Raw genomic sequence first — 252,746 nt, 5'->3', positions numbered from 1 at the left:
CCAGGCTTCTGTGCCTGCAGAAAGCTCTGGTTTTGCAGTAGTTTGGCATAAGTAAGCATTGCCATCTTATGGCTGAGCCTCGGTACTGCACGGCCGACTTTCCCTGCCGATGGAAAATCGACCTCTAAAGCAAGTGGCTTTGTCTACAGGGAAATGCCTATGACTGAACACCAGACTTCATTTTTTCCTCCACATCTTTTTTATGATTTAATCACAACAAAAATCCTATTTTTCCTGAACCAAGCAGGGTTTAAGCATCAGGGGAGATGTGTATTTTTATATTTGCAGCATTAAAAGCCCCTTCCATCTCTAGTAACTGTGTTTCTAGATTTTGCTTAGAGACAGGATTCTGGAAACTTTTTGCTCTGCTTTTGCCTCTTCCTTCTGCAGTGTTGCTCATGGCCATTTAGACAAGTACTAGGCAGCAGATAGCAAAACCTGCCCGAGTGCATGGGCTGTGATTTTGGATGCTTGGCATTTACCAAGTGCCACACTACTATTTCAGACTGTCTCAGCATGTATTGAGCTTGGGCAGACACTGCTTATAAAGAGCTCAGGAATGCATGTCAGCAGTGTGAGGTAAAGAGTGGTGGTTTCGCTCTCTACCATGCACTTCTGACAGTGCTTTGTGTAACTGTATCTCATCCTCACCACTGTAATCTGTAGTTACCAAACCTGCTGGGCCACAGCTTGGTACAAAAAGCTTGTCCTTCCATCCAGAAGTTTGCTCCCACTTCCAGGCCTGTAATCATCAAGGAAAATGTACTAATGATCGTGGTGCTACTGCTGAATAGAGCTAGAGTGAAATAACATTGGTTTTGAATCTGGAAGAGGGAAAAGATTGATGACTACTGATTTGTTTTAGGAAGAGAAAAATAAGTAGCTTAAGTAACTTGCAAGTCTACATAATTTTTTGTGCTAAGATCTCGAAAAGCTTTTTTAATTGATTTTCTTCACAGCCTGTGCTATGAGGAAAGCATCTCTGATATACTGCATTTCACTGAAAGCACTGAAGACCAAGCACATAACTTCTGTAGCATGTCACTTTTCAATTCCTTGATTTGGAAGATGGTGCTCAAGACTTTGTACCTTACCATTTTCCTTCTGGAAACAAATGAGGCATTGGAGACTACTTCTCCAACGGCCTGGCAAATGCTGTAAATCAGCTCATGCAGAGCTCCATGCTACTACAAAGCTGTAACCTAGCAAGTTTAAAACCAGCTCATATATTTCTGCATGGCACTGCAGATACATGAGTGCAACACCCACAGTCCTTTGAAGTTGGAACACAGGTAACTCACCTGGCACTTTGAAAACATTATGCTTGGTTTTAATGTCCTTTGTTGTGCAAGGACTTACTGCTATAAAAGCTTTCATCATTTTAATTTATCACCTGGAAAGTATCCTCCCACCTTTGTGAAAAGATTTGACACCCAGAGAGGAACAGCACTATCTGTAAGTACTGGATGTCTGCTCATGTCTCACTCAGCTTGCTCTACCTTCTTGGCGGAATTTCTGTATTAAAAATGCCTTTCCATATAAAGAAATAGAGGTGCAGGACTTCTGTTCTCATTTATATGCACAAACACGTGGCCAAAGTGGAAATATTATTCAGATCTGTCCAACAAACCTTTTGTCTCACCCTGCTCCTGCTTGCAAATACCGTATTTGAGTATTTTCTTTAAAGCACCACAGCTGTACTAGATCATGGTTGTCCTCTCACTTAGTTTCATAAGTTGTTCCCCATTATTTATGGCTCTTATTTCATTAGTAAACTATTTGCCTTCTCCTCTGAGTTTTCTGAGATGCTTCTGTTTTGTGGAGAACAAAATGCAATTATCGCCTTAGACAAGGAGTAGCATGACTGAAAAGTGCAAGGATGGGAAAACAGGCTGAACATCTACTGGCAAAACAGAGCTTTGAATATTATGTTTCAATACATCTGCACCAAGTTTATATGCAAAAAAATACACCTGCAGTATGGTCTGTACTTAAATAAACAAAGTTTTCTGCCACCATTAGTCTGCAACACATGTTGCAGCCATCTGCAAAGAGAACTTAGTTTTAATTAACTTAGTCTTAGTTAACTATTAAAAACTCTGCCATTAAAATTAATGAATTTTCAAAGATATCTATTGATTCAAACTTGCTTCTTTGCCTTCATAAGCACTAGGAGCTTAAGCTTCCAAATTTTAGTTCTACTAGCACATACTTATGTTCTACTAACAACATTACAGAAAAGACTCCCTGTCAAGAATAAACCTAATTTTAATTTATTATTTTGTACCCATCCAGCAGAGGATACTACACTTCAGTGTTCATTAATGTCAAGCAATATTAAAGAAGAAGGGAAAAAATAGAGAATGTATCTTTTCCATGATAATAAATTATCTCCCTACTGTTACTCTTTCTGATACATCATGCCTTATTGTAATAAAAAGTTTGTGAGTGAAGGGTGATCTTGAATGATGCAGGTGTGTATGTAGATCCCAATTCTATCAGTATCATTTCTACCAGCTTCATTATGGCTTTGTTTGGGATCTGTGAGTGCGAAATTTTCTCTTCCCACCCTAGTCCCAGCCTGCTTGATAACAGAAAACAGTGTAATCTCTAACATGCTCAGGAAACAGTCACCTAGCCACAGTCTGCAGTGGATTTTCTCAGCTACTGCTATTCTAAAAAGGCATAAACAAAGGTGTATGAATTGGGGCATCTTGATGTGCCCTAGACTTTAGGCCAGCCCTGGCAGCAGGCACTTAACACAAGTGAGATGAACAATTGCTGAACATGATGAAGTTGAGACATGAAATACCACTTTCTGCAGAGAAGCAGTTAACTTCCAGTCTGCGAGGATGCTTTATGCAGCTGTGTATTCTGCATGGTAAAGACAAGCAGATGGGCTTAACATAAGAGGTTGTTCCTAAATACCAGTTTACTATGGTAAGTGAAAGCAGTTTCAAATCTCCTATGCTAGTTTATATCCTGACCGTCTTGGGCACGAACAAACCAAACAATGCTTTGTGTCAGAGTTTCAGTTCTTGCTACATATTAAAAGGATATTCCTCCTGACGGGTGCTATGTAGGCAGCAAACACCTGCCTAAACACTGTACACAGATTGGTAATGACACTGAACATTGCTCTGTCAAGGTGCCTTTACCCGAGCGGGACTTCCCTTCTCTGAGAAAGTGAATTCCTCTGAGAAGGTCTTCTCTTATGAAGGTAGCTTTTTGTCTGTACTTGCTGTTTCCATCTGGGCTCTCCTCCAGATGTTTCACTGACCCAGGTGACAGCTGCTGTCATCTGGCAGCACCTTCTGAGGCTTTGGCCTTCTGAGGCACTTTTCACTCTTTCGCCCTCTGCCTGTTATTTGAGATGAGAGATCAGGCTTCCTTGAGAAGGAACAGCTGTGGAAAAATGTCCTTAAGCAGTTAGGTACAGCAAGAAAAGGAAACAGATGAAAGAATATCAGTGTACACCTATCCTAGATGCTGGGTAGCAGATTAGTGAAGGAGTTTAGCTGCTCTGTTTGGCCCACCATCCTTTCCACCACAACCCAGATGTCCTATCTTCCCTACAGTGGGAAGAGCCTAGCTCTGCTGTATTAAGCCTTGGAATTTAGGTGTTAACAGATTTTATTCCTGTCCATTAAAGGCTGTGGAGTGAGCCTTGAGAATAACACCCCACTGCCACTGCACATTCAGCAACACATAATGCATAGTTCCTTCCCCAAGGAGACAATTTGTTTTCAGTCTGTTTTCAGGTTACTGCTGCACAAGACATCTGCTTGCCCACATGCACTTTTAACCTATTGAGGCAAGGTGCTGCTCCTCAGCTGAGTGGCAGTGACTCCCATGGCAGCACGCTCTGCAGTATTACTTGAGCTCAGCGAGATGCTCCATGGTCGTCATGGCAGTGACCTGCTCATTTTCAAAACAGAAAGTGTTGGTGTGATGAATCCCAGGCTCTCTTTCCCTGGAATCTCTTTAACCCTTGAGAAGTCATTTCTTGCTCCCATAGTTTTAGACCTCCTGTCCCAGCACCTCCCACCTCTTCCCAATGTGTTTCAGTATTCCCATCTCTTCCAGCATACCCTTTCCCCAAACTTTTGCTATCCTGAAGCTCCTTTGTCTCAGAGCTCCTCTAGACAACTCCAGATTCTTCAATACCCTTATTTTTTCTAAAATGACTTTGCATCTGAGCTCCAGCCTTCCTACCTCAGCTCCACCCTAGTCCTCTCTTTCTGAAGTGCTAGGGTTCACCATGGCCCCTACACTTCCTCATCTGAGCTTTCTTGCCTACCCCAGACTCAAGACTTCTACCCAGCTGCCTGCTAGCCATTAGAAACCCAAGAAGGTCTCTGTGCTTCTTGCTACTTCTGCATTGTCCTGTTACCCCTTCAACTCCAGATTCAAACCAGACATTGGCCACTGCCATCCTATGGTGGCCGTCAACCCTCCCCTGGTGTCCGCTTGCCTGGGGCATAGCTTCATAAATAAGTCTCCTTGGAAAAGCAAAGTTCTTGCTATTTGTGGTGGTTCCTACTATGATATTTCTGGACAAAAGTTGCATTTGCCAAAAATCAGGTAAGGTTGGAGTTGCAGGGCAGAAATGGAGACAGCATGCTGGAGAAAAACTGGACATATATTATTGCTGTGCTTTCTGCTGATCAATCCACCAAGTCCTTTCTAAAGCTCTGTATTGTGCTTAAGCCTCAAGGATAACCCCTTCCAAACTCACCATTACTAAGTGCAAGTAGGTACAGCTGGGAGCTGAGTAACCCAGGCTTGGGCTGTGACTGGGAAAGCATCATGTTCAAGGAGAGAGATCTATCCTGCTTGCAGACCAGAGCATGCAGATACCTATTGATGGCACCATAACCCCTGTTAACACAAATCACTTCCAAAGGTCCTGTGAGCTAGGATATGAAATATGTAAATAACTAATCACAAAGAATGTGATTAGAATAAAGTTATTTGTATATGACTTCTCTGGAGATATTCAAAAGCCGCCTGGATGCAATCCTGTGCAACGTGCTCTAGGTGACCCTGCTTGAGCAGGGGGGTTGGACTAGATGATCTCCAGAGGTCCCTTCCAACCTCAGTGATTCTGTGATTCTGTGAATACCCTGGTTTCTCCAAAATTGGTTGGCTACCTGAGCCTAAACAGTGAAACTTAGTCTAGTCAAAACCTTTAAGTTCCTGTAGTTGTAATTTATTTTCCAAAGCATCAGTCTTATATGATTTATTATAAACAGAGCCCTATTCTGCCTGGCCTATTTGCAGAAACTCCCATCTACATTGAGATTTAATGCCAGTCTTTGTAATAGGAATGCTACAGCTGACTGAACAATTCTCTAGAAAATGGAGGTTTCACTCAAATGAAAAATTTTTCAGGAGCATGATGATTCTAACAGAATTTGTATTAGCAAATAATGAACGAAAAATCAAAACAACTTAACTGTTGTTAAGTATTGCTAAGTATTTAATTTTTTGCAAGCACCAGAAGGGAATAAAGCATTTGGATTTCACCAGAACAGAATATTCTGATCAGACCCAAATGGTCTTGTTCTTTGTCAGAAATTCTATCAATGGAAAATGTTGTGATTCTGATCTAGATAAAAGTCAACTGTCCAGGTTCTGATTTCTTTTAAAAATTTAAGTTCCGGAAAAAAGGCTTAGGAAATATCTCACCACTAATGACCTGAAAGCTCATATTAGGGATTTTTTGTGTTCAGTGACTGATCACCAGTAGACCCCTAAATGGATAATTAGACTTTGCTTCTCCTTCTCACAGGAGTAACTGAAGCTAAGAATTCAAGTTTTCAAAAGGAACTGGGCAGTTAGAAATCCACGATTAGTTGCAAGAAATTTGGAAAGGCTGTTAAGGTCCATGCTTCATAGGCAAGTCAGCCTCTCCTAGATTTCAAAGTGAGATCTAATGAGTGTGGGAAGGGTGAAACGGAGACTCTTTTGACATCCAGAGCCAGATTCTGTCAGAAACAGGATGCTGGTCTAGATTAATACAAATCTGATCCAGTAAGGTACATGATAATTACATGAGGAAAAAGTTTCCCTGTCATCACCTAGAATGTTTGTTTCTCTGGGAATGCCAGTGTGGTTACAGGATTTAGACAAAATAATGTAACCTACACAAGCCTCTAGCCATAATCCCTTTCTGCAGAGTAACCATCTAACTAGCAATATGCAGTCAACAGCAAACAGAGCAGATCGTGTCTCTCCTGGATTCTGATTAGAAAATGAGCTCTTTTCTCTTTGTTATGAGTTGCTCAGCCTCATTTCTTCCCTTGACATTTCTTGCATTTTGATACTCTTTTCATGGAGCTTCCAGATGCTGTGTGGCTGGGCAGGCCATGCTTAACTAGCTCAGCAGGTCTGGTTTTGATGGCTCCTGAAAGCTGTACAGGCTGTCAGTCACACAGCCCTGCTGGCAGCATGTGCTTCCCTCATGTCAGGGTACCAGCCACGCACTGGAACAGCACCAGCACTGCCCCAGCCCCATTCGTGTATGGCAGCATCTGGCCATAGTGGAAGACCCCTTTTGGTGTCACAGCACTTCTTCTCTAGTCTCTAATCATTCATACATGCTTTTTTAAGAAAAGGAGTCAGAGAAATGACTGTAAATCTGTCCTCAGAAGTGAAATGTCTTGCCTTGGTGGATATGCCTAGTGGAGTTAGTGTGCACTGGAAAAACAACACTGTGTCTGTGTTCCAAAGCAATGGTTGGCAGCCCTCTTTCCTCTCTTAAGTCCAAGCTGAATCTCCCACAGGCAGCCTAGAGCGGTCTTGAATATATCCTCCACCGTGCTGTTTTTACTCTGGAGCTATTGTGCTAACAGTTCAATGGTTACAACCACCCTCATCTGATTATTAGCTTAGACATTAGCTTGGACAGTTAGCTAAGTTTTGTCGGTTGTTTCCAGGGGGGCAGAAGAACTGCTGAGAACCAGGTGTTTCTGTGATAACCACAGTGCTATGGTGTTACGTCTGTGTCAACACTTTTCATCTTGAAAATGAGCATGTCGCTGCTGTGATGGCCATAAACTGTGGCACCTGGCTCCCACTGGACCTGGGGCAGCCTCCCCCTGATCAGCAGCCTCTTGCCACAGGGGCGAGGGCCTCTAACTTGCACCTCTCACAAAGTCTCACAAACATAAAAGGAGTCAAGAAACATTGCTACTCAGAGAGGAAGGCATTACCTCCACAAGAAGGAAGAGATCCCAGTAGGGGATGCTCCCAGCTCAGCTGGACGCATTTCCTCCTGTGGAAGCTGGGTCTTGGCTTCCTCAGAGGCAAGTGCTCCCAGCTTCCAGCTCTGGCTGGGCTCCCCAGGGTCTGGGAGCCAGGCAAGATATTTCGTATTCATTCAGAGAGACAGGGACCTGCACTTCCTGCTGAGCTTGAACTATACTCTTGCAATTTTTCCTCCTCTTCAAGCGCAGCTTACAATCCTGTTTCTTCACAGAAAAGCATAGAGTAAGTTTGTTTCCTCCAAGAGCAGGAACAAGACAGTAGGATGCTATCTTTGCTTGTTTTCCACATTCCTCTCCAGCCAGTGCTCTTATCAAAATCTCTCCATTTCCTTGAAGTCACACTAGAAGAGTGCAACTCCAGCTGGATCCCTGGTGTCCTTCTTGCCTTCTCTGCATGTTTCTGCTGCTTTCCTCAAGCTGACAGAAATGAGGTCAAACAGGAACCCCTGACTACATTATCAGACCTCTGGGGTGACAGTGTCCTACCTTGCAATGTACTAGGGTTTGGATTATGGCTTCCTATTAGGTTATCTATCTTATAAAGAAAAATTTGATTATTCTGTCATCTGTGTATCAATGCAAATGTTTTTGCCACTACTGTCATCAGTAAAGTGAACCTACATGCAGAAATGGTGCGAAATCATAAGACAAAATCCTATTTTAGATCAGGATATTATAACTATCTAGTAACTATTTAATTGAAAAGGATTTTGAGCCACTGCTTGTTATTTCTAATACAATCAAATGGACTCTGTAGAGCAATCTAAAGCCTAAGTTCCTTTCTACTCACCTCTTATTCCTGTTTTTAAAGTCATGTTATCTTGCAGTGATGTCCTACCTGTGTGGGTTTAACTTTCTTGCTCTTTCTCCAGAGCTGAGTTCATATGCGCTAGGCATGTCCCTTCTCTACTTTCTTCTATACTGGCTGCAACTGTATCACAAAAGAAATATCAAGTTAGTAGAGCAAAAGGAAATACGCAGAAAATGTCACAAATGCAGTTTCTCATATTGCTGAGTTAAATGCTCTTTTTCCTACTTTCTCTCATCTTTCAAACTGTGTGATTTCCCAAAGTAATCAGCCAGCTTTTCACTCCAACACAACTTTCCTCTGCAGCCCAGGATAAAGTTTTTTCCTTGATTTGCTTTACTTGCCTATCTACGCCACAAGGGTATTGTAATGATTAGTTAATGTTCTTTCAGAATTTAGGCACCATAAACCTTGTAAATACTGAATAAAATTAATTAAAAAAATTTAAAAGCTAGCAGTTGCTTTAAATAGTTTTACTGCCAGTACCTTTGGCACGAAACAGAATACAGTTGGTAAAGAACGATAGGGAATACCCTTGTAAACAGTCACTCAGCCTCCTTTATTGGCCATGTTTTTCAGAGGCGTAGACAAAAGGAGTCTTTTGTGGATACCATGCTCCATTCCTTTAGCATACTCTACAGTTTGGACCTCACTAATGTAACAGATTCAAGTCAGACCTTCATCACACTGCAAATCAAGCTGGAAGTGCCAAGCACTATTTCATCTGTACCCTTACAGAATAAAAATGAGTTGGAACTTGGAAGAAAAGACTTTCAAGTGTTCCGATAAACATCTGAGATTATCTGGAAATCCTGAACTTATGCAAGCAGAGTTAAAATTGCTAGAGCTGAACAAAAGCCCAAGCAAGACCTCCACAGCTGAATCTCTGCAACACCATTCATTTAAAGCAAAAGGATATTAAAAATTAGAATAGATTGTTGTTTTCAGCAGAGCAACATAACAAGGTTGTTTTGGTCCTGCAGCTAAATCTACAAGGACATTAATGGGTTATCTACCCTAGATACCTAGATATCTACCCTGGATCAGGGGCTGAGAGCAGAATTTGACCTTTCGTATCAAATGTTCTTCCTCTGGCCATCTTGAATTTTGTAGGTTCACTATTTGAATGTAAAACCACAATCTTTTTCCATTTAGATGTTGTATTTAGAGATGGTATCATTTAATCATGACATTATGCTGCTTGGTGGTTATAAAACTTATCTTTTTTTCTGCAAAGTAAACAATTAAAAAAGACAAATCTACTCTTTGATAGCTTTATAGCTTAGGATAGAATACACTGAAGTTTCTTCAAGTTATTCTTCTAGCAGTTCCTGAATTTTCTTAAAGTAAACTTGGAATGATTACTGTAAAGATTTTTTTCTAGATATTTTATAAGATATTTAAAAAGAGAGGTGTTAGCATATATAATATTCAAGTAGCATATTTTTTGCTCGGCTTGCCTTATAGAATCTTGTGGGTAGGTAACAAATACAGAGATTAAAAACTGACAATAAAGATGACAATATTTGTGGTTCAGAGGCACATACAGTTCCTATTCAGAATCAATTTTCTGCATATTAAGTGCTCTGTCAACACACAGAAAAACGCAAATGTGCTCTCAAAAGAGCCCAATCTCACAATAAAATACTAAAAACGTTGATATACTACTGACACAAGAGGGCAGCATACAGGCATACTATGGGAAAATCCCTTACCACAGAATATCACTGAGTATCAGCTTTATAGTTCAGTTCTGCTTATTGATCATAGCAAAATTCATATGAAATGGCAGAGTAATTTAATGTGTGAATATCAGATGAACGACATTTTACAGCTACCACACTGAGAAAACTTTTTTTCCACAAATTTCCACTCATAATTGTGTCCCTTTGAAGTTTGTGCCTGCTGGTATTTTTCACCTGTGCCCAGATACATGATATGCTTTGCTACGACAGTCATCGATATGTATTTTCGGTGGCTGGCCTAGTGTGAAAAATTCACATAGGAGAAGGGAAACACTTTATGAAGCAAAGAAGGCAAAAGTCCGGTTGACTAGCTAGAAATCACACCTGTGGATCTGTCTGTGGTGGCAGGCAATGGCCAGCCTCAGTCCTCCCCTGTGTGGGGATCTAAAGCTGCCTTTCCCACATGGATGCACTCCTTCAGAATAAAAGGGCCTTTTGGGAAGGCTTTAATTCCCACTGTCTTTTTCCTGTCATTTGAAGCTACCAGAGGCAGCCTTTGTAGTAAAATACCTGGGGATTGTATCTTCAGCATGTGTCTTTACTTTCATAATCATTACACAATAGTGGTTTTACATACGGGGAGAAAAGCTGTTTTCAGAAAAGTTGTTTGCTTTGGATGCTTACAGTTCTGAATAACTGTGAACTATGTCCGGCTGAATGTCATCCATTTGCAAACAAGGTTATGTTTTATTCTATACAGAAGCAAAATGTTTCAGCAATGTTTAATCAACCAGCACTGACCTTTCTTCCCCCACACCGCATATTTGTTTTTAATAAATGTTTAACTACCGATTTCTAAGGGGAAACGTTCACAACATGTAGAACTTACTTCAGAGCTAACACTGATTTTAATGTTACCACATAGCTTGGTTGCTGCAGGGTTGCATATGCAGTTTAGGAGGTTAAAAACTCATTCTGTATTCCCAGAGTCTGGTGACACTTTTGTCAGGGCAAATAAATCTCCAGGAAACCTGCCTTCTTTTTCATTTTGCTTATCTGAAGCAGATATCAGAAGTTATCTGTCTGTATTCTCCCAAGATATGTGAAAATACTGACCACAAGGCAAAAATTAAGCCCATAGTATAATGCTGAGTAGCATTGCTAAAGCTCGTGACCTTTTTCTTTTAACATCTGCCTGTTTGAGAATAGATCAGAATGATCCAAGGGTATGCCTATACTGCAGTCTCTGGTTAGCGCAGACAAACTTAGTTAGATAACTTGAGCTAGATAAGTCCAGTTCTCATGGCAGGGAACTCACTGTGGGATGCAGATCCTGCCCCAAAAGTTGAATGTGAATCCTTTCAAATGATTGCTGTTTGAATCTGCAGTTTGCTTATTTGTGCCTGGTCTCCATGGTGTGAGTGGAAGGGGTAAAAGTCTTGCCCCCTTCATCTCACCCACTCCGAAAGGGTAAAGGTTTCAGCTCAGAAACTGGGGAGAATATGCAGAGTACTGGAGGTGAAAGATGCTCTTTCTCTGCAGGCACAGATACCATAAAAAACTTAGGTTGCAATTCTTTTGCACTGATCTTGACTATTTTATCTGGAAGCACAGACTTTTCTGCAGGTTACTGAAGTATTATATAGGGTCCTTACAAAAAAAGGTAAATTGTCCCAAATCAGTGGTTCTTCTGTTACCATGGGTCATATGTTCATAGGCTCTTCTGTCCTACCCAGTTTCAGTGCACTCATCCAAACTTTTATGGGATGTCTGCTATTATCTTTCTCTGTTATGCTGATTGATGTAGCTGCCATGGACTGCTGTAAAGCATTATTTAACCTTAAAGAAAGAGCTAATACTAATCCTTGGTAAATTTTCCCAAATCCATCTCCCTCTCCAGGAACTCTTTTGAAATGCTGGACTGGTAACCACTTGCTAAAGACTGAAATATCCTATTGTGGGGAGCATTACAGATACTTACAACTAACATTTTCAGGACTGAGTGTACTTTTGGGCATGCCTAAATTCGGCAGAAGTTGTGTGCACCTGGAGGAGAAGGCATTTACACATACCTCTGAGATAAGCAATGTATGGACATACAGTGTGTTTGTACATGCAGAGAGGTGTATGTTTTTTTTTAAGATTTTTGCCCTGCATTCAGCACCACCTGCAACAATTTCAGTCTGCTGTTTGGATTTGGGGATATGACACTGGGCTTATCCAAATCATTGATGTATTCTACCAAAAAGTAATCAAAATGTCTTGGGTTCGTCTCCTTAAATAATGCAGACATAAAATGATGGGTAATACGATAAATATACATGGCAACAAAAGGATAATCCATAACCATATTTGCAGTTTTCAAATTATTGTGTGTTGGGTGTATCTAGGATCAAATGTAGAGAGAACTTGGTTTCTGCCATACATCAAAAGTTTCAGTTTAGTGACCCAAAGTGTTTTGGATCTGGCAAAACTGTGTCCAGTTCTGGGCTCCCCAGTACAAGAGGGACGTGGCACTACTGGAGCAAGTCCAGCGCAGGGCTACAAAGATGATTAGGGGACTGGAGCATCTCTCTTATGAGGAAAGGCTGAGAGAGCTGGGCCTGTTCAGCCTGGAGAAGAGAAGGCTGAGAGGGGTGATCTTATCAACGTGTATCTTAACAAGTATCTGAAGGGAGGGTGTTGAGAGGATGGAGCCAGACTCTTTTCAGTGGTGCCCAGTGACAGGACGCGAGGCAACGGGCACAAACTGAAACACAGACACTTCCATCTGAACATGAGGAAAAACTTCTTCACTGTGAGGGTGACAGAGCACTGGAACAGGTTGCCCAGAGAGGTTGTGGAGTCTCCTTCTCTGGAGATATTCAAAACCCGCCTGGACGCGATCCTGTGCAACGTGCTCTAGGTGACCCTGCTTGAGCAGGGGGGTTGGACTAGATGATCTCCAGAGGTCCCTTCCAACCTCAACCATTCTGTGATTCTGTGAAAACACGGGTTTTTATGATGATACATTGCATTGCACTGAGATGTGCCTGGATTTTTTTGATCGAACAGCAGCAACAAAACATACTGTTTGATCTCACTGCACAGCTTGGGAGGCTGGTGCGAAAGTGGTGAGATTCAGGAGGGTCTGGGTTTCCCGCTATGTTTTGCAGCGGCATTTATGAGAGCTGCGTTGCTTCCCAGACAGTGTTTTGCTGGAGGGGGGAGGGGAGGCCTGTTGTAAAACTCTTCCTGGGCGCCGGAGCCAGCGGCAGTGCCCTCGCGGCTGTCGTGTCGCTGCTGGCCCCGCCCCCGACCAAGCCCCGCCCCCGACGCCCAAGCCCCGCCCCCGCCCGGGCTGGCGGCGGCAGCGGCGGCGGCGGCGGGGCCACTTGTCCCGGGGCGGCGGCAGCGGCAGCGGCAGCGGCAGCGGCAGCGGCACCACCATGACGGACCGCTCTGCCTTCGACACGGACGTGATCACCATGACCCGCTTCGTGATGGAGGAAGGGCGGCGCGCCAGGGGCACCGGCGAGTTCACCCAGCTGCTCAACTCGCTCTGCACCGCCGTCAAGGCCATCTCCACCGCTGTGCGCAAGGCCGGCATCGCCAACCTGTGAGTGACACCGGCCGGCACCGCCACCACCGCCACCGCCACCGGGCACTTCGCGCCTCCAAAAGAAGCCCCAAACCTCTCGCTTCTCTCCCCTCACGATCCTCTTTCCTCCCCCCCACCCCCCAAACCAACTCCCGTAGCATCCCAACTCTGGCTTCTCCCCAGCAGAAATGGACTACGTCGCTTTTTCAATATGCAAAGGCATGCCGTCTTTTGCAGGTGTCCGCTGCTGGTAGATCTTCGTGCAGACCTCCAGCAGGGCTCAATGCTGCGGACCAGAAGGCCAAACCAACTGAAAGTTGAAGCCCGGCCAAACAGGGCTGAGCTATTCGTTGTAGGCACAAACTTGATAGCAAAGCACCATTTTCATGCTATAAGGAGTTTAATCAAATTTAGTGGTTTTTTTTCTTTTGTCACATCGTGTCCTAGCAACCTGAGTTTTTCTGTGACAGCATGAAGTCTCAGGCTTTTAGAAACGGTCTCTGTAAGGAGCAGCAGTGTTTGTAGTCAGCCAGGCAGAGCTGATACCGAGGGGGATTGCTCTGGAGGAGGAAAATGGGAGGGAAGGATTTCCAAAGGAAATGAGAGCTCTTGAAATGTTAAATAACCGAAACCAGTCTAGGGCAACTGATTCCCCTGAGTATTTTGCATACTGTTGATAAGCCACATAGTATGCTGATCAGGGCTTTAAATGTGAGCCGCTTCAGTACTTAACAAAAAATGTAACAGAAAGAAAATGAATTTGCCTCTACAGACCATGTAGTTGAAAATACATTAAGCAAAATGCCTCTAGGAATACAGGGTAACACTTACTGCAAAATGTATCCTCAGTATCAGAGAGCTGAAAGATTTGGTGACTGAAGTGTGCAAAACAAAAGCAATTGCAGAAGCAAACGAAAATGTCTCACTTTATCTATATTTAAGATATCTTTCACTGTCTTGACTTCAAATCTGATTGATATGCTTGGGACTATTTTACAGTCACTACATGCTAGCACCTTCTTGTGCCTTTTATGCTACAGTCCCAATAGCAAAGAGTAGGATTTCTGTCTACCACCGATTTGTAGCCTTCCTTGGCCCCTTTCCTTGTGCCTCCTCTCTGTGTTTCCATGGCTTTTCTGAGGTGCCCACAGGTCCGACACTTGTGCTGCTCTCCTGACCTCACTATCCTCGAAGGTGGATTTTTCTCTCCCCCAGTGCTGGGACAGGCAGGTTCGGACTTGCGAGCCTCCTTGGGCAGGTCAAGCACAGCTCCCGCGGCAGAACTGCGCTTTTGGACCAATGCTGGCATTTTGGTGTTGTGGGAACTGCTGGGTAATGCACTCCCTGGCCATCAGAGAGCACGGGCCAGCAGGGACTGCTGGATCCCTTTTTTGGGGTTGCCCCGCAGCCCCGCCATGAAGGCACCGAGGAGCTGGACCACTGCCACCACCATCATCCCTTGTGATGTGCAAGGTTCTGAGCAAGGTGCCAGCTGCCCCCAGTGCTCCCCGCAGGCCAGGCACCAGATCTGGCCATGTGGGGGTTTTGCTATTAGCACAAGGACTCTTGCCCCCACTCCAAAGTGCAGTATTTAAAGTACAACATTTTCTAAAACATTGCAGAAAAACACTCAAGCCACCGTAACAGAGACAGAGAGATAATTTTGCAGGGTCCTTCACTTTTTCTCATACATTCAGTTGAACAAATGCAGTACATTCCTAAAGTAGCATGGTCAGCTCCATTTAAAAAAAAAAGAAAGAAAAAAAAAAGAAAAAGAAAGAAAAGAAAAGAAAAAAGAAAAAGAAATACCAGTATTCAGTATTCAGTTTAACCAATGCATTGCACATAAGTATAGAAAAGCCATCTGTACATCTGTGTAGAGCTGGGCTCTTTTATGACATAATCCACAACCCAAACTTCCTTTATCTTTGTTTTGTACGTTTTCAAAGTCGTCTATCACAAGCTCTCCTGCTACTTCCTCATGCTGAATGTTTGATTCTGACTAGCCAGCAGGAAATCAGATAGCTGATTTCATTTGTTTGGCGTTTGTATTTCTCAGTTTTATTCCAAAAGAAACAGTTACAACTTAAAATCAAAACTAAAAACATGACAGCATAAAAATGTTGATTTAACCTCCGAACAAAGTGTTTGTACAGCTATTTGTACAGGGTATTGTTAACCAAGAGCAAATTACGTAGAAAAGTTATAGTATAACTAGTATAGTCAGATTCATTGTCACTTTTTAAGTATAAACTTTCTAGTGAGGTCTTAGCTTTTAAAGCAGCTATGCTATGACAGCCGAGGTTCTAGGGGCAATATTTGAGTCTTATAGTTAACAGCTAATTTAATGGTATGATTATAATTTAGTCTTTGTAGCCTGCTCTGGCTATGTTTGTCTGTAGTTTAGGGACTATTTAAATGTGATTCCTTTTTTGCATTCCTCATGTTCAGTGTATTACCGTGTTCTACCACAGCTGGTGTTAGCAGGTCTCAGCAAGAACCCATTAGCTGGTAAATAAAAGGAGCCTTAAAGAACTGAGATATCATCCAAAAGAAATGTTTGTTTTACAAGCATAAGCCTGCCAGAAATGGGGAACTTTGGGAGGTATAGCACCCCATTTTTACAAAGTGCCCTCTCTTTCCCTTGCTTTAGTTATGGAATCGCTGGCTCTACCAATGTGACAGGAGACCAAGTAAAGAAGCTGGATATCCTCTCCAATGATCTAGTGATTAATATGCTCAAGTCATCCTTCAGCACGTGTGTTATCGTGTCAGAAGAAAACAAAGATGCTATTATAGTAGAAGCTGAAAAAAGGGTTAGTAGCTTTAAAAACCTCTCAAGACATGATTTCAAATCAGCCATTACAGATTTATGTCTTCAAATGTAAGAAATGAAAACTGAGCTAAAGATTTCAGAGAGAATCTGTATTTTTCTGAGTACTGGCAAACACAAATATTTTCTTGTATGCTCCTCTCTCTCAGATGTTGTCCTTTCTATTATTTCTGCTCCCCAAACTGCTTTATTGACTTAAAAAAAAAAGTCTTCTCTAGAATTCATCTCCGCCCCCCCTTTTTTTTTCTCCCCTCTCCTTCATCTTGTTGTTGGGGAAACTTATTTCATGCCTATTCCTCCTGACCTCTGGAACTATGTTCTGAGTCAGTTAAGCTCTTCTGTGAAGTTTTGAGTAGCTTTGTCAGGAGATCAAATACTGTTTTCTTTGTTGATCAAATACTGAATTCTTGATCATTTTAGATCTGAACAAAGATGGATTTAGAGCCTCAAAGATCATTGAGGTTCAGTGTTAATTATTATTATTTTTAAATACTAATTGTGAACTAATATGGTGGTTTTATCAGAACACTTACCCATATGATAGCACTATAAAGTGTTGATGGGCTTGAGTAAGTTTCTGGCATATAGGATAAAATCAAATGAAAAGCAAATAAATACTATTGTTACACATAATTATGAAAATGGTTGTGGATAAAGTAACAATTTGTCAGTGGTGAAGGGAAAAACAGGCTATTTGAAAGGTACAGTTGGTTCAGCTATTTTCCCTGTATTGGCAATTTCTGTATTGGTAGGAATCCTTAATATAGCAATAAGCAGGGACTGTTCATTTTGAAAACAAACAAGCAAATAAATAAACCTAGAAAAGATTACTGTAGGACCACAAACTAGCAAGGTAATCTCTGAGCACCTGTTCATTTCTGAGCATAGGCTTTCATTAAGGTGTTTAAAGTGGAATGTGCAGTAAAGTGAAATGTGTAGTGTGTGAATGTCAGGTGTTAAGGCTACTTTGTAATATTTAATTTTAGGTCTAAACAAAAAAGACTGATTTCCTTAATTTGTCTTTTTTTTTTCCTTGTAATTCAGAAGGCAGTTTTATTAGGGATGAGAAAACATAGCTCAAATGGTAGATATTGTAGGATGTCTATCAAAATGGCTCAACATTAATTAAATACATAAAGGTAAACTAATCATTAGAGATTCTTTTTCTAAAATGATATAGCAAAACTTCAGCTTTCCTATGTCATCATCTATAACTCCAGCTAAAAATTTCCCAGCTTCTTCTGTGACAGAAATTTATGCAGTTGGCCAAAATATTTCAAACATTAGATTTCAGTTTCCTCACAATCTATAACAGTCTCTTAGTTTATATTGATTTGAAATGGTCTGAGAAGCTTTAACAACTTAAATATTTTTATTTGGTGTAGGTAGGTAAATAATGTCACTAATCTAGTTGTTTCCTATTTTGTATTTTCCAGGGTAAATACATAGTCTGCATAGACCCTCTAGATGGCTCATCTAACATTGACTGTCTTGTTTCCATTGGGACCATCTTTGGCATCTACAGAAAGGTAAAACACTTTCGTGTAGGAGAGGAAAAACTATTATTTTTCATACTTATGCAGCTCTTGATGAAATATAATTGCATATGAAAATTTGATAAAATCCAAGTAAACTTATTTCTGAAGGAAACTTTCATGACCAACTTTAAATTTGATCTCCTGTTACACAGATATTTGTATAAAGTGTTTGTGAGGGATAAAGATTACTCTTAGAAGGTGAGAAACATATGTGTATGTGCAAGCCTAGCTGATATTTAATTAGCCAATAAAGGAATTTCCCCTTACAAACAAAATAGGTCTTAGATTTAATGAATAATTATGTTGAGACAAAATACCAAGTAATTGTCATTTACTTGAGGAATGTGCTTTCTGTTTTTTTTTTTTTTGTTGTTCATCTATATTAATAGTCTTTTCAGCCTGAGGATAGGCTTTAAATATAGACCAGAGCTGAAACATGGCATGTGCATTTGAAGTATTTAATTCACTCTAAAATGCAGAAACCTTGTCTGGAGGAGCTTGAAATACAGGATTTGCATGTTAAAAGATGGTGAAAAAGTACGTCAGACAAAACACACCCAACTGTCCATTTCAGTCATCTTTTGTATGTTGTGATGCACCTCAAAGTAACTTTATTTTTACATGAATCAAAAGAAAACAAAAAAATTCTAGGTAGTTTTCATCATCTCTAAACTCCATGAGTCATGTTTCATTATTTACTTTTCAACTCTGCCTCAGTGTTCATCATCACCTGCAAGGAGGTACACAGCTCTACATTATCTCCTGACTCCTTTCCTGCTTCCTGCATTCCAGTGGGGCTTATATAAGAACAGTTCCAGACCAAAGTATTTTTCTCCTCCATATAATTTGTAGTAGCACGTCCTGTAGGAATCCCGGTTGTGGAGCATAGAAGTGTTTGTACCAGCTGTTTCATGGATGTGGAGTAGAAGACCATCCCTATCTCTAAGAGAGTCCAGCTGTGTACTAATTGTAAAAAAGAAGTAAAACTGACTATGATCCTTTCTCTTCTAGGTGTCCCCTGATGAGCCTTCTGGGAAAGATGCTTTACAGCCTGGGCGTAACCTTGTGGCAGCTGGTTATGCTCTCTATGGGAGTGCCACGATGCTGGTACTGGCTACTACTGCTGGAGGTGTCAACTGTTTTATGCTTGATCCGGTAAGAATATCTTTTTTGGGGGGGTGGAGATGAGGAGCTATCAAGACACTGTCTATAAGAATGATTTGTCCTAAAAGAATCAACCAAAGGAGCAATTTTCAAATCAAGGCTATTGTGGAGAAATGAAATACATTTAATGCCTATCAAAAGTAGCATCAAGTGGTTTTTGCATTCTTCCCGACTGCTGCAGTAGGTAGGTGGTAGGTGTTACATGTGATTCAACAAAGTGAAGACAGCCAAGTCAGTGAAGCACTGCAAAATATGCTGTTTGTCAAATAATGTGATATTTAAAATAAGCTGTTTTCTGCAATGCAGAATGCCGCTTAAGACTTGTCTGTCTCATTTCCTTAATGCTAAGACCTTAATATTGAAGTAAACTAGAGAAGCAGAAATATTTAACCATCTTTTTTGTCTTCAGATCTCATCATGATGTATAAAAGAGTAAGTAAAGCATGTGGATGTGTTTGGCATTCTAGATTGCATTGGCTGTAGGAGTTTTAAAATAAAAGGAGTATTTACCACAACACAAAGAGATTTGCTATAGTGATGCACTTTAATGTAGTCAGTTAACCAGGGTGTGCCACCCGCCTGCACTGAATTTTTGGAACTTGTCATGATCATATAGCAGGAAATAGAACTTGGTGTTCCCTTTTAAGTAATAGATTAAGTATCTACATGTATTTTATCTTTATTCAGAACATAGATTTGAGTGTATGTGCATGCTTGTTTGTTTGTTTTAACACTAACATGGAAATTTACTTCAGTGAGTACTAAATAGCCCAGCCCTTGGTTACAGGGAATAGTCCTCTTGACTCCATGTTTCTGGCTTCCAGTTGGACTAAGCTAAGAGGAACTGGAATTTTTTAATATCTACAGCTATTTGGAGATGTTCAAACTGATGCTTCAACTGACAGTCTCAATTCCTGAACTACTCAGAGCTGTGCTTTTATTATTAGTCTAGCAAAGGAGTAGAGAGCTAAGTAAATTTAGTCAACTGCATTTTTTGGCATAGAATAATTATATGGAAATGGGAATGGTAGTATGAAAAAGCTTCCATGACACCAGGGTTCATACTCTATGGGCTCATCACTTCTCATCTAGACTGAAAATATCCACTTTTTCATAGGTGCCTTACTCAAGGTTGTATTTATTTGAAGAAAGTGGCAACTGTTGTAAATTTCTACTAAACTGTACATAGGATTGTTTTTCTCTTGTCTTGTAAATAAATGCACAATTAAAATTAACAGACTGATATGCTTTCTTACCAGGCAATTGGAGAGTTCATTTTGGTCGATAGAGATGTGAAAATCAAAAAGAAGGGAAATATCTACAGTCTCAATGAGGGCTATGCTAAATATTTTGATCCTGCAGTCACAGACTATCTCAAAAAGAAGAAATTCCCTGAGGTAAAAGATCATATTTCAAAGAAACTTTTTGATGACAAGTAACACTCATAACTTCCAACTTTACAATCAATCACTGTCTCATGTATGAGGTACTGTTCCAGAGCTTGTTTTCCTTTTTCTTACCTATTTACAATGTATCTGTATGTAGGACTTTAATTTCAGATACCAAGTTTAAGACAGAAAGAGGATTCAGAAGATTGTGCTGCTAATTAGAATAGCAGCTGACGTGATCAGACATTTCACCATCCTTCAGTATTGCACTACACCTCTCTTTTTTTTGTGGTCTTCCTTCCTAACTGGGCATAAATAAGAGGGCTGGAGGCCAAAAAAGGCAATTTGTGCGGTCAGGTTGAGAGGAGAACTCTGGTCTGGTGGTGAAGAAATTGCATCTACATGTGAGATAGATTGCTACTTCCTCACTGCAGCTGGAGTCCGTCTCCATAGATGGAGAGCTGTGTGGGGGTGGCAATGGATCGGATCCCAAGGGATAACAAAAGCTGAGTGCTGAGGGGCCTCTCACTTGAAAAGCTCATGTAATTTCAAGGTCTGCTTCATGGTCATGTTTTTTCCTGGTATTAGGAGGCCCAAAGCTCAGAGAGGTGCCCATAAAATCATATCCGTTCTAATGCCTTACTTCTATCATTTCTGAAAGTATTAAGTGAAGTATAAGCATTTACTGTTGTTTACTGTTGGTGTCCAGTCTTGGCTTCCTGGCCTTACTTTGAAGACAGACTGATCTTTATTTTCATTGTAACAGTTTGAAGGAAAGCATCTTGCCATGCTTAATGTGTTATTTATTTGGATATTAAAATATATTTGAAATATTCCACTATATTATTTAAAATTATCAAGACATATTAAAATATACTACTGTTTGGAGTATAATGAGGAACTTATTACAGTAGTCAACTCTTAACTTTTTTGTACCAAAAAAGTTACAGAAGATGACAAAAATGGGTAGAAGAACTAGGAAAGATTGCTTCTTTTGGTTTCTGATTTTTTTTTTTCTGCTACAGTGGGAAAAAAACTACAGCATTTTTTCCTAGCACTTGATCTTTTTGCTGTTAGGAATGCAGAATTTTCCAGGGCCCTGACTAGGAGCTGGGAAATATTTACTACTGTTGGATCTGCCACTAATCTATCCTGTAATCTTCTATCGGTCCTTTTTCTTGGATTTCCCAATTAGAAAATGAGGAGGAAACCAAAACTTTCTCAAACTATTTTGAGTATTATGAATGAATCGCAATATGGTGGAGTTGAGAACCACTAAGACCACTAAGAAACCACTGAGAGAAGAGGGAGAAAAAAACAACAACCCTAACCTGACTTACTCAAAGATTACATTTATTTAAATATCTTTCTATAGGATAGCAGTTCGCCATATGGTGCGAGGTATATAGGATCGATGGTGGCTGATGTGCATCGCACACTGGTGTATGGAGGAATCTTTCTATACCCTGCTAACGCCAAAAGTCCTAAAGGAAAGGTAAACCTGAATGAGCCTAATTATAGAAAACATTATGTTAGATAGATATTTCACTATAACATAGTAATATTTTATATAATGTTGACTCCAGAGCATATTTTTACTCCTTGGTGGCTTGCGTCTCCAGTGTCCAGAGATGGCGACCCATGCACACTGCCACAAATGACAACAACCTGTTGTCAGATGACTGTTTTAAGCTGCTGCTAACCTGTTTCAGCTGTGCTGCTTTCTCTTTATCCCCACACTTTTTCAGATTATGAAATGTGAGCAGGAACACTGGAAGGGATGTCCCCTTTAAGCAGGCTCCTCTGTACCATCCCAGCCCAAACCATACTGTCCCCAACCATATGACATGTTACAAAGCATTGTAAACAACCCACATTTGGCCGAGATTCCTATTGTAAGCCAGTATAGCAGGAACCTAGAGGTAGGGTACTCTATATGAAAAGCTCTGCCAAATAGAAACACATCTGCTTCTTCTACTTGGTAACACTACTGCATCTGGAGAAACTATGCTTGGCTACCTCTGCAGGACCATGGTCACGTAGAAGAAATCACAGCAGTACAGGCTAACAAGGGGACTGTTTATTCAGCAAAGACCTTTCATCTGTTTTGCAATTGTCCATAAATTATTGCTTCAGGTTGTAGATAAGATGCAGTTATTCATTAGAGAAAAGTAATGGCACACTCAAGGCCGGTGTTATTCTTCCCATCCACACAAGCCTGCATGGTCTGCTGCTTTGTTAGTGTCTTACATATGAGCTTTGTCCCTCTAAGAAGAGCACAATGCAAACATGAACTATGGAGAAAGTACTCAAATTGGGCAACTCCAGCATTTACTTCGTTTTTTAAAAGAAAAATCTATGCAATTTTATTCTTGAATCAAAAGTTTACATTAAATGTGAAATATTTAATGTGATGACTGGTTTTAGTCAGTATAGTTTTTAATACTATAATCAGTGCCAAATATATTTATATTTCACGATTCACAGCATTAACTAAACTGAACATTGCCACTTTGTTTTTTGTCTTTTAGCTGAGACTGCTCTACGAATGCAATCCTATGGCTTTTGTTATTGAGAAGGCTGGGGGAATAGCAACAACAGGGCATCAAGCAGTACTGGATATTGTGCCTGAGGATATCCACCAAAGAGTGCCTGTTGTCTTGGGGTCTCCTGATGATGTGAAGGAGTACCTTGAGATTGTCAAAAAGCATTCAGCTAAGTAAAGCTGCGGGGACCATACAGATAGGAAGAAATGCCTTACAGCTGAACCAAAGAATACACTATGCAATACTGCAAGACTGAGCTGTCAGACCTCTATAGCAGGAGAGCAAGTGAGCCATATTTTCATAACATTTTTTTAAAGGGAAGTCTTGTGTAATTTCATTATGCAATGAAAGGCATTAAAAGATTGCATTAAAGGAGGCATTAAAAGTGAAAGCAAGGGGAAAATATGTTTGCTTTTTCATTTATAATTTGTATTTACACAAAAGCCACTGTGCTACAAGAAAATAGCGTGATGCAATCAGGGACTAGCTGCGGACTCAGCTTTCCCTAATGAGCTACAGACTATCACTAAAATACCTGATTCCATCTCTCCTAAAAAATTTTGGTGGGAAGACTCAGCAGCCTTTTACACTGAGTGACCTTTCCTAGACCAGTCTCTCATTCTTATGCAACAAATGTGAGTGCTAATGTAGCTACCTTTACAGATTGTTTCTGGACCCTAGAAGTTACTCACTGCCTTTCAGTCTGGGCCTTTTGTGAAATTTTGAATTGGATAGGAAGAACGCATGGACACTCTGCTATGATGAAGCTGGCCTTCTTTGCCAGAGATTAGTTTGCTTGCCTGATGAAAAAGATGAGTTTCTGTTTTGCTATCAATCAAGGTCATCCTCGACAGATGTTCTTTGTGTTATCTTGGGAGTATGGAGACCTTTCCACAGAAAGGAAAGATTGTGCTACACAAGCAGAAAGAAGTGGTGAAGATTCCCACAAAGCACGCTGACATTTAATATGCTGATTCAGAGCATGCTGCTGGGAACATGACATTAGTGCCTGAGAGCTACAAGGACTGTCCACCTGTCTGGGTACAGTTTATGGCTGTAGTTCACAGGCTTTTTTGCATCAGTCCAAATCTGCCAACCTTTCTCACTGCCCCTTACCTTTGTGAGACTTGAACAAAGAAACGTGGATTTCACTGTTTAGTAGAATTCAGCTGATCACTTACCCAAGCGCTGCAGCCCACAGTCTGAGTGTTGCTGACTTCAGGTACAATGAGCCATAAACCTGCCTATCGGAGGATTTACTGCTCTGTGTATTTTAGTGCAGATAGCTTGTCTGAGCTTGGTTTTTCACGTAAAACAAGAAATGAGGGTGTGGATGGGAGGGACCTAGAGGCAGTGGCATGAAGGATCTCTGAGGGCTCGCACTCAAAAAATCCTGAAGGCCCTTATTCTGAAATAGACCAAATTTTGGTGTTTTTCAGGCACACTGGCAAACCTTAAATGGTGTATATAGGTGTGTTCTCCAAAGTGATAAGGGAGGAGGATTTTCTGAGAGGGGTCGGAGGGCATACTTTCTGCTGAGAAGGCTATTTCCAATGAGACCCTGTTAATGAAGATATGATTCTTGGGGGCCTGATCCATTATAGGATTTGGACAGTCCTGAAAATCTCCACTCAGCTCCACTCTACTTGTCCTCTAGTTTTTAAGATCATGAAGGCTCTAGTCAGGCCCAGCACAATATCTAGCTCCTCTGTAGGCTGAATCGTGGTCTGGAAAACAAGTCCATTGCTTACATACTTTGCCCAATACGCATCTGCAAAATCAGGCATCCTACAAAGTGCAGTGATAGCTGCCATGCTGTATACTTTCTAATTTCTGTCCCAATTCCCTTCCATGAGAAGATTCACGCCCCCATCTCCCAGGAGGGTGCCCTTACTGCCAGGCTGAGCGCCAGTGTGAAAGGAGAGTGTTTACCAACCACGACCTGTCAGAGCTGTGTCATTACGTGGGAGAGACCTCGGGGTTCGTGTGCTGCAATGGGGGTTCCCATGGCCTGGGTTCTTCTTCACAGGCTCTCGCTTGTGTTAGGACCAGAGCTGCTTTCTCTGTCCTGGTGAGCACCCGACCACTGGACACAGTCAAGCCCTCGCTTTCGTAAAGGAAAGAATGTAATCCTCATATCTGCTTTGTCTTTTCATCATGATTTTGAAAGAAAGAGCAAGTCCCTCTCAGTTTTTGACGATAAGTGAAACTGTAAGGAGTGGTCTACCTCGCACACTGAAAGGTGTCCCAGAAGGATCACTGGCATAACCCCTATCCTGAGCAATTCCCTATTTGCTAGCTCTAGCACATGTCCAGTAACGCTTTCAAAGGGTCCAAGCTCACCAATGCAGCTACAGTAGAGTTCATGCTAAGAAGGACTCTAAATCTCTCTGAGGTCCTGGATGTTACTCCAAGAGCAAAGCACATGGCTGAAAGTTAGTTTAGCCATGCCTAACTTATTAGATTTTAAGTATTTAATTCAGTCTGTCTCCAGAGCCTTAGTTGGACACATTTTTTTATTTATTACACAAAGAAGAGCATAGTCAGAGGTCCTCCCAGCTTTTCTGTGGCTTTCATATTTCAATTTTGACTACAGTGCCTCACCAATCTGTTGACACAACCTAACAGCAGACAGAAGGTATCTACAGCAGACACTTCATCTACTGAAAGTATTTCCTTGGCTGTATTCTGCCCTCAACCACCTTGGGAATGCCTGGGCAGCGTACATCTACTTTTAAGACAACACTGGCAGCAGATAAAGGTTATAGAAAGGAAGGCAATGCTGCCTGTGTTTACTAGTTCCATTTTTAGTGTTTTGATTTTGCCTGTAGATTGACATTTTATAGTTAGCATGCTCATATTAGGAGTAGGGTTTTTATCTGTCATGTATACATCACATTTGAAAGTAATCCTTGTTTAATCACTACAGGGAAAATCTTCCAATCAGCTGGTTCTATAATTCCACTTCCAGAGCCAGCTATATCTCTTAAAGTGAGATGGAAAAATTTCAGCTGTCACGGTGTCCATCTTCAGCTCCAATTGCAATATTACCTACTATTCTGCTCAGATGCTGAACTATGGCATTTGGTGAAAGGTCAGCAGCTCTAATTTCAGCCAGTGCCATTCAAACAACACTTAAATCCAGTTAGAAGAGGTGTCACCTTTAAGGCACAGGGCTAGCCTATATGCCAATGGAAATATGAATCACCCCTGAGAGCTCTTATGTAGTCATTATGGTTTACATTAGAAGACAAACTTTCTACAGATCTGTCAAATTAATTTTCTTTAAACCTTTTTTATTGACTGGTACTCAACGCTTATAAAGAGTCTTCCCACATTTTGAAACAATCTTATTTCCCCACCCTTCTGTCCCCTTCAAATAGTAATAATGTATATAGTTTTAATAGTAGGGGTCTCCAAAACAAACTTTCTGTTACAAGTGGATCTAACTTTGCCTTTTTGACCAGTGTAAAAGATCACTTGGATTCAATAGTAAATAAGTTCTCCACGTGATTTTTTAACAAATGTTTAAAGCCACAGCCTCCCCCGCTTCCTCTCTTATTTGCTAAATTGATTGGGTATCCCAGTGGTATTCTAGTGACGCAGCACAGATTGCACATTAAAAGCATTTTAGCAATGGTTGGGCTGAGAATTGCTACAGTGATGAACTAACATATAGAATGTAATGTACTGTATGTGAGGCCAGGAGAGCTCAGTCTGCACGTATAATGTGAATTCTGTCCCATTCTTGTATTAATAGCTTCACTGTATGCTACCAGAAGTTTTCATACAAAGTCTTTTTAAAGAAAGAAAGTCTCCTAACCTGGCAAAATGTGCTCCAGATTATTCTTCCCATGATAACAATGGCATCAGGTACTTTTAACTAAGTCATGGCAGTGTTAAGAAAGAAAAAAGGAATATTCAAGACCATTTTCTTCTCATACCACTGTCTTAGAGGACAGAATGCAAAATCTGCCTGCTGTGCCAGGCAGTAACTGAGTAACTGTTTGCCAACCTGTCCTCCTCCTTAGAAATGCAACATGAAAAACATCTCAAAGATAAGCACACATGACATAAACAGCACGGAACTATGTCTTTCTACTTCTTGGTAGTGTTAGGGCTGTTAGCCTCTGAGACCTTTTCTTAAGGCTGATTTCAATGTACAAAAACTCTACACTCAAAGACCCTTATGAATCTCTAAGTAATGTACAGCTCATGGGTGAAAAGAGGCTTCTAGAAGAATCCAAATAAACGCTAAAGGTTAGAAAATGAATGTAAAGGAAAATCAGAAATCTTTGCCTATGCTCCAGTTCATTTTAACAAAAACAAAGTTAGATATAAATTTCATTATTGAATTTAGCTTGCTTTCTTCTTGGCATGATTTTAGCCCAGTAACTCGGCTTAAATAAATAATGACAATAAAACTTCTCTGCTTTAATTTCAGATTTTCTTGTTTTATTTGTGGGCTTTCCAGATCTTCAGCTTAAATAGAAGACAGTGCTGCCAAGAGAAGACTGCAACGTGCAATTGTTCTTATTGCCTCATCTGAGTGGGAAGATAATGCTGTAATTAAAATCTGCAATTTCAGTGTTACAGGTCAGATGTACCTAGTTCACTTACTTACATTCATATCTGCCTTCACATTAGTATCATGGGATCCAGATATGTTGCTCATAAGGGAAATGACAGGAGAATTATATGTAGCATAATTGTAAAATAAGACATACCTGTACTTAGATGTTGCACCACTGTAACAAACTGCCTTTAAATTTCATTTTGTGAGTTATGACACAGACATGCTTAAATCAGATAAGCTTCATTTGTAAGTTATTGAAGAGATAATTACTTAGTAACTAATCAAGCCATAGGTCACTAGTGCTTCTCATTTATACAAGCACTATAATATTACAAGTAGCCCAGACTGGGAATGAAAGTCTTTAAAATGTGTTTGAAGCAGACTAACCGGCAACATAAAACACCTTCAATAAATGCATGCCTAGATGCTCAATGAACACCTTTTGTAAACTTATCACACGAAAGATCTCCAGTGTAGACAAGATCTGGCCCTGGCTGAAGCATTTTCCATATGTGAGTTAACCCCCACACAACCCCCACCCCACTCCTGGTTCAGAGACAGGCAGTGATTTAAGCCCGATGCTCAGCTAAAAGCACCCATAACGTGCCCAACCAGCCACCCTGCTGCTTCTATCGATTCCCCTGAGAGGTGCCACGTGCCTTGGAGATCCCTACGCTCAGCACCCAAGGAGGAGGCCAGAAGGGGAAGGATCCACAAGAAACTGAGGGGACTGAGGGCAGGAGCTTCGCCAGCCAGAGCCACAGCGCTGGTGGCAGAAACTGTCTCAAAGCACAATTCCAATATACAATTAGGTGCGCACATCACTAGCTTTGGCACCTGTGGAGGGTGGCTGAGAGGTGGTATTAGCCATCTCGGGTGGCTTTGTGGCATCCCAGGGGAGCAGGGCCAGGCGCAGCTATTCTGGGCACTCAATCACATGGTCTCAGGGACTTTTTAATAAACTCAGACCAGCAACAGAGCCAACAGCTTCTCCTTAAAATAAAAGAGCTATTTGGGAGCACAGTGCGGCAAGGAAGCAACCTGTGTGGGTGAGAAGAGGAGAACTTGGGTACCCAGAGAAAATGTCCGACAAAACCCCCTTCGAAACGGATATGCTGACGCTCACGCGATTTGTTATGGAAAAGGGGCGCCGAATGAAAGGAGCTACGGGGGAGCTGACGCAGCTGCTCAACTCCATGCTGACGGCCATAAAGGCCATTTCCTCCGCAGTCAGGAAGGCAGGCCTTGCCCACATGTGAGTCCTACTTAGAAATATGGGGAGGAGGAGGAGGAGGAGGAGGAGAAGGAGGAGGACGAGCAGATAGGGGAACATTGCTGGCACAGAGAAAAGGGCAGGAATTCAAAAATACATCGCAAGTGTCTTTTTTAAGCCAAGTGACTGTAGGCATGAAGGCAGAGTTATCAAGAGTGGGAAATGGGAGATCTCCTTTTCTGGAGCATTTTAATATTGGGCCCAAGGTGGCCATTTAGACTAATTGCTGTTGTGTAATAGTTTAATCTTCAAAGCTGAGTCAGAACTTCAATGCACTGCTATTCACCTCATTATCCATTGTAAACGCTGATATTGGTATATTTCTAAATCTTTTGTGAATTTACAGAGTATCACATTGTCATATTTTCTCCTAACATGCAAGCATGGTGCCAGAGCTGTGCAAACCAGGGCTCGCCTTATCTTGGAAGTCCAGATCCCTGATGACAGTATGAGTAATGGTGTAAAGCAACAGCCTCATGAGAAATGCCATATGCTTTCCTGAGTACATTCTCCCCCTCCTACCCTGAGTACTGTCAGGGCTACAGAAGGGAAGACTTAAAAGGCCCTATATGAAAAGCAAACACAGTAATTTGACATCTAGCATTTTAGAAAATGCAGTCAAAGAATTGGCCTAGCAAAACCTGGAATGAGTTGAGCCAGTTGGCTCAACTTCACGCAGCCAGTTGGATAAGACATCAATGCAAATTTTTTAATGGTGATCTATCAGGAGCAGCTCAGAGGACTAGACATCACTAATAAAACTGTATATTTAAGATATACATTTTTTGGTTTATGTATTGAAATATATGTTTGTGTATATGCATTTGTATATATATATAAAAACACATATCTGTACACACACACACATATAAGGAGATGGGGACTATATCTGTGTACAGAAGACAATTCATTCCCTTTTTTAGCTATGAAAACACCAAAATGTATGGCGCCTGGGTTTTTTTTGCACTTCTGTTGAATATTTGGTCAAAGACCTCAATGATCAAATTAAATCAGCGCTATCACCCCCATTTTACAGGTGTGGAGCATGATGTGGAGTGAGAACGTGAGACTTGCTCATGTTAAACAAAACAAAACAAAACAAAACAAAGTGGTAGAGCCAGAGGCAGCACCCTCAAGCTCCTATGCCCTGTTAAATTTTATTTCCTCTCCATAGTGCTATAAGGTGAAGCTGCACAGTTTTGTCTTCCAGAGGAAAAGTTGTTTTCATTTCATTTCGACCTTCCAATATACAAAATCTGAATTATTTAATGAGTGGGGAATACTACTGCATTTGATAATAGTGGGATGGCCACCTGGCCTACAAGACACATGGCTACAGGTTCAGTGGAAGAAAGGTCTCTTTTTTTATAAATAAAAGTTTTGGGTGATAACCAAGAAATATCCAAACTGCTCAAATACACAAATGAGTAACTTGCACCATTCAAATTACTGTAGCTAGCCACGATCTTTTGGAAAACCCTGTGGCAGACTTTCAACACTGGTGAGTGGCTTCCATTGGTCTGCATGTGTGCCTCTATCTCCCCACAAACAAGAGCTAGAATCTTATCTTTTGAGAAAAAAAAAGAAGCTAGAGAGCTCTAAACTTGCTAGTCCCTCCAAATCAGAGAATGTGAGGTGACTTCTCAATATTTACAATATCAACATGCATTTTTAATAAATTTGCCATTCAAAAGTAAAGGAGAGCTTTTTCAAAGCTATACATTTAATTTGGGAACCTGCCTGGAAACACAGTGCCTGGAGAATGGGTGCTCAGTGCTCCCTGAAAATCCAGTTCCTTTCATATGTCTCAAACTTGGCATGCCAAAATTAAAGTACACAAAACACCACGTACTTCTGAAAAGCTCAGGAAGCTTTGAGTGAAAAAAAAGATCTTACCCCTTCCTCCCCAACCAACACTATAGATATTAATTAGTTGCCCTCTCCTTTTTTTTTTTTCCCCCATAATGAATTATGCCAAGTATCTATTCCCTGTTTGATTCCTTACACTTCCAAAAGGCCTGAACCACACACGTTAGGTCAAAACTGAAGTTCTGGAACTGCAAAATATCAGAAATATATATTACTATACATATACGTATATTACTATATTATTAAAACTATGGTTATAAAATGGAAGCATCAGCCCAACACAGTCCAGTGTCATGGCATAAAACAAGAAGACTTTGATTCTGAGATACAGTTTAGAACGGGGAACTTTTCAGAGTGTCTTTCAAGCTCCTGATTTTCAGGCAGCTGGGGACCTACAGGACATGGATTAAAGGGCTATCACAAAGCACTGAACAGCTATATGAGCTGTTCCAGTGGCAGAAAACTAACTACCTCAGCCAACTACTCTTTCTCCTTCCTCAAAGGTGCTGCTGGCTGGACATCCTCTCCCAGGAGCCAGCAGCAGGCGCACGCAGGGCTGCCAGGGAAGGCAGGCACTCGCTTCCGGGGGGAGATCCCAGCTGGACCCAAAGGACCATGGTAGAGCCTAGAAATGATGCCACCACTTTTGTTCCTTCTCATGCCCACTTTTATTTTCTAACAGTGACTACCACCTCCTAATGAACCTTAACAGTTTGAATCCAAAGGTTAGAGGTGTGGAAAGATGCAGGAAGGAACCATCCTGACTTTTTTTTTTTCCCTAAAAACCTCTAATGGATCTCCTCAGTGCTTTGGGTTTCTTAATATTTGTGCTTTTCTCTAGGTTTGGCATCGCTGGCACCATGAACGTGACTGGTGACGAAGTGAAGAAGCTGGATGTGTTATCCAACTCCCTGGTGATCAATATGCTCCAGTCTTCCTACAGCACCTGCATCCTGGTCACGGAGGAGAACAAGGAGGCCATCATCACCCCCAAAGACAAGCGGGTCTGTGCAGCCTCTGTCTTCAGGGGGTTTTCGGCTCAGGCAGCAGCAGGTGGCACTCTCGTTTCAAGCATGAAACCTGGGCCTGGCCCCAAAACCAACTCTTCCTAAGGGCATTCAGCAAATCTGCATGATTATTTCATTGCTTTGGTGATTAACTGCGGTGGAGGCATGAGCTCAATCGCTAAAGGAGCTATTGGGGGGAAAATTATTTTTAAACTTTCTTGAAGGAGTGAGGGAATAATAATTTTGGAGCTTGTAAACACAACTCAGATCCCAGGTTTAAGCGTACTATTACATTCCCTGACCATTAGTGTAGCTGTTTTGGATTATGTTATTATTTAGGCAGGATAAAACAAGATGATGGTCTGGCAGAACTGGGCTTTAAATTGTATGTCCAGAGGAAACGTGTGACTGCTTCGGTGGGGCTTCCCCAGGAGGGGATCCTATTGCACTGAGACAATACTTACACTGGTCTACCCTACCTTTCCCCGAGACCATTTCTCTCTTCCTTCTCACCCTCCTATCTCACATTATAGGCAAATCCTTTGGTTCAGAATAAAAAGTAAGAAAACCCATTTACTAAAGCAAGCCTCTCCCTTCAGAATAACTCCTTTTGCTTTTGAGCTGTTTCTCGTGTTGCTTGGAAGCAGAGGACTGTTCCTCTCTGTCACGTGATTTCGTACCGTCTGAGTGGGAACAGGTCCTTTCCTATTTCGGTGGCTGGCCCAGTAGGAAAAAGGGCAGCACGCTGCTGGGCCAGCTGGGCCAAAAGAGCAGCCTTCCTGGAGGAGCTCCAAGTGCACTCGGAAAGCTGAGCGCAGGCCTAAAAACATGGAGTTTACCAAGTAAAGGGAAATAATACTGCAAGTCAACATATCATTTAATGCTTCCCTTGCTACTTCTGTTTTAGGGGAAATACGTGGTATGCTTTGATCCCCTCGATGGCTCCTCCAATATAGATTGCTTGGCACCGATAGGAACAATATTTGCTATCTACAAAAAGGTAAGAGGATGAACAAAGTGCACACAGCACGATTCACTCAGTGAAAACAAAATGTCCTGGGTATATTAGCTTGCCTAGTTTCATTCCTAGGCCCTTAACATTAAGCACCTTTGGGCTCAACGGAGCTTTAGAAAGCGCAGACGAGACAGCACTTGTGATTCACTTGTGCTAAAGAGCTTCCTGAATTCCTAGGAAGGGGACACAGCCCCAGGAAATTGCTGGCACTTCCTTCCTTGAGACACACAGGCACTTCAATAACCCCCTCTCACCTTTGGGCAGCTGGTTAGCTGCTTCAGACACGTTTTACTCACTACAGAAGAGCTGAGGGATGTTGTGGCATGGAGCCAAACCTGTTGGGTGACCTAGAGCTCTGGTTTCCACCACGCTACCAATTACATTATTTGTCTTCCTTGATACTGAGGAGGGCTGAGGCTGAAGCTCACTGCCCAGACCACATTACAGCTACCAGAGCAGTGGCCTACCCATGCACATTTATGCACATGGCAACGGTGGAGGCCACCTAAGGATGGGGAGAAGTGGTCACAGCCGCCAGAGCCCTGCTGGCATCGCTGCTCTGTGGCCAATTAACAATTGTTAATAGTTAAGAGTCATGCCAAATCTTGTGATATGACTGCTAATCTTCCAGCAGTTGGTGTTTTTCCCAAAGCCTGTGTTTACAGTCATATGACTGTGGGAGACCCTCTGTTTTTTGGGTTTTTTTTTGTAGTAACTTTTATAGCCCTCGTGACTGCAAATAAAGGCTTGCAAACTCAAATGCTGCTTCTCAAAGCGTGAGGATATCTTTTCAAGGTCCTCTCAGGGCTACAAAGATGATTAGGGGACTGGAGCATCTCTCTTATGAGGAAAGGCTGAGAGAGCTGGGCCTGTTTAGCCTGGAGAAGAGAAGGCTGAGAGGAGATCTTATCAATGTGTACAAGTATCTGAAGGGAGGGTGTCGAGAGGATGGAGCCAGACTCTTTTCAGTGGTGCCCAGCGACAGGACACGAGGCAACGGGCACAAACTGAAACACAGAAAGTTCCATCTAAACATGAGGAAAAACTTCTTCACTGTGAGGGTGACAGAGCACTGGCACAGGTTGCCCAGAGAGGTTGTGGAGTCTCCTTCTCTGGAGATATTCAAAACCCGCCTGGACGCGATCCTGTGCAATGTGCTCTAGGTGACCCTGCTTGAGCAGGGGGGTTGGACTAGATGATCTCCAGAGGTCCCTTCCAACCTCAGCCATTCTGTGATTCTGTGACTCTCTCATCTTTTAACTCATCACTTCCGAGCCAATCATGATTTTTTTACATTTAAGGTAGGTGATATTCCAATCATCACCAATGAGAACAAGTCTATTAGTAAACCAGGCAGAGTCATGGCTCAAGCTGAGCAGGGTGATGGCACAAACCCAGTGACTGCCCGCAATATTAATTTTTAGCATGAGCCCCTGTCACGGGATCACCCAGGCAGGCCAGCTCTCTGCAAGACACTGCCTTGGTATGGCTCATGGGAAGAGCAGATCTTCTGCCTTGGTTTCTGCAGAGAAGAGAGCAGAGCTGCAGGCTGTGCCACATGCCCGCATAGCCAGAAATGGGGCCCTCACCCCTTTACCCCTAAAAATGTAGCCTGAAAGACTACCCACCTTCCTACATTTAAAATAAGTATAGCAGACAACACAGCTATTGCCTAAAGACAGTAAGTGTGTTGCATATTGAACAGCAGCTTTTTGTCTGGAAGGAGAAGTGTTGTGTTTAGTTTCCTCCATGTAACTCCAGAGGCAAGTGGTCAGTGTGATTCATGTAACTTTGCACACTGAAATACAGATTAGACTTCTCTATAATCTTTAACTCACTTGTTAATTCATGCAAAGGCTATGGATTTCCTAGTCTTCGCTAGGATTTTGCTTCAGAATAATAATATTTCCCAAATAATTCATGTTGTTTCCAAACACTGAAGTTTTCCATTCATTTTCTAAATTTTCCATAATTGCTGTTCTAATATATGTTAATATATTCATTGTAAACACTGTTTCTAAGTTGTTGTTTTTCATGTGGGTGGATATACTTCAGTTCTACATAAAGAGGTATTTACATTGCTTAGTACAAATCCTTCATACCCAAACGAAAACAGTGCCACTAGGGTGAAGCACAATTTTTTAATTACAAGAATAACTTATCAATTTCCCCTTTAAAGACAGAAGCAATGTTGCATTCACAGACTTTCACCTGGATAATTCTTTTCATTAAAATGCTAATTCCATTCATTAAAATGCTAATTCCAAAGTATATGTTAATATGCCTTCCTCTCACACAAGATATTTCACAGCAAAACCATTAACTTCTAACTTCAAGCCCTTAAAATAAATAAATAATAATAGGACCTTTAATAATTGCTGCTGTAGGGTAGTGTGAAAGGAATAAAAGTGACATATTTATCCTAGTGGATGAAAATGCTTTAAGAAGGAAAATATAAATGTATTTCAAGCCATTTAAATGGCAAGAACATTGTTTTGGAAAAGCTAGAACAAGTCTACTTCCAAAGGATCATTCTCAACACCTGTCTGATATTTGGTACCTTCCAATTCTTGGATGTTTGCCTGGCTGATTTTCTCACGATGCCAGTGCCTTAACTTCATTCCCAAAGGCACACATTCTAGAACTGAAATATTGACTTTGTTTTAGGAAGAAAAAAGTCAGCACTTTTCTATGAAGGCCAGACTCTGTCAATACATTTCAAAACTTAATATAGTTCTCTATTGCTGTTCCTGATCTCAGCCAGGACCACCACCACAGCCTCGGGTATCATCACCTCCTGCCAGAAGACCCCTATATCAGTTTCTTAGGAGAACCACCAGGAGATAAATGCCATCTTAGGTTTATTTCATTTTCCACCTGCCTTTTTCCTCCTGAAGAATGGGCAGGATTGTTACAAAGCCTGTGGGTCCGTACAGTGGGGCTAAGAAGGAGATCTGCTGATGTTGGTGCGAGGTGGGTCCTCAGCACCTTGACAGTCGCTGCCTGGTGGGATGCTCTCAATTGGAGGAGTGTCAGGCCTGTGGGGATAAGTATTTTTTTGCCTGGATTCTTCCCCATTCTTCACCCTGCTGAGCTGAATCTACAATGCACAATTCACGCTCCATCTAAGTGCTATGTCTGCTGCTTTGCTTTATTTCTTTATTTTTAACTTTACCCAGATCCCCAGATGTATTTTCTGCTTCCCCTCCCATCATTGCCATAAGGAATATCATGTTGTCCAACAGAGGAAGTATAAAGAATCAGAAAATGAAACACAAGATATGAATGGAGACTTGGAAACCAAGACCTTCCAGAGCTACTCCCAGTGCTAAGAAGTCCCACATGTGATGTAGGCAAATCATACATGCAAAAATTTTAAAACTCGGGTATCACCTGAGGGTACCAGACTCCATGGACCTTATTTCACCTGCTTCCCAGCCACAAAGTGCTGAAGTGACTTTGTCAGAGCTTAAACCTTCAATCTGCACAGTCCTTATATTTCAAAGACTATTTCAAAGATTTGCATAAAGAGATTTCACTACCTCCTTCTCCCAGCCAACATGCAACAGAAAGGAAATTCCATCTGTACACCAGAAAGAAGTGAAAATATTCAGCAGCTATCTGAGTCTACTGTCCAGCTTAATGCTCTGGTTCATTTTGTATTACACAGCACTTGGCAGGACATAACTACTGCAGTGCTAACAATGAAATATCAGCTGATCTTTAGCTTTTTTACACTCCAACAAGCTCTGCAAAAATTTGTTTGAGGCTGAACTTTTTACCTTCCATTTGGAAGGTGGATCTTGGAAACACAGTTGCAGCTAAGGACTGAAAACCAAGTGAATTCTGGCCAAATGTCCCTCTTCCAAGGGAGAAGTTCCTTTGTTTTCTCAGAATAGTTGATAAGCCTATGTTTTCTCAGCCATATAAACAAAGAGAGAAAAAGCATTCAAATGGTAGAGCTGAAAAGCTTATCTCAGAAAAATGTGTTTTAGAACAACATCGGATGTAAGCTCTAGCTACATATACTGTATATAAACACTATGTCCTATAAAACAAACCCCTCTGTTGTAATTATACAAAATTAAAGCAGCATTTTTTTAATCAGAAAAACATACAAAAAGCTAGAAAATTTGAAATATGTTTGCAATTAGTGGTGTAAATGTATGCTTAATTCTGCATTTAATATTGCAAATAAGAGTCTACTATAGACAATGTTGATTTTGATGTTGAGATGCATATGCCATGGGGATGCATTTTTAAAAGAAAAGATACTATGCAAGGTATAATAGCTGGTTTTGAAAAAGATTGTTTAGCAGAGAACTGATAGTCAATATTCAAACTTCTGGTATATACAAATGGGTGCTTTAAATAGGCTGCCTTCATTACGTGCACTACAACCTTTCTGAATAAGCAGCTTGGCATAGAGGGGACTACATACCAGGCGTATTTGCACTTGCTGTATTTCAGTCTCCATGGCAGGCTGAAAGAAATGGATTTCCTCCACAGAAAAATTTGGCAAAATAATGGGGGTGGGAGGAAGCTTTGAGCAAAATACAGGAGAAAAAAAACCCTCTAAAACCTAAAGCAACAAATGCTTTCAATCATAATCTTTCAGCTGAAGGTGAAAACATTTTGATGTGGAACTACTGCCCACACACGTCATGAAAGATGTAGTTTTGGTGTCCCATGCCTCTGCTTTTCTCTAGGAGCTGGCATACAATGATGAACCTGATCCCAATACCCCTGGCCTTTCACCTTGCCGGGGCCCTGATGGGTGCCCTGGGACCTCCGTGTCCCCGGGGCACAGCAAGGAATTTGTTGATTTGTTTCAGGGTTTTTATCTTCCTGTGGAAAAATTCCATGGAAAGTATTCTTGATTTTTAAAAGAATTTACTCAATCTTAATCAAATATTTGATTTCCTACATAAAACACTCTCTAGTGATTTTGGTTTTGTTTTAAACCAGATACTTTGGGATAGACCTGAGATTTCTACCCAGCTGCTACTCAATCTAATTAAGTCCATGCATCACTGAGAAATTATCTGAGCTTGAAATACTTAAATGCTAAACCAGTGCATTGAGACAGAGACTGAAGGGCTTCTCATTTTAATTCCGAATAAACCTGCATCAGAAAACGTGCAGAAAATCCACCATAACTGACAATTTTTTTTAGATTAATTATTAGACATTAATATCAATCATTCACTACCCATTTTGTAGCTGACTTAAGGAAGGGGGGAAAAAAAAAAAAAGAGTTTAAACAACTTGCTCAGGAAGTGCAGGCTGGAGTCCGTATTCCCAAGTACTCTAGGCTCTTCTTTCTCATCCCACCAGTCAACGCCTCTTGTGGCTGAGGCACATTTGAGAGCTGGCTGGAAATATTTTTATATTAATATGTAAGGTCTGCTTAGGCTAGTCTTGTTCAGTGGTAACCAGAGTATCAAATGGGAATGAGTGTTGGAAATTGATACCAAATTAAAAAACTTAAGTAAAATGATATGCAGAAGTTATGTATGAACTTATATATGCATAGCTATGCACACACACATTATATACCCAGAAACATATATCATATATGTGCACACATTTACCACACCTCAGCCACCAGCAGAGACCTACGCAGTTTTCATTCCATCATGCTGCCTCATCTACCCTTTTACTCTCACTGGAAGCAATCTGTCTGTAAGGCATGAAATGCTGATTACTACGTTCCCCCCCACAGTTATCCCTGTAAAGGGTATCCGTAAGATAGCTCATGTTTAAATTTACAGAAAAGTTAATACTTGTTTTCTGTCTCAGATTTCTGATTGTCTTGAATCAATATGCTAAGCGATAATGCTAAGGTATCAGCTTTGTTGCATGTATCGAATTGACCGCATGACTCGTATAAAATAAACTCCCACTGTCCTGTCCCAGCGCGCATATGCTTGTACCAAACCTGTCCTGAACTAGCGGGAACCACCTCTATTTTGATGGTTTCAAAGACCTAGGCTGACATAAGAAGGAAATCTGCTCCAAATATCTATTACTGAAATGCAGTCTTTCCTCAGGAAACAAACGAGGAGCCCTCTGAAAAAGATGCTTTGCAGTGCGGACGCAATATTGTTGCTGCAGGATATGCCCTGTATGGCAGTGCTACCCTGGTTGCCCTCTCCACTGGGCAAGGAGTGGACTGCTTCATGCTCGATCCGGTACAATCACGGTGTTAATAACATTGCTATTACCTGTTAGAATTTACCTACCTGGGTCTACTCTTTTTTGTTGCTCCTTGTCTCTGAATTTGAGACGATCTGTGCCGTTTTCCTCTCACCCACCTCTTGTAGCAGCCCACCTGCATCTTACCTAGTACTCAATAATATATGTGCATGTTGGTTGCAATACTTCTGGTTTTTGTTTTTGTTTTCTATTCAGTGAACAAGAGTAAGTTAAACAGCATTTGACACCCCGTTAATTCAAACCAGACTGTTGGTTTGCACGTGGAAACGCTTAAGAAAAATTTAGTCTGAACAGTGTCTTTTCTTCTGCTTAAAGGACTCCTGCTTTTTTGGTTTTGCTTTTTCTGTTTGTAAAAGAACCTCAACTTGTTCAGTGTGCAGACTGGGGCGAGGCCCATTGGTTGATACAGTTCATGCATGGACGTGTCCGATTTCGTGAGTGCAATTTAGTTTTATGGCTATGTGCTTTAACCTACATACTCAATTTGCAAAAGCAGAATTGTGCCCATACAATCAGACATACGTTGTCCCTCAACACCCAACCCAGTAACCCCACAAGAGTTATTGAGTGAATGGGAGGAGACTGCTCCTATGAGAGACCAGCATTAGATTTAGGCAATAATATAGAAATTCTATTTATTCAAAGGATGGATTGTTTTCGAAACTCCACCTTCACTTTATCAGTAAGCTCAGTAAAGGGATTGTCCTCTCAAAGGTGGAAGTTCTGTTCAAACTCTGGATGGCAACTTCTGGGGGCAGCTGGCCACTTTAGTCACTTTAAGACATAGGCAAGATTTCAAAAATCACAAGGCAGTATAATGTATTAATTTATAACCTCATGATTTGTGGACACGAAGAATATAGAAAGCATAATCCATCAGCTTTTGAGGTTGACTGATCCACATTCAATATGCTAACAATTACAGTTGAACTGCTTTTTGTTTATACTACCACCATGGCAAGCTTTCCTGAACTTAATACTGATTCTGCGGTTTTTGATCTGTTTGAAATACTGTGAAGTTATATACAAGACTAGCGCTGAGCAGACCAAGCTGTGCTAGCGTTTCTGCAATCTCTAGCGTGGCAACTGCTATGGAAAGTTAACAAAATGCTCTGCTGCTTGCTCATACCTGGTCTCTGCCGTTCTTCTGTAGGCTCTTGGGGAATTTATTTTGGTGGATAAAGATGTCAAAATCAAGAAGAAAGGGAAGATCTACAGTCTCAACGAAGGTTATGCCAAGTATTTTGACCCTGCAATGACAGAATATTTACAAAAGAAGAAATTCCCTGAGGTAAGGAAATAGTTGGTCTGTACCCAATTCACCATGCACTGGTGAATGCTCCTTCCATGCAGTCTGGACCGAAGGGAGCCCTTGTGACTGTCTTGCTGAATTCAGCCCCCACAACCCTTTGATACCATCTAGTTCATTTTGGCTCCATAGCTAATGCGTTAGTTTCCAGTGCCCTGAGATGTTTTACAGCTTAGACTTTGGCAAATAAATTCATAGCTAGTCTATCATAATGCAGAGGAAGAGCTGCTGTACATGAAGAATGAGGCTTTTCAACAAACCTCTGAAACTGTGCCAGCAAAATGTGCACATTTGAATATGCAACTCAGTCATGTGTGCAGCTGCGCATTTGGGGCTAGATCCCATTTACTGCCCCGAAGGTGTTTGCAGGGATCTGGGAAGAATAACCTTCCTCTTCCTGTACACTTTTACATCTGAGAAATGTAGTATAACCCTTGTACTGCCTACTTGCCTCTTACAGAGCACAAAACAACCCACAGGTTAATAAAAGGGAGTGGGAGGCACAATTTCACCATTCCTATTGCTAAGAAAATTATATCACACCCTGCAAGGGGACAAAGCTGAAAATTTTCTGTCTGATGAACATCGCCATGGGGACGTGCATCTCTGTACTGCCTCTGGGCAGTGCTACAAGGACACAACACAAGCTTTCAATGGAAACCTGGAAACTCTCTGGAAAGTGTGACTGTGTGTGACCAGTAAGACACAGAAAAACAAGGTGAAATGTAACCCCTCAAGCCTGAATTTAGCCAGGAAGCTGGTTTTAATCCTCTTCCTGCTAAAATAAAAAAAGCCATAGAATTATTTTTAAGCTATTAGTTGTTAAGACTTCTTATATTGGGCACATATAAAAGCTGATGCATCCAGGAGAAAACTTCAGGGTGCTATACAAGGAAAAGGCAATGAATAAGAGTTTAAGCCATATTTGTGGTAAAAATTCCTTCTGAGCTGTAAACCTGATCTTACTGCACTGACTAGAGCTGCAGTGCTGGTGTCTGGGCAAAGGCTCTCATGCATGTTACTCTAGATCATCTCTATAGAGCGTGTCACCTCACAGCATTTTATATATTTTCAGTGAGCTACTTTGAAACTCCAAAAGGAGCTTTCAGCCAAACTGAGAGAGACGTGGAAGCCCCTGCACAGCTTTCCTGCCTCCCCAAAACTAACCCAACTGGGAAACAGCTTCTGGGCTTCTTGTGCTGTCCATAGTATGCTGAGCTATATATTTAGTGCTATGCACTGAAACTGGATTTATTTACTTGTGTTTTTACAAACCACCCATACGGTGTTTTAAAAAAACTAAATAAATAAACAACAGGAAAAGGTTAAACAGAGATTTCAAACTCTTAGGAGAAAGACCAGACAGACAGCAATGTATCACCACAGGCTCTGCAAGGACAGCTCTGTCATGTGATTCACTAAATCCTTAGGTCAGGACACACAGGAAGAACCTCATTTACAAACACTATTTAATCTCAAACTTATGCTTCATTTGGGAAAAGCATTGTTACTCTGACTATTCTAGTTGGCAGAAGATGTTTTTGTCACTTTAAAGCAAGCAACACACTAATGCACTGGTTAGCCAGGGCCAGGCCAGACGAGGCACTAATTTCAGTTATTTGTTACTTTCTCAATACTTTTTTTTCTTCCTTGATCCTACCTGTATTCACCCTGTCCCCTAGTTCTTGGTCAACATGCTGCTCAGATGGCTCTCTAACATTGCTGCAGGAAGATGAAAAGTAAAAATAGAGCAGAAAAACAAAGTATGATGATGCCCATAACATATTCCTTGTTCTGTATCACTGTCCTTGACCACCAAACATAACAGATTAACCTTTTGTGTAGATTTTTCCTTGCTATCTAATGACAGTGTCCTGGATCAGACATTTTGGACTACAGAGTCACACTGACCCTCAAAACTTCTTGTGGACTGCCATTCACCTAAGGCATCAAACTTGAATTAAAAGCACTAGAAAGAGGACACTGTTTTGCAGATCAACTATAAGCCTCTTACCATTGCCATGTGGATTGCAGAGGAGACTACTTGTTTAGATGCAACCATTTCTTCTGTAAAGAGAGTCCAAAGCAAAGCTACTTTTTGTTAAGCGACGCAGAACCTCCTGCTGCTTCACCATCTTGAAGAACAAGCTGCTGTTTGCAAGGCTACCTGTCATGCAACCTGCCTTCTCCAGCATGGTCTGTGTAACAGGCACTGCTGACACAAAAACTGTGCCTGCACAAACTTCCCTGTAACCCCTTTCAAAGTGATGACTTCTTCCAGTAATGTGTGCAGGGCCCTAATCTCCAGCTGGCACTGGTTCATCCATGGTAGAACAAACAAACGTACCTCGGGCATGATCATACTTTGCTATTCCACTTCATTTTAACTTAGTTTTCTATGGCCACAAGAAAGAGTCTCATGGCAGCACGTTGATTGAGAGCCATGCAGTGGAGACCCCCTGGTTAAGGACCTGTTGTAGCAATGCCACAGGAATAGCACCTGGATGCACAGCAGGAAGCCTTCTCCTGCCAGCCTAGCTATGCCTGAGTGACATGAAAAAGCTAAGAAAAGCACTGTGCTTTTGTCACTGTAACTGTACATACTGAAGATGGGATGCAGGGAGTTGGTGTTGTAGTCTGTAGGAAAGGGATTTTTTCCCCCTACTCTCCTAGTTGTCATAGTAATGCAAGAGAAACCTGGTCTTGTTCTCCTGTAGAGGAATATAGCTGTCATACAAAGTAGTAGAAGAGGTGAGAAAGAGGCTTTCATCATACCATGAAGAAAAAAAATTAATAATAATTTAAAAAAAAATCACAGGACCTATGTGTTATGAGCCACTTTCATTCCTTTAGATTAAGCAAAGAAGAGCAGCACAAAGAGTAAAACTAAGAGCAACCACAAGTTTACTCAAATAATATGGATACTGACCAAGGGAACATCAAGGTTCTCCAGCTCTTTCATTAGCATTAGCTGAACCAGTGTGAAGTGCTTACTGGGCAAACACAGTTTTGCATTAGAGAGAACTGGGGATGAATTTCCCTAGCATTCATGCCCTGTTATTTTGCTTGAGAAGAAAGCCTGGGCAACATGTCAGCAAGCTTGCAACACCTATTAACTTTCTCATCTGTAAGAAAAATATACAAGTGGCTATACTGGAAAAACAAGAAGTTTCTAAAGGGACCAAACTAAGGACTATTTATTCCTCCTGTGCAAGTAGCTGGACGCTAAGGCAAATGAAAAAATTGACTTCAATCTGCAGTTCAAGTGATCACTGTACCCAAATGGAGCACTTTCTGGTCTGTGTTTTTCTCAGCACAGTCTCAGCACTATGCTGAGCAGGTGAATTTCTTAAGAGACTAAAACTAAAGAAACTAAAATTCTCTACAACCTTTCACTGAGTTGACGTAACACTGCTTGAATGCACATAAGCTGCATAAATGACCTGCACGCAAATAGGAAGCCCAGCACATCCCAAATGCATTTAATTTGTACATAGGCGGCTCAGCTGGGCAGCTCGAGCTTGGCAAGTTTTACACTTGTGGAGCACAGTCTTTTTTGATAGGGTCATAAATGCAATCCTTAGCAGCCTGTGCCATGGCCTACTTGTTGTCAATATTCAAGTTCAACAAACTTTTCTCAAGACTTCATCACCTTCTGAAACCATAAAAGAGAGCTCTTCCTTTTACTGTATTTTTAAAAGTAATTTTAGATTATAATCATATTTTTCCCTGAAAATTATCTTTTCTAATACTGCAAACTTCCCTCTGGCCCCTTCTTAAGGTGTTTTTTTCTAACCTCAGATTTTACAGCTGCAAGGTCACAGGTGCAAACAGCTGTGAGATGGAGGAGCTATCATTTGACATCTAAATATGTGATTATTTGAGGGTAAGCTATGGGAATTAAGGAATCAAATACTTGAAAGTATTGTTCAGCTGTATCTGGAAAAAATATGACCAACAGCCAGGAAGAAACAAGACAAAGAAAAATAAAAGCTCCAGGCCATGTCTTATCCATCAAGCCTTTTTACTGTTTTCCTCTGAATTTTCAACAGTTCTTCTAATCTGTACAAGAAGAAAGCAGCTTGGGAAATAGCACAAGTGCAGCTGAACAAGGATTACATAGGCCAGAACAGTTCCCTATTCCAATTTTACTACCAGCTGTAACAAATATCACAAGCCTCATATTTAGTGGTTTTCTCGGGACTCCAGTTCCTATAGTGTTGTATTGTGTCATGTTGCTTAATTACACAAGAATCTGTTCCCATTTCAAAAGAGAGTAAACATCAAAACTTCATAGTTGCATAGAACAGTTTGAAAAAGCGATTTCAAAATAGTAGGACATTTTTTTTCTTTATCTATTTTCTCCCCCTCCTGCCTGCATATTTGTTTTTTTGCCCAACTAATCTCACGATTTTGTTGGGGGCCTAACTCATGATGCCCTCATTCACTGAGCTGGCATTGCTGCACAAGTTCTCTCTACGGATTTCTCCAAAACTGGTATCAGCACAAGGCAAGGCCTGTGGAGAGCAGCAAGACCTGTTATTAGACAACTGATCCAGATGGAAAAAAGCATGCAGAAGCCCTCTTCAAAGTTTTAGCATTGCACTACACAAATATATAGAGTATTAAATGTACATGAAACTCCAGCATTTGGTAATTTTCTGGGAAAGGCCAGGATTCCTCCTTTGCTTCATTGAAGAGGGACTGAAAGATGCCAAAAGACCCAAAAGACTTTTTGGCATACTAGCTTTCAAAAAGCTTTCCTTCAGTTTACAGCTTTATTGTGTATTTCCTCTTCATAAAAGTCCCTCATGCGATGTTTTTCTCCTATTAGAGCTTATTTGGTGTATATTACTTCTACTTTTTCAAGTCACCTTGCTCATCTTCTGTATTTTCCACCTTACCATTTTTATCATCAGTAACCCTGAGACTGGTGTGAATGTTTTCTTGACTGCTCTCCCTAAAATGACATCTCCTTCAAAAACATTAATTTCTAAGCTGAGAGCGAGAAAAACTACATTCGCAAAGAGATTCTTATCTCCCAAACTGAGTTCCAAAATGAATGCTCTGACCAGTTTCACAACTTGGCAGGTAAGCGAGAAGGAAAACAGCCACAGTCCTCTGGGAACTGTCTGGACTTGTACCAAAGAGTGACATTTTCCCCTTGCCCCATGACTTAGGAGCCAGCAAAGGATCAGCAGTTGGCTGCATGCCTTACTCCGATCACGGGAAGAGGTTTTTTTGCTCTCTGTTTTCAGCCCTTGCTCGTTCACAGACTGGGGGCTGACACCATACTGTTGTGCACTCAAATTAGCATGTGCAGCTCTTTAAAGTGCTCCTTTTAGAATCTCACAGATAGTCACTATGTTTTAGAAAAAGCTAAATTTTAGGCTGGTTTAGGCATTTACAGTGTCCCATAAGCAGCAGTGGATTTAAGCAACTTTGATGCCTGGTTGATAACAAAATGACATTTATTGTGTTACCAGCTGCCCAGTCTGGTAGATACAAAGCTTTACCTTATGTTTTTCAGGATGGCAGTTCCCCATATGGTGCCAGGTACGTGGGCTCCATGGTAGCTGATGTTCACCGTACATTGATGTATGGTGGGATCTTCATGTACCCAGCAAATCAGAAGAGTCCTAAAGGAAAGGTAAATCATTTGACTTCTTCCATAGTGAACTTAGTTGACCTAATGCCTATGTTTTTCCAGGAAATATAAAGGAAAAGTTCAAATATCTAGACAGAGAATTTTCCATTCCTGGAGAAAATTTTTCATGGATATGATGGTCAGCAGTCCAATTTACAATACCTCTGAAGGCAAGAAATCTTATGTGTTTTTATTTTACAAATCGATCAAATGTAATTCACTGAAACCAAGGTCTTGATATATTTATCTAAATAGAAACTTTTTCATGCCACAGAAGCCATTTGAGACACCTACACACAGCTAGCAGATATAACACTGAACTGAGGGAGACCTGTGCCCTTTGGACTGGCAGCTGGAGTCCAGGTGGGATGCTCGAAACCCCAGACAGGGTCTTGTCCAGTGTTTGGACAACTGAGTCTGCCTACCTTCCATTTCTAATGAACACTGAGCTTATTGTCACCAGCCCTGAAAACACAGGCTTCTGCTAACTGGGCTAAAGATCTCTGTCAGTGGAGTTTTATGCATGCTGAGACTGGTGTTCTGGGAAGCTGGTTATGCTTTCCCATGTGGAGACCTGTACAAAATACCGTACGACTTAATGAAGCGCAATGCCAAACAGCGACTCCCTGAACATGCTGGGCCATGGATGACAGTCAACCTCAGTTTTTCTCCTGGGACATCAGGCACTCTTGTTATCAAACTTCTAAATGAAAATGTTTTAAAAGAGATCTGATTATACTGGTGGACCACCAGTAACCCGCAGATCATACTTCGGAAGCAACTGGTTCAGTGTGTTACAGATTGGTCAAGCTGTGCTGACTCCAACACCTTCTTCTGGTCAATACCATACCTGAAAACTCCTATTTAAATGTTTTTATATCCTTGGCTGGTATATGCAGGAGTTTGCCCTCATAAATCTACTTGCCCCATCTCCTGTGGTTGTATCAGAACATACTGATTTGCACAGTTCTTTAGGAGGAGAGGAGTATTGGTTCATCCAGGTGAGCACGTATTTATCATTTGAAGAACAGCAGATCCACGAGATGCAGGAATAAGGAGAACAGGAGAAGAACTGTGTTCAGAATACCCCAAAAGTGTTGTCTATATGTTTGTACAGACAAATTTGGTTTAAATATTTGATATATCATCCCAGCAAAAAAAAGTAAAAAAAAAAAAAATTTAAATGGTGGGTATCTGTATCAGAAAATAGTGGGCATCTGTATCAGAACAAGAGACAGCAGGAATTTACTGCGTGTGACAGAAGTGGACTTGCTGACTGCCCTCTTCAGGCTAAACTCTCTTTGTTTGGAAATCTATATTTAATCATTGTCAAGAGCAACAGATGAGAAACAGGAGAAAAGAACAAATGTACAAAGTACAAATATTTTTATAGCAATCAAGATTTCCACATGCATTAGCTTATATTGGCTATTAGATGTGCATTGCACTGCCATAGGAGAGATAAATGAAAGAAGCAGAACTCTACCATCATTACAAATAAAACCTCTCCTTCCTTCTCAGAGTCCAGGTGCAAGTGAAGATAATGTACTTAACCTCTCAAAAGAGCTAAGTGGATACACTGCTTTTTCGAGGAACCCACAAAAAATTCTGTCTGGAGCAAAGAGGACCATGCTGTGTTTTGAGACTGATTCAAAAGCAGAAACAGGGATTTTCTACTGTTTACAGGAAAACATATGGAGTGGTTAATGGATTTCTGAAGCAAAGGATCAACAACCCAGTTCCCATCTTGCGTTGTCTGCAGCATATAGGAGTGCTGTATTGATATCATTTCACACAAACTTCTTTTTGGAAAGATAATGCTTTGTGGCTGGCACCCTGATCATTCCCCTGAAAGACAGTCTGTGCACTTAGATAGGAACTGAGAGGAAGCAAATGGGACTGGATTTGATCCAGAAGTTTCAGAGCAAATGTAAACAATATGCATGCAGTCCCTAGCCTATAGATTGCTTCCCATAAATTAAAGAAAGTGAACGTAAAATGATGAGTCAATCTTTTTGCTTCACTACACAGAAATAAGCAATGCAGAACCAGCCAACCTATAGATGCTCTCTTCAAACTGTAAATGCTAAGTAATATTTTTATGAACAGTTCTCTGCTACGTCAGAAATGTTAAGCCCACTGAAAGGCAGGAGGTTCCAGTCCTAAGTGAGATTTCATTGCTACTGGCAGGAAAACCATGCTTTCCTTAAGCCACGTAGTCACAGTGAAGTGACAAGAAACTCAGCACGTGGCTCCCAGTGATACCACCATGGCTTTCTGGCTCGTGGCTGTTCAGAAGTTGGCCATGCTCTAAGGAGAGTCAGCAAAGCTGTCGGTTCCACATTGTCTGTCACATGGACTCCTCTACCAGAAATAGCATTTCCGCATGCTTCAAGGACCAGAATGAAGGCAGTCTGTGCTGCTTAAGTTTGTGATATATCACAGTTTTATTACAAACAGGGTGACAGAGGAATGACAGGTAGTAAAGCCCTCTGTGTGGTCCATCTGCTTGTCCCTGTATATGGTTGTTCTGTCATGCTTCCTGTTCCCCCAGAAAACTTTCTGGCTTTTGCACAAATGAAAAGCCTCTCCATGATTTGTACTACCATTGCTGTACATCAGCACCTCATAAAACGCAAGTGAAACATTCAGCTAAATCTACAGAAATAATGTCTGTTAAAAAACAACCAGTTACCCTCTGCACCCTTTCAAACTTGGAAGCTTTTGGCATATGTCCTAAATAAGTTTGCATTCAACTGGAGCACAGGCATAACAGAAGCTAATGTTTTTAATGATGTGAACAGATATCAGGGTCCAACTGCCTTCATACTCAAAGTGAAAATTTGCTTTCAATAATTACTGAAGTTATTTTTTAAAACAGAGTTGCTGTCTGCATGAATGCAGGCCACAAGTACCTATTCACATTTCTGAAGAGCTGCAATTGCAACCTGAAATTCGAGACTGGGAGCATTGGATTTCAAACTCCAAAATATCCTGACCAAACACAACACAATTACCCCAAGCTTTGAGATAACAAATAAAGCCTGTACACAAGAAGAGACTTTGGCTTTTGTTCCCCAGTATTGTTACTGTTCCTGGCTTAACCATATCACTGATGACTGCGGCCCCAGCAGCTACCTTTTTGACAAAATACAGTTTCAGGGATGCTGCACACCAATGCATCAGCTTGCAAACTGGGGTGCTGGTGCGAGGACGTGGGGTCAGTGCGCTATTTCTCAGAACAGAAGGTGTGAAGGGAGGCGGGAGGAGGAGAGGAAGGAAAAACGGGTAGATGCTCGACATGAAATTTGCCAAAAATCACAAAAGTGAGGTTACGTTCTAGTAAGTTGTTTGGTGTTACTTCCCCAAATGCAATCACCCGTTTCCTCTTTTCTTCTAGCTCCGACTCCTCTATGAGTGCAACCCCATGGCCTTCATTGTCGAGCAGGCAGGTGGCATGGCCACTACAGGGACCGAGGCCGTGCTGGATGTGAAACCCGAGGCTCTTCACCAAAGGGTCCCTCTTATTCTCGGTTCTCCGGACGACGTGCAGGAATACCTTGCTTGTGTACAGAAACACCAAAAGAGCAGCTAAAGGCATTTCCACACCAGACCTTGCTCATCTGTCTACAGGGAAAACAGTGCAGCTCAGGGTGGTGGATGCTAGCATTTCAACATCCTTCTCTCCGTGAAAATCCCTTTTAATGAGAACATGAGAAATAGTGAGAATGGCTGGTGGAAAAAAAAGAGTTTCATTTCTCCTTGCAAACAAGTGTAAAAATTCTTTAATAGTGGTTTCTGCAAAGTAAATATAGAAACAGCGGTAGTAGCTACTTACTTTATGACATTAACAAAATGAGTGGATTGTGTCAGTCCCCCCAGTTGATCTAAAGCCAGACGTCTGATGTTGCAGTTGCTGGATTTGTCTGAGTCCAAAAATTTTCATGCCAACATTCATAATGCCATTATCTGGATTTGCTGCCAGAGGTTTTATTGCAAGTGCTATCACTCTTCTCAGGGCTGACAAGATAAGAAGTCCTGCACTGTCTGAAACAGAGTTTTTAAGTTTCAAATTATATTTGTCTTGGGTAACTAATAAAGATGAAAATGCAGCAACCTCGCTGTGCAATTTTGATTCTCACGTGAATGGGAAAACGCCTGATTCACAGACAGGTAACCTTCAATGGCACAAATTACAATAAAACCTTGCTCTGAATGTGACACTCAGATCATTTGTATCCCCCATTTATCCATAGTCCCCTGGAGCTGAAGATGAGCTACTGCCACAAAGCAGTTGCTACACCTTCAATTTCCTTTACTTTGAAAGGTACTCGTTTCAGATTTAAATTCTCCCTTTTATATATATTAGAGTTAGCTTCTTAGCTAACTCTAGCATATTCATCACAGTAGAATCAGCTCTGAAATAAGCCTGCATTTATTAAGCAATGAGAAAAAAAAATTATTAAGAGAAATGTGTGACTATGTTAAGAGTGTGAAAATTGAGGTTCAGGTCACTTTAAGTATAAAGAATACTGTCATTTCAACTGGAATTACAGCTGATCCCTTTATAGCCCTCCTGTCTCTTGCAGGCCTCATTACATGGACATTTCTTTTGGTGACAGTCTTGTCTTAAGCAGCTCCTGCCCCAGCTTCTCATTTTTGCCCCTGCTCCATGCCTCCGACTGTGCTTGCACATGATTTTATTAAGAACGCATCGTGAACTAGATTAGGAGATAGGTAAGAGTTAAAGATACCCCTGGGGGAAAAAAAACCCTCCAACAGTTGTTTTTAAAACTTATAACCATGTTCTATTATTCATAAAGAAGTAGCAGGCTGAATAAAGGCAGACAGAGAACTACACAGAGAAGGTATTTACTCTTAGTCATTGTTATCCCATGGGTCAGGATGTGATTTCAGTACTGCTTCAGGTATCAAACTGCTTTTTCCACAGGTCTCTATCTGACACTCTCTAAGGCTGTGGCAGTGACAGGAGGCTAGGATCAGCAAGTACACCCTGTACTTGTTTATTCTGTTCTTTGTCATGTGCTTCCTGAATCTTGGCTATCAACAGCAGAACACAAACAACACTAAACTCCGGGAGACCAAACAGAAACCAGAAAAGACTGAGAGCATTTAGGTAACAGCCAAGGCAGCCTTATGCTGGAGAATGTAATTGTGCACTCTGTGAAAGCTAGCAAAGTAGCTTTCTTTTTCAGCAAAAATACACATACAAAAAAAATATATATAGGCTCATACAAAAATATATGAGAACACAAATGTTGACTTCTGCAATTTACTGAATAACTCTACTGCATTATTTAAAACAAAAAACTTAAAACCAAGCAGAACTTGAGGGTAGTCTAGAAATGCAGTAACACCTGTACTGCATCAGGAAAAAGAGCACACGTAATCCCCTCTCGTTTCCAGTGGTCCGAGAGCAATGCTTAAGGACAGAGCAAGAGCGGAGCAAGCACAAAGCGGCACTTCCCAGTGTAACTGCAGGGCTTCTGACAACCACCTGTTTAGAGATGTGCTGAATACAGGCTGTATTGCAGCGGGTGTGACACAGCCTACTGACCACATTCCTGGCTCTCGCGCTGACAGTTAAACCAGTATCCGCATACTGCACAGCTGCAGTACCTTAGTATCAGGGTAAGGACATGGGAGTTGCCTTGATATAAGTATGATTTCGTAGCAAAATTTGCCTATAATCCCAGCTGCTAGCCTTTCTCCAATTTTTTTTCCCCTGTGCTTGTACCACCTTTTAGAGGAGAATCTAGTGCTGGGTAACCAGCCTTACAAACAACTGTAGTTTTGGTATATGTTGATGGTTAAATGATAAAGCCCACAGTTTGTGGGCTGCTGTGTGACTGGTATCTAAAGAGAGATCAAGATTTTGTCTGAGCCGGGGTTATTCTCCGTTCAGTAAACAACCCATGCAAACCCCAAGCGCAGACAGAGAAAGCAGTGACTTTCTTTGCTGTGAACTGTGGTTTTCCTTCACCAGCGTCCCACTTTGACCTACTGCTCTGCTGCTGTTTTTCCAGGCCGTTACATGTTCTCTGTTACCTTGAGAGCATTGGAGCCACCCTGCAGCTGGTTTATTCCGAGGAGAGAGAGGGAATTGGCAGTATCGTGGTTTGATAGAAAAGGCAACTGCACAGGTGGTGGGCTGCAGGCTGGGGGAGCCCAGCTACAGTGCAGCCCCACATCCTCTTGCTCCTGGGCTCAGCTGGCTGCCATGAGGACAGTCCCCACTGATGGGTGTGGGGGGGGCACCGATATTTCAGCTGGGGGAAAGCCCTCTCTCTCAAAAAAGGGAAAATAACAGGTGGTTTCATTTTACATATCCCAGGCACATAAAAGGGGAACTGAGCGATTGAAAAGAAACCGTGAAACTGTTTTGAAGCACATCCCACTCCAGAGTGTCCTCAGCTGGCAGGAGGGCATCACTCCGGGAGAGAAATGTCACTGTGAATGGCCTGATCTGGCGAGAAAATCCTCCTTAAACCATAAGGTTGGAACTGGAAGTTTCCCCTCCTGGTGTGATGCCCGCTCAGAGCATTTGCTCAGAGGTACCCGACACCAGCCAGGGCGCCTGTGGTCCAGCGTCACTGCAGAGGAAGCCCTCAAGCTGCTGGGCCACAGTTTCCTGTCACCAAACTGCTGCAGGACGTCTGAGGGCAGCTGGGTAGCTGAGAAAAGGAGACACAGCACTTTTCTTAAAGAGTCACAGAGTCCATATTTAGTCACTGGAGAGCGGTGGGAATAGGGACACACCTACGATGGCCTCCAAAACTGCCAGGAGGTTGGAAAAATCCAGCACTCACCAGTGCCGACCCCTTGTCAGGAGGAAGATGCTCTGACTCTACTTCCATTTATTGAGGAAGTTGATGCTTTATATTACACCTCCGGCAGGTACCACCACGACAAAAATAAAACTTAATACCCAAAAATATCAGGTACATGAAGGAACAGACGTACATTTAAATATTGGTTTGCATGCATGCCCTTATATTAGTAATTGTTTCTCAGTTTGAATTTATATAGAAACCAACTCCAGCTTGATTCCTCCTGACTTTTGGAGAAAGATGTGGAAAAAACATGTACTTGTTATATTGTGCATTGTATATGACAAATGTGACTTCTTTTTTTAATGAAAAAGCACTGCTTTCCTACTTGTTGCCAAACCTAATTCTTATCTCCAATTTAAGCCCATCTTTGCACCTATTTCAGAAGTAAAATAAAAATGAGCGACCTGAACCGGCTGTTATTCAACAACAGACGAAAACCCAGAAACCCCACCAGTCACTAGTAAGTGAGCAGCTGTTCACTGACTGCCTCGACTGGAAGTTAAGCTAGCCGGAGGGGCCAGCCCCAGAGGAGAACGATGGGCCTTGTGACTTAAATCGCAGTATCGGGGATCAGAAACAGGTCGGGCTGACACAGTTCCCACTGGCTGTGCTGGGAGCGCTGCTAACCCAGTGCTGCGGCGAGTAGACACACAGCCGCAGCGGCTCCCCCGAGCTGGGCTCATTGCCAAGCCTGTGCTTACTAATGCGCTAGCACCGAAATGCTTCCCCGAAAAGCAAAGTGGCTGAAACAGGGAGGCTGTTTGAAATATTGGGTCACATGTGTCTTTGAGCATTTATATCAGAGGTCTGCACTTTAGTCTGTTTTCTGTAAAACACATAAGCATGGAGAAAGTTTTTCCTTTTTTGTAAAAGCAACTGATACGCCTGCAGAAAAAAAAAGCAAACAAACACAGACAAGCCTTTCTTCATATACAAAATGGAAGCAGTATACTTCAGGCTAATTACAGATGGCGGAAAAAGAAAAATCTCTTAGCTTAACTAAATTGTATTAACTGCTTGGGCTAATTATGGGGAAAAAAAGGTGGTTGATACATATGGAGCAGAAGAGAGAGATTTAAAAGGAAAGGTGATAAAGTAATTAAATCCTGCAAACATAAAAATATCTATCTTGCAGAGATATCCAAAGCCCCAAAGCAGGGAACAAAACCAACACAGAGACCGAAGATCTGCACACAAATAGCTACCACAGGTAGAGAAGCGCACAGCCATTGAGGGCTAGGTCCCTGCCATTCATGCCTTGTGTCATCACAGACAATCCTCACAAACGCCATCCATTTCGGCTAAGAATGCTTTCTGGTTTTGTTCCTAGCTTCCTAAAAGTACAGATCTGGTTTCAAAAAAATACAAAAATATGAGGCTCAAGCCAAGTCTATAACTAATTCTGTATGGGTCTGTTTTAATACCGAGAGAGTACAATAGATAGGTTTTCTTATTGAGATCCTTCTGTGGGGCTTTCCTCACTCGATGCAATGATTTGCATCATGGTTTTGCAGGATCCTGTTCATGAGACGCTGAGCAAGTTTCCGGTAGCAGCTTTACAGTTCTGGCCACTATTGCTGAAGAAGGGCGTTTGGGGAGCCAGCTTGCAGAGGGCGCTTGCCAGGATAACCAAGTACTCACACAACGATAAACGGAGTCTGGCCTAAACATTTCTTATCAGCTACTGCTAACATTACCCGGCAAAAATTCTATTGCTTTCGAAGAGACATCCCCATGGCGGAGATAACAAACCCACTCAATTACTCACTGGGCTGCGTGCTGTGCTCTGGGCTGAATGTGCCAGGCCAGCCTAATCCCAGTCCTGGGCACGACTGTTTGTGATGTCTCATTGATTCAGCATTATTAACTGCACTGTTAGCACATGTCCTGGAAAGGGGGAAGTTAACTTCTCCCCACACCCAGCAACAGCAATGCTGGTCTCATTAGTACGTGCTTTAAAAAACCTAACTCCAAGATATATATGTGTCAACACTTATTAGGTGACGCACTATCTGTGTTTTGCCATTTTGTTTGGTTTCCTGTTTAGTTCCCTTATGGACAATTTGCTCCTGCTTTTAGTAACCTGGAAGATTTATTATTCCAGCACAGAGAGCAAAAGAGGAGACTGCTCAAAAGAAAAAAAAGCAGAAAAGTTAAAGGAAAGAGAATGGGCTACATAGACAAAACTAGATCTGAAACATAAACTTAGCAGAAGAAAACTTGGATTTTTATCTTTGAGCCCCGTTGAAGTCACATTTTGGAAAAAAACAAAAACAAATGACAACAGTGGTGTCCTCTCAGATGTACACGCACAGCTGCTAATCTGTTGCATGACCTCTGGCAAGCAGCTTTATTGCTTTCAGGCTTTTTCCTCTCCCACCTCCAGCTGTGTGTCAGTTTAAATTAAAAAACTTTGCGGGGAGGGAGATTTTCTTGCTTTTTGGTTTACCAAGCACCTAACAAAATGGGACTCCAAACTTTGTTGAATTATCTACAGATACTGCAATTGAAATAACACTTCATAATAATTACTGATGAGGTTCCTGTGACCCTGAAATGTCCTATTGCATGAGAAAAATGTGATCTAACCCTCATAACAGCACTGAATCAGGAGACACAGGCCCTCTCCAGTTCTGTCACTAGTGAATTACTAATAGCAAAATGGCAACACTACTTACACTTAATCTTTGCACAAAGGCCCTGTAATTTCATTATAAACGCATACAAGGTTCTTTCAACTGCAAGAGAGGACTAAGTATTATCATAAATCTCCAAAAGACGATGCGGTTTCATAATCATAGCTGAGGTTTTCAGTATATACTTCCTATTCCCCCAAAACAGCTGTTAGCCTGTGCTTCATGCTTCAATAAGGAAAGTAGCCTGCAATACTAGTAAACATGGTTGAGCAGGAGGAATGCTTAAAGGGCTTTCGAAAAGAATTTGTATTCACAATACTGGCACTGCTGTAATATTACCATGAAAGATTTTGGTATGCGCTTGCACATAAGTGTGGCTAACAAAATGGGACACCTATATAAACAACATAAGCTGTTTAGAGTCCGTTGTGTGACATTACTTAGATTCTTTTGAGACTTGTTACCAACAGCATAAATTGATATACTACAAAGAGAAGCAGCAGCATTTAAGGGATACACCTCCTTTGTAAATGTGAAAAACCATCTACGACTAAGCAGCTCTGAAGTCCCTTTTTTTGCATTTGATTTAGGCCTTTTAAGCAACAACAAACATGAAACCCAGAAAGGTGCTACACCCTAATGACCAGCAGTAAGGAGTTCTCAGCACCCTGTTTCAGCATCCGTTCCCCACATGCACTAAGTTGGATTAAGTGAGTGTCTAAGAGCCCAGCATTTGTTTTAAACAATTTTATGTTCTTGCATATAAATTGTGAAAGATTTTACTAATAATTAAAAGAAACCAGCACAATCATTACATCCAGAACTTACACAGAATATTTCCGCTACAGTTCCTGAGACTGCTGTTTTCCTTAGAAGACCCATAAAGTCATAGCCCTAACAGCTTCAGAGGACCCCCCTGCAGCACCACAGAAGAGCACACCTAAACCAGTCTCACCCTGGTAGAATGCACATTAATGCAGATGAAAAAATTCAAAACACAAAGTTAATTCCAGATAAACATCAAAAGCTTCCCACACCACATTAAGTACAAGAATAACCCTTAACAGGCTGTAAAACCTTCCCTTCCTTGCCCAAATCTCAGCCCAGCCACAAACTTTCCCCTGAAGCCCTCACAGACCCAGCCTTACCTGGAAATGTCTTCTGCAGGTGGCTGGAGAAGGATGAGGCTCCCCCTCCAACTTTGCTCTGTCTTTGGCCACTTCTTTCCAAACAAGTAGGGCTGCAGAAGGTTACAGAACAGGAACCACAGCTGCAGCCCTACACCTGACAATTACACCTTCATGTTTCTACCATATCTGTTTCCCAACATTACTTGACTGGGAAAGGCTGTTAGATTTTACTAAGAAGTATGTTTTGGCTCTCCAAAGCTGAAGGTGAGAACTGTAAATGAACAAAACAAGGAAAAAATACTTTAAAAAGAACGCAATGTTTATTTTATAAATGCCTGACTTCAGCATTTCTTTAGGCTTTGACTCACAAAGGTTGGAAACAGCTCTTCAGCAGAAATCAGTGTGGTGGAAATAAGTAACTACCACAAAAATTAAAGTTTAAGACCAATCACTTTTTGGCTTAGCATGAAAAACAGAAACTACAGCCATGCTCCCTGCAATCATAAGTGAAGATGGCATCTTCTGAGGCCCTTAGTATAGTGAGATTAACCAATCCATGTATCAGGTCTCCACCATGTGGTCAAGCCTCCTCCTCCCCAAACTGAAGCTGTGGGTTTTGCTCCTTGTCTCTATTCAGATAAGCCTTATTGAACGTCATCTAGATTTGTGTCTGATGACATCCTTTCTTCCAATTGCTTTAAGTACTCCTGCATCTACCTGAAATTTCACTAACGACCCAATAAAGCACTGATTAGAGAATGAGACACACATCCCCACCAATGATTTAATCTTTAACCAATCCTTTCTTCAAAACAGTATTTTAGGCAAGTCTTAGCAATTCTTGCTATGACTTCCCAAAAAAGAAGAGTGAAGAATATTGGGACAAACTGCAATTAAAAATTGGCTCTCGGTCTGTCCTGTACCTTAATAAAGTGCAAAGAGAGCAAGGAAGTAACACGTCAGCTTTTGTTAACACAGCCATCAGAGTACGCTCAATTTGCTTGGCCAATAGCTAGAAGTTGCAATTAATCTCTAATATGTAAAAACTGATTAATCAATATTAAACTTCAGATGCCTGGCAGGATTTTTGATTTAATTAAGGAGATAATTAAAGAGCAGATACTCCATAACTCCATATCCAAAAGCTATGTTTTTCTCTTCTTGCTTTTTTGGGGTGGGTAGGGGTTCCCATTTTCCTATGCCTCCAGTTGTCTCAGTATGATTTACTTGCTCAGTGTCCTAATGCAAATGACCAGTTAATCATTCACTACAGTAAAACTTCACTGATACAACTCATCACGTGTTTGGCTTCCCTGCAAAGTTTCAACAGAATGAGACAACAAATATTTTGTCACGATAGTCCTTCAGAAAGTTACTATTTTGAAACCTGCTTTCTTGCATGGATTGGGAAGGGGGGCAGTAAGCTTATGTACTGAACTGTTAATGTTCAGAAATGAATTTAACATTAACAAAGATGAAAACCAATGCGTTAAAGAAAAACAAAGTTACAATTTACTTAGTTTTCACAGATAGAATGCAAAAGTGACAATTGATTTTTAAAGTGAAAAGAAATAGATTCTTACATGAGATTTAGATTAATTTTGCATTGGAATTCAAAGAATAATGATTTCATGCATAAGTTTAATAATTTCTTTTCATAGTTTTCCTTGCCTTGAGGACATTAGAGTCTTATGGCCAACTAAAAATAAATACACTCCTTCATCAGACAGATGGGAGAAACTGTTATTCTCATGAGATCTTTAGCAAAAGCCATATCTACCAAAGGGGCACCAGCACGCAGAAACCAAATGCAAAACCTCTTTTCTTCCCAAATTAAATTAAAATAGTTCATTTTCACAATGAAGATGAAAGCAAGCCATGATTGCACAGCTTAAGCGTGTACAGAACTGCCAGCTACTAAGCCTGTCACACAGTGGCAAAATCACATATTTAGAGAGGCTCCTTTAGAAAGGGGGAATTGGTAAGAGAGAGGACACTTTCCCCAACAGGGCACATCCCACTATAAAAGCAAGAGATACTTTATAAATGCACTTCTAAAGTAAATAAACACCTCCTCAAAAGACAGTGCAACTGCAATGGAATTGTATGCACACACATTTAATGCAATTCTTGAAATGTAACAGGATTTAAACTTCTACCAGTGTGTTTAACTACAACTTACACAAAATTTTAGTATTTACACTGTGTCACATAAGGCAATCCTTGGTGAAGTTGTTACTTAAGAAGACCATGTAAATATTTAGTTATCTGCATGGCCTGATTTACCCTGTCTCCTTTGTGTTTATTCTACTCAGAAGAGAGGATATTCAGCCAGAACAGTCAGCAAGTTTAATGCATACAAATAGCTGTTCTTAAAAAAGTCATAGGCTGATGCCTCTCCCATGAGCTACTTTCTCATTCATGTACATATCCTTTAAGAAGTTATTTCCTTTTCATTTCCCATCCGTTCATAAACAATGTTTTCTCAGCAACTTTTATTAACCTTGGCTTTTTTAACAAAACACTTTCTTATGCCCATTTTTTTTTTCACCAATTCAAGTCCTAGCAGGCTTTGTACCAGGCTAACACTGCACTGTCTTCTTGTTGGACTCAGTATACAAAACCTGTGATACCTAAAGTGCCATTAAACTTAGAGCCTCTCTCTGAATTAAGAAAAAAAAAAAAAAGCTTAGAGAGACAGCACTCCAACTCCCAGTTCTGGGAAAACCAGAATGAAAAGCTGTTACTGCATGAGGAGCTCACACATTCACCTCCCTAGAAGAGTTTTGATCTTGCTTCCCACTTTGAAAGCACAGACCACTGACATTTCCTTCTGGAAGTAATCCTTTGGAGGACCACCAGCCGAGTGCCTTAGTCATTTGTTTCATCCACAGTTTCTACACCAAGCAGTGTGGATGCTTTACACAGCAGGCTTAGCAAGTCAGCTGAACAGCTAAATTCTAACTAGTATTTCCTCACTGTAGCTTATTAAGTAGCCTCTGGCCTGAGGCTCCTCCATGAAGAAAACCCTTCTTTTTCTTCAGGGGAGAAAAGGGAGCTTCAGATTGGAAATCCTCATCTATAATTCATCATGGACAATAGTTGAGGTTCAATTACACTAGATACCTCAAAGTTTTGGGTTTTTTTCCCCTTTCAAGAAGGGTTTAGGAAACACAAGTTTAAAATTCTTCCCCCCATAATAAGAGAAATCAGCTTTCTTAACTTGTAGTCCAAGTGCTCCCTTGTGTGTAGGCCTACCACAGGCTTTGGAGAAATACCAAGCATAAAAACCTATAGCTTCATAAACCCTGGACCTGCATTGGCTGAGCTGTGGAACCAGCCTCCTGCCCCTTCACGCTACCAACCTACATGCTCAAAAGGAGACTACTACCCTAATTAAAGTAGTCTCTTCTCTTCCCCCTTGAAGTACCAAAGGGAAATGTTAGGCCAGGAATCACAGCACTAGAGCCAAGTGAAAAATCAGGTAGTTAAACCCTACACTGCAGGACATGAAAATAATAAAATCGTTGTGAAGTACAAAGAACCAGAGATACCAGTGTCTCCTCTGGATCACAGGACTAAGCCAATATATTCCCTTACAGACACATTCAAGAGTAGTAACTTGCTGCAAAAATGAGGGTCACGTTTTTCAGTCACTTTGTAATATTTTAGTGGATAAAGGTATTTTTCTACTTCCCTTTTCAAATAGTTTGTTGTGTCACAGACTTACTGTACTCTATTTCCTAACAGCTGTTAGCCATTCCAGATGCAGTTGCATCGTTATAACTCATGAAAGAGGTATCTATACAAGATTCAGTTAAAAGTATCATCTAGGATGACTATTTGATAAAGACTCAAAAAAGAGACCAAAAGCCAAGTCGTCTGTACACACAGAAATTCAAGTGTTTATTTAAAAAGTAAACCTTTGGGCACATTGCAATTTAAAAAAGGAAAAAATACATAGAAGAATCTATTAGATTAAGCAGTCAAAAGCCAGCAATATTACAAGCTGTTTACATACCAACATTTACATTAATTTAAAACAAGTGGCATGTCACCAACATGTAAAACTCAAAAGTAAAAAAAATATCAAGTTGACCTTTGAAGGATACAAGTCTACCACATGTGTGAACATGGGTTTGGTCATTTAGTTTAAAACCACTCTTGCACTGAAATGTTCAGTCTTCAATTTATACAAGTGGATAGCTAGCAGCTGTTGCTATCCCACAGTGGTTCTTTCTGTCTTTTGCCATGTAGATATATCCTTTGTCACCCCACTTCTCACCCCAGCTGAAAACAGAAGTAAAGGGTTTGTTTTCATTTGGAAGACTTACATTTACCACATAGAAAGTGCTTGAACTGAGAACTACTGCCTCCTGCATTCATGGAGAAAAACAAGACAACTACAAACAAACTACAAAAGGCTTTTGAGCAAACCGAGGTACATTACAGAAGAGGCACCAAAAGCTCACAGAAACAGAGGTTGCAGCCCTCCAGCTCCTCCTCTTGCTAGGTGGAAGCCTCTATGTTCAGTTCTGGATTACAGGTGCCTGAAGCTCCCCAACTTTTTAGTGAGAACCTAGTCTGCAAGCAGCATTTGAGAGTGGTGTCCCAGTAATGCTGGGAACACAACACAAGCTCATGTGATGTGCCCTTTGGCATTAATTTACTGTTTTCCCTTTGGCTTAGGAGGAGTCTAACTGCATTTTAGAAGTTTAAGTGCTACTCTACTTCACATAAGTGAGCAATCCTTTCCAAAATCCATCTGCCCTCCCAGTCTCGTTACCCCTTACCCCCATCACTTTAACAGCTTCTTGGGCTGTTCCAGTACCAAGCTCCTCAGAATTAACTCAAAATGCAGAAGAATGAGTTTGCTGCCTGGGGCCCACTTATTAGGCAGCCAGCAGCACAAGTTGGGCTTAACTTCTGCCATAGAATGGCCTGAGAACAGTCTCCAGGTTTTCCATATGTATATCAACTACAGTCCTTCCTGCGCCACAAAACTACAAGAGACAAGCAACTTTCCTTCCTTCCCTCCCTCTCCCTACAAGGGTACTGGACAGAGGAAGATCTCACCTGTTCTTAACAATCCAGTATTTCTTGCCATCTACATCTTCCCCCTCAAAGCCATAACCTACAACCAAAACACCATGGTCCAGGTCTTCACTGCTACAGTCTGGTTCATAGTAGATACCTAAGGAAAAATAAGTTTATAAAGATAAGAAACAATCCCCACATGTAAGCAAACTCACTTGCAAGAAACCCTCCTCCCTCATCTGAGGATGTGCATTTCAAAGTCAGGCCTTGCACAGCTTCTTGAAGTAGTCACAGAGAGAGAGGCTCTAAGTGAACTATGTCACAGCAGAAACTGAGGGACAAGGACCCCTGTATGTGAGAAGTACAAAATGTGGAAAATCTAGACCTGAATTAAAGGGAACTGTGGTTGTGTGCTATGTCAAAGTCATAGCTCCCCACCTTCCTCCAATTAAATTCAAGGGTAATTAATACTGTGTTAAGCAAGTAGCAAAGACTTCTTTGTATGCAAGTTGCTAACAAATCCCCACCTGACTGATAAAACTGGAATGAAGAGTGGCCTGCATCAATAGCAACAGACACTGGACCCACAGAGGCTACTGCTTTCATGAGAGCTCTTTCATGTCCCTGAGGGATGTCCACAAAGCCAGTGTCATTAGCAGCGTTGTACTCTGCCTTGTAGCGACAGTCTTCATCATCCTAAGGAAAAAAAGCCCTAGTTACTACATAGTCCTCCATTTAGAAACACATACAGGTGAGCACAGGAACCACATCTGCAACTTCATTGCCTTGAAAAAGGACCTAGTTGTTTTAATAATGTTTTTAAAGGAGAAGAGCCGAACAAAAGCAAGAAGCTGCTTTCCAGTTTACTCAAGGTACAGAAAGAGGAGAAAACAAAGGAAAGAGCTTCGCCCCCCCCCCCCCCCCAAAAAAAAAAGAAAAGCTTTACTGGGATGCAGAAGGCCTTCACATTCTGAAACCCTGCACTCTTTGGTGGGCAGGGGAAATCTCTTTTCAGAGAGGAAAGAAGCCCAGAATGCATTAATGGGCAGTGGAGGAGAGCCAAGCACTCATTAGTTACAAACCAGTCCAGAAACAGCTCAGCAACCAAACACTTGAAATCCACAGTTTTACAGCCTGTCAAACAGTTTGGAAAACTGCTCAGAATAGTCCGAAAATTAGTCACTTGATTATTACATGGACTTATATACAGCATTCTTGTATTTTGGCATTCTTCTTCACATTATCATCTTTTTACAAAGAACTTTAAACTGTTAGTGCCACAGCCAATTATCTCAGGAGGGAGGCTTAGTTTGGAAGTCAGTGCATTTTAAAGTCAAAACAAATGAGTATGCACATCCTTGCCTTACTTGTGCGATAACAGAGCTGGAGCTGCCTTTCCACTTATATACTTAGGAACAATTAAAGAAACACAGGGCACAGTAAGCAACTCAGTTGCTTACTGTTTGTAATCAGCAAGCTAAACACTTCAATCAACTTGGCTATCTGGAGGAGCCAAGTTTAGTTTCTTTAATTAGCAGAACTCCAAGTGGTGGAAACCCACATCTCGCCACAAGTGATGCCACCATTTATTCTTGCTCTTTCTTCCTCTAATGCCCATTTAACTTCTGGCAGATCATTAGAACCATTTCAGAAGTCTGACCACCATCTGCATTTCCACACACTTAGTTCAGAAACAACAGAAGACACTGACTACTACCTGCCACAGTCATGCCAGTTACCAGAATTAGCTGGTCTATGGGTAGCACCCCATAATAGCTTAGTTACAAGCAGCAGAATTGCATCCCTAAGATTAAATAGCAGTTCCGACAAGTGCTGGGTCTTGGTTTAGTGTGTCAATCAAGATAAGACCTGAGATCTGATAGGACAGCAGCAATGAGGAGGAGAAGAAGAAAATATTTGCTCCAGTTTTTCCAACTGGTCTGGTAAGAGTTTGACCTCAAAGACCAGTAGCAGTATGTAGTTCTTACTAAACCCGGGGCTAAGAGTCATTCTAGTTTTTTGGGGGAAGAGATGCAACAGGAAGAGCAGATGTACTGATGACTACTTAAATAGACATTTTCCTTTCTAGGTATTAAGTTTCCTGACACATATACAGGTTTGTCCACACAAAGTACATAACACTTGCAATACAAGTTCAGCTATTAAACTTACCTTTGCTGTGTATGGGTAGGATTCCTCTGAATCAATTCCCCCATTATCTTGCACATACTGGAAAGCCTGGTCCATGAGACCACCATTGCAGCCTTGATTCCCTTCAGGGCGGGAACAGTCTACCAGATTCTGCTCACTCAATGAAACAAGTTTGCCAGTTTTTCTGAAGTGCTGCCCTTCAAGAGCTCCCGTTGTGCTGAAAGCCCAGCAAGAGCCACACTGACCCTGAAGCAGAAAGTGAAATGAATCACAAGTTACCACTCCAGGTAGACTGAGATAGTAAACAATTCCCACCACAATCCAAACGTGAAAAAGGCACAAGCCAAGTCTGACTTCATTTATACATACTAGGAACATGAAACTGAAGATACTAAAGTCCTTCTAGTTCTTAGACATTTCTTAGAGGACAACTTCTATACAATTCTAAAGGCATAGAGAAGCTTTAATAAAGTTGCATTTAGTAAGCTTGCACTAATCTTCGTAAAGTAGTCCTCAGTGTTTTTGCTCTATGGAAGTGCAGACAGCACTCAGGGAACTGAACCTATAACTGGCTAAAAGACCACCATCATAGAGTACCTGGTCTTTAACTGGAGTTACATATCCTTTCTCTCTCCAGTCTACAGATCTCGGTGCTTCCAGGAAGCTGGGCTCAAGGAACTGGGATCCTCTGTACTTCCGTCCTGACTTCTTTTGTATGTAGCCATTCATCAGCTGTCTGAACTCCTCAGTTGTCTGAAGAGAATTCAGGACATGTAGTCACCGTCTAGCAAATGCTGCTCTTTAGAGCTATGTTTTACACCTCCCTTTATACATACCATGTCACCAAACTGATTCATTCCTAGCTTGAAACTGTGTTTTCCTAATGAGTGGTCCAGATTGTGGAGTTCAATCATTTTCAGGTTCTTCTCCCACACCACTCTCCTCCAGCTTTCCTCTCTCTGAAGGGCCAGAAAACAACATATTTCAAGGAGAACGTTCAAACAGGTGTTTCACGTTAGTTAGTGCGCTTTCTTACGGCTTGTATACTCAGGCCAACGTAGATAAGACAAACAAGAACCTGAACACTGTGTAAGAGACGGTAATTTTGCCGTCCTCAGAAGATACCAGCGGTTAGCCACACGGAGAAGGGAGAGGGCCCCGGGAAGCGGGGCTCTCTCACAGACGCGGATCAGCGCCAGCACCGAGCGGGCGGCGGTGACTCAGCTGCCGGGCCCAGCTGCGGCGCCGCCGCCCGCCCGCCCGCCTGCCTCCACGCGCCCGCGCCGGGCGCTCACCTCGTGATAGTCCTTGCTGTGCCACGACTTCCAGAGCCGCCAGTGCCCATCCAGGTCGGGATCTGCTCTCGGCGCGGCGGCGGACAGCCCCAGGCACAGGGAGAGCATGCCCACGTACACGCTCATGGTGCCGGATCTGCGCGCAATTGAGCGGCCGCGGTCAGGCGCAGCAGCGCGGACGAGCCGCGGCCTTCCCGAGGGAGGGGGGATGCCGGGCTCGGCGCCGGCCCGCACGGCCGCTTCGGCGAGCCGCTCACCTCCCCGCAGGGCGCCCCCGCTGCCCGGTCTGCGGCGAGACCCCGCCGGCCGCAGCCCTCCGCCGCCCCGGGGAGGCCGCGGCGGCACCACCAGCCCCGCGCCCGGCGGGCGAAAGCCTCACGGCCGCCCCGCGCCCGGCGCCCAACAACGCCGGCGCGGCCGGGAATGGCGGCCCCTTCCCTGCGGCGCGGCCGCCCCGCGCTGCCTCCCGGCCCCCAGAGCCGCCGGCCCGGCTCACCTGGCTCCCCCGCGCGGCCCCGCTGCCCGCCCCGGCCCCGCGGCCCCTCTTATAGCCGCCGCGCCCGCCCCGCTGCGCCGCGCTGCGCCGCGCCGATTGGCGGCGGGGCCCGGCCGGGCCCGGCCTCGCCTCGCCCGGTCTCGCCTCGCCTCGCCCCGCCGCGCCGCGCCCGGGGGCCGTGAGGGGCCGCCGCTGCCGCCCGGCCCCGGCCCCGGCCCCGGCCCCGGCCCCGGCCCCGGCCCCGACGCGCTGGTGCGGGCAGCGGCGCCCCACAGATTGGTGTTTTGCCTGAATGTTTGTGAGTGCTGGTTACCGCGGGTGGCCGCCAGCCGCGTGGGCCCGAGCTCGCCCGCGCTTCGTTTCTCCCCTGGCGGGCGGCCGACGTTGCCCGAGGCCGCGGGGGTCTGGAGAGCTGCTGCAGGTCGCTGCCGGGGCGGGCGTTTGGGGGAACCCACCGCGCCGGGCCCCAGGCGGCCCTGTGGACGTGGCCCTCTCGCCAGCAGCTGCTCAGCGGGAGTTGCAGGGGCACCAGCACCAGCGCAAGAAACCTTTCCAGGAAACTGCTTATCTTTTTCCAGTGTTATCCGTGAAGACTGTTCTGCTGCCCCAGGACTGGGTCTGACAGGTCCGGTATTTCACCATGGTCTGGCTAGTGTTTAGTATGTGCAGCATCCAGTAATGTCTACCGCAAAGCAGAAGCTGCCTGTGACACTGAGAGTTGCTGCACAGGTGAAATAGTAGATTTACTCGTGGACAAGTGCGCATCTAACCAGGAGTGGACAGACGTTCATTTTAAACAGGAAACTTGCCTCTGGCAAAGAGGTACCTCAGCAAGAGGTATGCAGGGTTACCCCATAAACTCTTGTAAAACTAATGTTTCTGACTGCTTTAGCTTGCAAGCTTGAAAATACGTGTTTATGTAAAAAAAAAAAAAGGGTTTATAGACTGTTGCGCAACAGCAATAAGGCAAATCATATGATGTGTGCTTCTCCCTTTTTCTTGATGTCTTAAGACTCAAAGTGTGTCATTAAAACAAACATGTTCCCTTATGCAGATTATTACAGGAGCAGACTTTGGCCCACAGAAGCCCCACAGAGCCAGATACGTGTGGAGAAGGTGTAGTGGTTTTCTTTTCTCCTGGGAGTGCTGATGTAAGTCTCGTGTCACTGAACTAATACTGATTTCACCAAAAAATGTAAGTGTAAACACACCTAACAATGGTCTTCCTTGATTAGTCAGTAAACATAAGCTGGTCCTCTAAACCTGCCAAGAAAACAAGATATTTTAAAGCTAAGCTACTTCAGTATAAGCTTGCAAATGGACACTCAGAACTGACGTATCCGGATGGTTGATACATAAGCAGACATGTCACTGTGAGCAGGAAAATGGGAATTTTTTAAAGGAAGAAAAAAAAGGAGGAAAAGTGCCATATACTGCATCAGTCGACATTATACATTTGCACAAGATCTAATAATTAATAGTGTATACAAATTGAAAAATTAATCTAGATATCTATGTGCTTTCTATTTAATAAAACAGCTTTCTTTTGTATTTCTAATTGTCAAGCAACAGTTTCAGACCAGCCTTTTCCAAGGAAAATGTCCTATTTCCTTCTTTCCATACAAAAATGAAAATCCATGCATTGAATAAGTATATGCATTTGTATCTTTCCAGGAAGCTTTTCACTATTTAACCAATTCACATGTAAATAATTCATGAGATTCAGATGAAATTTGTATAGTTCAACTACCTCATATTTAGGAGTTGGAATATTTTTTTAATTGTATGGCATTTGAAAAGCTTTTCCCTCACAGCTTTTTGCTGACATTTTCTTTGCAATGGGACATTTCAGTCCCATTTATGTTAGCTATATTTCTACAATTGTATCTGATACAACTCAGCATCCAAAGGCTAAATTAAGTTCTCAAATGAACTGTGGATGAAGAGGTTTTTTTTAAAGGCAAGATGTTTAGCTGGTGTGACGGGAGGTAAGTTCAAAACCACAGAAAGTCTTGCACCATAAATCACATGTTTCTGCTCTGTAATGCATGCTGAGATGCACCAAGACAAATGGATGCTTTTCCAGATGGTATGAGGTCTTGTCTATATGGGGAAGTTACCGTGTCATCAGCTAGCATGTGATACCACAGTGTACTAGCTGTACCATGCTGCCTCTCCTTGTGGAGGCTCATAGTGCATGCGCACACACGCGCACACACACACACACACACACACACACACACACACAAAACACCCATGCCAGATATAATTTTCACTTTGAAGATAAGTTCACATACAAGTTTATTTAGCTGCCCTATATAAGCAAATCTTAACTGACAATTTGTTGCAATTCTTGGAGGAGGCGGGAATACTTTCAGCTTCAGCACATTAACTTTCAGCTTGCACTGAGTCATAACTGTTGTGTGGACATATCAGTTCCCCAGGTATTTTGGTATGTCTTCCAGCTCCATTCCCCTAGTGCTTTTCCCCTTTCCTCAACAGCCAGTCTCTTTAACTGCATAATTTCTGTCCCTCCCCTGTCTTCCTTTGGTTTCACTGTTGTTGTACAGCTAAATTCTCTCTGCCTTCAGTACTCCCTGAGTCATCTTGCCTTTCATATTTATTCAACCCAGCAGCACATTTACTCATCATGATGTCTAATTAGACTAATCCTGAGGTCCCAGATCTCTGTGCTCCCTGGTGGGAAGCAGACACCCAGGAAACATTGGAGCCCAGGTGCAGAAACATAATCATATGCAAGAGAAATTGGCATGGCAGGGACTAAGATCAGAACCTGCCATCACAAGGCTGCCATTTAGAAGCTTATAATAGGAAACTGGCCTAGGACCACCTGCAACTCTTTTGCAAACAAGTCCTGTCTGAGATTTCTGTGACATTGTCATCAACACCAAGACTGCCAGCAACACTGCACAGACCGTCCATAACATAAATCAAGGCAAACATGCCATATTAAACATCTAATATTTAGTTTTATTCCCAGTGCTGCTACGAGGTAGTCTCTGTCCCAATGCTGTTCCTACTGTTGCGGTCTGTACACCAGACATGACAGATCGAGAGCCTAGTGTGGTGGTGTTCTGCTGAAATGAAGAGGGTCAGTGGCAGCAGTTAGAGGTATTGACCGGAAAGATACTGCTAAAAATTATTTTCCATCAAAACTATGCTACTTGATGACACCCTACTTGATGACACCAATCACCCAGCAGTCTTTGCTGTACTGAAAGCATCTCTGTGGCAACCAGTAACAGCATGAGGGTCTTGTGTGCAAAACACTCATTCCATGTTAGCAGAGATAGGTTGAAAGCAAGAGCTCCTCAGTCCCTCATCTTCAAACCTCAACTCATGCCATGCCATTCCAGTCCAGAAGAACCCTGAACAGCCATGATAATCACAGTAGTCACAGTCCTTTCTGTAGTAAACAGAAAGACCAAAACTTTGAAGGAAGAAGACCCCTGTTCTTTATGTCAAATCTTTCCTGTTTGGAAGATAACTTTCCATATTACTTTAAAAAAGCAGCTGTTGGGGAACTCCATATATGCAAAAGACATACCACTCTTCTAAGACACAACAACAACTCTTTTCTAATAACTGGTCATGCTTCCGTTGCAACAGTTAAAAGATAGCCGGCCTATGCTGACTAACAACCACCCTGTAGCTATCTGGACCTACAAGTTTTGAGATGGCTGAGGCCATATATTTCTCAATAGACGCAAGAGCTTACATAGTGATGTGTTGCCTGTGCAGCTGATGAGGTCAACTCAACATTGATCTCCAGAGAAGCACCTTACCGACATGAAATTCAGCTGCCACTGTTCTTCCCAGGTGTGCAGCACAATCCTCTCCCTCTGCAACCACTCTGGTTATTTGAATCCAGAATTTCTGAAACTTTTTTCATGCTTTAAGCACTTCCTCATCTTTCTCTTGGTACAGCTGTGCAGAGGAAAGGGCCAACCTGTATCTGCAAGAAAAAGACCCAGAAATTCAAAAAGCAAAACTCCTTGGTAATGGTAGTTGACTTGCAAAGTCACAGCAAGTCTGGCAATGTGTCAGAAACATCTGTGTGATGCGAGAAGGTCACACCTACTGTGGTAAGAGTGTGCACACAAGTAGTTCCCATAGACCAGCTGTCTCAAGGTAACTTGTGTGCCATGATCCTTAATGAAGTAAAAATCAATGGTTTGTCTGGATTTCTCCACGTAACAGCAAAGAAAGGCCACTTTAGATAGGCAGACGCTGGTTTTGTATTAATATGAAGACTAAATTTAGGATCTATGGAATACATAAACTGATCTGGCTTGCTTAAAAAGTGGTGATTGTGAACATGCTTTTTTTTTTTTTTTCTAGGTTAAATTGCTCTGACTTAAATCTGGTTTCTATCATTTTAACTTACTAAACTCTGACTTAAAAATGGACTGGTACAGCAGGCAGGTAGTAATCAGGGTGTATCTTAAAGTGTTATCTAACCTCAAGCACATATGGCTTCATTTCACTGCAAGCTTTTGATCAACTTTTATTTGATGCTACCAAAAAAACAGCGGAATTATTTCCCAGTCACAGCTATACTTATGGTCAACCAAAAGCTGATCCAGTTTAAAAGAGCACAGGTGTATTTTAAAAGCACTGAGCAGATTTTAAAAGCTGGAGTCTGGTTATTTGTCATGTTTATGTGTAGGAAAATGGAACTTTGAAGAACCAGGTCAACTTTCCTTTCAGCAAAGTAATCATGTTTTTCTTATATTTTACAGTAAGGATTCTTCTTACAGAAAACAAGTACAGAAAATTTCCAACACCGATGTGTTTTTCAGAATGTTAGGAGGATGTGAGAAAACAGTTTTAGAAAAGATACCTATATGTCATCTTAAAAGAAAAAATGCTGCTAACTTTAATATATATTTTTAATGCCAGCTTCAGAAAAAAGCTTTTAAAAACTGCAGATATTTTTTACCTCTTTGGTAAAAAGAGGTTCTCTCATTACCCTTCTTCCTGTGGCTGCATGAAAAGTAACCACCCTTCCTGCCCGACATGGACATTCCTCACCAAACATCTGAAGTCACTTTGGAGTTTGTAATGTCTCTTTGGCATTAACAGCATTTATAAATACCGACTTAAGAATTTTTGTTTTGCATTCTTCCTGGTAAGAAATCAGATTCAAATTCTGTTTCAGCTGGAACACTTATAATGAAATTAGTTGTATCTGTATTAGGTTAGAAAATGAAGCAGCATCTGTTTCAAGGGAGCATAGATATGATTCTGTGAGTTTTTTGAAGACCTCAGAAATGGCTGGGGAGCAGTGACACTACCCTGCTTAAACACCTTTTTGTTTTCAGCAGTCTTGTGATCTCCCAAGTGCAAGATAAGAAACTGCATTCCAGCCTCTCTGCTGGCCTGTCACAAGGCAAAGGCAACTCAATTTACATCTCAATATCTTACCTGATCACAGGAACTGGAGAATGATGCAAGGAGTTGCTTGCCTTGCAAGCAAGACAGAGGAACCTAGTATTGCTGCTTCTGCTATGTTAGGGTTTTCTAAAGCAGTGTTGTTTTCCTGCAAGGTCTCTTTTGTTGTTCTGAAGTTATTTTTGTCTGTGTGGAAAAAATGAGTTGTTTTGGTTTCTTTTTTCTTTTACCTTAACTTGTATTTTTTTAGAGAGGCTAAATATTGAGTCACACTTGAAATCAGCCTTGAAGGTTTGACCATGCTGTAACTTACATACTTGATATTTCAGAAATCAATTAGATTTTTAGAAGCCTCAGTCTTTACTCAGTGTCTCCTATTGATTTCTGCCTGACAGTCATTTCTGAGCTTTGGGAGGCTTATGATATTGAAAGCTAACACTGGGGGAATAGTAGGAGGATGTGGGGAAGTATCATGTTAAACAGCTGATGTAGAAGTTCATGTATACAGAATAATTTCCACATTGTATTGACATCTTTCTCTAAAATTTAAAGGACTTCAGTACTTTTTCTTCATACTAAAAAGAATATTTCTTTGCAAATTTTACACACAAGTAGTTACTATCTCTTGATTCTCTTGATTTACAATTTTTATTGTAACAAGTTGGAAGTTAGCTGCAAATCCTGTCTACATTGTAAAGTTGATCTGACTAAGACCAGTTTCTAGCTTCCCATCTCTACTCTAGAGATCACAGTGAAAGCATTTTAACTGAGTTCCAAGAAGACTTTGAGGAGTATTTAATATACTAATTAATATTTTAAAAGTCATTTGGATTTAAACAATCTGCTCTTTCTGTTTTGAAACTGAAGCAGTGATAAAGATCAGAAAAGCAGAAATCTTTAAGTGCTTCAGCATAATGTTTGTACCTCTGCAAACTCTTGTAAACAGCTGCAGCACGTGAAAGAAAATCTGTCTGTCTGTCTTCTGTTGTTCTTGGAGCAGTGGTGTCTAAAGGGCAAGTTGACATGCTGGAAAGCATTTCCCATGATCAGGTTAAAGATTGTGAGTTATGTGAGGAATTATTTTTAAACTTAGAAGTTACAGGCTGGGCTTCGTTAACAGATCATGTGAGGGAAGGTTAAACAAAAGCTACTCGCAAAAGAAGAGAGAGCAACTGAAACAGCCAAATGCTGTTTTAAAATTTGTTTTCATTAAAAACAGGTGGTAGGAAAAAAATGAGTGCATGTGCTGAATGGGTAAAGCAACAGTGACTTATGTGACTCATTCTTATTCTACAAATAGGAAAACAGAGGCAAAGAGACCGACGTCTGAAATAAAACTCTGTTATAGCCAGTGAGATCAAATGGATGATCATTGGGTAGCTCAGTCTAGTCTCTTCAATAAAGAAGTTTGCCATGGTAAATAATTATACATTTTCTTTTTCCCCACTTCTGCTGATGCAAATAAATGCAAGGGGAGTTAATTTTTGAGATGCAATATAATATATAAATAATATAAATCAGAGCAATATGCATTGCCTTGCTAGTCTCTGAGGTCCACTTGGAACATATTCAGCCCTCCGAACACAGGGATGCTGGTAATTACTGTCAGATTTACATAACCATTTCAAATATTTTTATCACTTATGTCTGGTACTACAGCAGATCTTTTCTAGGACTGTGCTGATCACCAAGGACCTGCCTGACTGAAATCTTCTCCTCACTATCAGTAGAGCAGAATTTCTTTTGACTTTTTCCTCTTTGATCATCCTAACCCCTTGGAGCATCCCAAATACACACCCCATAGCTTCAGGACAGCATGGGAGAAGGAACGACCTTCTGTACTGGTACCTCATTGGGTGCCGAGGGTGCATTTGCACAGTGGGGCACTCGTCTGGATGTGAAATGAACCTGAAAGTGTTTTACAATGGTTTAGTTATTGTTTGATACACCTGATGGTTGGACGGCTATTCAGAGGGACCTCAACAGGCTGGAGAAGTGGTCAGAGGACTATGATAAAGTTCAACAACAGGAAATGCAAAGTCCTGCCCCTGCAGAGAAATAACCCCATGCTGGAGAGCAGCTTTGCAGGGAAGGACCTGGAAATCCTGGTGGACAATCTGGACTTTAGCCAGCAATGTGCCCTTGTGGCAAAAAAGGCCAGGGGTATCCTGGGCTGCACTGGGAAGAGCATTGCTGGCAGGTCAAGGTAGGTGATCCTTCCCCTCTACTCAGCACTGGTGAAGCCACACTTGGAATGCTGGGTCCAGTTCTGGGCTTCCCAGCATAAGAAAGACATGGACATACCAGAGTGTGTGCAGTGAAGGGCCATACAGATGAGTAAGGGACTGGAGCATTTCTCATCAAGGAGAGGCTGAGAGAGCTGGGATTGTTTAGCCCAGGGAAGAGAAGGCTGAGGGGGATCTTATCAAGGTGTATAAATATCTGATGGGAGGGTGTGAAGAAGACATGCCCAGACTCCTCTCAACGGTGCCCAGTGACAGGACGAGAAGCAACAGGCACAAACTGAAACACAGAAGGTTCCAGCTGAACATAAGAAAACCTGTGAGATTAATTGAACACTGGCACAGGGTGTCCAGAGAGGTTGTAGAGTCTCCACCCTTGGAGATATTCAAAAACTGTCTGGACAGGGTCCTTGGCAATGTGCTGAAGGTGACCCTGCTTGACCAGGGGGGTTGGACCAGATGACCTCCAGGTGTCCCTTCCAACTGCAGTGATTCTGTGATTCTGTGAAACAAGCATAGTTAGTGGCCAGCATTGAACAAGAGATACTTTAGGTAACTGTTTCACATCATAGTGGTGTCCTTACCACCAGTCCTAATTCCAGTCAGCAGTGTCTACCCCTGCTCTTGCACTGGACAGTCTTTTGGCCTGCAGTTGTGCAGTGCTAGCTCAGGGGCTGCAGCGGGTGATTGATGTGGTGTCTGTGCCAGCATATGCTGTGCTGGAACATGGCCCAGCTGTCTAGTGTTCGGGCCTGCTCAAAGCCTAGTTTCACCATTCGCATTTCAGCATCCTTTTTTAACAGATTCCTCCCTCCCCATCAGTATCACTAGTCAGAGACTCAGGTGTCAGACAAGTAAGCTATTTTACACATCGGATTGCAACAAACTCGTTACTTACAATATCTACGATTTAATGCAAATGTCTGACCTTTGCCCATTACTGGAAAGAGGGCTTGACCTGATGCCTAGGTTGTCTTCTGCTCCCCTGCCCCATGATAACAGTCCCAGACACCTCCTATTAGCATGAAAGGCAGACAGCTGAGCACACACTGCAATCTGAACACAGCACCAGGTGGTTCCTCTTTCCTTTGTTAACTTTTGTTGAGAATTTGTGTTCAATTAAACAAAAATAACTGTTCAAAAGCATGTTGTGTTTAAAAGAGAACAACTTGGGTTTCTTTGGCTTTCTTCAGGCAGCTAAGGCTGCAGCAGCCACACTATTGGGGGTACAGAAGCCACGGGCTGATGTGTCCCTCCTCCACACCGTGGCCATTAGTCTGCCTGGGTAAAGGGAGGCTTCTCCAGCTAGCGTCTCTGCTCCTAGAGACTTTCTCTGCTGCAGGTTTCAATGCATCTATACACAGGCCCTGTCCTACATTCAGGTCCAGAACTAGGTACTTTCTCAGTCTGGTTTTAGAAGTTTCATCCCCATATGCTTCGATAGAGGTAGACAGAAAGAAAATCAGCATGCTACCAGTCTAGAATTTACCTATGAAACCTTATCTTGTGACTATTTTTGACTATAAGTACAGTGGCAACTATCAGTGTATAAGTGAAATATGTTTTTAATTATTATTTTTTTCCTAGCAAGAAGAGTGTTTTGCGGTTTGGGATTTGTGTTTTTTTTTTTTTTTTGGCATGAGCAATAATTGTTTCATGAAATAATTTAGCCATAATTCATAATGTCACATTTTTTTTCACATATTGTTCAATAAGCTGAATTTTCGCTGTCATGAACTGTTCATGGCAAGTCCATGAAAATTACTAGGAAGAAAGGCAAACTATTAATGTAAGAACATGTTTTAGTGATGTTCTGTGTTTAAATTAAATTGCTCTTTCACATTAGTATTAAAAAACTCCCCACGAAGTAGTTGTTGAAACTAAAACTACAGAAATTCTCTAATAAAATGCCAGGATTAGACTTGGTTGAGTTGGCTAAAGGAATTTCTAATTCCACATAGGCATGTTTTTTTACCCTTCTCTGCTTTACTGCTCAAGTAAAGGTGGTAAAATCCATCTAAGCCTAGTCCATACTTCTTCCTGTATCTGACTGCACTTATAAAACATATTTAAGACATTGCCCGTGCTGAAGCAGTGTCCAAGCCTTCAGTTGACTGGTTTGTCTAAACAGACTGAAAACATTAAAACAACTTCTAAAAAGCTATCAAGCAAAGCCTGATAGGTACAGATTTTCTTTAAAAAATAGTTTAGATAACTGAGACTCAGCTAATTGGCTAGCTTGCTTTGTTTGCTTTTAGACAGGAATCAACATGCACATGTTTTTAAATGATATCAGAACAGCTAGCATGGAAAAGTCAGCTTGTTTTAGCTTTGGCTGTAACGTGCCCTTTTCACATGGTCTCTGGGAGAATTTTGTGCCTTGCAGACAACCCCAAACAAACTCAGCTACTTTGAGGTAGTTGTTTACTCTGCCCGCATTAGGGTCAGTGAGGTAGAAGTCCACTTCCTCAGCTGCTGGTTCTTCTGCCGCCAGTGGTCCTTCTCCTAACCTTTCTCCTAATCTCTCCTCATGTGACAAAGGTTGTCTGCTGATGGCTCTTCAGGCAGAGTGAAAATGAACACAAACAAAAGACAAAGTTACTTGAAGCAACTGATAGTTGGTTTAGAGTAGAATAAGTGGAATTTCTTAATGTTTTCTCTGCCTTTTTCTCTTCCGCCCACCAGGTCAATTCACAATGTCCTGAGGCTCTTTAATGTCTCAACCTCTTCTTAAAAAACAAGAACAAAAATAAAAAATATCATTTTTTCTTTCACTCCTTCCCCCAATCTTTATCAGCAACACCACTGACTCCATAAAATTCTCTGTCATTAAGTGTCAGCCTTGCCTTATCACTATCCTTTGAAAGAAGCAGAAGGCAGCAGACGCCCTAGATGCTGTGGTAATGCACATTGTATGTTTTCAGCTAAATCTTGATTGAAGGTAATCAAGATGAAACAAAAAAGAGATAGTAACATACCTCATTGTAATGATATCACTGTTAAATGTAAGGCATTCTCCCAAGAACTAACAAAGCACGAACATGTTTGTTAAGTCCTGTGAGTGAGGGAGGGATCAATCCTGAAAAGAATTTGGGACTGGTGTGTTGAAAATTGCCATACAGCCCCATCATGGCAAGCCAGCAAATACCTCACTACAGGGTTGCCCAAAGTTTAGGGGCAGAAAATGAAAGCCAATACTCAAATTGTATGTGGGCTTTTTTTTCTGTGTTTTTTTTTGTTTTTAGGTAAAATGAAAATGAAATTACCTTATTTGAAAAATGCCCAGCACCATTTGCTTCATGTACAGCACTGGAAAGATTACAAAATTTCCTCCTCTCCATTTATGGCTGGGCCACCAAGGGATGCCCACTGTAATTCTGCATCCTAAGTTCACTACAGACTTGGAGGAGAAAGCAGCAGAATGGCAATATCAAGGTCTAGTGATGTGAATGTCTTGGCAGAGTTGCTGCAGCTCTCCTCAAGCAGAGGAACTGAGGAACATTCTGGTTACTCGTTCTCACATCCTATAGCAAAAGATACATTAATGGAAACCCAGCTTCTCTTTTTCTGATAAGAGTGTAGATAGTGGGTCTGTAGGTTGCTCTTGGTGAATGCTGAATAGGTGAGATGCATCATAAGAGCACCGTTTTGCCCTTAAGTCCACGGACAACCTTCTCCTCACCTCTGATTGTGTACTTGGTGGAGCCTGCATAATTCACCTTCCTGTTGCTTTCCTCCCTGTTTTGATTGTTCCTCCCATTGCTTCTGAGAAGCCAGGATTACCTCAGCTTATTCCAACAGCTTTTTGAAGTCACTTACCTAAGTGATTTTCTTGCTAAATTGCCAAGTACACCACAAAGTAGGGGCTTCTTATAAGCAGAGGTTGCAAGCAGAAATTCAGCAGAGGCAGCTTTTTCCATTTTCCTGTTTTACAAATACGAGAAAATATTCAGTTTGAGGTGAATCATAGCGGAGAGCACAGAGCCTTATTCTGCATCCTTACGTAGGTTGAACTCGAAGACCTGCAGTCAGAGTTTTGCTTAGGTAGGCTATGCAGAGAAAACTGCAAGATCGACACTTGCCCTGCTCATGCTCCCTCTCAACAGATCATCACTACGTTCTCTGTTTTTTTTTAACCCTGTTTTCCTAAGAATACGAGACTTATGGGATCACAGTGTCTATGTCTGTACCCTCCCCCTGTACCTTTTGAGGCCATTGGCCATTGTGGATCAAATTAGAAAGGAAGTATCTGACTTGCCCGGAAGGCAGTGTTTGGGTAGAAGAGAAGAAACCCAAATCATAGTCTCTGTCGAGGGAAAGCCAGGCAGACCACAACTGTCACACACATCACCACAGAGGGCACCCACAGCGGTCAGCACACATAAAACTCCTTGTTGTCCATGGACAACAAGCTGTCCATTGCACAAGCTCTCTCTTGCCCAGTGGGGACGTGGAGGGATACAGAGAGAAAGGGATTGCAAGGTTGTAGGGAGGAATATGAGACAAAAGAGAAACCCCAAGATAACAAGGGTTCATGGGTTCTGCCCCCTCGCTTTTTATTACACAGAATCACTTTTTTCTTACATCCATGTTGTCCAGCTGTCTCCACTGCTGGCTCTCTCATATACCTGCAGAAGATCCTATAGCTACCTCTGTATTACTGCTTCAGACAAATGGGTTCCTAAAAGGATAAGTTGTAGCTATGAAGAGCTGGAAGGAGCATGTTCCTACCTGAACTTCTTTGGAAAAATAACTGGAGTGCTTTGGAGCAAAAGATCAGTGCAGTGATAGTGGCTAGGAGCAGTGAGCCTTTGCGCTTTAAATCGTCAGTCTGCACGCTAAGGAGGAGGCAGAGGGAGGAGGCAGAGGCAGAAGCAGTTTCTCTTTTCCGTTTGACTGTTTTTGTTTACCATGAAGTCTTCTGGGGTAAGCAAAAGCCTGTAAATCACTTTAAACACTGAACAATCTGTGAGTGCTAAGTATGATGTGACAATTCACTTCTCATCAGTAGCAGAAACTGATCATGATGATGAATATCAATTTTTTATAACCAGCCCTCTTAGAAAAACATTTAGGCTGGTAGGATCAGCACTAAACCCCAATATATTATCAGGCATTTTGCATGAGGAATCCATTAATTAATATGAATTTTAAAAACAGAACACTTTCCAATTCCTATAGTCTACTTCTAAAGTGCTTCTAAAATGCTTGGCAGAAACCTCTAACCTTCCCAGTTCTGAAGACAGTGAAAAATCATGCCTTGTAATATTATCCACGGGAGTTATTTCATACACTTCTGCGAACTCACATGACTAAACTGTACACACATACTTAAACATTTGTAAGGTCAAGCCCTAAATACCTGAGCTATCTGCTTCAATGGGATGATGGAATTAATTCTTTTTGCTCAGGGAATAGGAGTCTTTTATCTACTTGTAATGCAGTGTCTTAATGCATTTGTTTCAGTGCTGTAACACTAAATTTCATGAAGACTTAAAATAAAAAATTATTAGCATCAGGTCATGGACAAATGTGTGCAGTCTAGCTGAAGAGAATGTGTTTTGGACAGTGTGCAAGATACTATTTGCTAGAAGAAAAATGAAAAGAAACCACAATTTCTGTTGTGGAAATAACTAACTTTAGAAATTAGCAAATTTCTAAGACTTGTGTAAGCAACTTCTGTGTTAGGAAGGTCTCATGGAACTGGTGAGAAGAAATCTCCTTGTCCTGAAGCTTCTGTGAAGCCCATGCAGTCTTTTTGCAACTGTTTTACTCTTTGCATTACAGGATATAAGGATCACTAGTGTGTACTACACCAGTGTAGGCATTACAGCAATATTTCATAGTTATATACATCCAGTGCCCAAAGAGCCCAAACAGAGCTTTGACTAAGGTAACTTGATGTCCATGGTGTTGCCATTTATGCACAGCATGTTCTCCTGCTGGAGGGTTGCTCTTCATTCTCTGTGAAACCCTTGTGGTTTTCTTCCCTCAGAGGTATTTATGCTCATGTGTGGGGAAGGGAAGGCACTCACTGAGTGTCATTGACTGAGGATTTTCTTTAGGCAGACTTGACAAAGTAATGTCAGTTGCAGATGAAATTAGTGGTCACCCATCTGACCGATATGTGGAAATAGGTAGAGTAAAGGTAGAAGATCAGATCTCCTTTTTTATGTAGCCCTTGTTAAACACTTTTCTTTCCCTTGTCTTTGAGCCCTGCTTCACATGCTGCCTTCTCCTATGACCACTGTAGAGTTTTCTTTTTTCACTTGAAGAACTTTGTTTCTCTTGAGTTTTTTTCAGAATGGGGTAAATATCTTCTTTTTAACTAAATAAGCTATCCCCAGTGTTGTAAACATCCCTGCCAACTCTAGCTATCCTGCTTCTCAAGTTGTTTTCCCTGTAAAAAAAAGCCCAGCTCTCTACAAGGAGAGGGTAGCTGAAAGGACAGCATGAAGCAGAAAATTCAGTGGAAGACAATCATCTCCTCTGTAGGAGATTCATCAGTATGGAGCTTGAGCTGAGTGAGACAAACTCACACCTATTATTATGGATCGATGCAGCACCCGGAGCGCTTGACAAAGAAAGGCATAGGCTTTCCCTTTGAAAGATGAAATAAATTCCAAACTCTTTTTGCTGCTGCAGAAATAGCATGTGCCTAGGTACATTCCTGTCCAACCAAGCGTTTATGGAGATGTTTAAGTGTGTTGAGTGGGGGCCTGCTTGCACGGTGACTTCAAACGCCTGTGTTTCAATATGACGTATTTGGCTAGCAGCTATAGCAATTAAACACGTTTTGCCAGTAGCTTGGGTCAACATAGCCTTTTTCCCATTAAATAGGTCACAACATTTTTTTTTGATTTGTGCTCTTGCTTCTCAGTCTGGTTGGTAGGTAGCCTACAGGCAGGCTGTTGCAAAGGGGCAGCAGATGGCTGTTGGTTCTCTGATGAACAATATGTCCCTCCTGGAAAGCCACAGAGCAGAGCTGGTGCCGCGATGCCACCCTGCTTCCCCTGGAGCCCCTACACAGAAAGCCCTGGCCAGCGAAGGCAGGAAGGTGGTGGGATTGGGTACGTGGTGCTCTCTGCTTCCCAGCCTGGGCAATGCAGCATCCACAAACAGCGGCTTAAAATGCGGAGGCATTTTTCACCAGTTGTGAAAAAATGAGCATATGAAATCACCATATCTGTTTATCATATAAAAGGATCAGATGGGAGACCCCTCACCTTGTTCACAGGTGAACTGAACAGACTGTGACTCAGAGGGTGAATGGGGGCAAAATAAGACATCTCTGCTGCCTCCCAAAGGCAAGTGTGCTGACGGGAGTCCAGGAAGGGCTGTAAAATGGCCAAACAAAGGAGGAATGGTGCAATGGTCATTTTGAAATAAACCTGTTTGTGACTGGCAGTGACTGTGGAGATATTTATGTTCTGATTCACACCAAAGTGCAGCACCTGCAGTTTAAGTCTGGATGACTTCAGGAGAGAAGCAGCAGCAGCAAATGCAGTTCATACAGTTCTAACATTTGAAAACAAGAAAGCAAGAATCAGGGATGCTCTGGGCGCTGGGACTGCTGTTACGTTAGAGCATAGCCTGCGTAAGAGGCGGCTGGAGCATCTCCCCACTGAAAGGTGCAGCACACTTAAAACTGACTCGCTCCTAACTGGGGTTCACACAAGTTGCATATCTCTTGGATTCCACTTGCAGCCTCTCTTTAATGTGACAATTGCAATTACAAGGAACTCTTACATGTCATGTATTACACCACCTAGGAGCCTTTCGAGGGTGCCCTCAGAAAGTCCCTTGCACCTCCTGCTTATCCTTGAAGACAAACCTGAACTTTCTTATCTGTGTCTCTGCTAGACTGCCTGGGACAGTGTTTGTCTCCACATCTATAGGCCCCAAGCATCCTCTAGTCAACATCCTTACAGGAATCCTCACTGAGAGACATCTGCTATTTTCTCAGTTTTGCTGATAAGAAAACTGCCACAGCCAGATTGAGGTCAGGAGTGGTCGCTGCTTTGTATGCCTCGTGGTTGATGCCATCAGGAGACAACTGGAGCAGCTGCTTTGAGAAACTCATCAAATTCCAGCAGACATCTGTGGGAACTGCAAGAGCCAACACTGGAAAAACAGCTCCTCTAGGGGTATCAAACTGTCTATTTAGTGTCTCTTTTAGCCAGGTTGAAGATGGGATCAGGAAAGAAAGCGTCTACAGATTATTTCCTCCAAGAAGATCTTCAGTTCCAACAAATTCTTTAACATACAGACTTCTCAATGCAGTCTTCAAGGGTATTTAGTGATTTTTTTCCCCCCTACAAGTGCTTAAAATAGCTGGGGTACTTAGTAAGTGCAGTGAAAAGAATCTTTACACAGCCTGGTTGGATAACTCCTCTGCTTAGCAATACACGTGTTCCTTCAGTGTACTCAACCACTGGAGCTAGCTTAGAACAGTTTAAACAAACATTGGTTTAAACGCTTAGGAAAAAAAAAAAAGAAAAAGCAGTTTGCTCACATAGAGAAATGCCTTTCTAAAAGCCTTAGTGAATCACCTGCTGAGGGAAACCTTCATTGTGACTAGCTTGAATTTTTCACTTGAAGGCATTTTTACTCTTTCCATTTCCATTTCAGATAAGGAAGATGACTTTCTATCCGCTCCGCCGCTGCTAGATGTATCCCAGATGCTGGCTGGTGCATTTGTTTACTACCGGAAAGGTAAAGGTTGTGCAGCTGCACTTCTGAAGGGGGGTGCAAAAGCCGCTGCTCTCCATCCCTGGAGCAATGCAAGATCCCTTGCAGGTCACACACCCCTGCAGCCCTTTGGCAATGCTTTGTCTGGGGTAATCACTGGAGAACAGGAAAAGTTAGGTGGCAGGTGGAAAGTGTACTGCATACCAGCTTTTCCTCACAACACAGCCCAGGAATTCCTGCTTGTCTATTTTGATGGATCCTTACACCTGCTTTATAAATGAGGAGGAAAACAATTCACAAGTACAGACTACCTAAGCCCCACTATATTACTGTTCCCCCTCCCATATAAGGTAGAGTAAATAAAAGAGAAAATCTAAATGTAAACAGAATTAAAAATAGCTTTTCCTATTCCCCATTACTACATATATTGACTACTTAAAGACATGGAGACTGTGGGAGCTGCACAAAGGGCGCATTGAAAGTGCACATCATCTCCTATTCACATGCAGTGTGACCACCCCAAAGTGCACAATGCGACTAGAGCCAAGGCAGAAAACATCATGGGGCAGCAGGTGTCAGGAGGAGGCTGCATCACCAATGTATCTGCAGCTGATATGGTTACACAAGAAACCCATGCTTTTCTGCAAGGCAGAGGGGTAAAGGAGAAGTAATGTAATTTTTTTAGTGAGTAAACATGGCCTACCCAGAGAAAAAGCCCACTGTGATTTACAGTTACAGTTTAGCCATAGTACTGTCTGGTGTCAGGTATTGAAAGGCAATACCCAGGAAAAGTGCTGTTCGAAAGGAGTACTCTGCTCCTGGGTCACGGCTTCCTCATGGCCCAGGACCAAGTCCTCTTCTGCGCAAGCTCCCTGCGCATGGCCCTCATGCCACGGCGAATCCCGGAGCGCGGCCTCAGCCACAGCATGGCAATCTCTGCTGCTTGGGGGTTAGACAAGTCCTAGTAAATGAACATATTCCGTGTGTCCAGCCTGCAGAGGAGCAGGATCAGAGAGGCTTCTTTTGATTCAGCAGGGTTTGTTATTATATCACATGAAGTAATTTCCAATTCACTTAAAGAGAGTGTGCGTGTGTGCATGCGTGTGCGTGCGTGTGTTTTAAATTAATGCTTTCCCAGGCAGAGTGATCTAGATCCTGGTCATGAATCCAACAGAAGCATTTGGTGTGCAAGAAATGGAAGACTGAGCCTTGCTTTGTAACTTGCTTTTGTAATTCAATTTACTCTTTACGTTGGTTTAAGACACAACATCAGCACAACTGTGGCATATCTGCAAAATCAGTTTGTTTTTTTTTTCTCTTTCTGACTGAAAAGAAAGCAATGAATCCAAAAGCCACTAGACTAAACATATCTGCTGGGCCTGATGAAAGAAATGAAAGGGGTCAGATGACATATAAGCAAGTCTTACTCGGAAGTGTTTAATAGCAAGCAGCACCACATCCCATCTTCGTATTTTGCGCCTTTCCATCCACGTCTCCAGTTAGCCTCCTTCCTCCCAGCATTTGCTTTGCTACAGCACCTAAAGCCCAGCTCCTCCTGAACTAGGATGGCGTGACCCATGCCTGTGTCTCTGATGGTGCTGTAGGACTGCAGCTGTAGGACTCTATATTCCCCAAGTAGTTTAACATAAGCAGTGGCCATCTGAAGTTACATGACTCCTGCTGCACTGAGACTTCAACCAGTCTTAAAAACACTCACTCCCAGCCCATGTCTGCGAGGCAGGGAAGCGTTATGATCTCATTACACACGAGGAGGCTGAGTCAAGGAGAGCCTCTGACTTCCGCAAGGCCACAGGGATTTTGTGGCACACAGGCGGGAGCACAACACAAACCCCACAGTTTTGGTGCTTTGACTGCTAGCTTGACCATCACTTCCAGATGGACCAGAGATAGCTGTATGCAGAAAGCGCTTGTGGAGAGGAAAAAAAAAGGGCGATAGAGAGATTCCTTCATCTGAGAATGGGGTGAAACAAAATTGCAACTCCTAAAACTTCAAAGACGGCTGTGATTCAGAAGAGCTCAGCCCTGCAGTGACACATTTGCTGCATCTCCCCAGTCATGGGAGACTGGCTGTAAGTGGTGCTCGGGGCCTGCCCTTCCCAGGTTTACACTTGCTGGGACAGGCTCTACCATCTCATCTGCTGGTGTTTCTGCCTTCAGGAGAGCTGCTGATTCCCTAGTAGGGGGCAGAGGAGTGTTTTGGCTTACTGCAATCTTTTTAAGTGTCTTTTCTGCCAAGGGCCTCTGACATGTGGCCAGAATTGCATCAGAGCTTGTGGAAATACTTTTAGCTAAAACAAATATTGAAGCCTAACTTCTACAGGGATGTACCAGCTTTGACAAAGGCTTTGTTGATCAAGTTTTCATTCAAGGCAGAAACTATTTCTGGCTATGCCTTCATGAGCAGTTTAGACTGATTGGAAAAAGCACCACTACTGAAAAAGGCAGCCTGGCCCTTCTCCTCACCCATGACTTCATACCTGCTAAACAAGCAGTATTTTCCTCCTGGATCAGTGCACTGACCTGGCAGAGCACACAGCTGCACAGGTCCCAGCATCAGCCCAAAAAACATGACCATGGCACTTGGCAGGGGGGGCCAGGACTTCCCCTTTCAGTAGCAACACAGCTTCTGATCAGTTTAGGATACTTGTGAAGTTGCTCCCTCAAAATTTACAGTGCCAAGACTCGAGTGCTGACTTGAGATATGATATGTCCTGGTGGGAGCCTGACATGGGGAATCTGCAATGAATCCTCTCCTGCGTCAGGCTGCACAGGGATTCAGACCAGGCAGCATCAAATTCACCCACCCAGACATATACAGATTCTCTTTTTTTCTCTCTCCATTGCTGTGAAAATAATCTGGATTAAAATAAAGATTAAAAAAAAAAAAAGTCAGAACCTGTTGCAAAAGGGTGTCTAAGCCCCCATCAGCTGTCCTAGAAATGGTTACAAACACTCACAAAATACCTTCCAAATAAGAGATGTCAGCCTTGGACAAACTTGCTGCTCAGTTGCCAGCAGTCTCCTGACCAAAAGACACGGACTAAGGCTTTGAACTGTGGCTATCAGCCAGAAGAGCACCTGCTCCTTTCTCTCTGCCCCAAACATAAAGTTATTTCAGCTGCTGAACACTTAGTTTTGTTTACTGTTTCCCACCAACTTCTACAGTGCTTAATTTTCTGAATGAGCTTAGAGAAAACTAAATATGATGCTTACTAAGGAAAAGGACAGTAACGCAAATTGTTCCTCTAGTCAAGATGTTTCTCACACAGCTGGCAAAATTGAACTCTCTCTTGTAATCAATGTAAATTGAGCTCTGCCAGACCCTGATGAATGGGGCTCTCCAGCAATCCCTGCAAGGACATGGGCTGGCTACAGAAGGAGGGTTTGATCTTATTTCTCAGGTATACGCAATTCTTGTTTACCAGAGCTGTGGCTGACCCAGGCCCTCCCTCGCCCGAGCCCCCCGCCGCATCACAGTCGCACAGAAAGTAATGCAGAACATTTGCTTCGGTCTCCTGCTGCCATTTAAAGCTGGCTCTGCTCTCTACAGAATGTGGCATAGAAACCTCTCAAATGTGAATACCCTCAATATGTTTGCTATTCTGGCTATTTCAACACTTAATTATTGTCTTCCCTCCCCCCGAATGCTTTATTTAAATAGACTTCATGTATATGAGGGGCAGGTAGCAGAGGTTAGGAGGAGCACATCTGGCTTCTCAGATTTGAAACTGTCCCTAAAGTTCAGTACCTCAATGGACTAAATGTTGGCAGGACTATTTTCAGCTATGGCTATTTCTGACATAGCCAAAGCCAGGCAGCTTGTGAAATCAGTTCCTCCTGCAAGAACACCAACCTTCTTTGACCCTAGCTCTGATTTCAATCCCCAATGTCTGAACACTGCACCTTTGACTGACAGCTACTACTAATTACCAGCCCCAACCATTTGTCAAGGTAGAGAGGCCACTAATTTCACCCGTTTTCTTTTTTTTCCACATTCCCATTCTACTTGCAGCACCCAGCCCCCTTGCGTGTCATTGATAGAAATAGTCTGAGACAACGCAGAATGCTGAATAAAATCTATTGCCCTCACTTATTATTTGCACTGCAGTCCTCATCTCTCGACCCAAGAGTCCAGGACAGCCCTTTGGCCGTGTCAACTACCACATCTTTGCCCATCAGGAATAAAACGGGGCCACTGCTGGAAAACAGGAGAAGACAGAACAAGAACCTGAATTTGACTCTACTATTACACTGCAGCTATGGCTATAAATCCATTTTTACTGTAACATGATTTGGACAACGTCCCTCACCTCATCAGCAATTCCAGACACCAACAAGAGGAAGGACATCCTCACAATTAAGTGTGTGTCAGACAAAAACTAAGTGGTAAAAGCGGTTTAATGACCTAGTGCCACACCCTCCTTGATGGACAACAGGGCATGTCAAGAACTTACTATTGTTGGTAATGCTAATGGAGGCCTTTGCTGAATTACAGAAATGTGCACCTCCAAAGTGTATCTTCAGCTGGGATTTGTAAATATTGAGAAATGTCCTCAAGCACTGAGAGTACCCCAGAGTCACAAATGATAATCAGATTTGTAAAGGAGATGCACACATCTTCTGGTTATTCTGCTGTACTAACAGCAGTCCAAAATACAGACTTTCCTGCTGAGCAAAGACAGGAAACATGTAGCTACCAAGCAGAGGAGAGAGTAGTCAAGCTCTTGCCAAATTAAGTACAGTTTTCTCTGCAGTCAAGTTTGTACCATATTTACTATGGAACTCTGCTAAGAGAATAAAATAAAAATTTGTCAAAACCTCTGACAAATCAGGAAGAGCTCTCAGAAACTGGCAGTGTTTTGGAAGTAGGCTTAATAAAATGCAACAAGACAAACCATTTTCTCCATCACAAAATCCAGAGAAAATGATGGAAGAGTACAAAGATATCTGGAGTGGGAATTACCATGATACATATTTTGATATAGAATAGGTAGCAGAAATTATTTTTTTCCAGTTCTCAATTAATTTTAATAATTTATGTAGTTCAGATTTACTAAAAACAAGAAGCTGTTTCAACAAAAGTTTTCTTATAGAAGCTCCTTGTTACCAAAGGGGTGTGTATTTGTCAGGATCTGCATATGCCATCCCTCCTTGCAAAACTTGTAGCATTGCCCTATCTCTTGTCAGACTGGAGTGATAGACAGTGCTCTTGGACAATGTTGCTGATGAACAATTCAAGGCAGATTTTTTAATAGTCGTGTTTCAGAATATAACCCCACCTACACAATAACTTTCTAGACTCTGTTGCATTTCCTAGGTTCAAAACAGACAAATGACTTTACTGGGTAGATTTTTAACTGTAAGTTGCAGAAGGACAATAAAAATATCTTGTTGTTGGAATTGAAATGGCCTTACAAGCCATTTCGATTTCAGCCGCAGAGGTCTGACCTTACAGCTTCTCAAAATGATCATCAGCACTGTTTGAACACTTTACTTTTTGCAGTTCACCTCATCTGGATAAGCACGTGGAGTTGCACGCAGCAAACAGGAGTAAAAGGATAGGCAGAGAAACTTAAGCCCTTGAATAGGGCCTGAGACCAGGTCTGCAGTTCAGCTCTCCTAACTACTGCTATAAACTGAAGTCTGTTCTTCAGCTTATGCAAAATCTGGCTCTGGGCCTGGTGGAAATTAACAGCAGGGTTGAAGTGGTAAAAGCAATCTCTGTAGGTTTTATGAGTCGTAGAATGAACCCCATGCTTCACACTTATTGAGTATGCATAGATCAACAAGTCCCTAAAAACCGGTTAGGGCAGCTAGTCTTCATTCACATTCATCTGTAATGCAGAGGCATACAGAAGTCATGACCCTGCTGTCATAGTTACTATAGAGTTGCATAACAAGGAGTTGTGACCCCAGGTTGCTAGTGCATTGAAGGAGCTTCTAATATCAAATTTTGAAACCAATTCTTCTAATGGCAGAAACGATTTGCATATTATTTCACTTACCAGTCAAAGTAACAGCTGGAAGCAAGCAACAGTTGGAAGCAGTGTCTGTTAGTAGCTTCTATGGATAGGGAACTGCTACAAAGGTTAGGTTTCTTCTTTGGGGAAAACTTTTCTGTCAGAGATTTCGTTGAAGCCACATCCTAGAGACAATGACTGGAAATGGAGATGATGAACATTGCTGAAAACGAGTGGGTTCCAGCACTTCCTGTATGGAAACCAGTTTCACTTCTGGGAATAAAAAAAGTGCTGCCAGATAAATACTGAACAATGCAGGCATGTTCCCATTATTGGTCAGTGAAGTGATGCTCAGCTTCGTACTGGCACACATGAATGTCAAATCTTAGAGAGCTCATTGGTGGAATGTGGAAGATGCTTTAAATCAATGGTACCATAAAGAAAAGCGTAAAACAGTTATCACTCTTTTCTCTTTTACAGATGCAAGGGCAAAATTGTAACACTATTTTGTATTTGCTACTAATGTCACAGGAAATCCAAAGAGCTCATATTCATACTGCACAACTGAACTGTGCTGGAGTCAGGAGCATGGATTGACTAATAGCACAGAGAGACTCTGACCATAATAAAAATCGTGCATTTAGCTGGCCAGTGACAGCCCCTGGCACTTCCATTTGCTTTGACCTGTGCTCCTCTTCTGTGCAACACCTGACTCACCCAGTGCATTTTGGGTGCGTGATGTAGCACTCTTTCCTGTGGTGAGTAACTTGAAGCAGAAAGGCGGGTCCGGTAAGGGAATTGTGAAACAACTGCAGTAACATGGAAGATTAGAAGATTTAAATATCCTTAGCAGAGTGGAATGGACAAAGCAAGCCGGAATTTCTCCCACTCTTTGACACTTATGTCTTTGCTTGGTGGCTACGAGGAATTTTCTACAGAGCTTTCTTAGCCATGGTAGTAAGAAAGAGGAGGATAATCTTAATTGCATAGCACTAAGTCACAGCCGGGTAAGTGATTCTTGTAACACTGCTCGATTTTCAGTCCCTCTTAGGAAGATGCTTTCCCTGGTTTGTTAAGTACAAATGAACATTGGTACTTGGAGAATGAGTGGAAAACAGGGAGGTAGCTTGGGCACTTTGTATTCATTCTTTACACCTGTCCTGTACTCCCAATTTGAAAACAGTAAACTAGGTTCCTTTTCAAACTTGCCTTAGAAAGTAGCAATAACCTCTTTGCAAAACAGTTTGCAGCCATCAGTCTTACCTGGGATGAAAGGGTCATACTCCAAGTCTTGAAATCCCTCTCCTCTTAGGAGCATTTCTAAGTTCTAGGCCTTGATTCGGGTTATGGAAGCATACATTAAAACTCTGTTAATTCACCAATTTAAATATTCACAAAGCTCCTTCATGAAGCTAAGTGATCTGCTACTGCAGTTGTCTGCTTCAAGCTTCCTCTGAATTCTCTACTGCTGCTCGCCTGTCAGCTCCAACAGCTGCAAGCAATATTTCCTTCCAACTCTGAGGAAGCAAGGAGATATAGCCCATTCTATCTGATGCTAATCTGGTTACAGTGACTCACCCTCTTCCATGATTTCCAGGCTAATTGCTACAACATTCTCTAGCTCCCAACGTGATTCCCAGGGGTCCGCAGAAAATTTTGATTCAAAATGTTCTAGTCAAAGATAATGGTGGTTTGACTCCTTATGTATAACCAAATCAAATAACATAATCCTAGCTATCAAGGCCTTTAATGGGTAGGAATGCCTCCAAAATAATCTTTTTCCTGTTCCTCCTGCAGATATGTACCTTAGGAATGATGACATCATCCACTCTACTGGCTTAAAAAAGCAGGATCTGGTTCTGCCCTGGCACTCAGGAGCTGGGTTTGGCATTGCCGCTCACGGGCACTGACAGTTTCCTTCAGAATAAAATTCAAGACCCGTTCTTTTGCTTTTCCTTTTCCACAATGATTAAAGCTTTGGCTTTAGCCAGCAGTTGACACCACTCAGCTTTTTGTAAAATAAAATTTTTCCACAGTTGCAACCAACAAAAAGAACTAAAGAGAACTAAGAACTAAAAAAGGTGCCAATGCTACAAGATTGTACAGCTCTGGCGCCAAAGTTCAGTGAAAGCAGGATTTGTTGATATGTTCCTACTGGGTCACCCGTCTTTCTGCACTGTCTTTGTTGGCTGATTCAGTCTGCTACATATATTTTTGGCTTGCAAGCCTTCTGGATAGGGGGTGTCCAAGTGAGACTCATTCATCTCTAGTGGGCAACAGAGACAATAATGATCAAAGTGTCCTTCTTTGTGGCCAGGCTACAACAGCAGATTTTACAATGCAATGAGCAGTTCAAAAAAGTGAAACACATAGTGACTCAGTCACACACATGATCCTGTAACAGCATCAGCACAGTCTAACCCCTGCCAAATGCGAGAGTCCTCTCTTCTTTCCCATGTTTCTGACAAGTATTGAAAAGCAAAAATTGTAACCCCTCTGTATACCACATGCCAGTGTCTCATGCTGGCCATGACTCACTCAAGCAAATTCCTTAACCTTTGCTGCATAACTTTACTCCCCTGCCTCCAAAATTGCTGAAATGCAGCAAGTAAAATGAAATGCAGGACCTCTTATCATCCCAATTTGAGTACATAACACTCTTCGCTGTGTAGGTGTCCTGGGCTTAGTGATAGCAGGACCCAGGGCTCAGGCAACACAGTCCATATTTACCCAGTCTCAATATAGGGCTGCAGTTTTAAGGCACACCCAACTGAATCAGTAACATGGTCGGATTCTGAAAAATGGCCTTTAAAATATGCATGTTTTAGATTAGGACAGCATCAAGGTAGTCTGGTTGGTGTAGAAAATGCTAGATCAATGTGGTTAATGCAAATCTGATGCAGGTCCACAGATCTTCTGGCTTCAAGGCAGCATTAGCTGTTGGCCTGCTGCACCTGTGAAGCTTGTTACAATAAACCGTGCAGCCATATGGAGGAATACCACCAGTCTTCTCTCTACAGCTCACCTGTATTTTGTAGACCCAAACACTCATAACTGCAAAGTCTGAATGGCTTGGTTGTAACCCTTTTGGAAAGCAGGTAGTTCAGGACTGTTAAAATTTGATTTTCTTCCTCTCTTCTATCCACTACTTTGCCTTCTGAGTTGGACAGAAACTGAAAAGATAGAAGAGTGAATCTGTGGTCCTGCTTCCTGTCCTTTGTGACCCACTGGACTGAGTTTAACAAGCTATTAATTAAAGCCATTCACAGAAATTAATGGAAATAAATTCTGAAAGTGTAGGTAGTGCTTTCAGGCTACCTTCAAAGAAGACATTGCATTGCTCCATCTAATCTGGCCTAATGAGAGGTTTCAGCCCACAAGCACACTTTGTCCGCTTCTTTTGGTGATCAGCTGTAACTTAAGACATTACTTTTCTATATCACTGGCAAAGCTGAAATATGCCATGACTCAAATCTAGGAATCTCTTAAGTAATGATGCTGCAACGCAGCATCTTTGGAATAAAAAGTTGCAATGAACTAACAAATACCTTCTCCCAGAGTGGAAACAGCCAACACAGAATTAGACTGTGGAACCACAAATACATAGCTCTCTCTACAGGGACTTGACCAGTTAAGGAACTGTGTTCTGACTCCCTTCATTGTAAATCTCAGACACTTAAAAATTGCTAAATCCCCATTGTTTCATAACTCTTTCTCAATCATCTGAATCATGAGAATCCTAAAACTTGTGGCTGTCTCCAGTCTACATTAACTTAAGGAGAGAATAATAATTTATGTCCACCTCCACCCAAGCTTACCTCTGATTGCCCTTTTCTGACCCTACCATTTGCACGAAGCCACTGATCTCGTGCCTTTCAAACTCATCATTCAGATCAACAGTAAAACCAGTCCCTAATACAAATAGCAGTATGAAGCACTTTTCTATCCTGTGCCTGCTGCTACATGCCCAGAAGAGATGCTAAATGGAGAAATGGTTTGCACCAAAATACTTGCTTCCTGCATATCTTTTTGTTCAGAAAATTTCTTCAGAATTGAAATCCATATGCCAGCAAACAAACATTTCTAAACAGTAAAAGCATCTGTAATGTGTCTGGGACTTGAGCAACTGTGTTGGAAGCTTGAGGGTTTTCTATATTATTAATTTTGAGAATAAAATTAAAATTGGAGCTAATCTGCTTTATCCTAAAATTGTGTTTCAGAAGCTCTGCTCCTAAGCTAGAAAGAAGTATGAGGAAGAGAGTCCCCTAATGGAGCATGTTAGTTTCCTGCTACATTTATTTCACCGGATGAAGTTAATGTGGTTAGCATGTTCCTTGTACAAACAATACACAATTTACATTTACAGCTACATTTTTTTTGATCTTCCAAGACTTCCATTTCCTCCATTCCTGCAGTAAGTCAGGACCAATGCATTTTAAACACGTCTAAAAATTTTGGAGTAAACGTCTACTCTTTGTTGTATTCACAAAATGAAACAAAAAATCAGAATGAAACAACTGAAGAGTGGGAGAAATGTCTGCTTGTATCACTTTGCTAACTGTTTTCTGTCAAAGTTGCCATTTAGGACAATTATTATTTTTTTGAATGTCAGTAATGCTGCACATGATTTATAGGAAAGCAATCCAGAGCTATCCTATGACTGTGATTCACTTTCCTGAACCTAATACCATGAAAACTGGAAATGATGCAATAAGCAGTTACTGCTCTTCAAAGATTCATCACAGCATCCACAAAGTAATGTTATATTCCAAGGGCTGCATTTTACAGTAAATGGAAGCAGAACACTGTCAAGAACTAACATGCTGTTGCAAAAGAAAAAAAACGAAGAGGAAAAAATCTGCATTCACACAGTTTCCATGTAGGTAACTCTGAGACTAGACTTACCTTCAGGGTTGAGGTCTGAAGAAACCAGCTAGACAAACAGAAAACTCAGAAGTCTTACGATATGAGAAAGACATTTCCCAGTTAGCAGAATTCCTGAATGTGCATACATGCAGAAGGCAAAGCGTGGTGGTGGCTAGCAAGAAGTAAGAGGCAAATATTCCCTAAGAGGGTTGCAGAAAGCTGGGTTCTTCAGTGGGCAACTTTCTGAAATGATGAGAGATTCTGAACTCAGTAGGTTGGAAGGAGGAGAGTATCAGAGCAGAGAGACCTCAGGGTAAGACTTATTGCCAATAGTTCTTATTGCAGACTAGACTTTTAAAAAGTATTTGACAAAGGCAGCCCAGTGATGCCAGAAGGATTTAATAAAGCAAGGATAACATACACAAAGAAAGGTAACAGGAAACAGTAATTCCCATTTTATAGATGAGTCAGTTTAACTCCTAGTACAGCTTTGTGATGTACAGAGGGAGGATGCATGGTGCAAGAGCTGCCTGCATGGATTGCAGTATAGAGACAAGTATGTACAGCTATCAGTGAATGAAGATAAGAGTTTAAAAAAGTAGCAGCAATACAGACTCTTATGTGATGAGAAGGTCCTTGATATAAAGAACCACTACTACAGCATAGGCTCTAATGCAGTAGTCACTCTGTTTACAACATAGAGAAAGTCTGGAAGATTCCTGATGACAGACTAGCACCTGCTGTTTTGGTTTTCAGTGTATAAAAACAAAGGAAAAGGTATCTAGTAAACCTCTTTGTCTTGCCATTTGTCAACAGAAATGCAAACCTACTTTATTGCAGAGGAGTCACCTAATAAAATATAAATAAATATTTTATCACAAGATCCTACAGAGTGCTGAGAAATCCCACTGAAGTGGGACAGAAGGCTCCCAGAACTTCAAAAGCCTAGCACTGCCTCTGCAGAATTGCAGCTGTAAGGAAAAGAGAAGTTTTGGTCCCTTTCAGCTACAGAATATGAATGAAAAGGATGCAACAAGCCAACAGTTTATTTGTAAAAATCCTTTAAAATTTTACTACATTGTAAAGATTAAGGAAAAAATAGTATTAATATATATACATACGATATATATAAACAAACACACATCGCACCATTAAAATTACATGCTTTTTAGAACAGAGAATGGGTCATTTTCCCTCATATCAATTTTAAAGTTCACTGAAAGAAATCTTGCTTCCTTTTTCTTCCCATTCCCCAAGCCCCCCAAGTTTTCGAGTACAGGAAATAAGCAACACAGGAGCTAATAGCAGAAAACCATTTGTTATACACAAAGGACAACTGACAGCTATACAATATTGTTCTGCAGTATCCAACACATTGTGTGTGTGGTTTTTGAATTCTACAATGATATGAACTTTTACCTGAGGCATATGGAAATAAAGTATGACAAATGGCAAGTTTAAAAGATTTTCACATTATAAACTGACTGAAATCAAAGTTGATTAGGTATCGCACATCTGTACCCACCGTATTGGCACAAGAATGCTCTGCATAATGAGTCACCATCAATGTCTTAGAACTGCAGGAAAAACAAAAGGTAAGCACCACTTGCAATGATAAGCATGCAGACAATTGAAGTGAAACAGAGGTAGCATCTTCTCATAACTTCAGCAGGATCATTTGATTCAACTGCACCCTCCCTTCTGCAAAAGGCACTCGCTTTTTCAGCTATGAACAACATGGTGTTAAATTCAGGCAGCCTGACCACAAAGGTAATTGGATTTCTCTTTAGAAATACTAAAAAATGTTAAGCAGAGGACATGATGAAAAGAAAAAACAGGGTGTAAGAAATACACATTTCAGGTAATATGTGCTATTCCTCTCCCTCTTCTTCCTTTTCAGAGCAGAACTGAAATTTTTTATAAAACAGTTGTAGTACATCATCCAAAAGTTAGACTTTCCAGTTAAAATGGCAGTATTAAGCAGCACATTGTATAATTTTGAAATACCAGGAGTACACCAGCCTTTTTAATAGCTAAGATAAAAAGCAACAATTCACAGTTAAAAGTAGAAAGATTACACACAAAAAGGTGGCGCTGAAGAAGGATAAAGACCCTTTGATGTAAAACGTCATAAACGAAAATGTATAGACTCTCTTATATTGTATCTTTTATCCTTTCTGCAGTTTGAAAAGATACTGTCCATGCAAAACACCTGCTCTTACCGTGACACTACAGAGCTAATTGAATTATAAGATGTGCCACTGTTGCAACTTGAAGCATAAGCCTCTTGACCATTAGCATCTAAATTTATTTTGAATACAGGAGACGCCTTCAGTAAAAAGTCTGCTGCATCTCTGCGACCTAACTCCCTCAGCTTAGACATTAGGATACCTACGGTGCTCTCAGGAGCATTACTCCACTCCTGCAGAAGGGCATGGACTGGGCTTGAGATAAAGTCATTTTGTGTTCCATTATTTGTGTTGTATTTTGCAACAAGATCAGGGAGGCCCAGGTTCATGGCCAGAAGGCACCAATCTTTGCCCATGGGATCAGGTGGATCCAAAAGTCGACTTAGTTTTCTCCTGGTAAGTAGATTCAGATCTGAAACATGAATATCCATTCCTAGGCTTCCCTGGGAGTAGACCTCAAGACATCCAAAACACAGTATACTACTAAAGCTTTCTTTATATCCCCCCATGGTGTTAGTTAATGATGTCTCCTTTTGACTTTGTGCACGGAAAAAGTCTCTAGGCTGGTACACCATTACTGGTTCATGATGTTCCCTCAGCTGCTGAGGACTAAGGTAGTATTTAACAGTCAGAAGGCCTGGTAAGGTTGTGGCCATTAAGTTATCAATGGTGCTGCATACAGAATCCAGAAGTAAACAGCACTTGATCTTCTCTGTTTCCAGTCCTCTAACTTGAACCTCTATACCCTGACCATGGTTGACCAGCAACACTAAAAGCTCAGCTCCACGATTCATAATCTTTGATCCATTTACCCACAGACGTATATCAGCATCTCCCTCTGCGCTTTGCTGATGAATCCACCTGCAGAGATTCACTTGAACTTTATGAAAAATTCCACAAGGAAATGGGGTAAGGTGTTCCACGGGAACGATTCTAACACCACCATAAATCAGCACCTCATCCTCCTCATCTGTCCAAGATCTGTGAAGATTGTCGGTCTTGATGAGAGCAGGAATATCCACCATTGCTCCACTGCTGAGATCTCTTGCACAAATATCCATGGCATCCAAAATCTGTATCAGTTCTTCCACATCACTATCTGTCACCAGACGCTGGATGTCCTCTATAGTGTATCGACCTCTATAGTGATGTAGGGCTTTTGGGTTCTCCACTGACAGAATTTTTCCAAGGACGTTTGAACAGAGCCAGCGAGGATCCAGAAGCACGACATCTTGGACAGTTTCACTCTGCATAATATTGATCTGTCCAAAAAGATGAAAGTTATAATCTATATCTTGTGAAGTACAAGATGATACCCCACATTATCTCTTTCATAACCTATTGACTAAATCATTTAATTAACACTGCTGACAGAAGAATAACAAACAGTGTATTTTGATTTCTTACAGACATTCAGAACAAAGAATAGATCTGGTTCTTGACTTCCATTAGGAAAAAGCCACCAGAACACAACAGCAGTAAAGCCTAGCTGCAGGCTATTTATGCAAAGCTGTTCTCCTATGATTCAATTTCTAATGGACACACAAAAGTGCCTCATTTGCAGTAAAGACACTAAGCACTACCTCATTTTAAGATTAGAGTATACTTAACCATTTATAGGTACTTTATGTTATAACAATTATAGCAATAAATGTAATTTAATGTAATAATAAATGTAAAAATATAACTCTTCCTCTCTCAAAGAAATAATGTTGAAATGAACTAACTAGAAGACACAAGAAAATAACGATAATAAAAAAGCATTATTAACCAGTCTCTACTTTGTATGAGATCTTCAAAGAGGGAGCAGAAACAAAAATAATTAGGGAAATTTGCCAAAATCACATTAAGCATTATTCTACCAAAGCAGTACCTTGCTAATGAAGATATGCAGTTTGAATAAAAATCACTTACTTCTCCTATACTATGCAACTGCTGTGCAATATGCCGTAGATCATCTTCACTTGCTAGGGGATTAAGCTGCTCCTGTACGTCATAGACAAACTGCTGCAAGGACATCAACTGGTTGGGCCCATTCATTTTTCTCCAGGAAGGGAGTGTGGAGATTATTTTTTCACATAGATGAGTCATAGGTGGGCACATCTTACAAAAGTACAGAAAACATCTATTTATAACATTTGTAATTGTACTGTACTTTTATCTGTCAATTGTTTCGGAAGTCACTGATGCCTTCATCCTACAGTTTCAAGCCACAGCCCCCACTTCTCATGGACGGAAAGCTCCCAAAATTTCATCCTGGTGACAACTGCTACAAGAAAGTTTTGTCAAAGCAGAAAACCTAAAACATACTAAATTGAAAGACTGTTGTGAGCATAAAATAGGCTGTACTTCACTTAAAAGCAAACACTTCCCTCAGCCTGAAGAATGAACTTTGTAATTTGCTTTTAATTCATTTTTTTTTAAACTTGTCAGAAGCAGCGGCAGAACTTCTGGTTGGTGTGTCACACAGCTAAGCATGACTTTGGTATGAAGAATTTAAATTGGTTTCCCAGAAGCTACATAATAACTTGAATCAGTCACCCTTGGTATGGAAGTCTCTTTGGATTCATGGTGATGACATCAAACCATGGCTATTTTACCTTCAGTTAGCTAAAAACTACCAGCATACTGTATATTCTTGAGTAAAAGGGTCAAGTAAAAAGATAACATATATTCAAGTCCACACATCTATGTCAAGAATTACCTTTCTAATGGTTGAGGAAACTGTTCTACTGTACTGTTTTGTTTTGTTTTTTAAATGAAAAACTTATCTGTATTAAATGTATTTCAGTTCCCTCCAATACTATTCTGACAATTAAAGGGGGAAAAAACAAGAGTCAGTGCTAGCATCCAATCAGTGCCAATTCACAATAGGAAACTAGAGCTTTAAACTGAAAGTCTCCATTATTTTTCAAGAGATTATCATTTTGGTAACCTGTACAAAACACCTACAATTCTGAAAAATGCTGACTGAATCCCTGGAGTCAGCAGTTTGTTCATCATGGTGTCTGCTACACATGCTGCTAGAAAATTCAAACAGAACTTCTTTCTTTTTGTAATATATACTAAATCTACAGTAACTTCTTACCCAAGATTTACACATTTACACAACCTATACCATCAGGCATTACTTACAGAAATTATCTGGCTTCTTATTTCTTGCAGGTGATTTCGGAGAAGCTTCATATCTTTAGACCCAGATGCACCAGCATCCAAGACAAATAACTTGTCTGAGATTTGTAGATCATTTCCAAATCTAAAAGAGAAAGACAGCAATTATTTACTAATTTTTATTCCCAAATCCAGTTTTACTTCTTAATCCTGCTGCATATCACATCAGCCTTAAATTACACAACAGTTATTTTTCTTCAAGGAATGTTGAAAAAGTTTCTTGAAATTATTAAGTATTGATTATGCAAAGATATTTTATAAGCAAAGAAGTATACAGGTACTTTTATTTTCTTGAAAATAAACAGGGAAGTTGAGAGATAATTATTGTCTTTCCTAAATACTAGGAAGATGGCTGAAAATTACGTAAGAAAATTACAACTGAACAACAGGACTCATAACATACATGTCACTAGAGAAGGGACTATAGGAATCTATTTTTTAGAAGATCTTCATATTTGCTCTTGTTTCTTCTTATTTTAAATAGCTCAGTTCTGACCTATATTGACACCAGCTCTGTCTTTCATGCTTCCTTTTGACTTTCCAAACACACATAAGTGTTTTCCTAGCGCTGCTATGATTCACATTTAACAGGACTTGAACACCAAGGATTATACCCAGATATTTTCTCTTGTTTAATTTCAGTGGAGAGGGACACTGCCCCATCACTGCTGTGTTGGAATTCCTATAGACCTACATCTACTTCTTGCATACTCCAGAGAGGAGTATACCCACAAAGCTACAGATGGTTCCTTGTACCATGTGATACCCACTTAAGTCCTCACTGTGAATATAAAGTATTCTTACTTGAAACAGTAGGATTAACTTGTGAAAATTCCTGCCTTCAATCTGCAATTAGCGTGCCCTCTAACTATTTGCTCAAGAAGGTTAGAAGTCTTCCAAACTTCTAGATATCTGTTGGCTGACTTTCTTACCTGTGTGACTCAATAATGTCAACACTGTCATTCAGCTCTTCAGAAACTCCAGGCCTGCTTTAGTTTGCCTCCTACCCATCCTAAATTAATTCAGAGAAAAGTGTGGCTCTTCGTAAAGCTTGCTCTTTTGCACCTGGCAGCTGTGGCTCAAAATCACCCGCTTTTCTGAGACCGAGGGAAAACCTAAGCACCAAGATGTTAGCCAGATGGCTGATACTGGCCTTTCGATGTATCCAAGTGTTGACAGGGTGAGAAGACTTCCTGAGTCTCACTGATTTTAGGCATCACTTGCTCACTTTAACTCCCTTATGTCAGCTCGTTCAAAGCAGGTTGCTCCCTGTAGTATTGGTAAATATTTCATTTTCTGCACAAAATAAGCTTCCTGATTTTCAGTAAAGGAAAGCCTCAGAGGCAAAGCATGGCACTTTCTTTTACATATGTTTCTCTCTTACCTGTTCCTGATTTCTTTCAGCAATGACATGTCTTTGTCATATCCAAACTCTCCTCCAACAGGCCGAGGAAGATTCACTATGTCAGCATGCGTGGCAACCAAAACAACACGCAGTGGAGTTTTCAGCTTTCCAGCAAATGCTAGATGGAAAACAAGAGCACTCCCTTATTATGAGACATGCCTAGGAAGATGGCTCTCTTACTGAGCCAGGAAAGTACCAATGCATTTTACATTCTTGGTATACCAATCACTTCTGCAGTGGATTCATCAACTTTAAGCACAACCCTATATGTTTCTACACAACTGAACAATTGGTTTTTGACTGTTACCTATCTGTATTACTGTCTATATTACGTCCACTTGGAAAAGCTGACCTCTCTGAATAACATCAGAAACTTTGATATATGACTTTATTTCAACACAATAAAGCATTAACTAATAACACTAATGATATATCTATTAACTGCAGACTATAACAATGTGAAAAAAATAATTATATTATTAACAGCTTCTTGAAAGGGTTTCTTGTAATGTTTGGATGGTCTTTAGTACTACAGGTGCAACTTAGAGGATTATAAGTAAAACACAGAAGATCTACAACATTCATACATTTGTATGAATGCTATTTCACAGTACTTACACAAACAACGAACTCTCACTTAGGTGAGAGTAAGTAGGAAAGCCTGGGAGATACCATGAAAAAGAATGAGAAAGAAAGACAGACATAAATGGCATGTGAATGAAGTGATGGTATGGAACACACAGTTATACAACTTTCTTTCAAACTGATCTTCCAGAAAGAAGAGACAACATTAGACTTACTTTTAAAAAAGACACTACATCCAATCCTGCTGTTCTGTCTGACAAAACTTTGTATGGGAGAAGTACCCTCACACCAGTGCTGACTTTTCATCAAGAGCTACAGAAACTTGATTCATACTTAAGTAACCCACATTTGCCCAAACCTTTGCATAGCATTTCAAGATAAGTATTCTGCAGTTGCAAATCTTTTTTTTTTTGTAGCTGAAGGACTTAAGAGGAAATAACTGGGAAATACCAAAAGCTTAAGCTTTCTGCTAATAACAACTACTACCTACCTCTCAAGAGATTTGTATTAAAAATGCATGAGTATCCAAATTAATCTGACCAATATAAACATTGATTTAAGCAAAGTATCTGAATTATGCTGATCATTAGATCATCAAGAATAAATGATTAAGTCAAATCCTGATTCAGCCAAATCAAGAACTAAGCTTCCTTGCTGGGCTAAGAAAACCTGAAAAGTTTTCAGCAATTACAAATTAAATGCATTTTCAGCTTTGATATTATTCTGTAAATTTCTGAGCTTTTACTTCCAGAAGTGCTTGCAAATCAGTTAGATCTAAACACTCATATTATTAACTTTATGCTTTTATCCAAAATGGAAAATGAAAGAAACACGTATGCCCAAATTGAAAACTGAAGGCCTGCCCTTTGGCTCATGAATGTCACCTGTCACTCTGAGATAACTCATACAGAATTAACTAGACCAACAAAAAGAGAGGGGGAACACTCTCTGCAGTAAGTATTTTGGTAGGCTTGTTTGGTGAGTCCCTAGCAGCTCTGTAAGTTTTCCATGAGTGTCGAATTAGATCCACTGGAGAGTCAAGACAGATGTCAGAGCTTGCTTTTTTCTGTCAAACTGTCAGGGTTTGCAGATCAATGTTCAGCTACAAACAACAAGTTACAAATACTACAGTATATAGAATATTTGTTTGCCTGACAAATAACTTTCAGTTTGTTAGGAAGCTTGAGTGATCTCACTAATACCTGTGCAAAGTCCTAACAGATATCATGGGAAGATTACTAGAAATACTGGTTTCTATCCATCCTGATGTGGCAAAGGTTAAGATGACATATCTGAAGTCCAAACAGAACTCTAGCTAAACTGGTAAGAATGGCATGTACTGAGATGCAATACTGCTCTAAAACATTGTTCAGTCCTCTTCACGTTGACAAGCCTAACTTATGCTGGAAACACCTTTAATTAGGGTTAGATTTAAGTGGAATTTAAGCAATGTGTTTAAAATTGATTTAAAATGGTTCCAACATTCTGAAACACTTGGGAGTTTCTCACACATCTTATCTGAAATAAAAACTTCACCTGTCATTTACAGATGTAAATCCCATGCCACAAGAGGCTGTATTTGCACCTCATTATCCATTTTAGTTGGACTACCTGGTACATACAACTCTTTTCAGGCTCCTTCCACAGAGATAAACTTCCCTTTCACACAAAAAAACTTGTGTGAAGTTGATTTAAATAAAAGGCAATGAAGACACATATGAGGACTCAACATGGAGGATTTGCAAAGTTGCAGAGAAACACAAAAAGCTTTATCTTCCCAGTCCCCTAATAGTTCATTAACAGACAGAACTGCGTACCTATTGGTTCCTCAACTGGGACTAATGATTTCAGAAAACTAAGCCAAAAGGTCACTTGGTTTAACTGGATTTCATAAGGCTCCTCGAGACTGAAAAGCACTATGTGAATTGTGGTGGGATCATTCGCAGCAAAATAATCGTAACAGCAGAAATATACAGGATTCCCAGAGAATTCCCAGATGCTGAAATCACCAACTCCTATAAAACAGACAAACAGATGAAGAGATCATGCTTCCTCAGCAAGAACGAAGCATCTTTCAGCCACAGAAAGACAAACAAAAGAGTTAATCTGATTTAAATTTTCACAAAGATAAACTGTATGCAGGTGAGAAAGTAATACTGCAAATGCAATCATGAACAAACAGAGCATGTTTCAGACAGTCTCAGAAATGGAAAAGTTGTGTCTTCACAGTTTGTTCCTCTTTCACATTCACTTCTGTAGGACATTCAGCTGGATGCCACAAGGAAGCATCTGTGTGTTAAACTCATGCTGCCTTATGCATTAAATTGGCCTTTACCTTGCACAAAAGCAATGGATCTTGGATTCTTTTCAAACAAACAGGAATGACTGCTCCCATTCTTTTCCTACTCCCACAAAATATCAGTTCAACATATTTATGATTTTTTCTTTCTAATGTGCAATTGCTAGCATTAAAAGCAGCTGAAGGACATTCCCAAAGAACCCACTTTACTTAAAAAAACAAAAAAAACACCAAAACACCACACTATTCACATCACATTGCTAAGTCGCAACTGAAGAATCACCACATTAAGGATCCCAGCAGTAAGATGCCTCTTTCTGTTATCTCCTTTAGCTTCAGGAAAGAACAGTATTAGCACCTTGTTGAGCACTCCCCAGACCAAGCATCTGATTAGGCTGAAGTCAGATAAGTTTGTCCTATCTCTATTAAACAAACGCTGATTAAAATTGCACCTCAAATATTCTAGGAGAAAAGAAAAAAGCCAGAAACTCAAATCTGTTGTGGGTACAGCTATTCAGCATTCACCCATGTGCATAGTTTCCTTCTTTATCACAACAGTACAGAGAAAGAAAAGAAAATCTTTCTGACAATCTGTTGCACAACTCTATTTCACTGCAGAATTTGATTTGATTTCATATCGTTCTGAAAGAAGAAATTAGCCTGGACAAAGAACAAGCTTTAGCTACACGCCAAACTCCTCAGCCACTAGGACAAATGTTTTGTCACAGTTTGTGTTTGTATATATGCTACACTCTCCAAAATAAAAGCTTGATTACACCAGACTCAAACTCAACCTTAAAACTGCAACTGCTAAGGTATGCAAAACATTGTCCTTATTAAGGCTTCACTAGAAGAGATCTTACCATTATATGATAAGATTAATAAGGGTGTTGTATGGTCTTTACATTCTAAAGCTTTACTACTATCTATGTGTACTTAGAAGAAAGGATAACTACTGGGCCAAGAGAAAACACTACATTAAGTGTTTTGCTTTGGAACAGTAGCGAGGTTTTCAAATGACTTTGCTGACAGAGCCCACTTACTGCTCACTGGTTCCATTTGCAGAGCACTTGGCTTCCTTTGGAAGAAAACTAAAGCTCCAGGTCCCTTGTGGGGTGAGAATGATAGGTCCTTCAGACAGCCATGAACCGTATGCATGGTGAAGACACTTGGTCTATGGGACTGGATTAAATCTGATAAATTCCTCAAGCTACACATAGCGTAGGAGCCTCCATACCAATAGATGAGCTACTGACTCCTGTTATGCCAGATGCCTCCTCCCCACTGTCCTGCTAATTCATCTCCAGAGCATTTCTACATGGTATTATAAAGATCTGACATACGTGATTAGTATGTACATGACAGGTATAGCATTTCATGTAGCTTTAACTTCTGCTGTGTTTAATTTCTGCTGTGTTGAATTCTCAACAGCACTCAGTATCACACAAAATTAGATTTTTTTTTTTTTTTTAAAAGCAAGCAACATGACTCTATATGTCCTGCAGAATTAAGGCACACTAGCCCAGTGTACTGCTTACCATTCAAGTAGGCATTCTGAACGTCAATTGCCTTGGTGGACTGGTCATCAGCAGAGAAGTGAGAGTGATGAGCAGGAGAAACAAAAGCTTCTAACACCCCTTTGGTCAGGCCTGGTTCAAACATCATACTACGACTTCTCACGCTAACATTCTCACAGCCAGGATAAAGATTTGAAATGCTTACTGAAACTGCATCAGGGAAAGGAAAACAAGATTACAAACCATGGGAAAATTACAACCTTATCACTTCAAAATAAGTACTCTAGGCATAAAATCTCATTAAAAAAAAAATAAACTGCTCTTCAAAGAAAGTACAGGATTACCAAGCTGTGAGCATACGCTACTACATCCTTATTCTCAGTGTTGAAAAGAAAAATAGAATGATCCCATATAGCACTCATAACCCTTGGTAGATCTACTACTGGGGTCGAAAGCACAGAAAAATCAGAACAACTCAGGAGTTAAAGTTCTTCTACTTTAAAGATAAACTGCTTTTTTTAGCTAAGGATTGCAATTTCATAGCTTGGACTATTTTTATTGGCACAAAAATGCTATGTATTTGTATAGCTGAATCCTATAAGTAAGGATAAAAACATCACTATAACTAATAATTGTACTGTAGTAACTATTCCTGGGGAAGGGGTTAGGGGAAAAGCAGCTCCTGTAACTGAAATTATTTTTCTAATAAACGACTTGTTTAGTTCACATTTAACTGAGATTCTGGAAGAGCAAATTAGAAAGGAAAGGCTTTTTTTTTTTTTTTTTAATTAACTAACACCATCTAGTGGAGAAAGGAAAGATTAATTTCATCCCTCCACTGGATGTTGAATTCTAATACTCATGTTTTAATACAAATATTAGAGTTATCTGACTGTCAGTAGTATAACTACCCTTTTATATTTGACCCTCTTATATAATATTTCAATCCTTAGGCTGATTTACATTCACAACTGGTAAATTCAAGCACTGATCTTTACAGGATTTGAACAAACACACACGACCAGGTATTCACTAAATTGTATTGAGTTTTAAATGTCCATCTGATTAACTCACCCCACCTACAATATTCATCCGAAAGGTCCAGATATTGAAACAAGCAAAAATCAAAAATCCAAGCATAGGTCAAAACAAAGCCATAGTTGCACAACTTTCAACTTTTACATCTAGGTAAGTTGTTTTCACATGCACACTTCAAATAAACAGTTATTTCTATGGAGATTTGACAAACTTAAATGTAACTGGCAATCTTGTTTGATTTTATAACGGTGTGAGAACATTTCACCTATGTGCTTCGGTTTTGGTATCAACCAACATAAAAAACCTGTCTCCAGTCAAAACCTTCCTGCACTACCTCCAGGACTGCTATTTCTTGAGTAATTTACCTCCCCCTGCATGACACAATAAATTAAGATAAATAAACTAAGAACTTCTCATTGATTAATTTACTAATTCTGGAGCCACAGATGGGAGCCTCCTGTGATATGTGAACAGAAATAACTTAACTTCTGTACTAGGAATTGTCTTGCTACGTCATTTTGTGAGTACTTTATAGCTTCCTACAGTGACTGGAGAAGAAGTAGACTTACTAACCCTGTTCTACCATTACCTAAAAATAATGATGAAAGCTAAAACTGCAAATATTATCAAAAGGTTTTAAAGAAAAAAGCAACTTTGAGCCTATCTAAAAACTTATTAAATGATATTAATTCAATACAGCAATTTTCACCTGAGATCCTCAAAGTGCCTGCATTGCAAGTACACTCCGCACAACATCTCAATGATAGAAAAGGGATCTTGAAGAATAACTTACTGTTCTTTCTGGTGTCTTTTTACAACTGCATGTTTTTCCAAAAGTGCTCGCATGTTGATCTGTAACCCTATCTACTTCCTCAGCATCCTGCAGCTCTTCCCACCTCACACAGGCCAGCTGGTGTTTCAGGAGCAACGTTTCCCTACTATTCTCACAAATTTATGTAAGTTTAGTAAAGCTCCATTTCATTTTCATCTTTAATTTGAAGACAATTCTAGACACCTCTAACTTGCAAATCCATTCCTGTACCTTCAGCTAAAAGCATTCCAAAGTATCAATGGCAGTTCTGAATCTTTAGTTATTACCTACATACTGCCACCTTTTATATAAAGATGCAGTAATTGGTTTCAGTTTTGCACAGAACCTATTTAGGCTTCCCAATCAAAAAGGCCGACAAAACTACTTCAAAACATGATGGTGGCATCTGGTCATGACATGGATGCTTGCACTCTAGGACTTTCTGGCAAAAATAAATGCAAGTGCTCAAAAGCCCTGTCCTCTACTAAGTTCACTTATACACTGTAAAAGTGAATAAAAGGTTTAACTATTCTTACACTCTTCACACCCACTGCTTCTCTTAGCTCTTACTTTAGGCACGAGACATACAGAAAACTAAATACCCCCTCCTCTGCTATGATTTCTTGCACATGTAGCTTGATCTTGCCTTTTACAGCACGGGCAATAGCTCTTTGTTTAGAGTTATACAGACTATGAGAAAAGTGTTTTCTTGTTCAAATGTTACAGCTTCAAAGACATACCTGGGGGTTTGGAAGACAAAGGAGATGGCGGGAATCTGGTTGAGTTTGTGGAGGAAAGCCTAGGCCTACGCCTTCGAAAAAAGCTTCTTAGGAGGCCACACTTCAGAGACTCCACAAGGGTCGTCTTCCCAGAGCCGGAATGTCCAAACAGCTTCAGTTTGATTCTGGGCTGTGGATTCTGCGTGTGTCGGAGCTGTTGAATAAAAAGTCCTCTGTGCGCATCCTAAAATTCAACACAAACAAGAAATCAGAACTTGTGGCAGGAAACTTCTGTCTCCCAATAAACTGAAAATGCAGGGTTAAGATAACATTTTCTTGACCGTTTAGTGTTCATCTAGATTGGTTCCTCCATCTGCTTCATCATGGAAGCGCACAATTACAGACAGAAAGGCAGGGATATGTGGCCAAGACAGCTGGATGGCTTCTCTCAAGAGCCATCTGAGTATTCATGAAAATCACACTTTATGACTTCATGTTTTATGACACACATTTTGACTTCTAATTGAGGGAGCAAAGGAGAAAAAATTAACCTCTTCCAGTATCCTTTCTCCTTGCCCATGAGACCCAGTAGCATCACCATGATCTCCAGATTCTGTAAACTTACATAAACTTACAGATAGTAAATGTAACATATATGCAGTACTGAAGAATTCTGCAATGACAACTACCATGTGAGCAATCCTAAAACTGTGCTGTGTTCCCTTCTTCTTTCCATCAACTTTGTACTTATCACACTTGGGAGAATTTCACCTCCCACAAAATACTCCTTTTATTTTGACTTTTTTTCTTTTTTGCAATGTAAACATTGCTTTTCATAGTTCATTCTTATCTCTCCTTTTCCCAAACACTTATTCTTTTCACCTTTTCTACCTTAAAAGACTTCCCACATACCATTCCATTTTTCTCCACCTCTACTGCAAGTCTATATTCTCTACACTTGTTTCACAGAATCACAGAAGAGTTGGAAGGCACCTTTGGAGATCATTTGGTCCAAACTTCCTGCTCAAGCAGGGTAAGCTACAGCATGTTGCCCAGGACTGTGTTCAGTCTGGTCTTGAATATCTCCAAAGATGAAGACTCCACAACCTCTCTGGGCAACCTGTTCCAGTGCTCAGTCACCCTCACAGTAAAGAAGTTTTTCCTCATATTCAGATGGACCTTCCTGTGTTTCAGTTTGTAACCTTTACCTCTTGTCCCAGGCCTCAATTTATCTGCTTCCCTACTTGATTCTACTTTCATTGTTTGCTCTCTGGGTGAATCCATTGACTCCTCCACAGGTGCAAACTCATTCTCATAAGCAAGGCCTTGCTCAAACCCAGTTGCATCTCCCTCAGGAAAGCTTTCAGCTTTGAGCTCACTCATTACCCCTTTTTATCTCAGTCTTGTAGTATCTGAAGAATATTCCTTCTTTCTGCCAAGAACAGTCTGGAATGAACTAATCAAATCTGTCTTGATCTCTTCTCCCAGCAGGAAGCAATCAGACATAGATGCTCTGCTATTCCCCACATAAGCTTAGCCTGAAATTCAACTCAACAAGAGGATGCAGTACAGGAGAGCAAACTATTGTATTGTGCACCCTAGAAAGACCTGCTTTAGGAAAACAGGGAGAGAGCAGAAAGGTAGAGGACTGAAGAAACTGTTTTCTTCCTCCATTCCTTCTTTTCCCCCATCTGGAGCTGGGGAAGAGACTCTATTGTTCTGCATTTGCACTAAGCTTAACATGTAGGGTGAGTCATTAAAAGAGCACCTACAGCCCAAAAAAAGATTAGGAGAGCATGCAGCAATTCAGCTGAGAAATCTGACCACATCTAATTTAGCTCCTTCGCTCCTAACAGGCATGCATTAAATGAGTTCATCACAATGCAAATATTGCACTCTCTTTTCCCATTGCTAATACTGAAATCCCCATAAGAGCCACTATGACAGCAGGTCTTTCATGAGTGTTTTGTTAGAAGTAAACTCCTCTACACACTTTGAATATGAAACAAGTGTCAGGTGCATTCTGTACTAGATGATATTGTCCATTTTGAGTAGTACTGCAATCTTTTCAGTGGTTTATTATATATAGTTATAGTTTATTAATTGTCACTTATCAGAATCTCTGTTGCAAGGGTATGTCTGATAAAATATAAAATTATCTTCTCTCCTTCCCAGGTATATAGGCAGGCCTTTGATAAATAAACATACTCTGCTAACAAGAAGGGAGTTACAGTTATTAAAACCTCTTACAGAAGAGATTTATCTGATCTTCTCTCTTTTGTTCCAGGTTGATTTGTATTTGTTCCATATTTACATCATAACTAAAACACAAATTTCTCCACCTGCATGTAGAAAGTGGCAAAGGTTTGGTAAGGGGAAGAGCTATGCAAAATGGATCCTATTATAACAAAAGTATACAGAAGCTATCATTGCAAGGGAACCCTGAACTTTGATACTTACTGACATCTTCATTGATTTATTTCACAATCCTAGCAAGTATAGATTTACTGGCAGGGCTGAAAAACATAATTCTACTTCAACCTTGGCAATGCCTAGTATATGCCATCCTATATTCCTGCTCTGAAATTTGTCAAGAAGCAGCATGGCCATTTATTTCAGATTTCCACATACCTATCAGCCTAATTAAAACAGTACTCTAACTGGTCTGGCTGTTGCCTGGAAGCTCCAGGCAAGTGGTCTCTGCACCTTCATTGCATGAGTGATGGTGCATGTGCAGAATAATCAATGCATATTAGATGTGTCAGACTTACTGTACAAGACCAGATCAGCTTTGCATTCTCGTTGTCAGGGAATTTTGAGATACCAAATTTGCATAATTAAAACAAAATTAAAAAAAAAGACAATGAGAACATAAGCAACTATTTCGTATGGTACTATAAATTCTAGAAGGGGCACAAACCTCCCATACTTCATTACCCTAGTCTAGCTAAAGTGGTGATGGTGGAGGAAAAAAGTCACCTTGTATTGTTTGTGGGATGCACTAATTCATGGTTTTTTTTTTTTCCAGATCTCTTTAAAATTCCTTAGAAGCAAATAGCATTGCTAGATATTGTCTGAGACAGGATAAGATGAAACAGTAGACCAGTAGAATAGTGTAGAGTAGCCATTTTTACTAATATGTACATAGAAACTTTAACTGAGGGTACCACTTTAAATTAAAAATGGAAAAAATGATACCATTTCAGTAAGGGTTTTTACAACAGAGCTTTTCAGAATGGCTTTGACAAATATCCGATGTTCTTATTTCCCACAGTCAAACTTTTCTTGCTATCTTAAAAAAAAAAAAAAAAAAAAAAAAAGTAAAACTCAGTTAAATTCATGCATCCCCAACCTTTTTGAGTCTTGCAAGCAGACTAGCTACGTGTTCATGCTGCTCTGCTCTGGCGAGATCTTCTGCTGTTTTCCCATCCTGTTAAAAGACAAATTATTAGCTGCAGTTCCTTCCTTTTGCCCATAATAAAAAAAACACGTGTAGTATTGCTCAGCTCTGCTCAAGGCAGTAACAGAATAACTGCTGTCAGATACAAATGGATTGGGAGAAGGGAGGGGGGAAAAAAAAACAGCAAAAATTGTCCCCACTGGAATCCCTGTTCTGTTAAACTGACAAAAAAAAAAAAAAAAAAAAGACAAAATACAGAACAGCAGCATTTAGTTTGAGAATTGGCATTTGGATGCCACTGTAACAAGATACTCTGAATTCAGAGGCTTAGAGCAATGTCAATATTCCCCCTCTGAATTCCTCTTCTTTTCTCACCAATCAATCAGTGGATGACAGCCATTTCTAGATACAACATGATAACCAGATCTAAAAGTTTAAACATTTCACAAAGTGGACATACACCACCCTATTCATTCACATGAAGAGCAGGTGAATTCTGTTTACTAACAGATAAAGAATGATGATGGCAAATCAGTCACTGGATCAAGGTTTTGAAAAAACATGAACAGTGTAAGGCTTGTGGTTTAAATTGTTTCAGCAAATTTAAGAGGAGAAGCAAAGCTGTCTTCAGCACTCTGCTCCTGACATTTAATTACCTGTGTTTCATATGTCAGCAGTTTAATATAAAAGCTGAAAGAAGAACTGCGTACTACTTTTATGACTACATTAATGCTATTGTGTTGTTTTATACTTTGGTAATAGATAACTAATTTATGAGTATTTTGCTTCTTTCACTCTCTCCTAGGTAAGAGCTTTCATGTGTTAAGAAAAAGTACTGAGAATTAAGACGCCTTTTTGAGTTTCTATCTATGATTTTACTATAGTTTTTCATCGGAAATCTACATTGTCTTAAGTAGTTTCTGGGGATAATGAAATAAATATCTTTTACAATGGAGCGTTCACCTACAGAAGCCCTTTTCAGTTTTCCATAAAAGTCATTATGTACTCCATAACTCCAAATAATTCAAACAGAACAGGAATAGAGCATTAGCAAGAAACAGCAAAAAACACAGGTGTGAATTGACTGAATTTGAACCATAATGTTGCCCTTAAATTTCTTCCATAGTTGAGCTAACTGCAACTTTACTGAAGATATGTTTGAATGCATTTTTAAAAATAATTTTCCTTAGAAAAGATGTAACAAAGCAGCAGCATCTTATCTTTTCAACTGATCCTATTCCTCCCAAATTCTACTTAACCCTGATTGCCTGTTGTACGAGGGGAAGAACAGTTCAGTGTTTGGGGGGCTAGGCTGTCATCAGGAAAACTTCATGCTCCTGATGTTTCCTGGGTTCCCAATCTTGGGCACATCTGGGGGAATCCAACAATCTTCAAATAAAGGGAAAACCTTGATCCCCTTCACGAGAATCCTTCTGGTGACCTGCACCAACCTTAGGTGTGGATTTTATCCAGATCCTCAAATCCCTGGTCTCCTTGCAAGTCCAAAAGCTGACTATTGTTTGGCCCTGCACTTTTCCAGAGCCCAGCATTTTATCCTTGCAACACATACTTGGAGACAGCCTGGCAAACTATAGCGTGAAGCACATATCCAACGAAAATCCCTGCAAATGCTTTTTCCCTTAGAATCAGAGCAAGTCCCACACCTTTTGTTGGGCACACTGGAATTGCAGTGGCATGTCCTGTGTAACTTGACATCCTTGCTTGTTGTGCCCAGTTGCTCCATGGGGGCTCCTTTTGCCTTCAAGCCTGGCTTTGGTTAAACAGCTGTACTGTGATATCAGACATTTAGCACAAGTACAGCTGTTTGGGCACAAACAGAAAGGAAAATCATCTGATGAGCATTTGGCCAAGAATGCAGATTAGAGTGGTTCAGTCAGAGCCTGACTAGTGAACATGGTTATGGAGAGATGGAGACGAGTGTTCCTGAAACTGGAAAAATGGTAACAGGAATGGTTTGCTTTGGTATAAGCCTAAGCAAATGGGAGCACAGGGCAAGCCTACTTTTAACAGGGATGGCACTCTCAGATCCCAGAGTTCACTCCCCCTTTCTAAGGGTTTCCTGAGCTCAAGACCAGCTCTCTGATGCAGTATATCTTGGTTCAAACGATTGTGAAGGAAGACTGGAAAAAATCCTCATGGAGAGCTTCCCCTCCACACCTTTTGCTCAATAGCTGCACTTAAGCTGAGGCACTCACCCTTGGTCCCCGTCTCAGTGACACTGCAGCTATGCTTGTGAGTGGCCATGTATCCCACTGACCCAGACCCTGACTTTCTGGGCTTGACCTCAAACCTGCCACATCACTATAGACTAGTCTGATGGTTGCTAGGCCCCTGACTGACCAGGTTATTCTCACCTGACCCAATCCTGACCTGATTTGCTGACTTGGGCTTGGACCTTCCTCATTGCTATGGACTCTTCTGATGACCTGGACTCTTGGCTGATGCTAGTTGCTGTCATCAGACCTGCTCTGCTCCCCTTGCTTGGGTGCTGTAGGACTGAGCCCTTGTTGGTGAAGCCACGTTCCCTGCTTGTCTTGTGGTTACTCTTGGTGCCCAGCTCAAATTCCCTGACAGAGCAGCCTGTCCTTGCTAAGGCATTGTTTCCTGACAGGCATTATTTTTGAAATCCATGATTGCTAGAGCATGGAGGAAAAAAGACAAGCAAAAACGCCAGTGGATTAGCTGAAGGATACTCCAGAGCTACCAACACAGCAGCATGGACAGAAAGCACCAAATCCAGCAGACAGAATTAAGTCAAATCTACCTAAACAAAAGCATTTTGAGATGTTTAACTTGACAGATGCCAGCAATTTTTTTCATGTTTCCAAGAATATTTATCACCTGGTGATACATTTCATCTCAGTCACTAACTGGCTCCTTTTTTGTACATCAGACAGTCATGCACGCAAGAGTTGGTCCTGAATTTAACTGGCCATTTGCAGGCATCATTATTCAAAGGTTCTGAGCAATCTGACAGTTTTAAGCTCAGTAAAATGTTAGAAACTTCCATGATGAGGTGGCAATATGGTGCCAACTAGCACATGAGCACACAGGACTTTTTGAAGGATATTTAAAAACTGAAAATAATACACTTCAGGAGCAGGAGGCTTTCTAAAATCACTTAAGAATATGCATGCAATCAAATTCAAATTTAAACTAGTTCTAAAATGGGCTCTAACCTAGGGAGGGGGGAGAGAAATTACACTCCAGTCTAAAGTTATTTAACAATGCTGAAAAAGTTAACTCCTGAGAAATTCTGAGAGAAGAAAAAGGCAATTAATTCTACTGCAGTGGCTCAGAAAGAGCTGTTAATAAGACTTTTCAAAACAGTTTAACATTCACCTAGCAAACTAATGCAAAACTGAAATGTCATTAAAATCACCAAGTATGCTTGCTCACTCCCTCTCCTCCTCTTTCCTTCTTTCTACTACAACACTGCTGCAATAATGGACACTAACGTATAACTAGTCTGTTTCTCCTGCCAGATTTAGTATCACTACAATTTATTTTGCCATCTCCTTCCAACTGATATAAACTAAAGAGATAAAAAGTACTTTTATCTTGGAAGGAGAGGATCCACACAGGCAATTATATCAAAATAGCCGTCATGACATAAATAAACTGACACAGGTTTGCTCATGAATTCCCCCACAACCCTTTTGTTACATCTTATCTGTACAGTATTTAGTAGTGAAAATAGAAACACAGAATGGGACATACCAGAAAAAAAAGGTGAAGAAGGAAAAGCTATAAAACACCCCAGTAAGTCTGGTTTATGCACAATTCATTACTTATTAATAGGGGATATGGCAATTTACAATCCAGTAGTTTTCAGAATGTCATTTATAGATGCTAAACTTGTTCAAGCCACAATTCCAAGTTCAGTGGTTTTAATGACTGCTTTTTAAAGGTTTTCCTCGACATACGAGATACATGTTAAGAAGATAAAACAGTACATGATAAGAGGATAAAACAGAAGACAATAAAACTGGTTTAAGTTCTACCAAATGCAAAAAACAAATGAGACATCATTTTTCTCCTTTTTCCCTCCATTTCAGCAGTCTCAGGGATACTTTGCATGGAGAACAACTTTGGAAAACATGAACTCAGCTAAAACTAAATCACAATATGATTTCAATATAGAGAGAAATAGTTATTTCTGAGTAGGATACACTGGTTAGGGCAAGTAGCAATGTAAACTGATCCAACTCTTCTGCAAATAAAAGGTGGTTAGTTTGCTTAAAACACAGGTAATGGTGTCTATGATGCCTAGTTGACTTTCATCCCCCCATGCATACACCAGTTGGGAGGATGCTTCTCTCTCTTCTGATAATGAAAAATACCTGGAGGACACTGATCAGAAGCAGTGGCGCTGACTGATCTGACAGGAACAATTTGTTTTACAAGGACACTTGCATGCTAGGTCACTCATCCACTCACCCACATATCTCCACCATGAAAACCATCTTAACCATCTTAAAAGCAAAAAAAATTTAATACATATACAAATGGTACATAATGTATTAAGATGGTGGCCTACCGGGCATACAGAAAACACAATGCTACAATTCATAGCTGAAGGAATTCTGTAGATGAAGTGGTAGCTGCACTGTATCTTAATTAGTTTCAAATTTAGTTTTAAGAAAGACACAGGTGGGCAACTGAGAATGCTTTTCAAGCTAGGGAAGTAGTATAGCCTAACTTTTTTTTTAATTTTCAAATTTAATTATATTAGATTGTTGTCCTTTTTTCTTTTCTAAGGGAGGAATTTTAAATTGTTTCCTACTGTCATACATAAAACAAGAAAGAAGCATAACAGTACCTGTCATACTTACAGAGGTTAAAGCTTCTACATTGGCACCAGTGAGACACAGGAACCGGACAACATCAAGAACGCCATTATTTGCTGCCAGATGTAGAGGTGTTCTTCCATACTAAGATAGGGAAAAGAACGTGTTATTATGGTAGTCAGAGAACCTCGCTCTAATTTTTATGAGTAATCAAACATATTATATAATTATACAACTTGATACACAATGAAGGTCTTGCAAAAACTTTAAGTAATTTGATTACAGCTTGAGCACAATGCCTTAAAGCTCAATTAGAAGCAAAGGATAGACTGACTATTTAAAAATGGGAAACAATTGTATGGCTAAGTCCCCCACAACTGTGGAAGAATTACAGTATGTGACTGCATGCGAGAATGTCTTTCTAATTCCCAGTAAACTGAATTCCATTTTGCTTAATTAAATATGAACTAGTTCAGCAACACTAAACCTTTTACCTTTAAAGCCCTGGATCCTATTTAAGCCAAGTATTACTTAATTTTAGGTATCTGCACTCTCCCTTTCCCCATCAAAAAAGGCAGAAGAGAAAGAGAAATATTAAGGAGAAGTTGCTTTGTCAACCTGAAGGAATTTGTTCTCTCAGTGACAGAAAAACGTCCAGGGAAAATAACATCAAAAGAGGAAGCTGCTGGAAGTATTGCTTTACCAGGTCTCGCTTTTTTTCCTGAGTCTCTCCACTGACATGAGGTTCTCATGGCATCGACTTCTGGTTTTTCACATTCCCATCCATCATTATAAATACCACTACCATATATTATCTGCTTGTAACTCTTCCTCTACCTGCTCATACTTTTTGCTGCTTTCAACATTCTTCCCCCTGTTCTAATCCTACATTCAGAAGTAAACTCACATGCTTACTTCACAAAAAAGTATTTGAAAGGAAAGCTAGCTTTCTATCAACTGGAAAACTTGAACTGAAAAGATGTTTGCTCCTCAAAAACCTACACTGTAACTCAAACGCATATGATGTTCTACTGCACACAGTCTGTGGAAGAAACAAACAGTACCTTCAACTAGTATTACCTTTATGCTGGGCAAAGCCAGATTTGAGAAGCAAGGATATACAGTCATTCTGGTAATTCACTCACATTTCAGGGCTCGCTGCTGAAGATGACAAGTGGAAATAAAGATCCTCTATTCATAAGACCCACAGTCGCTCTTTCAAATAAAGCATGCTCTAAAGTACCTTCTAGTATACTAGACTCTTAAAGGATTAACAGGACATAAACTTCAACCACAGCTTCTATACCTGTGGTACAATATTCACTGAACACTTGAAGACTGATGATTTTTTCCACAGTATGCTTGAGGTCAGGCCACTGATCCCTGCTCAGCATTCTCAGTTATGAAAAGAAGTGCCAGTCCAGTCTTAGGCTGCATTAACTCACCTTCCCCAAAATGTGTTCTCAACTGTGGATCTGGACTTAATTGCCCAATCAATCAGGTTTAAGCTCAGAAGCAGGACTGGGGAGCTCATTATGGTAAGATTTTTCAGTTGGCAGTTGATGATCTTAATTATTAAAAACAAAATTGATTGTACTGGACAACCTTTAAGCCAAAAGCCCCACAACCTTCCTTAGCTGACTGACGCAGAGAAGATTAGAGCTTTTGTAATAAATGAAAACATTAATTACTAATACGTTATTGCCAGAAGATGTATGTTTTCAGAAAAACAAGCTGCAATACTTGAAACAAACAAATCACAGAAAAACTCCTACAAATAACTCAAACTTTGTGGCATATAAAATTAACATTACAGCATCCTTCCAGATCAGAGAAAGTCATTCAAAGCTAAATATCAAGCCGTAACCCCACATAACAAGTCAGCAGAGTTTAATGGCTGATGTTAAAGCTATTCAAACCAGCAATAGGAAAATTTCCTGAAGCAGCTTATGATTTATTTAAAGATTCTTAGGAGGAAATTCAGAATGTTAAACCTGCAAAATAATACATTTAGTTTTCACATACCCTACAGCACTAGCACAACAAAGGAGGCCAACAAAGCATTTGTTTTAGAGACAGGCTATTAATTTCTCTCTTTGGAAAGTGATTACTAAAATTATGGACACTTTGCATTTTTAGCTGGCAGTAATCCAGACATGCACTGGAATCAAAATTTATAGAGGTATCTAATTTGCCAAATGTTTCTGTGATCATCACACCTAAGTGAAACAAAGAAAGCAACAGGGAAGTTCCCCAAAAGCATCTCATTTAGTCTACTGTCTTGAACTTCTCAAACTTTTACACTTAACATTTAAATTCTGAGATTTAATGTAACCTGCTGGCAACAACTGGTTTAATAAATAAATTCAAGCTATTTTATTTTAAGGTAAATGTTTGACTAGGATTTGTTTTAATAAACCAACTCAAGGCATGAAAACAAACCAGCCAAGATGATGTGTATTTTTGTAACTGGGAATAGAATCTGCAGTTGATTTAAATCACTTGTTAGATGAAGGTGCAGATTTTCTCACATCATTTGGAAGAATTCAAAGAAGTTTTTTTCTTTTTTTAAAATAAAAAGGCGCCAATCTTCAACTCGAAGTAAATTACTATTATTAAATCACTTCAAGTTAATGCTCGTTTAGGCCAGAAGAAATGCATTTCATCTGTTCTCCAGTGCCTAGCTGTAATCTGCATAAAGCAAAACCACACAACTAGAGAATCAGGCTGGCATATGCTTTAACATTAGAGTTGAATAACAAAGTATGCTGTGACAATTAATTCAGTTGGGCTCTTTCCTCACAGGTCTTTAATCATTTACTCAACTGAAACAAACCTATGTAAATTTACAAGGCGAGTTATTTAATTCTTTGCATTTGGCCACTTGAAGAGATAAAAAATAAAAGAAAGGAAAAAGAAAAAAAACACTTTACATATCAGAGAATTGGAAAAGGTCATCTATGCAATAGGTGAGCTATAATTAAACACAGTAGTTCAATACCCATATTCCATTTACCTTATTAGTGACATCCAAATTACAATTTGCTTCACAGAGTGCCATCACAATAGGAACATTCCCATCTTTGCAGGCCACATGCAGAGGAGTGTTGCCGTGTCTGTCTTGGAAATCTACAAAACATCCTTGACTGATAAGAGTTTTAACCACTTCCATTTGACATCTTCTTACAGCAAGGTGTAGGGCTATGTGCCCATCCTGAAATCACCAGACAACTTGTAAGTAAGATTTTAATAATGCAAAAAAATTGAAGCATTTTTCAGTCACGATCATTTCATGGCAATTGTGTGCATTTCTCTGACTCAAGAATCACAATGTTTTTTTCCTTTGAGAGTGAAGGCAGGGAGATGCACAATATCTGTCAAAACAAATCAACTATGGGATGAAAGCAGATTTATATGAAGCTACTGGGCTTTGCACTGGAATGAATGAAATGCAAATAAACATTCTGTGCTGATGACTTCCTTAGGGAGTGGGAGAGTGACCAACAGTAACCACCAGTCAAGTATCTTAAACCACTGTAGTGTTTACTGACAGAAGTTAGTGATGCAAAAGTCACACCATCTGGTTAGGGATCAATAGTTTTAGAGGCAGAGCTTTCTCCCTCTGTGGAACAGCTTAGAGTGACAGTGACCAGAAAAACAAATTTAATTTTTTAGGAGCAGAAGCATTTTTCTTGCTTTAGCAACTATTCAAATGTAATGGCAATTCCATCAGGAATAATGCTAGCTATAAGGACAAGCATAGCATAAGTATAAACAATAAAATGCAAAGATTATTCCTTGGGACCACATTCAGAATGACAAAAAATGGTTCTGAATCAACTGGAGTTATTTTTAAATAGTTGGAACGTAGATTACTGGTATTAGGTGTGATTTATCTGACACAATGGGTATCAAAGGCAAACAATTCATTTTTTCCCCTCTTAAGTTAATAGCTTGTTGGCAACTCCAGCACCCAGTGTTCCTGCTATTCTCTACAGAGATTGTGTTGCTCATAAAGTGTTATTAATTAATAAGTTGATAATGCAACAGTAAAAACCCAATCATGGAAAAATAATCACTCATCAACTTTAAAGACTACTGGAGTCATCAATATCCTCCTTAGAACCACTCAGAAAACCCATGTCATAAAAATAATGATGGCTTGCAGCACTCGAATGAAGAAACTCAGAGCTACAGCTCTGTGACACCTGTGATCTCTGGACATAATTCCTAACTAAAAACAACTCATTCACCCATTACTAACCTTGTCTGTTGCATCAAGGTCAGCTCCGTGCTCTGCCAAGCATTCCACAATATCATGGTAACCCCTAGCAGATGCTGTTAGGAGAGGAGTCTCCCCTTCCTTGTTTTTAATGTTCACATTACAGTCTGCTTCACAAAGTGCTTTGGCAACAGAGTAGTAGCCGTGCCAAGCAGCACAATGCAGTGGTGTTTCTTCTTCCTATCAACACAGATTAGGAAAATACAAAACAGCTGAAGCCAAATGCTAGCAGAAACTATTCCCCAGCTCAACTTAGAAATACAGGAAGATATCAGGAAAGAAAAAAGACAATCTATTAAAGTAAGCCCTATAAAAAGATGTGGTAATTTCTAATGCTGACATTCTCAAAGTGAGGATAATTCCTGTTGATATACTCAGTGACTGTGATAACTCACCAGATTTTCATCACTATCTTGATTCCAGGATTCCGTATTTCTAACCATAAAGCTATCTATGCACAATACCTGGCATGTTAGCAATACCAATTTTGATGTTTCTGTGCTGCTAAAGATAACTATTTATCTTGGTTCTTACTTGAAAAGGTATCCTCCTTCATAAGCAGCTTCTACATCCTGTGCGCTGAGAGACTAATACAGTGTTTAAAATGGATCACTCACCAAGGGGATCTAAATCCCACTAGACTTGCAGATTGAGGCACATCACTGTTTACAATGTTCAAAGCACATCTAAATGATTTTTGAGTGTAGGCAGTGACTTAGGTACTTAGAAAACTGAGTCATCTACTGTCACATTAAGACAGGGCTTTGAAGCTGTGGGCATTTTGAATTAGTTCAAGTTCAGTTGTGACTGTTTGGTCTTTGAACCAAGGAAGCTTCAAAACATTCACCTTCAATCCTCCTGTGCTTCATAACAATTCTGTAGATCATCATTCAGGCACTCAAACGTTTTATAAAAATAAGGTATGGAAAACATTGCTTCTGTAGCTCAATGCAAAGCAGAGAGAATTTAAAAACAGAAAGAGTCATTCTGTTAAATTCTGAGCAATGGGGTACCTTTTTGTACTTGGCAAATATTGATGATGATGCTATTGATGCTGGTATCATCAAATGATTCTGCAAAAATCTGAGGAAAAAGTAATAGCCAAACAGCACCTTCTGGGGCCTTTTAACCTTCTGCTGCTTAAACAATATAAAGGTAGTCCTGCAGCACACAGCATTTTGAAAGGCTGGTGGAACTCAAAGAGACAATGGAATCTCAGTGAAATATGGGTTGAATGATTTTTTTTCTTTTTAAATTAATGTTCTTCCTTCCTGTTTTCCCATAAGAGTTTCCAGTTCAGAGCTGACAGGTAGGATTAATTTTTCTTCTTTATAGGAGCCCTCCTGCAAGTTCATCTTCCAAATGAGAGCTTTACTTTTAAGGAAACTCCATGACTCAAAAACAAGCTGAAGTCAAGGTAGTAACTAAGAAAAAGCATTAGCTGAATTCAGGATACACCACCCATACCTTCATGATGCACAGTTCTCTTCATTTTTAAGCTTTCATTTTCAGGAGAACCTGTGTTTTATAAGTACAGCTGTGGCAGTTTCATGCACCACTGTTTTTGAATAGTCTTCATCTATTAAAAGGTATAGAAACCTCCATAATTCTATTACTTCAAATTCAAACATGTGTGAGGCAGCAAGGCAAGACTAGAAGTTTCGACCACTAACGCTAAAGCTGTATTTGTTTAAGAAAAATAGAAAGTGGCTATAACTCACCTTATCTTGAAAGTTTGGATAGGACCCAATACTACAGAGAAACTGAACCACATCCACATGTCCATACCGAGCTGCAACATGGAGAGCTGTCTCTCCAGACTGCAAATATATAACAAGAACATTCCAGTGTAATTCATACATCACCCATAGATATACACCACCATGCACAGTCTGAATGCTTGTATGTGGCATGGGGGTCCAAATACCCCTCCTCTGTACCTGTATCCTCGTGTCCCAGCTGTGGTCAGCAGAGATCTCCAGCTAGCACACTGTTGTACACTACAAGTGTAACACCATCTGACAGGGAGTTTCTTCAAAGGCCTTCCTTTTTCAGGACTTATTTGTTCTGAATTTACTTTATTTGCTCAAGATCACAGCCCCAACACAATCTCTCAGCAATAAGAGGAGGCAGCTGGCCGAGGGAGCACACAGCGCATTCAATGAGGCACTGAAACAGAAGTCCTATTTCTATTCATACTATTTTTCCTCTCTTCATACCTACACACTTGGTCCAAGACTTTGGTATATCCTCGCATATTTTGGTCACTAAATGTAATTATTTACAACCTGATTAATGATTTTGTTCCAGTGATATGAAAAAGAGATGGTATTTTTATTAAAAGAGTAACCTCTTTTTTAATAGCCCAGTCAGGATAAATTGAACACTAATTTTGCTAATATGCCTTGCACTGATTCCCTGACCAACTACATTTCACAAGCATAACTGCCTCTACATTGGAGCTTTGGCCAGTATAAAAGTATTGCTAAGGTATACGATTCTAACAGCAACCAATTTCTAGTGCCAACATTACTCAAGTAACACTGCTGAAGACAAGGTAAATGCTCATCAGCTATAAAGTGTTAAGCTTCATTATAGTCAACTTAATAACAGTCAAATTTACTTGTCAGACAAAAGTGATTTTCAATCAAGAGAAATGAAAAACAGAATCATGATTTTACCTTGCGTTCCAATGTGAAACCAGTCTTCATGAGAAAATTAATTTAAGTTCCTACTTTCCCACCTACCCACCATGTACTCACCACATTTATATGCATACTTGTTTAACATTTGTCAGAAAAATAATCAGTACATGCAGCTACTTAAAAGCTATGTTATCAGAGCCCTAAATGTCAGCTTATAAAACCACACTAAAAAAAGCTAGTCACGTTCTTGGGATTATGGCATAGTTGAAAAATCATTCCAGTGGCAAGACCTCTCTCTTTGCTAAGATGAAGCTACATACATATTAAAAAAACAAACAAACAAACAAACAAAAACCTATCTACATGAAAGATGGAAAGTTTTGTTCTTACCTTATCCTTGACATCCAAAGGACAATTATTCTCATTGAGAAATTTCAGCGTTTCTACATGACCATGTCGAGAAGCCCAGTAGATTGCATTAGATCCAGCCTGTCCAAAATGTTTGTTTACATAGGTCAAAAAATTTAGAATCCTAATTTTAGATTTTCCTTGAGATATACATGCACATACATGTACACAGGTACATTGAACAGCTCAGATTCATCACAGTAAATGTGAGCTAGTCAAGCTACGGCTTATATCAGAATCTTGATCAACAACAACAACAAAAAAACCCTCTGTGCAAGGATAATTAACAGATCTTTACATCTTTACATCCTCTTCCTCCTTGCAAGGGCATTTTTGAGGAAAGAACAGTCACAGGATAAAAACGTTTATGTTACATATTTTACCATCTACTAGCTAGAGACGCAGACAGTGGTTCAAGTGATTTGCTTTAAATGAGCTCCAGATGATTATAATAGTTTTTCAAAAAATGCTTTTGCAAAGCATACCCTCTTGACACTTACGAATTTTAGTAACAATAGTCTATATCAATAAAATGTGCATTTATTATTCCATTCTGTACTAAATAAAGTTTACCAGTGTGTTTTAGGGCAATTACTAATTTAAATTAATCAAAGCAATTTTATAAGCAAGAACCACATTTTAAAGATCAGTATTGCTCAAATTCAGCTAATAAAGTGATCAAAATTGGAGGCTATGCAATAGCAACACCTGAAATTATTAAAAACTTGCTTTTGTCTTTTTGCTATGGAGGACACTGGATAACTTATGTAATAGACTACAACTCAGACGTTTTCATGTCCTGTACAACCTACTCTGATGTGTTTGTTCTCTGCTAACTGTACTGAAACTCAAGAACACTTATAGAATGGTGTCAAAGTAGAACCCTGACCTTATCTTGAACATCAATACGGGATCCACGCTTTAAAAGCAACTGAAGCATCTGAATATTTCCACAGCCAGCAGCGATTAATAGAGGAGGTGTTCCATGCTAGTAACAAAATATAAACAATTTTTGAGGCATTAAGGAAGAGGGCATGTTGTAGAGAAAATTATTTATCCCCTGGAGCAAAGAAGTTTATTGCACTCCAATTTTCTATACTTCTGGGATGAGGTCACATTTACATTTACTAACCAATATGCTACACATAAAAAACAAGTTTTTCAAGGCAGGAATACTTACATTAAACTCTCATTAGCTCAGTTTGACAAGGATGTTCCCCTCTACAGTTCCTTTACATGTGCATTTTAAGGCGGAGTACCTAGAGAACTGGTCACAATACCTCACAAACAAACCACTAGCAACTTACTAGAAAATTACACAGAATTGTAGCAGTAAAAGAAAAATCCACTGGTAACTTGAAAGGTTCAAGATCTCTTCACAGCAAAAGAATAAAGGCTTTAATTTTATAGCACTCTTCATCAGTATTTTTCAAAATACTTTATAATAAAGGTCAGTATAATCATTCCCTTTTCACAGAAAAGTGAAAAATGGAGCAGAGATGATATATCCAAGGTCAACCAGCAGAGCAAGCAACAGAACTTTAGTTTCCTGGTCTCAATTCTGACAACCAATTTAGTACAGCAGCAGCAAACTGAAATACTTTAGTAAGCAAAATCACTGCAGTTCTGAAACAGATGAACAGCACAGTCTAATATAATGTTGAGATAACCAGTTTCTGCAGAATGGGGCACCTTTTTTTGACAGTGCTTCACAAAGTCAACTTTGGCAGTATGATTATCCCCACACAGTTTTTAAAAGGCCTCTGAAAAAGAAGGAAGTAATACCAAAATGATAGTAATATTCAGCCATCCTTATCTGCCCTAAGAAACAACAACTGCAAAAAAGAAGCAAAGGCCAATATTTAATATAGTACAGCTCTTGAAAACAGATTTGATTGCTACTTTTCTTTTGGAATTGCATTTGTCAAGGCCTAGGCAAGAAAATGTTTTGGGCTCCATTTTCAGATAGTTTGAGAAGACTGAACGCAAAACACTTTAGTAAGATTTCCCCTGTAGGAAGACAGAATTATTTCCCATCCACTTGAAATGAAGAAAAAAAAAAAAAAAGTCAAGTGTTACATTTCTACTTTACAACTCCATTGCTCTGTTCAACAGGGTGAGAGATAGTCCCCCACCCACCTCAGCACAGATCCATACTTTACCTTGTTGGGTTGATTGACATCATAATTTGTCAGAGATCCCAGAAGGTGCTGTAATCCAGGAACATTGTCATCATTGATGGCATGAATAATAGCTTTCATCACAAATGAATCTTCCTCATCCTTGTAATTAAATGAGAAAGAAGAAAAATTATTAGCTTAAAAGAAAAAAAAAAAAATCCCTATCTCAACACCTGCCAAGACATGGAAAAAATTTAAAAAGTAAAATTTTCAGAGTCTTGCAGAACCTTTCAGCTGCAAAGATATAATCCTTCCTGAAAGTATATGGCTAAAATGTATGTGCTATTTGAAGATCCAGCCCTTTTCTAGTACAATGTTTCACTCTTCTTTACATATGAACCCATCATTTATTGCGTGAGATTCCAGACAGGGTTTTTCTTTATTAGGCATATAAGTTTCTTCCTCCTAGGACTTTCAACCATTTGCATAAAACAAAACTGACTATGTTTATGTATGTGATAGGAACACTAAAAAAAAGGTACACAAATATAAAATGCAAGATCAAATTTTGAGTTATTCAGGGATATGCCACAGCAGAAGTACTTTGAACTTAACTGTCGCCTATACAAAAGGACCAGTTATGAACCTAGAACTTTAGTAATGGGCCTAAATACCTTTGCAGACATAACATTATTCTTCTTCCAAGCACTAAAATGTCAAAGAGCTGAAAGTCACAGAAGCCAATATTTGCGTCATTTCTCTCCCCTCTCCAGAGGCTACTGATTTTTTAGAATAATACTGGCATTAGGTTACAACAGGGATGTGAAATGCTGATTCAGTGTTAAAAGGCATAGTGACAATTGACAACCCAGAGTGCATGGCTGGGGGAGGACAGGGAGAACAAAGAGTGTGAAAGCAGAAAGATAAGAGGAGGAAAAGTGAAAATAAGAGGCTGGAGTTGCACAGAAAGGACAAAAGGAGGATATTACAGATAAAGGAATTTTTTTCAAAGCCTTTTTTAAGTTTGATCCTACTATTGCCCAGAAAAGATAAGCTTACCCAGCTCTAAATATATTAACATATATACTTGGATGATCACAGAGAATTTGTGAACCATGTAGTAAAACCTGAAGAGTAAGCTAATAAGAATGTTTTTGGATTTACAAGCATTTCTAATTACCAAGCACACAACTATTGCCCCTGACTACTTAAATCTAGTAGACAACATAACACCACAAACTGAGACCGGCCAACTCTTAAAATTTCCTCCTTTAATAACTGCTACCTCTGTTAATACTCTGAAACATTCTCTGTACCTAGGAGTGTGTCAAGTTCCCTGAATAATTTTGAATATTTTAAATTAAAAGAAAAAAACCCCCTACGTTATGCTACACAGTACCATGAAAAATTCAGTTTTTAACTTTTTCACATTATAATTACTACAGAACTAAGGCTCTGCATGAATCGAATTTCAAAACCAAGATAAATTAAATTCGGGTATTAGTTATCAGGCTCAATACAGTAATTAACAAAATTCTAAGGTTTGTATTATGCAGAAGATCAGATTATGGATAACAGACTTTTCTAGCTTAAAAACCTATTTCTTCTTATATAGAAAAATAATCAATTATACCCACTTACAATAATCCAATATTCATGTTAGAATTATTTCACAAGCTGTTAAGTTTCAGATGTATTAAAGCACTCTAACCATAGAAATATATACTTACCAGAGTATCGTCACTCCTAGCAACACTCATGTTACTTCTGGACAAGAAAGATCTTGATAATCTTTGGCACAAGGATATTAAGCGCACTGATTGCTTTTTAAAAATAAGAAGAGAAAAGCTATATGTAAAAAAAAAAAAAAACCAAAACAAAATACTTGTGATAGGATGCTACTGCAGAGATTTTAAAGGAATACTGTCATATTACCCAACACAAACAAACAGGAGCATGATTTAAACCTTCCCCCTCATCTCCCTTTTATTCACCTTCAATTTCATCTGTATTTTTTAATGAAAACAGGCTATTTCTATACACTAGCACAGCTACATAATTTTTTTGGATCACTTCTCTTTCATAAAGATGTTCAAATCCATAGCAACATAAATTTGCATTACATCCTCTTCTCCAAGTCTGAAATTTGTTAAAAATACTTAAAAAGGGGGGATTTTAAAGTAAGTGCATACAGAAAACCTAAACCAAGCATAAGTTAGCTGACAGCATTCCTTTAAGTGCTATATTACAACAGCAGTTTAAGATATTCCTAGCGCTACCATCTTGTTTTAGGGCAGCAGACTAATTTTTAAAGTTTATAAACATAATTGATCTTCACCTAACACAAACATTAAGTTTTGGTGTAAATGTACTTTTTAGCTGGATATTTTGTGCTATTGCTCCATGACTTAAGAAAATCATCCTATTTCTTGGCTTTTGTGACAATGCATTTATCTCCTTTGCCAATAATACAGCCCTCTGTTGGCTCATGTTTCACCCTCCTCATGATAAACAGATTTCTCATACAATTGTCCTGTCCTTGCTTAGTTTCAGTGTGAATCCCCTAGTGTGCACACTAAAGAAGTGGAGATGTCTGTCTTGATGAACAGCTCCTTGCCCAGGCCCATGCTTTCAGCTAATGCCATGCACCATTTCTGGAAAGAGTAAATGATGCCTTCCTCTAAACAGGTTTGCAGTCTCAGACTGAAAATCCTTTGCAGAAGAGATGGATTTTTTTTTCTTGTTCTATTGAATGGTTTACTGGAACAGTTAATTCTGTGAGGCCTGCTTAAGGGATGTTTGATTTACTCAGATTACTGTCACAAAAACATGTGCCTATATTTACAAATGCTTTCAGTCTGCAAACATTACCAAGACAGATGATGACAGCATACAACTAGATGCATAAAAAAAACAATCCACACACAAGCATTTGTACGCAACTCATAATGAAGAAGTTTTCTCCCTTAATACCATACTCAAGTACCTACTAATTTATTCCAAATTAACACAAAAATAGGTTCCTTCTTCCTTCTCCTTTACTCTGAAAGACACTGATCAGTGCCAAAATGTTTCCTCTACTCAATAAAGAGTCTGAGAGTTTGTATTTCCTTTAAATAAAAAAAGAGTGATCACAAATGTTTGTTTACGTCTCCCCAGACCAAGTAGTGCTATTGTAACTGTATGTTGCCATCATTTTGAAGACCTATTGAATGACTTACTTTCCATTTTCGTCGTGCTGCAAACTTTTTAAATTTCTCCATATTCACTGCAGATGCTTTTCTGCTAAGTGCTTGTTGGGTGTCTTTAGGCTATGGGCAAAAGTAAAAGAAGGTCATTGCAAAATATCCCACAATTACAACCACAACTTTCATAAAGCACCTTCCTGTCTCTAAGTCTTTCTGCCCTTCAGTGATGACTTCCATTTACATTATAATAATATTATCATACTGTCATAATAAAGTAATTGTAAGCACACCATTTTAACATGCACAGCTTAGTGGAGCATGCAGCCAGAATACCTTGAGAAAATACCCTGAAGAAAATCCATAACTGAGAATGTTGCATGCAACACTATTTTTTTTCTTTAGCTGTAGCTTACTGAATTTTGAAAGCTGTTCCAAAAAATTGTAATTGCATCCACCGTTCATTAGATATATGGCACGGAGATGGGAAAATGGAACTAAGTTTTGTGGATTCCCTTACTTCTAGCAGAGTGGTCTTGAGGATGACAATTTTATTTTCAGAGTTCAGGGTTAATATAATGAATTATTTTCCTTGCTGTTTGCCTTAGCAAAATATGAAGCTAATGAAATGAGACAGTGCTGTTGACTATCTCATTTGTATGTTTTTGTTTCAAAGTGGCCTTTCAAAAAGGTTTCAAAAGGAAACTTAACACAACCCCCCCCCCCCAACAGTCAATAGAGCATTTGGCTTTGTCCTTAACTTCCCTCTCTGGCAGAGGTTTTGGCTATCATTACCTAGGCAAATCTTATCTTCCAGGAAAATATCCTGTCTGATTTTAGATGCTGTCCAAGTTATTACTAGTCTCAGTGTGATCAGTTGGACAGGTTGGTAATTTCTCTCTGCTGGGTCCAGACCCCACTCCCCCTGCCTCCAAAAGACCATCCCACCTATTTCTGCAGAAACCTCTAAGACCGTACCCTTTAATCTTTCTCAGACTAGTACCACGTACCAGTTTCCAGTAGAGTATATCAAATTTTGCATTACATGATCTGGGACTTGGAGTTTGGAAGGCCCTACAAACTCAGTTTGACAGAGATATTCAGGTGAAGGCAGTGATGGGAAGAGGGGAAGGAGGATACGAGCAGTGGTATTAGGAAAGGATGTCTGGAAAGTTAAAATATAAAGGAACATGACAGGGTACAAATCAATGTGTCTTGTTCCAGGAGTGGAAGCCCTGGGCTCTGAAAGACAAACTCAGACAATGCTTGCTCTAGTGGTTTAAAACATCATTACCCCAACTGCCTGCTTTACATTGCAGCTGTTCAAGATTGCGCCATGGAAAAGTCATCAAAGCACAATGGGTACCAATACTCCTTTCAGTCAAATCTGTAGTTTGGCATATCGGTGTTTAAGTGTTTGACCCAAGATGCTGGCCTATGAACTGGAGCAGCTGTGACATAGACACATATTCTGCTTATTGGTTCTCTGAGAAATGGAGAGGTTTCAAACACTCACGGCTGTTCTTTTACTGAATAAGAGTCAACATCCCTAAGGCTTAATTTCTAAGAAAATGAACTACTAGAATGAAATTGATTTATAATAGATACAGATACACAGGACTGAAGTAATCAAGATACCAGAGCTTAACAAGTCACTATTTATCAGCTCAGCAGTGGTAACTTAAACCAAACCTCCAAGAGAAAGTGCACTCCCAAGACTGGGGAAATTATTGGCACTGAAAAGATTTACTGTTCACAACTAGAAAGTGATACGCAATTGATTACATTAAATGATAGGTATACTATGCACGTATTAAAAAGAGCGGTCTCTTTTCTCTTTCTCTCCTGCTCAACTTAGCTGCACCACAACAGTTTGATTCACACCAACCACTGCGGAACCCTTAAAAAGAAATGGATCACTGCCCCACATCAACTGCTTTCTTTAGTCTAAAGAGGAAGGAAGGAAAGAAGAAATATGACCCTTTTGTCCTATCTAAATAGGGAGATTAGAAGATGACAAATGTAAGTGAGCAGAGAGGAAATTGGACTGGATTCAGAAAATGTGTCTTTGTCAGTACAATGCTTTCTGAACATTAACTTCTCTGACTGAGCATGATTTTAATCTTAATAATGGACTGTAGTACTTGCCTACCACTAACCAACATGGACGATATCTTAATGAAGTCCATACTCTGCACTTAGGAGTTTACATACAGATAGCTCTCTGAAACAGTAAGATCTATTGAACAGATATGCTAATTTTTCTTTTGAAGGTTTTGTTAAAAAACTGAAAAAGTGTAATATGAAATAAAGACTGATTAAAAAACAGGATAAGAGAGAACATATTACATACTAACCTTGATCCAAGGATGCAGCAAACTATCTTGAATAGTCATTCTCTTCCTTTAATGGGAGAAAAGATATAACTATTTCAGGTAATAAAAGTTACATAAAATACATAACACTATATATTTAATAAACTAACATTGCAAAATATCATGTAATTTGAAACACTACAGATAAATCAGAGTGCAACAGCAGATACACAAGAAGAGAAATAACTCACTTTGGATCCTTGACTAGAAGTCTTCGTATAAAATCTTTAGCTAGGGCACTGGTATTACTGAAGAATTCTTCCTCAAACTCATAGTTCACAGCAGACACATTTGCTAATGTTTCCTGTTTGGTTTCTCCAAGAAATGGTGATGCACCACTTAGACTGCAGAAAGACAGAACATTCCTCTCATTACATGTTGTAATACTGCCCTTTCAACCCTCTAGATCAAATCAAGGCAGAAGGTGAATATAATTTTTTTCTACTTTAGAACTGCAAACCTATTTTAAGGAAGATTTCATCTAATAGGACAAAAAGCTTCACTGTAATTTCAGAGAATGTTGATTAAAATAAAGCCTTTAAGGAATATTGCCTAAAGATGTGAAGCCAGCTTCCCATGCTATCTCAATGCTGACTAATGACTGTTCTTTCTGTAATTATACAATTGCTTTTATGATCACTCAACTTGACTTGTGTGCAGTCAAACTGGTTTGATTTACACAGAATTTTTATGTGAATTTTTGTCAAAAATAGAATCATATAACTGAAAACCCAGAGGACAGAATCAGAATAAAAAAATCAGTATTTCCAAAGAATCACCTGTAGATTTTGGTACTTACAGAATGTAAGTTATTACACCAATACTCCTGGAGTGAAAAAGAAAAAAAAAAGGGGGGGGTGGGGAGGGAGACAGAGGGAGAGAAAGAGAGAGAGAGAGAAAAAAGAAGTTAGAACTTCAGAATAATTATGAGAGATTTATCTCAAAAAAGATCCAAGAGCTTACCACATATCTGCTTCAAGACCAAGAGGTTCATAATTTACTATTTCAGGAGCTGAAGGAAGACAGAAGAAAATCAGTACATAATCAAAGAACACACCTATGTCACTCTGGCCATGTATATGTCAGATATAACTAGCCAAGATGCTGATAGATAAAAATAACTTTAATGCAAGTCTAAGCTATTAATGAACACTATAAATTGTTCTATTAAAATTCAAAATGTCACAAATTGCACACAGATTATGTAAACAGTAACTCAGCCAAACCAAGCTAAGCCACACATACCATTTCATATACTGAAAAAGAGTAGTCTGAAGAAAGAACAGTGCTCTTACCAACAAACTCTGGTGTTCCGAAAATATTTTTGAATTCATTTCCAAAGTCAATTTTGTGTGCTAAACCAAAGTCAATAATCTTGATTCGAGGCTTTGGTACATTCCTGTCCAGCAACATTATGTTTTCAGGCTTTGAGATGGAGGAAGAGGAAGAAGAGGGAAGAGATTTTAAGTAGGTACAAAATGTCTGATACATACAAGTACCCTTAAGCACTGAGTCCTTGCTCAGCATCTACTTCAGTCTGTTGATCTGTGTCTTCAGCAAGAAAATCCTGTCATTTGCTATTATGACCTAACATGCTAAAAATTAAGTACAATAAATCAGGATTTAACATTGATGACAGACTCCTGTGATTTCCATGGGGCTGAGATTTTACTTTTTGTAAATATAGCTATTGCAGTTTTCATGTGGACTAAGTGAGCGGAAACGCATCCCATCACATCCATAAGCTGGCATGCTCTGAAGAGCTCATAGAGCTACAGCTGTCCTGCTCACATTGCTAAAGAGGACTTCCGGAGCCACTAAGAACTTCAATATCACCATTATTTTACTTCTCCTTACCTCAAACATAATGGCTGATGTGCAGGTAAAAGGCAAAAGTAATTTTCTTCTTTCCCTCCCCACATTTCTATTTTTGCTGCATATTTCAATTTGCATGTTCTTATTATCAGGTGTAAGGATGCTTTATTTTATTAGACACAATGGCAAAAAATTTACACCTCATACTGTGAGAAAATATTAAAAGTATATTCTTCTATTTTCACAACTCATTTATCTTGATGATCATTTTATAAAGACCAAACATATTATTTGAAGCGGTAAGATTGGAAAAAGTATGTTTAAATTGAAAAACATTCTTTTCTCTACCTTACCCCCAGAACATGGCATCCCCTTTTAGAGCTCCATTGCCATATAATAACAATGCCTCCTTTTCCTACCATAGACATAGCTGCTGACTTCAGCAGACTTTAGCAAATGTTCAGCTGCCTTCCTACATTAAGATGACATAAAACTATCAAAAAACCTTACATATGAAAACATTCAATATTCTGAAATTAAACAATAAGAAAGCATTAACTGAGTTTACATACAAAAGATCTCTTTCCATTGCCAAAATAATGCAAAATTCATTTGAAATAAAGCTTTTTTTCTTAAAAAAAACAAAAAAAACCCCATGTGTTCTACAGAATCTTTACAGGCAATTTTGTCTTGTTTTGTTTTTACTACCTATAGATAACTTTCAAGTGAACGTAGGATGTATACAACAGTGCAGCCCCCCCCCCCCAACTCAATGAGAAAAGGCATGCTATTCAGAATGTTGCATCCAGATCCCATCCACATTCCATACAGTCCTAAACACAGCTTTTATTTCAAGACTGTTTCCTCAGAATGGTCTCATTTTGTTCAAAGTTGCTATTTTCCATGTGGAAACAGATGGGAACTATTCATGGTTCAATAATCTCTTTTCAATGGCTGAATTTTCCCCTTTCTACATAAGCTAGCAAAAAAAGCTACAGCCAATATCTGCATGATGGCAGATTTCTGGCTGGTGTTATAAGGACTTAATGGGATGCTGCTTGCAGTTGTCTACATTTTTAATCTGCTCAACATACCTTAAGATCAAAGTGGGCAATTTGCAGAGAATGGAGATACTGAACACCATTAAGTATTTGTTTGAGAAATTCTGTGGCTTCCTCTTCCGTGAGAGATTCTTTTTCAGCTAAGAAGTCAAAGAGCTCTCCACCTGCAACACTTGGAGAACAGAAGCAGAGTTACTGACAAACTTGCTTTAACCTTTGGGTTCTTTTTAGCATAACTATTTTCAGAGCAACCTTATCTTCTGGTTTGATATTGATGCTTTTAACACCATTAATATCAAACCAGAAGATGAAAATTGCATAATTCAATATCTGAAACAGTCAGTAACTCTACCCCTCTTCCTCTGGAGAGGGGAAAGATTACAATACAGAAATCTTATTTTCAAACAAGAAACCCAAAACAAACAAACAAAAGAACCCCCCACCCACAGGGTCAGCTATATCTAAATTTAAATAAAGAATAAAATTAAATAAGAAGTAAGTATTCTCAAAACATAGTAATGTAGCTGAACATCTAGAAAAAAAAACACAAATTGGCTCATACTACCAGTAAAACATGCAGTGCTTTTTATGCTTTGGGAAACAGAAAAGTTAAAACTCACTTTGAAATAAATACTAGTAGCTGTCCTACTATGCAGTTTCTAAACTCCCTAAAGTGTTCAACTCTTTGAAAATACACTGTAATCTTTAAAATAGTGTGTTACATTCATCATGTATGTCATATTTGGACCTAAAATTATCATGCCTTTCCTACAGTGAAAAGCAGCTACTGCCTTTCAGACTACTTACAGAAAGCCTTTTAACTTCACAGGCAGAAATAAGAGTGTAAGAACTGAAGAGGGTGCATAAGCATTACCCAGATTCTGAGGAAGCCTGCATTTGAGGGAGAGGAATAAACTGAAAATGACCCTTGTCTCAGCTCAGTCAGTCATCTGGCCGGAGTGATGATTGTCAACAGCGCCAAGACACGCAGAATTTTAGTAAATAGGAAATATGATTTCTAACTTTTCTTAAAAAAACATCCCAAAACTTCATGCAGTCTCCCCCAATTTAAAGACATATGTTGAGATCACTGGCTGGTCTGGCAACCTGTTTTTTCTGTTTATGAAAACAGCATTATTACCTACAGATGTGTTGGAGACTGCAAAGATAGTTATATTATTTCCCACCTCTTGCATTGTACTGATATTTAAAAAATACTGAAAATATACCCTAATATATGTTGACTTTCTGTAGGAGAAGAATCTGTTTGTGATTTAAAGTTCTGATTATAAAAAATAATGGGATTAACATATAACAATAGCTAAACAGTCTGGGTGAGTTTCTGGAAATATATTTGACTTGCTTTATCATGTCTACTGTTCAAGAGACTTAATTTGCATTATTGTAATGCAAATTGCAGACAGAGTATATTTTAATGAGTTCTTGGAGCTTTCACTCAGCTGCCTAGAAGATAATAAGGGTATTGTTTTTAGTTTTATTTGTGCTGTTGTAATATTTTCTTCATGAAAGCAATTATTGAAACAAAGTGCTATTAAATATAAGAATTACAGCCTGGAAGGGAGAAAGGTCATTTTAATCATCCCTGTTTTAGGAACATTAAAATGGAATTCCTACAGATTAAATACAGTTCATTATTTTACCACAGATGCAGATCAGTAAGATCTTACAAACGGATGCACATGTGTATTATCTCATGCTTTGCTTCCCACTGAAAAGAGCAAAAGGTTTTCAGGTTAAAGTCTGCACCTCTGCAGCACTTCCTGATGACAAATGGAAAACTGGGCAGTGACACATTGCTGGCATTTCTTCTCATTTCCAATTTCTGGGCTAAGGGACTTCTAAATTATATAGAACCTGTTTCCAAATGTTTATTAATACATGTGGACGTTTACTGTGGTTGTCATAAGGATGTTAATCAGAGTACATCCATGCCACACAATGCAAACAGACTCTGGCTACTCTTCAAGCCAGTGAGCAGCTGTGACAGCAGTCACAGAAAAACTAAGCACCTTTATAAACTCAGGTTCAGTGGTTAACTGTCATACAGGTTTTGGTAAGCAGGAAGAGCAGCTGTATCTATCTACAAATGCCGTGCAGCTGACCCTTCAGCCGAGGAAGAGAAGGGAGCTGAAAGGCTGCAGCAAACATGCTTATTCCCTCACATTGGCATACACAGTCTCTGTTAAAACTTACTAGTCATCTGTAGCAACAGTAGCACTGATTACACACATTTCTTCTAAACCTGAAAGACACATTTAATTTAATATCAAGGGTTTAGTTATTTTCAAGATACCTAACAAAGAAACAAAACTGTATTTGTGTAAAAAGGAAAAAATCTCTTTATCCTCAGTCTCTTATCTGCAACCTTTTTATTTTGTGTAGTTTCATATCCTGAAAGTTTAGACCACATGATATTACAAGTTTGATAAACATGGGTTTTCACTTGTCTCAAATATGTCACATTTGTGAACAGTTAATTGCATGTATAAACACATTTTAACAGATCATGCAAATGGAGTCAGGTTCAGAAATTGTCGAGTGCTACTCTCCTGTCTTGCCTAAGGTTAGCTGTAGTGATGTTCCCTCTATAATTATTTCACAGGCTTTAGAACAATGTGAAATAGAATATTACTTGTATTTCACAGGTAATACACCTAGTACCTAACGAAGGAAGAAACTGAGATCCAGAGAGGCTAATAGGTTAAACAAACAAACCAACCAACCAACCCCAACTGTTGTGGCTCTTAAAAAATTAGGAGCTAGGTATCAAAGCTACTCGATTTTTCCAAAGGGTTGATGTGCTTATTTAGATTCTTAGGTACTATCGCCCTAAGTAACTCTGCAGTCTTTTAAGCAGTATCTGATTAAGAAGGGACTGAATCCAACACACTCAAAGCATGATTCCAGAACCAAGTGCACCTCTGATCTAAGAGGTTTGGAGCATACCCCTTCACATTATACATCTTACCCTTAACTGCCTGGAGTACACAGTTTCAACTCATAGACCAGGCCATTGTAACTTTCACTGCTGGCAATGTCTCAGCTGGTGGGAGCGAGTTCAGCACCTCACATTTTTCCCTTTGGGAGTTGTAATTGTTGGCAAGTATGGTGCCAAGATCACTTGCTTAGAACATGTACTGTTTAATCTTACCAACAGAGAAATAAAGCACAACAGAAACAGGGTTTTACAACAAGGATGACTGAAATGTTAAACTAACATACAAGGCAATCCAGAAACTTAGAAAAGCCCTGCTACCCAAGAAAGGCCCCCCCACTTCAGACTGCACCCATAGATTCCATATTAGCTTGTCCCTGTACGGGAAAAGTTGGGACCCACATCCTCATGAGAGCTTAATAATGCACATATTGTTTCTTAGCTTCCTTTAACATTTATCGGAAGACTGCTTCTTCTGCTACCTTCCTGTGGACTTTGGTCAGGTCTGATATTAAACTGTATCACCTTAGGCATACAGAAAGTGACTGTATCATGATAGGGTAATTACTTCAAACAAGAAAGTTGATACAGTCCACCCTGAATATCCTCTACAAGCTAAGTTTCAACTCCACAATTAATTCACTGGATCGCAATACCCTCAAAATCAATCACCAGAGTCTGCTTTCACAGACTTCATAAAAATTAAGGCCATAAGAAATCACTACATGATCCAGACTGGACTTGAAATATTACAGATCATCAAATAGCTTATAATAAGCAATTAAAGATGCTAACTATGTAAGATACTTCAGTGCTCAAAAATTTCCTAAAACGCTGTCAGGTTTTCAAGTCTGGTCTTGTGTTTCAGGCAGAACAATATAGTTCCATACAAAATAAACACAGCACATTTTTTATCCTGAGCTCAAAGGTGAAACTGGAAGGCAAAACTCCAACAGAAGACCCCGCTGCAGCAACATACCTATGGGTATGTTTATCTCAAGCACAGCAGCAGTCTTAATTCAAAGTAGAAGGGCAGACAATTCCACACATCAGCCTCTGAAACTGATTTTTTTTTTTAATCCTAGCTTCTCCCCAAAAGTACACAGATTTTAGCTTCATTACAATGTCCGAGCATCCTTTATAAATTAACAACAAAAAAGGTTTGCTTGGAGGTTGCTGGTGCATGAAAGCCCTGTTTAAATCTGGCTGAAACCGATCATTCAGTAGGTTTCCTTGAAACCATCTGAATCATGCAATCTCACTTTCAGCTTGCCTTGAAGAAGGAAGACTCACCACAGAGATCCTTGATACTTAACAGACTGCTGCCAACCACTGCCTGGATAAAAAAAAATCGCTTCCTGAAGGGAGTGTGGGCAATAGGTTCACCAAGCACTACTGTGTCTTCCTCTGGATCATTTTAGAGCATCTGTGCCTTGTACTCTCCAGAAGTGCACAGCTTTGCTCAATTTCTCAGTTTGCTGGTAGGAATTACCAGAAAAGTTTCTGAGCAATTCATTTGTGAGTTAACACAACTCTGATATACAGATTGCTAAAAATTAACCTATGAGCAACAAACTATAACCACTCAGATTAACAGAGGAACTTGATTAAAGTCAAGTCACATCTAAATTCCATTACTGCTGCAAAACCTTTATATTCACTGTCACATCACGCCTTCCTCTGAAGCGCCGTCTTTAATATTCCTGTATAAAACTTTGTTTACTTTTAAACTAAAAACATTTTGCAGTTACAGTAAGCTGTACATATATTAGGCTCAAAAATATAAGAATTTGTGATTGATCAAGGTCACATCTTGATCGTAAGGAGAAGGCTTCAGTATCAAGTATAATATAAAACAGAAAGCAATAGAGGTTGAGTAATTATTTTCACTGTCATAATGTGACTTCATTTTACACTGCCTCCAAGCAGTAGAGCACATATTTCTAAAAAAAAAATATATATATATCTAACAACCCTGCTTTTGAAAATATTTTCTATAATCATTTTCACTAAAAGCAAAGCTGGCATATATTACTTTCCTGATATTTCTAGGTAGAGCTTTCCTGAATTGGTGCAAATAAAATAAAGCCTCAGATCAGCTGCATTATTATAAAATGCAGCAGCAGCAAAAGCATTTCCTAGCCTTCCCAAAGGAATCCTGACAGATGTGTCTGCAACCCACATATTTCCCTCTGGGAGAGGGAACATATCACACCTGTGGAGAAAAGATTTCTGGATAGTGCTTTTGTCACTTGTCAGGCCTAGTTCCGTGATACGGAACTAATGGCCAGCTCCCAGAGGAAGTCATTATGGGAACCTACACCGGGAACTTGGACCCAATTAACCTTCACAACCAGCCGTGTCACCTCCTAATGACTCAGTCACATGCCATGTTGATCACACTGCTCATATAGTAATATCACCTAAATGATAATTAATGATTATCTAAGATTTTCTGATGAAGTTAAAAAAAACAAACAAACAAAAAACCCCCACCTCTAAGCCAAAAAACTTTGATCAAACTTAACTTTGGTTTAATGTAGGTTTAATCAACCTTGCTTAGATTTCAAAACAGCAAAGGCTAGCAGAGTTGAAGAAAATTCTACAAGCAATTTATTCAAATTTTTGTAAGCAGATTTAATTTGAAAAATTATCCAGATAGTCTTCTATTATGGGATATCAGTATTCTTGTCTAATCCAAAAATTTGTTCTGTCAACTTGCAAAAGAAAAGAAATGGTCTCCTTTAGGGATTTTTTAGTTGAATGACTTTCATATGACAACTCGCAGTATTTCAAAGTTGAAGTTGTCAACCCAAGACCAATGTGAAATATTGCTATTTCCATTTTATTTAAGGTTATAGATCTTTACATCCACTTCATTTAACAGCCTTTATGAATTGTTCAGTTGCCAACCCACTCCTCTGAAATTTACCAAATATTTTGAAAGAGCAGCAAAGGTGTTGCTTGCTTTTCAAGTAACCTACCCGCTCAACGTACTTAATATTTCTATATCTACCTACCAGAAAAATTAAGGCATGTTACGGCATCTCTACTCCTTGGCATTTTCATTTGTCCAGCTTCTCCTAGACAGACTAACTGCTGTAAATTCCTTTCTTTAGAGCACCTGAATTCTTCCCATATGTTGAAGCTCTGGCATCAGAATGCCCAGAAAAACACAGGCACGAGAAATTAGACTTAGATTTAAACAATTAGGTTTCAGCTAAGAAGGAGACCTGAAAACTCATGTGAATCTTTCTGCACCCAAAAAGAGATGGTATTTAGGTTTTCATTACTAAGCGCCCAGAGTTTAAGTTACTGTGCAGAGAAGATTACTAACACTTTGGTCCAGGCGCCAGTGCCTTAGTATTTAGATCCTGCCCAAGACATTTGAATTTAATATACAGGCCACTCATTGTACAAAAGTATCATGCATTTTGCTTAGTGACTGCAGAACCCAGAAACCACATATCCTCTGAGATGAGCTCGGTGGGATGTAGAGTCATACTTGCTCTAGTTTCTCTCTTTTCAGCCCCATGTAGTCTTATTCTTAGTTGTCTCAGCTTTGTAGATCTATCTGTGGGCCTATAATTCAGGCTTTTGAAGTCAAAAGGTGGCACAATATCTAGAAGTTAGTGTTGCAGAGCTTGCTTTCTGTTACCTTGCAGCAAGTTCCCAAGAATTCGTCTCAAAATTCAGTACAAAGCTATTCAAGAACAACCTTATGACTTACAGGCAAGCTTAAAACCCTCAGAGCTGATTTAGAGTTTCACTGGAAATCAAGCTAGTCTTAATTTTACTTGGACTACTGTAAGTTAACTCCCTGATAAAACAGAAGAGAAATCTAATGATTCCATTATTATTTGTGATTATGCTTCAATGAGCAACTCACAATATCATCAGAATTTTTATATATGGGGCTATCATTTCCTCCTGGCTCTGTTCTGTTTTAGTTGACACTATGGAGGTACTGACAGGTGGCAATTCTGTTCCTGAGACATCTGGATGAAGAAGACCAACTTACAAGTGATTGTATTTTTTAGAAGTTAGCTCCTGTATACTTTCTTTAAAATTTAATGTAATTCTCCTCTTTCTCACCTGCAACTTTTAAAGCATTTTTCCTCTTTTTTATTTTTAAAAACAGATATTTGTCATTCAGAAATATGCTACAAAAGCTAATGGACTTAAACTAAGATTTCTAATTCACAAATGAAGATACATTTTTTGAGGAGAAAAGCACAAATATACAATTCTATCCACAACTTTCTAGTGAAAAGAATCAGCTATAAAAATCACGGTGTTTGAAAAGGCAAGAACATCTGAATTATGTTTCAACATTCTAAACAACTACTATCTAATTTAGGATGAAGGTATTAATTCTTTGGAGTTGCACCTAGAAACCATAACCAAGGCTCTACTAAACAGCACACGGTGAGCATATTCTGTGGGTCTACAGTCTAAATGAAGAGATCAGAAAGTAGAAGGAAAAACAAAGGAAAAGAGACTGAGGTCCTATGTATCGAAGGCTACCATCAGGCCAGTGAAAAGAGAACCAAGTAGGTGCAGAACAGGCTGGAGGACAGAAAATAACTTACTGTGCAACAGAGGCATCTGTGTTTCCTACAGTCTGTGAAGTCTGGTAAGATAATGGCCTCAGTGAAGCCCCCTGGAAAGAGCTTAGTACTGCTAGCCAACACAGACTAGCTGGTTGAGTGCTGCAGCTGGGCAGAAAAATAACCATAAAATTCTGACTATGAGATTGATTCAATTATTTGCATGACAGGAGAAAAAGCAGAAATAAGAGTCTTATTGTTCTAAGTTAGATGAGGAAGAGATGGAGTTTTTCAGCTTACATTTAATATGCTAGCATTCCTTGCAAGATGATGAGAGAAACCAGAGAGTAGAAATTTTGAAAGTATTTTCAAATCAAGAAGACATATGCCACTAAGTGGACCAAGAAATATGAAAATACGTCTGCTTTCCCCAAATATACCAACAGACTTTCAAAGTGAGTCTCTTAAAGGATATCTCATGCTTGCATGTGACTGCTGAATCTTTTCATTAAGATTTGGTTTAAAAAGTTTCAGAAATGAAATGTTACGTAAATTTTATATAAGTCAGTTTCCTGACATAAGGCAGCCTTATGAAAATCCCTCCATTATGGATAAAGTTTTTGTCATGCACATCTGCTTTGTGTTCTGTGTTGAGAGGACAAAGCCACTGCAATAACTAATGAACTGCTCACATTTCCTTTCATGAAACATATTGCTACCTTGAATATTTTAATTGTAAGCTGACATACATTTGCAGTAAGCAAATGAAGCGAGAACTTCTCCAGTCAGTTGCTCATGTCCAAGAAACATCATTAATAAAGCATAAAAATAAAAAGGGTACATTTTTCGCAAGAAGCTGGCACGCAATACTACAAACCATTTGCTGAACCAAGAGGTAAAAATCAATAGTTAATAGGCAACAGAGACACCATCCTGAGATTGTGCATGTTAACAGCTATTGATAGCGACTAAAAGGACAGCTGTAGAGGCATGCCTTTTGTGGATAGCAGGGTTCTTTAAAAAATACAAATCAGAAATTCTTTTCATCATCACTGTTCAAATTATTACACTTGCTTACTAATATGAAAGCAGTGTTTCTTCTGGAATTTTTATTTTGTTATGATCTTTTCATAGCAAGAATGCTGAATTTTAATTTCTTTTTAAATTCAAGAAAAATTCAGTTATACAATATCATATCTGTATGTGATATACTCTCTCATCTTATGGTCATAACTAAAAATATGTCCCAGGAAAAATGCAGTTTCTAAAATGAATTTAGTCATGGAAAGAAAACTTACTCAAGCTATGTTCTAATTAATAAGGAAAAGACTCACTTAGAATGGATTCTGAGGACAGCAAAAGAGGTTATTTAATGAAATTTCAGCTTTATACTTAACTGTCTCCTTTTGTTTGAAATTGTTCTGTAAGAACAAAGAATGTCAGAGTAGTAGGCAAAACACAAATAATAGAACAGTAAAATAAAAGTGGATCACATATTTAAGAGCCTGTGATTAAAATGACAATTTTTTTGCCTTTTCAATTGCTTTACATACTATTGTAGAGATTTTGAAATTTTTAAAAGTTGCCCCTATAGCAACTAGTATATTCAGTTTATAAAGTGATTGCTAGCATGTCACCTTTTCCATTTTGTCCCTCTAACTAAATAAATGTTGCATTTGTGATATCACAATAGCATTTCTTCAACTTACAAGACTTGTATAGTAGTATGGGAAAGCGAAAAGAGAATCCCCAACTGAAATGACAGGGGGATTGTTAACTAGGCAAAACAATTAGCTAAACTACACTGTAAACAGTTTGTTGAACTTTGCACTTTGTCAGAAACAGTATTTCCTTCTATTAGATAAAGTCAGCAGGTACACACAGATGCACACAGCAACCTTGCTGCTGAAAGAGCTTCTATTCCATTTCAAAAATGACAGAGGGAAGACTATTCCCATTCTTGCTATTACTGTCTGGGACTACTGAGTTTTCTTCAGAGCTCTTGAGTCCAGATACTTGCCCGATTTCACCTGCAGAGCATTGTAATAGACTGATAATAAACACAACAAGGTTACAGATAGGAAAAATGTTCCTTTTAAAACCCTAAAATAATTTTGTGTGGCTGCATGAGCTTTCTGAAATATTACTTAGGAAGTATGTTAAGGTAAGAATTTAAGAACCTAAAATCTTAGGGATTTTTGTCTACCTAGATAGATATATCTAGATATATATTACTCATAGAATGCTAAGGTTTGCAAACAATAGCTGCTAATAACAAAGAACGAATGATTCCATATTGAAAAATATACCGGGAACTGGGTGAAACAAAATCATACAGAATTTGCATACATGCTTAGGAAAGTTAGGTCCTGTACTGGCAAGTGAATACATCAACACACCTATCTGTGGACAGCTTGGGAACTATAAAAGACAGGAAGAGTACAGAAGGGAATCAAAGTTGTCTAACTGCAGATAGTATGAGATTTCTTGATATGAAATACTGGCCCTATTTAATGCTAAAATCTTGTTGCTAAAAACTCTGCTCAGCCAAGAAGGAGAGCCTCAGCATCAATTTCATACATCAGTTTCACAGTCATACTGGATACATTTACACTCCAGACTATCTTGGCACTTGAAGATATTTCCACAGAAATGGTTTTAAAACAACTGGAGAAATAAGTCACTTCATGTGAGAGCAAATATAAAATGAGAAGGGGAATACGAGCCAGACTAATTTTGCTGTATATTTATGACACATTTAAATAGTCCTGAACAAAACCCAAGAGTAGTAGATCTTCCGATACTAACTGTAAGGAAGTTTTACTTTATTGAAAAATATGACATAGCTTTGGTTCATTAAAAAAAACCTGCTGCTTGTTTAAATTATTCACACAATGTTGACAAACTAACATATATGTACATTTCTGAAACTATGAAAACCCCAGATTACAACAAGTATTGTAAACAGTCATATACTGGACTAAAAAGTGTAAAAATATGTTCCAGTATAATGAGGTAGTATTATACATATGTATCTCACAGAAAAAATAAAATTCCAAAAGCTATTTCCCATTTTATTTCCTAAATCTACATTGTAAACCTATGCATATGTTAATGAAAACATGCTGCACTGAAGTGTCCTTTAAAGGTAAGTGGAAAGAGTATTTACGAAAGGTTGTAAACAGGAAGAGATAATCTATATAAGCAAAATCATATGAGCAGCCAAAGAAAAGATATAGTGCTGTCCGGCATTCTGGTGCCAGCTTCCAAATCAGATGTATTTGCTTCTAATTCTATCACTCTAGAAACATAAATGTTTAAGCCTTTAAGCCTCTGAAATGTTAAGTGCAAAATGTCAAATAAAAGCCATTTATATTATTGAATTTAGTTAAACTGTCTTTTTGAACAATAATTAGCATGAAATGGCAATTTGAACACAATCATCTGCACTAACATTTCAGGGAAGTGGGAGACGTGCAAAAGGAACAAGACAGCACACTTATCAGCTCAGTATCAGACTTCACAGTAGTGACCTGTATCTTTACTGATATGAAGTAACTTGCTTCTTGCTTGCACGAAACACATATTCTAAACCAACACGGCAATAATACAGACTGGTCCCAGCATCCAAACAATGTAAAGACTTGCATGTCTCCACTAGCCAACACTGTCAGCCTTTAAAAAAAGTGAGTGATGCTCAACTTCTGAACTTGCAAGCTTTGAGGAACCTGAAGACAGAACTGAAACAATGCAGGAGTGTTCTTTGTTGACATATTTATCTCAATCCATTAGCAATAACCTTGGCTGAAAAATGGGAACTAAAACAAGGATATGAAAGTCCAGTTTACATTTCAACAGGGCAGAAGTGGAAAAATTCTGTTCTCAGTTAAGTTGGTAAAAAACACGCCAAAATAAACAAACAAACAAAAAACAAAACAAAAACCCCCAAACCAAAAGAGTAATGTTATTCTGACATCACATCAGCATAAAACAGAGCAAAATTTGCCAGAACATCTAGCAAATTTGCTAGAACAAAATTTGATGGAGCAAAATTGCTCCATCTGATTTAACTCCTAGAAACTGTATTTTCCTCTGCTTTTCTCATCAGATCAGTTTACTTACTATTATTCTGGATTCTGGATATTGATGATGATTAAAACAACACACAGAAAAAAATGCTTAAATCTACTAGGATGTGGTTTTACTTCTGTAGTGCATTTGCAGTGAAGGACACTGCATAGAAATCAAGAAGCTACAACTCTGACCTAAAATAAAGAATTCTCTGACTATTACCAATCTTCCTTCAGGTTGGTAAGGAACACTAACTAAATCATAATGACTCTTAAGAGAAAGTGTCTATTTCTCTAACACAAAGAAAATTTCTGTTTCTCCTCCCGAGGACTCTAGAGCTACTTACAGTTCCAGAATAAGAATGACATCTGTTTTGTTCTCATAAACGTCATGCAGTGTGATCACATTAGGATGTCGAATCTCTTTTAGTATGTTAACTTCTCGCTCAATATCTTCCCGGCTCACTCCTCGCCGGCTGGATTTTGTTCTCCGTTTCTTGATGAATTTCGCTGCAAACTGCTGGCCAGTGCTCTTCTCACGGCATTTTTTCACTACAGCGAACTGCCCACTAAAAAAAGGAGGGACAGAATGAGGGAAAGTATTTGGTTCAAGGATGTTTAGAATTAGGAGTAGTTTACAGCTGCTACTGTGGCAGTGAAACAGCCGTACCTCCCAATTATTATCTAAAGTACTTTGCTCCTTTTTGTGCAATCTGGAATAGAACCTGAGAATAGCTACAGGTAGCGAAAAAGATTAATTGAAGTATTGGCTTTACATCACACAAACATACACGTGTACATACACCCACACTTTTCAGCATATCTATAAATAAAAGGTATTACCTGTATAGACCACTAGGTTTTTGACAAATACATGCATCACATTACTGGGAAAACTAATGGTATCTGGTCTTCTCCTTCCACATACATGTTAATTTTTTTTTTTGTTCTCCAAGAGAAAAGGTCCTTAATTTCTTCCAGTCAATATAATCTCTCAATATTCACTTTAATCTATCCTCAATTTTTTTCTTAGTTTTTTAGAGGAGGGATACTTGACCTTTAAAAGCACAGATTAGACAGCACATCAAGAATTACAGTTACTGTATCATCTTGCCAAGTAGGAAGATTTTGAAGGTGAAAACCATAGGTAGGTATTCAGGAACAAGAAATGGTGATTGTGTTACAAACCAGAAATAACACAAGGAAGTTGTTGACTTCAGCACGTTACTATTGACGTATTCAGCTGTTGCTGCTGCTTATATGTACATACATATTCAGATCAGAAATCTCTAAGAACCTAGTTACTGCGTTAAATAAAGAACAGGATTGTTAATACTGCTGAGATTTCCTTGTAAAGTGCCAAACAAGAATTATTTCAAGTTACAACCATGCATAAACTCAATGCATACTGCTACTTTATGACTGGAGAATGAACATGTGCCAAGTATGCTGATGAAGTAATTAACCAATTAAGGAATGCATGACAGACAGAAAATAGAAGATGATAACCAATAAGCAACTGTGTTATGGGATAAAGAAAGATAATCAAATGCTGTAAGGGAAAAATCAGACTCAAGATTTTTGGATTTAAAGTGCTGGATCAGCTGGAGAATACTTTATGCTGTTGGGTCACCAGTACCAGCATTACAATACTGACACCATACAGAAACCTTAGCAACAAACTCAGTCTCGAACTGAGACACACAGTCATGGCTAAATGACCCTTATCCACAGAAGGCAGGGGTGAGAAGGTCTTCTCAAACACACTGTTAGGAGCGGACTCTAGAGGAGCCAAAACCAGCTGAGAAGTATTTGAATGCAGTCATGGGCAGTGAGAGAAGCAAACTCTGAGAGAAGCAACTGGCAATCAATCTCTAAGTGGGTTTGGTTTTCTTTCAGTGTTATGATCACCGATCAGGTTTCATTCTTCATTTTTTCCTTAAATAAATTTATGAACTTGTGAGACGACTTTACACTTCATGAAAAGAATCCCTGTCATTAAAAAAGTTGCTCAGTTCTGCTGAGTACATAGTCCTTCCACTGTATATCCTTGTTTTAGGGGTAGCACCGTACTGCTAAGAACACAAATTGTCAAGGGTCAGGTTCACCAGACAAGGTGCAGTACACATGTGCAGTACACATTATTACAAACTGGAACAGACAGAGAAGTTCTTTAGATTGTGCCAGAACATCCTCTATCCCATTATATGTAGGCTGGAAGACTTACTTCCTAATCTTAGGCACCTAGTGCTATTTGAGACACTCTTGAACATCTAAGAATTCCCATGGGACTGGCAGACAAGACAAAGACACAGGACCTCTAGAAGATCTATGTCATCCTAAACTGGTAGCAGAAGGCTAGGCAGGATACTCTACAGTATTTCATCCCTCTCGACTTGGTTCGGTTTAACTTCACAACAGCTCTCTGTACAACAGAGAATCTGGGTTTTGTCCATGAGGTCTGAACAATTTTGCACTAACAGAAATACAGCTGGAGCACACATTTAGATATTTGCACTGCCACAGAGAAGTGCTGACAGTAGTGCTCCGGGCCCTTGCTTATGGGCAGGAGAAGCCATGACTCCCTCTCTCCCCACAACACATACACCTTCACAGATATCGAGATATTCAACTTTATCTAAAAAGCTGATTGCTTTTTAAAGAGTTCAAACTTCCAGAAAGACTGCCAAGTCAGACAGCAGACGTAGGTGGTCACTATGACTCAGAACAGTTACTCAAACTCAGGGTAAGAAGGAATTAAAAATCAGTTGTTCAGTTTTTGGCCAACTGTCTTTCTGTGACTTCACTGAAAATGCAAACTTGGCATTCCTCATTTCCTTATTGTCTAGGATCTTTACTCTTGTCAGCCCAGCTAGAATCACGTCAGTCTGAAACTCCAGTGTGTTCCCGTAACAAAGCCAGCAAGACAGTATGTTGTTAAAATGCGATAGGAAGTCAATAAAGAAGGCTAAACTAGCTGACGGGGAAGCAAAATATTTTTGCTTGTGACTTGGCCCATAGGCTTGAATGGTATGTGGCACTCTTGAGTACTGCTTATGAGATAAAAAGGCTGCACATCACAATACATGCACACATACACAACATTAAACAATATCGTCAGGAAATATTGCCAGCGGCCTCCAGTATGGATAAGCATTTTTTTGTTTAATCACAACAGGCTCAATCTTATTATGCTTTCTTTTCTATCCTTAATTTGTTTCTTGGGTTCTAGCACAATACTAGAAAGTCATATGCAGAAAACTCAGCAGAAAAACAGCATTCAGAATGAAACTAGAGAGAAATTCTGAGAACAGATCTCCTTGTCTCCTTAACTACTCCTTTGAATGAGAGCTTGTTACAAACACCCTGATCTCTCCATACCACAGTAAGAAAAAAAAATGCTGAGGTCAGAAAAAAAATCATCTCTGCACAACAAAAACTACATAGGCTTTTTTCTGCTGGTTGAAAAATGTGGCATTTTTTTTACATGAGCAGAATTGCCTTCACCTGTGTGTGTGTGCACACGTAAAAGCTGTTCTCTCTCAACAGTATGCACCCATTGAAAGAGAAGAAACCCTATTCACCTCAGAGAACAATGAGGCAGCCACTAGCCAGAGTAAGAAAACATTAGACCTTTTTAGCCATAAAACTATTAAGGCTAAGACTTTCTAATAAAGCACCTCAGAAGCTTTATGACAGCTACTGTTTCATTAAAAACAAACAAAAAACTCCAGAATCATTGCTTATGTCCATTGTAGAGGCTGGGACTGAAAAGTAACTTTGAAGTAAATGGATATACAATACGTTTTGATATTCAAGAAGGGTCAGATTTAATTAAACAAAACAACCCCCCCTCCCAACTGACTAGGATTAGCAGTTATCTATGTTTCACTGACAAAGCACATATCATTGACTTCTTGAAGAACTCTGATGTTTGAATTTCTGATCTTTAGTCCACGATAGAATTTTTCCTTTAGTACTTCTTCGCTAAGAAGAGTAATGCACTTAGGGCTTCCTTCTGAATTAAAAACATTCTGCAAGTATTTTTAAATGTGCACTACCAGTGGACTTGTAAGCTACAGAAAGATGACTTCTCCACAATATTAGCTGTATTTAAATTACACCATTCCCCAAAAGTCACTTCGTGCTTCTGACACCTTAAAGGCTAAGGACTCTTATTTTGGCAATGGATCAACTATCGTGTTACAGCAGGAGGTTGACCTACTGAAACAAAGGAGACCAGGTAAGGTTGTTCTTTCTCCTCTTCTGAACTAGGTGGCTTTATTTTTGCAGTCTTTTTCTTTCTCTCTTTTTCCCACCTACAACCATCTGTTGGAAGGATATCCTAATCTATCACAATTCATTATAAAAGTGTTACCAGAAGACTACTGTATTGTTTAAAACCAAATGACTTTACAGGTTGCTTCTGTTCATGCTTAACTAGGGTGTCAGGCTCCAGAAATCTTTGACATTGTTCCAGACTGAAAGATAGTTATCAATTAACAGGTATCCAGAGTAAGTACTAGTTATACACCAAACAACCTTCTTATTGTTGCCATTGTGGTATTCAGCACATAACCCCACAATTAGTTGTTTGTTATTAAATACTGTACATGCAGATCACTTTTAAGCTGCAATCAAAGCGGCTATTTCATGCCTGAGATCTCTAAGCCACACCATTTTACAACTCCCTCTCTCTAAACCCCTATTTTAAAAGCAGGAGAGGTGTAAATCAAAGGGTATTTACTGGACTTTAACCAGTAGGACTGCAGTAAGAAGCCAGTGTAAATTCTCCTTTAGTTTGGGATCCCACATTCATTCATGGGCTTCTTCACAGAGAGAAAACTGCTTTGTTTTTTAAGTTTCTGCTTTTGCAGGTTTGATTTAAAGTGTGTGGGTCACAAAAATTAGCGCTGTTTTAGGAGACAAAACTCACAGAAGTAATTCACATAAAACCACACTTAAAGTAGTTGACAACATTTTTTTTCCACAGGGCAGTATCAGGTTAGACAGCAAAGAAGGATGACAGTTTGATGCAAGAACAAATACTTCTGCTAATAACAGTAATTTGTTTGTGATCTTGTAAGTCTTACTGAACTGGTAGTTAAATTACTACCCTAAATCTGCTCTTTTCAGGACACTTGGCATCACATCACTGTATCAATGTTTTTTTCAGACTTGTTTCAGATCAAACATTTATCATATTAGCTAATCATTACATTTCGCCATCGTTTTTATGCCATAAATAGTCATGTCCTACTAATATAACGTGCAAAAATAATGCAGGGAGGAAACAGAATCACCAGAAAAGCATCTATACCCCACTCTTTATTGGTTTTGGCTTCATTTTCTTCTTTAGCAGGATCACAAAACAACTATTCATTAGCATGAATTATGGACAGTTGTAACTACAGACACACACATTTTAGAATCAGAGGCAAAAAAAAAATCCAATTTCCTTGGAGGAAGGTATTGTAAGTCACTTCCTTTTCAAAAGGCTTGATCATAGTGATTAGGGATGGTGAGAGTCATTACATATACTAAGTCCTGTATTCCTCCCCACCCCCAACTCTTGTACATCGTGTTTTCTAGGTTAGCTCTTGTGCCAGCAGAAACTCTTGCCCCAAGAATCTTCCAAAAGAAGTACAAGCTGGGCACAGAGATGCTGAATTAACTAAGAATCATTTTCTAATATTTATGGCCACAAAAGGGCAAGCATGGGAGAATTTACACAATCTTCTCAGAAGGACTGCATTCAAAAGACAAAGTTTAATGGAAGCAAGGGATGCAAATAAGGAAAGGGCATCACATTGACATCAAAGTATCAAGAGGTCTCTGTATGTCTCCAATGCTTTGGCACTTTATTTTTGGAAATAACTTAGAAAACTGATATTCACTGCTTTGAAGATGTGATGTATTAAGATCCAATTAATACTGCTTTTACTATTATTTACTGCCTGCTTTCCTTTGTATAAATCATATTCACCCAGTGGAAAGAGACTTAAGTAACACTACTAGATTAGCCTGTGAAAGAAACTGCAACTCAACCACAGAGCTTTCCATGTTCTTCCACAAAACACCTTATTAGCAGATGGGGAGCACCTGTGTCTTTCCTCAGACCTTCCTCTCTTTGCTGAACCCTTCAGGATTTCAAGCCACTTCAGATGTGGCAGAGCAAACAAACCCTTCCAAAATTTAATGACCCATTCCTGGAAATCAGACATAGTGTTGTGCTGAAATATTAGTCTATAAACTTGAAGTGTAGTTAGCAATTTCTGTCAGAGGAGATCTGCAGCAGGGAAAGCTGGCTGAGCAGGCAATCGTTTTTTTTTCCTTCCTGTCTCCACATCAAAAAAAAACAACTGAAGGTAACTGAAAAGATGGGAAGTCTCCTTCTGCCAGGATCAATGGGTCTGCTTCTGTTCCTTCAATGCAAGAAGGTTAAAGTAGCATTAAACGGGTGCCTTACCATGAAGAAAAATGTCCTCGTAATACTTTTTTTTTTTTTTTTAAAGAAACTTTCTCCTTTTAAAATGTACAAAATCATTCCTTCTGGGTTTACTTGTAGAGATGTTTAACATGATGCTCTCATACTGTAAACTACTTTTCCCAAGTTTTTAAGAGCTGGACTGTAAGCATTGCTGTATATCCACAGTAATTGCACAGACATTTATCTGAACTTTCACTGCCATGATTGACGTAATTATCAGATTTCTCAAATTATATAATTTGAGACCTTTTATAATGTGGAAGCACATATGACCTTAAATTTTGAGACGTTTTGCATTCAGTACCGTGCTGTCACGAATACTTTTGCAATACGCTGTTCCCTGTAGAGAGGATCCATACTGAGATGATGTACATGTTTAAAAACATTAGATTGCATTGCATTAGGACTTGTGCAAAAGAGAGTTTTCTGCTTCATCACATAGCTAAATGAAAACAGTTATCTGCCACTCATCCAAGCAGAACAATCTAGCATATTTGCTGCCAGAATAGGCATTTTATTTCTTATTTCCCATCTTCCAATTATCTACCTAGGTTCTTCATGTTTTTATCAAATCACATAGATACCAATTACTTCAAAACTTTATCCTAAACACATATATTTTAGTACAAACTCCAAAGGGCATTTTTTCCCCCCAATACACGATGTTTATAATTGTCTTTGCCCTATTAGCTTGAAGTTCTCCAAAACTTCTACAGGAAGGGAGACGTTTGAAAAATGACAAGAAACTAAAGAGGATGTAGGATTGAACTAGGGAACTCATCCTTCATTTGTTTTCAGAAATGACAGCCACCCCCAGAGTCTCATTGTCAGTTAGGTCCATCAATCAACACCATTACCACCACCCTTGCATAGCTTCCTGTCATGAAGGACATGTGAGCTGCTTCTGCTAGTAAGGTTAATTCTCAGGTGAGGTATCGATACAAAACTGAGTCTTTCCAAAAGGAAGAGAAGATTTCTACAGAAACTGTAAACTGTCATGGCTGCATGAAGTCTTTCTCCACCTTCCAAATCAAGCAAAATAGCCTGTATGTTTTCAGTCCTGCTACAATGCCAAACTGGAGGCAAACTGTTCCCCTTCCCCTTGCTGCCTTTATGGTCTTGCAAAACACAGTAAACTTTATGAGACACTTGAGCCTCTCGTGTGTATAATGCTTATAGGACTGGGGTTGAGAGTCATTCGTACACTTACCCAATTGTGGATATAACTATTGTCAGCATTATGAGGGTGGGGTAAGCTATGGTTGATAGAGCATTCCAATTAAACATGATATGAAAGCGGTAGCATTTCATATGTACCATGCCCAAAAGACAACCCAATTAATAGAATAATAGATTTAATGCTACCAGCATTTTGCCTGCAAAGAAAAGTCATTGATATTTACAGATAAAGAAACTGGGATACTGTAAAATAACAGATCTTGCAGTATAGAGTTTCTTTGAGTTTGCATGCACACCTTTTTCCTAGAGGGCATGTTAGGGAAAATAAAGGCATAATTTCCCCCCACCTCATCATATTAATTTTGTAGCCAACTAAAGAGTACAAGCAGATAGGAAACAAATGCAGGACTGACGGATATGCTCACCTGTTCAGGCCCTGAAAGCTGGAAGTACTTGTAAAGTACTCAAATTTTTGTGCTCCTTTTCTTGCTCTGCAACGCATAATTCACTGGCACAGACAGTGAGAGAATACCAATAGTCTTTTCCGTTCTAAGTCCCCCAAATACTGGAAAGTATTGAAAAGAGATGACAAATACACTGAAGAAGAGAAAACTGTAGGAAAGTAGTAACTGAAGGATGCTGGATAGGTGATTAAGCCACTTACTCCCCCCCCCCTTGTTTTTTTTAAATAGATCTGGCAAAACAGTCTTCAGCATAAGTTTACACTTCAAATGCTTATACAGACAGACATTCACAATCTGCAATGAGTCTAAGTACTGGTGTTCACAGTACTTGACTACACTGTAGCATGAAGCAACAACACCTAATTACTAGGTAGGATAATGGTAGAAAAAAGATCTGCAAGCAACTGAAGCCTATTAATCATCATAAGTATATTTGAGTTGAACATAAACACTTATTCTAGCAAAGGGCACACTGGTCATAGCACAATGGCTAATGACAGAAATAAATTCAGGAGACAGGAAAAAGTAGCACTAAAGAAGAGAGGGGGAAGAGAAGTTAAAACATGATCCAGCATTTAAGCTGAAAAGAACAACACTCAAATGCTATGTGAGTGACTGAGAGCAAGGCAGGTGAAATCTTACGGTGCACTACAGAGATCATTGTTAGGACTGGTCTTCTAGAAAAACAAATACAAGGATTTAATTAAATTTGACCATGACACTGAAAACAGAAGAGTGCTGCAAGCACTAATGGAGGCAGCGGAATAACATACATCATGCGATTGTGTAGCATAACACTTCCAATACATACAGGGTTTAAATCAAATTGTAATTTATACCCATCTGGAAAATGCAAGCTGATAAAATTCCCTTAGAAATATTCTGGAAGAGTGGCAAAGCCAAAAAGAGCAAGAACAATAAAAGCGGGAGGGGGAATCAGACAAATTTATAAAGCAAAGACAAACACATTTAATAACAGAATTAGTATTTCCCAACTTTCAGGTCCCTCACCATGTGTGGGTATGTTTATGCACTTATCATTACCTCCAGAAAAATCTCTTATCTCCTTTCCCTAATTTATGATTTAGAGTATCTTTTGGTGTCAGATTATCAAATTTCAGAAGTACCCGGATCCAATATACTGACCCAATATACCTGACAATAAAATAATTTAATTATCTTCCAGAATACATCAAATATTTAATTTACCTAAATACCTAATATCCAAAATATAAAAAGGATTTTTGCTTCCTTATGTTTTAAGCAAAGGAAAGAACAAAAAACCCCCTCTTCCATGTTATCTTTATAATTGCTCTACAAAGTACTTCCAGTTAAAGAAAGCATTGCTTTGTCAGATACTGTCTTTTTGTCTGTGTAAGCCAACTGAAACATCTGCTGTACCACCTATTCAAACACCGTCTGTCTAGTGTAATGGTAAGATTATTAATGGAATTAACAGAAAGAAACAATCTGATAGTATCTATAGCATACAGTATCATAAGATGAAGCAATCAACACTTGACATTTCAAACACTGTAACAAGCTCATGGGTTAAGTTAACATTTGAAGTGTATCCATAGGCTAAACTACCTACCATAACTTTAGGTAACTGCACTGAAGTCAGGTTTGCAGGATAAAACAAACTGAAGAATCACAGAAGTAGGGAATTTTCCCAATCTGTTACCTTCTCCAGCATGTAATAAGCTTCTGGTTTTTTTCGTGCATTTCAGATATGTATTTATCTCTTATGTACCCCCCTCCCCGTGACGTCAGCCTCAGTGCATTATGTTCCTGAAGCTCCAGGCCTAAGTTGCTCTGCTTCTCTCTACAATTTCATTAGGCTGCAAAGGACTTCCGTGATTTTTCAGTCTCTTCACTGTTCTTTTTGAAACCCAGAGGAGCCTCTAGTCCTAATGGAGGATATAATAGCATGATTGACGGGCGAGTGAAGAGTTAACAGGACTGAAGTTTGTCAATTGATATGCAGAAGAACTGATAGCACAAGAGCTGACGTGCACAAAGCTGCTGAACAGAGGACTTAACAGGACTAAAGTCGTCTACCAACCGATATGCGCAAGGATTGATATGCGCAAGGCTGCGGAATGGCAGCATTAACAAGACTGAAGAGGTCTGCCACCTGGAATCTGCACGGACCCCCAGGGAGGGAAGAAGCAATACGGAGGTGTTGTGGTCTTGCCTCGCTAGCAGGGTCCTCCCAAGCAGACAAACAGACAGTCCTGTGATTGCGAAACTTGCTAAAAGTCAGCAAAAGCAGTGTTTGCCCAGAGCCCCAGCCGTATAAAAAGAGACTTGGGAGCTAGGAGAGTTTGAGCAGGGACGGGAACGTGACCTGACCATCCTCTCCGGCTGGACCGTGAGTATCCCCCCCCTCCCCTTTTCCTGGGACGCTGGGTTAAGGTAACTCCTCGAGGTTGAGAGCCCTCTCACTAGGAGAGTGAACAAGAAAGCTTTCAAGTAGGGATAAGCAGTCCTTCCCATTAATAACGCAGTAATCGACGGTTTCAGGTTATCCTTTCTAAATTAGTAACTGATGGTTTTGTGTTATCCTTCCTAAATTAGTAATCGCATTATTTTAATGGATGTTACTAATCCAAGAACTTGTGTGAGGAAATAAACATCTTTTTTATTATTATTATATTACTGTCTCAGTTGTTGCTATCGAACCTTCATAGCATGACAGCGTGACAATGATAAAGTTCTCTATCTGTGACAGAGCACAAAGAGATACTACACCTATATATATACGCATACACAAACACACATGTATGAAATATATATATATTTATTTATGCACTTTATATTGCTCTGATTAGCATATATTACGGAACACTCTAGGCCTTAGATTAAAAAGGCAAGTGATCGAAGGAGCAATTGGTGTTGCCAAGGCTCCCTGTGTAGAACGTTATCCATGCACAGATTTGGTCAAGATCACATTTCACTGAACACTGCTACCTGGAATAAAAAGTATTATAAAGCATGAGTAGATTCGTCAGAAGGGTCTGGCTGACTCAAAGAAAAGAGGATGAAGAAAGCAAACTAGATCTGGAATATTTTCCATATATTGTACCTGCATGTCAAAAGGAAAAACAAAGTACATCAATACACTTTCCCCTGGCCCTTTATCAATATCTAGACCTAAAGGAAAGAGGCTGATCTGCTTACAATTTTCCTCATCCTATTCACAGAAATATGAAAAAGTTTTTCCAATATAGTTAATGCAAAACAAGTTCAACTCTGTTGAAGTAGGCATGCTTGCACACATCTATGCATACTTCTACTAAGCTGAAAAACACTTATTAACTAGTACTGCACACCACGCAGAAAAGGAGGAGGAGATTCTAAGCACCAATAATTTGACAGTAAAGTTTAACTACAGATCAGTAAAGAAATGTTCACATTTAAAAACAAGAAGTTACAAAAAAAAAAAGTACCCTCATGATGATTAGGCTTCATTTTGTGGAGTGGTACAAAAGAGTTAAAAAAAAAAAAAAAAAAAAAACCCAGCCAACTCTTTCCCTCCTATTTGTACAGGATACATGTAAACACTTTCACCCACTCTGTGTACACGTAAATATGCCCGTATCTCTGTATGTTACTACAAGAGCATTGTGAAAACTGCATAAAAAAATGACTGCACGATATTTTGTTTTTAGCTGCATGCACTTCACTGTGGAGTGAATTGTCAGATGTTTAGCATACTCCATCTTTGTATGTAGTAACTGAGTTACTGTCCTTTAGAAAGGGTTTTAATTAGAAACACAGCATCTTGAAAAAGAAATCCAAAAGGTTGAAAAGCCTGTAACATTTGCATCCTGCTGATGTACTTTGCCTGAAGGCTGAAGCATAGCCCTTGCCAAGCATGGCTCCTATGTAACCAAATGAGGGTGCAGTTCTCCGTTTTATCTGAGGGGAAAGACTTCACATTTTCTCCTTTAAGGAAACCTTTGTTTCAAATCATAGCTCTAAACTGAAAAGGATTTCAGCATGCAAAATGTGTTCAGACTGGATAACAGAAGATCTCCCTGTAAAGTTACAAATATGCTTGCCCCGAGTGATTTGTGAACACTGGCTTACAACACTGGAGTGAGAGGAGTGGAAGGAACTATGAAATACAAGATGCGTAGTTAGAGAAGCTTTATTGTTTGATTCAATGTGAAAATAGTTATGAAAACATATGAAAAAAAGAGCAGCACAGATTTTGTTTGAAACAGAGGCTATTTGTATTTTCCTTATGTAGCCCACCTCCTTCATATTAAATCAGACTGGACTGTGATTTACTTCACTGCTTTAAAGGGATGTTTAGATATTTGTGTAACTAGTCATGATGTTTCACACATTACACAACAGGAAGATATAAACACTGTTCAAGAACATTTTAACTATCTAAAATAAAGGCAGAGATATTAAATTACAACCAAGCACTAAAATAGAAATATGAATAGCAAATTTAATATAAATAATTACATGAAGAACATTACATCTAAAGTCTTTATCTATACTGAACACAAACTTGGCTCTATTTTAAGATCTCATTGATCTTAGTTCAAAGTGACAAGGAAAAAGAACACGTGAGTTATAGCAAAGAATGGAAAGCTCTGTACAAACCAAATATTGCATACCCAAAAGATTCTGACTTAAGCAAAGATTTCATTATCTAAACAGAACCACTGCACGAAGCATATCATTATGAGCCACAGTCAAGGCTTACAAAAGCATTTCATCATAAACCCCCCCCCCCCCAAAATAAAAAAACACATATTAATGAAATTTACCTAGGAGTCTGAATAAGAGTTAACAAACTCAGATTAGCAGATGACAACTCAATAGGATATGAAAGATTTCAATAAATTCCTCAAAAGCCACCTGCTCAGGAGAAAGTGCTTTGCAAGAAAGATGCATCTTGAAAACTCTGAAACTGGCCAGGGACTGTGCAGAGAACAGGATCCCTCAGTCCCAGGGAATGAGACGACCAAGAAAAATGAATCAAGCTGGCATAAAAGCCAAAATAGAGAACAGCCTAGTTTTCACCACTAGTGAATCCTGAGGGACAAAAGAAATGCTAAAGAAAGTATCCTCCTCAGAGAATTTTTTAAATCTGTCTATTCAAGTCAAGATTTCCTTCACCAACCCCAGTAGGTTTATCTCACATACTGTGCAAAGGCAGTCAGTTCCTATAACATTCAGGTCCCATTTCATGGGCAAAGTCAAAGCAATCATAAGTTATATCAATAAACAGGACAGACTGACAGTACGTGTTGAAGCTTTGGTGATCTGCTCTCCATACAGGATGGGGAAACATTTCACCTTTTGTGATTAAGTTTTTTACAGACGTAAAATTAATATAGCATATAGTAATACAGGACAGACTTAATCTTACATTCCAGTTAACGCTTTTATTGACTATTCTTCTTTTTAAGTGAAATTAATTTTTCATATGACTCAATTTCCCTCAATTTAGATAACTAAAAATGATTTTAAGTTCTGTTTTCCAGACTGTCTTCAAATCTCTTACAGTATTAAAAAAACCCTTTACAATTTCCTTCTTTATAATCAATAAAAGAGGGATTTATCTATTTCAGATGCAAATTAAGTGGAAAACACACACATAAAAATCACATAAAAGAGCCTTATAAAATGTTGTGTAAAATTAGAGGATTTAGTACTGATCTAATTACTTTAGATGATTAAAACATCCACACAAAACTCTTCCTCTGGGTAGTATTACTTCTTCTTTAGCACTGATTTGATGGGATCATTTTGGGAAGCACTTGAAGATCCCTGGCAATAGCTCCCATCTATTAAATGGAATACTGCTACCTACATGTCCACTTTTTATTACAGAGCTTTGATTAAATGTTTTATTATTTCAAACAGATACAGCCACAACCGTCTCATGAGTTTACCTCACCTCTTGATTAGAATTAACAGCAGGGGCAACATAACTGACAAGTTAAAGATTTAAGAGTTTGGAGCATTATGTATCCTACTACTCACTCTCCTTCCTTTTCTTTCACCCAATCTTTAATTGATCTCCTAGTTACAATACATCCAATGAACAAGGTTTGCTGTCACCGGGCAGCCCATTGTTGCAATATGATGAGACACTGTGCAGAATGCAGCTCAATTTGCTGCATCTTCCTGTATCAATTTGCTGTCTTTCTCGGTCAAATATTTCCAATACAAATATCATTCATTTGCCTTTCACCTTTTTTGAAGCACTAACTTTCAAATAAGCTGCACATTTTAATACGCTTTTTGTTTATTTTTAGTCTTCATTACCTTCAGCTCTTGCCCTCTTTGTCCCATTCTCAGTATTCTTCTGTTATAATAAAAAAGATTTTATTTCTCATTATTTTTACAACTTTCAGTCAATTGCATTTATTTTCCACACTAAGCACTCTTAATTCTATGTTTTCGTAATCTTCATTTTCACCCACAACCTCAGTACTTCCTCATGTGTGCCTCACTGGGTCTGGGCATCTAAGCCACAGTATCCAAAACTTGAAAACAATACAAATTCCTCCTTACTTCTTCCAGTTCTCCTCTCTTCTTTATTGCTCTTCCCTGTGCTTAAACATACACACCTGACCTCAGTGGGATGGCCAGGTAATTAAGCCTCTTCCTGCGTCAGAATTGTCACGAATCTGTATTCCCTACAAAGTCTTCTAGGAGAGACACCCTTCTCCAAACTATTCTCTTGCTGCATAACTGTCTTAGGCACTAAGATTTTGTTTCCTTCTAACTTGCCTAGCTTATCTTCTCAATAAATGGGCAAAGCACATCACCCAAGCAACATATTTAGAAAAAACACACCCCAAAAAACTGGCAGTTTTGCTTTATTTCTGTATTAAACAGAGTGCTTCTCCCCTAGTGCTTCCTGTTTTCCTTACCTTATGTACAGAATTTCACCTCAAATATTGTACTGACACTTTTTAGGCATATGTAACACTCAGCAGAGCTCACTTACTACCTAGAGAGAAACAATTCAGACTCTATCACCTTCTCAACTATGGATGTAGCAAACAACTGGATTCATAGCTTATACAAGTCAAAAGACACAGTTTAAAACAAATCCTTTGCTGTCACCAAGATAAAGTAATAAATAATAAATTTAGCTAAGAGTTGGAAAGGTTCTACATGCTTCATATTAAACAAATACAAATCAACTACTTTCAATGCTATTTCCTCTCATTTATTTTGACAGCTGAATAATACTTACAAAAATGCTTTAAGTAATAAATAAAAAATAAAGACATATACACGCAAAGTCTAAATTTAACTTAAGAGCTAAGTGGCAGATGGCACATCATGTGGCACATCTGCAGCACCAGCAAAAGGATTAATCTACAAATGCTGCTGTATAGCCAGCATCAATATATAAAGTATCTGTCTTCTTCCCAACCCCTCCTTGTATCCCATTCCCTCCTCCATCTCACATACACATCTTCTGTTCTTTAAGCAAAGGTATTTCAGCAGAAAATTCTTGGACATTTACTCTATCCATCTGCTTTTGGGCACAGGTCAGTCAATTTCTAAGTGCAGTTCCATTTAAAAAAAAAAAGGCAAAGTGTAACTGTCTGAAGTTCTTATATTTGCCAAAATGTTTCACTTCCAGGAGTCAATCCTGTTTGTATGAAGTTTGACATTTTTTTTCTAATTTCAATCCATCGTTCTTCCAAAAATATATACATAATTTCTACTTGTTCACTTTATTTTTTGGTTTTGACCTCCTCCCTTTCTATCCCACTCCCAAATTATTATAAATGTTGGTATCAACAGTCTCCCCATAACTGAATTAAAGGGAACAATCTATCCTAAAACATAGTAAATCAGTTTTCCTTTGGTTTACTGCATTTCAGTTCTAACTCACAGCATTTAAATCATTTTGTGAAAGTTTCTCCGGAGCGAGAGAAGGTTCAGGTATTTGCATCCTCTCCAGTCTGAGTGCAGGGAACAGATTAAACAGTCTAGGGTGTGTGAGTGTGTGTGTGTGTAGGGGGGAAGAGCAGTGATATGCATGGTTTTACAAAAAAACAAAAACAAAAACAAAAACATCCAAACTAAAAAACACCTTTCCTCCCCCTTCTTCTCGCACAACTCTGTCTCTTCTTTCCAAAGAAATCTGAGAGCATGTGATTTAGCAACTCAATCTACACATTTTATGCTGAAACAAAATGCCATCATAATTCCAGTAAGGCCCTGAAACTTCTCTGTCTTCACAGTTAGAGCTCAGTTGTTGATATTTGTATCAAATTCTTACTGAACTAAGAATTGCTGCTTCTTGTTACTTTGGTGTAGGTTTTGTTTAAACATTGAAATGATTTCATTTTAGGACTTGGTGCTACAACAAAAATCACAAGGTACTTGCAAAAGTAATGAATCAAAACCATTGGTGCCAATACAAGCCACTTTGTTCCCTTTATTAAAGATACAGTGTTCTCTTCCTTTGATAGGATTTGGCAGTGCTGTCCTATAGCACTTCAGAGATGGCAAATTGGGAGTGTGGCTGCTGAGTAGTTACATGGGCTCAGGTTAAGCATGCATTTTATTTGCATGAGTGCTCCTCTTGGTACAAGGAGGAGGTTTCCAGTTAGAACTCCAGTTGGAATCTGAGAAGAGGGAAAAACTTGTAGTGTTTGGAGGGATGATTGTCTAACTTTATCAGAATCATACAATGAGAAAAATTAGCAAATCTCTGAAAATTATGAAGTCTGTATCAGATTAAAGAGAAGTAGGTGCATCATCACCGTATTCATCTCTTGGCTTTCTTTAATTGCCTGAAATTAAGGAATCACCACCCCTCCCCCTCCCCCCCTTCAGGGCTCATCCATCCGCATTCCAGACTTTCAATGGCATCCACTTTCTCTCTCTCTCTCCCCCCCAAAAAAACCAACTCAAACAAACAAACAAAAAAAACCCAACAACTTTTCTTTGCATGTTTTTTAACATTTTTTCTGCCTACGAGCACTTACTTTGACCCTTCCTGAAAAAGCCAGTAATATGCATTTAGTTAAGAAAAGAACATTAAAAGCTTCAAAATTCAGCAGTTAGTGCTGTTATTCAGAGAATAACAAAAGCTTTTTTTTCTTTTTTTTCCCCCTTTCTTTCTATACTTACAGGTAGTTGAGCTGATCTTGTCTTGAGGCAGGGAAATGGATTAAATGATTTCTTGAGATGTCATCATGTTCTAACTTCATATTTTATATAAACCAACTCATTCTTAAAAAGGCATATTCTCCCAAAACCTCTAAATCTCTATTTTCACTCAGTGTATGTAGAAAAATTAAAAAGCCTCAAAAAACATTAGGGAAGATGTAGTGGATCCAGATTTGAGAACTTTTGAACAGAAGGGTCTCTAGAGACAGCAGTACTCTACAACTTCTAGAACTTAACTGAATTCCAAAGTTTGATCTGGATTTCAGCCTTTGACACTTCCAATAACAATACAAGCCAAGTTCCACAAGTGGCAAGTGGTTACTTATTTTCCAGAAATAATACTGTAAATTGTACTTGGGATAACAGATCAATCTACTGCATAGCTCCTACTAAGCTTAAACTAGCCAGAGAAAGTCACTTGTCCATGCACAGCAGGACTGGGGCTATGCTGCAAGGCAGTATGCACACAGGCAGCCGGAAGTCTAAAGCAGCAGCTGGCTCACAGTGGTTTTCTGCAGACAGTAAACACATCCTCCAAATCTGAGCTCTACTCTAGCTGGATTTCTGGAAATGGATATTGTGCATACCAGCTATCTTCTGTAAGTTTTGACCTAACAACACTTTGATTTCTTGCTTGAAGTGCCATCATTTTGGAGTGATATAAAATCCTCATGCATACTCTGATGACATTTTTGAAAGCTATGAAAACTGCTACATTAAAGGAAAGATTAGGGACTGTTGTAAGCAATATAGTTTGACTAATGCAAGAACATTTTATGCTCTATTAATATCAATAATGAAAATAAATACAACCAAAAAAAAGCTGGAAGTCCACATCAGCATTACTGAAAAGCATTGTTTCCTACAATTCAGCTTCTATGCCAAAATCGGAAATTATTCTAAGTTCTGTTTTGAATGGCAAATCTCCTGGCATCCTGTTAGTCAAAACCATTTGGTATTTTTAATCACTAACGTTACACCAAGAAAGTTTCACTTTCTATAATAATTCTGCTAGTCTACAAAAGACTCACACACATCAATTCCAGCATTCAGTGCTGCAGCTCTTTCTAAAGAAGGCCTCAGATTAAGTTAGACATCAGAATAAAAAGGTGGACACGGACATCAGCGTAACCATCACTGCAAGCTACAAACATAAGCCTGCCCTTCTCCCATTACAAGGGCTCAGAGAAGGAGTGACAAACTGCAGAAAACATTTTTAGAAGTGATAACCTAACCAAGGAGCATTTTTGTAGATTTTTGCACCATGACACTGGAAATCATCATGTATAACCTGTCCTTATGTGCCCTTCCTCCCCTAAGTACTGATATGCAATTACTGATATGCTGTATTAGGCCAGAGATAAAACAAGGACAATTTGGAGCCACTTGGTTAAGAGGTGAAGGGTGACTCAACATAGCTCCAAAATGAGGCAATGATTTTGAATTTCCAAATGACTCAGTAGCCTGAGCTTTAACAAGGACATTTTGCTGAAAGCTGGTATTCTCCAGTTAGAGCGAGCAAATAAGAGGGGAAAACCCCTATGGAAAGCCATATCTGAGTCCATCTCTTAGTCATGCTCTACTGCAGACAGTTACAAATGGATGAGTAGGGGATTCAAGCAATTCTCCTTCCACACTGCTACCATCAACTAGCAGCCGCACTCTTCCTAGATTCAGTTCTTTATCTTCCTTCTACTTGGATCTCCCAGTATCCTAACCGAGGGCAGGCAGGGCCCTGGAAAAAGCAGAACCAGTCCCCCACAGTGGTCTTTCAGAATTTCCAGTAAACTTTCTGCACCCATCACTTCCTTCTCCACCCTTCAAGAGACATTCTACTGTGCCGTCTATGCTGTCACCACTTCCTCAGAAAAACATGAGAAATTCACTTCCTAAAAGTGTTAACTCTTTATGTAATGGATTTCAGAGATTTAGGAAGGAGCATCCTCGACATTTTGGAAGGGTACTAGGGGCTTTCAGTTCAGTCTGATTACACATTGAAGCCCTCTATGTAAGACTTGGGTAAGAAGTTTCTATCTTATGTGTTATTCTAATAAATAAGTTGCATACAAGTGGCAGTCTGCCTTAAGGAAAATACATTAGTTACTACTTATTTTTGCACACAGAAATAACTGACAAACAATCCTTAAGTATTTCATGTCACAAGCCACATCCTACTTTTGATCTTTGATTTTCTAGATACATGTTTTTCAAGTAAACACTTCAAATATTAAACAGCACTAATTCCTGAAATTTCCTTGCATTTATTGCCTTCTTGACAAAGGTGGTATTCCCTGAAGAAATAGACTGAAATGACTTGAATAGTGCATGGAAAGTTCTAATTAAAGCTTTCCCTATATTTTTGTTACAAATCCATTTCATCAAGGCATTTTATTTTAGCCTCAAGAATAAAACTTCCATTTATGCATTTCTGTCCTTTTTCTGGCATAAGGAAGCAAGTGTCTGCATAAGTTATGTCTACTTGAAGTGCTACCTGAAGCAAGGTTTCTCTTAGCAAGGACTGCTAAAGTTTCATCCACAGAAGCAAGATTCTTTAATAAAAACTGTTATGTAAAAATTAGTGTGCTTCGTAACAGGCTTCCTCATGCCTCTCCTGTTCACTGAAACATCAAGTAGCCTGCCCTTCCTACAACCAACCACTTGATTTTGTTCCTTTTCATGTTAAAGTGTCAGATAAAGAAAGATCATTCTGAGTAGAGGTCTCTCTTTACAAGGGGAAAAAAAAAAGTCAGTACAGAACTACCAGAGGGTAAGAGAGCAAGAGATCGGTATGCTAGTGTGTTTACCACAACAGACCTTCCAGAATGGTTTGATAGGAAAAGGAACAAACTGTAATTGTCCTTTTGCATTTTGGGGAACAGGCATTTCAGGAGGCACTTGTTACTTTTTGAGAAAGCTTGCATTGCCAGAAGTATAGTCTGGCAAGAAGTATTTTCACGTGTTACTTCATGGAATGATCTCATGCCCAGTTAAAGAAGGTAGGAAAAGGTGTATCTTACCAAGTCAACCCTCAAAATACGGTTCTGTGAAATAGGATGCCAGTTTAATGCCTTTGCAGCACGACTCCATATTCACAGCATCTCAATTACCCATATCAAGTCCTATCTTACAAAGCAGAGTTTTTCTATCCCTCTATCCAGCAACATTTCTGAAATTTTCACTCTTCTACATGAACATTATTTTGGTTACACTATCAAGTATGCCAACTATCTGAACATAGGATGCCATGCAGCTTTATTCCTTTCCACCAGTGCATGTTAATACTGCTTTCAGTTGTGCTGATCACATGCTAGTCAAGTTAATTTTGCCTCTAACAGACTAGGGAGTCCCAAGACAATCCCTTCCATCAGTGAAACAAAGATGACATACGGATGGGGTCAGTATTATCTTCAACTGATATAACCCTTCACAGAGGGAATACTTCCCTCCTGAATTATCTCCCTCATTGGGGGAACTGTACAGAGCTCAACATACCCAATGAATGCAGATCAAATGGCTAACAAGAGGTGACTACATGTGTCAGACAGCCATCTTATGACAGCCTTATGGCAGCTGCTTCCACATTAAAGTCCATGCCAGGCCAGGAGGACAGAATAGGATGCATCTCCCAAAACAGGGAGACAGTCCCTCTTGCAATGGAGATCCACAGCGCTGGTGAAAAAAACCAAATAAACTTGATTTGACCAAAAAGAGATGCTAGCTCTCCAAAACATCTTGGTTTCCTTCATATTGCCTTTGCATTCCTCATGCTGAGTCTGAACCTCAGCCATGGTCTACACAATATTTTATTGGTATCCTTTCCCATTTACAGAATAGGAGCATCTCAAGTACACAGGGAGATGAACAACTGTGCACAGCAGCTCAGCAGAAACAGCTGGTAGTAAGTGCTACCTCGCCAAACACACCAACCTCTGCTCTTTTACTGTCTGGGGAATCAGCTGGCAGATGTTTGCAGCAACTTGCTTCTGTACCAGCACAGGACCATCTCTAAATCAAGAAGAAGCTCATCATGAAATTTCAAAAAGGTAAGTGTTCTCATGCATACATTCTGGATATACTGCTGCTCATTATGGGAAGACTACTTTGTTATGAAAAACTGCAGCATGCATCCAGTGTGATCAGCTGTGAGCAACCAGATGTGGTACAGTCCTCAAGAGTCCCAAATACAGGTTCTGGAAGCCTGTCCAGAAGATCCAGCAGCATGCAAGTTCACATCTGGAGAGTCACAGCTGTGCCTCAAAGTTTCCCTTCCCTCACAAGTCAGGTATTTCTCTCACTCACAGTGAGAACTGCTATGGCCTCATAGCTGCATCACTGGTGAATGCTAGCTATTTGCTGGATGGTACAGAAGTTAACTACTACAACTACTACAACTACTACAACTACTACAACTACTACAACTACTACAACTACTACAACTACTACAACTACTACAACTACTACCTTTGCCAGAAGTGGAAAAATGCTACACCACCAAACAAAGACAGCTCCCTTCATAATTCCTATAGTGGCACCTGTGAAGTTTCCCTAGTACTTAATGAGTTTGCACAGGTGTTACCCAAAATGTAACCCTGTCTAGCTTGCAAAAACAGAGCTGAAGTGATAGTTTGTTGGTGATGACAGAGAAGAAGAACATAGCTAAGCTGTCATGATGCAGGATGATTTTTGCAGGGTTGGCAGTCAAAAATCAACTTGCAAACTTGAAACAGAAGTCTGTGAAAAAGAATATGGAATCTCCAAATATCTTTGTTTAAAAGCATACATACACCCCTTGAAAGACAGAAAGGCCTTTGAATTAACTTTGAATCATTAACTTGGCAATAACAACAAAAAACACACCCTGGTGAGGCTCAGTCCTTTGAGAACATCCATTAGACTTAAATACAATCATTCTCAACGCATTCAGTAGGTAGCACTTACGGTATTTATCATGTTTTTTTCTTAAAGCTTTCTCAAAGGATAGAGATAATTTTTTTCTGTTGCTGAAGGGTTTCCTTCTCCCCTCCTTCCCCCCCCCCCTTAAGCCTTGCCTTGAAGAGCATTTGAATAAACAAGCTGAAATTCTGATAGGTGTGTGGGTTCAGGCTTCCACTAGACTGAGAACATGCTAAGTACAGGCATTATTTTAAGCAGCCAAGTGCAGCTCTGTCAGGGATGCAGAAACAAATGAAATTTCACACAGAGTACAAATTCCTCCCAACTAAGGTTCCTCAAAAATTGGCATCCTTTCGGAACACCTAACACTGCAGCAATACAAAGCAAGCCTCACGGCATGGGACAGTAGAGAAAGCAGACATAAAAACCACAGGCTATTTTTTTTTAAAAAAATTATTGCTTCTAAACTTCTATTTACTCATTATAGGATTAAATCTACAATACCATAGAGCTAGGCACAGAAAGAAATAATGAAGATAGTTTATTTTTAAGTTCCAAGGGAGGAAAAAAAAAAAAGTTCCCGTGTAGCTATAAACAACCCTGTACACACTCATTTCACAGTGATGCTGAAAGAAGAGAGTGTTTCAGAGATAAGAACACAATGATAAGATGAAGTTAAATGAGACAATGCCTTGAAATGGCACCCATTTGAAAGAAAATATGATCTCTGCTGAGCAGGGTTGTAGGCGAGTTGTAGATTCTACAACGAACATTATCTGAGCATGCAGATAGGTTTCTTATGACCATAAGTACAGGTGGTACTGGAATTATACTAAACATAAGGACACTGTGCTCTTTCAAAAACTTCACCAAAAAAAAAAAAAAAAAAAGAAAAAACCAACCACAGCCATGTAGAAACCAAGCAACCACCTAGAAATAACCACAGCAGTCTTTTGCATTCACTGTAGTTCTTTTTCTGGCATATCTCACATGATTTTTCAGTAAAGTAATACTAAAACTCTTTTCCCCATCTGTCACATGGTCAGCGGAAGCAATATATTTTAATAAACACCATATTAACACAAAAAATTCAATATTCAAACTCAAAAATGAAAGGAAGGAAAGATACAACTTTTGAATCCTAAGTTCTGTTCCAAAGTTAGAGCCTGTGTAGACTAAATACTAAACAGACATATGAGGCAAATCAGGAGGGCACATAAAAATAGTTTAAAAAGCAGTACTATGAAGAATAATAATAGAAGACTTGTCTAGGTAATAGCATATTGACTAACGAATTTTTCCTCACAATCTTCCCCAAATATTTTTCTATAACTCAATATAATCAATTTTCACATTAACATTAAATACTTTACACTCATGCTTGCTGGGCTGAATTGCTAGCCCAATGGCAGCTCTGCAGGATATATTATTGTGGGAAGGGTTTCTAACACCTTCTTCGTCTGCAAGTGAAACTGCATTAAAAATGTCTGTAGACTCTACTTCCTCCCCACCCTGCATTCTCAACTACCTGTTCCTGTTGTCACACCTCTCCCTCAACTATCTCACAAAATCAAAGCTTACTTCTAACCATTGATGTTCAATGCTCCAGTTTGATATAAATAACAGTGTTGGCACAAGTCACAGAGCACAAAGCATTACTGTACAGCCTAGGACCAAATGGCATTGGGTTCAAGTTCTTCGAGCCAACTTTGTTCTGTATCCCGGAACTAGGAGGAGAGATCTTAAAAAAATTGGGCAGACCTACAGAAGAACATGAATATATTGGAGGTTGTTTTCGACTTCCTTTATATCACTTTTCTTTAAACAATAAATGGTTGTTTGACAAGACTGAAGGAGTTCCCATTTTCCTCCCTCAGTTCATGTTAGGAAAACCTCTCACACAAGTCTTTTGCTTGACCAGCCATATCCCAGTCCTCAATATTATCCAGAGAAATCAAACAGGAAATATATTTTGGGGGGACAGCATTCAAGAACCTGGAGTTTTTCTGGTTTGTCAGCAACAAGCACAGTTTTTCAGCATAATTTTTTGAAATTTTAACTTAAGTTGCTCCAGTAGAGAGGAAGATGAGGGAATTTGTCATGCAACACAATACAAACAATGAGAGATTTACTACCACTTATGTGGGGTATCTCAGTCAAAAGCTCCAGTACATTTCCACAGTGCTTGGTTTTTTGAAACAACAGAAAATTAATTAGTCAGGTAAAGAGACAAAACTGAATTAAAAATCTAGCTAGTTCACTACATTTGGGAAACTATCAGGAAACATCAAATTTGATTTTATATGAGACAGGCGTAGAAACATATAATCTAAAAAGAAATATAAGCTCAGTGTTTTGAATTAATAGAGACAAAAAAAGCACAAGACAGGTCAGAAAATTTTCCAAGTTTTCCCTGTACGTGATTTCCTCCCTGAATTTTTGAAGTATTGAGGACAGAACTGAGAATATTAACTCTGTATTATACTAACTTTCTAGGAGTAGTACCAGTTCACATATGTTATAAAGAGCAAAGTTAACACCAAATATTGTCAGCAGCTTTCACTGCTGGCAAGCTACACCTAAATTCCACAGAAAACAAACAAAAGGCCTACATTGCAATGTTTGCAGAGGCAACTTCGAATAAAAAGAATGATCAAAAAAACACAGTCATCACCATAATTCAAAACACAGCAAAAAGAATAACATAACAAATGGCTACATGTTCATTTACTATTTAGTCTCCCCATCCCCACAAAACTGTAAGTACCAGTGTGCAGTTTGGCCACTCAAGAATTAAGGTTTATACTGACAAAAGTGAGGCTGTATTCAGGAACAACCTGAATACAGGTTTCCAAAGAAAAAATGTTTAATTCAATTGCTGCTTCATTATGAGCAGATAAAAAGGCCATGTTATGGCCTCACCACTTGACTTATGTCTCACCACTGAAACTGTTTTTTATTCAGGTTCTGAAGACCCTCCTCTTACCTAAGATGCAAAATTGCCACATATCCTAAAGACCTAAAAAAGCGCTTAAAAGCAATGCAATTACTTTGAATGGCAGAAGACAAGACAATAAATTCACCTTTACAGGCCTCTCAAAAGCACTTGAAGGTGAAAAGCGTATGACCTTTACAATTCCTTTCTCAACATCTTCCTTACCTGTGTACAAAGATAATGTTATTTTACAATCTTCAGAACTAAAATTCAAAATGACTACTGTTACCTAAAAGAAGTGAACCTGTACATCACAGTTGCATTTGCATAAAGAAAAATACTAATAATTAGCAATGTTAATTTTAAGACTGATGTAATAATTCACTGGAACACGTCTTTTGATACTAATGATCCCAGCTTCATTGTTGCTTTGTGTCAACTTTTTGAGCTGAGGTCACAGTATTCCAGTAACTTCCAGTGAAAATAGTTGTGATAGCTTTAAAAAAAAATAAGCCTACTGATGTAAATTCATGAAGTGCCAGAGTGAACTTAGCATCACACAAAACAACTTTCTGAAGCAGGAGATGATACAGTCAGGATGCTGGACAAAGATAGGCTAAGAGCATATCACATACAGGACGAGACACATTTAGACTTTTCCATCCTTCCATAATTGTGAACATTCTGAAAAATTCCAACTTCTGAGTATGAAGTTACTAAGGACAGCATGGTAATTAAGGTTATTAAGGACAGAGGTAAAGTCAAGGAAAAAAAAATCCAATAGGCAGGAGGAAGTGAGTATTGCGCTGAGACTGAAAAACTGGCAAAGTACAAAGGACAAAGCAAATGTAAAAAAAGGTAACATCCAAGATATAGACCAGAACAGAGATTTGTGTTATTTTTGATGGCATATAGAAGCAACTGAACTCTGATAAAAGGAGGCAGAAAGGGAAGAAGGGAGAAGAGAGGGTAGATCCCTCTATCCAAACATAGCTACACTTATAAACAAACTGTCAGATGTACTTAACAGCCTGGCCTCAATTTTACAAAGATTATCACGTCTCTCTGTGCAAACCTGGAGCATGCAGAAGTTGCTTAAAAGGAGAGCAGTAGAACTTCAGGTGGCACCAGCCACTTGCAGCACCACTTCACTGTTGCTTGGAAGCGTCATGTGCCATCCCACAAGATAAAGGACAGAGCTAGTACATACATATAGGGCAAAACTAGAGCAAACCTGCTCTCACTGCAGCACACAATCACATGGTGCATCTAATAAATATGCATTATCTACCACCTGCATGCAGGTACCAACACACACACACATTTTATAACTACAGTTGTGGTGGTATCAACAACTCAGTTCCTCTCCCAGAAAGAGGGATCCCATTCGCACTTTAAGAAGCCTGAAAAGCTATGTATTTTGCTTTTTCTCACCAGTGCTTCAGTTCTGATTGTAGCTGAGAGACTGTTTCAGCAAGATACCCCTTTTACTCTAAGTCAGTAGAGCCTGTCATCCTTGAGAACATATTTAAAAATAAAACCAAAAAAACCCACTCTCAAACATTGTTAAAGACATTTAAACATAGCTTTCTTATACCTACTAAGTGATAAACTAAGACAACTGAAAATGCTCTTAAAATTTAATAACCTCCAAAAAATGAACTGGAGAACTGGGAGAGGGAAAAAAACTTTAAACTATTATAGCTCATTTTATGCAGTTGACTAAACACAGGATCTCTCAAAACATGCCAAATACAATATAATCTATATGTGAGGAAAAATGGAAGAAAAAACCCAAGCAAATAAACCTAAATGGCATGCATCCTGTATGTCCATACACATGAACAGGCACATAAGAGACTCTCACCTCTCCCTGCACCTTTGCTTTTAAGATAAAAGTGTGTAAGCTCCCTCACAAATACACTGTCACTTGCCTTTCTAACTTGACATTGTTGACTGGCTGAACTTGTCTGGAGTATCACAGAACAGAAGATTTCACAGAAGAATAAAATGGCCTAAATGGATTCAGGCACATATTGAACTATATTTCATATGCACAGAGTCCTTTAAATTTTCTGTTCATTAGTGACTTTGGTTTAAGCTAGCAAATGAAGGGTACAAATACAACTTTCAAGAACACATACTGGATTCTGCTAGGACAGTATACATGCTGAAAAAATGAACTACTACAACAGGAAAGCTGACCAACAAGTTTGGGCCCATATCCTATCAGACACTTCTCTCACTCTGGCAAAAGACAGAAGTTCTGCAAAGAAGAATGTCTGAACTTCAAACAACAGAATAATTGACTAGTCATTTCAGCACTTGACTGAGTCCTCATTTCCAAAGAGGAACCCTAAAAGCTGTCATGTTGCTTATCATGACAAGGACAGACTGCCTACCTCTTCACAAGACCCACAAAGTAGACCCCTTATTTTTGGGACAAAATATTTCTCAGAGATACTGAGCCCCCATAACTTCTACTGAAATTACCTCCAAATGGACTTAAGGGTATATGGGCTTTAACTAAGCAAGGATCACGGGCTTTAAAATTTTACAGTATAAATGAACTAGAAAGACGAGTAGAACTGCATAGAAAGAACAATACTAATTTGACCTTTGACTCCACATTGCATGTAGTATACATATGATATTTGAAAGGGCAAGCAGTCGTGATGTTTTCCTAAACTTTTTAAAAAGCTTCCCCAAAAAAGAGGATGAGGGGAGAAAAATTCAAGCATTTAAAAAGACTAGCTGTAATAGTGGAACTAACATAAAAAGGAAAACAATAATTAATGGTAATTTAGTATGCATTCAGATTTTCAACTGAAAGTGACAGTTAGAAGATCCCTCTCACCTCAGGTTTCTTTCTCCCCTCAAAAAAGCCAACGATGACAGCACCAAGCCTAGTACTAGGTGCTACCACAAATGAGCTTTAAAGTTAGCGGGAGTTGCACAGTGATAGAGAAGTTTCCTAGAGAGACACAATCAGTCCTCCAAAAAAAAAAAAAAAAAAAAAAAAAAAAGCAGCTCACAATTAATTTACTTATTTAATAAGTCTGCCAGCAGCTAAGAACCACCAATGATATTTTCTCCTGCACCATATTTTTCAGAACATTAACTTCAATAACCCTTAAAAATTTCACACTTGACACTGAAGGTCATTCTTATCAGCACATGGATTTGCATGTTACTATGCTAATTTATAAACTAGAAAAAGTCTTGCAACCCCACTTAATTTGGGACTTGTTGTATCAGAGATAGAAATATTTTTCAGCTTTCAAAGTTCTCTGTGTATGGTTATCTGCCTCACGAAGCAGCCAGAGAAAATATTTCTTCATTTGACTTGATTTGTGTTACTAATGCACACCTTAAAACAGAACTAAACCAAGAATCTTCACAGTGTGGTCCCCCATTCATCACTACAGTGAACAATGGCAAGAAATCTAAGATTCAACAGATGAAGAACCTGCTCTGTGAGCCTACAACTTTAGGTTTTTGAGAGATGGCACTAATGAGCTAAATAGAAAGTATTACCAATATTGAAAAGAAGACTTTAAGTTTGCAGTGAGGTACAAATAAAGAATGTAGCACAGGTCTTCCGGGCATAAGCACACAGACAACAGCCAGTTATACTCCCTCTCGTCACACTAACTTTGCTTGCTTCCATGATTAGAAGACTTTTCTAACAAGATCGCTAATGGTTATCATTACCTCTTCCTCTTTATTTTGTATTTCAGTCTTTAATTGCTTGCTTGTTTTCAAATCACCAGAGCATTCCTAGTTTATACTACATTCTTGCCTAAGTCTTCTAAAGAACATCATGCAGGAACATACACCCAAGTATTTTTCCTTTGGACAAAAAAGGAAAGTACAGACTCATGAAACAATCAGGCACTGATTCGAGAGTTTCTTTCTTCCTTAAGTGCCTTGCAGCATGAAGGATAAGGGTCTTCAAGCAGAAAAGGTGGCACTGACAATGGTATTACGGACGAATGAAAGAAAAAGAAAGGAGAGATCTTGCAGCTGCTAAATCCTCCATAGACAGTGCCAGCACACAGCTCTCCCATCAGTGTCACCTTATTCTTTGAAAAGATCATATGACTAAAGAAATTATGACCACAGGGTTAGTGGACAATATATGAGGTTTCTCCATGATCATACGCTGCTAAGCAATTAGGTCAAACCATGCTGTTTAAAATTAGTTTAACACAGCTGAAGGTCAAGGAATGAAAGCATGTGGGGGAGGAGATGAGGTAGAAAAGGAGTAGAAAGATTTAACTCTCAAGCACTTATAAAACTCTTGCCAGAAAGGGGAGTTGCTCTGTTGCTAGAACTTAATAGTGTAAAAAAGGGACATTCTTGGCACAAGAAAACTGGCATCTGTGTACAAATAGCATGAAGTGTTTTCCAAGTTCCAAGTTATACACAGAAATTAAAAGACTCTTTTATATCAGTGTATTCACCAGTACTATCTTCTTCATTCTAAATCATACTTTTGTCAATGATTTTACATGCTTTAATAGTCAGGTAAATCAGTACATTTTTTTGTTGTTAACCGGAACAATGACATACTGCATGTGTTTACAGAGCTTTGCAATTTTGGTTTTTAAACCAGATCCTCCTGCACGAGCAGGAACTCTGATATTTTTTTTTTCGTTTATTCACATTTGGGTTTTGGAATGCAAATTTGAATGAGTAAAGTAATCTAGATCAGCTTTGGTAGCAGATGTTATTACGTGAAGGTACACTGAAAAAGCTAGAAGCATCACTGAAGGTTTGACAGTTCCATCCCCTTATAAGCCCATGAATTACTGCAGACACAAAATAAAGAAGTTCTAACAACTTTCCTGATTGTTATAAGAAGTTCAATGAACTATGCAAGTCTGAAGGTATCCAATTATAGACTAAGCTCCCTGCTTTTTACAATGTTTTAAGTGGTTAGAATAGGTAGGTGAGAGGCACACACCAGACAGGTACAGACAAAACCTTCCTGGCTTCCCGTATATATGTAAACAACTCAGCTCTGTCTTTAACTTCATATTCTGTATCTAGCACTCACTTGTACAGGCTGTAGAACACCAGGCACACATGCTTGTCACTACGCCAATAGACAGACAAGAAAAGCAAGTTATTATCAGCATCACTGAAACTTTATACAAAGGGCTGAGCAATGTCCAGACCCTTTTTTTCCTGCTAATTATAGTCTAGCCTTACTTGCAGTAATAGTAATTGCAACATTACCAGGAAAAAGGAATTTTCTTGCACAAGCATAGTATCTAAATGCTGTCACTTTTCTCTCTTTAGGAACTGCAGAAAATCAACAGATAACCAAATTTTTATGGAGAATTTATTTTACCACACAATTATTTTTTAACTTTCATCTAACATAGCCAATGTGAGATGCCCTCACAGGTATTATACATACAGCTTGAAAATTTTAGAATCATTTTAAAAATAGTTTTCTCCATGATACGTTCGATATTTTTTTAACTGAGATTGAGCCATACTGCAAAGCTCAAGGGCTTCAAGCTCCCTGGTATACTGATGATAGCACTGCTAAACAACTACACCTCATAATTGCTTTGTACTCTCCAGTCTGTTTCTCACAACTATTGCCGTATACCTGGTTAGCAAGCCCTCTGAGACAAAAGGCATGCTTAGGTACATTACTTAGAACACAACAAAACTGTGACTTTTTAATATTAACTTCGTACCCCAACCTCTGAAACAGTGTTTCAAGTGTGACTCTTCTCTCCTTATCTCATTTAAAAAAGGATGGTTTTAAAACAGCTGTCTTCCAACTCGCTAACAAAACAGTGAACATTTAGAAACATGCAATTGTGCAACTCCTGCAGAAACCTTTGTCTTTGTATTAGCAGCAGTGACACTGCTTGCCACAACCAGATCGTGTTTCAGTAGGCTGCCATCTCTCAAGCTCAGTCTGATGTTAAGGTCTCAGAGATTGCTCCGAATACCTCTGTGAGCATTACAGAGCAGAATCAATTCCATATCCAATAATGCACCAGCCCATAACGGTTCACTCAATGGCCCCACTGGATGACTCCATTCCAGCCTTTTAGCTACCTATATTCATGCGGGCACTTAAACATACGAACTATAGCCATGCCCAGGTAACTCTGGAGAGCAGGATGACAGACTCCTGGGGAAATAACCTAGACCAGAACTGTTCAGCTGTTATCATCAAAAATATTATGGGCTTTCCCATCTTACCTAGCCCTAAACAGAACAAGACCGGTTGCTATAGAAGCAATGTTCTAGCAAATATTTATGCACATGTTCTTCTCCAAACAATCTGTGTCTTTAGAGAAGCCTGGCTTGTTAATAAGGTGCACAAAGCAGTGACTCAGAAAAAGCCCCGAAGTTATTGCTTTCCAGCATCACCCTTTTCTCCTCCATTAATCTTGTCCTACTAGAAGCAACATGTACTGTATATTCTGAAGATTTACCTTCTATTAAACAAAAAAGTCTGTATTAAAGAGCAGTTTCAGACTGACACAGAGAGTGGAAGTTGGAATGTACTGTCGAGCTCCGCTCACAAGCACACTCATTACCACACAGCCTAAATATGGAATCATGTACTGTTAGTAACCCTAAGTTCTTTTCCTGCAGAGTCAGGGACATACATGCACTTATTGTACACCAGTATTAGAAAATGACTCAAAAAAGTACAACACAGTAGAAGCTCTACACAGAAGAGAGAAGTCTATTACCTTAGAGAATACAGATTTCCAAGACTGCCTGAGATACCAAAACGCTACACACGCTCCTTTGGAAAAGCATAACCAACAGTCTGGAATGCTTTTGATGAACACCAACCACAGGGTGAATAAACATACTAGAAGAGTTCAGGTACAGTATTAAAGATGCATTGTTTCAGAAAATGGACACTTTCAACAATTTACATACATTACAGCTGCACTGATTTCCCTTGTATTTTACAATAAGGTTATTCCAATGGCTTTTAACAATGATCTACTATAATGCTAGTTTCTTCTGTATGTTGAAGTGAAAGAAATCAACTTCAGACTTTTGAATATTTTTATCTTTATAATATAAATGAAGACATCTAAAAATCCATTATAAACCACACTTGAATTTCACAGTTTAGAAATAAATCACAAAATTGAGTTTACAAAAGACAAGTTAAAAATATTAGCTTCACTAAATCTCAATATTCTGTGGTTCTCTCTCAGTGAGCACTCCCAAGTAACTGAACTACCATCTTTTGTTATATGTATTAATATGCTGCAACAGAAGAGAAAACATACTGACCTGTTCTAAAGGACTTTGGAGCTGGTCCCTTGTGAATATGCACTGGAAAAAATAATTTCACTACATGTCGCACTGGTTATCTAATATGACAAACCAGACACCTGAAGAACTAGATAACCAATATGAAAATGAACTCGGTGTAAACACACATTTAAATCACTCTCATAAAGCTTGAAGATGGTAAAGCGAAAAAAACTCAAATAATGTGAAAAGGTCCCATGCTGAAATCACATACACATGCACTTTACTTCATGATTCTCTAGTCTAATTGTAGATTGAGAACAGATATTATATTTGCTCAATAAGGAATCAAAGAAAATCTCACTTCAGAGAGAAGTCTAATCATAGATACAGTGGTTTTAAACACCCAAGTAAAGTCTACACCTAGATATACTGGTACCTAATGCGTAAGTTGGGGGAATATGTATGGCTGTGTAAGTTCCAAGACATGCCAGGCATTTCTTATTAATGATGCTTGGACTGGAGCTTTCTGGAATCCAGCTGGTATGAAGGTATGTTCATCTACCAAAGACAACATCTTATGTAGTAAAACATAGTACTCATGCTTGTAATTGGTTCAAGTAATAGCTATACCAATGGGGGAAGGGCAAAAGCCAAAAGAATTTAACCCAAAAGGGTTAAAATACAGAGTTTTTCAAGCAAAGTACTTCCCTCACCGCTCCTTACAGTAATAAAAAGAAGCTTGCATATACATGTACTTACAGGATCAATGGCTAAGTACATATGCATGGTCTGAGTTTTAATACTTCTGTTGTTCTTCAGTACTTCATCTTCATTTTCCTCTTTGGACTTTTTATGAAATTTGTAAATTAGCTCAGAGATTAACATTAATACATAAATTAACAAGTATATGAAAAAAGAGTCTTTCTAAATGTTAAAGGATGTACATGAAGTACATCTGACTCAGAACTGAACACAACAGCTCAGTCATAAGCTATTTGGGTGTTCTTAAATCAGGAACCTGTGGTGAACATTAAAACACATGAGCAGAACACTTGGTTTTGGTGACACTAAGCAAAGACTTTTGTTGCTGCTATTTCATAAATAAAACAATGCTTAAGGTTCCTGCTAAGCTTCCCTTTTACAACAATGGGTTCTGAACCATGTCTGGTGCATTCGTCCTACAGCTTGGGGAGGAAGAATCTGATGGTAATCCCAGTTCTCAGTTACTTCACCCACTCTTTCATAGCAATGAGAGCTTCCCTTTATTTCATCTTCTCAAAATCTCCCTGTTTTACAGCACATGACCAACAGTTTTAATGAAAGATAATAACGTATCTTCAGACAGAATTTTTATGCAGATTTTGATTTTAGAAGGCATCTGTGTTAAATGGGCACACACTCAAGAACACAAATCTATGGCATTTGTAGCATGGTAGCGCCTGTTAGATATATTAAAAGAGGCTTATCTAAGAAAATGCTGCTTTTTCAGTATCTTTGAAAAAATTAACTAATACAGCTGTAGGTTTGAATCATTCACCAAATGCTGGCTAGCAGAAGGATAAAACCTAACCATTGGAAGCAAAGGTAAAGATGAGACTGCAAAGCCTAAAATTGCTTATGACTCAGTTTTCCCAAACAATGATAGAGTTAGAAGTATGGAATAGATTTCTCCAAGTTTCATTATTTCCTGTTGGGTGCAAAGAATCACTGCAAAATCCAGAGGTGCCTTACTAACCTTTCACTACCAGAGCACCAACAGAAACATACCCCCGGAGCTTACAGTCCATAGAACATGGCACAGTCATTGGCACAGTGATTTTTTGCTTGTGAAAATTTCTGTTGTTTCCTCTCTGGGTATTGATTTGATGATAGCTAAACACACAAAGAAACTCATCACCCAATAGAATCGATAAAGGCATTGTTTAAGTTGAGAAAACTTCCAATGATAAAAATACTCTCTCTCCTTTGCTGGAGTGAGCTTTTTAACATGGCACCAAAACACGGTATTAGAAAATCTCCAAACAAAGCATGGTTTGTGTCACATACACAAATCTCATACCAAGTGCCTTAGTAACTGTCCCTATACATTATGGTTTTATGAGCTGCTATTTACAGCCAAGTAATTGTCTGCTTCCCCCACTCCAAGTCCTCTTTTACATCTGCTCACTGACAGATAAGCTTGACCACTTAGGAATTTAGAATGTTTTAAAAACATATTCCAAATTGCCCTTTCTGTCCTCCATGTAAAGGAAGATTTGTTTGACTACCCTAGAGCTGTTGTGACTGGAAAACATACTCAGACTGTGCAGTCATGGATCTTCCAGGGTTAATAAACAGTCAAGTTTTGTTTCTCAATTCAGATCAGTTCTTCCATTTGGTTTTAGCTGGCCATAACTGCAAGGCATTTACACAATTCACTGAGGGTGCATGCTTTACGGTGCAGGTCAATTGATTCACCTACTATGTGTCACAGAAGACGTCTCCATCTCTCTGGCTCCACATTCCCGCGCCCTTCTTCATGCTAGCAGCCAGCACCAATATTTGTCTGACATGCCCAGGGCGACCCAGTTCTGGGAGCTCAATCAGTTATTCCCTCTTGCCTCCAGACCGAGCTAAGGAGGGCACTAACACCTGCACAAGAGAAGCAGCAGGAGACTGTAACTCAGTGAGTGAGGAACAGGACTATCCCATTCAGTGGCCCTCCCATTAGACTGATTTAGCTATACTGTAAAAATAATTGGGCAGGCCAATGGGTAGATACAGCAGCACTGATCAGGGATCAATGGCAATTTATTCACCATTAGCAGAGATAGTAATGTCAAGGCTTCCTTCTAAAGGAACAAAAGGGACAGGCGAAATGCACCAGCTTTATAAGATATAATTTGGAATGTTTTATCCTCCAGTTAACAACTAGCATCAAAAGCAGAAAAAGGGATCCTTCTTTTAGGCAGAAGGGTGGACTAAACAACATCCTACAGCTTTTTCAAATAAAAAGCAATGAGAAAAGACCAGACATAAAGAACTAAGCTGTGGTTCCCTGATGGGCTTTCCTTTCCCAGGGAGTCAACAGCAATTTTGCACAGATGGCCTAGCTCATGGAGATAAGAAAAAACTTGCCAGGAAGATAATACACCAAAAAGAAGCCCTAACTTCCACATCAAAATGTTGAAAGTCTATGTTTGTAGAATAGAAGAGACTGCAAGTAGACAAAAGACAAGGTACAGATGTGGTCTGCAAGATCCATATTCCTTCGTCTTCATGAAAGGAAAGAGGAATCAAGTGTCCCAATAAAGAAAGAACTGGAGGCAGCATGAAGAAAAGAAGGTGTCAAAAAACCCTAACATTTACTACCATCCAAGCCTCCCATGTACTTTTTTTTCCTTAGGAATTAATAAGCTGCCAGCTTTGTTTTTGAAGCTCTTGAAAGCACTGAGTTCTTGGCCAAGAACTTGTTAAACACAGGTGAAATAACTACTAATATTATTTGCCTGTGTGAACTATTTGCCTGTGTGGATAAGGAGGGAGAAGGAGGAAACAGCTTCTAAATCTTCATTAAACTCGGCAAAATAATTTAGCTATGAACAATGTCAAAACAATATAATATTATCAAGTAATGTAAAAACTAGCTTTACCTATACCTAGCTACACCTATATACCTAAGCAAAGTAAGCACAGTACCAAACAGTATAGACCAGGTAGAACATAGATTCGTATGATTCTAAGTTTTAAGCACTGTCTTTCTTGTTCTCATTTAGGAATACAGTATTACAAGGGGCCATCTCAGCAATGAAGTCCAATCCTCTTAAGCTGCAGACCACCCTGCAACAAGGGTCAACAAGACCAGAAGTTTCAGAAAATATAGAAAGGAGAGACAAAAGGCACCATTCCAGTTCTCTATGATCATAAGCCAGTTAAGAGTCACCAAAGATTCCAGAAGCTCAACACCCTTCCTCTCTCCCCTAAGAGTAACAATTTCAAAACACCACAACTTCAACAGACAATGTGACCTGGGGAAAATATCACTCTGATCCCAAGTCTCATGGGTACATGAGTAAGGTGCTCTAACCAAACGCTTCTACAGACGCATCCTATCCAGTACCTCAAATCTTACTGTGACTAATTATTGATATTTGAGAGAAAATTGGGGAAGGGTACAGAAGTTCAGAAGCCAATTTACATATCAGGAGGGTCCATTCGATAATCAGTGAAAACTTAGAAACACAGCATTAATTGCTTACAAATAAAGATACAGTGGAAATTAAATATTTGCATTATGCCATTTAAGTTAAAGGATAACTCAGCATTATGTCTAAGCAAGAAGTGCATAGACCAAGTGGTACTGCTCAAAGCAATTATTTTTTTCCTTTCCAAAGGCTCAATTCTCTGAAAAGTTCAGCAATGAATTCAGTGAGACTATGCCTGCCAATCAGGTTGTAAGAATGCTTGTATTTTAAACTGACTATAAACTCTTCCAAGCATTGACTATCTCCTCCTATGTTTGTGATCATCCAGTAAGAGCTATTTTTCTTTCAGTCAAGTACAGGCAAGATGTTCTAAGCTTCCTAACAAACAAACAGACTTGCACTGCAGGCAGATGACTGTGGCTTTCATAAAAATGGAAGGCTTGCCCTTTTAAAGAACAGTACACCATTGCCCTGCAAGGTCCCTGCTGATGGTGCTGAATGTGTGCACATGCTCTGGGTAGCAATGTAGTGATGCTTCCTCCTCAGCAGTGCTGTCTCTCGAAGAAGTTGTCTATTTGTCGTATTCACATAAGCAATCAGGAGGGAACAAGGGGAAGGGAATAAAATACATTGAGACAAGTGAATATGGCTGCAGACCATCATGTGAATTACTCAGTTTAGTGTTTCAAAGCAATCCTAAACCGTGTGATTGGGGCGAAGGACATCTGTTACAAGACAGTTTCCTCAACATCACCATTTGCCACAAAAGAAAAAGAAGAGAAAATTTTATCACACTCAAAATACAGTAACTTTAGTACAAAAGACCAACAACCTCTAAGAATATAATGTCCCACAGGAAACTGGCACTGGAAACTTTGAAAGGGAATTAAAAGTGATCTAACACATGTCTACAATGACCAAATCCCTATCACCTTCATCCTTCCCCAAAGTTAATCTCTAAATTCAAGAACAGTGTCATGCAATCCTTTGCAGTAATTTGGCAAGCTCAATCTTGAAACAATTTAGGTTCTCTGCTCATATACCTTTGTTTCAAAGACAGTTCGCAAACTTCACATCCCCAAAGACCAGCAGCCTTTCAGTTTCCAATGTGTACATTTATTTGAATATTTTAAATGCACAGCTAGTATGTATCTTTTAAATACAAAAGTTTCTTCCTTTCCTCAAGTATTTGTTTTCTTCCAGTATACTTAAAAATCATACCCCTCCAAGCTTCATGCTGCAAGGCTAAACAAACCAAACTAAGTCTCCTCTCATAGAAAGCTTCTCCCCACAGCTTGACCATTGTAGTTCTTTGTCTTAAAGTAGAAAAGGGGCAATTTCTTTGAAATATAGTGATCAGAACTGCAGAATACTGTGTAAAGGAGGCCTTTACAACATATTGCACAAGAATATGGGTAGACACCTGCCCCTGAAATTCATTTCTGATATTAGCCTTTTCCATAACTGCACTAAAAATGACAAGAATGTCACCCAACAACAGACCAAAACATGTGGGCTCCACTCCTGCTGTATAACCTCCAAGTAATGAAATTTTAGAATATAAAAAAAATTACCTATATCAATCACGTGGCTCAGTCCCTTATACCCCATGCTACTGTTTGTTTTGTTTTTTTTTAAACCATTTACTCCAGTATTTACTGCATAATGAAGACATACAAGGAAGCAGTTTTGGCTTCAGGATCTTTAGAGGTAAGCTTTCCTTGTCCACATTTCTTTGTTTCCTCCTAGCTCAGCCACAAACTATTTGGTTTACATTTACTTAACTGATGGTTAAGTAAAATCTACTATACTGCATTATGAGCTGATGAATGCTTTTCAGGATTGTTGGAAAATCCTCCCTTGGCTCACCTATCTTCCTGTAAGGGAGTCACAATCCAGTCTGAGAAACAGTCATCTAATCTGAGACAGAAGTGCTATGCAATCCAGTATCACACAGGAAACAAACTAAAAAACCACTGCTTTAACTGACACTTTTCCTTCGTAATATACATTGTGCCATAAGTTGTGTTGTTTCGCTGGAGGCCTAACCAAGCCAGTTAAAAACATAAGGACACCTGACCATTAAATTCTGCTGTGGTTCTCACAGGAAATATGTAATTTCCTCCAAAAAAACCAATAAGCCTTTGAATAAATGTTACCAGTTTTAGCAGCTATTCTGCAAGGTTTGTCCAGAATCTCAGTACTCTGGCATTCTAATTTCCAGCTCCACTTCCTTGTTGTCAGTTTATATTCTTCTGGCCTTGTACCAACATTACTCTTTATCTCTGTCCTTCCCATGTATTTAACCTGAAGTAGATTTACAGCGGCAATCACATCTCTACTGAGGCTGAGATTTTTACCAGTGCTTTCAGCTGATCTAAATGGGGACTGTTGCCATAAATTAGATATAAGGTGTTTTTTATTTTGAAAGCATCATTGCGTGTATGCAAGTGATGGCACAAAAGAGGGAACAGAAACACACAGCAGAGGAACGCGGTACTGTTCTTTTAAGTCACTGTCAGCATGGATTTAGCTTGGCATGCAGTTATCATGAAAATGCAGCCTCAGCCTCCCTTTTTCTAACCTAAATAGCCAAATTCTGTTCCGTACACACAGTTCTAGTAGAGGAAGTGACATATTTGAACATCTGTAAGAGGAGATTATGAATTTAAAAAGGAGGGAGGACAAAAAAAGAGCTAATGAAAGTTCAAGCACACCCCTAACACAGCAATTCCAGTACTGATTGTACCCTGCAGAGGCTAACTAAGAAAGAAAATCAAAGACAAATATTTTTATCTACTTCCTGATGACTTTAAATTTGCAAAGTTATGTGCATTTAAAGTGAGGACACAGAATAAGCAGCAAGCTATAGTTTTAATTATACTTTGCTTTAAAAGACCCATTAAGGAGACTTTTTTTTTCTCCAGAGAGAGAAATAAACTAAGCAGAATCAAGCAATTATTTTCGAAAAAACATCTGCACCTCTTGTGCAGCAACAACACAATGCATTTTATAAGGCAATAATTGTCACCAGTAGTATTGAATGGTGACATTCTAACGCAGTCTGCATAATCAACAGTTCATCACTTATTATGCATTTATGAAAAAAAAGGCATTTTGAGGCATGGTTTGGAGGTAAAGTGAAATGAGACCGAGATGAATAATTGTTCCCATCATGCTTTTCAGAGAAATTATTTTCTAGTCCTCATGCAACTACCAGGGTCCAGACTTGCTCCACTCAGTGTCACCACAACAGTCACAGCATGGAATAACCAAATTTTTCTTCTGAGAGCAGACAAGACTGATAGAACACTGAAATTGTTCACATGCAGCACTGAAAGGGCTCTACGGTGTAATCTGAAATCAGCAATTTTGGATTCTCTAAAGAAAAAGCAACCCACAAATCACACCAACCAATCAACCAACCATTTTTCTTGCTTGTACAGTGACTTTGCCGCCAGCATTTTTATGGTTCTTTCCCAGGTCCTTGTCCCTGAAGAACTCCTATAGTCCACTTGATCTGCTGTAATTCATTATCATGTATTACCAGAATTTGTATACATGTAGTTATGAAAGTAGAGAATTCTACATTTGCATTTATTGGTCTGTTTATACAAATCTTACAGCAAAAACGATATTGAAAAGGTTTGTATATTCTGCATCTTCAGTATTTAACCATTTTCATTCTGTAGAAAAACAAAGGTTAACATATGCCTTTTAATGGAGCAACTTGAGGCTTCAATAAGATTATAGGACAAAATAGAAGTCAGAAATTTCAATTTAGCGTTGTTAAAATTTTGGACATAACATGTAGTACTCTCTTTTAGCCTTACTAGACCATCATTCACATTGCTCTGCTATTTTTCTATATGACTTTCTAATCTGACAATTAAAAGGAAAATGTTTTACATTATAATATTATTATAAAGACAGCTGGCATGGGTTTTAAGTTAATACAATTAAGATGATATGTCCTCTTTCAAGACTGTCAAGTTTACCTCAAAAGACTTTAACATGCTATACATCTCATAATAGAACTTGACAATACTCACAATTTCAGCATGTCATCTTTTTATTAAGATTAGTTCAGGTTTTCAGGTCTGAAAAGCACCATGAAGGTCAAATTCTAGTTATCATCCAAGCATTTTTTATTAAGTGTTTTTACTTTCCTTCCAAAACAAGAGTGCAATACAGTAACTGTTACAGTGTATGGAAAGACAAGGGGACAGCCTTTGTAGCTCTAAAAAGCAGCACTTCTAAAAACTGATATGAAAAGGAAAAAAGGAAAAAAGGAAAAAAGGAAAAAAGGAAAAAAGGAAAAAAGGAAAAAAGGAAAAAAGGAAAAAAGGAAAAAAGGAAAAAAGGAAAAAAGGAAAAAAGGAAAAAAGGAAAAAAGGAAAAAAGGAAAAAAGGAAAAAAGGAAAAAAGGAAAAAAGGAAAAAAGGAAAAAAGTCTTCCGCCTGCATCCCTGCTTCTTACTACAGAAATCAGTTTTCACACTCTCCGGAAACATTTTCTCTTCTAACTGAACACTCAAAGGTAAAAGAGTGTTTTTCAGATTGTAAATACACATCCTCATGTTTGCATAACTGCCTGTTCTCTCTTATCAGCACCTTTAGCATGTTATCCTATGCATTTTTCTCTCACAACTGATGAAGCGATTAGATACCTCAGATAACAGTGAAAAGCAGTACGCTAACCCTGCTAACTTCTCTGCTTCATGAACTATCAAGCAAATATAGACTGATGTCCAAAACTGCTGAGATCCATCATCATTCTGCATGTTGAACAAGTTGCAAGTGTTACTCTAGTGAGACCCACAGGTTCAAATGAACTTGAAGTTTAAAAATCATTAGGTACCTTTTTCTATTTTTCGAATCAATAGCAATCTACTATTAATCGTAGCTATTTTAATATACAGTATTGTTCTATTTCTCCATTCATTCTCCACATTATACTTCTCACTATACTTAAAAAAAACGCATTTGTGTGCAAGCAAAAGAAAATTTTATCAGCTGATCGATTTCCTAATAGATACTTTCTAGGTATCTGCCACTTTTACTTTTATTCCTGTCACCTTTCAAAAACATTTGATCTGATGACCAAATTCTACGCACATGCAGACGTTTCATCTCATTCAGAAGCACACCACTCAAAACCGACATTTTAATATTAAAGTCCTCCACTTGGAATTTTTTAAAAAATTGTGCGTATATACATACATATCTTATCACAGTGCAATGCAAATACCATTCTTCAATCTATCTGAAAACAGTATTTTAACAACCTGCAGTTCTTTTAGGAAGCAGTTTAAAAAGAAGGTTTTTTTTAAAAAAGTGAAGAAGCGCAGAGGTGTTTATAAGACCATGAATTAAATCACAAAACTGTATTAATTCATATAATAATACACAAGGTGTCTCCAGTGTAGCTTTGTTTCAGTGACATTCCCTGTAATTAAGCAAGCAGTGGAACATTTGCTACTGTGCTCTAACTTCTAGAGAAGACCAAACTCAGTTAAAAACAAAAAAACAAACAAAAAACCCCCCAAAGCCAGGAACAACAACAAAACAAAAAAACTCCAGCACTTTGATTAGTTAATCTGGTTTCACAGTGTTTACCTGCATGCTCACCATGGTGAGGTTTTGAATACCGATGAACTTTAATTCCTGTCTTTTGGGTGAGCTGAAGTAAAGGCACTGGAACAGGGTATTTGAAATGCACGATCACACAGCCTGCAAATGCAGGCAGAATTAAAATGAACAAAATAGCTTTAGCAAATTTGTTGCATGATAATCTCTACCCTAGCAGGAACTAAATCTCTATCAGCCCTTGAAATTTCATGGTTAGATGACTGCTTACCACATCTGCAGGAGATATGAACAATGCAGTAATATGTATCACTTTAGTAAGATGAAAAAAAATGTATATAATGCAGCATACACAATGATTAAAAGCAGAATCTTCATCTATGTTCTTTACTAAACACACCATTTGATCCACAAGTCTCATGAGACTGTTTTGGTACACAAGCTTAAGACAACCAAAAACATAAGCCAACTTTAACAGACACAAAGGTGTCAGAACAAATTACATATAGACAAGACAATTAAGGGTGATCCTGTAAGTACTCACAATTCCAAGTTCCTTTATTATTTTTTCTATGGACAAATCAAAACAAAACAAAGAACAGACTAAAACTCAAACATATTGGTAAAAAAAATGAAGAATACTCTTCTTCAAAGGCACTGTGAACTGCCATAAAACTAAGAAGTGTATTTTTTTAGTCTGGTCATATCACTGTCCTTCTACTCGTTTCAAACAACTCTGGATTTTATGCAAGCTATATTTAAACCTCCTATGTTAGTTTCAATACAAAATTTCATTTACACAATTCATTTGATCTTTGAGTGACCTTTGCTAGAATAGCAAAGCGACTTTTTGGTTACTGTCAGAAGGATCATAAGATAATAAAGATAACTAAATATTTTACAAGCGAAAATAAGAAGGTTAAAAGTTCAAAATATTTGCATCTTTACTGAATTGCTCAAAAGGCAAGGAGTCCTGGAAACTGTAGGATCCATTTATGCAAACATCCCTCAACCAATGAAAACTTATCTGTTCATTTATTCACCTTGATTGCCACATGACTGCTGCTGAATAAGAGGCAATAAAGGAATTTTTCCCTAAAAAGGGGGAAAAAAATAGGTTGAATTAGCAAAATTGAACCTTTCATCACTGCTTAGCCCAAACAGTAAAATCATGATTCAGGTTCCCAAACAATCACAAGAAATTTTAAAGTCAAAAGCGTTTTTAGTATTCATTTGCTTCCTGAGTTTTAAGCCTCAGGGCTGACATTTGCAACTACATTTATATGCAAACAAAAAGGTGAGAAACCTAAGGGAAAGGGGAGAGAGAAAGAATGGAAAGAGGTAAGATTTACAAAAGAGAATTTCAACCAACTCTAGAAATTTACATTTAAAAAGAAGCTGAAAATACCGCTAAACCAAACCACACAACAACCTTCCTGAGATTTACCTGCTCTTATTTTTATGGCAACACTTATCAACAGAAAACCTTGGGCTTCTCAAAGTGATGCTGAAGTGAAAGCTCTGGCCCTTTTAAATAAGCACATTAGTTTTTAAAACAAAAGCCCTGTCAAACATTTGACAGTGTCTTGTCATTTTTTTAAAATTTATTTAACAAAAGTAGATGATGTGCTTAGTTTTGTTTATTTTTAAAGGAAAAACAAAAATTGAGCTTAACTAATTCTTGTAAATTCTTAAAACATCATGGGTCCAGACAGAATGCCAAGCATATATAGCATTATCATAAATAAAAATAACTTCAATACTGTAATTCTTTGTTTGTAGTTGATCATATTAACATACCAAATTTTTATCAAATTCCATTATCTATTATTCAGTCAATTTGAAAAACTCCATTTGATTTTTTACTAGATAACATTATTCAGTTTTTGCACCTCTCTATACGTTAAAAATGAAACTCTTGGTCATCATTGTTTTGTTCCGGAGATAGCATGCAATTTCCAAAGCCTGTTTGTTTGGAAAAATCCCCACATTTTTAAATATTTCCTACGTAATTAGACTTAGGGCAATTATTCCACTTAATAAACATGCATGGAGGAGCAAACATTCTGTTGACAATTTTTCTTTTAAATAAATACAAGAGCATTTGCATAAACCTTAACACTTTCTTAACAAGCAGACAGACATTGTTTTCTCCTTGAAAAACCTTGAGAAACCAAACAAGTTAAAAAAAATAAAGACACAGATCCAAAAATAATCTATAAAATAAATCATGTATCAGTATCCATTACACAGACGTAGTTTCATTTTTATCAGTCCCGAAATTTAAAGCTGAATTCCAAAACATTCAACATGTTCTTGTCAAAAATCACAGGGACCAAATCAAACAATTTCATGTATCCAAACAAAATATTTAGACCAAACAACCTTAACTTATGGGCCAACATGACAACATATCTTTCTAACAAGCTATCTGAGAAGTTAATATGAATACTCTATCCAACATAGCCCACTATTCTATATGTATGAAGAGACCTACCCAGAACGCTTCATAAAAAATAAAATTACACACCCTTCACATACCTGTACAGGTAAGGCAACAAGCTTTTAAGCTATACAAATGTGATGAAGTTTATTTTAAAGATAGCCCCATGAACTTCCTGTTGAAGTGTTGTTTTTTTTTTTTAAGTAAGTCTTTTTCTGAGTTCTGTCTACGCCAGTATCCAGTATCATTTGCAGCGTCTACTAGTATTGGATCCTACCCTGGAAGGGTATACAAAAATAGACATGGGATCATCTGCTTCACGTAGACTGCTCTGTAGTAATTAAACACTGACTGTAAGCTTGGAAGTCACTGACATGAACATTAAAAAAGTTTCTGCTATACTGATGTACTAAAATGCCACCGTACTTAAGAAAAAAAAAGGGGGGGGAGGGATGTTAAAGAGAACCCTCACAAAACACACTTAAATCAATGATAAATTAACAATCTTATAATCCACAGACACTGCCAAAAAGAAGATATGAGTAAGAGTTTGAGCTTTCTACCACAAATGCTGTGGCAGGAGATGATTACACAGCATTCAGTAAACAAGGTTCAAGCTGACGGTGCTTTCTCTGCAGCACTCTGCTATAAATCTCTTGATCTGACTTTCAGTTTGAACAGTGATGCCTAAGAGTGATCTTCATTACATTGGCATTAATAAAAAACAATTACATGGTTTCTCTCACTTCTCTCATGATGTTATCGAAGCAAAAGTGACACGCAACACATACAGAGTCTTTCGTTGCGACAGCCTAAAAACACAGTGAAAATATCCTTGATATAAATTCACTACGTTAAGTTACTCACTTGACTAGCAACAGGAAGCATTACAATTCTTTAAAACTGTATCTAACATCTGAAGGGACCATGTACACATGCACAAGCTGTATTATAGCCACATGCACCTCAAGTTAAAAGGTGTTAATTAAGAACCGCCAAACTCCGAAATCCTACTAGCTTGATCTTAAAAAGCAACATGCGGTAGCTTAAAATCGAAGTCCTTTCTCTGCCTTCCAGCACGCAGTGTTATCTTGAAAGGCAAAGGCGCAGCGCGATGATTTAAGGCAAACAGGAACCCGGGCCGTACTCGGTGCATAATCCCAGGCCACCCGGTCTCGTTTCGGCGACAGTCACCACTCCCAAGCGCAGGGCGCTGGGGGTACCAGCCCAACGCCGCCGCCTACCTGCCGAGCTCGTCCCCCGTCTCGTAGTAGTCCTCCAGGTTCTCCTGCCTGAACACGGTCATGGTCGCCGCCGCCGCCGCCTCTCCTCCGCCGCCGGCTTCAGCCCCTGCTCGGCGCCCTCATCACCGCCTCCCCGGAGCCGCCGGGGCCGCCCCGCGCGCGGCAGCGCGGCCTGCGGAGAGCGCCGCGGTGAACGCCCGCGCGCCAACGGCCAACCGTCAACGGCCAACGGCCGCGCGGCGCCCCCCAGCGCGCGGGCCGCCCGCCACCGGCCAGCAGGGGCCCCGCCGCTGCCCCCCGCCGGCGTCCGCCACAGGCGGCGGCGGGAGAAGAAAGGGGTCCCGCCGCGTCCAGCCCGGCCTCCCCCGCCCGGCACCTTCCCGCCCGGCCGCGGCGCCGCCGCCTCAGCGCGCTCCCTCCCTCCCGGCCGCCACGCTCCGCCGCGGCTCCGTTGCCCGGTCAACCGGGACGTGCCGCCGGGGCCACGGCGCGCAGCGCGGCCGCCCCGGCCCCGCCCGGCCCCCGCGGCATCCCCGCACCCGATCCGCGGGCGAGGCGCGCGGACCGGGGCGGAGGAAGCGGGGCGCGGGAACCCGCTCGCCGCTGCCGGGCCGGGGCTCGCCGCGGCGCTTCCCACCGCCCCCCGGCGGCGCGGCGGCAGGCGAAGGGGAAGAGGGGCCGCCGCGGCGCCACTTACCCGCTCGCTCGCTCGCTGCTGCCGCCGCGGCTGCCCGGCCGCACCGGGACCTGGGAGGCGGCGATAGCGGCGCGGCCGCTCCCCGGCCAGCGCGCAGGGGAGCCGCGCACGGCAGCCGGGAGCGGCTCCGCGGCGCGGCCAATGGGAGGCACCGCCGGGCGCCCCTTCCCTTCCCTCCTTTCCCTTCCCTTTCCTTCCCTTCCTTTCCCTTCCCCGCCCCGCCCCGCCGCCGCCCGCTGGGGAGCGGCCGCCGGTGCCGGGGGCAGCGCCGTGTGCCCTGGCCGCCGCCGCTGCCCCCCGGCCGCCGCTGCCCCCCGCCGCCCGTGCCCACCTCCCGGCACCCGCCCCGGCAGCGCTGGCGCCCGCTGGCGCCCGCTCCTGCTTCCCGGCAGCGTGGTGCCAAACCCGGCGGCACGCGGATCCGGGCGCAAAAGGCCCCGTGAGCTCACCCGGCGCGGGCAGAAGTGAGAATGGTCCCGGACCTGCAGGTCCACCCCAAAACTCGCTCTAAGGAGCTGCACATGCATCTGCACCTTCAGCGCTCAGATCCCTTACAAAGTCAATATCTAAGTGTGGTTTGTTAGTCTTCTATCACCAGGCAACAATAATGAGGCATTCTTCTTTCATATGAAATACATTAAATCATCTCTGCAGGGTGTTGTACTTTATATTTGATGTTTGCTAACACTGCCTAGCTTTGTACATACTGCTGCTCAGGTTTGGCTTTCCTGATGCTTGATATTTTCAGTAGTAAGTATATTGGTCCCATGCCAAGCTGGGACTTGGCCTGCTGCTTACATTTTGGAGGCAAGTTTTCTACTAGCTGCTCTAGTTCTTTGCAATCCATGCTGTTCAGCTCAAGGAAGTATGCGATGCTGGGTAACTGAACAGCTTTTAACTTCCATCTGAACTGTCAGATCTCTCAGAAAGAGAATTGCTCATCAAAGGTGAAAAAAGTTCAGTGCAGTCATACGATTCTGCACTTATTTAATTTAGCACTTGAGAGAGCCTGGCCTTCTTCAAGTACAGGGCAACAAGTACAGAAGCCCTGAAATTTTCTGACTGACTCACAGTGTGACCTTGGGCAAGTGTTAAAAATTTCTGCACCTCCACTGATGTCATCTGCAAAATGAAGGTAACACGTTTGAATGGCTCGCTGGATGTAAAGTTATATAACGCTATGTGCAGAGAGGGCAGTGCGTTGACTTCTCCTCAGGCTGAGTAACCAGCAGAATTATGCACTCCACGCTATTTGATCTATTTGATTCAGGCATGCAGGAGTGTGATGCTGCACCTTGTCTTCAGTCTGTCTTCTATGTATTTATATCTAATGAGTTTTCAAAGTCATAACTCGCACAGTTTAGGCTGTTGGATTTTCAACACAGCTCAAGATTTTTAACAAACACTGGATATAGGTTCAAAAGTTCATTTTGGTTTCAGAGACCCTTCCTCTGTCCTAAATGGGGACTATCACTGGAGCCAGCCAATGTACTTTTGAAGCTCTCACATTTTACCCATATTAAACCTTACTTGATCTTCATATGTTTTTTCATTTTTTTGCTCCAGTATTTTTTATGAGTCTTGAGCTCACAGAAGAATAACATTTGTTGTAGCTTGTATATATTTTGCATTGCAAATGCTACTCAGATAAAGTGTTCAGTATTATTCCTTATGACCCAGTCCTGCTTCAACTGATGCAATTGAAAATTCACTATTGATTCAAAGGCAGGGGTACATTGGAATCAATACACCATTCCTGAGATAATTGCCTAGATGCATAGGGTACACAGAAAAATGAATTACTTAAAATGTTCCTCTTTTTCCTTTCACTTAGTAACTGAATCTGGAGGTGGAAATCTTGCTCCCATTATTGTATGTCCAGCTATTTAGGTCTGGGATCCCTGAATTTTGTTTCTCCGTTCAACTACATCACTTGTGGAAAGAGTTGTGTTTGAATGCTACGATGGCAGCAGCAACAGCACATCACCATGTCGTGTGCATGAGGAGGAGTCGTACTCCATCCAAGTGAAAACAGCCATGGCAGCAGCAGGTCAGTGTTGTGGTATACATAGACACAAAAGGAGACACGTCTCACCTGAAGCACCGTTCCTCTTTCTTCAGGGAAATGCTCGATGGCTTGAGTTTGTTGCAGTCCAGTTTGAAAAAGCTCATATATTCCTAGTGGTACTTCTCCTGCAGCTTGGGAACCCTTAATCTAGGGGGAAACCCAGCCTCGCTACTAGGCTTTCAAAATGCTAATTGGCTTCCGTGAAACAATATTGGATTGCACATGTAGTATATCAGAAAAATCATTTTAAATTGCTGTCAAAGTGTAATTCAGCAATTGTGATTCCAGTTAATCCTTACCAGGTTTAATAGCACATTGGATGAAATCCTACCCCTGTAAAATCAATAGCAAAATCTCCATGATTTCATGCTTCCAGGATTTCAAACCAACATATATTTTTTGTTCATTGTAACATAACAGAAATAATAAAGTGAGATTAACTCCTTATGTATATTGATGTAAATCAGGAGTGATCATACTGATGTCAGTAAGATTACTTCAGTGTGAAAGAGAAGACGATCAGGTGCAAGATTAGTTACAACAAATGTGTTTTCGAAGGATTGAACTCCGTTACTGATTTGTGTCCGTCAGCTTACCATGTCAAATGATTCAGGAATATTTTGCTTTGTAGAAGAACAGCTGTTCCATTTCTTAATAAGTATTACAAAGAATTCAAATTTGCTGAGAGCCTCTATATCTCTAAGCAGTGTTTCATGAAATAAAAGCTACATTATTTCTGCAAATCAAGAGATTTATAGCCCTCTTCAGCCACACTTATACAGAATTTACATAACCATTTCTATGTAAAAATAACAGAAAAGCAGGCATATCAAGTATATTGTTGCAGGATAAATCTTTTCAAGATTAATGTCCCATCTATTACTGTCATCCAGGTAAGATGTCTTTGCTAACAATGTAAGATATTAATTATGGTAAAGAATATGAATTACTCAAGTGACATATTGTTTCTTTTGTGTATAGTTCTTCATTTTAAGAAATCAGCATTTATTTTTGACATGACTATGAAAGCAATTTCCTGGGTTCTGCATGAGGTTCTCAGTGCCAATTCACAGATTTTTCATACTGATTTTCATTTCTTACAAGGTGAACTAGTTACTGCCCTTGAAAGCTGCTTTTCCATCTCCTCCAAAAACAGCAGTGATGACAATGAGATGGGATGGTGACCATTAGCATCCCAGCGCTGCTCAGATTTGATCAACCCAAAGCATTTCTGCTACAAAAGGAGCTCCAGATGTGCCAGTGGCTTTTGTGATTAGGACTCATGTCCCTCAGAAAGTAGACTGAATCCATCAATTCATTTCACATAGGCCACAGAATGGAAAAAATGAAGCTGCTGACAAAACAAGCAAGATTTATAGCTTCCTGAGGCAGATCACCCACTATAACAAGGCAATAGTTTTAACACTGTAACTAGACTCAATGAAGTGCTGCTGAGTAAATTTGGCAGGCTGGAAAATCCATTCCTTAGTGTTTCAGTCAATAACCAAAATAAAATTTAGGTTAAAATACATTTAATTGCCACATTCTGAAAGCCTGAAAGAAGAGAATTTTATAGAAAACGATTGGAATTGGTCTTCTAAAAGCACTGTGGAAAGGTTAGTGCTTCTTATATCTTCTAGATAATAATGTCGATTCTGTGTACAAAGAAACGTGTTGCATCTCCCAAGGGAGCTACAGCTAATCTAGGATCTGCTAATTTGTGTGTTTATTTATAAGGGGCCTATATCATGTGCATCCGCCTATGAAGCCTCCATTTGACAAAGCAATTAATCGAGTGAGTGCCTGACTTGGAGCAGTGCATAGTCTATGCAGATTACCTGAATTACCTGAGTGTTTAAATGAATGTTTCAGCATCTCACCAAATCAAAGTCTGAAACCAGAGTCCAGTGCAAAGCACTTTGGAGCGTGGTTCCAGCTGCCTGAGAGCCGTATGTCAGTTCCTTGGTGATGATGACCCCACAGGACAGCTCTATTCCACTGGAAAAATCAAGCTGTCGATGAAGAAAGGAAGAAAGGAAGAGTCACATCTACAGTAGATGTGACTCTAAAGAGATTTCTCTAAAGCTGAACTAAGATTATGAAACTCTCTGCCACTTGACCTAACAATAACCACTAACCACAATCAGAATTAAATACAAAATCCATGCCTTTGACTTAGCTTTCCCGTAACTGTTCTGCCATGTAAATTAGGTCTTTGCATTACTGTATATTTATTTAAAAGAAAACAAATTGCAGATGATTAAAATTTTCTGGCACAACTGTTTTTTTCTGAAAAGAAGCTTTACTCTAAATCAAAACATTCTGACAAAGATTTTGTGAACATGTTATTTCAGTAAGGTAAAATGTATAATTTGTAGTTATATTTAGCTGAAATATTACTTTTATTAGTATAATATATTTTTACATTGCATATAGGATTACATATTCTGTAAGACAAAATACTTATTCTAAAGAAGCAAGAGAAAGTTCTCTGGATTTTTGGATTTTTAATTCTGCGCTCAAACTGGTTGATTTCCCGCAGAAACAAACAAATATGGAACAACATGCTGGGTGAATATACCTCAGTACAATCAAATACTCCTCCAAACCTACATCAGAAAGAAGAAATCAAGAAAGCATTAATATGCATTTGGTAATTCTCAGACCACCTCAAGAATTCTTCAGATAAATTGTAGGTCCTGTATATTGCCACTATTTGTACAGCTTATTGTGCTATAAACCTTGAACTTGATTGGCAACCTCAGTATTGTGGTATGTTTGTTCAATATTAAAAATAATCAGTAACATTTACTATCATATAATAATGGGCTTTATGTTGGCTTCTTGCACAGTGTGCACTAGGATTCCTGCAGCTTGACTTGTGAAATGTAAAGTTCAGCAGACCAGGAAGCTTAATATTATCAGTAATATATGATACCATGAAAACAAATTTCCTCAGATCAGTAAGCTTCCAGGGGTAATGGCTGACAGGCTGAGGTAGGTAGCACTTGCTGTCCTTATGTCTGCTTCTCCTTTCTCCTCTTCTAAGAGAGGCTCTATAACCTGAGTCATGAGGCAAACAAAAAATCCAGAGTATGCTAAAGGACAAAAGTCAATAATGGTAATTAAATTTATATCATGACTTTCATTCACCAATCCCAAAAATGCTTTGCAAGCATCTGTTGCTTTAATTACACTTCACCACACCTCTGTAGTCATGATGGCTGGTAGAAGGTAGAATTATTTTTTTTAGTTGCTGTGTGGCAACAGTACTCACTCACTGTACTTGCCAGGGATTTAGCACAACCAGCTTCAAAGCGAGTTGGTCAGAGGCTGGCTGAAGTCAATGGGAGAGTGTGTGCGGAGGCGTGTCTCAGTGCTGTAGTCAGTGCAAACTCACACTACTTCCCTTCCTACCTCAGCCTTTAGACGGGAAATGTGCGTGCTGGCACTTGGCCTTGGCTCACTGTCTGACAAAGCCACTTGCAGGTTCAAATTCCACTGTCATTATATGATAACAGCGTAACAGTCATAGCCTTATCCTTGGAAATCAATGCTGAGCATTATTTAATGGAATCATTTTATAAATGAGGCATTGGAAATATAGGCTGGATAAGAGCTTATCCCCAAAAGCATGGATATGTATTAAACTGCTGGAAGAAATGCTGTTGAGCTAAACATGACTAAAATGTACATGCAGAGTGTTTGTAGGATCAGTCTGACTTGCACAGTATCACACTTAAAGTGAGTGATAATGACGGAAAAAAGACGCTATCCTAACTCTTAACTCCTTATTCTAGTTTCTCACAGAGACTGTCTCTGGGAGCTCGCATGAGTTAAAACACCTATGTGATGGTGTACCTTTTGAGAATGCACAGGGAATGTCTGGGTGTAAGGTCATTAATGCTTCTTAACTGCTGCCCCAGATCTTTCACGTCTCTGTAGCTCTGGCACAACAGATGGCTTTTACTGCCTTGGAGCCCACATTAAATACAAATGTACTAAAACTGACATTAATGCGTCTTGTATTCACAAAGAACATTTATCAAGGGAATACCCAAATCTGTACACTGTGTTGATCAGAAACTGTTTTCATGCTGGTGCTTGTATGTGCCTATCATGATTTTTGTGGTAGAATAACTCATAAAAAGATTTGACTAGTGTTAAAGCAAACTAAGATACAACAAGTGATATTTAGAGGTAAAATTTGGGGGATTTCTTTTGCTGGTTTTGTACATGATATAGGCATGCATGTAAAACATTGCTCTTTTTTTTCAAAACACTGAGGAACCAGGGGCAGCAGTTTGAAAGTCATGGGATGGGATGGGATGAACTCATGGGCTACCTGGAACCCTGCAGCTGTTGGTGAAATACCTATGTGGAAATATTAGCATACCAATAAATGCCTGTTTGACTGTTCTGCAGCATTTGGTCAGTGTATTTGGGCATTTCCAAAAGCAAAACATCCCTAAACTTGAATCTACAACAAATGTGTCTGCATGGAGTTGTCATCTAGATGTTTGGGAGATACAATAATCATGTTTGGCATGTTTCATGCACATACTTTCCATTTGCCTATCTTTGCCTATTATGTACAGCAGAGAAAGCATTTGTGCTGTAGTTTCTGCAAAGAGGAATTTGAAGTTTGCATGCCATTTTCTTTGCATGTAATTCCTCTGCCCAAGTACCATTCATGACACGCTTAAATCCTACAGTGTCTTTTTCTGTGCATGGCATGCAGAAAGCTAGGTAGGAGCATAACAAAATGTTTGTGAACTGCTGGATTCACCAAGCAAAAATGGAAAAAAATACAAGAGGCTTCTGTTTTTTAAGTGACACTTTATCTTGGCTGACTGATTAAGAGATAATGTTTATTGTTCAAGTACTGTAATCCAGTCAGTTGAAGTCCCCCGTGCTTTGGAAAAATCTGTCCCAAGCCAGTTTCTGAGACTAATCTCTAACACAACCTCAGGTAAAGAGTAATGAAAGGTTGTAATGCCCAGCCATTGTGTGCTGAACTTCGGTTCTTTGGCCCTGCTTCCCCTTAATCCCCCTGGTTTCATTGCTAGCTCAAGATAACACAGCCTAAATACTGCTCCGCCTTGCTATGGATGGCTCAGATAGCCTCCAGAATATCAGGGAGTCATGATAGTTTCCATGATAACATCTATTTGTTGAGCTGGGAGTAAACTTGGCGAAACAAGGGATCTGGGCCAAAACAGTCATTTCCAAAGCAGGGCCAGATGCAGTTGTGGTGTGGAGGAACAGGGTATAGAGCAGCAAGCACCTCCCATGTCCTGTGATGCACAATATATTAAAAGGCAGCTAGAATCTGTTTCCCCCAGATGAATTAATCCCTCCTAGCATGCCTTTAATTGATTTATTATTGTATCAGATAAAGCTGAACAAGTTACTTTATGAATTCAGCTGCTAGGCTGCATAGGCCATTTGTTCTGATGTTCTGATGATTATTTTCTTTTTGTGCAATTTTTAAAAGAAAAGCAGCTGCTCTGTACCTACACACTGAACTGCCCCAGTAGGATTTTTAAATCCTGAGTCTTACAAGGACCTTTCTTCTCCAGATACCCCTGGAGGCTCGTCAGCTGCAGATAAAGCAGGTGTGACAAGTGGTGTTCCTGCTGTCATTGCCAGAAACAATATCATTTTTCTCAGTGGTTGTCACAGTTGCCCATTAGGATGGAAAATTCCTGCAGGAAATTGTAGCCAAGATTTTAAAAAGCAGATCTGGATGTCTAGATGCTAGATATTGAGAACACTGCATCTGGTCAAGTAAACTACTGGTACTGAACAGGGTGTTTATAATCATTCTGCTGGTGGTGGTCAAAGCATGCAGTCGCTTGCAGAATGAAGCCCTGAAATTCTTACTTATGTGCTTAAATAAAGAAACTGCTTTTCAAACTCAGAATCTTCTGCTGACTTCGACACATAGGTAATAGCATGATTTTGTCCAACATTAAAATAGAGAATGTGCATTTTTATATTCTCAGCATAAAAGTATCATCATGGATTCATGTATAATTACATCACAATAGTGATATATTATTTACATGAATATTGCTTAACTAGATGCTATTGTTTCCATGCAAAATTTCTAAATGGGGAGTGACCTATCACAATATCTTGCTCCTGAATTAACAAAGACGTACATTAACATTGATCTGTCTTGTACCTGAAACTATATTTAGTAGCTAATTTAACTGACAAGCGAAGAGAAAGAGTTCTGTCATGCAGCTCTTTTTTTTCTTTTGACTTTCAGCTACCATGCCGTTGCAAAGACCTGATACATAATGCTCTGCAAAGAGCATATTTTCTATAATACATTCTATTCAGCCAAGTAGAAACTTTTGTTTTCTGTTTGAAGAGCAATTTTTATTCTGCTAAGTAATATCAATGTGTAGAAATATTTTAAAAGCAGGCCAAGAAGAGAAAAATCTAGTCGGGATGTATAAAAGAACAACAAAGACATACCAAGAAATTTAGATAAAAACTAAAAATGGCTATTGATAAACCAGTGTATGTTGCTCAAAGGGAGATAAAGCCCTGAATCTGAGCAGGGGAGTGGGAGGGTTGGCTGCTCAGCTGTATGACCATGAGCTGTGACTCCGGAGTGAAAGCAATGCTAGTAGAAAAGGACTGGGGCTGGAGGAGGAGGAAGGAGGAGGACTACTGTCCCTTCAGCACTCTTTGTAAATCTGCAGTTGCATTGCTTTCTGTAAGCAGCGAGAACATGAAGAACCACCAGAAACTACTAGACTATTCCAACTGGAAAATTTTTAGTAATACTAAATGGCAGAAAATTATCCTGGGCTAGTTTCTGAGCTAGTGTGAGTCAATATAACAAATTGACATGCTCCCCTAAAGTAATGGGGCCAGGATCATTTAAGCAAGGTCAGTGTTTAACAGAAATTAATTATCCAAATTGCACACTTGCTTTGATTTGGGGGATTTAGTGTTAGAAAAGCTTGGAGGAATTCAACCTTGAAGAAATATCCTTACAGCTAAATGCAGAGCTATGCACTTGGTGATGGAGTGGTAACTATACATTGTTTAAAAATATGACAAAATTACATAGAGGCCAGGATTTTTTTTTAATTTTTTTTTTTGCCAATACAATTCTGTTAAGTTATATGATATTCTGTTCTAATCTTCAGACAGTGGTACATCTTCTGCTAACTCTACTCAGCCTGTAGATTTGCTATAGAGGTGTTAATTTTGAAGTTGCTGTGGTGTAAGGGCAAGGTGGCCCACTGAGTTAATGCAGTAACATTTTACCTCAGGAAATCAGGATTCTGCTTCAAATCTGAAATTGCTTTGGCAGTGTAGGTGCTTGCTCCCACCCTTCCCACCAGACCACCACGCAGTTTTGTACAACCAACCCTGGCAGCTAATACATTTGCAGAAGAGACATGGGGCCTCTAGATGGAAGTGCATTCACAGGCGATGTCTGCGGGTGATTGGACAGGCGATATTTCAGACATCAGGCCCTACGCTGCCTCAAAACACTCTGGGAATTCTCCTGGCTTCTCTCTACCTGTCACAACAATACATATTATGCCTCCACCCCAAAACATGTGGATGAATAGAGGCTGGGGGTGGGGAGGATTTGCTGATTATTGACGGTAATGAAGGAGAGTGGGTGGTGATTGCACATTGCAGAAACCTGGGAGAAAGGCAGTATGATATAATTTCACCCTGGGAATCTATTGCTATGGCAACAAAGAACAGATTTTTTGAAAAATAAGGTTCAATACAAAAGTATCACAGCAGCAGAGAGATGATTTTTAACAAACCTTCTCTCCTGTTTGCTTGTATTTTATTCATTTGTACATTCAAGTTCTTACTGAAATGTTTATCAGCATAAAAAATAGGTGTTTGGGGCCCATGAACATTTCCCATATATAAAGGTATCTCTGTTTTAATTTTATTTACTTGGTATGAAGTAAAAATCCTTGTGGCATTCTTAATTTTTGGTTTACAGAAACAATACCTTCCATTTACAGTTATTAAACAGTTCCTCCAGATTCAAGGAGATGTAACTGAGGTCAGGATTCAGCCTGAATGGACTTCTATTTCATGCCTATAAAGAATTCATGAAAACAATTACTTTTCCTTAAAGCCACTGAAGTAGGTTTTGATGGTCATGAGAAGACACGCTGCCAGCGATGTTTCACACCAAGAACTGCAGCTGGTTGAGTTGGGGGGGGGGGATGATAAGGGGAGGCCCTCCTACAACCGCTGCATGAGAAGGGTTTAAGCTCTGCAGTAATACTAAATGAAGAAGCAGCGCTAATCACCCCTCTACACGAAGGAGTAAGGCCTTTTGTCAGAAGGCCAAAAAAGAAATCCAGGAGCCAGATAACTATTGTGTGGCTTTACACCAGAACAATCTGCCAAGCCCCTGGGACCACAAGTTTGAGTCTGCTGGAAGCAAGCCATTGACACAAAAATTAGTGCCCGATTCTGTATTTCTCTCCCTCTCCTGGGTTTAAGTGAGAATTATGAGTTACTTGCTAGATGAGCCATGTATTAGTCCTTAGTTGTGCTCCTCTGTTTTCCCTCAGGACATCTTCTTCACTTCATTCTTTTGGACTCATCCCACCCTGTTTTCCTAAAGCTTGCGCTACAATCACGTTTGCTGTTTCCCTGCTCAAAGCATGATGTCCATTTCAATTACACACCCACAATTACATTAAGACTATTTTAGCTCCAAAATAGGCATAGCCAATTGGACATTTTTTCTTTATATCTTTCATATATTTGACAATATTTGCAGGCTCTTCTTACCGTTTTTTAAATACATCTTTTCACACCTTGTTTCTGACATAGAACTTGCCAAAGAGATCTCTGTTGCTGTGAAATTTCCTGAGCTCCAAGCACAAAAACCTCTGGGAACATCAATAACACTGATAATCAAATCACAAATTTAGTAAAGAAAGGCAGCATGACCAGAGCAAGAGGCAGCAAATTCAACAAAGCAGTTCCTCTCTATATGACTACAATTTGCATGACAACAAAAACACAAACAAACCAAACTCAGAATTAAAATGAGACACAGACAAGGAACTAAAGAGCACCATGGACTCATTTTGAAAAAAATCAAGGATAAATGTAGTCAGAGAGAGATTGCAGAGGCTTTGCACTCCACCATGCAGATAGGAGGAGAAAAGGACCTGTGAAAAGGTCAGTTTAGAAGCCAAGTAAAATGGGCTATTAGATGCTGAAAAGCTGATGTTGCATACTTTCACTATATTTAGCACACTTACAAAGAAAATTAGATTACCATGTACTCTGTCACCTTTAGACTTTGGGAAGCTAGCTGGGGACTTCTGCTGCACATGGGGATCTGTGTTTTGCATTGACCTCACACAGACAACTCTGCAGCACCCACTTCCTCATTTTTGCTGTGAAACAAGGCTGCAAGCAAATCTAAGCATGTGTTGGGTATCCTGAAATGAGAAGATACAGGAAAAAGGGAAGGCTTCTTAGGGTATATTGAGAAGTGGCAGTCTTGGACTGGCAGCACAGACTGCAAGGAACTGTTGCACCTACCAACTTTCTGAGACCAATTTTTGCTTGTCTCCTTGAGTATCTTGCCTATAAATTATGTATTTGCAATCAAAGGAGTCTGTCCAGCAGACAAAACTTCTACCATGTAATTACTGGCTCATTGAAACTGCTACGCTAGTACTTGGACAGGGACTGAATTATACTTTGATGACACTGAAGAAGAGAAGCAAAAATTGGTCTTGGAACTGTTGCTGCGTAATGAATAGGGGCAAGCTCAGATGCCTTTTAGGTTTGACTAGCGCTTTTAATATTTGTTTGCTATTGTTATTCTCGCAACAACATGTCCAATCCTCCTCTTGCAGGCCCTCTGGTAAGAGTGCTGGCCCCAGAGAAGTGAGCTGGAGCCTTGGCATTGCCGTCAGGGGCTCCAGGGCGTTACCTTGTTCTATCCCCCTGCATATTGGGACTATCCCCCTTGCTATTGGGACTTAAAATGAACACAACTTTTCTGCCATGTTTGGACAGTAACTTCATGCTGATTATTTTTTCACAGTATTTTTTTAATAGCAATCACTAGTAGCTAGATTCATCATTTTAGGTGACCCTGCTTGAGCAGGGGGGTTGGACTTCATGATCTCCAGAGGTCCCTTCCAACCTCAACCATTCTGTGATTCTGTGATTCTGTGATTCTGTCATCTGTGTTATTTCTCTACTATAAGCAATAATTTTATGGAAAGCACAAATCTACCCTCTGTGTTCTTCTAAGGCTGATATCTACTGTAGAGATCTATAAGAATATTGTGGAATATTTTTAGTTTGCTGTTAGTTCAGCATAATTATAAAGATACTTCTTGAAACAAGCTGTGTTTAGTATGAACTGACTTTTGTTGCATATCAAACGCTTGGAAGTTATAAAGCAGTGACTTCCCACCTTGTTGTATGTAACAGAAAAGAAAAGTAGTAATTTTACCTCCTATTAAACAATACAGATTTACTCTGTCTTCTGTCTGTGTGGGCTGCAGTAAAAGGGCAGTTTTTTACAGAAGGGCCTTATTGAATTGAATAGGGATGAAATCAGTAAGATTCCATGGAAATTACTTTAGCAGCCAAAAGGTTTGAAAGGAGAATTATATCCTTGCTGTAGCACTCTGTGGGTTGTTCTACACATTCCACAGAAAGCTTATCATTCCCTATTAAACTCTATAGGAATTTCTCATAAATGCTGCTTTTTAAGCTATTAGCGCTGGAAGAAGTAGACCCTAAGGCTTAGGAAGCACAATCCATTTGTTGGACTATTAAAAGTTATCATTTAATCTGCCTTACATAGCTATCATTCCTCTGGGACCACAATGCAATCCAAAATCCATATGCACTTATGGTGATGCAGTTATCCAGCATCTCCAGTATAAAGTGGGGGATTCATTGCAGCTTTACCCTGGTAAAAAGGAGAAGGGAAGTGGGATCCTCATTCTTACTTTTTATTTCAAGTCAGCATATATGGCAATATAATCCACACTAGCTATGCTACTGCAGTGTTGGATACAGTTTAGAAGCCAGCAAATGGATATATAATTACTGTAGTCTAAGTGCTGGGATTGCTTCTGTCTGATGGCTGTAGGAGGAAATCCTATTGTACATTCAGGGATTGCACTCCTGTGAATGACACCGAGTCTACGCAATTCAGGTAGCATAGCAACCTCCATGAATCACTATCTTTGTTTCTCTGTGACATGTTTGTATAAAAAACATGGTTAGCTTGGGGCCTCGTCTTCCACTCTACACTGAAATGAACAGCACGACTCCAGAAGTGATCCCACCAGCTTCAGCATGAATCGCAGGAGGAAGAATTGGCTTCTTTTACACTAAGTTCTCTGTAGCAGGCACTGTTCACCCTAGGTGCCTGTACAGGGATTAGCACCCACTGCATTTTCTGACAATTATGCAGTTTTAATGATGGAAAGGTTTAATTTTGCAATAGCAAAGAAAATAAGGAAATATCACTTCAAACAGTCCTTCCCAAGTGTGTTCTTCCAAAAATAAAAAAGAGAAAATTTTAGGAGTTATTCTGTTCACACTGAGTAATCCTGTGTGGCTGGCCTTCCTCTCTGTGCTCAGCAGGTCACTGTGGGCTCAGAGCTGAGAAGTGGGTGGCTCAGGAGAAAGTAAATCCCTTCGATGCCTGACCGTAAGTGATTTACTTTGCTTATGCTCACTGCCATCTTCTCTGGCTGGTGAAGGGAACCTTGGATTTATATGTTTCCCACTGGGCTCCACTTTCTTCCTCCCTCCCATTTGCAATAGGATTGGACTCTAAAATTTCTGTGCAGAAGAAAGTATTTTCATTTACAATTTCCCTAAAAAAAAAAAAAAGATAACCTATCACAGTGTCAGGTATTGCACAGAAAGGTGAACAAGGAGAGAAAGAGTGAATCATCACAGTGACCAAGCAGAACAAGACCGGCTAGTCATAAATTTCTGATTATTTCATTTCTTTCTGCTGTCATCGGTATTGTTTCTTGCATTTGTTGAAAATGGAAAATAACTGGTTCTTAAAGCCATTGCAGTTAGATTGTATTGGCCTGAAAAGGAAGAGCATTCATTGAACTCCTGAGGTTCTATATACAGCAATCAAAACACACTGATTTTCATTAAATAAAATAAAGTGGCTGAATGTCTATCTTGAATACTACATTTAACAGCTTACAAAATTCCATAAGCCCGTGCATGCTTTTTAAACTGTAGTTACTGATTCTGATATACAATGCAGATACTACTGCAAATACAAAGCTAGTGCTAACTTAGAAGCTCATAATCTTACCAGGCAAGATACATGGTAGACACCAGAGAGCCTCAGAGGTATTTGTGCATCCTTCTCTAGATGAAGAGTATTTTAGGTTAGCTGGTAACTTGAACATTTGCAATCTTGATTCAAAACACAGCTTTTTCACAATAACCTAAATTTGATATAGCGGAACGTAGAACTAAAACACAGGAGTTCAAAAATGAACTGTACAGATTAAGATCAGACATGAAATCTTGCTCTAGGTGAAAACAAATATTTCAGATCCAAACTACAGAACCTGAAAGAAATGTAAGTATTTCTTGTGAGTGCTATAAGAAAGATTCCCCTATTCATTCTTGTGTAGAGATAGGTGGTGGCTCTGTGTATGCATGCATTAACCTCAGTTCCAGGATTTCAGGTTGGTTGGCCTTTGGGAAGGTAAACATTAGCCTTGGCCCTTACACAGAATGAAAGCCACCTTCACAGTTCAAACTTTTATTTGTGGTGTTAACAGAGAGACCAAAGATGTGAGTAATACAATGACTGTGTCTATACCAAAAGTATTTTGCTTCCAGGGAACTACTAACGTACTTTGCTGGCAGAGCACTCTGGTGTGGTCACAGTTCTGCTTTTTTACCAGTGTAAAAGCTTTTGCTTCCCTTTCTTTCCTCCTTACTCCAAGGTGAAACTGGTAGAAGAAGCATTTTGCTCATGCAATTTTATCTGCGCAGGGGTGTCTGTTATATCTGCTGCATCAGTTCTATCTATTAAATATTACAGATTGCTTTAACTATGGCTGGTAAACTGTAGTTCTTCACAGTCTAAACTACCTTTCTTGTTTCTCAACAAGGTAGGGACATCCTGAGGAAAGAGTCCACAGTGATTTCTTCACTCTGGAATTACAGGTGTAGTTTCTAGAGGGACATAATGCTGTGTAACTCTCCTTCATTTTATCCTGTGTTCTTTTATTTTGATAGCATATTTTTTCTTATCTGCCTTTTACCCCTCTTTTAGCTGTTCCTCCTTATATCTTTTTAGCTTCTTCTGTTTCCCATCCCTTCCCATTTTTGGTTGCTGGAGACTATTTCTGCCTTGGCTACTCCATGGCATGTAAGTTCCTTCCCAACAGCCTGGTGAGCTGCCTGGTCCCAAAGGGTAGAGGCACAATTGCGGTCCTGTCCAGTGCTGTGCTGGCTTCCTTTCGTGTCAGATCCACAGTTACAAACTGCCTTGGTCTATCAAATCTGGGATTGAGGATCTCTGAGTCTTGGCCTGTGATCTTTTTCTTTTCAATGATCCTAGAATTCAGAAAAAACATTGAGGTAGTCTCTTTAGATTTTCTGTGAAAGTCCTGAAACAAGTGTGTTGTGCTCTCTCCTGTTTTTCTTCTGCTGTTGCAGTCGTTATTTCCAGAAGACAATGATGAATTCCTGATCTCTGGTTTCCTCTGTTAGCAGAGCTCATTAGAGTGACCTTACAGTGCTTGGCAATACCAGATACCTGACCTTTCTTTTTGCTGACATTTAACAGTCACTCTGAAGGTATAATCTGTTTACAGCTCTTGAAAACCTGTTTGCCTCATGTGAAGCTGGTGTCCTTCACCACAAATTGAGGGCACACTGTAGCAGCTGGTCCTTTATGAATCTAAAGGGAAACACAGGAGCAACTCTGATGACAGATAAGTGGAAATCAAACAAAAAGATACACCCTGATGGTGATGTTCAGTAAGATGGGATCATGGAAAAGTGTTACCTCATGAAAAAAGTAGATGGTATCCAGGAAGCTGGTAATAAAAACAAATCCATCAAATGAGGCAATTTCCTTAATGGATATATATGTTTTGACAGCAGAGGAGTTTTTGAGGAGTCTCTTGCCTCAGATGTAGTAGCAAAACATACAAATAGCAATCTCAGTTCAGCGTTCAGTCAAAACACGGAGCCTCATGTTTTCATGTAAGCCTTCATTCATGTAAGAATGCAGATGTAGCCTTTAATATAAGAAGAGAAAAGATCAACAGCTAACCTGATAATCTTTACATAATAGATTAATTTTAGAGTTTCTACAACATGGCCTCAGTTTGCAGCATGCTGTTCTGAGTATATTCATGCAGGTGTTACAGTAGGAAAGAAAGCACATCTGCTTTCTCCAGAGCACAGGACAGCCCGTAAAAGAGAGTTGCTTCCCATATAGATTCTGGTTAAAAGGCTGTGAGAACAGAAGTGGCACTTGTGGTTGCCAGGGTACTGATGGAGACACACCACTCCTCTGGGCTCCTTCTGGCATCCTGCTCTTCAGCAGAGCCTCCTACTGTGGGGACATGTCTCAAAGGCCAAAGTGAACCTTCTGTTAGGAAAAGAGACTACGGTAGTCTCCATCTCCAGTTCTTTCTAATTCAGATATTTGCCCTTCATTGTTGTTGTGAGACTGCTAGTGGAAAATGCAGCTAATGGCTGCAGTAACAGAAATAATTAATCTTGTTTTAACAGTTATGAAAGGAGCTGACAAGCCTCGCCTCACCAAAACCAGGTATTTACTCTCATTTGTTAGGCAGGCTGAGGATTGGGAACGGATGAAGCTGAACTGGTCTTTCTTTTCCAGGATGAGACTGTGTTTTTACCCACTTCCAGACCTGGAACTCCATGAGCTCCTTTGAGCCTGGAGGAGAAGACTGACTGGTAGCAGATCCCTGACATCTGTTCAAATGGCTGTTGGGACAGAGCACTCCTCTTTGTAGTTAGGCAGTGTAAGTAAAGTCTTTTCATTTTTAGATTCATTGTGCTTAGAAGTCAGGAGGAACCACAATTGAGAAGAGCTCCTTTATAGAGTCTCTCTCCTTTAGTACAACACACCTCCTATTTCCTTCTTCTTCCAGCTTGACCACGTTTTTTACATTGCATATTCTTCTGCTCCATGTACAGTTCAGACTGGGAGACCAAGTTTACTTCTAAATGAAGTAAATTATGTTAGGCTATACACGCTTCTCTCCCAGCAGGAGAGAACATCACTTGCTGAGGAAGCTGCCTTTCAGGGCTGCTAAAGTTGCCTTTGATTAGTACCTTTGCCTTTCATTGGTGAGTCATCCTGTTCTTTCCTCCTGTGAAAGCTAATCTTAGTTGGTGTTTTGGGACCCAACTTTACAACTGCAGTTATTCACTAGCAATGAATTCAGTGCATTTCTATTTACAGCAAACTTCCCACATTCTGTTGTCTTGTGATAGATCTGAACTTCACAGAATCACAGGGGATGGCACTGTACCCTTCTGTGCTGAAAAGTGCATGATAAGAACAAGATGTGATAGAATACCTACATGTGTTATACTATACTATCTTTTTAAAAGCTGTTTTAGAAGCAGAGAAGTGGGAAAGGGCAATAGAATAGTCTTGTATGGAAACCTATAGAGACTTATGTATTTGTTGCTGAGGAGGTGGGAAGAAAGATGAAGCCCTAAGAAACTGTGGGACATTTATTGGCCACTTGCTATCCAAGCTCAAGAAGTCCTATGCCCAAGGTTGGCAGAAGACCTCTTAAAATGCAGCATAATAACACCATCAGAGAATCCACTTTCGAAAGGCAATCACTTGAAAGAAATGCTGCCATAGTCACTAATTAAATGTAACTGTGTAAACACAGATAACTGTGCACATCACAAAGGTTTTGCTTCCTGTTGGTGGAATTAGCAGTGACTGAGGAATGAGTGCTTACAGCTTTGCAACAGGAAAACATGAGACCTATTTAAATGTGAGCAACGGAAAATAAGATGGAGACACAGAACACAGCTTTTGCAGTTCTAGGTGACAGTGGGATGTATAAGCTTCATTTAGAGGTTCGTTCAAATCTCTGTTTAGATATGGGCATTATTAGATGCTACTTTGTTCTATATCTGAGCTATTTATATATTTTTCCAGGTTAAATGCAGCAAGACAACAATACAGTCTGAAGAACTTATAGCAATGGGAGGAGAGATCCCCAATGAAAGTGTTCCTGCGTGGCGTCAGCCTCCAGGCAAACAAAGGTTCTTCAGTGCTGGTTTGGGGCAAATGACTCCTATCCTGCCCATGGGACTATCATGAGCGGTATTTTGTTTGAATTCCAAGGAACTATACTCTAGATATTAACTCCTCATGAGGTTGTGGAAAATGAAGAGGGTGGCAGTTTCTCCAAAAACAGTGTCATCCTGCTCCTATCTGTAGCTTCTGAGTCAGCCCTAGTGGTATACCATCAGATTTGTTTACTCAGTTTAGGGTAACAGTCTTTTAAAGGAAGTATTAAGCATATTCTCTCTTCAGCATTAGCTATTGACACAAGATGTACCCTGCATTTGCTTTACAGGTCACCTTTGTATAAGGAAGAGAGACAAATGGTATAGCTATAGGGAAAGGTAGAGTATGGTTTTCAAACTTCTTCATACTATGTTACTAAGAGATTTGTTTTCTGAACCCAAGGACCACTTTTACTCTCATTCATCATTGCATACCATCTCTGTGGCAACAGCACTGAAAACTTATATGGAAACATAATATTAGGAAAGAATGAAACATATTTTTAGCAGCCTATAAGCCAGCTTGGTGAATAAGAAATAAAGAGAAGAGTCAGCCCCATGAACTCAGCTTGTTCTCCACTGACCAATATAGGATTCTGTTAAGGGAAGTTTGGTGGCAGGCAGAAGAATGAAAATTGCCCATTTTGGCTCTTTTCTCCTCTCTAAACTTCCCATCAAACACTTCTTACTCCTCACCAGAAGTAGTCTGCTCTTGTGGGTTCTACATTCATATTCCAGGGGATTTCAGGTGTGTAACTGAAATCAGCGGGAGATGGGGACTTAAAAAGCTTTGAGTATTTGGCTTAATAGTTACGTGTGTATTCTCAAGTCTAGATCTTTCCAGAAAAGAAAAACAATAGTCAAAGAAATGATAAAAAGCAGAATCTAGCAGGCTACAATAACTTATGCAGGAGTGCACACGCAGCTTGATACACAGATAGCTTCTAGATCACCAGATGTGAATCCTAATTCTATAGTTTGCCCAGAACATAAGGAAGGAAGACAGAACACTGATGCTCTCAGGCAAATCCCGAACAAGACTGCATTAGTGACCAGATGCAGAAAGATCACATGACATCATGTTTGCAGTTGCCAGGCAGAATTAGAAGGGAAATTTTCTATAATGTCTGTAATCGAAAACAGTTTGCAGTATTTGCTGCTAGCATGGATTTTTCACATTTGTTGACTGAAGGATTAAAAAAGAAGACCTTTGTGAGGTGTGTTATTCACTAGCGAAAAGGATGAAACATTTACAACAGGAAGGCACAGAACAAGCAATTACTTTCTGCATCCCTCCCTCCATACTGCCACGCTGCTTTCCAGCTCATTCTCCCTTCCCCAGTGCCCTTTACCACAGCTGCCTCCTGCCCCCCCTTACAGCCTCCTCTTCTTTTCTGGTGTTTGGTCCCTCTTAAAGAGTTTGAAAGACATGCTGGTTTGCAACAGCTCTGTGAGGTGTGCAAAACAAGGAAAGCAGGCTCAGAGCCTCATTTGCATGTTTGCTTGTAGCCACGGGGAAGATTTAAATTCAGGTTTGAAGAAGGAAAAGGCATCATCTTTTTTGCTGCTGCAATTCACAATACATTTCAAGAACTGTAGTGCCCTAAAGCCCACAGCTTAAAACCTGATGTTGAATCCGCATTTCCTTTGATAAGAAAAACCCCTACTGTGCCTGCACAAGCCTGAAAGAATGCAAAGCATGACACTGAACACGGTTCTTTTATGTAGGGAGGCAGAAGTAAACTGCTCACTTTCTGTTTTCTAAGATCTTCTGATAAATAGTGGCAAGCTTTTTATAAAAAATAGTTACGTGTTTCTGAAAAACTTTCTGTGGTTTCTTATTTGGTAGCTCAGGGCACAGATGAAGGTGGAAAAAAATTTGCTTTTTGCAAATCCTTATATCTTTGATCATCTAAACTCAGCCAGCAGAGCTGCACTGCTGGGTGAAATTGAGGCCTTCTGTAAAAAGTTTGCCTTGTGCATTTCCTTGATGTTTGCAGACAAGCACCCCTGGGCCTCCCATGGAGGAAGGAATGGGAGTGACTGCCTTGAGCACCAATCTCACTGCCCTGCAGGTGCAGATGATCGCTTGGCAGGAGGAATTTATTACCCCAAAAGTGCCCCAGAAGTGATGCACAGTAATATAATACTCCCCTTCTTCAATGGTGCTGCTGATGAAAAGTGAGGAAGTCTTTCATGACTCCAAATCTGACAGCTGGTTTCAGTCTGACTACCTGAGCAGGTCTCAGAAAGTGTTTCCTTTCCTAGCAAATGATCACTGCAATGCAAGGTAATGAAGTTACTGTGGATCTTGCTGTAGACTTAATGAGCAGAAAAGGGCTAGCTGGATAGCAAAAGACATGGGCAAATTGTCCAGGACAGGTCCGGGATGGTCTCAAATAAGGATTTACCTTGGATATTCAGAGCTGTTATTTTCTCCTCTGGCTCACTGTGCGGCATTATGAAAGGGTGCACTTTAATGATGCTATACTGTTCCCAAAGCACAAGAAATCCACCAAAAGTAAAGAGAAGTCCAAAACATTCCCTACAGTTACCTTTGATGCAGAGGCTAGAACACAGCAAGCAGCTGCATTATCATGAAAGTAGTAATTTTTGTGTGATTATTTCATGTTATAACTTCAGGTTGAATATTTATTTGCAAAATCTAAAGCAAAAGTTGGAGAATATGACAGGAACAGAGTTCAGAATGAAACAGGATCCTCTTCAGATACAACCTAAACTTATAGATGCTGAAAATAAATGGATACAATAGTCTGCCTGCTGTCAGGATAGAAAGATTATTTAGCAGATGAATGTAATCTAGAGAGTTATGTTATCATAGGTTATTATGTGCCTAGCTGGGATCTTCCTAAAGGTACTGCGTTTTATTTACAAGTAACGTATTACATCAGCGTTGCTACCCTACACTGCATTGCATTACATAAACACTTAATTTGAAGGCAATATGTACCTAAAGTAAAAAAGTGTTCACATTTTTCGCTGAAGTCAAAGTAAATGAATAGGAAACAAATGCAAGGACAAAGGCAGTGTGATCGTTACTAAGTGCTGGTTTTTTGCTCTATAACTGCTATATTTTGGTAAAAAGACCATTTGTTAATCAGTCTCATGTAAATTTGAAAACTCCTATGAAATACAGATTTATCTGATACTATTTGAATTCAGAGAACCCTTTCTGCACTAAGATTCTGGGATTTTGCCTCAAACAGAGCTTACTGGAGATGGAGGATTTGCTTTTATGAAAACTGTGCTCTTACCTTCATAGATTAAAAGGTGAGGAGGATGCTCAGCACTAGAGGTCTGGACTACTCCTCCTCTCATGCTCCAGAAGACTCCCCCCTTCCAGTTCAACCAATGAAGAGCTATTTCTGCCTAGATTTACTGCATTTTCTACTCACTCTGCCTCCTTCTGTCTGCTCCCACTGCCTCCTACCAGCATGGGTGATGGAGAGAACCAGCCCTTGGGCCCTTTGATCCCTCCCTGTGTTGAAAATGCTGCCGGTTGCTGAGAGGGAAGGAAAAGATGTGGAGCATCAGCCCTCTGCATGTCTTTTTTGCAGTCTAAAGAGTCTGGGCAACCATCAGTCTCAAGATTTCCCTTTGAAAGCACCCTTACTAGAAAGAAACCAGGTGGCCTTTTATTTTTCTTCACTTTGGGCCCCTCTCCTGCAGTTGAGAGTTATCTGATTCAGTTTGGCTGTTACTATAACGTACCAGATGTGCAATTCTGTCTCTGTATAAAACCCTGCCATTTAGGATGGTGGGATTATCAGTTACTATCTGAGAAAATGCTTTGAATCCCATTAGCGTTCATTGATATTCACTCCTTCAGCTCTTTTCACAAGTCCTTGCTTTGGAGTATGAATATTGAATTAATTGTGTCAAACTTGTTTCTAAAATGAAAAGAGATCAAGATTGAGTTAATTTACATTTAAACAATTGATCTTCCCTTCTGAGCTACTGATTAATCCTTTTTTAGGAAGAATATTTGAGTGAGTTTTACAGTCAAATGCTTCTTTTGTTTTGTATGTTATGTACTCAACATTTACAGTCAATAAAATGAATTAAATGCTTTAATTTTGGCATTTGAATTGTCATACTAGTAACAGAATTATGGTACTCTATCTCACCTAGTATTTAGGCAATTCATTTATTTGTAATCCTTCCAGAAGATTACTGACCCCTAAATTCTCTACAGGGAAGCACAAGTTACAGTTTTTCAAAAAATTGTTAGTAGAGGCATTTCACATAGGTTCAAATATTGTTCACTGAGATTTGTCAGCACAGTTTGATAGCAGAAAGTGAAATGTTTGAGAATTTTTTTTAAACTTATATAAGTAAAATAACTTCAGCATGAAAAGTGAAGCTGGTAGCTTTTAGCACTAAAACATGGATATTTTCTGTGCATACACATACTGCAGCTGCTGTCAGGAAAAATATTCTCCCTCAACTAAAATGAGGGTGAATTGTGTATTTAACTGGTTTGTTAAATACGTAATAGCACATTAGGGCTCATTTAGAGCTGTTTGTATTTCCTTATTATCATAGACCTTCAGATTTAAAATATGCAAGAAATTTTAATTTCTTCCTCCTGAAAACAATGTCCTGTACAACAACCAAAGGGATCAGCTTATTTTAAGATACATAATTAATGTGAACAGAGATGTTTTTCTTCCTCTCACATAAGTTCAAGTGCCAAGTTTTTCTTCCATGGAAGCTCAAGAAGAGAAACATGTCAACAGCTGTGGCAGACACCACGGGTCCAGCACTGCACCGCGACAAATGTTACATGTTTTTCCACATGACAGAATCAATGCTCTTGTCACTTGTCTTCTTTCTCTTCAGAGATTTCTTATTTTATTCATCACTGTTCCATGTCCTGTTTCCTCAGCCACTGTCCTGTGGCCTGCATAGTTATCTGAGGATGCTGAATAATGTATTCTTTCATTCCTTCTCCTTGTCTTTGGGGAAGGAGATGCTCACTGTTGTAACGACCATACTGGATCTCAATTCATAATGCAATATCTGTTTTATCACCCAAGATGCCTGGGGAACTTTGTCTCCAAAGTGCTATTTACTCATATTGAACAAAAACAGACTGAAGCATTGCAACTGAGCATTTCTGAAAAAGTGATGCAGCTTTGCAATGAACCTGTTCAAACTCACCTTATGCCAACACCATAAGTGAAGAGACTCCCTTTTTTCCTGCTGTGCTCTAGAAATAGCCATGCAAGAGAGCCTGCAATTCCCTCTCATTTATTTCTAGAGTCTCAACACATTAGGGGTCTGACTGTAAACTCTGAACTCACTCTGTCTGCCTATCTGAATTATCCTCATAACTTTCCCAGCCCTTCATTTGCATCCAATGAAGCATTTACCTGTGGCTTGCTAATGAACATCTTAATTCAAGTATGCCATTAAATAAAAGGTGTTGCACCACAAATTAATTCTGTTGTGTGGCGCCAGCTTTATATACTATCCAGGAGGTGAGTCCCACATGAATAAAGGTTTGGGAACCTTGGCTCTAAACACTCCTTTGATTCCCATTGCTATAACTTTTATTCTCTAGTAGGTTGCATTCTGGGAAGCACCTGTCTGTAATAAGACCTTATTTCAAAGTCAGACATCAGTAAGATGTGGGAAGAGAAGAGTATGTTCACCTTATTCATATTTCCTGTTTATTCCTGAAAAGCAGAATAATAACCAAATGGCTTCTTTCAAAAGGTTTAAGGGCCCAAACAGCTTTGCAACACTTCAGCCCTTCCTACCTTTTCTCTGGAAGGCCAGAAAGCCCACAGTTACAAATAGACTGATTGAAAGCTAGAACTTAGACCAACAAAAAAGTCTGTCTGTGCACATATCAGGGAGCACCACAGAGGAGCCCCAACCTGGTCCCAGCTCCCCAAACCCCAGGAAAAGCAGTGCAGGGAGGTCTGAGTGGGCTGCCTATGGCTGGCAGCCGGCTACCCATGGGTCACACTGCAACCACCCCACATGCAAGCCAGTTTTTGCAAAGCATTGCTCAAGCTTATTAAATAAGTGCTCAGCTGTGTGGATGTCTCTACTGAGGCCTCTGCCAGCACAGGGAAGCCTCCCTGGGCTCTGCCCCCACTGACCCATCTCACAGAGCGTGGCTATGTTTTACATTAGTAATCAAACCCAGTCTGTGTCTTTTTATTCGGGAAGACTAGCTGAGGTCTGGTCCTGTTTTCCAGTCTTGTCTTTAGAGGTTGTTGCATACTGGCACAGGTTGCTACAGACCGCTGGAGGAACCCTGCAGCTCTACTTCAGAAAGCACAGAAGATGCCTGCAAAACAGTGACAGAAGGCAAACCACACTGTCAGCCATCATTTTGCATTTCTGAGGATTGTGGTACTGCTGCCCTAATGATATCAACACCAGCGGCAGGCCTTATGGAAATGTATTGTTTCACAAGCTGGAAGGCACAGAGCAGCAACTGAGGTGGCAGAGGCTCCCGGCTGGCAGCGTCCCAAGAGTTGTAGCAGTTCCCAGACCATCTTGACACTGCATGCCTGGAGGTGTGAAAGCCTTGCACAGTGCTTGCTGTGAGAGCTGAGCAGAAACCATGGCAACAGTAACTAGGGCTGTGCCTTATCACCATTTAACTCAGGATTCTGGCCCAGTTTTACCTTTTTCACTTTTACAGTGACCACTTGGCTCAGGAGCACATTTGCCTGTGTACCTGTTTCTTGGCTAGGCATTTGTCCTGATTACTTTCAAAAATTATTTATGGAGTTACAAACTCATTCACCTGCATGTTTCTGGGTAATAGTCTACAAGAGGTTTTCTTCTGCATATAATTGCAACCACAAGCTACTACTAATGTTGTAATTCATTGTTTACTAGACAGATGCAAAGACTAAAATATTTGCTGGGTTAGGATTTCTCCCTTAAAGATCTGCCAATCTCACACTTCCCTCCAGCATTACATTCATTGCTAAAAAATATAGACAAATGAAAAAAAACAGTGCTCTGTGTGCTTTGCCTTTAAGAGATATTTATCACAATAACGAAATTCTCTTTGTACACGTCAATAAAAAATGTTATCATGGCAGATCTACTCTGGAAAAACCCTGCTGACAGAAAGTAATTCACAAGAGTAAGACGATTTAAATGCAATAAAGAGTCTGATGTTGCAGAGACAGATGAAAGCCATGGAAGTAATTTGCTTTCATCACAAGTACTTCTGCTTTACGTGGTACAAATTGCTTTTTCTGCTGGACACGTAGTTTGAGCATGAAGTCATATCCAGCCAGATAAAAGGACACGACTTTACTTTCTACTTGTACTGTCAGCATTCTATTTTTGCATCTTGTAGACTACTTTCTCATAATGTAGCTGCGTTTTTACAGCGCTTCATGCTGCAGTGCTCACCATCTCTCCTCCTGATTTGGGTCACTGGCCATGACAATGGAAGAAAGGTTAGACAAAACCTCGTGGGAGAGAAATCCTTTCAAAGGCTACTTCCCTGCCAACAAGCAAACATCACTCTGCACTAAGCCATATAACTTTCCCAAATACTTGCAAACAAAACCCACATTATCTATTAGCCCCAGCTACAACTAGGACTTTAGTCTCAGGCCCCATACCTTGAGCCACATTTTCAAGCAGGAGCCTTGCTTTCTAAACCATGACTCCAACACCATGCAGGCTGCTATCTCCCCATTTCCTGCATTTCCTTTTACATATTCTGTATTTCTGAAGCTGGACCCGTCATGCATGCCACCTCCATTTCCAGGACCTTGCAGTTTTTGATTTGCATGGTTCCCTGTACCACATTCTAATACTGGCTAATTGCTAAACAGTCATAGAGAGGCAGAAAGACTTGCTGCCTCACCAGAGCCGCCAATGGAAACCCTCTCTCCTGCTCTGTGACTGCTGCCAAATGCAGTAGGTCACAGACAAAGCAGCCTGGCTACCCAGGGCAACAGAGGACAGCTGCATACTCTGCAGTGCGGACATGCCTACTGGGCCCTGTGCTCACATTGGCCCCACTAGAACGTGTGAGGCCAGGGCTGCTAGGTAGCCCTTCCTCTCCAGGCACGTGACATTTTTCCTGATATTTGGGTCCCCTGTCATGAGAGCTTTGGCTAAAAAGAGAAAGCTGGTGAGACACTAGCAGGGGAGATGTACTGTGAAGATTCAAGAGCTTTGGTTAGACCAGTCCCAGCAAAGAGGGAAAATGGATGAGCAACAAACCAAAATTATGGAATGCCTTGTTTTAACCACATGCATACTTTTCTTGATCACTGATGTAGGCTCGCTATTTCTTTACTAACACAGAGCTTGATCTTGGGGTCTCTTTCTCAAGGTCCTATTGTGGCCAGGGGCCATTTAGAATAATCCCTCAAATGAGACCCTGGAGCAGAACCCAATGGCAATGAATGGCAATGAAAAATGCCTTAACTTTTTTTCTGAAACAAATTTTAATCTGCCTGTTTCACTGTGGAGAATTATGTCTCTCTTAAATATAATGGAATACACCAGGGAATGTTATTGAAATCTATACTGCCAGATGCTTCTGGTGTGTTGGGTCAGAGTGACACAACAAAAGCTGCTATTTATAGTCTTAAGCCCTTCTTTCATCAGTATCTTAATCATCTCCTACCTTCATCCAGGGAATTTGTTTTGCAGATGAGGAGTACACAGGAGAACAGGAATTTTATTCTGAAGACAAAATGTGAAAGAAAGCTGCTGTTTTCTGAGAGCATGGTAAACATAAAAGAGGCATGGAGAACAGCGCTGATGACGAAAGTCCACTGTTAATGCTGAAAAGCTGCTTCTATTGTGTCATGAATGAAAACTCTTTTCTTTCCTCAGAAGAGATGTTCTGGAGTCCTGTGTTTCAGCAGTTCTCACAAGTGCCCTAGTTCATGCCTGAGATCAAATCAACTGCTGTCAGTCCTTCAGTTGTAGGGACATACACCATCTATTCTCCCTCTCAGCATCAGCACCACCAAAAAATCTTGCTGTGAGTTTTTAGATGGGCTGAAAGTCTCTGTTTGGTCTGTAATACAGACGAAAAATAAGGAAGGACAAGCAGAGATTAAATAGCTCCTGGAGAAACCAACACATCAAAGTTTAGCACCTTAGGACAAATACTGTCAGATCCTACTCCCACGACAACTTGGGGGAAAAAAAAAAGATGCATGATGAATTGATGACTGTTTCCTTGTTATTGCAAGTTCTGATAATTCAGAAAGATGTGTTTAAAAAGTCAGCCCAGCAAGGTCATGTAGTCCTAACCCAGTAGATGGTTTGGTTATAAGTGTTTTTTTAGCCCAGAAGGTCTACAGACTATTTCTAAGGACCTGCAAAATGTGAGGAAAATATTTTAGTGTCAGAGTGCTGGAATTCATTATGTAGGAACCCACATCCCCATCTGAAAACTGGTAAATGTCCACAAGATTCTGGTTTAATACATCAAAACTGTGCAACATTCACTTGAGGTTTTTAGCAGGAAAAGTTATCCACTTTTGCTCTTTAAAACCAAATAGATCCTTCCCTGGGGAAACATTCTGAGAACCTCTTGTTGCCGGTTTTATGACATTCAGTTGACCATAAAGGTTAAAAACAGAAGAATTAGTAGCTGTTGTGCCTTTTTAGGAATAGTTTTGTAGCTTATATGTTTTAAACTGTTTTAAAAAGATAAGGATAAAAAATGAACTACATACTTGAATTCACTGAGCACTGGAATCCAACGTTTAAAGAGTGTGATCTTGGTTAAAAAGGATGCCCCTGTCTGAATGCACAGGACAAGGCCAGGGCATGTGTCTGGATATTGGCATTAAATCCAGAGCATGATTCTGGCCGATACCAGCTAGCACTTTCCAAAGCAGTATCCTGGCACGACTTGGAATAACCACAGGACATAAACTGTTCCCAATGGGCAGTACAGATGAAAATAAACTATTCTGGAGGAGAAGAAGGATTAGCCTTAAGGATTTGAGCCAAGGTGAGCCAGTTGGCCTCAAAGGTCCCTAGCCCATTTTATTTACTAGTAAAGATGTAAACAAGGCTTGTCCTAACAAGCTCAAAACCCAACTCAGCTTTGAAACAGCTAACTTTTTGTAAACTTCTTTCCCAGGGTTTTGCCTCCTTTAATCATTCTGCCCAGCTCCTAGGTATAACTTTTGGCCAGTCCTCCAAGAGAACCTCTGCAGTAGGCTTTAGTCAAAGCCTGTTCTGCAGCTGACAAAAGCCATTGAATCAGTTCTGCGTGTCACACACTGGTTTGTTTTTAATATTGCAGGCTGGCTAGGCAACAGCCTTGGGGAACCTTACTGCAGATTTCCTGAAACAATATAAAGGAACTTTTGTTTATTCTGCTGGCTTCACATGACAGAGCATAGAGACGGTTAAAAGAAGAGTTTTATGTGCTGATGATAAGGGTTACAACTAAAGGGGAAGGGTGTTTTTGACTATTTATAGCTGATATTTTTCCCCTTACAGAGCCATTTTTGATAGCTGTCATTAACTGGAGAGGATGGAGCTCTTTTTCAGTTTCCAGAGTAAGGGTTAAAAGGTATATCAGCTCAGAAAGACAATGGAATACATACAGGAATGCTATAGGAATGCTGGAATATGTATCTTGTTCTTCATAATCTAGACATAAAGCAAGTCATAGACAGCCTTGCACATTTATTTGGTACTTTACATGCAAAATTTCTGAAGTTTTTGACATTTAATATGTAGAATTGTTGCAAGAGTACCTCCAGTCATGACAAATTAGATATACAACTGCAAGTCTGCAAACTGGAGACCAAAGTTCTCTGCTAGGAATTAAAATGTTCTGCTCAGAATCTACACATTCTTGAATGTATAAACTAATATAAGTAATTACTTGTCTCCAAAGTCTGCTCTACGGGTTAATCAAAGAATATGTTCATAGCATTTAGAAGGTCCATCATGCTATTATATGGGCCAAGGCTTATAATTTTTGTTTCTTTTTATACTGAATGCTTCTTATATGGCCAAAAGGCAATAACAGAATGAGAAAGGACAACTGAAATGTCATGACAACACATCATTGCCATGGGCAGTGGCTGTTGATGCTGTGCAAATAATTTTTAAACTACTAGACTGCTGGAGGGGCACATTTCTATTATTTCAGTCTTTTTCAGTGGGCCTGCTCTCCTCAATAAACATAATTTTAGAGAGCATTGCTGTTTTCTCTGGCTTCACATTATAGTCTTTTTTTATGTGTTTCATTGTCAGGTATGCTAATAGTGCTGTTACAGCGTGAAAGTGGTTGGCATAAAATACTTTAGCCTGACTCCTCATGGGACTTTAAGGGACCTTTAATGTTACTGGAACACCAAAGGTCAAAGCCTTGCTTAATTTATTGCAACTTTTTTCAGTGAAAAGCATGACAATTCTGGCAAGTAGGATTCATGTCACTAGATTAGTTAGTTGTCTCCAACTGTGGCTATACAAACTTGGGGTTCCTAGTTTCAAAATACAAACTTAACTGCAGATCTATCGGACTACATCCTTCCCCTCGAAGCAAGTCAGCCATGCCTTACTGCATTTGATTTGTTAGTCAGACTGACAGTGAGACTTCTGCCAAGGCAAGAACGTCAAAGTGTGTTTTTTAAACTGTCCCATTAAAAATTAAGTGATATGTATTACTCTGTGCAGGATCTCCCATAGAAATGCTGCTCTGAGAATGATTGCTGAGTTGAGTCATTGCCTCTCTAGCTGTTGGCAGCTGGCGAGGTCATATGGTTCAGAGTCTACTTTCAGATTATTAAGAAAATAAAATGTAATGCTTAATATATAATAATATATAGTGTATAATATATAATCTATAATGTATACACATAGTTTTTTCTTATTGTTTAAAGTCTTATATTGCTAGGATAAAATGTTTTATAAATTTTTTTCATATTATTTTGCTGGTTCCTTTGTGATAAATAATATTTGTTTATATCATTTCAGGAAAATCTATTTACAAATCTCATGATGATTCTTTAGAAGAACTACAAGGAAACTAGAAATTCCCCCCCATTACAGTCTGATCTAAATATATAGCACAGATGTTTCCATAGCACAGCTGCTTTCCAAGAACACGTGAGTATTATGCTGGTAATGATATCTCTGTAAGTGGATTTCTCAATGCATGGATTACTAGAAACGCAACATGTTCCATCACTGGAAGAGAAAAAACAGTATCTTTGTTTACAGCCTTCTGAAACAACCTTGAAAAATGAACCTTGGGTAAAAGTCACTTAGAGTTATTGAAATTGCTTTAGTAAGACATGTTTTAGCTGATGATTTATGTTGACAGATGGAATTTCTGTAGCATTTTCCACTTGCACCTGGACAACTTTGCTTTGGAGTACTGCAGCCTGTGTACTACAATGGTCTACAGTGTTAGTGCCAGGTAAAGATATCGTTCTTCACAGAAATTATTGCACAGAAATGTCTTGCAAAGGCATTTTTGAAGGGCTCAGGACAATGACAGAGTTCCAGCCCTGAGAAACATAGCTCTGTTCCTGCCTTAAATACTCCTTTCCCTTTGAAACAGACAGACTTCTGAGTTAAATGATCTGTTTATTTGTGGAAATGAATGGTGTTCTTCCTCATTTCCTTGAAAAGTGCTTCAGGCTGTTACATGCATTCAGTTCAGCTTCCTCAGTACAGTTTTATTGGACCTCTTACTCTCCTGTGTACTAAAGCACCCTGCCAGGCACCACATGCCCCTACATATAAGAAGCAAAAGGCTTTTCCAAAATACAAAAGTCTGGGCAACCTGAGTTTTAGCAATGTGATTGGAGACACATACTACAGTAAACAGCCTTCTTATACCAATAAGGTGAACAATTCTGCTTGCTGGATTCAATCAGCATCCCTGAAATCAGCAGGAACTGCGCACTGTGTAGAGAGTGGAAGTGGCTGTTGTCAGCTTCTGGGAAGGAAATGTTGGCTTCGGTTTCCTGGGTTGCACCCAACAGTTTGTGCTTCATTTCAAGGAAGAGCAGGTGAATGTTGGTATGCTGAGACTTGTTGCACTGGGTAAGGAAGCTCTGGGCATTCTGTAAGTTTCCAATGAGCTGTACCAAATTTAAACACCAGATGTGAACATGGGATTACTTCCTCTGATGGGAAAAGCTGGCTTGAATTTTTGTGTACATTGACAATGACTTCTCTATCTTGCATGTAGCTCCAGTCTGCATACGCATACTGTATTCTAGCTGCTGCTGTCACATAATTACTGGATGTTGATTTTTCTGTATCTACCACACTTTGTGCCAGATCAGGAACACCCAAGACAGCCAGAGCTGATGGGGAAATATGGGCTGTTTATGTTGTGTTGGTCCTAGACATCCCCAACAAAAAGCCACAATCCCACTGCATGCAGTGGCAGTATGATAGCCCTGCCACAAAAACCTAAATGTTTATGTTTTGAGGTCTTTGTCAAAAAAACCCAAAGATGTAAAATGTGACTCTATTATTTGGTGCGTCTACTGAGTTTCAGAGAAAGACATTAAAAAAAGCCAAACCAAACCAATAGCAATTTTTAATTTTATCTACATTTGATTATATAGCTTTGTGAACCAAATACTGCTCTGTATTTCCCCCTGAAACTAATAACTAAATATTCATTTTTCAAGAGGAAATGACTTATTCCAGGATAAAAAAGATGTAGGAAGAAAAACTAAAAGGCTTTAGGCAAGAGAAGGAGAGAGAAAGAGAATGTGATGCAAGACAATATTTTCCATAGAAACTGGGAGGTGCAGAAGTCAGCTGTCTGTGGTAGAGGTTTGAAAAAAACCTCTTATATTTAAGGTTCAAAGCTAGGCGCGGTTTTTTTTGTATCAATGGAAAATGTGGATTTTTACTAAAAATGATTCCTCCTTACAGGTGTACAGACAAAAATATTGGAAAATCAATATTTTCAGTGTTTAACAAAAAGTTGAATTTATTGGAGGGAAATCAGTGCTTAATTAATATCTAATGCTCCAGCAGTAACAGACAGTATCAGAGAAAATCTTCAGTCCACTCTGTTCAGCCCACAAAAACTAGATTGGTAATACGGTGTCCCAGTCAGAGGGCTTCATGCTGTGCTGTGGAAAACAACTGTTGAATTTTTTTTTCAGTGTAGAACAACTCCTCAGAAGACATAGACAAAGCAGTATCTCAGAGGATCTTTTTGCCTTATGTTCCCAAGAAAATAACTACCTTGCCCATCTTTTCAGCTCATTAAGCAGCTAAGATAGAGAAGAAATTATTTTAAAACCATGTGTTATGTTAAAAGGTCTTTAAGCCATTTACTTTAAAAATAAGGCAGTCAGTTTACAATAATCATGAAATGAACTGAAAGCTCAGTACAAAGTACAATTTTCTCTGAACCCCAAATACACAGATGTGTTTAAGATTCGCGTTTCAGGCGGGATTTTCTGCCTCAGTCTGACTTGCTCATTCTTCATTTGTGCTGTTCAATTCTTGTCCTGCCATGTGCCACACTGCCACCCATTGGCCTGTTTATTCCTGATAGACTAGTGGGAAAATAAAATAATTTTCCCACAAATGTAAAAGTGGTTATTTGAAATTGGCCTACTTGAAGCATCTTTACGGCAATGAAGCATCATTTTAATAGGGTATCTGTACCTCACCCAAATGAAGAAGCCTCTCTAAGCAAAGTCTTGCTCAAGGAATGGGATGGACACCATTGTGTACCCAACCTTCGCCTGTCCCAGGTGCTGGGGTGCTAGTGGACTCGCCACATGTCTGGACTCACATTTAAGAGTGATGAGCATCTTCCACTGGCATTAAAAGGAAGCTATGAGTGGTCTATGCCTCTGCAAGTTAGGACTACTGACTTGTAGATATCTAAACTGTGGCTGCATGTGTTCAAATCAAAACTCACAGAGACACAAGCCTTGGTTTCTACTGACCTGCCTGTAGGTGTTAACACAAAACACGAGAAAAGGGATTTCCACAGACTGGAAAGTTCTCTCTCGCCTTTGCAATCTCTGTGTTTATGTCTTACAGCTGAAACCAGCATTCTGCACATTGTAGCTAATGTTCTGTTGTTCATGTGAGCACTAGCATTAAGCCCATTTTTGCACTTCCAAGTTAATTTTATGTTTTGAAAACTGAAGTAATACTACTGAAGGAGAAGTGCTCTGCAATTACAATGGTTTGGAAAGCTTATGTAATTTTACTTAAAAATGTATATTTATAGAGGGATCCTTTCCTCCAGTATTAAAATCAATTAACAGATACACAGGTTTTATTTCAGCCTAGGAAAGAATATGATCATTATTGATTTTGATATAATATACGGCATAGATATTTTATCCCATATTTCCATGTTCGTATGTGAGCTTAGCTTTTTAGGAACAACATCCAAACTTCTGCCATGATTAACCAGAGCCCGTTCCATGCCACAGACCCAAATAACTCATAGACATCAGATATACAGCTCCTCCTCCCTTACAACTTAAGCAAAATTGCTTATTCTTGAATTCATGTTCTTATTCTTATAGGAGTAGTATTATTAAATAGCACCAAAACTTTCTTCTTATTAGATAACCTGCCCTTTGAAAAGACTCTTCCAAGGTACATCCCACATATGTATGGCATACACTCCTGTTTTGCTTTCATTTATGAACTGTGGTAATTCCTAGCTTGCAGTCAGCCACTCGACAGCCTGGTACTTCCCTTTTATCGGACGGTAAAATAATTACAGTTTCCATAGCCACCAAATTGACCCTTATTTTAAGTGGTTTAAATTCTCCAGGGCTAACACATATCTCTGTGGTTCCCTCTCTGAATAATGAAGAGCATGTTTCTTTTGATGATGGTCACATTAGACTCTCTCCCATTCATTAAGTTACTTGGAAGCAATTACATTAAATCAGTTTCTACAAGGTAGGGGGAAAGAAAGGGGAAAGATCAAGATGTCACCACAGTCTGACACTACTAACAGGCTATTTATGAAGATATAAAAAGGAGGGGGTAAAGAAACTGTAAGTCAGATTCTCAGCTAACACATATTGGCAGTGACAGGATCCTAGGAGCAGCTTCAGTTGCCACCAGATGAGGGGCCTTAGTGCACGGCGTATCCTTTCATGTTGGCATCTGAGGCACCATTTCACTATCAGGATCTTCAGTCGTGAACTGCTGGGTTGCAGGAGAGGATGAGAATAACTGTACCCCCCCCCCCCCCCCATGACCCAGTGTAGATGGGTAAGAGCAGGCAACAATTCAGGCCTTGGAGAGATGAAATTTTCTTGGTATTTGTGGTATTATTCAGCATGGAGACCCCTGCAGCCCAAACTGTGATACATATAATAAGGCATATTTGGTAGGTGATATGTCAAAGGCAGAGTTCTGCTGAAACATCTGAGGTAACAGAAAGATGTTCAGATACTGAAGAGCCAATGGATTTTACCAAAACAAACCAAAACCAGGGAAAAAGTATCATACCATGACCTTATTGGAAACAGATCAGCAGACAATTATGAAGCTTATCTTCACTAGCATCTGTTCCCAAGCAGCATCCTTATTAGCTCATTTGCATTCAGTAATTATTTTATCCTTCCTTAGCTAGAGTTTGAAGTTATGCTGATCAGGATGGCGCAGATACTAAATTTCATCAAATGCTAATTAAGTCACCTAGGGTCTACTTCATGGGAATTTTGCCACCTATTCAGAAGGAATAGAACCAGACTCACTGATTTTGGTGCTGATCATGTGCGTTGAACTGCTTGCACTGAATACCACCACTCAGGTAAAATGCATGTTACTATAGATGATATTTCTTGATCAAATATTCATCAGAGTAAACTCCTGTAATATTTTTGTTTGAGACAATGCTCTCGTGTACCAACACTGGGAGAAGCCTAGCCTTAGCTAGGGTCCCTGGCCTCTGTTTTGCTCTATCTGGCCTCTCAGGGCCTGCTGGGTCTGCCCACAGTCACCCACAAAAATTCTTCAAGCATTAGGTAAAAGCGTCCTTTTAGCCAGTGTTAACAATCACCTATAGTCACAGATGTGGTTACAACATACGTTAAAGCATTCGTATTTCCAGTTCAGCACAAAGAACAATTAAGGGACTTTATACAGTAACAGGGACAGAGCCAAAACAACAGGACGACCATCTAAGGCAATAGGCAGAAGAGCTTTCTCATTGCAAACAGGCATTAAAGGACTATTTGGCAAGCTGTGAATGCACAACAAAAAACTGAGGAGAAAAGCCAGCAGGCAGAGGGAAAATAATTTGGTCCAGGATGGGGGGAAAGAGTGAGTAAGCTCCCCAGGGATCAAAACTGTGTGGGTATGGCAAACAGGAAGCCACCTACTGATGTTTGTTCGTCCGTGTCTGAGGAAAACAGGACTCTTTTTGTAAATTCTTTATAAATAAGCAAAGGTGTACTGAAGAAATAACTGAATTGTTTACCTGGTAATAGGAACAATTCTGCATAGCTCCAAATGCTAAACAAAGGGTAGCAATACTCACTTTGGTTTGATCTCTACACTGGATTTATAGCTGTTCCCCAGGCTTCACCAGTGCCTGATCTACACCCTTGTTTAGAAATTGATCTCCAAAGTGCCTCTGCAAAAGAGGAAGGGAACTAAATTTCAGCATTCCTGGGCTCTCCAGACTGAATTCACTCACTCCTTCTCCCCTCTACACTTGAACAATCAATTTATGTTTACACTTCAGATCGTCAGCATCTTAGGGAAAGAGCTGTCATTTGTATTTTTTTTATCAAGCATCATGCCTGCCCATATCACCATGTAAATAATCATAGTTCTGGATTGCTATCTGTGGATTGGGCATTTCAAGAAAAAGTGAAAATAAATTAATCAGAGGTATTAAAGTAGCTGAGATCACAGAATTTGAATGAAACTGTTGGGGGCAGTAATTTAGATTTACATTTGTTAAAAATAGCTGTCAAAGTTATATGTCAATCTGTTAGCACAATGTTTAATTTATCTTTCTCCCCAGCCAGGTTGCCTGGAAACAGGGAAATAGTTTGACAAATCCCTTTGTTAAAATGCAGTATCACTTGGGAGATCAATATGGCCACTTTATGACTGCTATTTCTATTCAAAAATTTAGAACCTCTGAGACAAAAAAGCAACTTGTAGTATATTTAAATATACCTAGTACAACTAGAAACGTAGAGGTAGGCCCTTCTCCAGCACAGCAATCTGTCACTTCTGTAACTATAGTGTACAGTGGTATCTCTCTTACCACAAGTAGCATTCACATTTTAGTCAGAGTTTCTCTTAACAGCTTAGGGTTGAGGGCTGACTGGCTTAATAGAGAAAAAGGGAAAAAGGGATCTTTAGCCACAGGCCATGAAATTGCAGCAAGAAGTGTGGGATCTACACTTACTCTGTCTGTCCCTGGCAGACAAATGGAAGTCTCTTGGCTCAAGCAAGTGATGCTATGAAGCTGACCTCCATGGAGATTATCTGACAGCTCACATACCGTTTCATGCCCATATGTGGCTGAGTATGGCTGTGGCAAGGACACACAGCAACAGAGGGATGATCTGTTACGGAAAATCAGGCTCGCCAGCCTCCATAACAGGGTCCTACCCTAGGTTCCTGCTGAGGCAGAAGTCTGAAGTCAGATTGAAGAAAAATAAAATGTAATGATTCACGTGCGGTAATTACAGCTCGAGCTGGGTGCCTCTGAAGAGGGACCCCGAACAAAGAAATCCCTGGGCAATTATACCCTTACAATCTAAATTCCCCACCCCTCAAGCGATAGTTTGGATCAATAATAACAGTCAGGTCTGGGGTCTTCCCCTTCTTCACTGGCCCCTTCATTGTCTCTAGGCAGGCTGCTTCTTATCTTCAAGGTTAGCTACTCCTGCCGTCCATGCAACTTCTTTATTTCTCCAGCTTGAACCGGCTCTGGGGCCCCCTTTTACTTATCTAGGTAAAAATTCACAGCCTGAGGCCTAAGGCTTCAGCAAATTTAGCTACTAATGCTAAGCAAGTTATGCTAAGCAATTAATTCTAGACAGCTTCAGTTCAATATTCTCTAACAGATCAGATCAGTTATATCAACTGGTCAAGGAGAGAAATGGCAATGCAAGATTTTTCAGAAATACAGCTCCATGATCCAGGTTTCTAGTCTGCCTGTGCTGAACTCTCTGCTGATGAATAATGGCTGTTAGGGAATACTTATGATACATAAGCATCAGTCACTGGAAAGAGCTTCCTAACTCAACCAGTTAGGTTGCAGGATTTCTTCTAATGCAGGAGGTTTACCGAAGCTTTTGATTTTTTCTTTATTGGATTATACAGAGGTTTAAGAAACCAATACACACTTAACTGTGTGTAAAACCATAAGCATATAAATTATTCCCCTGAAGTTTTTTGGACACTGAGATGGGTTTAAATGGACTGCTGAGCAGGCTCCACAAGTGAAGAAATGATCCTTGCTAGCTGCATCTTGCTACAGGTTTTGCATACCTATGTGTGACCCTGCTCCTCTCTCCCTCCCAAGATGTGCTCTTTTATTCTGCACATTTCTCAGCGTTTCCCCTTTGCAGATGCCAGATAAGCACAAAAGTTGCTGAACTATGAGTAAACTGAATTTTAAGCTGTGAGTGCAATAAGCAGAGGTGGCTGGAAAACGTTTCAGTGGAGTCAGTTGCATCGTATCAGCCAGAACTCAAGGTAGATGCAGACAGAGAGAGAGGAGACAGTCTGCGGGAACAGCAGGGTGAATAGTTTATAGTGAATAATTAATATGATGGGTTTCACCATTCTTATTCTTCCCAGATTGTCTGCCAGCAGCTCATGATTTTCCCTCATAAATTTTCTGTGAGAAAAGAAATCCAGGTTGATTTCTGCCAGTAATATTTGTGATCAGTGAGGACAGAGTAAGCATTCAGTATGCAGACTCATGGATTGCACTGACTGCATTTGGCTGTATGCATATACCACATTTCTGTCACCTGACTGGAAGAGCCTGATCCTTTCTGCTACCATTGAAACTACTCCAGAATCCCCATTGACTTGAATGGTATGAAATCATATCCTGCAGTCATATGCTCACATCAAATCAGTGCAGCATGAGTATTTGCACTGAAAATAAAAATAAAGCCCCAAAGGAATTTGTACTCCATATGCATGAATCTTCCTTTCCATACAGTTACTTATACATGGAGGATGTGACAATAAAATGCACAGGTCAGAACCCTGTTCTTTGTTACATATGAGCATGAGAAATATAATTCACTTGTAGCCAAAGGAGGTTTTACATTGGTGTATTTAACAGCAAAATTTGACACAAAGCAGGAAGGCCAAGAGCTGTTATCAAGCAACCTTCTCTGTTGAGCTGTGGGACCTTTAGCTAGAGCTAAGACGACTTGGATAATATAACATGCAATTCAAAGAACCCTTAAAGGATGCCGTTCAAGAGCAAATGTAAATTATGATGAACTTATGCATCCCTAGTGATTTATTTAAAGAGAATACAGAGATGATTGCCTTTGGGATGAATGAAGGCTGCAATACGCACTGCGCCATGCACAAAGTGAGTAACCCACTTTACGAAAATAAGTTTGTGAGAGCAAGACATGAAGAACGACAGCAACAGCGAGGAGAGAATTGTTCTCGGGAGGTTTGGAAATAGCTGCTCTAGGGCTGAACACTAATCAGGGAAGCTGGGCTATCTCTGGGGTAACTTGTTCCCATGACGGTCTTGCCGCAAGCCTGTAACATTGATCCATACAACCCTACAGACACCGGCCTTGGCTTCCAGCTATCTTTCAGCACAGCTTGCCACTGCACATGCTGTTGCAGCGCTGCTTGCAAGAGCTGTTTAAGGACTCTAACAGAGACATGAGCGTGTGCACACAACTGGTTGTGGTCTCTCTGCTACTGACACAGGTGTTCATAGGCTGTGGTGTGCATGAATAAGGGAAGGTTTGGGCACAGGCAGGACAAGAAACAGTCATCAGTAAATGATCATCAGGTCAACAAAATACAAGCATTAGATTTTTTTTTTCCAGGCAAAATAACCTTAATTGTATTTGATTTACAACTTATCAAAGTGAGGATAACTCTGTGCTTGTTTCTTAACAAAAGGAAACAAAAATGCCAGTATTTCAGGGGGAGGGGATGGATTAATAGCCAGCACCTTGCCGGACACAAGCCAGTTCTCCCCGCCCCACCTCACCCCCCATCAGCCGGTGCCCCTTAGCCCTGCTCTTTCCCGTGGGCTCCCTAGCAGGGGCTGGGGTGAGGCCGTGCCAGGGTCCGCTCCCTGGTGGTCCCCTTCACCTCGCCATGGGGTTTGCATGGAAAGCAAGGCGCGCTCGTGTGATCCCGACCCTTAGTCCGAGGAGGAGACAAGGAAAAAGGCTGCAAATTAAAACTGAGTGTTTCTTTGGCAAGGCCTCGTCGTCCTGGTGGTCATGGGGCGGGGGGGGTTGGTGTGACACCCACAAAAGTGGCCTTCCGGAGGGGTGCTCCAGCTGCTCCAGCAGCAGGCTTTACTCACAGGGATCTTCAGTAGAGAGAGAAATGCGGGTGCGGACACTGGGGTAAAACCCACTGAGAGTTATGACACCTAAAGGGAGAGAGGAACCTGGCTGGTGACGCAAAATGAAGCAAGAGGGATATGAGCAGCAAATGACAGACGAGCTTGCAAGAAGGCACATTTGAGCCATTGAGTGAACCTGATCTTTAGTGCAGCCTGCTTAAGCTGAACAGCCCCGAGGTCAGTGGTACATAACAGCTAAAATGTTTTCTGGGCTGCCCTGAGTCTGCAGGTATGCGAGTAGCACAGGGGCTGCCCCGCTAGTGGCTACGAATTGCTAATCGCTCATAGCGGTGTTGAATTCAGAACTGGTTAAGTCCCCGACGACGTGGGCAGTATTTTCTTTTTGCGCTGATCTTCCGGGCAGGCGGGAGCGGAGCGGCGCGGGCTGGGCCGCCAGGTGGCGGTGCCTCCATGTCTACCACGGAGAGCGCCGCCCAGAGCGGCGCCGCCCGCCGGCCCCCGCCGCGGCGGGCTGGCCGCGCTCAGAGCGGCGCTCCCGGTCGCTCTGGCCTTCTTGCTCTATGGTGGCCAGGCGCGGCGGGCCTGAGGCGTGGCGGCGCGGGCGGGAGCCTCCCTCAGCCCTTGAAAATACGTGTTTCGGTCCATAAATTTGAACAGGGGCCCTGGTTGGAAAGCCGTAGGGCAGTATGTTCACTGTGGACACGAATGAGTCGGTTTTATACTGAATTTCCCAGTGGCCGATGCCTGCATTTCCCTGCATGGCCGGGTGACTGCATTCCCCATCTGTTTTTTTGGGTCTTTTTTGCCTAAGATCTGCGTGTTTCCCGGGGAAAGCCCTGGCAAACTGCAACATTAGACCTTGCTAAGGAGAACAGTTTTGCACTGAGGAAGAGTGAGGCCTCAGGCTTGGGTTGTATCATTTCGAAATACTGTGATCCTTGTGAATGACAGGAGGCCCAGCAACAGCACCCTGCTTTATTTTGGGTATTACTAATGCTTGCCCAGTGCACACATGCAATTTATTTTCTGTTTGTTTGCTCTGTTTGAGGATGGATAATGCTTCATATTCATCTTTACAATTGCTGTCACTTAGCTTGATAATATTTTACACTAGGACTTGGAGCATTTAATTAAACAGATAGCCAAAGACATTTTTTGTCATGACCGCATATAGTTTAAAAAAAAAAAAAAAAAAGAAAGCCAGCCCTGCTGAGGCGCAAGGAATTGGGAATTTGGAGGCAACACTGTGAAGCAGCAACTCAGCCTGGCCGGGAGTCGGAGACCACTCGCTCCCAAACCGCGAAGGCCCTGCCGCCACTGCACCGCTATTTTCCCTCTTTCATGATCTAACAGGAACCTCCTCAAAGAGCACTCGCAGCTTCTGGTTACAGAGTGCCTCTCCAGCAAAGACGCTGGGTCCCTTTGCATGGTGATGCACATTCATAGAGCCAAGAGAAGTCCCTTTCCTTCTAGCATAGAAAATGCTGCCTTCAGGTTTTATTTCACACAGTGCTACAAGATAAAGATGAGTCTCATATTTCACTCAGGGAACTAGTAAATACGCAGGGCAGGGAAGGGCATTAGCTACTTTGCCAATAAAGATGGCAAAGAATTGTGCTGTGTTTCATTCTCCCCTAGGCATTTATCCCCATGATCCTTCTTCTCCCTTAATTGTTCTGGGCTAGAAAAAAAATTTAACTTCTATCTGGTTGTCTCAAAATGCTGAGTAAGGGAAACAGCCATATTTCCTTGTACAAAAATTGGATCAAATAGTAACCTTGATGAGAGCTGTCCAATATTTCCCTATGTATCATTGATCACAGCAAAGCTTTCTGTGTGTTTGATTTAATGTCTCGTCCTGCAGATATATCAAGTCAGGAGAGATGCTTATTGGGTATGAGGACTTGTGTAGTTTAACCACTGTATCAAAGAAGGAGAGACAAACTGAAATAAAAGACTCTTTCCTCCAATCCCTATGCAGAATCAAACATTGTTTTGGGCTGGGTTTTTTGCCTGTTTCTCCCTAACCCCCCTTATGGGTAGAAACGAGTATGCCAAATATGCTCAGATGTTATAATGGTTTTTCCTTGCTGTATAGATTACTTTTGGTCTGTGATCTTGGGACCTCAGACTTCTGGTGTCCCTCAGATATATGGCTATACCTTACCACGATGTGCAGCCAGGTATATGAGGCACAGATGAACCCTTAATTTGAACATGGATGATCAAGGTAGAAAAGCGTTATGAACTGCAGTTGTGGACAACAAAAATGATAGGGTTTTCTGCAAAGACACAGCTTTCCAACATCTATTCCCACCCCCAGCTTGTTCAGGGGGAAGCCCTGCAAGACTGACAGAAACTGCAGAGTGCCTGCATACAGGCCTGCACTCATTTCCTATGGGCTCACTACATGCTGCTGCAGTAGCAGGAGGTGGAGAAGTAGTAAATACTTCTCATTTCCCACTGAGCTCCGTCAGGTGGGATTGCTGGCTAACACACTGCGGTCCAAGTTGAAAGTGAGTCCCACCAGCTGACTGTCAGGCTGAGGTGTCCTACCTGGGGGATAATCAATCCACAGGGAAGATTTTGTAGTTGCTCATTTCCTGCAGTTTCATCTGCAGTCCTCATTCCTGATTTCTTGCCTGAACAGGAAGCACTGGAAAGCCTGTTCCTTCTAGCCCAGTTTTGCAGACCCAAGGAATTCAGCTAGGGGTTTGCTCAAGTATTTAAAGTTTTTGATTTCCTCCAGAACTTTGAACCACCTCTCACGGTTTCTGCCACAGCTACCACTAATGGAAGTTGCAGGTGTAAATCTAAGACTTGATTCAGAGAGTCAAATTCACGTTTTGGTAGAGTTTAAAGCATCTTTTCTGAGTTCAGCACACATAACCTCTCAGCGACACTAATGGAAATTATGTATGTGAAATGAATAGAGAACATGCCACAGATGTGAACTGAGCAAGCCAAATTACAGTCTCAGTTACACTACTACAACTGTAAAGATAGGGTAGTTCATTAACTTCTAGTGGTACTAGTTTTACACACTGATATACTCATTTAATCTAATAAGGTAAAATAATATTATGTGTTTACATTTTTGTCTCTAGCGTGGTTGATCTGAGGCACAGGAAGCCACCTTTCCAGCCAACAAAACAATCACTCTTAATCCACAGAGTGGTGCTGTTGGCGTATCGTGGATGTACTGCCACAGAATACAGATGTTTCTTTAGTCTATTTAATTTAGCTAAACTTTTGTCCAGGTGGCATTGTAACTAAGGACAGAATTTAAACAAAATGCTTCACATTTCATTTTCAGGCACTCGCTCTGTCTGAACAGTAAGGGTTCTGTTCAGATTGTAATTTTGAGTATATGGATTAGTTTTCACATTTATGGAAGATTGTTTTTCAACTGTGCTCTTTTCTGTGTTATTGTTTATAAGTGAATATTAGTGCTCCTAGATTGGGACTGGAGAGAGCTGTCCATACTTCTAAAATCCTTTCTCCTCCCACGTATGAGGTAGTGCCACCTTGGGATTTTAAGTCACAGCTGTGGACTGTGCCTTCCTGAAGGGCTTCTTTCAGTGTGAAGCTCTGTTATGGCACTTTTTTTGGCCTCATGCTCCAGGGACAGCTGAGCATCATGCGGAGGCATGGAGCAAGACAGAGACCTCCAGCCCGTTTTGCCTGTGTGTACTCTACATGCAAGGGAGCCGAGCACGGGAGCCAGGGTAGCATCTCTTGCTCACCAGAGGAGATGTCACAGTCACTGGTGTCCTCTGCTTTATGACTGAGCAGAAACACCAGAGTTGGTATCTCTGTGCATTGTACCACCACATGTTCTTCTCTACATTAAGCCACCATGGTTTAACGCACTGAGAAGAAGAGAGTAGTTCAGCTCCCATCGCCATAAACTCCCCTGGCCTTTCTGAGGCAACGGCTGATGACTCCTGTCTATATCACTCTGTACCAGCCTGAAATTTTTTCTCTTACTCCCTGGGATTTGCAACTGTCTTGTTTTTGTAGAAAACTAGCCTACCTTTATCTGAAGCATTGCTTCACCAGCTACAGCTTATAAGAGTCAAGTTCTTTTAAACTTCTCACATAAATCAGCCGCTGCAGGCCTTTCTACCCTTTCCTGAATTCTGTCTTCTGTTGGCTTTGACTCTTTGACTGTCATTCCAAAAGGAAGAAAATAACTTCTGTTTCACAGATGATAGTCCTCTTGATTTTCTTGAGTCTCACTGGTGAATCCAACTTGAATCTCACCTGACTACAAAATAACAGAGGAAATGCAGTGTTTTTGTGTCCATTATGAGGTAGGATTTCAGAGAGTTTGGCTTTGAAATCTGAATTGATGTGGCCAGTCCTATGGGAATCATTCTGATGTGGTATCTAACCAGTGTTCTCCTAACTAGTTTAAAATAATTACTGAATATTTGTGTAAATATATTCTGAAGGATGCATAATGTATTTTATCAGGAAAATTAATTGCAATTCTGCAATGGATAAAAGATTTCTAATGGCTTTCAAATTTATAGGAAGTGAAACAAGAAGACCATATCTGCTAAGAAAGGAGATAGTTAATCCTTGTTTGAGAAATCAAGAGCAAATTCTGCATAGAGAGTTTATCTTGCTTTACGGATAGTAGCAGAAATACTTCTGTGTTATATCTGTGTGAAAGACTATTGTATATTAAGGCTGTCCAGAGTATATTAAAAAGTCTGATGAAAATAGAGCACATTACCAGTTGGTTAATGTGTATGATGAACCTGGTAATCTCTTATCTCTGCATTCACAATATCCAAGCTTTAGCTTTCTAAAGGCTGGCTTTGTCATTCTTTCAGTGTTTTAAGTTGTTTTCATATATACTCCCAATTCCTAGCTTTTTACCTATGTATTTGAAGAGCATGTGTCACAAATTTCACTAAAATATACATTGCACAAACTCTTTCAGTGGTAGATTGTAATAACCCTTGATTTTGAACAGTTGTTTCTTTAGTTACATCATGCTTGTAAGATGCCTGCCACTGTTCTCTGTAAGACACTGTTTTCAGTTGCCAAAAAGTTTAGCTCTCAGATGAGAAATTTTCTGTGCTGTGTATCTGCATTGGGCTAATATATATCTAAAGTTCAAGATCAAATAGTTCTGCTATTTCTGGGACTAGCCATGGGAGGGAAAACCTGGTTTTCTAGTTGAGAAGACCTGTGTGCTGTTTATGGAAGGCTTTGATTTGGCAGGGAGATTGGTCTTTTGTCAGAGATGGTCCTTTCTCTAGCCTATAAAAATGTACCTCCATCTGGCCAGGTTAGGAACTTTTGACAAAGCTTGATTTGTGTGTGCTTAGTAAAAGTTTTTTTAGGCACAGAGCTAAATGTAAACCAGAGATCTGACTTGCAATGAGTGTGCTGCATCCTCTTGCTTTACAGCCGCCCTTTACACCAGTGCCAGGCCCACACAAAAGCAGAGCTTCCTTTCTTCCAGGTCAAGTATTTTTCAGCAGTTTCCCACTGTGCATGGAGGGCCTCCTTCATATTAGAAGAAGAGGTAGAATGGGACAGGGAAGCCCTAGCAGGTATTGGAGAAAGAGAAAACATGAGGGTAATGCAGCACGAAGAACCTGTTAACCATTTTTAAAGGTAGGAAACCCTGCTAGACTTCGTGGTTGAATCTAGGGTTTCCAAGTTGGTATCTTCTTCCACTGCCAGAAAATAGGTGTGAAATCTACTGGCAAAATAGGTTTCTTCTCTGGCACTGGCTTATCCAATTCAGGATTTACAACTCACATGCGTAAGCAAGTGCTCTTTTAGCCCAAACTGGGAATCAGTATGGTCTGGAATTTCTGTTTTTGCAGTAAAAGAGAAAAGTTAATTACATTAAAAGACAGTCGACACTGAAATTAAGTGCTGCAAATTTGTGACGTGCTGTCATTCCTCCCCTGCCTTATGTATGAGTCTTCCAACTGCTACAACAAAAAATTCAGGGGTCCTGAAGATAGCAGCTTTGTTTACTACACGGCTTTGCTACACTCCCAGACTGTCTGTCCTCCACACAGAATTATGCAGAGACTGCTTGGAAAAATAGGATGTATTCATGTACTTAGAAGCAGCAGGATAGCACATATGCCCAAAGGGGCCAAGTTACAACCACCTTAATATTCCTAACTCCTATGTTTAATACAGATTTGGAGAGGGGGCAGAGGCTGTAAGACCAAGTGAAAAAACTCAAAACACAAATAGAGAATAAATCTTGCACTGATGAGGAAATAAATCAGGTATCAGAGTTTTTTTAGCTAGGGGTGTGGGGGGGTGTTAGAACAGATTGTTCTCTTTAAATGTTTGTTCAATTTCCTATAAGTTCCTTTTTCCCCCTTTTCCCTGGATATAATTCATGAAGAGTTGAAAGGTGATTTGCAAAGATTTTGCAGAAAAGTAAGTACTCAATTATTTCTAAGTATTTAAGTTCAAAAAAATGGCCAATGCAAAAGAGCATGTGACTGTTTCAATTCAAGTGACAATGGGGTGTTTGGCACTGGACAAGTCCTGGGGACTTGGGGCTATTTTCTTTGCAGACACCACTCCATTGACTCCCCTGAATAAGCCAAATAGGCTCTGGCTGTTTTTACTTTCTTTCCTTTAAAAATGGAATTTGGCTTGCTCTCTCTGGTCCTATGGGGCTCTGACACATGCTGGTTCAAAGCCCAAGGACTGCAGGTGTGGAGTGTTGTGCGTAAATAGTGACAGCAATTCTGTATAAGCAATTATTATGTTTCTTAATGTTATGGTCATCTCTTGAGTTGGGTGAATGTATCTATGTGTTCCATGTAGCCTTTTAACAAAGACATAAAGAAAGAGAACTATTTTCTGGCCTTGAAGACATTCTTGTTTTCCCATTCTTAAATGCTAGCCAAAATCAATGAGAGTATCTTTGGAAATGTTTGATCTGCTTAGCAATTAGGCTTTATTACTAGTGAATGGCCAAATTTACATGCCCACCAGTGTTCTTTTTGATATTAATAGCCTGTCTTAGGGTCTGAAATGCTGCAATGTGAAACTCGTGTGCCCCATTTGAGAGAAAAGGGCCCCACGGCCTCTTTGTTACTGTCTCTCTTGGTTCCTCCAAGGCAGCTGCTTGTGAGCCAGGTAACATTTGTTTGGAAACAGAGTCCTTTTGGAAGCATTCCCTTCTTGCATAGGATGGGACAGAGAAAGCTGGGAAGTAGCTGGAGATCATCAGTTTTGCTTAGTTTTTATGGCAAACTGCTATTTCTTCTGTGGATGAGGTTGGTTAAGTATTACCATTTGTTTTGTAACTTCGGTGAGCTTCTGTGAGGAGTAAGGGCAATGCTCCCTATGTCCTGCTTTGACATTTTAAAGAGAACGTGCCTAGTTATGTATCAGGCTGGTTTCACCTGTGAGACTCTGTGGGGATACATATTACACTTCCTGGTGCTAGCCTGGACCTCCTCTAGTTTGGACTGGTGTGATGTTATTGGCAAGGCAGCAGTGGCACTGTCACTCACCCTTTCTCAGGTCTGCTCTGGGACAGGGGAAGTAACCTGAGAGACACACTGGGGAAACAACTGGTTTCGTGTGATTCGAATCACCCTTTCTTGAAGGCAGAGCCATTTTATTTTAGCATAGAGAGAAATGGCTCTGAAGATGCACAAAGAGGAACTGAGGAAGGGTTTCTTTTCCGAAGGATGCTTGAAGGTGCAGTTGTCTTCAGAAGGCGATAGACTTTCTGAGAAAGAGCAATGTTTCAGGGCTGTGTTTGTTTTGGCTGCCTGGTGGAAGGAGGGAGTCTGATGCCTAGAAGGGGAAAAGGAAGGCGTATTTAACAGGAGCTCAGCCGAAGGACGTGGTATGGTGAGAGGAGAAAGGAGGACATGTAGCGGGGATGCAATCAAGAACAGAGCTTTTTGTGTGAGAAGTCGGTACGCTCTTACACTCACTGGGATCACACCTTCTCCTCTGCGACTTCCAGGACTTGTGTGTGGGCTCTTTCAGTGCTGTCAGTTGCTGTACTTCATTAATGACCCTTAAGGGGCTGACATTAACACCTGTTTGTGCTTATTTCCTGTCACTGTTTACTCTCCCAGATGGTACAAATACAATATGCCCAGTGTGTTAGGCATTTGTCAGCAGTGCTCATGTTGCCAGCGAACTGTCATTCACGTTCAATTTGGCAGCCATTTCATAGCCTGAAGAATCTGGCCTGCAAGTCAAAAGCAGAAGCTGCAGACAAATCTTAGAATCTCAAAATAAATAGGAAAGAAACAGCCTGACTCTTTCTCTTTCTTTCTTTCTTTCTTTCTTTCTTTCTTTTTTTTCTTTCTTCTGATAGTTTATTTTCTTTTACCGAAAGGGTAGAATTGAAGAGAAGAAGCAACTTAAAATCCAAATGAGCATCTAAGGCTGAGATGGGTGGCTCCAGTGCAGTCGGATAGGAGGTACTCGTGATCCTGAATGTATTATTTCATGACCAGAAGAAGCTGCGTGACTTTGTTCTGATGACTGAAAGCCACAGCTATTGGAAGACTTGGCTGTAGAGAAGAATGCAGTCCACAGGTCTTGAAGCTGTTTCCTGCTGTTGCCTTGGGAAGATATTTAAAGAAGTACTGAGAAGGTTGATAAGCAGTGTCTGTGGAGTGCTCTGACAAGTCAGCCAGTGCTGGCCAAAATGTTTTGTGTTTGTGTGTGTCATGCATAACTTCAATTCCAGCTCTCCCAGGGCAGGGAACATGTTTTCTCTAGGACTGTAATGTAGTGTGTCCATTTCAAGTTCTGTGGAAATGTTTTATATTGGCAATAATAATAAGAAATGCACTGTTTTAATGCCAAGTATCTTGGCTTTGTCAGAAATAGGAAAGTAACTGATGTACCCATTTGGGAATTTCTAGCCCAACAGGCAAAAGTCTAAAAGATAAGTAAAAGAATACTTCTGTTAACCCATGAACCAGTTGTTCACTACAATCATTATTATGTAAATTGCTACATTTGCATAGGAAAGGTCAAACAGGGTACCTGTGCCAGCAGTGGGCCTGTGGACACATTCTTTCATGTCAGATGATGTTAGTTAGAGGTCAAATCTGTAACAGCTGTGCCCTGATGATAGAGGTGATGTTAAAGCATTTGTCTCTTGATCTCATGCAGACAAATATCCAAAGCTGATTATTTTACTGAAAAGCAAAGACCTGCAGAGTTGTGAACACAGTCTATTGCTATTGAGGTCCTTAACATGGTGACTATGTGTGTGTGTAAACACTGAAGTCCATTGAGGATGTGAGCCAGTTTTTAGCTAAATAACCAGGACGGTTTAAGATATGTATTTAGGGTACTGAGGGTTTATTCACTCATAAGAATTATAGTTTTGAGTGAATATGATCTTACTCACCCATCAGCTCCTCCCATGATGATTGGTGGTTTGGCAATTATCCCATCAGTCCTGGACACTGGGATTTCTTGTAAGAAGAAGGTTCTGAGAGAGGAGATAAAGAACAAGAAAATAGCTATGTCTGGAAAAAAGCCGCTGAATAGTAGGGAACTGGAAGATCAATGGGAGGTCATCTTTCCCCAGGCTATCAGAAGGTTTTTAGTATAAGTGATCCATATCACAAATAGATGAACAACCACTCCCTGCGTTCTCCTTGTCATTTTGGAGTGTCATTTCTTTGAGTCAATCTTTCTAGGCTTTTGTGGATGTGGGATGTGGCTGTACTATGGCATAGATGTACTTCTGATAAAAATTTTTCCATAGGTCTTACCAATCTTGACATCCGAAACTTTTATCAGTTTGTATAAAAAGCAATCTCTTTCTTTCGTTTTTTGCTTATATGTGGGGCCAAACTCACTCACTGCAACATCCCAGTGGCCATGTGCAAACTGGCCTCAAAGAAACCAGGCTTAAGAAGATGAGAGGAGTGAGAAAGATGCAGGGAGATGGAAGCATTCAGCGTGTAGTTCCAAGAGTCTCTGGCTTCAGTGGTAATGAGTATGATCTGAGACTTGTTTGGTCCCCTGAAGTCTGATGCACCTTCATTGATGTTGGTATGATAAAAAAAGATTATTTTTTATTGTGGGTAAATTTTGTGATCTGTTTTACAGTGTGCTTCCACAATCACCACTGAATACCATGGTCCAGCTGAATGGGTGGGAAAGAACAGTGAGGAGACAGAAACACACATCTGAGCATGCCTTGGATTTTGGAAGTGCCAAGCAACTGACTCAAGAGTTGACTTTCTGAATCCAGACAGCCAATAAAGACTTTTATTTTGGAAATGGCACCTTGCCTAATTCTAGGTCTCTACTGATTCCTGAGGTTTAATTTCCAATATCAGAAAAAAGTTTGTGTTTCTCTCTGGTTGTTGGGCAAAGAGCGAGACTGTAAGTTTTGAGGCTCAGGCTCAGATTCAGACTGGTCAGAGAAGCTGCCTTTATATGAGGAAGCTAAATTTTTCAGGACTGCCTGAGGAAGCTGTATAGTCCAGAGCAAAACCTCTTCAGGACAAATGTTTGACAACAATTATTAGAACATCTTTAAACCTCTGAGAACCTTGTTCAGCATGGGACTTCAAAACTGGAATCCTCCAGCAATAGCTGGGCCACAGATTTGCTCAACAATTCAAGAATAATTTTTCCTGTACTGACAGCCCTGCAAACTTAAGCAGAGAGCTGGAGATCCTGATGTGTTCTTTTTGTCTCCTACATCACTATCAGTCATAAAAAACAAGTAATTGGAAATTAGATGACAATTTAAGTGCTGATAAATATTGAGACAGAATGGAATCCGTCTGGCTCCTCTCACAACTGTGATGAGATGACTGTGATGACCGCATGTAGGTGCATGTGGGTGTGTGTATGTGTGTATGTGCATTCACAAAACAACCAGGCTAATATGCTAGTATCCATTCTCTTCCTGAAAACTTCAAGACTTGCTTTCCTCCAGTTCTTGTTAGTGATAAATTTCAGGTTCTCTCTGCCTTGGGAGTGAGATCTTCCAAGCATTATTGGTTATGGAGCTGGACAAGGAGACTGGCACCAACCTGCTGCCTGCCTCTCCATTTTAACTCACTGTAATATCTCAGTGGACGGAAGTAACCAAACTGCACCCCTCCCAAAGTTTTCTCTCCAGACCTCATCTACACAAAATTCTCCACTGGTGATGGGAGAGGATCTGAGATATTTCAGAGATGACTGAGCTTGGAAAAAAACATTCATCAAAAAAACCTAATAAAGGAAATCACCACCATAATTACGGAAGGACTAGTGTCTTCTCAAACTAATTACAAGTTTTGCCCTGCCAAAACTCCATCAGGATTTCAAATAAAAGAGAAACAGAGCTCTTTTACAGGGTCATCTTCTATGTTCCAAAAAACAAGTTAAACCCTTTAAAATGAATATGTGCCTCAGGGAGAAAGGCCAATCAGCTAAAGGAATTTCTTGTCTGTGTGTAAAAATCAAGGTAGTAAAGTCTAATTTGCTTTGGAGGAATGTTGGTTGGCATATATTTCTGATGTGCTCTTAATGGTCCTGGTGGATAACTTTTCTGTTATTTTGTAAAAAATGTTTTTCAGCTGATATGTTGTTTTTCTCCTTCTTCCCTTGAAAAATAATCTAAGAGATATGGAAACTGTGGTATGAATTACTCTTCAGTTTTGCACAACTGAATTGAATAATTTTACTATGGTTTTAGTCTTTGTTCTGCCTTCTTTTCTATTAAAGCTCGATGTTAAACAGCTGTTTGACTTGCATGAGTTGTGCTTCTACTTTACTTCAAGACATTTAACCTGTGCTTAGTTATTTCTATAAAAAGGAGGACATTCCTTCATGAAATATATAGGAACTGAATATTCCATTTTTGATGTAAGACAATTTATACCAATTTTGGATTTGCTCTGTGACATTATCTACGGTGGAATGGGTTTTCTTATTATGATGTCTGTTCCTGGGGCTTTGTTTTGGGTTATGCAGGATCCTGTGCTCATTATTTTTTTATGATGGGACTGACACTTTTTTGAGGCATTTCTTCATGCAATGCTTTGGATGTTTTGTCTTCTCTGAAGTTTCACTTCTCATTCCATCACAGTATTCTAATTTCCTCCTTCAATGATTTTTTGGCACTGATAGCATTGGAACAATTTTTTTTTCTCTCTCACTTTTAGCTTTCTCTGCCTGTTTTCAAAATTCCAGCTTCCAATTTGGTATGTTTTAATATTTCTCTGTTTTATTCCCTCTGTGTGCTACTTTCTGTCTGCTTCATTTGCATGTGAAAGCTTTAGAAAACCTTTAAGCTGTTAGCCATCTTTTGTCCATTTTTTAGATAATCTGTAATGACTCTGAAAGATATTTTGGAGTAATATTTGCCTTGCGCACGCAGCCATTTTAATCATGCTCATTTCCCCTTTAAATGGAACATCTTTCACTGTTACACAATATGCTAGCTGTATATATTCTTCAGTTTACTTTACGTTTGTGTTAACAAAATCATAATGGTTATCAAATGGCAGTGGTTCATCCTACGTGGCTTGCTAGAAGCATTTAATCTCTTATCATCAAAAGCCATTTGTAATTATTATATATTTTTTATTGAAAATATAAGTTCTCACTTTTTTTGTATGTTGCAGTAGGGAGTAAGCTAAATGACAGACAAATTACATGAGGTTCATTAGACAAAGTCTTCTTTTGTGTTCCTTCTAGACTGATAATCCATCATGGGTAATATTCAGTTTCCTCTCTGCAAAGATATAACTGGTTCCACTGTCTGAAGTGCAGACTGGGGAGCACTGTGTTTCTTGCGCAAGAGATTTGGGACCCAATTTGATCTGTTCAGGCCATTGAATGGTGATGGGGGCCTGTTAGTTGCAAAAATACATACAGCATGATCTATGAAGAGTCATCTTCTTGCCACGTTACTTAGTCATCTATACAGAAGCAGATTAAATAAATTACAGGGAAGCGAATCTTTGAGATCTGTAGGATTAGAAGGAGATTGGCTATTGGCTTCAAAGAGAACTGAGTGCTTTTGAAAGTCTTGCCTGGACATTATTTTTGCCAATGTTTGCATAGCTGGACAATGGTTGATATGCTACAAATCTCTGATAGTAGATTGGCCCAAAGTCTCTGCTTTTGTGAGGGGAGACTTAGGGATTTCAATTTGCTTTATCAGCAGAGAAGCTTGCTTCTGTTCTCTGAACTAAAGATATCAAGATTTGGAAAAGTTTGTGAAATTTATGTCATTTTCCAGAAGATGTTTTACAAAGCTACATGGGAAAGCATTTTAAACTATTAAGAAAAATGATGATTCAGAGATTTCTATTTGTTGTGGCTTAACTCAGAACTATTTCAGACACCACAGCTCCAGTAAGTAGGTTTTGTGCAAACTTTTGTACTGTGTAGTGGTTGATGACTCTGCTTGGCTTGTGTGTTGCTTCATTTTTAACCTTTGCACATCACTGGCAATGCAAATGGTTATTCTTCATTAATCATTCCCTGACAGTTAAAAGGCAAGCTGAACATTTTCAAATGACACAGTAAATTCTTGACCCTCACAGCAAAACTCCCAGGGGCTTCAGAGGGGCCGTGACTGTACATGTGCATCAATGTTCGTGCTGTAGGGCTATGTCTTGATGTGGACTCAGTATGCAAGAAGATGGTGGTTGTTATGGAATGACTGTCACAGCTACATCTCTTCTGTTGACACCACCTGAGCCCTGGCTCCAGGAGGGGGGTCTTCCCTCCTGCTCAGGCTCTTTTTACCCCAGAACAGGGTGGCACATCACCGGAGCTCTCAATATTGGAGGACTTTTTTTGGTGAGGTCCCACGATGGAGAGCTACGGGGGCTCTGGGCAGTGCTGTAGTCCAAGGGGAAGCTGAGGGAGGCTGCTATAATTTAGCAAGATCCCCAGGATGGACTAATTTACACTCAGTCCCCTTCTGACTCTACCACTGCCCGTAAGTTGGGAGAACTAAGGCGGCTTGCAGGTATCTTCGTCCAACGTCCCTCTGCTGCAAGCTGAGAAAATCTTCACCTGCCAGCAGCAGCGGAAACAAGTGGACAGCTGGTCTGACTGCTTCCCTTGGAGAGGGCTGGCAGAGCAGGTTTCTCACTCTTCTTCCTATCCCACAAAATCTGGCCTAATGACAGTCAAATGCTGCCTCCTGGAGCACGAGGAGATCTCCAGATGAGCAGAAGAATCTTCCTCTTCCTGCATGAGAGGTGTGAGAAGCACCTAGCCCTGAGCCCGTGCCTCAGAAAGGGGATTAGGCCTCGGCTGATTCTTTGCAGATCGCACAGCCTTTTATTGGTAGCTGCAAGGGCCGCTTGCTCCTGACACGGCAACCCCCAGCAGCCTCATGTTTTGCCATCAAGGCCCCTGGGGAACCCTGGGCAGAGGCAGCTGTGCTGAGCAGCATGCTGGGGAAGGCAGGAGGCTCTGCCCCAGCAGATGCAGCACTTCATCTGCCAGGCTTTTCCTGGGGCACCTGACATCCCCCTCTCTCCTGCTTCTTGAGTACTTGATTTGCAGGTTGCACCATTAGTCTCCAGAAGGCTGGAGTTGGCAGATTTGATTATCCTGTTATGTTTACATGCTCTTCTTATCACCTTGCATATGATTTCACTTCCTTATCTTGGATGTACTTGGTACCTGAAAGTATCTGATCTGCCTTCTGCCTCCTCATGCATTCCTTTGGTGGAAGCTGTGGCTAGTAATTTCTATGTTTCCTCTCCATAAGAATCTCTTCTTATTTGATTTTTTCTTTTTCAGTCCCATTACAGTCTGTATAGGTTTCTCTTTGCCAGGAAAGTTGTTCACAGAATCTGAATCGTCCCTGCGTGAAATGTGCATCTTGCCCTATATTTCCATTCCCATATAACTTGCATTTGTATCTGACCTAACTATTCATAGGATCATATGATAGAGAAATGGGGACACCTTGTATTCCCCTGTCTATTTTTCCAGGAACTTCTGACTGTTTTTTACCATGTTTTCCTACTTATCTGATTTTAAATGCCTCTTTCATGTGGTCAGTAAATATCCAAGTCTAATGACTTTTGATATTTGGAAAATTTTTGTCCCTGATAAAAGCTCGACTTTTCCTTTCTCCCTTCAAGTCTTCACCTATTTTTGCATTCTCCAAAATAAGGGTTCTACTATTCCACTTAAACTCTTCAAATGTTTAGGTTGATGGCTGTAATATCTTGCTGTCCTTGTCATCTTTTAGCTAAGATATTCGTATTTGTTCTTTTACTCCTTCCTTATATGTGAATGCTTTTATTCCAAATCTTTGCTGTGGTCTTTTATGACCTCCCTCCAACTTGTAAATTATTTCTGCTGTACTGGAAATGTGAACCAGTACCTTACCTTGTGTGAAAATTATATCATTAGACTGAAAGACTAGTGCCAAATTAAAGGCTCTGCCGATAGGCATGTATGTTTTCAATATCTAAGAATTAGGGGCCTGAGCCTACGTTCACTAGGTGCCAAAACTGCCTTGAGTTCATTTGGATTTTTATGTCAATGAAGAAGGCTCAATTTGCCTTTAGTGTTGGATATTGTATAGATTACAGGGCCAGAAGGGACTGCTCTGATCCTTCTTCAAATCCCCTTATTTAATATATTCAAGAAGCATGCTCATTGACCACAGTGTTGAAGTGGAAAGCCACATTCCCTTGATTAGCCATCATGAGCTCAAGTCTTTTTCAGCTGCTGTTTCCAGACCAGAGCCCCCCTCCTCTCAGTATGGCCTCTGTGTTATTTTTCTCTAGATGGATGAACCTACCTGTTCCTTCCGAAGTAATCCAAACTCAGCAGTGACCTGATCTTGTCATTGTTTTGTGTTAGCCCCAATTTTCTTTCAGTGTCATATTTTACTAGTAGACTTTTTATTTTCTTCCAGTAATATTAATAGTTCAATAGTCCCCTATTTCAAGAGTCTCACAGGAGGATGATTCTCCTCTTCCAATGACATTGAGGCTGTACTGAGCTGTTCCTTGCTAAGTGTAATGTGTATTTGTCATCAGCTTTGGTGCCAGCAATGTAGTGGATCCCCTGAGGCTGCCACGCACCGATGGCTCCCTTCTCTTCATCGTCTGCTACTTCAGATCACCAGCCCGGGCTCATGTAGGTGCTGCTGCTGTTGGCTGCTCCGCTCCTTCGTCCCAGCCCAGCACTGGACTGGAATTTCTCTGACTCCCCAGGACACCCAGTTGTCTGTCCCATCTCACAATGTTTTAGGTTTTGTCCAGTCCTCTGGAATTTCCCTCTTGTTTTAAAAACATATCAATAAATGAGTATGAACACTTCCTCCAGACCTTTTGTATAATTTTTGGATGCAAGCTTTCCATACCTGGTTTTCTTTTTCTTTTTTTTTTTTTCCAAAATGTCTCAGTAGCTGTTTCTAGCAAGTTGTCACTTGGTAGAAATTTGTCTCTGTCTTTTTCTCGGCTATAAGATGAAGTTATACTAAACATTTCTGGGGTTTGTGCATTATTACCAATAAATGAATTTTTGTCTGGGGCTGGAATGCCTCTGTTATTGGGATTCCTCCTGGCACTCTTCGAAGTGTCTTACTGTCTTGACCTCCCCATGCCACTGACTTTTCTTCACATCCTTTTGTCATCCTGAGGAAGTTTCTATAAACCTGACTTCTAATTTAGTTTTCTATCTATCAACTTCCCCCCTTTTTACAGTTGAATTTTTGCACTGTGCTTTGAACATAAGGAGGAGGAATTTTTTTTAGGAACAATCATTTAATGCTATTTTTCTTAACCTTTTAATTGAAGGTTCCCTTCCCACTCAGCTCCCCTGTCCACTAGGTATGATTCTGACAACATGTATTTAGGAGGAATAAGTTCATTAGTCTCTGGCAACACATCTTCATCCTTTAATTTTTTTCTTTCTTTCCAGTTCTGCACTATTCTTGGTACGCTTAGACCTTGAATAGCAAACAAACCACTAACTGGGATCACTCCTGTTTTTCTTTTTTTTTTTCCCCCTTCATTTGAGGGTCATTATTTCCTCTAACTCCTTGTCAGCGTGAGCATCAGTGAAGAGACAGGCGCAGCGGGAGGCAGGAATTGTGCCACAGGGATTATACTCCAGGGGATACCGCATGCTGATTTCCGATATGATTAATCAGGTGCAATGTGCAGAGCTTTGTTGTCTGAAGAAATCCATTTTGAAGGGAGGTCCTCTCGTGTTACAACTGAGCTGGGAAGGCGAGGATTTCCCCCTGCTCCCAAAGGCAGGGATTTCGGCAATGAAAAGACAAGGGGGAAATATTTTTAAGTGATATTAAGAAAAGGGCCTGTTATTAATTGAAAGGGGCTGTTATTAATTAACACAGGTTAATTGTTGCTTGATTTGAAGCACCGAAATGGAGGTACTTCCAAGGGGCAGCAGTAGCTCAATATGATGGATTAGTAGTGTCCTCTGATTAGTTTTGGCATATACTGAAGTAAAAAAAAAAAAAAAAAAACTTCCTGGACATGGCCCACTTTAATTTTAGGTCAGAGAAAACTCTATATTCCTCCAACCTGGCTATTTTAATTGTATTATGAAAACATCCCTACAGGTTCAGCCACATTATGACTGGACCAACTTCACTGCAAAATATGTCATCCATTTAAGATTTTTTTAAAGGGGGAAATATAGGAATGAACAGCTCTGCTTTCTTTAGCTCTCTAAAGTACAAAACCATTTTTATTTTAAATTTGTAAAAAATATTCTTTCTGCCATGTGGGACCCTCTCTGCCAAACCAGGCACCACAGCACACTTAAAGACATACAAACCCTTCCAAATGCTTTTAGGTAGCTTGAAATGAAGTCGTGTGGATGCTGCATCTTTTATTATAAAATACTGTAGGAAGGACATCAATAGGAAAGAAGAGATATTCTTTCTTTTCTTTCTAGGGGAAAAGTCTTTAATTATACACAAACAAGAGTACAAGGGGCCAATGAGAAAATACAAAAGATTAATAGTTTTTAATAAATATTTACAACATATATTTTAGCAGAGCTCTACAAATACAAACCAGTTCCTTTGCCACCTGCAAAGAAATTGTCTGGTTTTATTTTTAATACCTATGAGCAGTATGGGGAAACTTTTACTACTTATATGAATCCTAATACATGGAAATATTTTCACTGCTGAATTAATTTGGAAACTCTGTAGTTACACTGGAAAAAAATGAAATATTGGGCAGACAGAGGTAGTGTTCTTATGATTATTTCTGACATGTATAAAGCTTTTTGGATCCCTGTTCCTAAAGAGGTCACTGGACTTTCTGGGTTCTGTTTGTTCTTGGAACAATCTGGAAGATATATTAGTTAGCCCTTCAAGGAACTGTTCAGTTTGTTTAACAGAAAGTTTCATGGTTTTGAGGGGAATATTTTTAAAAAGATTTGGTTTAGTTCAGTGATGAATGTGGAAGAGTCAGTTCTTTTTTATCCTTGTCTCTCAGAGTTCTCTGAGGTAAGAAAATGAAATAAATCACAGCATCAGCTGAGTGCAAAGAGAAATTCAGTTATCCAGTTTGTACAGCTACTCCCAAACTTTCCTGTGCAAAGAGGAACTTTTCTCACAGTGATATCTGTGAAAGATTTCCTAAAGAGATAGCTATGAGTGCACCAGGAAGGGAGGAATTTCACATTGGGAGCAGATAATGGTCCAGCAATACTGACTTTAAAACTGCTGAATCTGCTCCCTCCACATCAAGCTGATGGGTAACACATTATTCAGCATGGTCCTCACTGACCACATAATACTGCTGAAGAACAAAATCCAGGGTTATGGGTTTTTGTAAGAGAGGTCTAATGCATGCATACAGCAATGGGTGTGCAACTGTGTGCTTGCAAAGCCAAAGGAGATGCCCTTACCGTTGGGCGCAGCACAGCTCAAATCTGGTCTAGTGCAAATCAGAAGCGGCTCCAAAGTGAGCAGGATGTCCGTGGTAAAGCAGGTATAACACATCCAGATACACAAGTGTGAAGTCTGAGTGAAGTGCTCCCACGTCTGGATGGTTGTGTTTGTGCTTATTTGACATTGATGTGAAAGACAGTATATAGCCAGACCAGGGAAGAAAATGGACCTGGACAATTTCATTGTGCAGATCAACTCATTTTAAGAAGTCATTAGTCACTGGACCCTAAGTCAGTCTGAGGAATTCATCTTTTAAATATGAATCAGTACGTGGTGGTCTCCACATGTAGACAACACTTGGGAGGGAGAATCAGCAAGCATATTTTATGTAGAAAATAGAAAATACAGTGATTTATATCAGGCATAAACAAAGTTGAGAGTGATTTCAGTTTTGCAGAAATACCGCACCTGGGATTTTGTATTTCATTTTAGTTCATAAGGCAGCTCCTTACCTACTGGAGAGCAAAGCTATTCCATTGCTATGAGTAGAAAGATCACAGATCTCACTGGCTCATGATGTCAGTTTAAAACATGCCGAGGAGATAATCTGGCCCACCGCTCTTTGAAACAAACATGAGCAAATACATTTTCTAAAAGAGGCTTTTATTTGCACCGCAAAAAAAATGGGTGTTTTGGGCACTTCCTATCAACTACAGGCTTAAAGAGAGAGAAAAAAAAAAGCTGGGTCACTGGTTCTGATTTTGACCTCTCTGTTCATAAGAGAACGACTGAGCTCTCTGAGGATATCCTACACATGGAGACCAATTATTTGCTCTCATTTTAACTCTACAGGCCATCAAAAAGTAAAATAACACAACACACTTCTGCTTCAAGGCACATAAAATAAAACATGTGCCCGGAACTGTATATACAGAGTGAAGAAAATGTTTTGGGAGAAAGGCAGAACTTCAGTATTTGACATTGGTAAATAAACATTGTGGTAACTTTGACCAGAACAGACTGTGATTTTTTCATTCGCATGTGACCAATATTATTCTTTTATGCCACTGTTTCACTAACACTGCACAAAGCATGATACTGCAGGATAATCAGCCAAAGATGCATGTTTTAAGCGAGGCAAAAGAAAGGCAGCCTGACAACATAACCAGAGCTCCCAGAGCTTGCCAGAGGCCACCAAGAGGCTGTGGAAACGCTTGCCTATGTTGCTATCATTACTCCAACAAGCACAAAACTGGATTTGGTGTATCTAGAGAAGCTGCTCTCACTCCTTTAGCTCCTTTAGTGTGCAGAGAATTAATTGCCTGGAGTCCAGCAGCCTTTTCAAACAGCAGTATCATGAAGGGGAGATCTAGTGCTAGGCCAAGCATCATCAGGCTCTCCCTGCTTGCTTGCGTGTTATATGGCAACAAGGAGACGTGGCCAGTGGCAGCAGAATTGCTCCAGTGTTTGGGGAAGAAGGGTTTGGGACTTCACCTTGAATGGCCAGTGCTGTCATTCAGCCCTGTTCTCCTCCTTACTTGAAGTCAGCCAGCTTTGTATATTCAGAGAAAACATCATTTTATTTTTTAAAGAAAAAAATCTTTGCTGACCAAACAGGTTTGCCTATACTCTGCTAGCTCTAGTTACACTGCAATATGGAAAGCAATTGAGCATGGAGTTTTAATAATATGTGGAGCTGTAGTTTTGCTTTGTAAGTGTACAGGATTGTAATAGTGTCTGCTGAAACTATTCCTGCCAAAAAAAACACCAGGAGAGATTTATTTTCCATGTACCCAAGTCTCACTTTAGCATTTGACAGGGAACATATTTTACCTTTCCTGTCTTCTCTCTTGCCTGTGCCAGACAAATAAAGAGGGCACTGCAGCCTAGGTAGCTATCAATCAGTGTCTTGGTACGGAAAGACTGCCTGACAAGCTGTGGGCTGCAATCATTTATGCAGTTTTCTCTCCATGTTCAGAAAGGGCTTTGCTCTTTCATTTCTGCACTTTTATAAGAGCTTAGGGCTGGGGCCTGCATTTTTCTGTGGTAAGCTCACAGAGTTGGATTCCCCTTGGACTTGCAAACCTTGCCCACATTCATATTTTACGTGAGCTGCTCTGTGCAGCTGATTCTTCTGGTGTTTATTTTTCTTGATTTGAAATAATTTGTATTTCCCTCTGAGGAAACCTTGCCTGTTAATGACTGCGAGCTATAACATACCGGCAACTATCCTCAGCTCTTCTCCCATGGCTGTCTTACCCCATCCATCACCCCCAGACACGAGGTCAGAGGTTGTCATGAAATGGGAAAAAATCATGCTTTTGAGGAATTGAACTGTTTTGCTTAAAAACTTTGTCCTGAGGTTAGCTATTCAGGCCTCCTTGGCTCAAGTGGTCTTTTCTCCTGTAGGAGCAGGGACCCAGAACTTCCCAATGGTGAGGTTGACGCTTTGGGTGTGCTGATACCAAAGCATGTGATACCACACTCGTGATGATTAGGAGATGCTCTGTGCAGCTGTGTCATGGTATTTGTCCTTACATCTTTGTGGTAGTATGTGTGTATAGTTATAAATGTCTGTGAAAGTGAGAAGAGAAGCCTGGGCCTGGATATGTACCTCACAGCTACTTGGGATTTCCTCTCAAGAGCTGAACCACGAGCTTGTATCCAAACCCAGGATGAATCCATCAGGAGTCAATTCAGGCTTTTCCCATAACCTGAAGCAAGCTCAGGCAGACCCCTTTCAGAGAGTCAAATGCAGTTAGAAATTGCAGCAGGCAACATTTTGGATGCCCTGAAAGAACTAAGGCTCATGATATTTGCGTTTCCATGTTTCAGACCCAAGCGTTTCAATCAGCTCTGACTAAAGCTGAAGTGTTTTGCTTGTGTGGCGAGGCTAGGCTAGGCAGCTTTCTGAGCTTCGGGTTTATCATCAGCCACAGGAATCATAAAACATCATGAGCACGTGTCATATTTACCCATTTCATTTATTGGTCATTCCCAGAAAAATGTTATCATAAATGCAGATCACAGAATCACAGAATGGTTGAGGTTGGAAGGGACCTCTGGAGATCATCTAGTCCAACCCCCTGGCCAAACAGAGTCACCTAGAGCAAGTTGCCCAGGATCGTGCCCAGATGGCTTTTGAATATCTCCAAGGATGGAGACTCCACAACCTCTCTGGGCGATTTGTTCCAGTGCTCTGGAAGGGTAATCACAGTAAAGAAGTTTTTCCTTATATTCAGACGAACCTTCCTGTGTTTCAGTTTGTGCCCATTGCCTCTTGTCCTATTGGTGGGCACCACTGAAAAGAGTCTGGCCCCATCCTCTTTATGCCCTCCCTTCAGATATTTATACACATTGATGAGATCCCCTCTCAGCCTTCTCTTCTCCAGGCTGAACAGGCCCAGCTCTCTCAGCCCTTCCTCATATGAGAGACGCTCCAGTCCCTTCT

The 252,746-nt window shown here is 40.0% G+C and overlaps 4 protein-coding genes and 1 long non-coding RNA gene across 9 annotated transcripts; 3 read left to right on the top strand and 2 right to left on the bottom strand.

Moving 5' to 3' along the window:
• Positions 1-13,139: 13,139 nt before the first annotated feature.
• Positions 13,140-23,207, top strand: LOC106484149 (fructose-1,6-bisphosphatase 1). The gene is made up of 7 exons (XM_067315839.1): positions 13,140-13,362; positions 15,998-16,160; positions 17,614-17,706; positions 18,727-18,870; positions 20,139-20,276; positions 21,643-21,762; positions 22,799-23,207. Exons 1-7 carry the CDS (start codon positions 13,193-13,195, stop codon positions 22,988-22,990), a joined length of 1,020 nt encoding a protein of 339 aa, XP_067171940.1. The 5' UTR covers positions 13,140-13,192; the 3' UTR covers positions 22,991-23,207.
• Positions 23,208-28,471: 5,264 nt separating this feature from the next.
• LOC106484151 (fructose-1,6-bisphosphatase isozyme 2) lies at positions 28,472-49,793 on the top strand. The gene is made up of 7 exons (XM_013942286.2): positions 28,472-28,644; positions 31,373-31,535; positions 32,446-32,538; positions 38,607-38,747; positions 39,926-40,063; positions 45,612-45,731; positions 49,129-49,793. Exons 1-7 carry the CDS (start codon positions 28,472-28,474, stop codon positions 49,321-49,323), a joined length of 1,023 nt encoding a protein of 340 aa, XP_013797740.1. The 3' UTR covers positions 49,324-49,793.
• A 10,436-nt stretch (positions 49,794-60,229) lies between these two features.
• On the bottom strand, positions 60,230-65,351 carry CTSL (cathepsin L). Of its 2 annotated transcripts, XM_067316003.1 has the most exons (8): positions 65,328-65,351; positions 64,832-64,967; positions 64,373-64,495; positions 64,134-64,289; positions 63,558-63,782; positions 61,913-62,081; positions 61,425-61,542; positions 60,230-60,638 (listed from the first exon to the last, which is right to left on the bottom strand). In XM_067316003.1, exons 2-8 carry the CDS (start codon positions 64,955-64,957, stop codon positions 60,539-60,541), a joined length of 1,017 nt encoding a protein of 338 aa, XP_067172104.1. In that variant the 5' UTR covers positions 64,958-64,967; positions 65,328-65,351; the 3' UTR covers positions 60,230-60,538. The 2 variants fall into 2 exon arrangements, with proteins under 2 accessions (XP_067172104.1, XP_067172103.1); XM_067316002.1 differs by lacking the exon at positions 65,328-65,351 and having other exon boundaries at positions 64,832-65,062.
• A 295-nt stretch (positions 65,352-65,646) lies between these two features.
• LOC136995369 (uncharacterized) lies at positions 65,647-89,592 on the top strand. The gene is made up of 4 exons (XR_010886943.1): positions 65,647-66,164; positions 66,382-66,478; positions 81,617-81,700; positions 89,455-89,592. It is a non-coding gene; the product is annotated as an uncharacterized lncRNA (long non-coding RNA).
• Positions 89,593-93,553: 3,961 nt separating this feature from the next.
• On the bottom strand, positions 93,554-189,885 carry DAPK1 (death associated protein kinase 1). 4 transcript variants are annotated; one of them, XM_067315319.1, is made up of 25 exons: positions 189,793-189,885; positions 144,283-144,504; positions 132,393-132,531; positions 130,779-130,908; positions 130,447-130,495; positions 130,283-130,309; positions 129,675-129,827; positions 129,466-129,511; positions 127,145-127,234; positions 125,654-125,746; positions 123,966-124,085; positions 122,693-122,791; positions 121,786-121,884; positions 120,472-120,570; positions 118,733-118,930; positions 117,485-117,682; positions 114,514-114,612; positions 109,610-109,687; positions 106,279-106,501; positions 103,711-103,899; positions 101,691-101,888; positions 99,268-99,406; positions 97,848-97,968; positions 96,627-96,815; positions 93,554-95,974 (listed from the first exon to the last, which is right to left on the bottom strand). In XM_067315319.1, the coding sequence occupies exons 1-25, from the start codon at positions 189,852-189,854 to the stop codon at positions 94,742-94,744; spliced, it is 4,293 nt and encodes a 1,430-aa protein (XP_067171420.1). In that variant the 5' UTR covers positions 189,855-189,885; the 3' UTR covers positions 93,554-94,741. The 4 variants fall into 4 exon arrangements, with proteins under 4 accessions (XP_067171420.1, XP_067171422.1, XP_067171421.1 ...); XM_067315321.1 differs by lacking the exon at positions 101,691-101,888; XM_067315320.1 differs by lacking the exon at positions 130,283-130,309.
• Between the last annotated feature and the right edge of the window lie 62,861 nt (positions 189,886-252,746).

This window comes from Apteryx mantelli, chromosome Z (assembly GCF_036417845.1).
Source record: "Apteryx mantelli isolate bAptMan1 chromosome Z, bAptMan1.hap1, whole genome shotgun sequence".
Lineage (NCBI taxonomy): Eukaryota > Metazoa > Chordata > Aves > Apterygiformes > Apterygidae > Apteryx > Apteryx mantelli.
Note: the sequence above shows the minus strand (reverse complement) of the source record. Positions and strands in the feature narration are given on the sequence as shown.

What these genes read in the sequence shown, in the direction of transcription:
- LOC106484149 (XM_067315839.1), top strand. Translation starts at nt 13,193, where the DNA reads ATGACGGACCGCTCTGCCTTCGACACGGACGTGATCACCATGACCCGC. An exon ending in AAGGCCGGCATCGCCAACCT is followed by an intron (nt 13,363 to 15,997) that starts GTGAGTGACACC and finishes CCCTTGCTTTAG; the next exon opens with TTATGGAATCGCTGGCTCTA. An exon ending in CCAAAAGTCCTAAAGGAAAG is followed by an intron (nt 21,763 to 22,798) that starts GTAAACCTGAAT and finishes TTTGTCTTTTAG; the next exon opens with CTGAGACTGCTCTACGAATG.
- LOC106484151 (XM_013942286.2), top strand. Translation starts at nt 28,472, where the DNA reads ATGTCCGACAAAACCCCCTTCGAAACGGATATGCTGACGCTCACGCGA. An exon ending in TATTTGCTATCTACAAAAAG is followed by an intron (nt 32,539 to 38,606) that starts GTAAGAGGATGA and finishes GTCTTTCCTCAG; the next exon opens with GAAACAAACGAGGAGCCCTC. An exon ending in AGAAGAGTCCTAAAGGAAAG is followed by an intron (nt 45,732 to 49,128) that starts GTAAATCATTTG and finishes CTTTTCTTCTAG; the next exon opens with CTCCGACTCCTCTATGAGTG.
- CTSL (XM_067316003.1), bottom strand. Translation starts at nt 64,957, where the DNA reads ATGAGCGTGTACGTGGGCATGCTCTCCCTGTGCCTGGGGCTGTCCGCC. An exon ending in TGAATCAGTTTGGTGACATG is followed by an intron (nt 64,290 to 64,372) that starts GTATGTATAAAG and finishes AATTCTCTTCAG; the next exon opens with ACAACTGAGGAGTTCAGACA. An exon ending in TAACTCCAGTTAAAGACCAG is followed by an intron (nt 63,783 to 64,133) that starts GTACTCTATGAT and finishes TTTCTGCTTCAG; the next exon opens with GGTCAGTGTGGCTCTTGCTG.
- DAPK1 (XM_067315319.1), bottom strand. Translation starts at nt 189,854, where the DNA reads ATGACCGTGTTCAGGCAGGAGAACCTGGAGGACTACTACGAGACGGGG. An exon ending in ATTTGGATGTCACTAATAAG is followed by an intron (nt 114,613 to 117,484) that starts GTAAATGGAATA and finishes TCCCTATCTTAG; the next exon opens with TATGGAAGAACACCTCTACA. An exon ending in AGTTGCATAGTATAGGAGAA is followed by an intron (nt 95,975 to 96,626) that starts GTAAGTGATTTT and finishes CTTTTTGGACAG; the next exon opens with ATCAATATTATGCAGAGTGA.